Here is a 288358-nt window from a genome sequence, read left to right as displayed (position 1 = left end):
AATGTTGGTTCCTTCACGGTGTTGTGGTTTAAACTCAGCCATAACTCAGAGCCACACAACCGCTCTCTCACTTCCCCCTCTTTCTCCCCCCTACTCCTGGAGGGATGGGGAGGAGAATGGAAAGAATGTACCTCCCACAGGTTGAGAAAGAGCAGCTCAGTAACTAAGGTATAACACAAACTACTACTGCTGCCACCAATAATAATGATGAGGGAAATAACAAGGGAAGAGAATACAACCACTCACCACCCACTGACCAATACCCAGCTTGACCTGAGCAGTGATGTAGCCCTTCAGGGTAACTGCCCCCGGTTTATATACTGGGCATGACATGCTGTGGTATGGAATACCTCCTTGGCTAGTTTGGGTCAGATGTCCTGTCTCTGCTTCCTCCCAGCTTCCCCTCCTCCCTGGCAGAGCATGAGACTCAGAAAGTCCTTGGTCAGAGTAAACATTACTGAGCAGCAACTAAAAACATCAGTGTTATCAGCACTGTTCCCAGGCTGAAAGTGAAAACCACAGCACTGCACCAGCTACTAAGAAAGAAAAAAATGACTGCTACTGCTGAACCCAGGACACACAATTAGGAGCAGACTTTTAAAGAAACTTGTGTACTCTGTGATGAAATTAAGTGTCTTGAACACATACAGATCTAGTATTAAAATGTTCAACCATATATAACAAAACTGCCAAACTGGCCAAAAAAAAAAAAAAAAAAATAAGGGTAGAATAATGCAAAAAATCCCTTCATAAATAAATTAGCAACTGCTACAAAAAATTTTGGCTGTTGAACATCCTTCCACTTTGGATTCCAGAAGTTTAGGGAATTCAAGAAGACTGGAATTCACCAGAATGCCCAAATCCTGAACTCAGAGGTTTCCAGATTCTTTTCACTCCATCGTATGATGATCTATCTACTGAAAATGACCAAATCTTCCAGAACTGGTATTTAATCTCTCAGTATCTTCAGTGTGGCCTAGTTTCTACTGGGCTATTTGGAAATGGTAACTCTCAGTGTAAGGGACATTGTCTATGAGATTCCAACCATTTTAAAAATAGGTTAAAACTACTTTTAGCTGTTTGACTCTATTTGTGGCATTGCCTTCTACCAGCTGTCCCTGTCCAGCACCAGTCTGGGGTGACTTGCTGCCCCTTCTGACATATCTGGGCTTTCTGCTGCTTGTGTCACTCTGTATTCTCCTATTGCATTAATTAAACTTCATGTGGGAAAGATAATATGTTAACAGTAATAAAGTCCTGATGAACCAGCCAGTTCCTTTAGTAGCCAAGTATTAATTTTAAGTGTTTCTCTTCATTAAGAGGTCTTCAAGAACTGCAATACTGTAGATTATTGTTCCAGAACACTTGAGTTGTGCCCTTACAGCAAATTTCATGCTGAAATGAGTGACAATGGAGTACTTACATGAGCCGGCAATTTTAATAGTTATGTCCTACTCCTAGTGACAACCTACTGCTCTTGTTTCATCATTCCCAGACAGACATTACAGTGGAAGGCTGCCACTGCCCTGGCTGTTGGCAATAGGGCTGAGGGGTTAGAAGCATGACTTTGTGGTGCTGACAACTGTGAAGCATGAGAAGAATGCAAAAACAAACCCATGATTTTTGTCCCATTAAAAACCACAAATTGTCCCAGTAAAAAAGCAGCTATTTCCAGACTTTTTCAGCCAAGATATCTGAAAGCTGTCATGGAAAAAGCCCTGACCTCCTCCAGAGCTGTATCTGTCTGCATCACACAGTTCCTCCCCTTCTGCTTGCAACATCAGTGCAACTGAGGCTTGCGCTACCATCCCCGTATGAGACCATCTCTGCAGCTCTGTGGGAGGCAGGATTTGCCTTTTTCCATTTCATTCATCTGACTTCTACCTCTAGAGTATCATGCACTCATTGCTAATGGTCACCCACATATTACTACAACTTCCCTAGCAAGCAGGCAGCAACATACTGTTGGACAGCAACATACTGAAAAGGGTTAAAATAAAAATGAACCCCCAAAAGGAAGAGAGAAACAAAGGAGAACAAACAAGCAAATTAAGGCTCCAAGATCTGGTGTTTTAAGAAAAATGACACTCTTGGGTGAAATTACATGTGTCTGCAAAACTGTCGAGGTGAGGTGGAATCTGTAGCTGGTATTGCATTAGGTGGATGCTGATTTGAGCACCAGCCCTTAAATTATAAGTAGCTCCTTTAATTTCACCATAGCAAAGATTATTCTAGTTATAAATGAGATCATAGACAGAGAGGAGCTGTAGTGTTTGTCACATATGTCTTACTAGTATGAGGCAGATCTCTGAAATAACATGGCCCAGAAGAAGAAAGATCCAAACAGTTGTTTCGATTTATTGTTCTTCTGCAGGCAAATGTACTAATAAGGTAGAAATGCATGAACTGAATGAACTACAGATAAATGCCATGTTAACACATCAGAGCAGAGTACTTGCCCCTATGTCTAGGTTTTCTTGGGAACAAAACCAGCTGCAAACTAATCCATCAGTCAAACTCACTTTAATGCTCTGTGTGCAGGCAGGGGTCTTTCCCTCTAAGCAGAAGGATAAGAGTCCCTTCTCTTATAAATCATGCCTCTCAGGAGCTCATGAAGGAGAACGGCATCACACTGCTGTTTTACAAATGGGGCTGTGAAGGCAGAGGGAGAACTGAGGGAATTTAGCCAGCTACAGATACTGGTGCAGTGTAAAGGAGTATGCGGCTTTATTCCAGTGGTTCTCTTGATCAACAAGGCTGCAAAAATGCCTGTAGCTTTTTGCCCGGCTGTTCAGCTTGCCCGCATGAGCTCAGCTGTTACCTGTCATGGGAGCCTACTTGCTGCTTTATGTTAAAAAAGAGAATAAAACACAACACTGTTTCAGAGAAATGTGCAGGAAATGCCTGTGAATTTCAGGGCTCACCCAAGTTGCAGTTGATCTAAAGCCCCTGTTTCTGGAGCCCCATGATTATGCCAGGCTCCCTGCTTGCAATGAAAGGAAAAGAGTGTGTTTGTTTTTTGAAATCACAGAGGAAAAGCTAAACACAGAAAGGTATAAGAAATCTTCTTTCAGGATGTTAATAAACACCACTGGTATGTTGCCTCATGGGAAAACCTTAGCAAAGCTAAGAAGTAAGTGGTAAAGAGCATAAAATCAGGAATACTGTTAGAAAAGTCACAAATATGGGTGCGTTTAGAAAACCCCTGTGATTCTTGCAGTGGCTAAGAGGTGACATGATTTTTTAACAACTCCTCTTGCTCTGCTGACCACACATCCAATGTAGGCCAGGATGCGGTTTACTCTGTTTTCAAAGCAAGTGCTTTGCCAGATCCTTTAGCTTGGCTTCTAGCATCACCCCCAGGGCCTTTCCACCTAGAACTACCTGTTGGCTGACAGCTTTCGAATGGTGTGAAAGCTAGTTCTCTTCTCTTACCCCTCTGCTGGGTATGGCTACCTCTTGACTTGCAGCCAACAGCTATCCAAGGAGCCCTCTGTCCATTGGCTTGGGTTCCAGCTCGCCATCTCATCAGCACTAAGTACCATCCAGGTCAAACCCTGCCCTGTGGGAATCACTGTGGAAGTCAGAGTGATGAGGGAGAGTACACCAACAAAGATTCCTGTGAAGAAGCAAAGCTTGTGCTTTGCAAACAAGGTGCTCTGATATATATGTGTGCTGACAGATGGTCTGACTTTGAAATACTCTCTCCAAATTCCATTAAGCCCTAGGAAGAGAGCGGGCAGCTAGCAGCCATGAGGAAGTAAGTGGTTTCTTATTAACCAGCCCCCACGCTTCCCAACCCCTGCTAACAGCAGCTGGTGGAGTGTCTTTTCCGGATGTCAGTTATCTGTCCATCTGGCAGGTACTTTTAAGCCTGCCAAGATGAGTATAAATAGAAGAGCTTTTAGGGGAAAAAATGGCAGACCTCCATTGCAGACCCTGTACGTGCTGTGGGGTCCTGGCGGCTCTTGCTTTAGAACTGATTTGCCATCGATGTTTTAGTACTGGCATGGGTGAGAACATTTTTTTTTCCCTGTAAATAAATAAGTAAATAAATGAATAAATAAAGTTTACTTTTTCTAAGAGACAATGATGAGGCTGCTGCTGATCTCATTTTTAAATGTTGTAAAGAATAAGGCTGGAAGCTGTGCAAAGGTTTCTCCTGATTCATTTTTTTTTCTTCAGAGAAATAAAGACTAATTCCATGGTGCCAGAACAGGGTTCGAGTGACTGAGTTGTTTGCATTTAGAGCCCCATAATGAAGTTTAAAGGAAACTGAATTTAGATTTTATGGGATTTGAACAACACTGCAAACAGAATCTCACTGTGCAACATTAACAGGAGAGAGGCACCCTGGAAGAGAGACTTCTAGGGCTCTTCTCTGCCCACATCTTTCAGCACATCATCTAGAAAAGCACCTTGTTTTCAGGTGTGCACCTTGTCTCCCACAGACAGGCTATGATATAAAAGTGTTCTTTCAGGGTGCAGACAGGATGTGATACTTCAGAAGGTGGTTGTGATCTAGACTACTCCTCTTCTCTACCGCTGTGCTCCTGAAGTACCACACAATTGAAAATTAGCCAATGTGATCTCAGAGACAACTCAGCCTGGATGATGCTGGTGTATCATACGAGCACAAGAACTGTTTCCTGGCGTATACTTAACCATGCTCCTACATTTAACTGTTGTTTCAGGCCAACCTAGTGCTCATGTGGAGAATAGGAATGAGGATGCTGTGTAAGAACAGGGTCCTCCAGGCACAAAGGTCTATCATGTTTCCATCCCTACTCACTGATTTGATAGATGCTGTGTCCTTTGGGAGGAGACCTGAGTGCTTCTCGAAGGAAATTATCCATGGATAGACACCTGAAACTACTAATAATAGGGGTTTATTTGTCTCTGTTGGTTAGAAAGGGAGTCTAGATGATCAATTCAGATGCAGGTGTGCTTGTTTAAAGGCTACGAAAATAAACCCTACCACTTCTGCCCCTGATCTTTGATCTCCAGGACGGTGAGAGTGGTGTACAGTGAATTCTCTACGATGTATGGCTATTCTTACTGTGGTGGCAGTTCCAGGGTGCAAAGCTAATCCTGTGGGATGAGATTTAGGTAAATTGGATGTGTATCCTTGTGATTTCTCTCAGTTGTGATGAAAATATTTGGCAGGCTAATTTGTGTTTTCTAAAATGGGCTTGTTGACAGCAAGTGCTAAAGACGTGTATATCCTACAACTTCTGAGTTTGTAAACTTCCACATCTTTCGATGCAATACAACTGTAAGATGTCCTATCTTTGTGATTGGTGTAAATCATGTCCATATCCTACAAAGCCTGAGGATTTTTGCAGAGCAAGTAATGGCGCAGGGTAGCGGTGTGATGTGTTTTCAACACTTGCAGTATTACGGAGCATCTTCTCATTTCATGAGAACAGGTAAATTAGCTGACCTGGTGCTCACCTTTAGTAATATATATATATATATATTTGCTTTATGTAGCTCATCTGTGGTGTTTTATTTATCCTCTTTCTGTACTTAATAGCCCTCATCTCCTCAGAGTTCCTGATACATACGCACCCCTCAAGACCTCACTGTGTTTATTAGGAGCTCCTTTTCTATGTGGGGTGCCCATGCAGCTGTTATGCTGCTGGGTGAAAAGAGAAATCCTTCAGTCAGAGAAGGCAAATCGGTGGCTTGTTTTCTTACTTTTCGTTTCATCTTCTGGAGGTTGAAGGCATTGCAGGGAGGGAGAGCGCTGGCTCTGCAGGCTGCTTGTGAATGCTGCCCGTGTCGGTGGGTGGCAGGAGGCCAGCTGGGTTGCCCTTTGGCAGCGTGGGACTGTAAGATGGATTGGACGGCATGCGGTCTCCATGCTCGAGTGCCCGGGGAGCTGGCTCGGAGGAGCCATGGGGCACGCTCCCAGGCACGCGCTCTCCTTCCATTGATTCAGCAAGCTGTTTTCTCCCGTCTGTCGGAGCTTGGCTGTGCAGCCCCTGCCAGGACAGGATGAATGAAACTCTGGTAATTACTACAGCATGACTTCACTAGAACCATATTGGTAGGGCTCATCAGCAGCTCATTAATTAAGTAGTTGCCATGGTGACGGTTGCCCTGGTAGCATGAAATCCTTTCTTCTCCTCTCCCCCTCCTCCTCTCCGCTTCACAGGGTTTCTCATTCATATTCTTGTGTTTTACATGAATGAAGCCAGAGGGGATCACGGGGCTAGGCAAGGAAGCACTTGAAGAAAAATGATGCCTGTTTCCCCACCATGCCTGTCCCCGTGTGGGTGTGAATGATCACTCAGCCCTGTCCCTGTGTTTGCTTTCCTCAGGTACACAAAGTCTGCCTCACATCCATCTATTTGTTTTCACTGGTTGCTTACAGCTCAAACCCCGAGCACCTGTGTTCCTCTGTGGTCCTGGGACCAGCTGCTCTGATTGCCAGCGGTGGAAGGGAAGGACAGGGCACTTCACTTGCAGCCCAACTGCAGAGGGTTGGCAGTCTTCCAGAGCTGAGCCTTTGCCCGTGTGGGTTTTCTGTGCTTGATTAAATCACAGTATTTCCAATGGCTCTGAAGCCAGAAAGGGCCATTAACTCTTCTAGGTTGGCCACCTGCATAGCACAGATCCCTGACTCCCACCCAATGCTTACTGCTTTGTGCGTGAAAGCTTCTGGATAAGCTGATTTCCTTGTCGAAGATGTCTCATCTTTGTACAAATATTGATAGTGATGGAAAACACTGTGCCTTGTGGCAATCTGTCCAGGTGTCTAAGCACCCCTCGCTGCTTAGAATCTGCCTCCCCAGCATGCATGGTGAGTCTTATTTGGCATTACTTTTCCTTTTCATGGTCTTTGCCTGTGGGTGCTTCCTCACAGCATCTAGCAGCTCCCTTCCTCACACAGAATTGGGATCCTTTCTAATCCCCATAGATGCAGATGGCTGGTTGATGATTTGTCCTGAGCTCATCATTCTGCCCACGTCTTGCTGTAGATATTCAGAGAAGAAATACATCCTCAGTGGATAGCAAGACGTGCCTGAATTCATTTTGTAAGAATGTTTCTCAAGTTCAAAGTAGTCAAAGTAATGACAGAGATGTGTTTCAGTACCCGAGAAAGTTTTCATAGCCCAAAACTGAGCGTCTGGTATGCAGGACTGTGAGGAAGTACAGTTTGCTGGGGCAGTGTCAGAGGAGCACACAGGGTCACAGAGCTCAGACTGACCTGCTGGAGGTAGTCACTGATGTGTGCTGTCCTTTGAGCCATGTTCTGTTATGTATTGTTAGGTAGTGTGGACAATCAGATTCTGGAGATCATCTTTTTCTATGGCTCTGTTTTATTTAGCAATCTGGACATTGCAAGTAGGGATAAAATTTAGCCCATGGGATGGATAATCTCTTGTCTGCCTGCTACTGGGCTTCACCCAATTTGTCTGAAGTGTCTGGCAATGGTGCTGCCCTGAAGGAGGTCACTGGAGCAGAAGGAGCCAGGGGCTGTGTAGCACTGAAAAACTACATCTTCCTCTATTGTCCCTACCCAGAAGTATGAAAAACTGTCAGGTCTATGGTGTTTTCTCCAGCCATGATACCTGCCCTTTTGGAGGTGCATGGAACTGTGAGAGTGCCATGGAAATGGGACACATGGCAAAGGACAGGACCTGCCTCCCTGGTAGCTCACAGTTGCCATGCGTTGGTGTTGCTGTAAAGCTTATTGAGCACAGAGCAGTTGGCTCTGCATTGGTGTTGCTGTAGAGCTTATTGAGCACAGATACAAGGACAAGCAGAGCCAGACCCATTGTATTCTGACCCCCAAATACTTTCAGCCTACCTGAGGGTAAAGGAAGAGGGACCCCAGCTGTCTCATTGCCTCTAAGTCACTGTGTGAGCCGTTAGGAAACGCTTGGCTCTGTGCAGAAAGGCTTCTTGTACTAGAGATGGGAAACCTGACACGGTTTTGGCCTGCCCCTCTGTGGGTTCTTACTTGATTTCTCACTGTGGTTTTCCTTCCGCTTGAGTTGTCTGCACTAATTTTGTAATAACAGTTAGCGCTGGGTTTCGTAACACAGACATACAACATGCAATTAGAAATTGCTTTGTGTGAAATAAAGTAGCTCTGAGTCATATTCAGACAAGTGAATTATCTGTGATTATTCAGCCAAGAAGGGAGACTGTGGTAAGCAGAGGAATGTGCACACCAAGGGCTACACATCATTATTAGCATTTCCATACTATTGGGAAGCATAAGGAGGAAAGCAAAGCCATACACCATGTGAGGGCTGGTCTTATTGGGATGTCTGTGTATAAACATCCATGTGATCAAGTCCCCATGGGGAGGAATGGGCGATCTTTCTCTGGGTGTCCAAAGGATGGGGCAGTGGCATTGCTAAGTCCATTTCCAAAAACCAGAACAAAACAAAAGGATACAGCATAGCTACAAGTATCTTTTAGAGTTCTAAAGTTGCGTGAAGCAAATTCTATATATGGGGAGTTAACCTAAGAGGAGCTAAGGCTTCTTTGAGGGAAGATAGGAGAGAAAATGCCAGGATTTCCAGCACTGCCCTTGTTTGATGTGCTTAGTGGATCAGTTCGTTTTCATCCTCTGGGAATGAAAGGTCACATTAGGAAGAGGCCCCTTGGCTCTGCAAAAAAAGCTGGGAAACCTTTTGGGGTGAAGAGTTGCCATCTCTGTGAAACACGGTGGTTTCTGCAGCAGCCTCCCAGTGTGTTTCTTGCCAGATAGGCAACTGAAGGGCTGTGACTATGGTGAGGGGAGCAGGGACTGGAGGGTGATTTGCATTGAGTGGCAGTTCATCATGGCAGCGCAGGGATAATGTGGGCAGGGAGTGTGCTGGCTGCCTCCTTCTCACAGTCGCACACTTAACATAGGAAGGGTGATTTCTTTTTGAAAGCTTACTGTGAAACTAGAGGTCCTTCTACAAGGCAAGAGCTGTGTACAGGGAGGGTCCTGACCGCACTTGCTGAAGAGCATCTTCACAGACCTCAGTGCCTCACTTCAGCTGCCCAAAGAAGTTTGTTTTCCATTCATTGCAAAGAATCTGTTGACCCTTCCTCAGCAAGTCACAAATGCCTCCATCTGTAAAATGACAGTGAGAAATGCTTAATCTTCCAAGATGAATCTAACAGATGCTTCTCCCAGGAAATGAACTAAAGGTTGCAGCTTTGCTTGAGGGATTGTGAGTCAGGTATGAGTCATTTCTCCCTTGAAGGGCATCTGGATGTGCTTTGCTGATAAACACACAAAGAGCACAAAGCGTGGGGTGAAAGGTTATCACAGGAAGGAGAGACTAAAAAAAAACCCACCCACAAAAAACCTCTGAGATACACCAGTGCACCCCGAACCCTCTTCTGTGGCCCACAGGATGCATTAGCTGGGGTTTTTAAAGATGTTGCTCCTACTGCATGCTAACTTGTAAAAGGCACACAGGAGCCTTCTGTTTGAATGGAATTTGGATATTTCTAGCCTATCTATTGTTTCTGGTGCTCGTTTGCCGCAGGTGCCTTGAGCCCAGGGAGCTGGGAGTTGTGCATAAAGTACAGCTTCAGCTGGTTTTCCACACTAAAATAAGGTGGTCTGAGTATAAATTAAAATCAGAGCCTCTGAGTGTGATAGCACAGAGCATTTGACACGCCGGTAATTGATCTGTGTGGAAAAAAGTCATTTGCAGGGAATAATGTGGTACTGGATGGCTTTCCAAAGTGACTGTAAACAAAGTCAGTGCAGAAATTGCTGACGAAAATTACCTGGCCTTGTGTTATGCAGCTCAGAATAAGGGACCATAGTGATTCTACTCAGCTTTAGGGAAATAAATCACAAAAAGAGGCACTGGACTATAAAGAATTAGGTGTAAAACTCGTTTCCAGGAATAGACCACAAGTGTTTTGAGACAATCCTATTAGCTCAATGGTAATCCCTGCTCCCATCGGACATCAGAAGTAGGAAAGCTGGCTGCAGCAGCAGCAAATTAGCATTAATTGTGCTTCATCTGATGGAGATAATCCTAGCCAAGTGCAGCCAGACACTGATTTTCATATATTGCTGTTCTGACCATTTGACTATCAAGCTGTTTCTTAGTGACGTATACTTATTCATGGCAAAGGGGCTGCAAAAAGCAGCCTAGCGTCCTGCCTTAGGAAGCCAGTGGAGCATGGCCTGGAGGAGAGCTCATGGCTTTTACCAGGCTGACACATACACCAGGGAGGGGGCAGACATGCTTGCCAGCACACAAGTCCATTCCCAGATTGGGAATGAAAGCTGCTCTTTCCAAGCAGAGGCAGGTCAGGAGCAATTACTCTAGGTTCAACATAATTATGCTAATCAATCAAGCAATTAGACGGATAAGGATGCAGGATGAAGAATTATCCATCCTTTTTTTGTGAAAAGAGAGAGGCTAGCAATTGACTTGGTTTGCAATGGGAGAAGAAGAGGTGGTGGGGAAGATTGAAATAAAAACCTCTGGTTGTGTCTAAGGCTTTAGATGTTGGGTGGGGGGTGTGATTTTTAGATTTTGGGCTCATCAAGAGCTTATACTTTGCCTTGTGGTAACATATGCGGTGGAGATGCTGTTTCTCCTGGCTGCTGCCTGCTCCAGGCTAATGCTGGTGGATGCATGGAGTATTAGTGTTGCTTCTAAGTATTTGTGTTCCAGGAGACCCAGTTTCTGTACCCAGGCTGAGAGAGAAAACTCCAGCATATATTCTGGGACCAGCCAATTTATAGGTTTGGGGGGTTTTTTGCATGAGTTTATAAAGCGGAGCTTTATTTCTCACTTTTGTCATCATAAGAACCAGGAGAATGTCAGGCTTGGATCATCTCATAGATCTCATAGCCAAACATGTTATGTGTACCCCTGGCCTGTGAAAACACAATACCCCCTGCACCAGCTATTCACAAACTGCCTTTCACCGTGGTTTTGTGCCTGGCATAGCTATGGGTTCAAAACTGTTCAGAGAATGACAGCCAGGCCAGAATGTGACCAGGGTTGGGAAGTTAGTCCTTGTATCCCTGTGCCATGGTGGAGATGAGAGATGCCAGCTTTTTGATGGTGTCAGATCTGCATAGCCAGTATGAAGGAATAGCACAGAGAAGAGAAGGTTCTGGCTCTATCATCTCTTCCAAAAATGTTTTTAACCTGAATGAGTCTGAACTTGAAGAGCTGAAGCACTTACTGTGTCCCTGAGAAGTAATTTTGACTATGCTGGTTACCCTGACATAGTTAGGGTACCTCTCTCAAGGCAAGAGAGAGCATATCCTTTCTAGAGCAATTGCTGTCACTGGATAAAGGACACAGTTTTGGTCCTTCCTCAGGCCTGAAATAGAAGCAGCAGACCTGAAGGTGAATCTGAGCTGCTCAGTACTGAATTAGGTGTGTACCAGAGAGGTCACCTCTGAAAGAAAAAGTGTTTGGTAGCTGTGAAATAGAGGAGGGACCAGAGAAGTGGAAGGTGGGAGGGTGGTGTCTCTGAAGGAAGAGAGGGTTCAGTGTGCCCTTCTTAGGAAGATGACATTAGTGGCTGCAGCTTTGCCTGCCTGGAAAGGCAAACCATCTGTAAGCCTGGCCTACAGGACAACCCGTTGGCCTGCTCTGTTTTCTCCTCCAGACCTTGCTGTCACAGCCCGGCTCTGAAAAACAGCAGCAGGGCAGGCTGGAAAACTTCCACAGAAATAGAAAAATCAAGATGTATTCTGCTCAAACAATGGCTTCCCAAGGCTGGTGATGTACCTCAAGATGGTGAATAATCAATCAACCTCCACAGATGAAGGGAGGAAACCAACAGAACTATCTGCTCTTCCTTCTGGCAGGCTCCAGTGCCTTGGGAGATGGCTCTGCTGGCTCTTTCAGTTTTCAAGACAGCTCCTTTCCCTGGGAATGACCAGCAAAGACAGGGTGGGAAGCCTGCCCTCTTCCTGCCCGGTTGTCTTGCCTGGCCACCAGCTTAGGTCTCTTGGCACAGGCACCCCACAATCCTTAGTCTGCGCTTAATTCTCAAAAGCCCAACTGCAAAAAAGCTGGAGGCTGGTTTTTGGAAGTTGGTCCAATGTGATGTCCATCTCCACTGCTCTATAGCAGCAAGACACATGAAATAGTTAATAAATAGACATCAAAATATCAGAAACATGAAACAGAAGAGATTTCTGGTTCAGTTCTTTCCTGTTGAACATTTGGTTTCCAGCATATGAAGATTGGAGAATGGTTCACTATAAATAGAGCTCCCTGCTTTAAACATACTAATTCTGTCCCAGGATGTCCCTAAGGTACCTAGCAAGATGTGCCAGGGAAGAGGTGGTTCTGTGCTTGCCCCATCACAGGCTCTGTATACACAGATGTACTCCTGGCTGCTATGAAAGCAGGGTGCTGGCAACATGGCACATTGGATGGCCCTTTTTGTTTAGGTGAATTAGGAGTCCTTTACCTAGTTCCTAGACAGAGGACATCACTGCGTCTGTCTTGTGAGTGCTAAGAGGGCAGATCGGGGAAAGCTAGCAGGGAGATCAGTTCCTCAAGGTTTTCTCCACAAATTGCCATTACTTTGGCATGGCCAGGGTCAAGCTACCATCAGTAGCATCCTTCTCTGACCAACCTCATGGCAGCAGTGCAACCGAGAGGAAAGAGGATTGCTCCCTGTGGGAGCTGCTGAGTGACAACTCAGGTGGAAGGGGGGATACAGCAGTTGTTCCTCACTACCCGTAGTGGCACAAGAAGGATATTGGATGTCAGTTCTCAGTGTGAGTGAATGCACAAAGCATTTTATTCCTTGTCTGCTTTCCAGGAAGTAATTGTTCTTCCTTCCTTTGCATGAGGCAAGTAGCACATTGCAGTTCCTGCAGCCAAACAAGTGGCTGAGCAGCAAAGAGGACCCGGGGCCTGCGCATCTGTTTTGCAGGAGATTGGGTCAGATCTGCAAGGCTGGGACTGGCTCATCTGCCTTCCTGGCTGATGACAGCTGACAGCTGTGGAAGACAGAGGGAGAGGGGGAGACAGGCTTGATGTGAAAAGGAAGGGAGCTGGGATTGCAAAACCGCACTGATGACGGTTTTGCTAGTAGAATTCCAATTCCAAATCTACATGTGATGAATTAAAACCTGAAATGGTGTTTAGCAAATGCGGCTTGCCAGGCCAAATTAGCAGCCTCATTTGTTGCTAGTAGCAGCTCTTTAGAACTCTTAAAGATGGGTTCCTTTTAAAATGTGGCATAAATAGGATGTTTTCTCAACAGTAGCATTTCCTCGCTTGAGCATCACAGTAATTTTTGTACCCTTTGGTCTCCCACAGCTGGTATACCAAAAGAAAATGACAGCACAAACCCCAGCCAAGCTCCTTGGAAATGTAAATAGGCCGGAACCACTGGTGTCCTCTTAACACAGCATCAATCACTGCTGGGTGCTGAAAATGGCAACACGTTCGTTACGGTCCAGGCAACCATCTCAGGCAGCAGATGGAGAAGGTTTAAGACCTAGTAGCACTGTTTCAGAGGTATGTATGCTTCTCTGCAGAAAATGGGGCACAGATGGGTTCTGCTTTGACCTGCTCACTCAGTAACTGCCAAATCCTTATGTTTTCAGACCAGCTCTGTAATTATCACAAGGCTCTGTGGCATCATTTGGAAACCCTGCATATACCCCTTACTCATGCTGGCTCTTACCTGAGCTTCCTGTGCACCTGCAGTGAAGTAGTAGACAGTAAAGCAAGGCAAGTCCTTAGCTTCTGGTGGGGTCTTCTCCAGAAAAATTGACCCATTTACCTTCTCCAAGCAGACTGTTTTTCCAAAAATAGTAGTCTTTGGAGGCTGTTGCTGCAGGTGAAGTGTTGCAGCTAGTGATATATCCATCAGCCACAAGAATCGAATTGAATCGGATCCATCCATACCGGGGGATTCCCAAGCCACAGAGACTTCTCCCAGAAGACAGGGGAACACTGGGGACCATGTTGGGCTGTCCATTGGAATGGTGGTGGTGTGAGATGCTTTGTTCGGGTGATGAAGTGTACGGTGGCTTTTAGCTGTAGTATCTTCTGACCAATGAATACTGGCTTTACCAACCAAAGAGTAAGATGGAGTATGCTGCTGGTTTCAAGGCAAAGGGAGCAATTCTTATGAGGAGGAAGGACTGTAGTAAAAACTGTGTTGTGCTCTGATTTGCCTTTCTTGATGGCTCCCATTAGGAAATGAGCATGGATGTGACTTCTTGGGTGTGCCATCTTTGTGGAGAAAAAGCAACGATCACTCATCAGTGGATAGACATACACGCGGCCTGTTTCAGATCTCTCTTGGCCAGGTCTACATGGCAAATACCTCACTGCATTGCTCTCTTGATCAGCGGGTAGGTAATATGTGATCCTGATGGACACAAGAGGCTAGAAGACAACTATTTGAAGGTTATATTGCAGCTGTAGTTATACCATATATATACCATATAGCAACACCGCTTTCGGAGCTTGTTTTATTTGAATAGCTCTAGGGATGAATTTTGGTCTGTGTTCAGGACAACACGCTGTTTCATTATCCTGACTGCCTCATGTAGGAGCATGCCAATTCTTGGATGTCCTTGTGGGATGTTTGTTTCTCAGCCAATTTCTGTTCCAAAGCTTGCTTTTTCCAAGAACACCAGGTGGTTACTGAGTCACTGCTTTTCAGGTTACTGTCTCTTCCATGCCATGGAGCAGCCAGGGGGATGTGATGCAGCTGCCCAGAGGAGCTGCTGAGGATTTGTAGTCACTGAAGGCTACTCTGTACTAGAGGAGATTAAAAGCTGTGGTGGTGGTAATGCAACTGAAGGATCAATCTAGCCTGAGTGGAACCACAGCTTGGAGCAGTGAAAGATCTCTTGCCAGTGTAGAAGGATATTTGAACCACCTCTGTCTTTTTAAGATGTTTATCATATGTTGCCTCCAGGGAGGGTGGTTGGGAGCTGTTTTACATTCTTTTCTCCTCATTTCTGGAGGAGGACCATTTCTGGAGCTGAGGGTCCACTTTCTAACTTAGGGAATAGTTTGACAAATCTTGACACCTGAAGTGTCACAGAATTCTTCTTTCCATAAGTATGTCCTACTGCTTCTCTCCATCTCCCTGAATCAAACCCGTATCTGGGGAGCTGATTCCCCTTAAAATAAAATGTTTTTTTTTTCTCTTTCCCTTCCTCGCCAGCAGTATCACTTCCCTGATCCTGCTCTGTGCCTGATCCAGCAAACTTGAGAGTTGATTCAATGAAAACGGTGCACAGGACCAGATGTTTCAGGGCTCTGGCCATCACTGTCAATAGAAGCCGTTAGTTGAGTCAGACCTTACATCCCAAAACATTACAAGATGATGAAACAAGTTGGATGGATGGAGGGGAAGATGCTGCCTCAACCATTGCCATGAAAATGAAGAAGGGTCATAGTGAAAGAGGGGCATACTTGTAGGATCTTCAACCTGTGCTTAGCCAAGGGTAGCAGTTGCTGTACGTTAGTGTGTGGCATCACATTAAAAGCTGGCTGTTGTGAGTCCCTTGAGGTTCTGGCGTGTCTTACAACCTACCTAGCATTGATAGCATGAGCACAGTGGGTGAATGCATCTTCTGCAAGAATGAATACGCTCTGTCTTCACTAAGAAACTGTCTCTGTCAGAATTTAGAGGAGATGAGGACATTCATCTGTGTTCAGGAATCCATCCCCACCATTCAGTCAGCAGAATGGAGTGTGACAACACTTTCAACAGGGAAACAAACACACATTTCATCATCTGGACACTCTGGGATGGTTGATGCACTCTCAGGTCAGAGCACTCTACCCCAGCAGCTGGCAAGAGCCACTGGTTTCTGTCACTCCATCTTTTTCCAGGTATTGCAACTAGCACAGCCATAAGCTCCATGTTAAGCCAGCTGAACCACAAGAGATCTCCCATGGTGTTGGGGCATTTCACAGCCTGTTGGCTGGGGCAGCAGACGGGCATCCTGATGAAGAGCTTCTCTCTGAGCAGGAAGACGTGAATAGGGGGATGCTCCTCTCCAGGCCTTATGTAGTAACATCTAGGGATTTATGTGTCATCTTCATTAACAACATTTTCCTCAGAGGACTGGGAATGGACAAGAACTCACTCACCTGCCACAAAAAGTTCTGCTGCTAAAATTATGTTTACTGTGGTTTATCTGAGGAAGCAACTCAGATGTTGTCCAGTGGATGGGTGAGAAATGTGGCTTTTCACATGTGGCAGAAATGGGTATTTGGGGTGGGTTTATCAATGAAACCTCATTGGCTTTAGGTATAATACCAATGCAATTGGTGGCAGAAGCAGGCTTACAGATTGAGGGTTAGAGGGCAACAGCTTGTCTGGGATCTGGTGCTTGGATGTTGAAAGAACTGAATTGAGAGAACTGAAGGCACAGTTTAGAGGCTGTGTCTTTCAAGGACCAGCCTAGAACTCCCAGAACATGACATTTCCATTGAAGGTGGCACATGTGTTCCAGGGAGAGCATGGCTATTAAGGTGGTGTTGATACCCAACCCAAGCTGCTTCTTATCCGTCTATGGCATGAGAGCACTTTGCTGTGGAGCAAACCTCCCTGGCATTTGCTGGTCATGCAGGAAGCATCAGTCCCTCGTGTGTCACACAGAGCTATGTCAGATTTCCCTGCCAGAAGGGCTAATCCATTCTTCTGCTTGGCTACCTGATGCCCTTCTACCATGGCTTTACCCATGGTAGTGCCTGAGCTGGATCTGATGCAGATATACACTCTGTCCCTGTCCTCCTCAACACCTGTGTGCCAGCCAAGGGTGGCTACTGCAGCTGGGCAGCTGCTGGCCCACTGGCAGATGATTCCCTCAGAGCTCCTCTCTTGGAGCTCAGTATAGCTTTCCCAGACACAGGGTGGGAGCCAGGCAGGAGTGAGAGCTTGGATGTAGATACAATGAGTTGTAAAGGATGTGAAACAAGCCGCACTGTTTACTTTCTGCCCAGGGTGGACAATACACCTTCTAACCTTCACCTTCCCACGCAGTGCCCCTGTCAGGGCTATTGTATTTATTACTGCTATTTTTGCTCTGTTGTTAGAAGACATGATTTCATTGTAGTTATTTTTAATCTGTGAGCTCCGGAGCTTTAGGATGCTACCTGCCAACCTTCTGTTTCAATTAAAATCACACCTTTTTCATGGTATCGTTTGTATCACAGTGACAGGCGCGCTCCTGAATACAACAATGGTGCATTATGCAGACTTTGACTTCTCAGCTGATGGGAGATAAAATCATAAAGAGGAGTAGGTGAATCATCTGCTCTGAAGCACTGATGAATACACACAAGGCTGTCAGATCACTGCTCTGTGTGGTACGAGGCGTGAGTGCAGAAAAGGGAACAATAAGAGATTCAGACAAATCCAGGAAAGCAAAATGACCGTACGTGCTGGTAGGAGGGTATCTTTTCCCATTCTCACGCTGGTCTCCCCTGCCAGAACTGGAGCATTATGGTAGTACATGCACCCTCTCTTGTGGTGGATCCAGTGAGAGAAGGGGGTTGATGTGGCAGGAAGATAAAGGCCCTCATCTCACCACATGGTCACTGTCACCCAGGTCATGCTCACTGCACCACAGAGTGGATGAATGCATGGAGAATAAAGGGTAGCTCAAGAGAGGACTCTGAAAAGGAGCTCCTGAGTACATCAAGGCACATACAGCTTGGGGGAGGCATCAAAATACCAGAACTCCATGTTAATTTTTAAAAGCACATAAAATTTTCCTTCTTTAAATATTATGGGGATAGTGAAGATTTTTCTCTTTCTCTCCCAACTTTTTCTCTTGCTTGTATCCCCTCAAAACCCAGGGAAATGTGTTTGCTTGGAGATCTCTTCTGATGTCAGAGAAATTGAGAGGGTGAAAAGATTTCTTGTTCTTTGTTTTGCTTCACTTGGAAGACCTGGAAAAGAGAAAAAGAAGTACTGCTTTGAATGTTCGGTTTTGTTCTGTCACTGTCCTTCAAGGTACGTCCTTCAAGCTGTGAGCAAGCTTTGTGAATTTTTACGGAGGAAACAGAGCATTCAGAAAACAAATCTACACTCTTCTGTATGCCAGATAATATCTCCAAGGCAGGAATCCTTGATAATATCAAGAACTTCTTTACCACTAAATTAGTGCCAAATCTGTTCAATGAAATGAGAAGTCCAGGAGGTGACCTGAACACGGTGCCTTCGTGTTTTGATAGAGATAAGACACCACATGCCAGAAGGCTACTTCACTTGGTAGGGTCCCATCAAAAAAGGACATTGAGAAATAGCTATGGCAAATAAAGTTTGTGTGCTATTTAACGGGGTGGGTGGTGAACCACTGGTGAGTGTGAAAGAGAGGGAGGCGTGTTTCTGGTCCAAATCAGCTCACCTGAGCTTTACGAAATTCCTATTACACAGTGTGAAGTAGGCTATTTTCAGGGAGACAAGGAACAACTATTGACTTAATGCTGGCATTGCATTTCACTGCATCGTGCCTGAAACACTTGCCGTGGAAGAAGGGTCTGCAAACCAGCATGGAGACTAAGCTGTTTTGTTTGTATGTGTATAAGTCAAACACTGTGAAGGAATTGGATGCACCAGGAGTTTTCCTGTCATTTGTAGCAGTGTAAAGACAATGGATGGGAGTGGTCATCCTCCAGATGTAAAAGATGCATAAAAAGTCATGAAGGTTTCCCTCACTCCATTGAAGTCAGCCCCAGAGCAACTGATGTAGTTTCCTTTAGTGTAGCCTGTGCTGTACAGAAAGCCATATTTCTGCTGGGTTACACAGTCTCTCAGTACCCTTCTCTGTAGCACTGGCTATCTATAGTAATTTCATAACTCACATTGATTGCAAAACTGCTATTCATATCCCATTAGATTTCAGGGGGATGATGGGAATGTGTGCAGCAGTAAGCAATGTATATTGTCATGGTTCACAAAACTCTTGTGACACCTGACAAGTGAGAGGAAATTGCATTTTTCCCCGTTGTAAAGCAGCTACAGAGATGGAAGGTATGAAATTAGTCACTTTTAACATACATTAATCAAGGAAAGGAACTCAAAAATACCCATGAAGAAAGACAGAGAGGCTGGGCCTACAGCCTGTTTTTTGCTGGTAACAAATGCTAAAGACAGCTCTTGTCAATGGCAGCAGAGGAAGTGGGTATGAGCCGTGGGCAAGAGATGGTTAGATAGCCAGTCTGGAAGAGACCATGCTCTCACGAAAGCAGCTAAGACCAAGAGGCTGATGAGGATTTCAGCACTGGGAAGAGCAGGAAGGGGACATTTGGAAACAACAGGTCTAATGGAGGCTTTCCTGAGCCACCTGGGGTTTTAGTCTTTGGTTGTTCCCAGTGGGAGAGGTACCACATGGAGACTGGAAGGGATACAGCTGGCTCTGCACCTTCTCTGCTCCGACACTGTCCCTGCAGGTGGGGCAGGTGACCAGTCTGCACAGTGTGTGTGTCCCCTGGCATTGTGGATCTGTAGGTGCCAGACTGCTGACAAACCTCCTTTGCTGCATCCTCCTCCCTTGCTAGCACTGCTGTGCTTTCCTCTGGGTAGCTGTGACACTGAGACACAGAAGTATTTTGCACATGTCACTGGTCTGGAAGAAGATGAAACAGGAAAGAGAAGCTTGTGTCTCCTTCCTCTGGGAAACTGGCTGGAAAATCCCAGGCTGGCCTGAGGTTTAGTGCCACTGGAGTGCTAGTAACTGTCTTGGGAGCACAGGAAGATGAGGTGATCCCAAGCCAGCATATAGACAACTGTAAGCACTGTCCTCCATGCACAGCCAGAAACCTGCTCTCTCCTGTAACTCTGCCTGCAGAATCACTGAGAGCTAACAAAAAAGCTACCTTCATCCTTGCAGCTTTTGTAAGTCACCCCGCACCCCAGCTTATAGTCGTGCTTGTTTTCTCCTGCATTCAAAGGTTGTGTGTTTGAGATCTCTGGGTGGACAATGATTGCTTTTTGTGCTGAATACAGCCTTACGGGTTGATGCAAGACTGATTTTATTCATGAAACTTGAGGTGACTTCTTAGCAGTAGCAATATGAAAGGGAGTACAGCTCACCTTGCAGATGGTTGACTAAAATATTAAACAGTGATTCACCATTACTCACTGTCTCATCAGCTCATAAATTTAAACAACTCCCTTTTTTATCTTTTTTCTTTAATTTAAGGAAAAATAAAAGAAACAAAGCTGTATTACACATAACTATGTTAAACTGATTCTCTGGAGAGGTCTGCTAATAAACTTTTTACTGGCTTCTGCCTCCCTATGTTAGTTGAGAACTGAAACAGAGGGAAGGGTAAGAATTGCACTTCTATGTTTATAGAAAAAAGAGGAATGGTGACATCTCTGGCAAAATAAAGGAACAGAAATGTGAATGCAACCGTTCATTATACTACTGGGAGGATGAAAATAACAGCTGGACACTGTGATTACAGGCAACAGAAAATAAGAAGCTACTGTCATGCTGTTTCTGGGATTCCTATTAGATGTCATCAGCCATTGCTCAGGAAGCAATTTGTATCCACTGAAATCCTCATTAAAACTTTCTCATACCAAACAGGTTCTTCTTTCCCAAAGCATAACTCTGTCCCCTATGCCAGGCACCCACCACCTCTGTGGGCGTTAGGAAAGCTCCAGCCTATATATACCAGCCCGGTTTTTCTTCCCCTCTTCGTTCCTTTTGGAATGTCAGTGCAGTACTCTGCTTGCAAACCCCTGTTTATGTAGTGGTGGAAGCTGGGATATAAATGGGAAAGCAGAGGTGACAGCCTCTGGGACTGAGTGGACAGTGATGGGCTGGTCCCTTCTTTCTTCTTTTATTGATGTAACTGGATGCGAAAGCTTGTTTGCCTCAGAAAAATGGTGAATATAACCCAAAAGCTCCAGAGAGACAAAGCCAAAGACTTGGGTTTTCCTATTTGTTTTTAGTCCATGGTGAGTTCTCGTGGCTCGGTGTTCAGAACACCAGGGATTGTAACTACGTAGAGTGGGAAGCATTCCCTGCCCAAAGGTTGTGTGGTCAGGGAAAAGACTGGGAGAAGACACTAAGATTACCAAGGTGAATGGCAAAGTTAAAAATCTGAACTCCTGGTTCTCAGTCCAGGACTCCCTCTTCATAAACCAGGCAGCTGGATTTAACTTCCCTTGAAAGCGGCATAAAACACCCCCCACACTGATTTCATCTGTTCTGGGATCCAGCCTAGAGCATGGGATACTCAAAGCTATTGGGAGCTGTAATAGCTGAATTTGCCCCAGATATGAGAAATCTCCCAACCACAGCCATGGCAGGTCAGAAAGCATCTCACTTATCAGTGTTTGTGCCTGCTGGGATCCATCCATCGGCCTCCCATGGTTGGACCAGTGCATGCAGCACTTTGTGTGCATGTTTGAGAAAGAAAAGTTACTGAGGGACATTTGCAACATCTCTGATGGCTAATACCGAGTTCAGTGTTTTTGCTGTCTTGCATTATCTCTCATCAGCGTCCAGTGGTTGTACTACTTGCTTTTTAAGTGGAATTCAAGTCCCATTTTACAGGATTATTCTGCTGCTGTGAGTGACAGCTGGTGGGACCATAAGCATCTCTGTGCTACCAGAGGTAGTGTTTGCTCTCTACTTCAGCCAAATAAAAGCAGAGAGAGGCAGCCTAAGAAAAGCAGATACCATGAGCACTTTCAGCCATCTGAACTAGAAAGATGACAAAAAAGCACCGGCATTAATAGCTTTAAATAGTAGTAGTGAGATGAACAGACTGAAATCAAAGCTCCTCCCTTTTGTGCCAAAGAAGGTAGCCCCCATCTTGCACAGTGTTCCCAACACTGTTTACCATTCCATGTAGGAATGAAGCCAGAGTGCATCCAGGAAAGACAGTTTGGTCCACCAGGGGCTTCTCACGAGTTGTGAAATTATGCTACAAGGCAGCTGTCTTCACCACATCACATCTCAGTTGCTGTCTTTTATTGAGTCTTTCCCGTAAATCAAGTCTTATGATAGAGCTGCAGTGTTGTCCCTTATCTCATCATGCACTCATTGTTCAGCACAGGGGAGGCATGACTGGTGCCTTTGCAAAGGATGTTTGTGACCAGTCCCTTGGCAGCCCTGGGAGGCAGGATTTGACTCACACTGCAGCTTCTGTGGACCTAGCAGTAAGCACAATGTGTGGGCAATGGAGAGGTAGTAAACCACCACAGAGCTGAGGCTCAGGCTCTCAGGGCCTCTTTCCTAGCTTTGCAGCTAAAAATGACCTTTAATATCACTGTTGTCTCTGCCCTCAGCTCCTCTTTGCAAACCATTACTCTGCTGGCCCTGGGGCTTGTTTGGATGAGGAAGGGTTGCCGTAGGCTTCTAGAGAACTTGCTGTGTTTTTGTGCTCACGTCAGCTGCATGTTTCCTGGTGGTGCCTTTCCCAGGTTGAGGTGCTGGTCACCTCAAGCTGTCCAGGAGCATCATGATCATGCACCCAGGGGTTTTAGGTGCTGAACAGCAGAGATGGGAGAGGGCAGGCAGTGGTAGTGAAAGGTTGCCCACTTCTGCCTTGCTCCAAGGTCCATGCCATCCATATGATGGTAGGAGTTTGGGAGCCATTGTAGAAGTTGCCTGAGGGAAAACTGTCTGGAGAGCGGCTTATTTGCCACTTGAATGCTGAGTATGACAGGAAAAGCACACAGTCCTTCCTCTCCTTGTGCTCTCACCTCTGCCCTTAGACACTGACAGCCTGGGAACAGTCTGGCTTTATTTTGTTGTCTTAGCCTCTGTTGTCCTGGTGCAAGGTGGGTCCTGTTCAACCTCTCTGTCCCTTCAGGGGTTCTGTGAAGATTTCCTGCTTTCTCCCACAAAGGAGGCCAAAACTGCTTAAGGAAAGGGCAGTGTCCCAGGCAACTCCACTCAACATTTTCATCAATTAGTCAGGAGGAAACTAAGGAAGAGAATGGGAAGCAGATGCTCTGAGCAGGACAAGGCTATGAATGATTGATGCCATCAAAGAGACAGGCAGAATTTACACCAGGAGAGACCCCAGCCTGGGGGTGAGGTGACTTCCTGTGCAAGAGCTCATTACTGCAAAATAATGGCAGGGAGCCAGGAATGGCTTCCTAGGCAAATGCCCAGCCCAGTATTTAGAAAATGATGAGTTATATACACTATGAAAATATAGCCAGGTTGGCTTGGAAAGGCACAGAAAGACTCAAGGAGAGATGGAGCAGGAGTTATGTGCTAGTTTTCCCTACCACATGTGACAGTTCTCCTATTGAGCCTAATAAGAATGGATTTTTGCTGCTCCCCAGCCAAAGTTATGGGTAGGTGTGATCCCTTCAAGATGTTAATTTCCTGCCACATTTGTGGTCACGATGTCCTAGCTACTATGTATGACAGTCTGTATGTTGTAGTCCATGCAGACACATCTAACAAGTACTGCCTTAAAGTACTGTCTGCATATGCAAAGCAGCTGGCAGAAAGACTGGATTTCATCTGGGAGTCCGTAGTTGGATTAAAGGCTGTAAACAAAATCTATCAGTGCTCTTGTTCAAGCCTTTGTTGAGAATGGCAAAGGGGAGGAAATCAGGCAAAGAGTCTCCAGGGTTTGGTGTTTTCTTGCGGCTTGATCAGAATGAAAATGAAAAGGTCTTGAAGAATCTCTTGAGACAACAAAGTGAAAAATGTCTTGACATGATGGAAGTTTGTTACAATAACTTTAAATCTGTTCATTTTTCCTTTGCTTTTAAAACATCTTTTAAATTCTTTATTATTATTATTATTATTATTATTATATTTTATTCCTTTCATTTCCCTACACATTTAACAATCCAACTTCTGTTTCTGGTGCAAACAACTAACTGGACGAAATAATGAAGAGAGCATTGTGAGCATCTTTTTGTCTATATGCTGCACAGCATTTCTCTATATGAATTCATATGACAGTGTAGTCTTCCCTTAACATTTTCATTTAAGTGAGTGGTGGAATAGAGCTTTTGCATAGATCAGCAAGAAAAAACAAATCATTCCTTGCTGTAACCATTTGTTCCTTTTACACTGGTAATAAATCCTTCCTGGGAAAGATGAGCTGATGTAATTTATCAATTGATCCTTGTAATGCACATCGTGGTACTGTATTTCACATGTCTGGAGTGCAGACCTCAGCTTCTGTTTGTAGAAGCAAATGAAAAGATGCTCTCAGTGGCAATGTTGAAATGAGTATTAATTGCATTAAGAAATCAGTAACTAAAAGATCAAGGTTCAAACATCGGGGTGTTCATATGGAGAAAAGCTAATCAGAAATGTTAGAACCAGATTAAATCTGTTGTCTTTATTAGGGCGGATTTGCTGCCTTTAATAATACAAGCCCTATGGCTTTTCCTTTTCTGGTATATTAAAACCCCATTAAATACATCTTCCAGCTTGCAATATGGATAGTGAAATATAAGACATTTCAGCCTTGATTTCTTTTAGATAATTCATTTTAGGCTTTCCTTTAGTAAGGAGTTGGAAATGTTATTTCAAACCAACAAACTGGATTAACAAGCTTTTCCAGAGCAAGTAAGACCTGTGGTCCTTCCAGGTGCAATCTTCCGTCAGGTGTCTGGGATGCGCAGGGACATGAACATATCAGGTCAGGCTGATGGTTCATGATGGTTCAACATCACATGTATATCCAGTCCCATGTCACAAAAAGGGATGAAATGCCAGGGCCTCAGTCAGAAAAAATTTCAGCACCACCGTCTCTCTCCTGCCCTGGGACGTGTTTTCCACGTGATGGATCAAGCTGCATGGGCCTCAGCCAGAAAGGGATGATGTGAGGAGCAAATAAATAGGTCTCAGGGATGTTCCTCAGACATGAGAGGTTTGGAGGTTGCTTTCCCGAGTTATGGGCATGGCCCCACTTACTGTGAGAGCTCAGCACCTTAATATCCTTCCCTGCCTCTCCTTATAGTGTTTCCTACCTGGCAGGGGCCTAAAGAGGAAAGTTAGGACACAGGCAATGTGATTTTCCTGGACACCAAAAAAATGCCGTAAAGCAGATCTTCAGCCATCATAGTCAGCTGCTACCTAAACCTAAAGAAGAGACCTAAAATAGCCAAAGGGTTGGTTCTTCCCCTAGCCAATGTGCTGCCCTGGAGTCTGTTCCCTTGCCTTCTGGGTCAGGCTTGAGTGATGACTGAGGAAGATGTGCTTTCCCAGGTAAAATGACCATCCCCATGTAAGTCCACCAGATTGTGAGAGGCTATACAGAGTGTCTTCAGCCCTTCAGCCTCCCATGCTGGCTTAAGTGACAGCTCTTGCTGTTGTGTCTCTGGACACCCAGCAAAAATGTGCGTATTTCTTTCCATCTCCCTCTCTTTCTAGCATCTTGCTAAGGTAACAAACATGTCTTTTGCATTGGTCTGCTGCAATGCGAAATGGCATGGGGTAAGTGGAAGTTCACATCAGTCTGAGTGAAGGAAGAGCAGTTAGTCAGATGATCCTCTCCGTTCTTCGCTCTCTTGCCTGGCCAAAATGGGAAGGGAATAGTAGGAAGGTAGGAAGGCTGCAGCTCTGCACTGAGATGGGAAAAAGTACTCACCAAAGGACACAATTTGTCCATCCCAAAGAGGATGCAAGCAGGGGTAACCTGCCAGACCACAATGCAAGTTTACACAGAATGTGCTTGCTCCTGCCCGTAAATAACTTCTGGAAGTGTGACTGCAGCATGACACTGCTTTGTTGGTTGGGCTGTGCTAATTATAAGCCACCCCAGTGGGAGAGTAAGGAGAAGGAGCGACATGATCGCTGTGGCACTGAGAACCTTGTGACCAGCTTAGTTTCCATTTAGCAACAAACCTTTGTGACACACTTCCAGACTGCACAAGCTGTAGTTCCTTTGTGGACAGTGAAGAATGTTAAGAGTCAGCTGTGGTTAACCCACAGATGGCAATAACAAAAGCAATTATATGTCCATCTCAAGGAACTGTTCATGATGAGGGCTCACACCGACAACCAGGATGTCATAAGAAGGAGAGACAGATGCACACTGCAGAAAGTTGCTGTGCTTGGTTTTGCTCTGTGCTGTTTAATGATGATATGCTTCTCAGAGGAAACACTTGTCATCTCAGCATCAGTTTGAAGCACCTCCTGGCTAGCAATTGGCTCACTTGGGTAACTGTGGCATAATCAAGGTCAGAAACAGGTCAGAGGAATGGGCCTGTGCACACGCATACCTACTACCTGTATGACCAGGAATACTGCCACAAGCTCCAAAATCGCCGGATTAAACAGCAAGACTCTTTCTGATTTCCTGAGAAAAGTGTTATGTCTCTATTTCAAGTATCATTGTTTTAGCTGTTACTCAGCAGGACCTTAAAAATATGGCCCCATTTGTTATGAACAGACACTAAATGGTTTTTTAAATTAAGAAGCAGTGGTACTAGTCAGGGTTTTTTTAACTGAGAGGACCTGGCCCTTGAGATACGCTAGATGCTGCTCACTTCCGAAAAGCCAGGAAAAGCGAGCATGAGAGAGCAATTACAGTGGCTGCACACTGCCTGCATGGATGTGAACTGCCAGCTGGGGAGGTTTTATACTGCAGTTCTGCGCAGCACTAATGAGATGGGCAACAGTTTAGCTTCCTTCCCTGAAAGAGCTGTACTGGTCCAGGTGCAGAAGGGTGCATAGAGACCTCCTTGATGCTTTCATTTAAAAGGTGGGGTTGATCTCTAGCCAAAACCTTACTGGCTCAAGCAACAATGCTCTTGGTGCCTGCCTGGCCCAGGATTAGCTTTTTAGAAAAGGTGCAGCTCAGGTATGTTGCCAGTTTCCCAGAAGGTGATAAGGGAAAATGATGCGTTAAAAATACTCTGACATCTTTCAGACCCTTCCTGCTTTGAAGCAGAATGTGGTATTTGGTACAAGGATGCCGGTTCTGTTCCAGGCTTCCCTATCTCTAGCTAGAGGTTGCATTGATCAAAGCTATAGTCGTTTTGAGTCAAAACCTCTGGCTGTAAAACATCAAGCACTGGGATAGAGTCTGAAAACAGGTAACTCCTCAGCTCAGCTCAGGTCACAGACAACCACATGTCTTGATTTTGAATGTGGAAGGGGCTGTACGTGGTGATGGACATGAAACTGGTCTCAGAATATCTCTAGTTCAAAGGAGCAATTTTCTCCCGACTTCTGCTGAAGAGAGGTGATGGCTGAGGCAGATACTTCCTCAGGCATGGTCCCCACATGGTAAAGAAGAACATTTAAATAGATGAGGTGGATATCCAAGAGCCAGAGTACTGCTCTGCTCCTTCAGTGGCACCCCCGGACTGAGCTCTGCTGATCTTTCATAAGCAGCCAGAGGAACTAACGCTTCTGTGGTCTTCCGCTTCAGACGGTGAGGGAAGCATGGGAAGTGGAATGTGTTTGTATAAGAGGTGAGGATGTGTTTGCATCCTCTGTGGACCTGCTGTCTCTGTGTCTGTTTATCTTTTTGCAAATTATCTCCTCTTTCCTATAGAAAAGCCTCCCATTCAGTTGTGCCTTCAGCAAGTGGAGCAGTGGGGTCATCCACACAAGTCTGTGTGGAGAAGGTGCTTGTTAGCTGAGAGATGGGTGCTAACAAGAGTCAGACCTACTTAGAAAAGCAGTTTAACAGGAGTGCTCTTTATCTTGGCTTTCCTAATTAGATCTGGGTTGTAAGCTCAATTGTGAGACCATTCATGTATATGTTGTAGCTCCGACTGTCCCATCTTGCAGCAGTACCTAGACATAGCTCAGGTGAAAAAACAGGACAGGGAGTGCTCCCAGGATGTAGAGAGAAGATAGTTTAGTTGTACAGATGTGAGCTCTGTTGAGCTGCTTGTCCTCTAGGACAGGCAGTGGGCCTTGGCCCATGTTATTTACCCATCCAAGTAAGGCTACTGAGACTTCAGCTCATGGTCAAGATCCATTGGAGAAGTGATGCCATTGAGTCACACTGCAGAGTCAGCACAGCATCACTTCTAGCTACATCACCTCTAGCCAGCATGCTGCAGATTTGGGGGAGGGAGCTTTGGCAGCTGAGACACGGAGAGCCGTGAGTGCTGGTGCAAAGAGTCCCATGTGCCATCCTCCCGAGGCCCACCTCAGTATTTGAGTCAGAATGACTCTTCTCTTTTTCTTTCCCTTTCTGAGTCACTGACACAGTGTATTTCTGGCTTGCGCTTTTAGGTTGACGAGAATGTGTTAAAGAGGTCATAGCTGGTGCCAAGGGGTACCTACCAAGATGTTTTCTGTAACTAGATTAATCCAGCTGGGATGCTGGGAAGTAGGCTGAGGCAAAAGTTCAGCACTGCCTGGGGTCACTGAGCCCAAAGGTTTAGGATGGGGCTGGGACTGCCACCAGTGGTAGAGCTTTGTCTGGTCCCCTAGTATCCTGTCTTGAGGAGTCAGTGCCTGACATAGTCCCAGAGCCCAGCCTTATCATGGAGAAAGCCTGAGGAAACCCAAGAGAAGTTCATCTGTTATGCTACTGCCAGAAGATGAACTGTGGAAAGAGGGGACTGACTACAGCAGGGTCACTTCTAGGAGAGATGGGGTCTGTATCTTAGAGGAGAAGCATGCGGACAAACTTTTTAATCCAATTACCTCATCTCTTAGATGTGTTTAATTCTTTCCTCCTACCTATCAGGCAGGGGACAAAATTCCACAGCTGGAGGTGCCTGTCTCTTTCCAGGGACTTCTCAATACTGAGCTTGAAGGAGATGGCTGACATCAGGTGAGAAAAGTCCCAGCCACCGTGGCGTATGAGGTGGTGGCTGCGAGACTCGACACGGCAGCCTGTCTGCAGCAAAGGTCCTGAACAGGAGGAGGACAGGTTTCTGGGATCTGGCCTTTTAGGGAGCAGGCTACAGACCCTTTATGGTCTCTGGCACTGAGGCAGCACAGGGTCAAACAGTCAGAAAGAACTGTCAGAGGTCTCAAGACTTACTTTAGGTTTTCCTCTTGGCTGCTATTAGATGCGGAAGCTGGTGGTACTGGCTGCTTTCCAGGTCGCTGCTTTATGGGGGCTCAGAAGTTAAAGCTACAAGTGTGGAACATGATGGCCATGGGAACATGACAAGACCAAGCCTGTTGAGAGATCCCTAATTGTGGTGATGTGAAGCATTACTTACAGTGTCTGACTTCAGGCTGATGGTTGTCATACCCTAGCTTAGCACAGAATGCATTAAAAGTGGCACTGAGAATAAACTCGACGCAGTGGAAGATCTCTGTCCACTCAGGGAATGAGAGGTCACTCCTGATGAAGATATACATTAATGTGGTGGGCAATGCAGCCTTCAAAGCGGCACTCACTGTGGCTTCTGCTCTGCTCCTTCGGAAGGTCAGAAGTGAGAGGCATTGAAGCAATCCATCATTTTAAAATTAAGAGGTCTCTCCTCAGTTCAGAGGGGAGCTTGGAAAACAGCATACCATCAATAAACAGTGAGAGAGGCAGACCTCTGAATGGGCTCTGCTAATGCTCTCCAGCAGTGTATGCTGTGGCCTCAGTGGTCAGTGTCATCACAGTCCTCCCAGTGTATCATTACCCCTGATTCACTGCAGAACAGCCCTTCTTTCTGCATATTCATTTACAGCAGCTGGATCAGGTAGCTGTGTACATGAGCTGCATCCTCAAGAAAGAGGACTGAAATTGTTAATTAGGCTTTAACAACAATGAAAGAAGGTGGCTGAAGTGTCTGAAAGATAGAGAAGGCAGAGCTGGAAAACATCAGGGAAGGCACAAGGTGAGATGACTGGTGTGTCATGCCTAAATTAAAGCCAAAACACCTCCCGACCTGCACAGGGGAAGGTCCTGCAAGAGACACGCTTAATTTATTAGTCTATCGGAAATTATTCTTTCTAATGTTAGCTCAGCATTGCTGCCTGCACGTGATGAATGTTCCTGTGTGGCAGCACATTGAAATGTGGGGAAGCAGATGTTCCCAGAAGAGTAGCATTCAAGTGGCGGCTGTGGCCCAGTAAGCTGGAGCTGTTCTGGGCTTCCCATTGGGGCTCCATGCTTCAGGGGGCTTTGCCATGTCCCTGCTGCTTTGTCCTGAAGCAGGCTCCAGAATGGTGTTGGCTAAAAACATCCTTCCTGTCAAGCAAGAAGAGACAAGTGGGGCTGAGGGTCTCAAAGTGGCTTCCCCACCACATTAAGGGACTTGTGCTCTCACAGGGCCCGTCAGGCACTGGTTTTATTGGAACAAGAATTGATGGTAGGAAGAAATAAAATCATTTATGTTCAGTGTCAAAAGCATGCCATAGAAACACAGCATGCCAAGGCAAGGGCCTCGTCCCCAGTGCAACATACATCTCCTCTTAATTAAACCTCCTGCAGCCTGCAAGCTCCATACAGTCACAGCAGTTAGCTGCAGATGATGTATGAGGTGACCCATACCAACCCACCCGCTCTGTACAGTTCTGCTTGCTCTGTGCTGGTGGGCTACTCAAGAGAATAGCAAAGCCAGACACAGAGAGAAAGACAGAAAGAATTGGTCCATGCACTGGTAAATAACTGCTCCCTCCCTGCCACTTTGTGTTTGTTAAACATGGGAAAGACTTCCTGGACCCCACAACTTGCCCTCTTGACATTTTAAGCCATCAGGAGGTTTGGGAATGGCTCCCACTGTGTCTGTACCACTTTTGGATTCACTTTCTTTATTCTGGCCCAGGTCTTCATCATCCAGAGCCTTGGGGAAAATGTGTTTTACAACTGATTCCAAGAAAGGAGAGCCAGCTTATGTGCTGTGGGTCAGGATGGGGTCTCTGAGCCATTCAGCCACCTTCACTGGAGCCTCCCATCAATCAGAGTTTGGATGAATGCTCCAGCCTGTGTTTCAGTTTGCACCATGTTATCTCTGGTCCTTGTGTCCTTGCTGAAACATATCTGGATGAAGTCCAGGAACACTTTCCAGTTTCAGGCAATCTAACTCTACCTGCAGTAATAATAATAACAACGATAATTAGATTCTTTTTATCATACCCATTTGCTGCCATTCCTCCTGTAAGCACCTGAAAGCTGTGTTAATCTGAAATTCTGACTGTCTGAGCAGATGCATTTGGCAGAGTGGTTTCAATTGCAACAGGCTGAAGCTCTTACTCATGCTGAAGTCTGTGGCTGAGTCTTTGCAGATATTCATTCATCTTCTTTACTCCATTCCTAATGGAAGCCTGCATCTCACAGGATGTAAACAGCATGCCTGATGTTTCTGCTAAATTAAGGCAATTAATTGAACCACTCCTGCTGCCCAAGCAATTTAAGGTAGTTCTTTGCTTTTGTAAGCACCTATTATTTCCTTGGTCAAGTAAAAAGATTATTGTGGGAGTGAAGAAAAACAGACTGCCACTCACAGAAAGATTTGGAGAAAGAAGATGGAAAGAAAAATAAAGGTTTGAAAAGCTCCCATGGTCTTGCTTTTTGGGTGACTCCACTGGAACATAACCCTTTCCTGCCAGTGCAGGTTTTTTCCCATTTACAATAGCATTAAAATGTCATTTGCTCTCCCACTTCTTGAGTGGCAGAAGGAAGGCAGTGCAGCACACCTACATCTACTTTCCTATGCTGTTAGATGAGCAGCTCCAAATTTCATGAGGTTTGTTGCAATGTCATCAATTTTACTGTTTTCACACTTGCTTCTTTTAAGCAGGTGCTGATAAAAAATAAAGCACAATTTCTGAAGGCTATGGTAGGACTGTAAAGACTGTAAAGACTAATACCTGCACAGAATGAATCATCTGCTCAGCTTATACACCTACCCTAGGATGAGGCGAAGCCCATCTGCAAATAACTGCACCAGCTCACTCAGTTTGGATGTCTGCATGTCAGGTGATCCATTAGACACAAGGGAAAGGGTTCATAAGCAAATCTAATGTTACAGGCTTATAGTTGGCACACTGGCATAGTAGTCTAGGCTTTGGTTTTCCTGTTTTCTTTTTGGCTTTGAAGACTCCACCATCTGTAATTGTGTGTTTCATAGGTGGGGGAAAAATGAAAGGAGCCCTCAGCCCAGGCAGAAATCTGCCAGCATGGGGAGACCTCAATGAAAGAACAAGCAGCAAGAATACCACCACCTCTTCATAGAGAAAAGGGATTGCAAGTGAGCTTGAAAGCCGAAGCAGTATTAGAACTGGGTTTGTGATCTTGATAAAGGTGATCCTTTTTCTTAAGAGGAAGCCACATATTTGGTGCACATTCACAAAACTAAAATGATTGCTTGTTTATCTTCAAACCACAGACAGACAGTAAAGTCAAAGTCTCACTTTAGCCTGTGTCCACCTTGTGTGCCTCCATGAAGGACCTCTCAGCTCCTGACAGGCTCCTGGTGCTGTGTGCTCAGCTCACAATGCTCAGCCTGACTCTGATGCTCCTGATTCTCCCCTCTACTGATGAGACAAGATGTGACAAGACCATTTTCTGCACTACATGAACAATAGCTATGGTTAGGACTAATCCTGAACAAGAATCTAAACTAATGCTAAATTGAAGACACCCACACGGGGGAGGACAACCACATAGCAGGGTGGCTCCTCTGGTGACTTGGACTTGGCTTGAGCTGCAGTTCCCATTCATCATCAATTGCTGCATTGAAAAGCCCCAGCACTAAAGCAAGCAGGACGGTAATAATTTCTCCAAGGGCATCAAGGATCTCAATAGCAGAGTTAGTGTCCAGGAGCTGTGAGGGCCAGCCTTAGGTCATTCCTAAAGGACAGGAGCCAAGCATGGACACAGGTGGCAAGGCAAGGGCTTTGCAAACCAGGGCCCAATTCACAGTACCCAGTTAGTCAGGCCTAGATGGCAGCCACGTTCAGCCAAGAATGAAGATCATCAGGCAAGTTCATGGTGCCAAGACATGTCCTAGGGCAAGTCAGGAAGCCAGCCTGCAGATGAAAACCCCAACCAATAGTGTCTGTGGTGAGGCTCAGGCATGGCAGTGGCTGAGCAAAACCAGAGCAGAGCTCTATCAGGAACTGAAGGCCAGGGCTGGGCTTAAATGGAGCCACTGTTTATGATGGAGTATGTTTCTATGCATATGGAGTGTGTTTATGTGCACTCAGGGCTCTGAGGATTCAGGAGACATGGCTCACAGCCCTCTTCTTGGGCAACCAGACCATACTGTTGAGTTAATAAACCAGGCAACTTGAAAAACAAGTGCACTGACTTCCCATGTTTATTGACTTGCACTATTCAAGTTGGGCCTTCTTTGTAGGTCCCTGTGCATCCATAGTCAGTTGAATGGCTGCAAGCCTGTTGAGTCATTCCAGGGTAAACTGGTCCTTCTGCAGGTTCAGCAGAAGGACAAGAGAAACTGTTATTGATGCTTTGCTTACCCAGTAATTGCACAGAATACAGGACACTGAAAAGGTGCTAATGAGCAGTACTGGAAGAGTTGGTGAATATGCCTGTTCCTTTGGAGAGGACAGTACACTTCCTGAGAGGCCTGTGCTAGCTGTTAGAGGCTAAAAAGACCTGTGCACAAAGAGGAAACCTGCCAAAACTGAAAGCATTGTTCTTTTCACTTCATATAGTTTTCAGTAGGAAATACCATAGCATCATAAAAGAGGTTTAGGTGGGAAGGAACTTCTGGAGAGTTGTCTCTAAACCCTGCACTTTGCATGGTCACCCTAATTGCTAGATCAGGTTTACCAGAACAATTCAAAGTAGAGAAGTCCATCTCTTCCATCCTCTGGACTTCTGGAATGGCCCTGCAAGTCAGAGCTCAGAAAGGAGCTGCGTCCAAGATGTCAATAGGAACAGGCCTGATTTCAGCGTGCTTTTGGTTTATTTATTTTTCAAAAGAGCCAATTCAATTGCTAGACCTTATTGATAATGTAGCTTAACACCTAAATCTGTCTCAGTCTTATTTGTGACCGATGTTCTCAGGAAAACCTCTTCCCTTGCTTTTCTTTTCCTCATCTGAATCACACAAAACGCGGGATGCAGCCTCCTCTTGCATGCCTGCCATATGTCCTATGAAGGTTCTATGGCCGGCTCTGGACTGCAGGCAGCATGCAAGGTCTTTGGACCATACCTACCTTGCTGGTCCTGCCTGTGAGCTCATGCCTGTTTGTACTGTGGTCTGTGCATTCCTTCACTGGCCTCCTCCTGGGATCTGAGTCACTGTGCCCTCTCTTAGGTGCAGAGTAATAGCAAAACCAGTGGTGAATAACCAGAGTTAATAATAATGCTTGCCTAAGGTAATTTGCTCCCAAATAACTGTTGAATGAAAACACCCTGTCTGCTAGGGACAAGCAGTGGCTGTGCAGCACTGTGAGATATAACATCTGACAACAGCCGGGCCCCGTGGCAAGCTGTGGGTTTCACCCAGCCATTGCTGAGTCCTTTTTTTTCCATGGAAGTGCTGAAAGTCAGTGAAGCAATGCTCTTCCAGTGAATGAATTCCCCCAGCGGCACACAGACCAGAGTGGATCCATTCCCTGGGTGCTCTCCCAGGAAGTCATTAGCAGCTTGCAGGCAAAGGTCGATCCCATTACCATGGTTTTGTAACACTGCTGGAAAAAGTAAGCTAGTGCCTTAGGACGGGAGCTGACCTTGAATGAGCAAGAAGGAAAAGCCACGTCTGGAGCTTGTTACTTTGTGGGCTGAAATGTGATTCTGTTGGGATTCTAATTATGAGGAAAGCAATTTAGGAGGAGAAGGTAGGGTTGGAGCAATGTCTGGGAGGTGGAGCAATTGTTTTATCAATGTACTGACTGCCCCTAAAGAAGACCATTTCTGTGACTCCTTGTATCCTCCTCAGTATGACTGAAAGACATCTGAAAAACGACCTGATGCAGGGCTCACTAATTGGTGTGATGATTTCTGTGCAAACCTTTGGGCTGCAAGCAGGTAGCTGTCAGTTGCACACATGAACAGCCTCCAACCCTTTGCTTGCAGGTAGCTCTCATTTCGGTGCCTTTCCTTTAGGGCTAGTGAGTCATTTCCATGAATGGAAAGTAGATTCTTTCCACCACTAGATCGTGGGTACATGACAAGTACCCAGACAAAGTCCAAAACTCAGGGAAGCTATCCAGCTACATGAGTTTTACATTTATCCATGCTCCTCCTCAATTGGATTTTCCTCCTCTCTGCAGTTTTAGTTTTCAGAGTACCAGTGCTGGGCACTGCAGATGGTTGTGGAGATGGGGCAGGCTAAGATGTCTCTTGCTGTGGGCCCATTTGCCTTTTTCTATGGCTTGGGTGGATCAGGAGGAGCTCTGTCCCAGATAGCTACATGATGTGCAAGGTGATTTGAAGAAATAAGCACACTGTGATTGATACTCACAGATTTAGAGGTGGTTACTGGTGTCACTAGATACTTTCTCATCTAGATCTGGACTTCCTCTGTTCTTCCTAGCAGGATCTTCTCTGTGATGGCCTCTATTAGATGAGTCAAAGCATACCACCCACTTTGATGCAATAATGCAAGTATAAGCTGCTTCCTGCTTAATGTGAGTCCATTTGCTTCCATTTATGATGAATTAATATTTTCTTCTGTGCGGTGAATGGTAGCACTAAGCATACAGCAGGTAGCTGCTAATTTTGTCAGCAAAGCTGGTTAAGGAAGGAGATAAAAGGGGAAATAATGAATCACTGAAGGGAAGAGCTGGCTCAGACACTGCCATGTTATCATCACGACTGCACAGCAGTGTCTGTGCCCACTCACAGGGTTCAAGGCCAGGTTGCACAGGGATTTGAGCAGCTTGGTCTAGTGGAAGGTGTCCCTGCCCATGGCAGGGGGGTTGGAACTGGATGAGCTTTAAGGTCCTTTCCAACCCAAACCATTCCATGATTCTACAAAACTATCTTTCCTTTAAGCTTCTCAGCAAGCTCTGGGCTCAAATGAGCTGGCAAAGAGGTAGCTCCAACCACTGGGAACCCTCAGAGCATTCCTGACAGCCAAGCTCTGCTTGATTCAGTAGGCAGAAGATAATGCAATGGCTGGAACCAGATGTGAAGCAGGTTAAGAACAGACAGGATGTACCTACCCTTATTACCTGGAAAAGATAAATCCTGGGGCAGCTCATCCAGTAGTTTCTCTGAATTCTATGCAATGAGAGCAGGTGTCACTTTCTGGATGATCCCGTCAGATGAGATTTGTCAGAAGGAGCACACTGTTCTGAGTGAGGGGAGAACAGGGTTTCGGAAGCTGGCAGAAAGTGGAAGAAGATTAAACACTATTTGGTAGTCCTGGAACACCAAAGGTCTCTGTAAAATGAAGGTGAATAAATTGTAGTAGAGTCCTTACCGTCTGACCATAATACTCCGTAGTGCTGCAGCTATTGGGTCCTCCTGGCTCCAACAGTTGCTGCATTAGACACTCCAGGTTTGATAACGGTGCCCACAGGTTGCCATGGCTCTGGCTGGGTAAAATTGTCTTTCACAGAAAGAAAAGGTTTTGTTCCAGGACAAACAAACCCTTCAGCTCAGTCAGAACTGCTTAGAGATAACCACACAATGCAGAGACCATGTGATACCAACCCAGGTCCAAGTCCAACACCTCCAAGCTCATCTGCAAAACACCTTGAATTGCTGCAGAAGCGCAAAGTGGTGTTTGTTTTAGAGTAAACAGCAGAGAAAATCCCCCTCTTCTTTATTTTTCTTCCTCCATATCTACAAGTAAAGAAATCAAGGAGGATAAAAAGAGCATCTTAAGGGGGAGAGTTACCATATGCTGCTCTCTGTGTTAGGAAAACAGTATTGAGTCACACAAATAATTTTAGATGCTTCTAAATACACTGTGCTCTCAGCAGGCAGCCTTTCCAGCTGTAATCTTGCCTGCTGCCCCTAATTCTGAGCACACAGTATACTCTGCTTCCTTCCTTGTTGCAAATGAGTCAGAATTTCTCTCTGTCACTCACCTGAGCCAAAAGGAGTTCACCAGCTTGGTGCTTGAACACTAATACACGATTAGAGGATGTATTCTCTCTCCCTGAAAAAAAGCCCTCACAATCCCAAACCAAAAATATAAGGTACAGTTGTGATTCTCTACTGAAATGTGATAGCTGGGGAACAGTTTTGGCTCTGTTGGTTTGGATGAGTTTACGATTCTCAGGAGACTGGAACGTGTTGCCCAGGGAAGTTGTGAATGCTCCATCCCCGGCGGTGTTCAAGGCCAGGCTGGACAGAGCCTTGGGTGATATGGTTTAGTGTGAGGTGTCCCTGCCCATGGCAAGGGGGTTGGAACTTGGTGCTCTTAAGGTCCTTTCCAACCCTAACTCTTCTGTGATTCTGTTTGTATACTGCTGTCTGGGTGACAGCAGCACTGGGAGGGTAAGAGAAAGTCTTTTGCAGGGCTTCTCTGTAAGATGTAGCAGAGTGAAGACCACTTAGTTTTCAGGTGCTCCTCTACTAACAATGTGTTTCTCCCCCAGACCGCCTGCTAGAAAGGACAGGACTGCAGAAAGAACCTGCAAGTTTTTGAGCAAGTACAGCACCCACACTTCAACAAAAGCTGTAACACATACCATGGCTAGACCACAACACACATCTTGAGTATCTGAAGCACAGAAGAGCCACAGGGTATCAAACACTGATTTAGAGCCCCCTGGATCATCAGAGAAAGCTGTCTCCTGCAATGCCACTGGTATGACTTCTTTGATGCATTAAATCAGCACATTTAGGCAATGGAAGCCCAACAGCCCTTTTGTAGCTGAAGTAACAGCATCCAAGGGATGATTTTCACATCCAGCCACCTAAATATTTTTAGGAGTCTGTTGTGACTTCTTGCTTCACAGCACTGAATCATCAAGCAGACCCCAAACCGTGTCCTGGTATGGGGCTGAGAGAGATGATAGCAAAGGACCATGGTGTATAAGGCTCCATGCTCTGGCCGTATCTGTCTATGAAGAGCCCTTCACTGCTCTGAGAAGGACTGGTGACAGAAGAAGAAAGTATAAAAAGAGATAGGACATAGAAGGAGGAGACATCTCCCTTTGGTTTCACCCAAAGAAACCACGGAAGCTGAGCAGACAGCTCAGAAGTACTTGTGCCAAGCTTCAGCTTTTACAGGCATGTGATGGACGAAATCTCAGCTGTCTTTTTGTTGCTGTTGTTGTTAAATAATATTTTCAGGTAAATCTGAAAAATTCTGCCAATCCCAACATGGAAAAGATGGAGAGGCCAAACTGAGTCTTAGATGAAGTGATATGTTTGTCCAATTCTGTATTTTTACCAGACTAAAAGAATTTAACTACTTTATTTTGTCTGTAGAAGTTGGCTAAGTGAAAGCACTCCGAAATTTTGCTTTCATGTGCTGTCCTTCTCTCCTTCTCTGTGCATCACCTTCAATGCAATCTTGTCCACCTCTTCCAATTATTTAACCTAGATGAACCTTTGGTTTTATTTGTATTTGTCCATTTCTGTGTTTGGTATACACAAATCTTTTTTATCCCCTCAAAGAAAACCAATAACAAGTTAGTTAGGAAAAAAACCCTTATCTAAAAAGCTCTGGTAGATTTTATTAACTTCATTTCTCAAGGGCAAAAGAAAGGGGATTGCCAGAAGTAAAGATCTCAAGTGAAAATCAAGGAATAAAATGGAGAACACACAAAAATTAGAATGCAAATGAGAGAAGAGTAATGCTAAGGTGCTAAGGGGAAAAGTAATCTTGGGTAATAGTAAGCACTCTCCAGAAGAGTAATAGGATCATGACTATGGGGTTGTTCTGTCATCAAATGCAAACCAATGAAATGGCAAGAGTGCAGGTGAAAATTAAGCCATGGTAATGCACAGAAAGAGCAAGATGTCACCAGAGGAGATGGAAGTGCCTCCAAGGGATATCAAGAGCAATTTATTATCAAAAGATGTTGAACTTACTTAAAAAGCCACCACTACTAAATGAAATGTTGTCCAAGTGTTCTCAGGGGAAGGAGGAGGACAGATGTCCAAATATTCTCTGGGGAAGGAGAAAGACAGATGGCAAACAGACCCAATAGCTCCCCCAGGAAGGCTGAAAATCGCTGATGGAAATGACAATGTTGAAAGAGCAGGTGATGAAAAAGTAGTGCATCTGAAGACAGGCTGAGCCCCACGAGCAGATGGGACACTGGGCACCTGCTGGCTGAGACTGAAGATACGTTTTTGGCAACTCTTTCCCAAATCAAGTGGATCAGATCTTGCCGACATTATGCAGAGTAAACAGGGAACATCCCTATGGTGTTCTACAAGCTCTGTGGTCCTTTGAGGAGAGCAGTGGCAGCCATGAAATTCAAAAGCAGTGTGGGGGTGATGTGGCTATCCTTAGTTACTGAGAGTTGGACTGCTTCTTCAATTCCTTCTTACTAAACTGCCACTTTGGAAAAAGTGAGAACAAATGACTGGAAAAGTACTTTATAACCAATAACCCCAAAGTGAGTTTTTGCTAAAATATGAAATACAAAACCCCCTAAAAGTTGGTGGCAAGAGCTGAAATCCTTCTGATCACCTGAAGTGCATGGCGAGGGTATGGAAGGCATCAGTATGAGCTGGATACTTCATATAAGCAATGGCTTATATGGAGATGCGTTCAATGCCAGCCCCACTCCTTTTACCATTGTGCTGACTCAGTTTTCCTATTGCCTTAGGAACTCTGACATCAGGACAAAGCGCTCTTCAGGGAGCAGCACCAGAGACTCTTTCAGTATCTGCCACCCCACAGTGTTCACCCTGAACGCAGAGCTTCCTGTGAGCACAGGTCCTCCTCCAGCCATGCAGCTTCTGTAGCCAGGGAGTGATCAGTTACTGTCCCTGTAGCTTGGCCTCTGTAAAACCTGCTCTAATCTGCTTGTGAAAATCTTTGTGTGCTGCAAGCCCCTTCCTTCCTGACCTCTGCTTGAGATCTTCTCATCCCTCCTGGCTGCCTTTGGGGGGAGAAATCTTCCCACAGAGGGCTGTGTCAGCACACAGGAGAAGGAAGGCATTAGCGGCAAAGCTGAAAAGACACCAGCTAGTCCAACTGGTGCTTGGCTTCCTCATACATGTATGTTCAGAAGAAACTGTGAAGGAGGTATTTTAGTTCCAACACAACTAAAGGGTATTTCTGGAAGTCATAGAATAGTTAGGGTTGGAAAGGACCTTAAGATCATCAAGTTCCAACCCCCCTGCCATGGGCAGGGACACCTCACACTAAACCATGTCGCCCAAGTCTCTGTCCAACCTGGCCTTGAACACCGCCAGGGATGGAGTATTCACAACCTCCCTGGGCAACCTATTCCAGTGCCTCATCACCCTTACAGTAAAGAATTTCCTCCTTATATCCAATCTAAACTTTAACCTGTTACCCATTGTCCTATCACTACAGTCCCTAATGAAGAGTCCCTCCCCAGCATCCCTATAGGCCCCCTTCAGATACTGGAAGGCTGCTATGAGGTCTCCACGCAGCCTTCTCTTCTCCAGGCTGAACAGCCCCAACTTTCTCAGCCTGTCTTCATACAGGAGGTGCTCCAGTCCCCTGATCATCCTCGTGGCCCTCCTCTGGACTTGTTCCAACAGTTCCATGTCCTTTTCATGTTGAGGACACCAGAACTGCACACAATACTCCAGGTGAAGTCTCACTTTGTTTAAAAAGAAATTCTAATAACTGAACCCCAGCCTGAGCTGTTGCCTAAAGGTTTCTGTGCACTGGGGTTCTGGCTGAATCTGGGTTTCACCAAGGCCAGCCCAGCATTACTGCTAATGGAAATGACTTGAGAGAGACATGAGACTGCTGAGAAACAGAAGGCTACTATTCAAGGCCATGTCCCATGCTAGGCATGCAATGGATCTGAATCAGAGCATCAAATAACAATGGCAAAGTGCTTTAGAGACCAGCTGAAGGCCACAGAGGTGGAGCAGACCTCCTTCTTTCACGGTAAGGTGCTGGTTAGAGAAAAACTGCTACACCTCCATGGAGAGCCAGAACTGCTTTTGGAGCATAGGAAATCATTCCTGTCTGTGTTTTGTATGTTGTGGTTGTTCTCCAAATCAGATGGTGCAGCACAACCCTATGCTGATTTCTTTTGTTTAAATGCTAAAAGTTGGTCTAGCTGGATGTGGGCTGTTGCTCTGACTTACTAGTGAGCTGACAAGATAATAGCTGAGCAATCACTCTGCAAGAGCAAACTGTATGGGAATTGATTGTATTACAGTTGTATTATAGGCTGCACTGGTTGCAATGCCTCTTGTTATGATTGCCTGATGGTTCTCCTAAGAACCTATTTTGGTTGCATCTAACTTAGAATGTCAGAAGTGAAATTCTCAGCGTCACCCTCTGCTTTGGGCTGATTTTTCTCAGTCAAAAGAAGTTCAGTGGCTTCTGACAGCTGGGGGAAAATCTGTCCCTTGCTCCAGATAAAAAACAAATTCAAAACTTCCAAGGTTTCTGCTGCAATTTGCAGTCGCTCTGGGAGTTGGTGAAAAAACCATTCAAAACTCGGTGGATGTATAACTGCTGGGGAGCCTCAGTGCTCAAGTGCCCAGATTGACCTTTTTTCTCCTATTTTCCATGTAGGATTGGTGGGCAAACCTTCCCCTGTCAACAAACACTGCCATGAGCTAGGGTGAATGCACACTGTGTGGTGGATGAAAGTATAATCTTGTGTTGTAACAAAGGCCAGTGGCTTGATTTGCCCTTGGCTTTGCTCTTGCAAACATCTGAGTCAGTTGCCATGAAGATTTGAATGTGGGTGGGCAGCTGGCAGGAAAAATGGCAACCCAAAGTCTAAGCAGCAAAAGACAAAGGAATTGTTCAGGTAGCTTCCTGTGCTTTATGGCTTCTTCCTTCTCATTGAGACATGGGCATTAGATTGAATCAAGTTGGAATTACTTCCTTTTTAGTTATCTGCATGCCAACAGCTTCCCAAACCTGCCTGTATATAGCAGAAAATGCAAAAAGCTAGTTCACAGAAGAGGACTAAATACCACTTCAGCCTGTGCTTTAATTAATATAAAAAATGGAAAGCACTTTTAGATTTTATTTCCTGATAAGTTCTTCTCAGTGTCATTGCTACCTCTGTCTTTGAGTGGGTTTGTGCATTATCGGGGCAGTATCACTCACTAACAGATGGAAACATACGAATTATCTCCACTTGTAATGGGAAATACTCAAGCTTGTATTTTTTTTCAGGCTTTTTTTTTTTTTGTGTGGGTTTTGATGTTCAGTTAAAGAATGCTGTGATAAAAAGCCTTGTGCTTATTGCTGGCTTGTAGTAGCCATAGACGTTGTAAAGGAGAGCCACACACTTTGCTGAAGGGACATCCTTTTTGATGGCTTCTGGGATGGAAAGCAAGAAGCAGTGGACATCATGTTGGCAACCAAAATGTATAATTGGTTTTCCTCTGGCTCTGTCCTGCCATTTAATGCACTTATAAACTAGACGTGATCATAATCAAGACCTGTGCTTGATTTTGGTTCAGTAACCAAAGCAGTTACTGAAAAGCAGCCTGATTGCCAAGAGCCATTAACAGCAAATGTTGCATGAAAACAAAACTCGGTGGAAACACTTCAGTGCTGCCAATACATTTATGGCTGGTAAGGCAGATTATATCAAGTTAACCTGATTTTCTCATATGGTAAGTCAGTTAGCCTTGAAATCAGGGCAGGTCATAAGCACGATATGCCTTGACAGAAGATGTTTTGAGATTGCCACAGGTGACAATCTCAAGATCAAGTCAGGAATTATAGCACAAGTTAGACATTTGTTAAAAATATAGAATGGCATAGAACAGATCAAAACAGAATACTTCAGTTTGAAGGGACCAACAATGATCACCTAGTCAAAATGCCTGGCCAATCTGGGGCGGACCATGAGTTAAAGCATGTTAAGAGGCATTGCCCAAATGCCTCTTAAACTGGAGCTAATTTCTGGTCACAAGTGCTACTCCCCAGGGCTCCGTACTGGGGCCAGTTCTGTTTGATATCTTTATAGACCATCTGGATGAGGTGATTGAATGCACTCTTGATAAGTTTGCAGGCAACACCAAGTTGGGTTGGAGTGATCTGCTAGAGGGAATGAAAGCTTTACTGAGGGCTCGGATAGGCTGGACCAATGAGCCGAGGACAATTGCATAATATTCCACAAGGCAAAGTTCCGTGTCCTGCATTTGGGCCACAACAACCCCACGCAACACTGCAGGCTTGGGGAAGATTGGCTGGGAAGCTTCTCAGTGGAAAAGGACCTGAGGGTGTTGATCAACAGCCAACTGAACATGAGCCAGCAGTGTGCCTAGGTGGCCAAGAAGGCCAACAGCATCCTGGCCTGTATCAGAAACAGTGTGGCCAGCAGAACTAGGGAAGCGATTGCTCCCCTGTATTTGGCACTGGTGAGGCCGTACCTTGAATACTGTGTTCAGTTCTGGGCCCCTCACTACAAGAAAGACATTGAGGTGCTGGAGTCTGTCCAAAGAAGAGCAGCAAAGATGGTGAAGTGTCTAGAGCACAAGTCTCGTGAGGAACAGCTGGGGAAACTGTTTGTCTAGGCTGGAGTCATGTAGATGTGGCACCTACTTAGGAACACAGTTTAGTGGTGGACTTGGCAGTGCTAGGTTAATGCTTGTACTTGATGATCTTAAGGGTTTGTTCCAATCTAAACTATTCTGCGGTTGACAGGCTTGCCGCATTGACCACCTCTCGAGGAAGCCTGTTTCAGTGTTTGACCACCCTCTTGGTAAAGAAACAATTCCTAATATCAAGTTTAAAAATGCCTTGATGCAGCTTCGAGCCATTGCCATTCGTCCTGTCACTGGATACCAAGGAGAAGAGATCAGCACCTCCCTCTCCACTTCCCCTCCTCAGGAAGCTGCAGAGAACAATGGGGTCACCCCTCAGGCTCCTTTTCTCCAAACTAGGCAAATCCCAAAGTCCTCAGCTGCTCATCGGACATGCCTTCTGTAAGCACCCTTACTAAAGAAAGAAGAAAAAGAGTAGTTTCCTGCAGTTTGCTGTTAACTGTCAAACTGGAAGGGCTTTACAGGATATAGGATAAATCACAGTCTAGGTGACATTTCAAATGTCTGTTAATTAGTTGGACAACGGACTGAGGGACTTGCTATTTAATTTGTGGGGCCAGATCACAAGAACTTTGACAGCAAGGATTAGAAGCTCAGCATGATCTGTTGAACTGGAGAGCAGCTCTGAAATCCATGAGGTAGAAGTTGATAAAAGACAGGTGTAGCACTTTGCACTTCAGGAGAAGTTAAATTCCCAATGCCACACTAGCTGGATGGAATGAAAGGCCTTGCGAGCATGTGAGCTATGTTTTTTTTATGAATGGAAAATAACTGTCTGAGCAGCTCTTCAGGAAAGCATCTGGGGGTTGTAGAGGAACACAGACCAAGTGTGAGCTGTCAGTGTGCTCAGGGATGCACTAAAAGCATTGTTGACTGTCTTCTAATGAGTGCTCCTGAAGAGGCAAAAGACAAAGAACCTGTGATTCAGGAGGAAAAAATATAATATGCTGTCTGGAAAATTCATCTTCTCATCTCCATTAAATATGAAATTTCCCTCCTCCCAAGATCAGATGATGATGGAATTCCTTTGGCTAACAGAGGTCAGACTGAGTAAACTAAGGACGTCATCACATCTCCCCAGTCCTGTGAAATAAAATCACAAGAACTCTTAGGAAGTAAATAATTTGCACAGTACAAGTCAATGTAAACCTGCATCTTTAACAGCACAGATAATCAGTCACAGGAAGGGCATAACGATACAGTTTGAAGGACACTTTGTCCAGTGGACAAGTCAAGACCAAACAGTCATTATGTTCAGCACCAACTAAGATTCTGGTCTTCCCACAGGAATTTCTATCATATGCAAACCTTCATGCTAACTGAACAGAAATGCATTTCTGTTAAAATTTATGAGCCTTTTTCAGCTCCCAACCCCTTTAAAATTACTGTATTGCTCCCCTTTTGTCTGATGTGAAGCATGAAAAGACATTGGCAGCATCTGCTAGAACTTCTCCCCTGGCAAACTGAGCAAAGGACAGCAACAAATACTCAGAACAGAAGACTGCCTGGGGTCTTTGCATCAGCTAACCTGTGTTGTAAACACTTCTGCTTTTGCCAAGCAGAGATGTGTCTGCTGTGAGGGCAGCTCCGAGTTCAGCCCTTACTGTGCTGTTGTGGGATGGCAAAGCCTGCCCAGAGCACCTCCCCACATCCTCGTCTTTCAGGGAGGTAAAGCCCTTCACTTGGATCTACCTCATTGCCACCAGAGGGCTCTGGGGGAGCAGCCCAGCAGCCCTCAACAAGGAAGTGTGCCCTCCAGTTTGGACCTTCAAACTGAGCTAAGCAATTGCAAAAGTCTGTAGAAAGGCAGCAGAGACTAGGTTGGCGAGGAACAGTATGTTGGCAAGGGTCTGGAATAATCCACCAGTTTTAAATCTGCCGTGTTCACATAGCTGTTGTTTGTCAGGATAGCAGAAGAATCAGAGTGGTTTGAGTCAGGAAAGCTGGAAGAAACCATCCAGAGTAAAAACCCTGCCTTCTCAGGCCTGATGCTATTTGCTCTCCAGCAAGTTGGCTGCAGATCTTCACTTAAACACCTGAGCCATAGCTTGGAATTTTTATGTTCACAGCCTGGACAGCAAGGCCACTGTTGAGCTTTGGCTGTTCTAATTCCTTTTCTGCTAGAGGCTGATTTCACAGAGCAGCCAACGTGTAGACCAATATCTGGCCAAACTGGACTTCCTCATCATGGCAGGACAATATGCTCTATCATGACTTACATACCCATGGAAAAGAAGCTTATGCTGAGGTGACAGTAGGATGGGCTAGGGGAAGAGGGAAAATGTACACCAGAAGCCAAATTAGCAGTATGTGTTTCAGAGAGAAAAATATACCTTTTATTTCCCAATCTTTCCACTCCAAAATCAGCAGAAGGTTTTATTAGATAAGTGGTTTAAAGCATACATATGCCCCTCTTCTTCCTGTTTCTTGAACACATCAGATATAATGAGGTAGTAAATTAGGCATTTAGGTGGAGTATTGAAATCAAAGACAACAAGGCCATTTTCTCCCTTTTCCCCATTGTAATTTAGTTTAATTCACTTATTCTATAGTAATTTAAGTAAATGGCTGGGAAATTATGAGCTCTTTGCTGCATACCATGTTGTGATGATGAATTCATTCAGCTTTTTCTTGAATGTCACAGATGGTTACAAACGCAAGCCCAGAATGAGATGGACTCACTTACTAGAGATGTAGGCTGGAGGAGGGAGGAGGAATCCCCCTCATAGCAGAAGTTCCTCTTCACTCAGCAGACTTAAATTATTCTCAGACCCTTTAAACAGATGTATTTGGGAGAAATACCAACCAAATAGGATGTGACCAAAGATGACTGTGGATACAGAGTTGTATAAGAAAACCTCTCCTGTCATGTACCAAACTAGTATCACAAATAAAGCCATGGCATGGAGGCAGGGGGAAGAAGGATGGAGTCTTGCACACAAGACATGCTATTGTTTAGCTCTGGATCTAAAGACATCAGAAGGTATTTGGGGAACAGAGGAATAGACAATGTCTCAGGAGTGGCATCTCAAGAAGATCAGCAACAGAATGAGGCCTCTTTCAAATTGCCATGGAAGTTGATGGGAAGGTTTCCATTGAGTAATTGCCTATTGAATAAAACCTGCAAGGTGGAAGGAAGTCAGACTCATCGCTTGGAAAACTAACCCCCAAATCACCATCTGTCCTGGAGCTGAAACCTTTCCCTTCAGAGGGATGGCCTCTGGGACACTCTGTTAAGGGGCAGGTTGGTGAGAAGAAGGGAAGGGTTTAACTCTTCAGCATTTCAGCATCCTGTGTCATTCTGAGAGCTGCATTAAATTGCTCCCTTCTCTCTTCTGAGGTTTTCCTGTGGGTAATTAATTACAGAGAGAATTCAAAGGCCTTTGTGGGTAGTTTGCAACTTGGTGCTATGAGTCAAGAGGAGTGCACCTCAACAAGGCCTGGAATGTGGGCTGGGCTCCATGAAGCATTCCCAAATTTGGTAGTTTATCTGGATTTGTCTGGGACATATTGTATCCTCTCTATATGGCCAGTCCATCTTGCTTTCAAGGCAGCACATGTCATAGAGCATGCAGCAAGCAAAGAGAGTTTTGGCAGCCATCATAGAGTCCCAGGGACCTTGACTTGTTTTCATATTCACCAAATCAATGCAATATTGCAATGTCTTTCCTCTGGGTTGCTCTTGATGTGGTGAAGAACAGCAATGCAGAAAGAAAATGATGATGCAATTCTTCTATTTTATATATAATAACAATTGTGACAAGAATATGAAAATCCAGACTTGACATAAATGTTTTCCTTCCTTCCTATTAAGCAAGAGACTGAAGGAATACCTACCCATAATCATCCCTTTGATCTCCAGACTTCACTGTTAAACCCAAACCTATACAACACACTAGCCCAGGAAAAGCTATGCCTTTTTAAACGACTGGGGAATTCTGGGCATGACATGGGTTCATCTCCTTACCATCTGTTCAGAGTCCACTTCTCCAGGAAGTATTTCCTCCTGCTTCTATATAATCTTGTGGCTCTGGCTCATGGCATTATTGCTGTGGAAATTCAAAATACTCAGTGTTCAGCTTGCAGAGGTTTGATCATAACTTGCCAAGTATCCCCTGGGGAGAGGCTCTCTTATTTGAAGAACCTCAGGTCTGTGGGCAAGCTCAGGTTGTCTCAGCAGGAACTGGTCTTATTTGTGGTTTATTACTATGCAGTGAGCTGGAAGAAATAATGGGTGACTTCAGTGATCAGTCATACAGCCTAAATAACAAATGCATTGACATCCAGACGAGGTTGAGGGTCCACTGGCTGATACACATCAAGCAGATACTCAGCTGGATTAAAAGTAGGTTCGTAGGCAATTCATGAGCAGTAAATTGGTAAAATTATGCCAGAAAGAATTCAACAAGCCCCAGTTCTCATCTCCCCAGTCATCTGAATGGTGCAGTCTATGTTACATGTGTTTGCCTTCTGCCCTGCTTATACCACTGCATAAACCCAGCTAAGTGAAACAGTCTTAAAAAAGGAAGGGAAAAGATTCATAAGAAGTGCAAGTGAAATAGCACATGTGTGAAAGAAAGAAGGATGTTTAAGGATCAGTGTTAGGGCCTCAGGAGTGTTAGGGCCTCTTTTGGAGGCTTCTGTATTTTGGTGGTGTATATTGCAATCTGCGTATTGCAATATGTGCGATTTTTGGATGTGTTCCCATGTTACAATTGTTGGTCTTGGTCTTCAAATCACAAACAAGAAAAAGCGGTGATAATGGGAACACTTCAGTAATCACAGGCTTAACACAAGAAAGAAATTGGACTTGTTTGTACCAGCTGTCTAGGCTGTCGGAGTCACATGGATTCAGCCAAACCCTGGCCAGTATCTGGGCAGACTTGATAGTCACACCTGATTTGAGCAAGTTGTGGCTGTACTGCTAGCACATGGCAGGGCTCAAGTAAAACCCCAGTTCTCTGTATCCTCTGGGCTGCCCTTTCACCATGACTGAGCCTTCTCATGAGAAGGCGGAACTTTTCCATCTTTTCCAGACTTGACTCATGGTGGGATCCTGGAGACTGCAGGACAGATCCTCACTTCTTCTTGCTTGAGAGTGCAAGTGTGGCAGGATCACAAGGACTGGAGGAGCACAAGACTTGGGTTAAAACAGCAGGAAAAGCTGGTGACACTGGCATGCATGGAATGGTAGCTGGTGTTTGAAGGTACGAGTACAGAAGCTCATATATGAGCCTTGAACCTACCACCCAATTTCCTTTCAAGGATGATTTCAAAAGCCTTTGGATTGAATGGCATTGTCCAAAGGACGTTTCAGCAAAGCGGCCTCATATTTTCAGATGTTTTTCCTAAGCTGCCAGGAAGATGGGATGGGAACTTGAATGTGTAAACAACCCATATGTTAAGGGAAGGTTGTGGACATGCGTTGGGCTTACTTTCCTGGGGCATAATTATTACAGATACTTAAGTAGCAGAGCGGTTGCACAATACCTTAATTACTGTGTTTAGATGAAGCCTGTTCATTGTAGGAGTCATACTCTGTGGCTCTACTTTCCCTTCAAGGTGTAATTTGAACAGTCATTGATGAGATGCATGGGTGGCCAGCATGCACTAAAGTTTTCTGTATGGTTCATACAGTTTATAAATGGGTATTCTTCACCCTACCATTCAAGGCACACCACTTTGTGAGCTCGTGGCCTGTTGTGTAAAAGGTGCCAAACCTTTGAAGTTCAAAGAAGGCAGATGAAGATACATGTGCAATGGGGACATGGTGATTACTCTTACAGGCACCTTTTGGTTGTTTCCTCTTTATATCTGAAACATATGTGCATCTGCACATACTTGTACTACTGAATCTGACTGGTATACAAATTGTTAGGGGAGCAGAAGGAAATTTGCAGATGAATTTGAGCAAGATTCTGCTACAGTGCACCACAAATATGTCTGATTTCACATAAAGCCCATGATGCAGATCCAGGAGAGTGGGTACATGTCTTCCTGGGTCTGCAGTCAAAGTTTGCTACTTGGTGCCAACATAACTAGTGGTGAGAGGAGGGCATTGTAGGAAGTGGGGTCTGTGAACTTCTTCCCTCTGTTCGGGGACTTGTCTCACCCCAGTGGCAAATCTGTTGGTATGGGAGGAGTTTACAGTCCTTGACCTTTCCCATCACAGTCTTCAGTAAAACTAAATGTATCAACCAAGGAACCTCATCCCTTTTTCTATTCCCCAACTCAGCACTGGGGGTGCAGAAACATCTGAGGATGCTGGAAGAGGATATCTGGAAATGGAAGATCATCAGGTGGTTTCTCACTTCTCGACCTTAGAGAGCAACTGGCCAGAGCCAGGTCATAGGAGATAAGGAATTTGGGCAGGCAGATCAGTAGGCAAAAAAAGAGCAGCAATGAGCTATGGCCAGCAATTCCTAATAGAGGTATCCGTGACTGGAGTACCTGTATTGGACCTCAAGGACTCCAGCTTCTCTCAGTCATGTCAACGCTGTCAGCACAAGTAGATTCAGTCAGCCATCTCTCAGGTTCATTCTGAGGAGCTTAACACCTATAGTTCTGCTGCCTTCTCTGGAGCCAGTCTATGCTCAGTATCCCAAAATGGGCCATTTAGTAGACCACAGACAGGTTAGTTAGGAGTCCTTCCTTTTGGGGCCCCTCACTGAGAACACATCTTCTGGATCCTGCTGCATGGCATAAGCCTAAACAAAATATTAGTGCCTCATGTCAGCTCATGCTGTTTGCTCAGCTGGCTCTTTCCCCAGCTTTTTTCCCTAGCTGAATGAATAAACAAAGCCACCCAGTTTAAATGCCTGTGTTAAAATTTTTGTCTGAGCAAGAGAACATTTCCCAGTAGCTATAGCCACGTGCAGGGGAGTAAGGACCTGTGGCAATTAGCGAGTGTGGGGAGAGAATATTGGGTCATGTTGAGGCAGGTTTTTCAGTAATTGTATAGGGGCAACAATTAGAAGAGGCAGGAGGCTCATTAGATAGGCTAATCCCCTGGAGTAGGCAGTGGATTGCAGAACAGCCATCCAGTCCAAAGGATTGCTCATAGCTCATGGTGTGCCTGAAGTACAGTGAAAGAACCTCACCCTCTTCTGAGGGGCAACTCTTATGGGTGCACATCAGTGGTGGGGCTGGGGGAAGCAGTGTAGGTTCTCTGCACCAGGATCCCTTTGCTTTGCAGAACCTGCGGCTTGTGACTAGAAGAGGCGAAGACTGACATCAGTGCTTCAGTGGTGGTTTCATTTGTTACTCTTCCCCTCATCCTCTACCCCCCAGTTCTTTGCTCTGTGGTGACAATCACAAACTGCAGTGCTGGCAGCTCTCACAAGCAGGGCAGATACAATCATCTGGGATATGAGAAGCACATGATGTACAGATGGAGATGCTGAGGGAGATGAGTATGCTCAGCCTGGAGAAGAGAAAGATTTGTGTGTAGGGGGAAAAGTATCTGCTGTCTGTCTCTGCCAAATGGGGGATTACAGGGAAGATAGCGTCAGACTCTTCTCCACACTTAACAAGTCCTTCAGCTTCTGTCCTCATATGCTCCAGACTGACCGTCTTGGTGGCCTCTATCAGATTTGCTCCTGTTTATTGATACCTCTCATGCACTGGAGGGATCCAAAATCGGACACAACCCTTTACTGTGATGCAGCTGGGCTTCATCGCTGTGAGGCACACTGCTGAATTACGTTCACACTCTTGTTCACCAGAACCCTCAGACCCTTTTCTGCAGAGCTGCTTCCCAGTCAGCTAGCCACCAGCCTGTCCTGGTGCAAGGGTAGCTTCATCCCAGGTGCAGGAGTCTGCCCTTGCCTTGGTTAAACTTCATAAAGTGCCTGTTGGCACAGTACTCCAGCACACTGCAGTCCCGCTGAATCACAGCCCTGCATGTCTGCCAGCACATCAGTTGCTCCCCTCAATTTGTTGTCACCCTTGAAATTCAAGAGAGTACTCTCAGTCCCATAAATCCAACTGATGAACAAGTTGGTTTATGTACTGCCAGCCCCTGAAAACTCAGGAGATCTAAAAGAGGTAATAAATGCCTTGAGAACAAACTCAAGTTCTTCTACAAAGCGGGAAAGAAATGTCTATCTTCGGGGGATATCTAAAACAAAAGGCTGAGATTTTCTCGGAGCCACAGGATTCTGGGGCCTCATGGTTTCAGAGGTTGCAGGAAATACCATGAGACCTCATGACATGTTAACATTTAAGCTTATGGTTTAACTACATCCCTTTTGGTGTTTTGTAGTTTTATAGTCACCTGTTCTTTCTGGGATTTCTATATATCCCTAACATATTGCACATGGGCTACAGTGATGTGCAGTAGGGTCACAGCAAGGTGAAAGTTGTTTATGCACTTCTGCCCTGCCCAGAACTGGTTCCTGTGATTTTCTCACAGGACGAGCTGTTTTTATTCTCCCTGGAAGAGCTCTCTGCAAAGAGTCAGTGCTGCTGTTTTGAAGCTCCAGTTCTCTGGGACTCTAGGATCTTTGGTCTGTTTTTTTCTTGAAAGAGACTAATATTATTGAATTATAGAATCATAGAATAGTTAGGGTTGGAAAGGACCTTAACATCATCTTGTTCCAACCCCCCCTGCCATAGGCAGGGATGCCTCATCCTGGATCGTGTCACCAAAGGCTCTGTCCAACCTGGCGTTGAACACTGCCAGGGATGGAGCATTCACAACCTCCCTGGACAACCTATTCCAGTGCCTCACCACCCTTAGAGTAAAGAACTTCTTCCTTATATCTAACCTAAACTTTCCCTGTTTAAGTTTAAACCCATTACCCCTTGTCCTGTCCCTACAGTCCCTGATGAAGAGTCACTCTACAGCACCCCTGTAGGCTCCTTTCAGATATTGCAAGCCAATGGGCTTTGGCTCGTTATGAAGCCAATGAGGGGTACGCTACCAAGGACACTCTAAAAGGTGTCTTTGCATGTCCTGGGATGGATTTTGCTTGTGGCCACAATTAGGCTGCTACATGAAAAGGGTAAGCAGAAATAGCGCTTGAAAGAACACGTGAAGCACACCTTAACTTGAACATTGGAGACTGATCACAGCTAAGTATGGAGTATGATGCTGCATCGATGGATGCCACTGAGCTTTCAAGTCCATGACTGCTGTGTCTTGCCTGGAGTTAAACAGCCCACCAAATCTGGAGTTGGGGTGAAATTTCAAGTCATTTGGGCTAGCAAAAGCAGGGTTGGTTTAGTTGTTGTTTTGCCTTCTGTTACAGGGATGTGGTCTAGTTACTAAGCACACGTGGGAATTTCACGTACCAAATTCCTCCCCCTTGCACACACCAAGGATATTGACAATAACCTTCAGCTCTCTTCCTGTCTTCCCAAGTATGAGTTTTTGTAGGTTTTTTAGTAGAGAATCTTAACCTTGCTGAAGAGGATTAGAGTTGCTTTATAGCTCATAGAGTTACTCTATAGCTCATGGAGTGCAGCCTTGTCCCCCTCTCAGGACTGAATGATTCCTCAGTGGTTGCCTCTGACCGCAGGAGGCTGGATTAGACAGCCTGAATGCTCCTGTTAAGTGTTCTACATCAAACCAAGCAGAGCAAATCACAGTCTTGTATAAAGGGCAAGTGCTGCTCTTCTGAACCACGTTCCATCAGGAAAAGTTGTGTATTACAGGGTCCTCAAGACTAAGCCACCAAGATCCACCCTCTGCTGAGCTGCTACAACAGCAAAGTTTTGCCCTAGGCTCTAGACCATTTCTCAGCTGTCTGCTGCCCTGATTGGAATGAAAATTGTAATGGTTTCTAGAACAGATCTTCTCACACATTTGCTTCAGATGGAGTAAAAAAAAATATGCTGGGGCATGTGTAAGTCCCCTGTGTATCAGAAGAGAAGCAGGTATGCCACCAAGTTGCCAGACTGATTGTTCCGGGCTGTCTGCACATCCTCGGTGCCACAGAAAAAGCCCAGATGCTTCTTTGAAAGGCAAACGAGTATATGGCAGACTCCATCTTGCGTAATACCTAATAGAAAGTCTGAGCCACCTCCCAAAAGATGGGTGTCGTGTCTCCCCACCTTTGATAAAACATTGTTGACAAATAGCAGGTTTGCCATAATTAGAAGCATAATAACTAGGAAGTGCAGCTCAGAACCAATTCAGGCATCTAACTCTCTCCAGCTGCTATTAAAGCTGATGTCTCAGGCAATCAGCTGCAAATGGGTATTATTTTCTAATTGAATCCACAGCTCCCTACATGTGAGATGTGAATGAATGAGGTAAACACACGTGCAGCCAGCAGAACTCACAGCTGCCCGTCATCCCTTCAGCGCCACTAACATGGTCCTCATTTATCACAGAAGCTGTTGGGACCTTGCTGCAGTTTTCCAGAGTCCTTACGGTCCGACACGGTTAGCTGGAGAAACTGCATCTGCTCTTCTTCTGATGGTTTGATTAAAGGCCAGCTTAAGGGACTTTCAAACACACACCTAGGGTGTAAGCTATGCAAGCCATGCAAAAGGGCTGAGCTGGGAAACATGCAATAGCAATTCCAGCATGATAAATCACTCCACCTGCTTTATGTGGTCTTGGCTCCAACCTTTGTTCTGATGGAGGCTGTCCTGTCTTGCAAAAAGCCTGTCATAAAAGAACTTGCAAGAGACACCATGGTGTTAGACTCCCAGATGAGCACTGTGGGGAGACTAGCAGCACCACACTGGCCTTTCCTGGTTGGAGTGCCCCAGACATACCCCACAGGAATTCTGCCAGTGCATTCTGTATGTGTGAAAGGATAGAGGTGTTTTTCTTCTCCACTCCTGGTAAAGTTGTGATGCCTGTGCGGAGTGGGGGACCGCAGGGTCCCTTGACTCTTGCAAGTCCCTCATCCCTTCTAGAAGTGGTTCAGAGAAAAGGTATCATGTCTCTGGTACCCATCGGCGTAATGCATGAATGTATGATCAGAGCACAAGGAAGGATGAAGATTTCAATAGAAGCACGTGGCAAGGCTGCTTCTGAGATTTCATGCATAGTGTGCCTTTCTCCCTTCAATGCAAAGTACTTGCTTGAAATGTTAATTGATGGAGAGCTCTCCATACTCCCCAGGTACTCCACTACCTTGTTTAGAAAATGTTTGTCTTTGCTTTCAGCCTGCATTTGTCTGGTATCCGTGTCTAGCCTCTAGATTCTGTTTTGTATTTGCCTGTAAATTAGAAACTTCACTTGTCAGAAACCTTCTTTCCATATGGATGTATGTAGAGGCATGAGGTCTTTCTAATCTAAATGGATGAGCTTCATCACCTCCCATCGAGAGGGAGGCTATCCAGTCTGTGTCCTACCATTCTTGCCACTTTTCACCTGAATACTGTCAGTGAGTCAGCAAACACTGTGTGACTCAATGAAAGCACACGTAGGGCAAAACAGCCACGGACTAAATTCAGGGCTTGCTAAAGAACGTGCAGGTGTTATTCTGGGGATCAACAAACCTTCTAATGATAATACCAAATGGATTCCAGCCAGAAAGCCGTGCTGTGCTGAAGGAAGGTGGGAGGAGGGCCTGGGAGCAATGCAGCAGGATTTGGAAAGAAAAGGTTGGCTCCTTGGAGGCACAGCTTCACAGGATTCACAGCAGGGCAACAAGGAAGGCTGCTAGAGGGGTACTGAGTCTGTGGGTAACCCTAAATAAGATAGCTGCATGTTGTGAAGGCAACAAACAGTACAATAACCTGCCCCTTGGAGTTGCCTTCTCCAGTTCAGCTGTGAGGTACTACTATTGCTCTGAAACAGCCAGAGGTCCCTAGAGGCAGAGGAGCTCCCACAGGGCCTGTCAGGCTTGTTGAAGTCAGAGCACAAGGTGCCCTGCAAGCAGGAAGCACAATAGAGGAATCTACAAGAAAACCCTCCTGATTTTGAGAGAAGCAGGTCAGGGTAGAGAAAGACACACTGAAAAGGCTGGGATGGTGAGATACTGATGCAAAGGACCTGACGCAATCATCTCAGCACAGTTCCTGTTCCTCCTGGCTTGTGTGAGTGTTTCCTCAATGCATGAGACATTCATTCAGAGGGTGACACCACTCCTTTCTCTACCCTTCCCATGCCCAGGAGCACTTCTGACCGTGAGAAAGTTCTGACATGCAAAGAAGACTCCTGTAACAACGCCTTGCTTGCTGTCAGCTGAAAGCAAGTGACACCCTCTCTAATGACTAGTTTCAGAAAGACAGCAAATACACAAGGATGCGCTCACCTGGGACAGCTGTCTCCCACAGGTGGAATTGGTGGGGCTTTTCAGCACATGTGTTACTAGCTCTGTCACCAAGGTGAGGACACGTCCTACCTGTGGGATCAGAGGGGCCTTATGGACCTTCATCCTAGCAGATGCTGCTCTGAATATTGTGCATCTGGACACTGCTTGTGTAGTGCAGGTGTATTTCCCAAAGACTTCTCACTTCTTTGGTATAAAGGTGCAAAATCCTTTCTATAGCATCCACAAGTGGAGAATGGAGCAAGAAGTAGCTCCAAAGCTTTATTTCTCCATATTTTCTTGAGGTTGCTGGCCCATAGACTAGAACTGATGCACATACTGAAGAACCTAATGCTCCCTTTTCTTCCCATTCCCACTGTACGTGGTGAATGGCTCCATGGGAGCCTCTGGCTGGCAGAAGCAGAGAGCCACGTTGCACATGTGAGGGTGATTTGGGAGCCTGGCTCACAGCATCCAGAGGGAGTGTCTGCCACTGTCGATAGCATTTCCAAAGAAAGGAGCCAAATCCACCCACATGGGTCACGGAGTCTGTGTCCTTCTGCACATGCCTTCTCTCTCTCCCAGCCCTGGCAGGTCCCTGTCGTTCCTCATGTGTTGCCCTGCATGCTGAGGAGACCCGCCAATGCCTGCCAGGCTCTGTGGATCTGGCTTCAGATCCAAAGCATCTGTCCAATCCAGGCATTCTGGGGGAAGGACTGGGATTTGGGCTGTGATTTGGTTTGACGGAAGGAGTGGGAGTTGTAAGGTCAATCAGAAATCTGCAGATCCCTGTAATGTGATCGAAAGGGTATGCTAAAAATAATAAATAGTAATACATAGGGTTCTGGTTCATGGAAAAGACAAAACAGAAGAGGGCTTTCTGACCCAATGCTGTGATTTTTTTTCCATTTTACAGACTTCCCATGTTTGTTTTCCCTATAGCCACAGCTTTGTGGTTTTCTGCAGAAGTAAAATCATCGTTGTTTCAGCATGCCCTCCAGATGTGCCAGCCTTTGCTCCAACCTCAGAGGCTGGTGGGCACTTCTAGGACACAGAGAGCCCAGGGTGAATCCCAAGCAGCTGGCTTCCAATGTTTATCCATCTTCTCAAAACCTGAGGCCGTTAAGGAGACCTTTAAGTTCCACTCTGTTGCTCTTCTAGAGATCCCCATGTGGCTTCTCTTGCTTTGGGTGTGGGCTTGAAAGCTCTTCTTTTAGGCAGGGTGTATGTGCTTTTGAAACGAAACTAATAATTACCTTAAAGGTTTAAAGTGCTGGTCTTCTGTCCGCAGAGGGTGCCGCATGTACAGAGGCAGGAACAGAGACCAGAGAAGTGGCCAAGAGAAGCATTGGGATTTCTTCCAGCAGCAATCCCTCCCTCCTTCAGAAATTTAGATCCAGATACAGCAATGTCCTTGGCTATGAGTTTAAATTTAAGCATCTGGGTCAGTTAAAGCCCTCATGAGCTGCATACATGGCCCAGCAGAGCTTGGAGTATCATGGCACGCTGCTCTCTGCTTTCCAGAGAAAGTAGCGCATAGGGCAAGAAAATCCTCAGCATCACTGTACAAAACTATGGAAGATCCCAGCAGCCCTGTTTTCCGGCATAATTTGGCTGAGGAAATATCAGTAAAGAGATGAGGAACTGTCAGCCATGATGCCCAGGGCCTTTGCCTGTCCAGTCCTTCCCCCATCTTCAATAAATCTGCTAACATGGCCATCAGGAGCAATTCCTCAAGAGTGGAAGAAAGCGAGTGATGTTCCTGTCTTCAGGAAGATTGAAAAGGAAGATAGCGGAAGTACAGACCAGCCAACCTCACCTAATCATGGAAATAATTTCCTACCCATGAAGGACAAAAAGGTTGTGAGGAGTAATCAGCAGAGAGTTACAAAGGGAAAATCATGCTTAACCAACCCAATAACCTTCTGCAATGAGGTGCAGGATGGAGGAAGTTACCAGGCTGGCTGTGAGCCATACCACTTGTTTGCATGATTTGTACAGCCTTCTGTGGCAGAGGATGCAATGCTGGGAGAAGCCAATTGCGAACCCCAAGGGATGAAACTTGGGAAGCTGGGATTCTGGGGAGCTGCTACCACAGGGTTAGGCCTTCTCACTGTCCTGGGAGACTGGCAAATCCTGCAGTGTGCAACAAGAATTTAGGGAAAATTTCGTCTCTGCTTTGCCTGGACATCAGGAGGTAAGCACCTTCTCAGATGACTTCCAAGATGCCTTAATAAATTCATCAGTCAGCCTTCAATGGCTGTTTGTCTGCCTGCCATAGATGAAAAACCAGCCGGATGCTGTGTCTCAGTGGTTTTGGAGCTTCTGTTGCAGTCTTTTCTTCCTTTTCCTTCAAACACCTCTCCATCCCAAGGCTTTCCAGAAAAGATGTCAGGTTTTCCATCACTGGGAGGAAGAGAGAGAGCAAGACCTTCACACAGCAGTCTTTGACCAGCTTGTCCTCTCCTGGTCAGCGAGAAGGAAGTGAAACAACGCACCAGGCTGGGGTATAGCTTTCATACTTGGCACAGAAGAACCACTTGTGCAGGTGGAGGAGATTTTCAATCTGTCCATTTGCATCACTCAAAACCTAGAAGCTTCCCTGTTATCCCACATTAAGCAATCATCTGTTTTTGGTTTGGAAGGTCCATCCTTCTCAGGTGCCCTGTGCTTGCTGGGCCATCAGCTGGGCACACTGCTCTTTTGCTGACATTTGACAACTTTGGTGCTGAATTGGTGTCTCTGCCAGCAGCGCGGTGGCACCGAGCTGTGCTTGTTGCAGATGCAAGGGAAAGGGATGGCACTTTAATTATTACTATTTTTTCCCTGGCTTTCAGCTGCTTGAATCTAGTCAGAAAAAGAATGCTGTTACCTGTCCTGAGTGCTGCACTGGCAGAGCAAGCTGGCTGCTGGTACCTTCCTGCTTCCTCTAGGGAATGTCATCTGGCAGTGGTGGTGCTTAAAGAGCATCAGACAGAGGAAAGGCAGCACGACAGCTTTTGTAAACCAACCAATGACCTACATTGCAACCTGCTGCAGATATGGAAGGTGTCCAGCATCACCATGGTTAGGATCATGTTCCTTTCTTTTCTTTCCCAGACACATTAGTGCACACAGAAACTTGTTATAATATGGGAAACCACTTCAGACCTGCCTCCATCAGCAAATGATAACGCACATGACTCCACACACAGTCCCGTGCATGCAATTCCAAAAGCCCCCCAAACATTTTCAGTGGGAAGGAAATGTTGATGCTTCTGCTGAAATGCCAGAGATATTTCAGACAGAAAAGGGAGTGTTTCAGAGCTGGTTAGAACCATCCCATAGAAAAATCATCACTTTTGACAACCCCCCATGCACGTTACTTTGACAGAAGAAAAGACAATGAAGGCCACGTTGAACAATGCAGTCAGATGGTACCACATTTCTCATCAGGCATAGTTAGTTCCAGTCATGGACAGAACTCAGCCAAGTGAGAGCATGCTGCAACTGAAATCCTCAGATAAAATAAAGAGGTGTCTGTACACCCCAACTGAGACAGCCACTCCAGCCATCAGTCACCTGAAAACAAGGCAGTAGAAAGAAAGAAGCACTTCTCATGCTGTGTGATGGATGCTCCCTCTACAAGGAGGCTAGTCTAGCTCAAAGGTGGGCCTAGAGATAAACTCCACTGATGCATCAGAAGACAGTGCTGGTCTTGGAAAAGATCTTCAAATAAATCAGCCCTGGCTTCTTTTAATTTGGTTGTACCTGGACTGGGGGCAGTCACTGCAGTAGTCTCATAACGATTCACGAGGTGCAAGTATTTCCATGACTAGTATCTCAGTCACGGATATCTTGCACTCAACCAAGTGGAAAAAAAAAGAAGATGTGGAGCTCAGCCAAGTGCCCTTAAAACGTATCTTTTGTCCCCCTTTGGTTAAAACCCTATTTTCCCTGTTTTTTGCACACTGCGGAGCATTCACACATGTCCCTGCCCCAGCACTGATTTGGTCTGTGTTGACTGAATTCCATGCAAAATCTTGAGGCAAATTCACCTTTTGTTTGTCAGTTCTCCCCATTCCTTCACTGCTTTTGAGCTGAACCCTGATTTTGAGCACCTGTTATTTGCAACACAACCCAGCTGTCGTCAAGGTGCCTCAATGAACTGAAATGTCTTAACCAAAATGAAGACTAGCGTGTTCATTAAGAAGACATGCCAAATTTTAGTTAGGACTTTCATGTAGCACCAAGATTTACTGCTGGAGATGGCCAGCCCACCATATCCATCTTCCTTGTCTCATTTTGCATGTCAGGATCTTGGATCTTATCAGGAGATCAATTTGTGACAAAAATCTCAAGAAAAGGGTGACAGAGCATGGCACTGGAGTACTACTGAAAAAAAAAAACCTGGCGAGGCCTTATGTTCAGGGCAAACGTCATTCTGATGGTTGAAACTGGTGTGAATCAGAGCAAACCACTTTGATTTCTTGTCTAGTTTTCTGATTTTAACTCTTAACTGTCCCTTTCTTCCTTGCAGGGTTTCTTCTGTTCATGTCCCCCCCAAAGGCAGAGATCTGGCAGTGGCGTGACCCAGGTTTGGTGAAACTTTGTGAACCAAAACCATTTCAGATTTCTCAGCGAATATGCATTTGTAAAGGAGCTGAGTAGCCCTTTACATACACCCGAGGTGTCATCAGCAGGCACAAACACACCCATGCACACCGGTAATGCACGGGTACTCACACAGTAATTAGAGACAGCTATTGTCAGATGCACAGAGGTTTATTAGGAACAGTAGAAAATAAAATAAACAACTATTAAGAGCAGCCCAGTAGAGCTCTATTAAGTCTGCAGGAAATATTTGTCCTTTCTGCCTGGACGACAGGTTTACACTGATATTATATACAATAACTTTGTCTCCATAACCCATTTCAGTGACGACTTTAGGGCCAAAACTTTGCTGCTTTAGTTTAATTTTCTGGCACGTTAAACCCCATCCTTTGGAGTGGGTGTGGGCACCTCACAGGTTTGTAAAGCTACAGAAGAGTTTAGGTGGGAAGGAAGGTCTGGGGTTCCCTGTGCCCCTCCCCTTCCCAACACCCTCACAGCCAGGTCAGATCCGATGGTGGATGGTCCCCAAGGGTGGAGATGCCACCATGCCTCTCCATGGCTGCCATGCTCTCCTGGTGCAGATTTATTTCCTCCTATCCCATCAGCGTTTGCCTTACTTCATGTCTTTGCTCTAATCTCAGTTGACCTTTCAAGCATGGGCTGTTCTTTTTCCTTCTAGATCAAGCAGCTCTGGCTGGGCTGTCTTCCATCTCCTTTCTCTTGACTACGGGGAAAGGAGCTATGGTGTTGTCCTAGCACAAGGTAGATTGCAGTCCACATTTATTGGGAAAAGGAGAGGCAGGGAATAGCAGAGAGACCAGTAGTGTGAGGATCTGAATCCAAGATGCAGATTAAATCTTCCACTTGTATCTGGGTATCCTATATTTTCCCTTTTGGACAGCTCTGTATATAGCCTTTCCTTATACGTGAATCATCTAGGTATGCTCGTTAAAAATGAGGTCATTTAATTGAAATGCTAAATATGGCCTAGGATACAATTTCTATTTTTACCACATCTGGGTTTAGGACAAATAATTCCCTCCCTTGATGGTGAGCAGAATGCTGCTCAGGACACATTACATGGAATTTTCTCTATCACTTCACAAAGTGAGCACTGACAGAATATTCACCACTGTTTTGTGTAAGCTATCCACTACTGAGCTGTGTTTTCCAACAGTTCAAGACCAGGTTTCACTTTTGACTGTAAAATAAACCAAATTGCATTAAAAACCACCAAACAACAAAACCAATCCAGAATCAAAACAAAAGCAGAAGGATCCCTTAAACTACATAAAGTTGTGTACAACTCAGGCCTGTCTGATGGAATGGACAGACCATATCTGGCAAAAGGTGACCGAGCAGTCTGTGAGGCCCATATTAGGAAAGGGAGTTGGGTGACTAATTTTAGGTGACTCCTTTCTTGCTCACTCTCTGAAAACACAATGTCCTCTTGATACAGAAAGCTGCCTTACCCTCAGAAACGGGTGTGTGTTGCTCCTTGTATGGATGGGCTTTGCACCCAAGGAGGGGTAGATATCAAGCTAAGCCAATGTCAGGCACACTTGTTGGCTGGGTGGGACAAGTGTCTGATGTCTCTTGAGATAGAACAAACAAGAGATCAATAAAATCAACGATCTAACCTAGTGCATGAGATTCATGGGAAGATGCATCCTCAGTACTTCACTATGACTTTTGGGATCTGTCTAGATCACTGGCAGGACCAAGACTCTGCTATAGCAGGTACCAAGCAGGAATTAACAACATCACACTCTGGGAAGAGGTGGTCAATAGGGTCTTGATGTCCTCAGATGTAGACAGATTTTTGGATTCAACAGCAGGAGAGTCTTGAATTCAATGAAGGCTAGAGCCAAGCCAATTCAATGAAGGCTAGAGCCAAGCAAGTACCAATACTGGACAATGGTATTGGAGGAATCACAGACCAAATTTTGACAAGAGGTTTGCATAAAACTTGATGTCTGGAGCATGTACAACATGCTCCCACTGCTGAATATTCTGAAAGCAAACCAAGCTCTGTTATGCAGGTAAAACCTGAGCATCACATATATTTGCTTCTGTGTGTCAGAGTGCAGATGGGCAATGGAAGGGAATGAGAGAACGTGGACTTCTCTCCTGCCAAGGTCTTCAGGGTTGCCTCCCTTTAACCATGCTGGTTTCCTCTGGTCCTCAACAGGTATCTTTAGAATCATAGAATAGGGTTGGAAAGGACCTTAAGATCATCTAGTTCTAGTTTATCTTTCAGATGAAGGTGATTGAAAGAAGATGCCACGTAAAGAAACAGCCTGAATGGGTAGAAAGACCAAAAGACCAAAGTGTTGGAGATGTCTTCCCATGTTGTAGAAGTCACATATGGGCACCCAAGCTCATCACGACAATGAATGATGGAAAGGAATCTCTTTCTTGGAAAGAAATGCCACAAAAACTTTGGATCGTGTTGTAATTCTCATTCTCTTATGCTCTGTGCATATTTACCCCTTATCTATATGCCTGGTGTATAACTCCTGCTGCTGTGATGATAGGCACCTGCAAATGTGCAGATTCAGATGAACAGCAAATCCAGCCCTGCTGCAGGTAACAGGAATTTCCACCCCAGCAACAGCAACTTTATTAATTAGCCAAATCACATTGGCTCAGGATTAATTACGCAAACCATGATAGCACACATGGGCCCTATGAGCTTGTTAATGATTCATGTGCATTTTAGCCTCTGGGAAGAAAAAGTCAGCAGGAGACTGGGATGGTGCCTTCAAATCAAAGGTGTAGTTCAGGCAAAATGGCATCGCTTTCTTCTCTGCCTCTTCACCTTAGTGATAGATCTTGCTCCTGGAGACCTTTCCATAGGGGTCACAAATATGCTCCAAGATAAAACAAAAAGTGGTTTGGGTATTTTTTCTGGACAGTTTTGTCTGTAGTCTTATGACATCGCTACTTGGAGGGAACTTTCTTCCTAGGCAGGAAGCCCTGTGTAGGTTTGTGGTATTCCCAGGTCAACATACTATGGTCATAGTTTACATGAGACAGCACAACTCATCCCATCCATCCTCTCTCTACTAAGGGCCAGGGAAAAATAACTTACAAGAAGTAAAAGCATGGGGCTAGCATGTCAGTAGCTATCTCAGGCTACTGTCCTGACCTCCAGGTGTGTGGGACTGTTGGAATTCCTGAAGCAGAGACTCTGTCTTTGCAGTTAATACCCCTTGATGGATTTTTATGTCATGAATTTGTCTAATTGCTCTTTGAACTTGAGTGAGCTTTTAGCATGCACAACATCCTGTGGTTCAGTGTGTCCATGCTTTAACTACGCACTGCGCAAAGATGTCCCTTCTCTGAAAACTGTCACCTAGTGTCCTTTACCTCTCCCAGCCCCTGTACCATCCTGGCTCACTGACATGGGAATCAAGCAGCTCTGGCCCGGGTGCTGCTTCCCCCTGTGACTCTCCTCCTGCCTACTCTCCTTTAAGAAATTAGCCACAAGCACACACAAAAGACACTCTGTTGGATCCAAACTTAATTTTATATGGAAGGGAAAGTCAATATATTTTTAAGACAATTGATGAGCTTTGCCAGCTTGGTGCTGGACATCACTTTGGGCTTGATTCAGCCAAATGGTAAGGGTCTGCATGGCTCTTCCTTTTGTGGTCCTATTAAGTCAGCTTTTGCAACAGCAATCAGCCTGTGGAATGAACATGTCCAGGATAGGATCACCAGAATATTTGCAGATATTAGAGGAGACAATCTTTGAGCCATGAAGGAAATTGAATAGCAACAAAACATTCTATTAAGAACAATCTCTTCTAAAAGAAGCCCAACTCCTGGACCATGTGTCTGAGACCATTCAGAGAGTCCTGGTAAGCCACTGCACTTACAACTTGGTAAGCCACTGCACTTACAACCTCCATAACCATAACATAACATCAGTCAGTCTTCGCACCCATAGTTTGCTGATGGCAGATTGAAAAGGCTCATGGTAGGTGATTTTAAATGATTCATAAGGATAATGACTGTGGCTTAATGCTCTTTTTTCAGAATAAACCTCACACCTTATTGGTGCCATCAACTACAAGCAACCCCTGGACACCAGTTGCAATGCACTGTGTGCACATGCCAAGTGCACGGCTGAGCTGCTACAGTACTCTGTCATGTTCTCATCAGGTTAGGAGTAGGGTCACGCAAAGAGAAAGACCTGCCATAGAAGGATATTTGTTAACAAGCCCAAATACCCATCCTCTTTGGAAAGGTGATTTTCTGGTGTAGTTAAAATAATCAGCCTTGCTGAAGGTGGTTTTTCTCTCTTTCACAGGCAGCCTTCAACTACATTGTTGTCCTCCATGTCCCTGGCTTCCTCTCCACTTGGTTTTTCTGTCCTTCCATTATCTTATAAGTTGTTGCATGGTTTTGGAGAAAGCTTTATTAAAAGTCCTAATCCATTTACACAATTCAGGAGGCTTTACCATGCTGCTGAAGGTGATTCATCCATCAAATGAACTTTTGGAGCTTTCTGGAGACACCTTCAAGGATCATGCTCTGTTGACCTTTCTTTTATTTCTCTTAGTCATAGAGGAAAGAATGGACCATTACTGCTGAATGTGTCTATAGCTCCCAAGATTAATGTCTTAAAGTGGCAAGAAATTCCTGTGATGTTTTCTAGCCGGCTGCATTACGTATGTATCGGCTGCTCTGATTTTCTCCACATCCTGCATGGCTGATCTGACCTGCCTGTTAAATCTGATGCACCCAAAGCCCTTTACCAGAATCTGAGAGAGCTGTGCAAGGATAACTGTATTTTGTGGGCTTGGGGTTTAGGGGTTTTAGGTTGTATTTTTAATGATTCAGTTGTCTTTCAAATATGTTTGAGAGTGCTGTGCCGACTGAACAGTGTCACAGGTAGGCCGGTGGTACCTGTGAGATACCCCAGCTATAGCCAGAGAAGCCAGTTTAATTGCACTAATGAAACTGTCAAAGAAGACTTGCATGGAAAGTAAAGCATTGGTTCACTGGGTGAGTTTTCTACTGGTCTGAAGGACCCTAAATTAACCATCTCTTCCTGGCTTGTCTTCCCTGGCAGGTCAATGTGACTTGTAACTTCACTTACAAGCTGGGACTCCAGCATGAGTCCCATCAAGGATGCTGGCCTCTTAGAAGTGTAGTTGTGTTTAACTGTGATATGCTAAAGGCTAGCTTTTTTAACATCATAAACCTGCTGTCCCAACCCAGAGTTCAACACCCTTACACTGATGTGATGGCCTGTGTTGAAGATTAAGTCCCAGTAGTCCTCAGATGCTTAGTAAATCTAGACTTGGTCTTGCTAAAGGTATCACATGAGATAGGTAATATCAAACAGCCAGTATCTCAAAGCAGGACATCCAAACTCCTGCTGTGCTGATGCAGAGGAGCATCTGCATTGGATGGTTCATCTGAAGGGGGAGGATGAATCACTGGCTGGCAGTGGCTGGATCTCTCCCTTGCCTATGACATGAGAGATGGCAGTTGCAGCCTGGGCCTTCAATGTCCATCCCTCAAGATGAACCTTCACTGGTTTCCTGAGACGTAGGTTGAGCTACCTGTGCATTGCTGCCCTGAGAGCCAGCGGCAGCCTACAGGTCCCAGCCATGACTTAATTTTTGGTACTGCCTTGCAGAGATCTCTTCCCATACTGTTTTCAATCCTAGGATGCAAAGGCATAGCACACCCCAGGGTTTGAAAGGAAGGAGGGTAAAATCAGAGAGGAATTGTCAGCTGGACCAACAGCTCATAGCATGAAGTGAGCTCTTTATCTTGCAGAACCTTTACCAGAAGCTGCACATCTCTAGGTATGGCTAACAGTCTCGCTGTCACATGCCAAGGACTTCTCTGTCTCATTAGGGAACAGGAACAGGAGGGGTCTTGAGTGCTCTTAACAGAGGATGTCCTTCCTAAAATACTGATTATTTGCCAGTGACAGGTAGTGTCTGGCAACAGCTGACATTTAATTCCAGGCTGAGCCATTGCCTGCCTGGGAAGAGCTGAGCTGAGCTCCTCCCAGGTTCTTCTCTCCATTTTGTTTTCTTTAATTAAGTGAGCAATAGGTCTCCAGCGTCTTCTTCCTGATGTCTGAATTAATTACCTGTGTGTGTGTAGAGTGTCCTGCCTGAGTTTGATGAGTGGCTGGATGTAAGGGAGCACTGGTAAGAGCCCTGTCCCTTCACTCGTTCAGCTGTGAGCCAGTGTTATGACAGGGGCTGACTCTGCCTGTGCATGGCCCTCAGCTGAACCACCTGACTTTATTTTTCATCACCTCCTTTTTCTTTTCTCTTCTTCCACCTTTCTTAGCTTCAGTGCTCCTCTGTGATGAGCCATGTGTAGCTGTGGGGCTCCATACCACATAAGGAGCTGGCAGATTCATTTGCCCCATTATCTTGTTATGGGTTTATTTTATGGTCTTTATGTCATCTAGCCTACAGAGAAGCACTCCCGTCGTCTTGATTCTGGCAACTGGCATACCAGTGATGTCTATCATTACCCTTCCATTATTTTCTCTTGGGCAGGAACAGCTGTGGCAGAGAAGGCCTCTGAAAGCTCAGCTTCTTCCCTGTGCGCACATTTCTGTGCACACCTTTGTAAAGGTTGGACTCGATGATCTCAAAGGTCTGTTCAAACCTAGCTGATTCTATGTTTTTACCTAGTCATACAGGCACACCAGAGCCTAAGCATCTACATATGGGCCTGGTCTGGAGCACATGGAAAAACAGGGTGTCATAACTCACTTTGGACTGCAACCCAGAGCAGTGACAGAAAACAGGCTAAATACTATGGCACCTGGAAAACAGTGCTTATTTCATGTTTTAAGTGACTTTTGAATAACAGTACCAACACATCAGTGCAAAGGAAACTAAAAGCCACATCCAGTGGCTGTGACATGTTTTGAGATGGATTGTTTTGCAGATTCTGCATGCAAAAAGCACATCTGTCTCCTTGGGTCAGAACAGACCCTTGCATGTTGATGGTCAAGGTATCAGGGTTACAAAGACATCTTGCTTGTCTAGACAAGACAGGGCACGGTGTCTCCATCTGACTTCAAAATGGGGTTTACTATTAAAGGGAAGCAGTGACATGGGTCACTTCATCCTTTGAAGGCTGCAGTACACAAGGACACAGCATTGTGCAGGAGCATGAGCGCCATTTAGTTCCTCTTAATTCTCCCTTCTGCCCAGAACCTTTAAATCGGTTGCACATATCAATTAAGTACAGCTCACACACCCTATGAGGCAACTAGGTGCTATTTTACTTATTTTATTATGGATGGGGAAACAAATGTGTAGAAAGGCTTACTGACACGTGGCTTCAAAACCCCTGCAGAACACAGAGCTCATCGTCTTTGCTGCGTTCCCTTGGGTCGTCCTTCTCCCCTGTTGCTCCTCTGGGTGAGATGGGCTTACTCCAGCACGTTCCCAGTGCAAAAGTGCCCATCTCCAGAGAGGGCTGTAGATGCTTCTTACATGGCCCTGGCTGAGCTAAGGGTGAGCCCCACAGGGTCTCAGTCACACACACACAGTCTGCTTTTTGTGGGCAGGAAAGCAGCAGCACCCACCAGCCAAGCAGCCTGTGTTAAGGTCTGAGGGTGCCCAGTAAGCACCGGTGTTATTGGTAGGGGCAGAGTAATTGGTTGTACTGATTAATTCTGGGCCTAGTGGGGGTCACAGATTAACAATAAACTGGAAATGCCAACTAGGCTGCGTTCATGCTTGATTGATGCGGCATGATTTAATTAACCCAGGCTTACATTTGAGCACTGCCCATTAGCATCTGGTATTAAAAACTCTCTGAACTGTCTGAGCTTCGCAGCTACCTTAAGGAAGTCATTTGACATCTGTTCAGGAGATTTAATTGTGCCATTATGTGCCTGTGTAAGGTACCGAGTGCCATTTAACCATTGCCCTTGCTAGCTGATTAATTACTTGGCCTGAGTGAATAAGTGTGGGAGCTCACTATACGGTTCTCCATGGCTGAAGCAGAGACAATACCACATTCAAGATGAATGCCAGCCTGGCTGTGGCATGCAATGGATACGTTTGGATCTGCAGGCAAAACCTGTTTGTTTTACTGGAGAGGCAGAAAGTATTAGGAGCTGGCATGAGCCAGAGAGGAGCAAGTGAAGTAACCCAAGAAGCTTTCCTGCTCCAGGGCTTTTTGAGGAAAGAGGCCGGCACTTAAAATAGCTAAATGAATTTCAACTCCGACAGTCTATGCCCGGGGAGGGGGAACGTTTTAACTGGTGTATTATGGACACCTGTGGGAAGAGACTGCCAGGATGCCTCTTCCCCCTCTCTTTTCTAGTCCTGGGCTCCCTGGTCAAATGATATGGGTTCATTCAGTGGGACTGAAGATGCTGTGATGGAGAGCCTGCTTGGGGAATCAGGCAGAGACCCAATGAGCACGGGCAAGCAGAGGGGCCCTGCGGAGGGCAGTTACTCCTTCAGGCAGTCCCCCTCGCCCTTGAGCAATGCGCCTGCAGGAGTGTGGTGGCCGAGGCAGGTCTGCGGCGTTACCAGCTGACGCCCACCGTGGCGCAGAACCGGCTCCAAAGCATCTCTGCCAAGCACGAGTGGGTCCTGCCCCAGGCACGTGGAGGAGCTGTGGGCGACGGGTGGGAGCAGGGCCCAGCGTGGAGGTGCTGGATGATGCTGACAGCCTCCTGCTCGTGATCTGACCCAGCACCGAATGAAGAAACGCAGGCTGGAGTTGGCGTGTGCATGAGAGAGGGTTGAAACTTAGGAGGCTCCTGCAAAAGCAGGTACACACACACGTGCCTCTGCCGGGCTGGGCACCTTCTCCATGCGTGCATGCACTCTCCTCCTCAGATAACGTTACCCCTCTTTTAATTTTGCTGGAAGGAAGCAGACAGCAATTTGGCAGGTCACAAGAGAGCCCAGCATCTCCCCGAGCCTGCAGCAGCCCATTTCCGGCTGTGGTTTGATCAGGTTTCTGTATTCATCACCGCGTTTCCTGTGGGGGTATTTCTGATAAGCTCTGCACTTCGCATCCTGTGGTGCCCCCTTTGCCTCTGGTGCTCACAGGATGTTCACTGCTCTACGAGCAACTCGGGGCTGCTAAATCACTTGCCAGAAATGAGTAATTGCTGGGTGCTGTGGGCATTGTCCCAAGGATGGGGTGAGCGGAGTGAACTGTGACACTGGCAGGCAGAGTGGGCTCCAGGGGCTGGGGGCTATGCCAAGTCAGATCCCCAGCTCCAGGGGCTGGCTATTTAACAGCTATGGCCTATGGACCCAGGAGAGCCCTAGGAGATGGTGACTTCAGCCCCAATTTTGCTCAGTCCCTCTTGGGTGTCCTTTTACCTTCTCTATGGAAACACCCCACTGCTGCCACATTCAAGGACACGCAGAGCTGAAGGGTTCAGCCTGGGCTATTTACGTACAAAGAGAGAGGCAGAGAAATGCAGGAAGTGGGGAAATAATACAAAGAGAAGAATTATGACCACATTTTCAGATGAACCCCATTCCCTCCTGGCAGGTCCATATATCAGTGAATACCGCTGATTTCCTCTCATTGCATTTCCAGCAGTGATATTTAACAGCAGAGCTTAAAGTCATCTCCAAAGGGAGATTTAGGGAATGGATGTGATTCCCAAATTGAAGACCGGGGAAAAGCATACTTAATTGACTTTCAGTACAGAGTTTTATTCCTCACCAGTGGAAACCCACCATCTTCCTTTGACACCCATTACATTTACATGGGGTTTCCTTGACTTCCTTCTTTTTTAATAATCAAAGCCTGAATTTTGTCCTGTTGTGCTAGTGTAAATCCGGGCCAGCTCCGTTAATGCTCCCATGCTTGGCTGAGCGCAGTGGCTTGTGTGTCAGTGACTGAGGCATGCCTGCGCCCTCCTGCAAGTACTTTGCTATGTACTTTCAGGGGCTGAAACAAGGAGTGGGTTTTATCTTTGTGAGTCATCTGGGAAGGAGTTTCCCAGATGGGAAGCTCAGCAATGGGGCACAGTATTAGGCTGTGGCTGGGAAAGAAACTCAGTCAACAATTCAGGTGCCCTGCTTTAGGGGAAGAAGTAGCTTAATAGCATGGATGGGATGGCTCTGTCACAGGCTGCTCGCAGGGTCAGAAGAAAGGGCATGAGAAGGTCCTGGCACTTCTTGTTTTGTGAAGCTACGAGTAGTTGCAGTTCACTGTAGGTACTACGGCTGTAGGCTCGTATGAAAAAACCATGTCAGAAGCTGTAGTTCCCATTAAAAAAGGAAGAAAAGCCTCATTAAACAGCTTCTCATCTGCCAGAGGAGAGCATGGGAAAAGTCACATAAACAACCCCTGATTTCCAAACAGATACAGTCTCCCACTTTTCCAGGGTGCAACAAATAGCTGTCACACCCCCCAGGATCTTGGCGCAGGGAGCCAGGGACGAAGCAAGTGCCAAATATTGTAAGCATTTGTGGAGGAGTGCACCTTGGCCAAGGGAGACAACTCTTCGGATGGGAGCCAGGGTGCGGCTGACTCCGGCACGGCTGCGGCTGGGAGGGCTTCACCACAACCCTGCCTGGATCAGCACGTTTCCAGCACAGGCAACCCCCCTGCACTTCAAACCTGCCCCAAATCCAGGAGATGGGGCCTGGCATGATCCTCAGGCTGGAGTGGGGTGGGTTCCTGCTGGGCAGCATGGCCCCAGTGTAGGGGATGGTGGTCATGACCAGACACGGGCAGAGGCTGGTGCCCCACATGTATGGGGTACGGGCACTTCACCATCCCACTGGAACCTGAGAGCACTCCAGGCTGGGTCTCACACCCAACCTCGCCTCCTGGATTGCCCGCAGAGCATGGATTAGTGCACAGACACCGGTAATTAGGGCCATGTGCACTGAAAACATAAACAGGCTGTTTCATCAGCACCCGGCCCCCAGCCCTCACTGTGGTCGGATGCCTGGGAAGCAGCTCGCTGGGATTCATGGCCTCTTTCTCCCATGTTTTACAGCCTATGGGCAGGAACCATGTTATTTGCTTGCTGGCTCAGTTGCTCATGGTTTGCCAGATGCTGCGGAGAGCTGAAAGGAGATGCCACTTTATGGCTGCATGCTGTAAGGGGCTCTGCACATCCTTGGGGTACACAATGGGCAAGTGCACGGATACGAACCTTGTACAGCAGTCAGCAGCTGGCTAGGGAATGTTTATAAGGCTAACACTAAATGTCCTCCATTCAGCACAAGTGGAGCTGGAGTTAGGTCTGGGATAACCTGGACGTTGCCCTGTGTGGGACAGGTACCGAGCCGCAGTGGGCTTTCACAGCTCTAACTAGTCTTCCTGCTTCCAGCAGCCAAATAAGTGCAACCTTCCCCTTTGCTGCCCCTCTTCAGTGAGTTTATCCTGAGAGTTCCATCGTTCCCTTTGGGTAGGCTTGGGTTTTTTTGATGCCCTGCACCCAGTCCACGAGGGCCATAGCCATTGGCTTGAGGAATTAAGCCTTATCTGAATTTGGGATCCTAAATGATAGACTACAACAAAGCATGGTGAGAAGCAAGCAAGCCAAGGACTGGCTGAAGGAGACAGGAGCCAGGGAGAGAGACAGACAAGCAATTACAGCTGGGGACAGAAGAAGAAGCAAAGGGAGGCAAAAGCAAGGCACGATCTGGTTGCAAGGCAAGTCCCCTGCAACATCCTTCAAGATGTGACGTCTGAGCGAATAGGAAGTGCAAGGAATTGGACATGGAAAATATGATTGGGATGGACATTTCACCCTTGGGAATTTCCCTTGGGCTGTGGAAAAAAAAATCATGACACCACCATGCACAAACTAGAGCAAATGCTGTTTATTTATACTGCTGCCCAGGGCTGTTTCTGTGCCTGGGATGCCATTTCTGCTTTCTGCTGCTAGCCTGCGTTTCTCATCTAACCATTTCAACTGTGGTTCAAAACAGTGCTCCTCCTGGGTTTGGAAAAGGAGAGCTCCATGCTGGACACAGCACTGAGGAGCAGAACAGGCGCAGTCATCAGAGCACCTCCGAGAGATGCTGCTCCTTTGGGCTGCGCGAGCATCCCGACTGGTGACAGTACCTTTTCACAGACAGGAGTGATGCGAATCAGGAGCAGCCTGCTGAAACCCATTAGCAGGCGAGCAGAACAAGCTGTCCCATCTGCTGTTTATTCCTTTCAGTTTCCCCAGGGGGAAGCCTAACCACAGATAACGGCTTCACAGCCCCAGACCCCCAGGCTCAGCTTGGAGCTGCCGGGGATCAAACCTCCCTGCAGCAGCTGCACAGAGCTCGGGCAAGGGCCCCACTAGAGCCTGGATGATGATGGCCTGGGATGGTCATCACTTTGTGCCTTTAAGGGAAGCCCAGGGCTGAAAAGCTTCCCTGCTTCCAGGTTCTTTGACAGAGGAGAAGCCCAAAGCATCGCAGCACCACGGCTGTGCGTATGTGCATCCTAGAAACAAAAGCTCTGCAGTCAGCCCCGACAAGCCGAAAGTGGGTCAGGTGGAAATGCGGGAGACCAGTGACTCATCTTGTGGTTGACTGGGCAATTTGGGAGGAGGAAAAAGCGGCAGCCTCTAGGAAATGGAGTATGTTTCCAAACCTTTCTTTCTTCTGCCCCTAATACTAACAGCTCTTCCACCAACAAAATGATAATGCTAGAGTCAGTTCTTAATGCCAAAGAGCACTGGCTCTCAGAGGAAGTATCTTAAGGGCTCAGATACGCCAGCAAGGATGAATATGTGTCTGAGTGGAAAAAAGCCTGCCTCCCCAACTTCCCTGCCCCACAACTGAGGGAGATGGGCATTAAATTGGTCTGAGTGGGTGGGTATCTGGGTTTAAGCACATGCATCCTTACACCGTCATGTGCAGAGGGGATCTGAGAAGCCACGCAGCAGGTATAATAGCTGCTCTGGCCCAGAGGCTGCAGGACCAAGGGAAGGGAGAAAGGGGCCATGCTGTCTGGTGCAGCTGTGCGGAGCATCTCTGCTGGTCCCAGCTTGCAAGCACACAGGGTGTTGAGGAGGAAGATGCCCACCCTGACACCCTAACACTGCTTCTGTGCATGGAGAACGGGGAGGGCACAAAGCCAGAAGATTACAGCTGCTTGTTAACAGTATTTGCTCAGTACATCAAGCAAGCAGCGGTCATTCATGAGCCTGGCCAGCCTTCCCTGCTGGCACTTTGTGTCTCATGACCAGTGTCCACAGCAGCTACCCAACCTCCCTGCCAGCACCTGCAGTGGCGGCAGAACACTGCCTGCTGAGAGGTGAACAATGAGGGATGCAGAGCTGCTGGGGGAAACGGGGACAAAGAGGACATCTTGCCTGCCAGGGATTTCAGACTGAGGGATGCTGTGGGAAGGCAGGTCTGCAGCCAGCATTGCTGCGCAGTGAGGAGCAGTCTGTGCCGCTGCGATGGTCAGATGAGGAGGAGGATGGTGTGTTCCAGACAGGGCTGACCCGTGGCTCTATGATGGAGGTTAAAAGCTGAGTCTGACGTGCTTCAAGCAGGCGCTGAGGCAAAGTGGGCCCCCTCTGCTCCTTCCCCTCTAGCCCCAGGGCCCCCTTCACCGGGGATGGCCTTCAGAGAAGGGGATGTGGCCACCACCCACTTCTTCCTTTCCAAGTGGGTAGGAAACAACACTAATGCAAGACAAATTTCTCCTTGTCAGGGAGGAGGAAATGGGCTGATACAAAACCAGTCCATGCTGGCTAAGCGTGCCTTTGCTCCCCTGCAACAGGCACTGGCAATGCTTAGGGATGTGTGTGGCCCAAAACAATTCAGTGTTGAACTGGTAAGGCTATGGCAAAAATTCATGTGTAGAAATGACAACAGTGGTTCATCCCAGTCCCTTTCCCCGTGAGACCCTGCCACCATGCACATCAGTGCTTGCGATATGCCCTGGGTGCACTTTCCTGGGAGGAAGGATGCTCTGCCCTTGTGGTTTTGGTGTTTCCAGGCTCTTTCCAGTCCCTAGTGCTTTGGCATAGCTATTTTCTTCCAACATCTCAATCAAGGAAGTGCAGAAAAAAAGACAGTGCGGTGTAAGAAATGGACTCTTTTCCCATTGACCTCTTCTGATGGACAGGATGGGGTAGGAGGAGATGGGACATCTCAGTGATGCAGTGAGTTTCCTCAACGGTCCAGCCACAAAGCTGACAGGGACAAGTGTAACACAGGGAGGGAAGGGGGAGAATCATCACAACAGATTTCACTAGGATTGGCAAGTTCAGCTTTGCCCTGAGACCTCTGCAGTTTTCCCCAAGCACACAGAAAGAACGAGGCCAGCCCTCACGTGGGGAAGCAAACGCGCATCCCTGACAATCTGCTCTCCAAATACAGGGAGGAAAGTCAGGTAGGTTTTCCCTTGGCCCAGGAGTTTTGCAGGAGAGATACCACTGTGTCCCTCAGAACTCTTGTGCAAAAGCAGTTGTGTGGCCATGCTGACAGGAATTTTCCTTGCAGACAGAGTGAGCTTTTCCAACGCCAAATGAATGCAACGGAAACCTCTGGAAAAACCTTCTGTTGGAAATCTTCCTTTCCTCTTCTGTCCTATACCGCTCACTTAAGCCGAGGAGGAGTTTTAGGTAGAACTGAAACTGGCCCATGGTGCAAGGGGGTGCAGGGACTGCCCTAGGTTGCAACTGCACCTCTGGCTTTGACCTTAGCAGGAGATCCCAGGTGCTAATCCTGATTAACGAGGTTCCCTTAAGGTGGTGGTAACCTTGCTGAGGTCCCTGCTTCTGGGGGAATTGTCTCAGTGTAGCTTCTCCAAACAAAGCCTCCTGGCTTCAAAATTATAGTTTGGGTTTACTTCTCTAAATAGCTCATTCAGAGCTGGGTCAGGCCCACCAGCTGGGTATTCCTCTATTTAGGAGATACCCAAGGATGCTGAGAAGTTGCAGGATGCTTCAAAGGCAGCAGCTGGGGCTGGCTCTCCCAGAACTGGTGCTGGATCCCTTCTCTGCATGAGGAAGCCTAGTAGATACTGGGAAGGTTGTGGCCACCCCCAGGGGATCCCTGTGATTACAGACAACCCCTCTCCCCTCACAGCAAGGCATGTGGGATGAGCATGTGGCAGACAGGGTTCACATTTATGGTACTAGCAAGGGCAGTGCCTCCCAAAAAAGCTCCCAGAGGTGGCCTGGGAGGTCTGGAGCAGGCAGCTGTGAGGCCCCCAGTCACCAGCTGGCCACACATGGCCCCATAACGTGCTCTGGGGACCTGGTCTTACACACCTTCCCCAAGGAAGCCACGATTTCAGCCCCAAAAGGCTGGCAGTTCCCCATTTTTTCCTTTTGCTTCCTCTTTTGTGCACTCTGTCATCATCGCTCTGCCCTTTGGGCAGTGCATGGGGCCGCACTGTCTGTGCCCCTTCCTCCTCCTCACTGCATTTTCCTATGTCAGTCTTTCCTCACTCCCAGCACTGTCAGTCACCACGCTGTTCCCCAGCCTCTGAGTAATGGTCACACCAGGAATACTGAAAGAGACAGAGAAAAATTGGCCTGGTTTTGCCAACAGAAAATGAAAGAAGAAAACCCAACAGGGAAAGTCCACCCAGGGGAGAGCAGCCCGACCATAGCCTCTCCCTGCTGAAATGCAATGGAGAAAAGAGATGCCCCAGGACCTGGCCACTTTGCAGCACAAGAGGGATGCGGTGTGAGGGCTGGCAGAGCCTGGTGCCATGGTGCCCACAAGTCTCTGACCATGGCAGCAGGTGGCTTTCAGCTGGCATGGCTGAAATGGCTTTTCGTAGCAAGCTTGGCTGTAAGCTGGCTCCAAAGGAGGCAGACTATTCATGCTGGCCTCTGCTAGCTGCCAGCTGCCATGGCAGAACAGATGGCCTTGTCACTGGAGCTGTGTGCTGCAGTGATGCTGAAAACAGGTGAGAACAGCCCCCAGACCCCATATACTCATTTGTCTGCATACATGACTTGTCCTACTCATACGTTTTGCCCCCCTCCTATGCAAAGCTTGCTGGAGAATACGTATTTATTCCTCTTTGCCTTTGGAAGTGTTGATCCGGCCACTTCTCCCTTTATTATCAGCCACCGGTGAGTGTGTGCCAGCAGCACAGACCAGCACAGGCCACTGCAAATGTGCGTGGTCTCTCATTTCACACCAAACTCTGCAAAAACACCACTTCCTCTCTGCTAACCATTACACCCCATGAGCCGGACCTCAGAGCCCAGAACGATAGGACTGGGGTGACCAGCAACCTGGGGAGCTCTCATCTCACAGGAAGACTTCCATGAACCATTTCCATCCCGTGAGAAGAGCATGGTGCTATTCGGTGTCATTCCCAGGAGGTGATGTCCTGAGAAAATAGTTTAGCAAGTCTTGATGATGGAGAGCAGATGCTGAGCAGAAACCTGGCTGTGCATACTTATGTGACACAGCAAACAGGCTGCACGAAGGGCAGTGTTTTCCGGAATTAGTTGGGCAGGATTATACTTAGAGCTCATTAGTTAATTCAGGGCAACACTGTTAGGTCCCCATACACAGCAGCAAGCAAGATGCCATTTCTTCTGCTCCCGTAGCTGGGGGGCAGATGAGTTTGAAATGACTGTCTCTTCCAGGACAGGAATAGGGAGAAGCAGTGAAACAAGGAGGTGGCGGGTTCAAAGCAAGCCCAAGGAAGTGGCCGTGGCATAATGAAGCAGTGGAACTCCTCGCTGCAGGATGCTGAACATTTGCATGAGTTCAAAAAGCACCTGGGCCTATTCATGGAGGAAAAATCTATTAGGGGGCATTAGGGACACAGATCCCAGACCTGGCTCAGGAAGTCCCCCAGGCACATTGCACGAGACAGGAAGAGTTGCCTGGGAAGCGCTGGTTTGCTCACCCAGGTTCACGCTGTTTCGAGGTGCCTGGAGTAGGTTAGCTGCACTTGCAGCCAGGTCATTGATCTGGATGGACTTTTTCCATCTCTGTATTATAGCTGGAGTACAAAAAGCCCCTGGGTGCTCCCAGCGTTGTTGGACTTGCTGGGACATCTACTAAATGCGTCTGTTTTGTGCACAGTTTTACTGTTTGTGCTGTTCCTGCTCTTCTACTCGTTACTGTCTCTGCTGTTTGGTGGTTTTCCCTCATTCCTTCTGAGGCAGCACTAGTGGTGCTTGACACCACTCCTGGGGCTGAGCTGCCTGGTGTGGGGGCAGGTGCTCAGACAGTCAACAGGGCAGAGGTGGACTCTGGCTGGGCAGAGCACCAAGGACTGCTTCCTATTCCGCTAGGGGTTTTCTTTTCCCTTTAATGAGCTCGCTGGGCGAAGCAGAGAGCAGAGAGAGCGAGCTCCTTTCCAAGGGCACAAACTCGTGCCAGCCAGGCTGTGGCACGTGCCTATCTGTCTGCGTGCCAACTGCTGCACAAGTTGATTTCAGCCACGAAAGCATCTGTTTGGCAGCAGCCTGACGGCCTGAGTGAGGTCTCTGCTGCTTCCCTCTGTCCCTGCTGGAGCTGCCAAGGGCTTTATCATGAGTGCAAAGACAGTAGGATTAGGCCTTTCTCAGAGCAGGTCTTTTATTGCAAGAGACCTCACGCTGGCACAGGAAATCACTGAGAACTGAAGGGCAGAAGGCTGGAAGAGCTGTCCAGCCCAGTTTCACATTCCTTACGGAGGCACAGATATTGCCAACAAAGGTTTCCCATCCACCTGCCCCTCCAGAAGACGGTCCAGCTCCAAAGTTTAGTGGGGACACTCGGGGTGAAGTCCACGAAGCCCTTCACGGGTACAACCATCTGACGCACTCTGGGTGTGAGTCAATGCCTGATGCACCAAGACAGGAGGTGAATCAGTCACAGGGCTCTGCTGGGGGTGTCTAGGAAAACATCACGGCAGCTGCGATCACTTCTGACCCCCTGGGCCATCCACACTTGACCCTATGGCTGCCTCATCTCCGGCGGGGGACAGCAGGGCATGACAAGCCAGGGCCATGTGTCCCTGCCGGATTTGTGTGATCAGGCCGCAGCGGGAGCTGAGATCATCTGTGAGGCAGGGAAGGAAGATTAGCCAGAGGCACAAAGGAGCCCCACAGGGATTTCAGACTTTCTCCCCTTCCATAGCCTCCCGCAGACACGGAGATGCTCAGGTCTCCAGAGGCCACGGCTGCTGGCACAGGGACCACGAGAGGGACTGTGGCAGAAGCAGTGATGTGCAACTGTTTGCTGTGCTGAGACAGTGCTCAAGGCAGAACGCAGACTGGGAGGCGATGGAGAGGGAAGGAGCGTGGCTTTAAACTTGAACCTGATTGGGAGTTCTGTCTCATTGCAAAGAGGATGACTGCTGCCTCAGCAGCCGTTTCTGGGTTTGACTCTTCCTTTGATGCTTTATATACAGTTGCCATTATCTTGATCCCCAGCAGGCATCAGGCCATGCCAACCAAGTTAGACCCACACAGCCAAGGCTGCATTAGCCTAAGTGTGGCCATTTTAGTTTGGACCACTCTGCTCAGCAACTTTACACTGAGCAGCCCCAAGATCAGGGACAGATATATGGGAACAGAGCGAATATATGCCATAAGGACTCCAGCTACACTTCTAACCTCTGGACATCTCTGTGTTTAGTAACCCCTGACGATACTTGCTTCCAGGAGTGTATCCTTTTGGTTTTGAAACCCCCTAGACACTGCTTGCGTTTCCTGGTGATTTCTTATGCTGGTTTGACCTTGGCAGCTGATACTTTTGGTTCCTGTGCCTTGACACCTGGGTGAACACTCAACATCTCCAAGCCTCGTCACAGGGCACAGTCCTGCTGACAGAGCCTCCGAGGAGCCCTCCTCCTGCCTGGCACACTGTTTGAGGGACAAGAGCCCAGGTTCATCCCAGGAAAGACGGCAGGTTTCCATTCCCATGGTGCCCGCTATTTGGGCCTTGAGGTCAGGAATGGGTGCTAGGGAGCTGCGTGAAGCCAGCTGCACCCACTGCGCCTGTATAAGGAGAGGTGCCGGACACAAGTCACCTCTGTATAATTGGGAGGGGAGCCCCAGTTACTGCTGACACAGAGCCCCATGCATTTCCACTGCTGTTTCTAAACTCAAACAGGTACCGCTGTTCTATTCATAGAAATTAGTGGAAGATTTGTCATTCATAGCCCAGTTGTATGAGTCTGACGCTATGTATAAATAGGTTATGGTCACACTTACATAACACTGCCTTATTTGTGATCTTCTTGAGCCCAGGGGAGAAATGTCTCTTCCCCAGCCCTTTCTTCCTAGCAAAAAACGTCATTCAAAGCTCAGCTTCAATCCTATCACCGAGGCCGGATGCTTATCCAAACACAGGGAAATGCGAGTGAGGCATTTCTCTTTCAACTTGCAAACAGTGATGTCCCCAAACAAGGCAGCTGCTGGGATCCGCATGCCTGCAATGAAATACTGCACTGGGGCTGTAGAGCTTTCAGGAGTGATCTCTGGCTTCACAACCATGTGGGATCCAATGTATGCTAAAGGCAAAATGTCACGGGTGATGTTAAAGGTTAAAAATGCCACATCTTTCATTGGCTTCAATCTGGTTTCCAAAGCAGATTCCTTACACCAAGTCTGTCTTGCAGCAAACTGAGAGGAGGGGGTCAGCTTGCTTCACAGATTCACTTTTCTGGCTCTGCCGCATGCCCACATCCTACAGCCAAAGGTACTAGTCTAATGCCCACAGCACATGACATTTTAGGGGTTAAAGTGACCTTTGTGCTTGCTTTATCCACCTCACATATCTGCTTTATAATCCATGGTTGTGATAACACGATCATAGACCATGTGCATCCTGACACCTGAAATGGGGAAAGCTTCAGGGCTTTTGGAGAAGGCAGGAGAATTGAGGGGATGGGAAGAGGGTGCTGATGGGGTCTGCACAGTGCTGCAGTTGTATCAAATGTGACAAAATGTCAAGGACAGCTCATGCAGATTCTCCTGTCAGGAAGCAGCTTGCCGGGGTGGCTTGCCCTTGTCTGCCATGGTTGTAGAAATGACCCTCCATCCAACCAGGCACCACTAACTGAACCATGCGCTGGAAGATGCTCTGCCCAGGGCACAGCCAGACTGGCCCTAACCCTAACCCTGTGTCATGACTGGTCCCTGGGTCCTGCTGAGACTGAGGGGCAAGTCTGCCACGTCTGTGGGACCATTGAGCTCCTAAGTCCTTCGGAGCCAGAGGGATGCATCAGATCCACAGGCCCTTACCCACCATCCGGTCCTTGGGAATGCCACCAGCAACTAACCTCCAAGCCCTGTGGTTTGTGTTTCCTCACACTTCTGCCCCAGGGAAAGCCAGGTCAAAAGGAAACAGCATGCGGACTTCCCACAGGCAAGCAAACCTGCAGCAGAAAATGGCTTGGGTCACTTTGCATCCTGCTGATTTGAATGGGTCCTGCCCTGATCACATTTGCATGGGCACAAACAGGCTGCAGCTGTTGGGGACTTGGAGTGCCCTGTTACTGTTTTGAAGAAGGGTTGCTTTTTCCATCTCCCCATCTAGATCCGAGGAGGGGGGCATCCTATCTAGTGATTTATAGCTGATTTATTCTCCTATTTAGTAACTTATAGCTGGTATCCCCATGACAATAAACCCTCGGTCTGTCTGCTATTGCAGGGCAAAAGCAGCAGATTATTTGTCCTTCTAGAGATAAAGTCTGTAGGGCAGTTCACTGGTGTTGGAGTATTAACTGAGGCCTGAGTATACAAGGCAGATGTCCCAAAGCTCCTAGCATTTTTCATGTGCTGTCAGAAGCTTTCGGGCTGATGCATGGGCCTTTGGGGTTTGAGGCAACAAGGATTGTGGCAGGGTTGGGTGAAATGGTATAGTGGGAGGTGTCCCTGCCCATGGCAGGGGCCTGGAACTGGTCCTTTCCAACCCCAACCATTCTATGATTCAATATGCTGCAGCTACCTGCAGCCCGGTGTGAAGGAGCAGGGATGAGAAAGGGAGGTGCTTCAGTCCAGCCTGGGTCAAATCCGCTCCTCTGTCTCCACTACTCCCTGCACCAAGCACAGCGCTGCTGAAAAGCCCTCAGAGATGCTCTGCTGAAAGCAAGCTGTGTAGGAGCTGCTCTGCTGACAGCCCACCAGGAGCTGCATTTTATCTGGATGCCTTGGAGGACAGGGTGATGATCTGGGACATGCTTGCTGAAATGTGCTGCCATGGCCCTGGGTTTAAAGTAATGTCTGGGTCGATGTGAAGCGTAGCCATGAGAAGCCAGCACAGGAGGGATGCAGGTGGGTCTGAACAGCCACCTATGCTCAGGTACTCCCTTCCGCCCCTTCCACTGCCCTGGAGCTCAGGTTGCTCACGTGCTTTTGCAGCTGAGCGGTTGGAAAGTGCTGGAAACGAACATTTTCCCCTCCTCCACCTCCTTAACCAACCTTGCATAATTTCCCCTTTAGCCTCCCTAGACAGGTTCGTTACAATTCCCCTCCATTAATATGCAAATATGCCCTAGAGGAAAAGAGAGCTTGGATTTATTAACATGAATCTGTTAACTCTGTCACTGCTGCACTGCCCTTTGCAGACAGGAGGATGTTCCCCCAGCCTGGAAAGCCGGGAGAAAGACACTATGAAAGGAGAACCATAACGTGCAGCATGAGGACAGAAAGGAGCAAAGACCCCGCAGCACGCCGGCAAGGCTGGGTTCTGTGGGTAAGAGCAGACTTGCCAGTTGTTAAGACCTTGATTCTGCCTTTCACTTCTGCCGCAGGCTTCCTGCACATGCCAGGGCAAACCACTCAACCCTCTGGCTAACCGCTGGGAGCTGCCGGGGGAAGGTGCCAGCATCCTCAAGCTGGAACCTCTGCCACGTGCTGAGAGTGGCAGGGATACGGCTCAGCTCTGCTCAGCACAGCCGGCTGACCAGGAGGATGGGGGAATCGAGCTCATGGGGTAACTCCCGCATAGCAAAACCCTGGCCTGTGTCCAGCCCAGGTGGTACAGAGGGAGGCACATCTGCCCTGTGGCATGACGCAGCACGCCAGAGCCCCACGTGTGAGCACTGGGCCTAGGAGCTCAGGGAGCAGAGCCAGGAACGCCTGGAGGAGCCCAGAGGGATCTGGGCTGAGCTCAGCAGGTTGCCCACCCAGGGGGACTCGTGCCTCAGCATTTCCCTGGGCAGGGTAAGCCTTCAGATAGCCAAACAAATGGGTATCTATTGGCTGGTAAATTCGCAGCCTGGCTCTAATTTGGTTTCCACCGCCACAGCGAGATGAGGTGTAAATTCCTTTTCCTTAATTCAAGGTACATATTGACATTTAATCATGCAAATATGCGCCTCCTTTGGCAATTCATTTCCCTCCAGCTTCTTTCAACAACTGCCTCTTCTAGCCAGGGCCCTATAAAAGATGATTCTTTGACTGTTGCAAAGGAAATGAATGTCACTTGCTCTCCCTCTCTTTTCTTTTGGTTGGTTGTTTTCCAGCAGGGTATATTTCAGTTTATGCTATGCAGATGCCGACTGACAGGAATATTAGCTTTCGCGCTTCTCTAGGTTTGCAAAGTCAGAACATTAAACCATATGGGCTTCTCCCATCCCCATCCTTCCCCCTTTCCCCAGCCCTTTCTGCACCTCCTGCCCCTCCACCCCAGTAATTGTGTTGGTTCTTCTGCCTTGTGGCTTCTGCCTTTCAAGCATTTCTGGTGGTTCTTGGTTGCCCCATCATAACAGGCAAGGCTAACAAGGTTTCCTTCTCAGCTAACTGCAGTGAGGGAGATCCCTTTTTATCCCCACTGGTGGATCCTGCCTGGGTGCCATGGACTCGGTCCGGTTTGGGTGCTCTCACCTTCCTGTTCAGCCAGCAGTCTCTGAGCCATCACCATCTTCCTGCACCGTGTCAATGCTGTCTTCCTCTCCCACCTCAGACCATCTTGGCCCAGTCACATGCTGGACTATGAAAAGAAAAATGAGGATGCCAGGCATTGGATGCCTCGGTCATCCAATTTTAGTGTAAAAGGTCCAGGTCTACATTTGAGCACTGTCAGGGCTTTGGAGCAGACCCGCATGGAACTGGCCAGCATCTGTTCTCAAGAAATGCCCTGAGCACAGTTGTTGGCACTGGGGCTTGTGGCATCGCTTTAGTTTGAAAGCAGCCTGATGGGGACCTGTGGGTGAGATGACTTTGTGTAAGGTGGTTATGGGGAGGCCCTTTTGGGATCACTTCAGGGCTGTCAATTTCCCCCTTTGACTTTTAACCCAAAATAGTTAATAGTCATATAGTTAACAGTCAAATTCCATGTGAGGAATCGCATTGAAGAGCCTTCCATGGGGCTGCTCCTTGGGCAGGGTGCTGTGGTGTTTTACCGAGCTGTTTTCAGACAGGGACAACGTGGCAGTGTGCTCTATGTGGCACATGTGCTCTATGTGCTCAGTGGCAGGCACATATAGAGTACAGAGTGGGCTGCAGAGCTCCCTGCAGAGCGCTGCTTGGTGCCAGCCAGCCCAGCCTGGCCAGGAGCAAAGAGACAAAAGCAGGGATACACAGCCCATCCCCGGCTATACGTGTGTCCTATAGCGCGTGTATGCACCCGTGTGTACCCTGCAGCCTCTGCATACATGTGCATACCCAGCGGGGGATCGGGGGCACACACGACAAAGGCGCGGCGGCGGCACCACCCATTCCCCCCCCCCTCAAGCCCCGTGCTCCATTCACAAACCGAGGGCAAACATGGCCGGAGTTTCTTGTGAATGGGAGGCGGTGACGTCGCTCGCTCGCGCGAGCGCGCCCCTTCGCCCCGCCCCGCCCATTCATCCCGCGCCGCGGGGCCCGCGGCGCGGGATGAATGGGCGGGGCGGGGCGAAGGGGCGGGAGCGCGCGTGCCCCCCCCCTTCGGGGTAGTAAAGGCTCCGCCGTCCGCCGCGCGCGGGGGTGCGCGAGTGGCACCGGCAGCAGGGTCCCGTCCCCCGTCCCCCCCCCCCTCCTCTTCCTCCCTCCTTCCCCTCGCTGCCGGTCCCAGTCCCACCATGGTGGCCACGGAGGGTCTAAGGGAGATGGAGGGCAGCGCTCTGCGGCGACTGGTGTGCCGCGAAGAGGCCGGCGGCGGCAGCGGGCGGTGCCTGGTGTTGGACTGCCGTCCTTTCCTGGCTCACAGCGCCGGGCACATCCGCGGCGCTCTGAACGTGCGGTGCAACACGATCGTTCGCCGCCGGGCGAAGGGGGCTGTGAGCCTGGAGCAGATCCTGCCGGCCGAGGGGGACGTGCGAGCGCGGCTGCGCGCGGGGCTCTACGCCGCCGTCGTGGTGTACGACGAGCGCAGCCCGCGAGCGGAGGCCCTGCGCGAGGACAGCACCGTGGCGCTCGTGGTGCGCGCGCTCCGCCGCGACACGGCGCGCGCCGACATCCGACTCCTCGCAGGTATCGGCGGGAGAGGGCTGGGGTATCGTGATAGTGGGGAGGGAGGGAGGGAGGGGGGGCGGTGCCCGGTGGTCCCCGAGGTACCGTGCGCGGGTTGGGCGGAGCGGCGGCGAGCCCGAGAAGCGAGATTGCGAACTCCTTTGGAAGCGTGCGTGTGTATGGGATCCCTCTCTTCGCCTGAGCTCAAGCCCCACGCTGCCAGTGCCCCTTTGCAGCGGGCAGAGCCCTCCCTACATGCCTCTGTGTTTGCGACCGGAGCTTTACCCCCGGCGCGCTCTCAGCGCCGGCATGTAGTGAATGAAGTGCTGCGAGTGGTGGTGAGGATTGCCGTGAGGTGGTTGAGGGGAGGGGATGCGCGGCTGGGGCTCCTGCATGAGCTCTGTGGGGGCTTTCTTCTTTGTTTATAGCCTGAGAGTTCATTTATCCCTTGGTTTACTTACAGCAGGGGTGAGGATGTGTATGCAGAGCAGCAAATCCATTAGGGGGGTTGATAGATGGGGGAGCTGGCACTTGTGTTGTACTAGGCACAGGAGCTGCTCCAAGGATGCGATTACGATGTGCTGCTGCGGGAGCGCCGGCACAGCGAGGACTGGCTCGGGTGCACGCTCTCTGGTCCTTCCCCATGAGCCATCGTGGTGCTGGGAGCCGTGCATGTGTTAGGAAACACTGTCTGTGCTTCAGGGGTGGCCTTTGACAGCTGAGAGCTTCTGGTGTCCCTGTGGCAGGGTGCTTGGGGTCTCCAGCCCTTTACTTTTGAGGAACGGGCTCCTAGAGACTCAGTCTTGGCACAGGAGGCTTCCCCCTTCCTTAGCACAGAGCTGCTAAAATGGTTGAGCTTTCACAAGAGCCTTGCAGACCCAGCACTGTGCTGGTCCGAGTGCAGATGTATCGGGTGCAGGTCACAGCGAAGACCTGTGTGTGTTTTGTGTCGATCAGACTGCCCCCAGGCTCCCTTGTGAAACTGCCCTGCTGGGTGCTGCTGGGCCATGGGCACCAGCACGGCATGGTTCCTGTGTCAGGCAGTGCCCACATGCACGGCCAGCAGCTGCACACCACTGGATGTGGTACGTGGCCAAACAGGCGTTAAAAGGCGATAAAGGTACATTGAAGAGATACCCCTTTGTTTGAAAGGGTCGGTTTGCCTCTCCGAGGCAGAAGGTGTGCACACATCACCCTAAGCAGCTCAGGATGGTGCGATGGCCAACCGAGTGGGATGCGTGTGATAGACCCAGGGATTTTGGCATCAGACCTCCTGAAGACAGACGTGTAGCAGGGGCACTTGGTTGGGTGCTCTTTCAAATGGAGCCAGTAGGACCACAAAAGGATGTCAGGTCCTGGAAGCAGAGCCTCTGCAAGCTGTCCTGCTCCTGTGGGAGAGACAGTGCAAATTCAGGGGTGCACACGCATGTTCCTGCTTCAAGGTGCTAGAGCCTTTCCTTGTGTAGGGGGATGATACCAGGAAGGACACTGGGATACAGGCAGTGTCTGTCTCTAGTTGCTTAGGGATTCCTGGGCTGCTTTGCTGCGGACACTTACATCCACTGGTGTTGTGACTGTCTTGTTCAGGGCAGTCTCAGAGCTGAGGCTGGGTAAGGAACATGTGTCCTTGTGTGTGTGTGCTCTGGCAAGCCCAAATGCAGGCACAGGACCTGCAGTTAGGGTGAGCCTTCAGGAGCTATCCTGTGAATCAGGGCTTGGTCTAGCAAGATTCCTGTGGTGATAGTTCAATACCTGATTTCCGTTGGTTTTAAGGCTCAAGGTCAGACTCCACAAGGATGCCAGGGGTTTTCATTCGATTTGAATGGGAGAAGGAAATCTCACCTGAAGGATTTATTTGCAGCCAAGACAGCAGTTTCTCTGACCTGGGAAGCCAATGGGCGTTTGCTATTGTTTTACCTGCTGTTAGGAAGACCTGAGGTCACCTTTGCTTATCCCCCTGGCAGCGGATCAGGGGAGCAGCTGCTCTTTCACAGGGCACTCGCCTGTTCCGCTCACACCTGTGCCCTTGAGAGGCAATGGGCACCTCTCTGGAGAGCTGCTTTGCTGTGGGTTAGCTTCAGTGTACCTGGCCAGTGCCAGAGCTCCCCTGACCCGGTGTTCCTGCTGAGCTCTGGGCTGGAGGGTCAAGCTGGGAAAGCTGGAGACCTCCCTGTGCTTTGCAGCAGGATGATGTGTCTGAGGAAGCTGGGAACTGAACAGTCCTTGGCCTGAGAGCAGTGTTTCCCATTGAAGTCAGAGGATGCTCACATCAAATCCCGTCTCCATCGTCTTTGGTGGCTTTGGTGTGGGGTTTTGGCTAGCGGTGTGTAGGGGACTAAACCTGAGAACAGAGACTTTGAAGCAGCCAAGAGCATCGCAGAGTTCTTGGAGCTCTGGTTCCAAGGGAGTGGTGGGGCCTTAAGGATTCCCCCGTGCTGCCAGGAGTCTACTTGCGCATCCTGGGGCAGGAGACCACTCTCCATCACTGCAGCATCATCTAGTGGCGAAGGGCATGGAGGGATGCGTCAGCTCCAGCTCCGGTGTTCTGCAGTGGGATAAAGCTTCGTGCCTCTCTCCTTGCAGGGGGTTATGAGCGCTTCTCCTCGGAGTACCCTGAGTTCTGTGCAAAAACCAAGTCCCTGAGCAATGTGTCACCTCCCACCAGTGCTGAAACCCTGGATTTGGGCTGTAGTTCCTGTGGGACCCCCTTTCATGACCAGGTATGTCTGGGAGCCTGGTGCTCAGCTCTTTTGATGGCTCCTTCCAGAATTCCAACCTGGTCCTGCTGGAGTCTCAATCTCTCCCTGATTCCAGCAGAGCTAGAGCCTGGGGTCGTCTCTTCTGCATGGTGGTCCTCCTGATTCCAGGGTGTTTGTGCTTCCTGGGGAACTGACAAGTCCAGATCCTGTTAACCAGGCTGGCCTGTTCCTGAACAGGATGGGAAGGGGGAGGGCTGAAATGGGTTTAGCAGCCCAGAAGGGCAGCCTCTGCTCCCTCTTTCCAGGGCCTGGATCAGGTGCCAGGTTCCTGCGCTGCTCAGGGCCTCCAAGCCATCTGGATGTGTCTTGCCCACCGCTGTCCCCTGGTCACCCCCACAGCTGTTGTTTTCCTCTGTAACAGGGTGGCCCTGTGGAGATCCTTCCCTTCCTCTACCTTGGCAGCGCCTACCACGCTGCCCGGCGGGACATGCTCGATGCTCTGGGCATCACAGCCCTGCTGAACGTCTCCTCAGACTGCCCCAACCACTTCGAGGGGCTCTACCAGTACAAGTGTATCCCCGTGGAGGATAACCACAAAGCCGACATCAGCTCTTGGTTCATGGAGGCAATTGAGTACATTGGTGAGTGCTTCTGTCTGTGTGTGTTTCACTGGGAGGGAGGTTCCTGCCTCGAAGAGCTGGAGGGTCAGAGGGGCCTGGGGTCCAGCAGGTTCCAAGCCAGTTGTTGCTCGGGTGGGAGGGAGGTCATCACCTCCTGCAGGTCTGGTGAGGGTTTGGGCTGTGTTGGAAGGGCCACGGTCTCACCTCTTATGCCGTTGCCCTCCAGACTCGGTGAAGGAGTGCTGTGGCCGGGTTCTGGTCCACTGCCAGGCTGGTATCTCCCGCTCAGCCACTATCTGCCTGGCTTACCTGATGATGAAGAAGCGTGTCAAGCTGGAGGAGGCCTTCGAGTTCGTGAAGCAGCGCCGGAGCATCATCTCCCCTAACTTCAGCTTCATGGGGCAGCTGCTGCAGTTCGAGTCACAGGTGTTGGCCACCTCGTACACAGTGGAAGCCGTCAGCCCCTCGGGGAAGCTGCGGGAGCGGGGCAAGGCCACCTCCACACCCACCTCTCCGTTTGTCTTCAGCTTCCCGGTCTCGGTCGGTGTCCACGCCACCCCCAGCAGCCTCCCCTACCTGCACAGCCCCATCACCACGTCACCCAGCTGTTAGCTCAGGGGCTGAGGCCAGCCAGGCAGAGAGGGCTGGGCATGGAGCACGGCAGGAGGGCACGGAGCCCTGTGATGCTAAAGCAATAGTGCTGGACACTGCCATTCACCCTGGACTCGATGTCTTCTTTTCGTAGGGAAATTTCTTACCTCATCTTGGTTTTTTTTGCTTTGTAATTTTATGTTTTGAAAGCATGAAAGTTGTAAAAGCCACAAACCCTGACACCGTCCAGGCTCTTTGGGGAAGGAAAACAATGGCATACTGGGTTTCCTCAAGTGCCTGGCCTTCATCTCTTTCCACCCCTATTTGATTGTCTTCTTTTTAGAAGAAAGACACAGCTCCCCTTCTCCCCATACTTCTGCCCCTAGCTCATCCGGGTTGAAAAGGGAGCACACCCTCTTGATTGTGCAGCCGTCTTCCCCCTTGCACAGAGACATGGGTATGTGTGGTGGGTGCTGCTTACCTGAGCCAGTTACACTGGGTGAGGAGCAGAGCTGCAGGCAGGGCCTTGGGGCAAGCAGGAGTGGAGGCACAGGGCTGCCTGCAGTCAGCCTCAGCCCTGCCAGTGCCTATGGAAGTGATGCAGGAGCTGGGAGAGGCACCAGCTAAACCCATTCCTGTGGCTGGGAGGGGGTTAGGACAGGGAGATGCAGTCCTAAATGACTCTTTTTTTTCTTGCCTCTGTGGATCCCTGGCTCCTACAAAACTGAGGTCCAGTCTCCTGTGGCTTAGAGAAGAGAAAGGGTTGAGGGCAGCAGTCTGGGCTGCTTCTGATTACTTTCTCTGGTTTCCTCCCCACCCATCCCATGGCTGCTCTTCCAAAAAAAGGCAGGATGGGATGTGGGTGTAATGGAAGAGAGAAGCAGCCAGGTGGAGGAAAGGCTGGCCCAGAGACATCCATCCAGCATCTTCAAGCTTCTTCCAGCCCTTCTCCACCCGAGCTGGGTGGTGTTCACCTGTGCAACACTGCTGCAGCCTGCGGTTCGAGCCTGGAGAATGCCTCATCCTCAACCTACCTGGAGCCCCGTTTCCCCCCAGTCCCATCCAGCACACAAGATGCCTGTGTGGCTGATGTATATATGTATGGTTTGTTCCCTTTTTATTTTCTAGAGATTAACTTTTTATTTATTGCCTGAGGGAGGGAGAAAACAAACTGTTTGGAGAAAATAAAAATAAACCTGTTTTCAACAGTTGTGGCTGGAGCAGGTTTGTGCTAAAGCCAAGACAGAATGGCAGCTTCTACAGAGCAACTGTTAAAAATGTATTTATTGTATTTTAAACTAGTACAAGTATTGCAGATCAGACATTTAGCCAAGCACATTTATAGATCAAACTCGGTTGTTACAGAGATGTTACCTAAAGTCCACCGTGTAGGTAGGCTGAGAACCTGCCCATCGTCTTCTTTGAGAGAGAAGGTAAAGGAGGAAATAAATAAATGATAACCCAGTCCCAGGTAATTGGCAACCAAGAGAGGAAACACGCAGGGCTAGTTATGAAAACAAGTTATACAAAGAAAAGCCTAAAAACTCAACCCCCAGGTACACTGTCATCTAAGTTGGCAGAGAAAGCAACTGAAAGAAGATGCACAAGCTCATGGGACTGCGGCACAGAAACATCCCCACTTCAATGGACAGAGCTGAAGCAAGTTCTGCAGCTGTTAAGGAGGAAGTGTCAGAATTACCTTGTGATGCAGGGACTGTAATGGTCTGTATCAGTAATTAACAGAACCAACACTAAAAATTGCCACCAACAGGATCAGTAGGACAGAAACAGATGTATCGAAACCAGGCAGATAATATGAGCTGACAGGCATATGTGTTAGTGTAATGGGAAATGCATCTGTTTCTCGTGTCCCCTACTGGTTCCTGGGCTCATTCACCTCACTTCAGAAGTTGTAATAGATGCTGTCTCCTGGTCCTCTAGCTTTCACAGGTGGGAACACTGCCACTCCATCTCTGCTGCTCCCTGAAAGATGAGGAGAGCGTGCTCTGGGCTGTGCCAAAGCCACCACCTCTGATCATCAATAGATTCAAGTCTATGGTGACTCACAGGCCACTCACTACCCAAGGCTAGAACTGGATCTGTACTTACCCACATCTTCCCCAGCAGTGCTACAGCATAGCTTAAAATGACTGAAGCGTGCGTTAGACCTTCAGCTTTTGCGAAAGACTAGCAGTGTTCAAACTAACCTGTTTTGTGGTTGGACCCTTCCTTTTACCCATCTTTCTAAATAACCTGGGTAATTTCTGTTAACAGTTCCATATGGAAATTCTAGGTAGTGCAAGTACTGTGCAGGAGCTTGGACTGCCCTGCAGGGATGCAGGAGTTTCTTGTGAGAGGATTTGCTGCTGTCTTTAGTTCCTGCAGGCCACGCAGTGGCACATCTTGCATTCACAGCAAGCAGACATCTCTAACCTACAACAAACAGTAGGATCAGCTAGTTTCCAGAGCCAAGGAAGCACCCTTCTCCAGAAGCTACTCTGTCCCCTGTACCATATGCCTCTTGTGTGTCTGCTGCCCACCAAAGCCTGCAATGGAGAACATTTTGCGGGGCTTTCTTTTTGCTTAAGCAAGTGTAGAGGTTAGGTTTGGGGTACTCCTATTATCAATAAGCACGGTACAAAAGTTTGCAGGCAAAATAAATTCCTGCTGCATAATGCAATGGGATTCCATGGCATCACATGCAAACATTCAAAACAAAGGGTAGAAAAACACATTGCTCATTCCTTGGACTGCAGACCAATAGTGACTGCAAAACGGTGGGAGTAGCAGAAGAGGTTTGTAACAGTCCCTGTGGAGCTGGGATCAGAACAGATTGGCAGATAAAAATAAGGGTGAGAAAATAAGATACAATAAGGTACTGTACTCTCTGCTTTTAATCCTAACAAGTTTTGTTGACAGCATTCAGACTGCTGTGTCACTCTGCACCACGTACCTGATTCATCTGTCTCATGGAAACAATGTCAGCAATGGAGAGCAGAACCCTCCATTCTTTGCTACGTGATGAAGTTTCTTTCTGTTTGCCTATTAAGGTCCTGACATTTCAAAACGCTGCCCCAAAGAGACATGGGCAAAACTCAACAGGCCTGAGAGAGACAACTGTCCTTTTCCCAGCAGACACCATGCTCTGTCGCAGGGGGAATAGCTCTTTCTGGAGCCCAGTGAGAGGTGCCCAGGCTCCCAAGCCTACGGGATGGCTTAGCCCAGAATGTTCTTGCATCCTCAGCTCCTCCTGTGCCTCCACTGGTGACTTAATGCTGCAAGTGAACAACTGGTGAGCAGGGGACTGCCCTTCTCAGGAAGTCAGAAAACCGTTTCTCAGGAGACAGCAGCTGCCTGGTTACAGGGGCATGCCTTTTTTAAGGTCCCATTCTCTAGAATTAGGAAGCATCACGTTAACTCCCTTGGCTGAAGCAGCAGCATCTGTACCGTTAACAAGCTGCCAAATGCGGCTCTACCACCAAACCCATCACCAGCTTTCTCACGGGTAACTTTGATGCTGATGGGCAGATCCTCACTTTGTTTGAAACTGTAAGAGGAGCTACAACAACATACGCCAGGAGAGGCAGACGCTATTCTCGCACAGGTTTCTACGACACACAGACGCATCATCAGGCCTAGGTATTCCTCTGTGTCTGGTCACAAACAGACAGGAGATCACATCATTACAAGACAAAAACCACTGCAAAACGATTTCCTCACACAGCACCTTTACTCTGCACAGAACATCAGATACGTTAACACTGGCAGTTCAAAGATACTGGACAGCATTTTTATCCTCTGGAAGTTCAAGGCTGCAGAAGAAATCCAGACTAGCCATTAGTTCAATCAGCACACAGGAAACAACAAGCAGGAACAGAATCTGGTGCGGGCTTGGTGGGGTTTTCTGTTTTTAGGTTTGTTCATGTGTTTGAAAGATGTAAAGCTTTTAACTTCCACACCCACGTTAACCATTTTGCTCACCTAAGCAGCACAACTGTTTCACCATTTAAAACTATGTCTAACTGGGGATGGTGAGCAAACACGCACTCTCACTGCTATCTGAAACCCTAGTGTAGATAGGCACATCTCCCCACTCCATTATTAGCTAAGTTAAAAACAAACCCCAAACTTTAATGATGAATACAAAGCTTCAAAGCCTAGTGGTGATCTCTGCAATCCTAACACTATTAAACAAGTAGCCAAAATACAAGCACCCAATTTCATCAATGAAATCTGATTAAAAGGACAACTAGGCTAGAGCCTGCCTTGGACTTCAAAGCTACATATTTAATTAGGTCACAAAATGAAGCGAGAACCATAGATCCACTGCCAGCTTAAGAAAAGTAAACCCCAAAGTTCAAGGATTTGTTGAAATATTGCTATTCCTAAGGTTTTCTCTAAAGAGAATTACAAACAGATAATGCGCAGGTAGCCATATTGCACTAAATGACTGGTTTTACAGTGGGTGAAGTTCCTCTGTGAGGACAGCTTGCTTCAGCATTAATGTCTTCATGTTAAAACTGAAACTGCGTGTCTTAATGCTGAAAGTGAAAAGCTCTTCAGGTTTAAGTCTGTTTTATCCAAACACGTCTGCAAACTCCCACTTATGGGGAGCACATCCGTTTTTATAAACTAAAAGCACGCTATTCTGTTGTTTCCTTGCTTTAAGGGAGATAACACCTGAATGCATGAACTGGATCATCAGGTACCAAACGGTGCCGGTTGACAGGCAAACATACAGCATGTTGTGTTCCAAGGAACATCTTTTTCTCCGGTTGTTACATGCTCAACACTGAAGCACATCTCCTGGTATTGGCTGGTAAGGAAAAAAAACGAACACGGCTCTGTTTTCAGCCTTCTCTGAAGCTGTTAAACCAACAATAACAAAAAATATGTTTCTACCTCTGTTAAATGCATATCCTCCATGGGGGGGACTTCTGAAACTGTTTGATGCTGTGCTATGCAATGCTTAAAATAACTTTCTCTTACCCAGTGAAATAAACCTGGGAACTCGCGGGGAAGGGGGTTCGAGTGAATAAATCCTAGCTTTGTTCTCTGGTATACCTGCAAAGAAAGCCACTTGCCCACTGGTGTTTTAAAAGTTCATTCTCATCAAAATGTAAAATCGATATTTAAAAAAGTTACTATTTTTTGTAAATCCTTTAAACTCTTCAACTGTGGTGTCACACGCAAAGGTGTGACACGAAGCTGCTATAATACACTCTCCATGACCAGTCTGAAACCCATTTACTGGGTCTCGTATCACAGAGGGACATGAACCAGATACGCCCTCATGCATGCAATCTTCTGACTTTTCACCTGTTATCTCCCAGCAAAACCATGCGCCACTGGAACCGGAGAACGTTTCACAGACTTCATGTACTTAATAGAAGCCTTATAAAACGTTCTTTTAGAGATGCCAGCAGAGGGCATTGACCTGCTTTATGAAGTTGTTCTTCCAAGCCCAAGAGCTGGTTTTACCCTTGCAAACACGTCCTAGGGCTTCCCCCAGAAAACTCACACAGACAAAGCAGTGAACCGACGTTTCCACTCTAAAGCTACACTCACTCATATTATCGTTTGCTCAGAGGTGTGCAAAAACCCCCTATATTGAAGAACTGGACCTAGCCCCTTCTCAGATTAAATTCATATTGCATTGTTAACGATTTTAGTCAACTTGACTTTGTGCAAAATATCTTTAAGAAGGTTCTGGCTCAACTTCAGAATACAAAAGGAAAATAAATAGTTGAGTAGGATCTCTTGAAAACATAAAATGAATGGTGTATGCTGAAAAGAAAGTTACGGGCTTAATGCAATTGGTCTGCAAATAACTAGAATAGTAGTGTCTGAAATTTTAACACGTGAGATGGCACTGATGAAGATTTCTGTTTGCACAATAATGTTCCCAAGGTCTAGATCAAAACAATGTTATTTTACACAAAGTAACTGCAGAGACTAGGAGCCTGAGATATGTTATTAAAAGGCAGTCCCTTGTAAACTTTCCTCAAAAGGAACAGTAGCAGTTGAGTATGCAAGAGTTACTCATATCATATTCATCAAGACAGCAATGCTTCATAAAAGACATACAGCTTATTCCCAGGTTGTTAACAATTTTATATGATACTGATTTTCTGAAACACGCATCCATCCAGTCCAAGATTGAAGTCGCATCCTTCTTCACTGCTCTGTAGCTACTAGGTCTTTTGCTCTGCTGCTGTTGCTGTCTGTGAGGGAGCTTCTGGCTTCACAATCTGGTACGTAATGAGATATTCTGGGTAAGCCTGAAAGTAAGGCAAGAAAAGAAATCATTGCTTTATGCAAGGGTATGCTCAGCAAGCTCATGCGTTGGATTTCATGAAACAGTGATCAGGAAGGACACTGCAAGAAATCAGCTCTTGTTCTTAGAGTGCAAAAGAAAAAGCAGACTTCAAACCTAGCCAGCACTAAGTGGGAACTGCTTAATGCAGTTCATACCTTCAGTAATGCACTAGCATAAATAAAGACGTCTCTTCTATGCAGACACTGCCGGAAATTGTGTGCGCAACAGGAATTCATAGTCAGAGTTACTCTCCTTGTTAGCTAACCCTATAGGTCAGTCAGTGCCTGTAAGTCACTCAGTCATCTCAGATGACCAACACAGTCTAACCCTAAAATGCTGACTTGCCATGTGACCTGCAAATGCCTTTATTGGCAGTAAAATGCTTAGTACATCCAAAACATGTAGCCCAGTCATCTGTCCAGAGTTTTCTGAAGGCAGCTAAAGTTTCATTCAGAAAGAGCCAGACAGATGAGAGGAGACTGGGCAAACAGAGGCCTCAAGAAATCCAGCAAGGGCAAATGCACCTCAGATTAAGTCCTTGTAGTAACACTGCAGGATGGGAAGCAGTTCTGCTGAAAAGGTGCTGGGTGTTCCTCGGGTGACAGCAAGCTAAAGTGGAATCAAGCATGTCCTGGCAGCAATAAAGGCTACCAGCATCAACAGCATGTGTAGCCAATTAACCAAGTATAGCAGTGATTGCCACTTATTCAGTACTCCCTTGAACACATCTAGACAACCGCATACAATTTTTAGGCCTTCCAGTACAAGAAAGATTCCAACAAGCTGGAGCCAAGTTCAGCAAAGGACCAGTAAGATAGTCAGCAGGAAAGAACACAGGGTAAGAAGAGGCTGAGGCAGATGGGTTTGTTTGGTTCAGAAAAGGAAAGGCTTTGTGGGACCTCATAGCAATCTTCTGGTCACATAGGGAAGGCTACTGAGAAAAAAGACCCGGAGTCTTTTCTGAGCTGTGCATCAGGAGAATGAGATTAAGTAAAACACGGGAGGTTCCTATTGGATTTTTTTTACTCTGAGGATAATTAAGCACAGGAACAAGCTGGTGAAGGAGGCTGTAAAACACTGTTCTCTAAGGGTCTTTGAGACCTGCATGGTTAAAGCAAGCCCTCAGCAATGTGGTCTGAATTGAGTGCGAACAAGAGGCTGGCCTAGGTGACCTCCCCAGGGTTCCTTCCAGCCTGAACTTGATTTATAATCCTGGAGCCATCCAGAGGAGTAAGCAAACCACTTTTCTAGACTAAAGGTCTAGTTTATTATCTGAGTTATTCAGATTAAAAATCAGCTCCTGAAGACTGCTTTGTTTTCAGCTGCCATTTAAGGGTAGTGTCTGGCAGCCAGTGATACTGCCATTCCTGGCAATCTACAGGTAAAAAGCCCCAAATCCTCAACATATACAAGACGCCCAGAAATTCACCGTTCTTATTACTGCAGTAATGCCAATAAAACACAATGGGAGAAACAGGGCCTGCTGAGAGAAAACTAAAACTCTTAATAGACTCTAGCAGTGCTGCACAGGAGGCGTTAGGCAATTCTGCATGGTGTAAATGAGAGCTGCTCAGTGGACAGACATAGCATTTGCTGGCTTGATACAGTTCACTGATTATTTCCACATTTAAATGGAAAACAACCCTATAAATAATAAATCTAATCAACCTGGCTTTCACAGCGAAGTTGGTATGGAAACCAATCATTCCCTCTCCAAGCTCTTTGCCCTTGCAAAGCCAGTCCTTGAAAACCTACATACCTGTTCTCCTCTATAGATAACATATTCAGCGTATGCAAGTCCATTCACGCTTGGCCTGCCAATAACAGAATGGTGCCCTGGAGGGGCATGAGCCATTTTCATTGTGCTGAACTGAAGAAAGGATTTTCCAAGGGTCACTCTGCAGAAGAGCATTTGTCTAAAAGGAAAAGAGAAAACATAATTTTCATATATCTTACTAGGAACTGCACACTTCCAGAATGATTTCAAACTTGAACTTATTTCATCACAATTAATTTCTCAAGGCATTTTGGAGAAACACTTGTAGAAACCAGTTCTAAGGCTGTACAAAACCTGTCACACACAAACAAAAGTCTTTCTTGACATGCAGAAGGGAAAACGCATCTTTGTTCTTTGTCTGGCCTTCACATGAAGGCCTCTCCTAGTTCATTTTATATAAAGCTGTTGAGATATGAAACCGTGCTCCTACCAGCAGGGTATGGGCAGGTGTCAAAGTGCAAAAAGCACACTGATCTGCTCCAGTACAAAATAAAGCTGTGATTAAGTCTCGTTCACCACCTCCAAAATTATCTGATCCATGGTACACTAGACCACCACTCTGCACTGCAGTTTTGTTCTGATAGTGCCTGGAGTGTAATTGCTATTTTCATCTGATGCTTCATTTTCAAACTTGCTGTTTCAGGCCTCTTTCCTGAGCCACAATTCACTTTGATTTATACTCACTGTATGCTTAGATGTAATTTTTGACCTTTCTGTGTGACTCGCTGTATTTATAACCTTTTATGTTTAGCCTTGACAAATGGAAAACTGCATTTTTCCAGCCACGACCAAGCTCAAGTGGCTGTTCTCTCCCTGCAATTCACCCTGTGCCAGGATCGTAAAAACCAGGACAGCCAGAATTATGTGTAGGGAATTCTGCTGTACTCATACCTGTGGCAGATATAACAGGACCTGTCTTTGTGTGTGGGACAGCCCGTTCCTCCCCCTATCCCATACACATATTGGTTGCTTTTTGAGGAGTTCTCAGCGAAGTAAATTCCAGCTCCAAACATTCCTCCAATGTATGCATGTCTTTCATCAAAACCTTTGTGAATGATAGCGTTAATAAAAGGAGACCCTAGAACAGAAATGACATGAAATGATACATACTCGTTAAGCTCTATCGTAATACAGGACTCTGTCAAGAGGAGCTTGTCTGCCTCAAATAGACCATTAAATACCAGAAAGCACACTCAGTCAGCTGGAAGGGGGTGATACCCAGCAGGATGCAGTGATGTGTGGGATTTATCGTTATATACCAAGATCCCACGCGTGACTCATATTTCTTACTCACTTCCCAGATCTCATTAAATGGCTTTCCCCCCACTCACATTTCACTGCAATTTATCTTGTCAATGCACACCTTCTCCAGCAGTCAGTACTGATTAAGATGGGGTAAGAAGTTAGGACAATCATACCCAAAACCAATTTCCTATGCGGAATCACAGAAAGATCTAGGGCAGAAGGACCCTCAGGCAACTGTCATTCGTAGGGACTTCTGGATGCTTCTAGAGAACAACTGGCTGAAACTCATGGTTGGTTTTGATTTCTTACCCTGATGGTTGCATGCAGCACCAGAGTAAAATGCTTTTACTGTGTGTTGCTCCCCTCTTTTAGAAGATACTCTTTCTCATAGCAGTGTAACATCCTCCCAGCAGCTTTACTGGAAATGACTAAGATGACTAAGCTTAGCAAAAAACTTGCTTGTTTTTCTTTTGGAAGAAAGAAAAAGTATTTTTTCTCTATTGTAGCTTTTCAGATTGCAGTAACCGCACAGACCATCACCACCCCCACACCCCTGCATTTCCAATGTACAACTACTGTACAGGACGGTGACACAGCAACGTTAACAGTGCCTGTGGGTCCTTGGAGGCTGTTTTTTTTTTTGTTAAACACCAGTACTTATGAATAGAGATCACTTCCTTACCATGAAACAACATGCGCTCATTGTGATGATTATGATTCTCCTCTGAGACCTCCTTCTGCCTGTGACAGAATCTCTCTCGCAACTTCTTGTTCACGACCTTTTGAATCTGCAGTGGTACAACAGGCCCAAGCATACTTGAATTGGAATTGAAAGGGAATGTAATTTGACAGTTTGCATAAATTTGACAGGGAAATGGAGTAAGACATATGAACAGTATAAACAAACCCCATGCAAGGCTCAAGCCTTTCAAACCAGCTGGTAGCACATGTTTACAAGGGGTTAAAGCTACTGTGAAAGTGCAGACAAGAGTTCTTGTGTTTAAGGAAGACTTTCAGGCTCTGTCCCTCAGAGCCTGTAATATCACCAAGACCTACCAACTGCCTGAAATTCCTTCCATCTCTGCTTTGAGCTCTGTTGGACAATCTGGGCCAGCTTTCTGAAGCCTGCTGTCTGGCTTAGGTTGAATTTTTTATGAAAGAAACAACTTCTGAGGAAAGAAACTGGGAGATACGCTCTTTAATCTATCTCGAGACATGGTTCCAGCCATGTGCTCTAATACCACTATGGTTTCTTATAAAGGACTTCATCTTTGATAGGGAGTAGGATGGAAACAGCGTTTATGTCAGATGTACGATCTACTGGGACAATTGCAAAGGCTCTGCACAAGCTCACTTTTCAAGCAGACAGGTAGCAGGGTGCTCAGGAACTGAGTTCTGTTCTGATACCTTCTACTTCCTCCTCCTCGCAAAAAAGAGCAAGTGTACTCTTCCTCAGAAATACAGCAGTCCATTTTCTGATATGCCAGGGCTTTTAAAAGGTATTTTTCTAGTTGTGAGATGCAAAGGAGGTGGTGTCAAGATCCAAAGTAGTATAGGGAGATAAAACCTTTAATAAGTCATGCTCATGCTTTCCCCCTCACCCAGAATCGCCCTTAAAAAGGCAAGAAAAGACTGAGAAAAAACCCCTGTGCTGCAAAATCAAATACAGAAGTTATAGTCCTCTAAAATTAAAATCAGGCTGTGAAACATAAGGCAGGCTCTTCAATATCGGTTCTTCAGACTGCGTTAAGAGCGCAAGTGGACACTTCTCCCTAATCCTATGTGCAGAACAAACTGTCTAATTTTAGCATTTAGCACTTGCTGTAACTCTGCTCATGAATATTATCTCAACAAAGAACTTTGAATATAAAAGGGCAATCCACTTAGCCAATTGTGCCTGCTTGCATAATAAGTACCAACTGATTTTACCTCGCAGAATTAAGAGGTTTTGAGACTTACCCTGATGACATTGTACCTGTTGAAGATCCCACCAGCATTTCCACCATCCCGATGCTCCCGGATTGTACTCTGCATCTGCATAAATGAACGCAGCTGAATGTTCAGCACATAAAGCTTGCTAGCAAGGCAAAGTATTAATGCAATATCTCAGTATACCACTGGCAACAAGAGTCAATCTTCTTAACAATTAAAAGGTGTAAAAAAACCAACCCCAATTCTCAATTTTTAACTGCTGTAGACCCTTATTCTCAGGCACCCAATGTGCTATGCTGTTTGGCAGTAGAGAAATTGGATGATGCAATTACCCAACCTTGTCATGAAAATCTACACAGGAAAAAGGAGAATAGTGGCACTTGTTATCAAAATTGCACACAACTAGAACACCCGCTTTAGATTAGAAAAAAAAGCAATCTTTGAAAATGAATACACAAAAAAAGATAATTTTGATGTAATAACAGATGTGTTTCTAATGAGTTCAGTTTATATTTCCTAGTGATAGGAAAATGCTTGCACTGTAGATTTGCCCATGTCATTAGCAGCCCCTGAGAATTTCAACAGTTTCATGGTGTCTTTTCCAGAGGTATTTATAGCTACAGCAACGTTTAGTTACAGCTCAAATAATTACCCCAATTTACTCTGGCAGACAAGTCACCCTTTCTGTCAGAAAAGTTTATAACAGGGATCTGCACAAACTCCAGTTTATATAGACACTAAACAAAAATATTTCAGGTTAAGCTGGCAGCAATCCTGAATATTTAGACTTTTAAAAAGACTCCAAACACTTCCGTGCCACTGTGTAGGAACACCACACAAACAGCAAGTGCACAGTAAAATGGAGTTATCTTCCAAACACAACTCTTCGGAGCGTCTCTTTTCTGTTATGATTTTTCTTTCGAAATGGTATCTGCTTGGAGTTTACTCAAATAAAAGAGCATGTGTGTGTGGGAGGCAAAATTACAGTCAATTTTCAATTATCCAAGAGCTGTTTATCTGGGTTACAGATTAACTACGCCACTGAGACAAGAGAAAACAAGCTGGTTCACAGCCAGAAAAGAGTCTGAGCAGAAAGAATGCCTACAGACTTGCAGGGGCTTAATCCCTTGTTCTTCATGGGTCCACCTATCTATGGAAAGCTATGGAAACCCTTGCTAAAAACACAACAACAGAGCAAAATTGGGATAATGCTAAGTAACCAAACAGAGCACTTAAAAAAAATAGGCGGGACACAGCAAAATAATTTCTATCATTGCTCTACAAAAAAAGACAAATGAAGAGCCCTAAATTTCATGTCTGATCTATACAATTCATACATCAAAGCATATTTTATCATTTTCACCATGCAGTGCATGCTTTAGCTCTGATGGGCTATAAATGAACAGAGAAATACACAGTCACTGGAGCATTAAGAAAGGTATTTGCAATACCTCTTCTTCGACAGACTGATACTCCTTATCATCAGGAGCAAGGTCAAGGAGAATGGTCCCCTGACTCACACAGTGGAAAGTCAAATAAGGATTGGTGCCTGCAAAGAGAAGGAATTAAATGAGTAAAAATCAACAGGAGAAAACAATAGCAGCTCTATTTGAATTCATCATCATTATTACCCCTCTTAAATAACCCCAGTACAGCAGGAAATGGAAAACAAACACAAGGCAGAAGCACAACATTAAAAAGATAAAGTGCTTCCGTTGGCAGCAGAGGCTTTAAAAGAGAGATGGCAAATGCATGTGGGACATAATTGCATTTTATTGTTTCCGCTGTCAAGAGAAGCATCCTAGAAGTGTGAAGTAGCAACAGCTCCATCAGGTCCATCCTTCAGGATCCAGCTGGCCTGTGGGTAAGTGTGTAGAGCAAATCAATCCAAAAGCTCCTGCCTGGATCAGAGTCCCTGGAAATGGGCATAGCCTCCACAGCTGTCTTGGGGGTGTCCATTCTCTGGGAAGTCAAGTGACCACTCACATTCCTGTATGTCCTCAATATACGCATTACTTGTCACAACCGACCCAGCCACCAGGTCTGCCAGCGTCACGTTCCTGACGTATGGATTCTTTCAAGTCCCGGTGACAACGCCTACATTAACAGAAGATGACTTCTGGGAACCTCCTGTATGCTTAGGCTGACCAGTAAAAATGTCATATTTACCTTGCTGCCCTCCTAGAAGCCTCTCCACACCTTTTATTAATTTGTGGCGGTGGCCGTACGCATTGATCCCAATTTCCTTAAGCTCCTCGTGCCCCATGTCTGCCAACACGTCCAGGGTTATCTGGAAAGGTGAAAGACCGCAAAAATCAGTTGCCAAACCTGGCCCGATTCCCAAGATGGAAGACCCATCAGTTCAGAAAATGGAATGCATTCATGGTGCAGCCAGGAGAGTACATATATTTTATGTTTTACTGCACTTGTAATTGCTGCCACCTTCTGGCAAGAAGCCTCTCCCTATTATAGGACCATACCCAGCTGCTGCAGCCTGAAGCTGTGCAAAACTTAATTCTCTTCCAGCAATTAACAAGAGCTGGTTCTCACAGGAAGTTCTCCAAAAGTTTTTTACTTATGTAGGCAGAGGATGCATGGAAATGATGGGACAAATCTGGGAATATTTTTGAAGCAAAGTTTCACATTGCTATACAATTCATTACTTTCGCTACACAAACAGAAATGATTAAGCTATAAGCTTAATAATAAATGTGAAGTGTGTTTCACATCAGCATTAGTATGGTGTGTGCTACTTTTGTGTATATGCTTGCATGTGTATCAAACTCATAGGTCAGCTATGCTAAATCATGCTCAACTATTATACTATTTTTGGAACTAATCAGGAGGACACAAAACTATTCATTTTGTCACAATCTATGAATACATTTACAATCACCTAATGTGGTTTTAAATTTCAAGGTCACAGATTACTGGTCCAAGCAGAAAGGTAATAAAACATGATATCAAATCAACATTTTTTTAAAGAACAGGAGGTAAAAGCTAAATAAAATACACATTTTTATTCCTACAAAGCAATTGTGCACTGAGGCGATTCTGTGAAAATCAAAGATTTCATCTGGACAAGACAGTTGTATAAAATCTACTTCCGAATTCACATATTAAACTAGAATGGGAAGCTCAAAAAATAATGGGAAACCATATAAGTTGATTCAAAAGGATCTGTATTGTTTGCACAACTGAATTTGCAGGTCTGCACTCTGTCCACTACAAATAGAATATCTTTAATTCAAAAGAAAGCAACTCAAGCAAGGAATTAATAGCCACACTGAACATCTGTCTAATTGAGCAGAAAACAACCTACTGGGACTGCTGTGGAAAAACTACTGAAGACATTCATCACGTGCAGCAGAACGTTAAAAAAATACAGAAGAAACCCAGATATCAGAAAGCATCAGGAGAGGCTAGAGCTAAGGTGAAAAAGTGCATACAAAGATACTGCAATGCTTGGGAAAAGCAGCTTGAAACAATAAACTTAAGGAAGATGAGCTTGTTTTCACCTCCTCACAAGAGGAGCTAAATGGTTTCAAAATGATCAATGAATATAGTGAAACTGATTTGCATTATTAAATGTTATTAGTAGGGGAAGATCTTAAAAACAGTTTAGGAGTTGAAGAATCAAAAATAGAACAAAACCAGCATGGTAAGAGGAGGGTGTGATAACAATAGGAAAAAAAGAAATGTGAGTAGAATATAGGTTGGTTTGAGGTTGGTTTGCTTCTTAACAGAAGCAGTTCCAAATTAAAGAGCTTATGCTTCATATTTAAGAAAGGAAAAAAAGACTATACAGCATTTTAACTTGGGGGAAATACCTCTTGTAATATTTCATGGAAAGAGTTGGAACTGTTTCTGTTAGTGACATACTGCATTTCGTATGTTTGCTTCCTGACCCCTCATAAAAGATTAGCAGCAGAGGCGTGGAGAAAAATGACCATCAAATCCATTCTCTTACACTGGTACCTGGTACCTTTTACTTCCACCACTGTGTCCATCTCACTCATGTGAACACATAATCTATTTAACCCTAACATGTTAAATTTAAGACATGGCATATAAAAAGGCAAAAAAAAAAGAGAGTCTACAATTACATTAGAGGTACTTCTGCTTTAAAAAGTAATGTAAGCTTGAGAAACTGTTCCATTAGTTCTATTCTTATATATTGTGAGTTATTGGTAAATCTTCAGTGTTTTGCCCCCATCTCCAAATACCATTTGAGACTCGTTAGCCCTGTAAAACCCAGTTAGTGCTATAGTCCTAACTTGTTAGGAAATACAGGTTCTGCATTCTCTAGTGTGATTACACCCTAGTAAACTAGATGTTTTAATTCAGCTTACAGTCTAACTGGAAGGTTTCCTAGATCGAACCAAAGTATCACATGCAGCAGTGCAGGTGGTGAAAAGCTTGTTTGGATATGAAGACTGCTGAAGGACAAGTGCAAGTGACATTCCAACCTACCTTTGTTACAGCTGTCAGGTTCAAAGTTCACAAGGTGCAAAGTAACTCTCAGAATACAAACCAAACTGGCAGTCATTATGTATATATAAAAAAGTGAAAGATACTGGATATCTGAATCAAACAACAAAAGTGATTTTCACAGGTTTCTCCACTTCCCCATAAAGTATCTGGAGACTCATTTGTTGTTTTCTTGGACATACTTGTTTTTTCTGTACATGTGAATTTGTGTTTTTTTGTTTCTCTTTTTCAATTAGAGAATGAAAATATGACTCAAATTCATTGGATTAAGCTGTCTTTTATACATACAGAGATGAGGCTTGCCATTTTACCTGTTCTGTCTCAAAGATGTCCCGAAGATGTTCAAGACCCAGGCTTTTTAGGAACTGGGTAATGTTCATGTCAAGACCAGAAACTATAAGAGAAGAAACAAGACATTATATCCTATGCACCTGAATTTAAAAGAAACAATCCACAAAGTAAACTAAAAATTAAACAATACTACTGATTCTCTCAAAATTCCAAACTCTGATTCTTTTTACAACCTATTTGTCTGTGTCTATAATAAACAATCCAATTCCATATTGTGTGAAAGCTCAGTGCAAAGCTCAACACTGTTCCCTCCTCAGAATCAACTATTAAATAGCGTAAGTGATCTGTGGCAAATACAGGCTCATATTGCAAAGAAAAGGAAAGGAAGGGCGAGTGTATTTTTGCTATGTAATCACCCAGATGCTGACATAAAGCATGCATACCAGATACTAATCAAAGGGTTTAAAAAGCCTTAGCAAAATGCCCCAGCCACCACAATCATAATTCCTTCATCAACATAATTCTCATTTGATTTTTCTGTATAAAATCAACAACGAACATCTGGGTATCTAATCAGATCTGCCGTTGTAGTCAGACCTAATCGCTGATGGCAAACACAGATGAACAGCCAACAATGCTCCTAGAAGAGCACATGAAAACAAGAGCAAGCATCAGACACTTCAAAACACAGATGACATTTCAAGTTGCACAATATTTTCTGGCTAGTCAGAAATGCTTTTCAGATAAAGCAAGGCCTATTGTGATACTAAGCTACTGTACTTCTGGCAATGTAAACTTGTCCAGCAGCAAATGCACCTTCTCCTTCCTTCCTTTCAGTTCCTGCTGCTCCATCACCAGCATTTGATGCGCCTCCAACGGCTAGTTCTGCCAGTGGCCCGGTGAGGTTATCTATACTGCTGGCAGCAGAGAGACAGGATGGCGTAGATGCTGGTGAAATCACAGAGGCACTAACAACAGTAGCTTGAGGCTTAAAGCACGTAGGCAAAGCTTCTGGAGGCATCGCATCTATCAGCAAAGCTCGGATATCATCAGCCTGAAAAACAGAAAGAACATTCAACATGAGGTTATGTTATCCTAAGTCATCAATCTCTGAAATGAATTCTTTGAATTCGTTTTTGTTGATTTCTCTGTTACCCCATTAAAAGGAAAACACCAACGCAGGAATTCATGGCTGCAAGAACATTCTGATTCATTGCGATATATGAATTGGGTTCTCCCCACTTCTAAAGGTAGGTAAGAGGGTACATCTAATTTTCTTTCTGATAGAACAACTTTATAGGTTTTAAAGCCAGGAAGAACGATGCAGCAACTTTATCTGAAATCCTTCAAAACCTAGGCCAGACAATGCCACCTCATCATTTCTGTCAGGCTTAACTTCTAGTGAGTATTCTGTGCTGGATCAAGGTTTCAATGGAAAGACTACAACTGCCTTTGCTATAATCACATCTTACACTGTTATCATAAAAAAAAAGAGAGGAGCTACAAGAAAAGTATGAACTTAGCTAACAACTGCATTTAGCCTTTGTTGAATAAATTAAGCACGACCCTCATCTTCAAGAATTTCCTCCTTGCATGTTCTTGTAGAACATAATTAAAACATCTTTATATTCCTCCAGAAAAACCATATCCCTCATCACAAAGCAAGTGTTCTAGAGCTCAGGTTATTCTTGAGGATATTTCTGGAACTCTCCATAAATCAATAGCCTTAAAAGGTACACTATGACCAGACAGTATCCAAGTTGGTTGCATTATCTATTCCATCAGGTCTGGTTAACCTGGGACATACAAGCTCATGTCAGCTTATTAGGCTTTTAACCAGCCACCACTAACAAAAAAGTTTCTGGATGCCAGTTTAGAAGAGGTTTGATGGCAGATCTTAGAATGTTGTCTTGGAGCTAGACAGAAAAGACTGAGGTAATATGTAGGCACTGAACATAATTATCCTCCAAATGATCCCATTCCTCTAAAGACACATCTGATTTTCCTCCCAGGTTCAAAGAAATCATCACCAACAGGACACAGATTGATCTCATCAGACACATTTCAGAGGTTTATTTCTGACAATGAGGATATTGATCCCAGGAGTGAATCAGATCAATCCCAGGAGTGGAGAAAACATTAAATCACAAGTCACATTAAGATCACAGCCAGAGAAAAAACCTGGACCTATGGGTAAAAAGTCAGACAGGCACCCTGGAGATGCTCATCTCCTTCTACATCAGCACAGTGAAAGCTGAGGACTGCTGATGCCATGGAGCCATAGAAAGCCATTTAATATGCTGGGCAAATCCTCCAGGGCAGCTGTGGCTGGCATGCTAACATGAACTTACTGTTGCCAGGTCTAATGGTGTCTGACCCTCTTGATTCTTCATGGTTGGATCTGCTCCATGAGCTAACAGCAGAGCACAGAGCTGTGTCCTTCCTTTTTGTGCAGCTTCATGCAACGGTGTGAACGCCCATTTATCTGTTGCATTTACGCATGTATTATATTTGATCAACAGTGCTGCTATATCCACATGCTGGAAAACACAAGAACATCTTAATCAACGTGACACTGGTAAAACATATAGTTTCTTTTTCCTGATGGAGGTAATGGTGCTTAGGCATCCCTGTAATTTCTCTTCCATTTAACTCCCTTCTCTGCCTCCTGTGTCTATGTAGCAGCACACCTCTTTGGGTAACACTTTATGCTGTAGCTCCAAGGCCATCTGTATCTGTGCACTACCAGATCATCCACCAGCACATGCAAATTGGTATCAGACACAGAATTATATTTCTGCCAAATCACCCCAAGTACATAGCACGAAGTTCATGTCACGTGCAGGAGCAGACATGCTACCTGATCCAGCATAAAACTGGTAAGAGTTAACTGTCAAATATCTGCAGACAAATTTACAGGGCTGCAACACTTGTGATACTGGAAGCTCTAAAGAGCTATGTGTGGTACTACCGGGCCACCACTTAAATGTCTGTACGCAGAAGTCTTCATTGTACTTCATGTCTGTCTTGCAATTTCCTGCAAGACTTTGCACTCATCTGTGGCAGATCGTTCTTTCTCCAATCATATTAATAAGAGGACTGATAAAACACATTACGTGTGTCATAAGGAACAACTGTCTTAAATAAGCTATAAAAGTAATGGACTTATAACAGCACAGTTCCATCAATACCTCATCCATTAAGTTTCTCAAGTTCAAATCAAGGAACAGAAAACTGGCAGATAAAAATTTTGGCTGCCTCTGACCAGTGAAATTACTTGTGCGATACAACTAAGAAACAGAAAAGCAGGCAGTCAAAATGAGTTACTAGGAACATGAAACACTGCAATTGTAAGCAGAAGCACAAAGACTTGCCAATAGATTTCATTTATCCTTTCAATGGCAACTAAGTGACTCTCAGCAGCTCTCATAAAAGGGCTTGCTCTCTGAATAAGCATGGTTTGAAAAGGCTGGCAATCTTATTCTTCCTCTCTGCCAAACTTTTAAATCAATTGCTGTTCCTGTGACTTTTCTGCCACACCAAACTACTGAGGGACACACAGCATGAACTGCTGGGTGGGAGAACTGAAGATACTTTGTGAGAAAAAAGTGGTGAAAACTTGCCAGCTATGAACTCGTGAAACCAGCACTCATCTCCTTTCTACCTCCCATCACAGAGAGCTGAACGAGCTGATGACAGCTCAGAGAAGTGTGGGCTGCCACGGAAAAGGTATACAGCAGCTCTTAAGTAGGTAAGCTGAATGGAAAAGCACCAAACACTCCCTCATTAACTTTTCTGAGAGACAGCAAGGCAACCACATTAGACTGGTATTATGATTTTTAGAAGTGATAATCAGCTTGAACCAATTTCTAACATTTCCTATGCCAGCAAAGAATGTTTTGCCTTCATGTAAAATATGTGCTTTTGGTTTCCTGTGCTTGAAAATGAAGAACACAATCTTTGCAGCAGAATTTATCTTTAGATCTAATCAACATCCTGGGAATTTAATGCTTACGGCAGACGCTGATGAACAATATTGCTTGGTATTAGCACCCAGTATCAGAAAGAATTGTGCTGCATTTCCAAACCTTCAGCAGGATTTGGAGCTTTTTGCTCTTTAGGATACTGGTATCCCAGACTAACAATGCAAATGAGGCAAGCTGAGTTTCATTGATAGGCTCTCCTTAAAAACAAGGTGAATACTGTGCTTTTTATTTCATTTGGCTCTCAAATGAAAGCAATCCTGGTTCTACTACAATCATTTTTCCCAGACTTTGCTCTTCTTGTGCCAGGTAATAACAGACAAAGGATGTCATGAGACCATCAAAAACCCTACCTCTTGAGCTTCATGTTGTCTGCCTAATGGTAACCACACTGTTAGGAGCTTATGATTATTTGTAAGAGACTTCTTTCTCACCTCATCCACAATTAACAGCTCCTTACAAGCAATCTATCAGGCATCTGTGCAACTGGTATGCACACAGATGCTCCCTCCTCTACAGAGGAGGGCCCACCTCCTCCAAAACGGCTTGAATCAACTACTGCACCCCCACTGCAGTAGACAGCTTGCCCAGGAGGACATTCATACTACAAACTCAGTAGCCCTTCAAGACTATAGCTTTAGCAATAGTTCCCCACCAGATACCAGCTGTAACAGACCTCCACTTTGCTGTCATCACCTAGATACGATACCCTGACATTGTTTTCTTCCTTCCATCCAAGTCTTTCAGCAAAAATTTGAGGTCTTTTCTGTTTCAAGAGTCACCCCAAATTTAACACTGTTCAGTGCTATGCATCTGCTTGCCTGCATAAAAGCTATGTTCTATTAGACTTTCCGAACCACAGCTTTTAACTGCTACAACACCTGAATCTGTGTCTGATTTAGATCTGCAGGGCTGCAAACAGGACTCACAATAGCAACTTAGCCCAAGAAGTATTTCATGCCATCAAAACCTATGAAGAAATAAAAACTACATTCACAGCAAGACAGCTGCAAAATAACTGACCTTGGATGTGACTTTAAGGTGTTCCTTGTTGGTCTACTCACGGCAAGAATGCCTGCACTTACCCCATAGGATGCTGCATTGTGTAGGGGGATTAATCCTCCTTTGTCCTGGGCATTAACATCAGCACCATGCTCAAGCAGGTATTCAGCTACTTCCAAATTGTTGTAACCAGCTGTAGAAAAGGCATAGGAAAAGAAAACAGGTATTAGGACAACTAAAGAAAAATTATTAGACAGAAAAGCTAAAGCAATTTTTTGACTGCAAAAGCTTCTCTTTCCTAGTAACTGTATTAGCTCCTGAAATACAGCTGCCATAGTCAACAACTGTCTGTACAGAAAAATCCTCTGATATTCTTACTATGCCAATCCTGGTTTTGGTGATTAACTTCTGTAGCCCTGTCATCAATATACAAGCCTTCAAACCCTGGTGAGTCACCCACCTGCAAGATGTAGTGGAGTTGAATTTCTTCCCTGGGTGTCTCTGCAATTGATATTTTCTTGAGTACACAGCTTCTGCACTCGTGCCAGGCACCCCTTCTTGGCAGCATCCAGCAAGGCAGCATCTCCTCGCAGCAAGTCCTGGATATCCGTGTCTCCTTCTTTCACCAAATCTAGAGGAGTGTTCCCATCTCGATTCTTTTTTGTTGGATCAGCTCCATGCTGGAAAGAGCAAAGTGGAATGCTACTGTCACAACCGTGAGCAGACCGCTGCACATCAGTGTGTCACTATTTTGCCCTATCCACAAGATAGGAGGTGGAGCATTTTGCCCATCTGCTATCATGAGGTAACCACTGTATAGATTAGTAGGCACATGAGAATAAATTCAGAAGGCTGAGGCTTAAAGCACTAGTCTGCAACACAACTGTGCAAACCTCAACTCCACAGGCAAGAGTGTTGGCTACCTGCAAGTGAAGCAGGTTCAGGAGCATATCCTGCATATAGCTATACCCTACTGTCCCAGCAGGTGCTAAAGAAAATCCAATTGCTAATACCTTGCTGGCCAAACCTTTCTTTCTCCTGCAAACTGGCTGGCAGAGGTGCTTTCTCAGCACGTCTTTCTGATCTACTGAAGCCGGGCCCAAGTTGTACTAAATGCCACTCTGCTATTAAAAAGCACTTATTTCAGAAGAAAATTAGAAAAATACTGATTTCTACACTTTCCAATAGGTAAGAGCACCATCTCCAGTGGTTTACAGGTCCTGGAAAGAAGTGAAGAAAACATTTTGGTGGGCAAGTGTATCTGGATGACTGCTGGAATGTATCTGTGCTGGTAAAACACACAGATCAGCCAGTGATAGGAACACAGTACTGGAGCACAGGATGAGGAAGGGAACATACATCTACATACAGCATACGGCGTGAGTCGTTTCCACACACAACTTTGTGGGAGGACAGCTCCTTCTCTGTTCACTCTCAGCAACAGTAGGGATAAAAACAAAGACAGATAAGGCAGAGGCAGCTGCTGGCATAATAGCTCTCTGGCTGGCCCCTTCAGAATAATCAAACACAGTGGTCCAACCCTTGCCAGCAAGATTACCCTGCCATTTCTCACTGGGTATGCTGGCAAAGCTGCATTAGCGTGTACCACAGGGAAGGAGCTGGAGGTGGGGAGAACAGAAGGAATTAACTGCCCTGGTTTTGGAAGCAGTAAAGCAATGCTCAGGGTGTGAAAGGTAAACAGCAAGGGACAGAATATTGGTTACACAGAACCAGTTACATATATACAGTGCTTTTGGGAAGAGAGGGCTCTTTGTACAAAGCCTTTTCAACTGCAATGACTTCTCCAAGATAAAACCTTAGATCCCTTAATTTAAAACTCATCAAAATCAGAGCTATTCAAATAGTCTCCAGAATAAACACCTAAATGAAGAGGCAGTGCCTCCTGAGACCTTTTCAAAGACATAAAAACAAATGAATGAAGTAATTTTAAAGAAAAGTGATGAAAAAAGAAAGTCTCTCCAAAATGCCTGCACATTTTTGTTTCCTTCTTCAAGTAAACCAGGACAGAAAGAGCGCATGTCAGGAGGAGTCAGGCTCAACATCCACAGCGGAGCAGAACTGACAGCACTGCCAGCTGGCATAAGAGACGCAGCAGGAGAAGCCCTGAGCAAACTGCAGTGTGAGAACATATCCATGGACACCCAGAGCCTTTACAAAACTGTGTCACCTTAAGGGTGTATTTAGCTCTAGTGCAAGAGAAATTTCAAAAAGGAAGATTTCAGCACTTCTCTGTTTCCTGTCGTACATCCATTCTGGATCCCTTGAACACAAAAAAATGGCTACATCCACAGTGGAATTACCAGAAAACTCAGATACCTCCAATGTCTATGAAGCAACGATGTGCCTGAGATATTATGAGTGCTCCTAGCTTGAGCTAACATCTGTACCACCTGTGTTACTACCACGGCCATCATCGTGCTTGCTTCACAGATATCTCTGAATATCTTCTAGTTTCTACTGCAGGTGCATTTCAAACGGATGTGTTACCCCCTCTGAATGCTTTTTTTTTTGGTAAGCAAGTGAAAGAATTCATGAGATAAGAGGGAAATAGTGGGGATTTACAGCAGCAAATGAAGTAGATGGGGAAGAGCCTCATCATTTTAAGACTATCCATATCCATACTCCTCTTTTAAATGCTGTGCTTCAGAGGGACATGAAGTAAACAAGACTAAAAGAAAAACTAGGATATGCCAGAAATTCTGCTCTAGCACTCTCTTACCCTCCCAATGGCAGGATATGACCTTATATTCAGAAGTCTCTCCAACTCCTGTTTCTCACTGGAAACACGTAGGCATTACCTCATGCCTTTTATGGGTTCTTACATAATTATGAATATTTATGCATTTCCTCCAGGAGCTTGATAAATTAGACATTAACATTGCAGTTTTAAATTTCTTGCATGCCAGACACCATCTAGGACCCACCTTCAGTGACTCCTCTGTAACAGACTCTTGTATTTACAAAGCTTGACTTAGCTGCAGTAACTGCTCCAGCAAATGATGAATAGGATAATGTGGTGACCTTTTTTTGTTTGCTATTTTTACAGAAATCCAGCTTCTTTTTCCAGTTTGAGAGTCTTGTCCTACTTAGCTAAGAGCATTAATACACGAACTGGAAAAATTAACTGCACTGATGATCCTTTGTAAGTGAACTGTCATTACACAAGAAACCACCTGACAACTGAAAATAGATTCAAAGACACCATAAAGAACTCACTGAATGCAGTTAAGTTTGCATTAATTAATCTTCGGCAATAACAAACACATACACATTTAAAGATACATCTAAGAACTCCAGCACATACTTTTAAAAGCAGCTTGCAGATTTCGTATTTTCCTTTTGCTGCTGCTTCATGTAGAGGAGTGAATTTCCACAGGTCTGCCACATTGACAGAAGCACCGTGCCTCACTAAGAGCTCAGCCACTTCGTAATGTCCGTAAGAGCAGGCATTGTGCAGAGGTACTAAGCCACTAATCAAAGAGAAAGTATTAATAGCTACAGAAAACATAATCCAATATGCAATCATACAAAGTTCCAGTCGATAAAACTCCCATTTCCGCAAGACATTATTGGTATCTTTGAGTTGTTCCCATTTTCATGGCTTTATTTCCCTGCTATTAAAATTTTAATTAAAACTTCATTATCCTCCTTCAGTTCTCACCCATGAGACCTTTAAATACTTAGCAAGCATCGATGTTACTTCTTCCCCAAGCAAGTAAAACCAATGCTATTAACAACAGCCAAAACCTAAATTGCAAGAATCTCTATGTTCTGACTTTGTATATTTGAGTGTAAATTTCAGAAAAGGTATATGACACTATAAAATGGGTTTGAAGCAGTTGCTAGTAAGCACTGCACACCTGATAGGTACACGAAGATACCCAAACATTCTTTCAGGGAGAGCCTAAAAATTCAGTATTGGAAATGTTTTAGCATTGGAAATTAATTATCCCCACCCTGAACCAATGCACTGCAATGAAAGATCAAACATAATGGTGCTATTCTATAGGATTACTTTGCAACTAATGCAAAAATTCTGCAAGTGGTTCACATAATTTAACTGAGTATTAACTGCATAACTATATAATAAAAGCTATCTAACAGAATTAGAAAAATTAGGAGAGATAATCCAGGAATTTTATCCATGCAAGTCAAACCTCATTTTAGAACACTTGAAATAACTTGAAGATCTCTTTTAAGCAGATTAAAGTCTCCAAATGGGCAAAAGGGGGAAGAGAAGGATCATGTATTATAGTGACAGAGATGTACTTGACAACAGCTTTGCCAGAAAGCTCAGTATGCCTTAACGGGACATAAATCTCCCTACAGTGATTTCAGGAACAATGCAGAACAAGAAGAAAGAGAGGAGAAAAATTTTCAAGGGAAAAATACGATGGTTACTGAATCCAAAGCAAAATGAACAGAGGGGAGTAGAAGTCTCATACTAATAGAAAGCAGCAGAGCATATCATGGAATGAAATGTACCCTTTATCTTTGGCATGTACGTCTGCCCCATGGTGCAACAGATACTCCACCACCGATACGCGGTTATATCCTGCAGCAAAGTGCAGTGGCGTTGAATGACGGCCTTCCAAATCTCTACAGTTCACATTCTGAGGGCTGCAAAGTTGCTGTGAAGACAAAAGAAGAAACCAAAACTCGCACAGAACTAAAACAAATCAATAATAACCAAACAAGAACAGTCAAACAAACCCCCAAACCAAAAGAAAACCTTACACTACCACCCTAACACAAAATCTGATCCGTTTATTATTATACACCAATTTTTAGAAGTTAGGTTTCACAAAATTTCTTTCCACTTAGGCAAAGTTAAAAAACAACGGCTGCTTTAAACTTATGACTGAACATACTTCTATAACAAACAAGACTTAGGTGATGGAAGCAGCTTGAAGATGTTCCTAATGTATTAAAAAAGGGTGAGGCTCTAAATCATCAAGTGCCAGGAGGTCCAAGGCCATGTAACTTTCTTCAGATATTACCATTTCCAGCTTATGCTGTCTTCATAAATCCTGAGCTTGGCAGTCACAGTTGTTGCTGGTGCACAGAAGTGCTGCTGCTAGAACTTTAATATGTATCACACTGAAGTTCAAGGTGAGAATGCATGCAGAATGGTTTATCTGCAGGTTCTTTTGCTCATGAAAAAGACCAAACATTTCTGTGATGCTGGGATTCTGTGCCCTGAGCCCTCACCCTCAGATTAAGGATGGGTTAGAATGTGAAGTCTGCTACTCATTAACAGTTCTGTTTGCTTGCCTTCTGATTGAATCATGCACCTGAGGCTTACTTCTACTAAACTGTGATTCTGAGGATCACAGGATCCACTTCAAAGAATTACAGCTGCATCTGCAATACTGCATCTGAGACCATCAAAGACATGATGGTGCGAAGGACTGGGAGAATGAACAACCCAAAACTCAGAGAAACACCTTAGCACATCTTAAAGTACTGCTTTCTAGAAAAAAACAAATATGAGATTTGCCTTCCAATTCTTTACGATTTACCATCCACCATGCACTACTTCCATAACTCTCATAGCAGAGGCTTCCACAAGCTTTGCACGGCAATACAAAGTGGAAAATTAACATGAATTGCTGAAACCTACCTTCACAGTTTCCAAGTCTCCAGCTTTGGATGCTTCTAATAACCGATAATCCACATCAGATGTGCGCACAGGTGTACTTTCTACATAGGGAAAAAGAAGTTTTAGGATTACTCTAGGATCATTAAGTTATATTAACTCGTGCTCAACATTTCCAAAACTGGTGGGGGGCAGTCTCTTGTCATTTGTAAAAACAAACGTGGAGTTGTGATGTTCAAGCTCATATTACCTAAATGGATATACAAGGAGCCTTAGTTTCAGTGTAAACCAGACAGATCTAGGCTCCAGACATTTAGATTAAACTCTTGTCAGATTTAGAGCTGACATTATTCTGCCAAATGGAATTTCAATGCTTTGCTAATCCTATGTATGGTAAAAATGACTGCTTCTGCATGTAAGAAATCTACATGCTCACTGGGACACATTCAAAGTTTTGCTGATGATTAGAAGCACCTTTAAGCAAACTGAATCAGGGCCAGTGAGCAGCCAGGATTAAATATGCTCCACCCAGCATCTGAATTACAGCTTCTGCACTCTGTACTTGTGATTAGATCTCATACTATGAAGCACTGAAAAGGGGATGGGATTTCTAAAATGAACCTGGCCACATGGTAAGTGCCTGCAGTTGTGCACTGCACTTCAGAGTAACAATGAGATCAGTCCCTTGTTATAAACATGAAGTGGTTAAAAACAGAATCAGAAGAACGATACGTGACTAAAAGGAAACCTTAAGAGGAAAAAAGGTATCTCTATAAATTACTGTAAAATAATCCCAGGTTGTGGCATCAAAACTCATTTTTACCCCACTTTTCATTAGAAATATGGTTGTGAGAAAGGAAGCGTGCACTGAGGGAAGAGGAAGAAGTGGCTGGAAAGGAGCAGTGGATTAGCTATCCCTAGAGCTCTTCAGTGTGGCTCAAAAAGGAGTTGAAAAGGCAGTCTTGATTACTTAATTTTTAATAGAGATGGCTTTCTATAGTAGAAGCCACTCCTCTCAAGCTCAAGGATTTATGGAATGGATATTTTAGCAGCGTGTTGCCTGATCAGTGACAGAAATGACTTCCTAGTGCAAAACAAACCAGGCAAGGTGAATTTGGGCTTGTAATCCTCTCTAAGAATGCTGTAAGGAAGTCACTGTGTTGTTGTAATAGGCTAAACATATTCTAGATGGACATGCAACTCTCTCAAAAATACTTAAAAGACTTCTTTAAATGCACAGAGAACTGGTATTATGTTCCAGTAGGAAAATGCAGGGATGTGAGAAAGTACTTCTTACAGGCTACCAGTCCCTGCGGAATCCAATCAATTCCTGATGTTGCAATATAATCTGTAACTGTAGTTTCCACGAGAGTGGAAAACTAGGCATCATTACAGAAGGACATTAACCTGCCTATCAGTTCAACGTAACAGATGATCATAAGGTCCTTTCCAACCCTAACCATTCTATGATTCCATGATTTCCTATTGCAGTCCTATTTTCTCTTCCTAATCTGTATTTTGTAGTCTTTTGTTACCTCCTTGCCTCCATACTAACTGCAGGAAGAGAAGGAGGAACAGGAAGTGAGAAGCAACTCCTACAAGCTCAACTGTTAGGTGAAGGAATGCTCTCAGTGAAGGAAAGGCTAAGAAAGCTCAGGGAAGAGGGTCAGTTGCACCTTTAATACAGACAAAGCTGCCAGGAACTTTCCTTGAGTCTACCTCTGTCCTCAGGAGCAGCTCCACTAGCAAACAGTTAGAACCTATGATCTTAAAGGTCTTTCCAAATGATTCTATGATTTTAAGTGATTCAAACAGACGCTGCAAGAGAAGGATGGCAGCATGAGTTTGACACAAATGTTAGTGACTGTGGCAGAGTCAAACTGAGGCACAGCATCAAACGCCTGTTGCTGGAGCAGGTTAAGATTTCAGTTCACACCTTCTTCACCTTAAGTTAAGCCTTCCCTTACTCTTTCCAACAGCATCACCACCTCAGTGTCCTGAGGTAGGGATAGGTGAGGCTAAATCCTACACTGGATCCAAAAGCTCTGATCCTTAGCAACTCTTTATTTCTTCTCTCCGGTTCTTGCCTTCATAAGATAGCAAAGACACTAACTTCGGTGAGGGTAAAAAAGGAAATCAATCAGAAACACAATCTAATTACTACAGGAAAGAGAAATTTCAATTCCACTACGTTACAACTTGAGTACCAAAAAGCTGCACTGAGCAATGAAATAAAACCAATCTTACTCTTCAAGAAAAGCAAAAGCAGCACCATTTTCTAATAAGCATTTGAAAAAATAAACAAGCTCAGTTTACAAGCCTTCTTATATTACACGGACATATGCCTACCAGTTGCAACCAAAATCACAAGCAGCTAGACTAAAGTGGTATCCAATGGCCAATACGCCATTAGAAAGGTGCTGCCATGACTTTTCTCACAGTTGGGAAGTAGTTCAGCAACCAAGAGTGAGAAAAAAAACATCTAATACTATATGCAAAGTATTTTAAGCTCTGAACTCAAGACTCCGGTAGCAATCTCTAAGCAAGACAACTACAACAGTCTAAAAAAGTGTTTCTTTAACCCAATCTTACAAAAATGAACAGTAATATTTGGTAAATAATTTCAGCATTCATTTACTAGCTTTGAAATACAGAAATGAAGTATCAACAACTCTACACTAAATGCATTTTTTCAGCTTTTGAATCTTTCAGCCTTGAACAGTATGACACCTGCAATTAGGCTTCTTGGAAAAGGTAAACAAGTGAAAATGAATTTTTAATTCAGAATCAAATGAGTGTTTTCAGAATCCTTGTAAGTTTACTAGGTTTTTAAATCAAACTTCTATTCTTTTTAACAGCAGGGGACATGTTTACTTTCTTCTGATTAATAGCTATCCTCTCTCAATACACATACATACAGTCACATGCATATTTTAAACAGGTAATGCTACTCATGTAACTAGCTACATCTCAGGAGTGGGTATACTTCAAAACAGCCCTTCCTTGCACTGTGGTAAAATGCCAGTTACCCACTCCTCACCCCCTGTTTTAAAGCAGCATTCTTAAAAACAGTGAAGGAAATGTGACACGGATATGAGGATGCCAACACTCAAGCACTTAGATGAAAAATAGTGGCACCTTCTCCAAACATCTATTCACCTTTTTTAATGCAGGATATGAACAAATTGTTATCTAAACAGTATCTGGAGCCCTTTCACAATAAAATCTTTCTCTGCTGTGTAAGGAAGAGATTTTAAGTTCAAACGGTTTAGGAACTATCTGTATATTTTTGTCAGTAACACTCTGCCTTTGACTGCTAACATATGGAGTACCTAACAGGGTGGCTCACGAGAGGAAAAAGGTTTCTCACATGTTGCAATACTCCAGTTGCCATGGAACTTGTTATCAAAACCACCCCAAACTACCCACATCTGCCGTCCTACAATCTCCCTGTACAGCTCTAAATCCACAAGATGTTTATTTTCTTCCCAATTGGCACAAAATCACTGAATTGAGCAGGGCCTTTTTTGTTTTGTTGTGTGTGTGGGTTTTGTTGCTTTTTTTCTTCCTCTTCTGAAAAGCATCATGTAGTACATACTGTAGATTTGTGCACGCAATGGCAGAAGGGAGGAATGACAAAACTACCGCATGTCTCTTGTACTGAAAAAGAAATAAGATCCACAGCTGCAAAAGGAAAAGCTGAAGTTCAGATGCATGAGACTTTCATTTTTACCCACCACTGAGAATCTGTTGCACTGCTTCATTTCCCATCTGCGCTGCTGTGAAGCCTTGTAAAGAGATGATGGAAGGATCAGAGCCGTAATTCAGCAAGAGCCGGCAGGTTTGCAAGTGACCTGCTAGCGCAGCCCTGTGCAAGGCTGTTTGACCAAGTGTGTCCAGTGCGTTCATCTGAAAAATCAGCAGCAATATAAAATATTATTATAATTAAAAGCCTGCACCTGTCCCTGTCTCTAAGAGCAGCAGTAACATGAATTTTCCGTCATACAAATTTATCTATCAATTCCTCCTCACTGCAACCAAAAAAACCCCCCAATGACAAATAGATAAACACTCCAATGTAAAGACAATTTACTGCAGATGCTTTCCTGTCTTTTAACAATGCACAGCTAACACGTTGGCATGGCTAAGAGACAACACAGGGTCCCCAAAACAACACTTAAAATAGTGCTCAAGCTTTTGACAAATTCAATTAAGATCAATGTTTGTGCAAGAAAAGCAGAACTCTCAGAGAGGAGGAGAAAGAGGTAAATAATTAACCATATAATTCAAAGGCCTTCCAGCTTTAAGGAAATTACCATCTGTCATCCTCAGAAGGGGAATTAACAATACTCACTATTAAGAATTAAGGCAAAACAATGATGTCAGATCAGGAATTCTATGAAGGGGGGGGGAGAAGTTGGATATAAACAGTCCATCTCCTCCTCGCTTTTGTACTTTTACAGAAATGTTAAGTATAACTGGATATAATTCTACTCACTACGAGACTGTATAAACAGGCAAAATGGAGTATCACTTTCAAAGAGTATGATATAATGGAAACCTATTTGTCTGTCAAGATCTAACAGAGTATCTAAATAACTGAAAGTATTTCCAGGGGTTCACTATCAGAGAAAGGAAGAGAATAAGACAGAGCTTTAAAAAGTAGAAAAAAAACCCCTTGATGAAAATAACCTTTCAAGAAGGCACTTTGTACCTAGCAGCAATTCATGACAAATTTAAATGCAAATGTCCAAAAGCTTTTTTACCACATTATGAAATACAGAACTACTCCCTGTTCTCTGCAAACAGCTCAGAACCTGTTATCTGTTTCCAAGCCTACGGACTGCAGGCTGTGAGCCGCATGCATAATCGACTGTTACAGTAAAAACTCACCTTCTTAGTTTATCAAAATCTTTGTGGTGAAAAAGAACAATGGTTTCGCTTGTTATTTCTCACCTAAAATGCAGTCTGCAAATCCTATTACCTTTCCACAAAAACCAGTGAAAGACCATTTTGGGCAAGACACACATTCTGTAACTAAACTTAATTTAATGAGGGGGTAACTGTAGAGAATACCTACTACCAGATAGGCAAGGAAAAAAAGAAAATAAAGGGTAAAATGCTTGCAAGAAAACAGTATCAAGCAACAGGAAAGAAGAAAGAACTATCCATAAATAAAGTGGGGTGTGAGTCAATATTGTCTGAAATTCTTCTATATCCCTAAACAATTCCACAGACTGATAAAGCAGGAATTTCTCAGATCACAAACCTCTCTTGCAGAAAGATGGACAGGAGAACAGTTCCGCTTTCTTCTAACCGTGCTCAGCTCATGCCACGCTAATAGGATTTCCCTAAAAGTTTTGTTTTAAATAAAAACTTACTGCAATCATAAATATTAATTAGATGCTGAATGTCCCAAATCCATCATTTTGTTCGGATGATGATCCTCATCTCTTTCAGGACACCGGATACCTTTCACCACTGATAAGGGCATGGAGAAAAGCAGAAGTCTGGGGCTATACAGGTTTAGTGATAGTAAAGGCAGAATGAAATGAGACTTGTGGATTCTGGAAGAAGGTGGTGACTCTCTCCAAGAAAAAGAGAATCATAACTAACATCTTCTGCAACACTGAATTCCTGTGTTAAACATGCTTGTGCTGAACAAATTGTGGAAGAACAGCAGCAAGGTATTCATGCTGCACAATTTGATACTGTGTTCCTGGAAAAAATGTTAATATTCATTTGAAAAGCACACCGGCAGAGTCATCAGATCCATCATCTCGCATGTCTTATGCAGGTCTCCTTTCACCCATCTCCAAATAGTTATCTTTGTCAGTAATCAATTCCTGTGGCAGAATATAATGCCAGCCATTTGAAGGAATGCCTGCTTACTCCTGGGACAAAGAGGGCTGCAGCTGACAGAGGGATGCATGCACCAAATGAAACCGTTTTTTCCCTCAGGCTTTACAGGGCAATTTCATAGGGAATATGTCCACTTTGAGGCAAATCTGCTCTAATCAATCATGCAGCACTGTCTAAAACCAACCCAAGAACATACTGCACTAAGGCTGAAGGCAATAGGATTTATTTCCAAATGAAAATCAATTTGAGCATTACAAATTGAAATACAAATTTGAGACTAAACTATCATAAAAATGAAACCTCATACGATGTATGTCTGGGTAAACCACTGCTCAACAGTAGGTCTAAAAACATGCGTCCTTTCAAATTCAAAGGTAAAGTTTAAGCTCTATTTGAAAAAATGTAAACTACCCAAGGTGTACTGCCTTATTTGTGTGACTATCCCAGCTGCACTAATCAAAACAAGAGAAATATCCAACTGGTTCCCTTTACAAGCAAGGTGAAATTAGAGGGCTGCAGCTCTGAATTACTTTACAGTCAAGTTTTCTGCAAGGTGTTAAAAATGACAGATTTGACAGCTGTTATTCCCCAACAGACTGTCTCTGCTCTCCTCACCTTTTAGCATGAAAGCAGCCACTCCACTGCTTAAACCGTAGCATTGAAAGCAGAATGCATTTATCAGGGGAAAAGTGTTTTTCTGGAAAATCCTTTTCATTTCTTTTTCCCCATCCTGGGTAGATGCAGTAGAGAAATCAAAATGGTCATGTATCATCAGACACAGAAGAGATTTTTTTTCCCCTTGCACTGCTGCTGTCTTGGAGCAGCATACACAGCTACAGCCTTGGCTGCCAGGCACTTCTGGTAATCCAACAGCTGGGACCTATTCAGGAAACCTTTCTGGCAAGACTTTACAAGCTTATCAGCTTTCTGTTCATATCAAATGCCCTAAATATCCCTCCTCCCCAATCCTTGACATTACAGGAGCTCAAGATGCAACATCTTCCAAGCACTGAAGTTTTCTCTGTGAGATTGTTCTAGAAGATGTGCATTCTAAAAATCACATGTAAAACCTGTGCTCTGCCAGCAGCTCCAGCATCAGAGCATCCTCCTCTGCAATGCAAGTGTTTTAACTGCTCTCCTCCTATATTTATTCTGAAGACAACTTGCAATATGTCTTGTGTCTTTGAGCATCACCAACAATAAACAAGATAGGAATGAAGAGGCACTGGTGGCAATTTCAAGCTCTGTCAGAGGACGACAATGGAAAAATAAGGTCTAGTTTCACTCTGAAAGCTTCTACATGATACAGCCATATGTTCCACAGTTGTCCCTTTGCATAAAAGCTCAAGATTAATGTCACTGAGTTTGGATGTCTAAGCAGTGAGAAAATAAACCACGCAATCGCAACAGATCACATAGCTCTTTGTGTAGTTAATCATCATAGCCCAGAACCTGCTGCATTTCTAAAGGAAATTTAATTTCCTGAGAAAAATCATACCTCTACCCAAAATGCTGGAAGCAAATGTATTACACAACAAAGTCATACAAACCCTGTTGTATGCATCTAGCTAAATGGTGACTGTTTTCAAATCCATGGTCATGAAAGGTTGGCAACACATGACTCCAACACACAGAAATAATTGTATTACACAAATATCTATAAAGCAAGATGCTGCTAGCAGAGCAGAATGAAGCCATTTCTGCTACCATTATGAACAGAGACACTGTTGGACATGACCTTAGAAAGCTCATTTTCTCTTGCAGATGAACAGTTTCAGCAGTATCTTCTGGAAACATAACACAGTTGAACAGTATTCATGGCATCTCTACACTTGCCCAAGATACCAGTGTACTTGCATGCTTGTAGGTTGGTCTTTCCAACAATCATTCCACTTCAGAAAAGACCTTAATCCTTTTCTTTTGCACTGCTACAAAGGCAAACATCTTTTTGAACATTTTCAATTTCCCATGTATCTATACATTCAGACAAGGAGACACTTATAAGAGGTATCCAACTACCTAGCAATGAAACAAAACAGGATGAAGGTGACTTTCCTTAGTTCACCACCTTCAAATAATTTTCTTTTTAAACAAAGGATTTTAACCATCTTCAAAGATACAGTTGTGGCATTTGAAGATTTGTTCATGGGTCTAATATAATAATTTATGCCTGAGGATTCTTTAAAGATGCTCTGCTTATGTTTTTCATAAGGTACTTTAAGGATATCCAACATCAGATAAGAAGTGGTGTGAAATGCTGTTTCACATTGCAATTCAGGTAAACAAGTGAAAACTGGTTATGGCACTTGAAACCACAGATATTTATGATCAACGTCTTCAAGAAAACTCTAGGAAGCCCCAAGGTTTTTCATCTGTGCTTCAGATGTACAGTTGACAGTCAACTCTGCAAACTCAAGTAACAAGTTAGTGTCTTCACTGACCACAGAGTGAGTATTGCTTAGATGTAACGTGCTGATGTGCAAGTGATGTGCACCAAGGACTGTTTCACAGTTCAAATTACAAATCTAGTCTGTGTTTTCAGTGAAGGCCAGCAAAACACACCAAAATAAACAATTCATGAATATGGGTTAACTCTTGCCAATACAAACGTTCTTAGAAATACTGCTGTAAAATAAGTCTAGATCAGCACATTATTTAAGCAGCCCTTCAATTATTATTGCCTAACATACTTCAAACAGGAAATTTATGCAGTGATAAAATGAAGGATAATTAAATCCAGCTCCAAGACAACAAGCCATCTCTTATTCATCCCAAGCAAATACCCTAAACCAGTCTTTACAATGCTTCAGCCCGTGCTGCAAAACATGAAAAGCCTAAAGTATACATACTTCCCATTATCTCTTTTGCTGTCTGACAGAAATCACAGCTTCTCCTTATGAAAACAGCAGCTTCCTCTCTTCTGCTAAAACAATCACAAATTATTTTCCATCTAAAAAACTTCCCATGACTGTCTCCTAAATCCATTACTGGATTTTGTATTTGTGGATCAGGTGTCTGCCTTTTGGCACTGTATTTCAGCAGAAGAAATTTCCACTTTCTTTGAAGCCCTAGTTACTCATCTCTCTCAAATTGTTTCTCTCTATATATAATCAGTAGTGGTTTCCAGAAGATAGATTAAAGCTGACTTATACAGTACCTTTCCTTTGACAGAAGTAATGGTTGCAAAGTAAAGAAAATATGGTAGGTGTCATCCATCCACACTTCAGTAAGCATTTGATACGGGGTCACATGGGAAATTTTAATTTATTTTATATGGAAAAATAGAGATTGGTAAAAGAACTGGATTTACTGAAAGGGGGTGAGTTGCTCAACAATTGCTTGTGGGATAATTGTATTTTAATATCTTTGTTAATGATCTTGGCACAGCAGAATTGTGCAGAAGGGTTACAAATAAAAAAATTGCCAGAAAAATACCCTGACAGTCTCCGAGTACTACAAGACTACAGGAAGGGCCTGAGTACTCTTGTGTCATGTCTACTAAACAGGCAAACACGACCCAATACATCAGCCAAGCATTTACATTAGAGATATATAAGTGCCATCATATAAGCCAGTGGAGGAATGAATTCCATTCTCGTTGACTGAGCTCCAAGACTTCCTTTGCACGTGGCCATCCAGCCAGTTCTTTATCCACCGAGTTGTCCACCTATCATAAATATTCCTCTGGTGCCAGTGAGGAGAAGGGTTATACGGATGATTAGGAAATGCCAATGTTCCTCTATGAGGGAAGACTAAGTGGGGCTTTCAGCCTTCCAAAACAAAGGCTTCCAAAACAAAGAACCAGTTTGATCGCTGCAAATAACTTGGCAAAGGAAGCATCAAAATGGAAAAGAGGTATTTAACTGCAGGACAGTGGTGTCTGAAGAACAAACGGATATTCACTGTGAGGCTGCTATTGCAGGGGGACCAGACCCACCAGCTCACAAGAACCCTCTCGTAAAAATCATGACTAGACAGGATCAAAGGGTACATCTGACTACCTCTTATGAAGTAACTAAAATTCAAGGCATGAAGTAAGTAAATGGGAAGAAAAAGCTTCCAGAAATATAACAAATGGAGAAAATAAAAAACCTGTACCATGCTTAAGGGATTAAAGCTGTCATGTTCTAAGACCCAGAAACAAAGAAATATCAGTGTTAAAGAGTTTCTGATGAACTGAATGCCTACAGTCAAAGCATGAACAAGAGGTCAAATGGCAATATACAAGCAAGACAATTTTACAGTGGTTAAATATACCTAGTTAACTAATTAATACTCTAGAGCATATACCATCTGGGAATTTCAAAATGCTTCTTGAGTCTTAATGACCCACCTCTCATGAAAAAAGCCATGATTGCATTACCTACCACTTTACAGCTGAGGAGCTCTGAAGACTGACACAGAGAGACCTAATCCATTGCAATACAGAAATAATGCTTAATTTTAACTATGCGTGGCCTCCTGTCATGCACTTAAGCGCCTTGCTAGATCACAAATGTGAATGGCTAGCCACAGAATAACCTAGCAAGCACACATCACAATACAAAGAATGAGTTCTAATGAGCATCATGTACCTCTATTTGCATACTGTCAATGGAAAAAACAAACGGAACAGACCACTCCACACTGGACCATAGATAACTATGGGCTTCTTATCACCATCACTCAGCCCACAAGTGACTGATGCATCATGATTTAGTCACCCCTGCTTCAGGATGTAAAAGAATTACAAGCTATCATCAGAATGTGCTCCTGACACAAACAATAAAATCAGGCCATTCCAGTAAGGCTAACATCTTTGAGCTTACTCCTACCTTGGCTACACAGTGCTAAATTTTCAAGGAAACATTAAATTAATTACCTACAGTATAGTAGCAGGCTTCCCAGAACAGAAAGTCCTTCTATTTCAAAGCAGGTAGTACATTGCTATCAATTACACTTGAAACTCCAGCACATTCAGTTCAGTGCCTATCCAAATACCATCAGTACTGAATCCCTGGGCAAAATCAAATCCATAAAGAGATGGTATATCTATTTCTATGGCAAAATGTATTTTTTTCACTTTGAGTGCGTATGTATGCTATTAAGAGTGAAACTGGGAAAACAAAAATGAATGGTTTTAATGACTATAACTGAGACCTCTGGGCCTGCTTTCCCCCTCCCCTGCACTGCATTCTAAAATGCAATTAACTCTGTCATGGTATTGTTGTTAAGCTATTTCATGACACCATTAAAGTACCACAAGTGAATCAGATACTAAAATCTGGCTATCAGCTCTCATAAAGGCTTAGAAATTATAATTCATTGTTTCAAAATAAAAAGACTTAGTATTAACTATGCATACAATTACATTGCTAGCACCTCCTAGAACGTCAAGACTGACTATTTGATTGTTATTACAGTTATATTTCTTAACTTCTAGCTACCTGAATGAAAATAAAACCTCAAAGAGAGTAATGTGGGGCTCCCATGAAAGCCAGATTACGAAGATTACGTATATTTTAACCAATGCAAATAAAGTACCCATCAAGAAGAGTTTCTGCTAAAATTAAGTGCTAAGTATATCCTTATCATGTAAAGTTTACTGCTGAAACTCACCGTCATTTTGAAATATTTCTGAAAGATGCATAAACCACATTCTAAATACAGTTATATTTTCCTCTGCTGTACCACGGGTTTCTAAACAAGCTTCACCATAGACTTACAAATTACTTTGGTCAGCACCTATCAATGGCCAAAGGGCATGGCAAAGCAATCTGACCAAGAGAATGAGAAGCAAGCAAGAGGATGCCCAGCAGTAGACTACTAAACTCAGTGTCAGCAAACTTAGACATTGGATATTTTCAAGCCAACAAGATAAAGCAACAAGTGGCACCTAGATGAAAACATTTATTAGAAACAAATAGCAAGATTCATTACAAATGAGTAAGCTAGACTCCTAAAGCCTGTATTCAGTTACTTGGAAAGAAGACCTGATTTTCAAATGGGATTCCTGAACATCTTATACTGATACCAGATAAACACACTTCAAGGTTAATGTGAGAAGCGCAACGCACGCAGAAGAAAAAGCAACAACTATCATAAAAACTAACACTGTGTATAACTAACATAACCCTTCTTCTTGCCTTTTGCCTTAAATATGTGTAAATACAGTTACCTTTGCTCCATGTTTATGCAGAACTTCCATGACATCATTATGAGCTTTTTCAGCTGCAACATGTAAAGGCGTCATGAAACTAGGAAAAAAAAATGAGGGGGGGTATATTAGTTTTACATTCCTAGTATGACAGAGTCATCTGAAAAATGAAAAACTTTTGGAAACCTACTCTTTGTTTTTCTCATTAACATTTGCTCCTTTCCTGAGCAATAGCTCTGTAACTTGCTTCCTCTTGGGATGCACAGCGGCCACAGCACAGTGCTGCAAGAAAGTAAACATAAATTATGCTTCAACTACACACATGACAAAGAGCTTTAAGATCGATGACTTAATCTCTTAATTACTCTGCTAAACATCAGACTATAAAATTTACAGTATCCATCATATTTCTGCTGAAGCACATAACATACTGAAAACACAAGCTAGTGATCAATGATAAGTTACTCTGCTCAGAAAAACAATTCTAGTTCTAAAGCTATTAGCCACTTACAAAAACCCCTATATTAACCCACTGTCAGGACAGAGCCAGCACATAATGCACACAGGAGGTAAAGACATTGCTTGAAACAGCCTAGCTTTCTGCAGAGGGACTCTGATTAGATTGTACATAACCTCATCTAATCCTGGAAGGTAAGTCTTGCCACCTGGAAATATCAAGTACAGGAGGCAAAAATTGAGAGGTCACAGTCAAACACTTACTGAACAAAGAACTGAAGACATTAATAGAGCTAAAATATCCCATTTTGCCTAGCTGTCTGCAGAATGAGCAGGTGGAGAAGAGCGAAGAACACCACAGGACTATGAAGTGATCATTACACAGCTAAAGAGATGCTACATGCCAGCAGCTGAAATACTCAGCAAGAAAAAGATAACATAATTTCAAACTTCATACTATCTTCATGTTCAGCCTGTAAATATCTCTTCTCTGTCTTGCTTTTAAGTTCAGGCTAGGATGCCGAGCCCTTCATGGAGAGAACCGAGCATATGGATGCTTGGTACTCAATACAGAATGTTCTGATCACAATCTCAATGTCTGTAATACTAAATATACAGTCGTACGCCTGGAGCTGAGACCTACCACTGTGAAGAAAATGTTCCATTGGAATAAAAGTATCATAACTATAATTGTTTTAATAACACAATCAGTCCCTCTTAAGTTCAACATCCACACTGCATCTGGATACCAGCTGTGTTCTTTTCTTGCACTGCTGCTTCAAATAATAAGAGCAGGATACTGCCAGGAAATTCTCAGACCTCTGTTTCCATAGCTAATATGGTATTGTGAGTACTATTCCAATCCTGTAAGACCTGTGATACACACCTGGCATCTATTTCCACAATTTTCTGTACCCTATGAAGAAAATTTGTAATCCAAGTTTACAAACACAAAACATGAAGGAAGGCACTGGGCCACTGTAATAGAACTTAACCCCAGAAAAACTACAGCAACTGATCTAAAAAACAAGGAGGATGATGGCAAACAAGGAACAAGAAGTGAAACATGAACAGGTGAGGAGTGGCTGGAGAGATTCTGTAATCTACCAGGAAGGAAAAATAAAGTATTAAAAATTATATGATGTTTTTTATAGAATTTAATTTTTATGTATCATGTATTTGATGGCAAATCCTCAATCTCAGATGATAAATATATTTTCATAACGTAGAAATAAAACTCATCAAATAGCACTACCACCACATTTATCATAAAACAAATGGATTGATTGTGTAATCTCACCAGTGCAGTCTCATGCGACTGTGGCTGCTTAAAATTAATGATCTCCAAAGCAAGTGTCTTTTTCACTTTGGCTAGGTCTGCCTCTCTGGCTGCTTGCAATAAAGAGTGTCCTTTAAATTCATCTGTTAGAGGAAAAAGATGCATTTCATATTCAGCAACATGGCACATTTATAAATGTTATTGGAGAAAGGTAGCTATGCTCAATTAAGAGGAAATAAAGAGTATTTCTGTACATCTTCAGATAATAGCTGACCTGGGACACAGAAAATAGTTTAAAGAAACCAAAAGAACATACTAAAGGAGAGGGGAAGTGATTTCTTGAGTAAAATCCTTGTAGCTTTTCTTCCTTTTATCCTCCACCTGCTTGATATTAAATGCATGGGACCTCTAAATTAACTGTGTGTTCAAGTGAGCACAGTGCTACTGCATGCTCTTTAGAAAAAAGCATTAGCTGCTTTTCAAAAACCTCATTGTATTCACAATGACAAATAATTCAAGGTAAAGCCTGAGTAAATATATTTATAGAATTATATGTATAAATTTATATAAATACATATAATTTGAATATAAAATATTAAAACTCTTAAAGAAAGCTAACCAGCTAAGCATTTGAAACCAGTCTACTTATAAAGATGAAATAGATTTTGATAGCAGCTCTATCTGTGCAAGTACAGAGAGGTAATTTTGTTATTTTCAGCGTCACATCTTGTTCAGTTCAGCAACTCGTTCATTTTAGTTTCAAATCATTTTGAGTTTGAAAAATTTCTCTTAAAGTGTACAAATGAAAGGTGGGTTAGCAAGAATGGCATCTGAACATGAGAACAAGAAAGAAAATAAGCTCAATCTCAGTAAAAATATCAGTTTTTTTCTTTCATAAGCAAACTTACAATACTAAGCTTCTTAAGAGGGGCTTTCTTCTCCCACCCTTTATTTTAACATCTGGTGCATTTGTGGATTTAGGAATAAATACAACAACATTCTAGTTTTCATTTCAAACAGAATTCAAATTTCTTTCTAAACAAAGCATTACTCAAAGCACAAGTACAAATAAAACCTGAAATAACAAATAAATTCGGTATTATTCCTAAAGTATAAAACCAAATACTAATCATGTTATTTTGGGTATGCAAATACAGGATGTCCCATCAAGCTACTGCCAAATTTGGCATAATGCTCACAATTGTGTACACATTTCAGTGGATATTATTGGATATGAATCTTTCCTCACTCCTCTCCAGGAACTATAAATACAGAAATAAAACAAAGTTTAAATAGATTTTAGTTGCTTGCTTGCTAATTTGAACAAATGGTAATTTGACCAGCCTCAAAGCCAGAAGCATCTCCCAGTTTAGCCCAGAGAGTAGAGGAGTAGCTAAAAGATACTAATGCCCTCCTCTTTTCTCCTAGAGCCAAGCTTTCTGTTGCACATGATCTCACTACCTTCACATGCAAGGAACAGTGACAGACGACAACCTGACCAGCTGTGACTTTGCGTACTGCAGGATCATATTCTTAGTGTGTCAGGTGGCTTCTGCAGGACTGGAAAGTTGACAGACAAAACCAAAGGCTTACTTAAAATTGAGTTCAGAATGTACTTCTCAAGGTGTTTTTTGTGCCTTCGTAATGCTTTGTTTCCATACTTGCATCATTTAACTATCTCTTACAGTTTATCACAATGAGCACACAAATCCCCAATAGATGCAAAGGCAGACAAACTCAAATTAGAGCTGAAACATTCTTTGGTAAACAGCATAAGGATTTCAAAGACTACAAAAGAAGGTGCTGGAATTTCCATTTCCAAGCCTGCACACCAAAGCTACCTACCTTCTGGAAGTTACTCTTTAAGTGGGATACAGAGGCTCTTCTGTATCTTAACTGGACTTGAAGCATAAAAACCAACCCATGATTAAGCACTGCCTTAAAAAATTTAAACCTAAGAAAACCAGGCAATATCACAAACAGTGTATTACAGGTATCTGCATACTTCAAAGTGAGAGGCCCAGCTGCAGTTACTGTGCTGCTTTGCATCTACTTGTGAAGTACAAGGAAGCTGGCTTGAACAAAAAGCACCCCTTTACACCCACTGACAACAGTTTCCACCTTGAAGCCACTTACAGGTCAGTCTCTCTCTCAGCTCAGGTGTTGGAGCCATGTCGACCGCACTCTTGCCATGGCAGTTGACTAATGTGGGATCCGCACCGTGACTCAGCAGGAGGGAGCAAACCTCTACGCGGTTCTTGGAAGCCGCCTCGTGCAAGGGGGTAAACTGCCAGAGGTCCATCGCATTCACACAGGCACCATGCTAGCACAGCAAAGAAAGCCTTGTATTAGTAAGAAACCATCATCAATAACTAAAAGCTTACAAATTGTTATTTCATTATAAAAATCGGTTCTGCTCTTAGGCATATGAACACATACACAAAAATTCACTATAAAAATACTGGTATGAGCTAGTTTTTAGTAGAACAGATTTTTCCACAAAAAAATTCAAATAAATGAAGCTCTACTACCTGCCAAAAGAAATCAGGTAGGGCAAAAAAGCCCTCACTGTTACTGTACCACAGAAAGACCTACAGTTGCAGCCTTCTGAAATGACATACACGATCTGCTTACCTTAAGCAGCAGCTCTGTAACCTCATAGTGTCCATACGAACATGCATTATGAAGAGGCACAAGACCACTGTATGGAAGAAGACAAAAGACAGAATTTATTTAAGTGTCATTTTTACAGAAGGGGGAACAATTTTCTCTCTACTGAGAGATGAACAGAAATAAAATTAAATCCAAAATATGTAAGCATTCAAATATTTAAAAATTAAGGTTCACAAACTAACGGAAAAATCTAACCTTCCCAAATAATACGTTACTTAAGAGTAGCATTAAAATTCTTTTTTGTCCTATGAGGCCACAGATGTTTAATCTACCACTAAGATTAGCATTAATTGGCTTTGAAATGATCTTTCTTGAAGCTATTAACGGGAGGGGGAGTTCCATTCCACATTCAATTTGCTCAAGAGAAGTCATTGTTCTGTTTCTGCCTAAACACGAACTCCTGAGTATTCTAAATGCTGTATGAAAGGCAAAACTCCCCAGATAACGCTAATGTAATTCCTGAGTATATTACGAAGATGTAAAAATATCCATAGAAAATATCCATATCCAGCAAGAATAAAATTGCTGCTCCAGACTGTAGAATGACCTGATTTTACTCCATGTTTTAGAGCACAACCTCTTCAACTGTGCAAGATACTTCTCAGAGAGTCCCTGTAATTTTTCTACAGCTATATTACTGGAGACCACACTTAAAAATGACACTAGTAAAGTAAATAACAGGAATTCAGTCATAAGCGTAAGACATAATAAAAAAGCCAGATATTGGAAAGGAGATGCAACGAGGATAATTATTAGAGAGGACAAAACGAGTTTCATTCAAGCTGAGCAAGACAGGCTAGTTATGGCTCAACAAATCCGGATGCATAATACACTGAAAACAATAATTATGAAAAACACAAGGTATGATTCCCAGAATTGCAAAATCAACTCAAAGAGCATTAGTGCATCAAGTACTAGACAGCAGGGTAAACTTAATTTTAAGACAAATGGTCTTAGAAGCAGCATTGCACTTATTACAGGAGAGGAAAATTTGCCAAACTGTTATCTTCCATCATTACTTTTCTTAATTACAACTTTTGAGTGTATGTATGTGAGAGAGCACTCAGCCCACAGAGCACTCAAGAAACCTGCCCTCTTCCAAAATGATCATCATCTAAGAGGAGGCCTTCAAGGTCTCAACAGCAAAGCCAGTCAGCGCAGCGATCCACTTGGCTGCTTCTGCAGCATACCCTCCCCTTTCCAGCACATTGTGACTTTGTGAATAATAGCAGTAATGCACCGAAAGGAAGAGTGGGAAAAGAGCTGCTTCCTTGGCTGTGGTCCTCTCTTTGTGAGTAACTAGAAGTGACAACCATTTTGAAGATGTGGCACAGGTCCTTCAGATTCTTTCTGAAGTGACTCTATTGAAGAGACTCTAACAGGTCTATAAAATCAATGTAACACAATTTAGTCCCATAAATAATAAATGACATTTATTTATAGCCTATTCACTTATAAATTATATATAAATAAGAAACACCAAGGACGAACAAAGCACACACTGAATGTAAATGTGTGATGTTGCTAAAAAAAGAGGGAGCTCACTGGGATTTCAGGCATTTCCAAGTATGTTCGGGTTGGCTTTAGGTTTAATGGAAAGTATGTGTATAATTTTCACTTTTTTCCTTCCCCTCCATACCCCTTGCTCAAGTTTAGCTTAATCACTTTTTATACTTTTCATACTTTCCAGATAGATCATTCAAATCTCATTAAAGCATCCACATGGGAATTTCCTACTGTTGAAATTTCAGAGAAGTGTGAAATACCCAAAACTTGCTTAACAGTGCTGGATCTACCTGAGTAGGTATTACACACAGCTTTACTATGGGGTTTTGGGGTGTTTTTTTTTTTTTTGACTTCCATAATGTGTCATCATGCAATTCACCTCAATTCTGATCAAAAAAGCCATTAGGGGTGAATGTATAGGCAAAACTGCTATAATCAGTCAATTTTCAAGGGTTTAAGTACTCTTGGGAGTGGCTCTGGAAAGAAAAGAGGAAAAAAGCAAAAACTGAAGATCTTAATTTAACATCTCTTTCAACACTTAACAGCAGAAAATGAAGATATAGGAAGCACATTAAGTTTTCTGATAGTGACAGAACACACACTCATTAACATCTTACCTCTATGGACTCTGAATACAAAATGCGTGCTCTTAACCAGAGTCCCAGTTTCTACACTGTTAGGACTAAGCCTTCCTACGAGACCACCATGAGAATCCTAACCTTACAGTTCAGAAACTTATGGCTCCGAACAACATTATTGTTCCAGATTTCTGACTGCTGTACCCTTACGGTTGGTGTCTCACACAACTAACATCCATACTGCAAAAATAGAAGTTTTGCCTCTTCTATATTTTGATTTTTGCTGGCAACATCAATCAAGATAGATCTCCAAAGAGCACTAGCTGTGAGCAATGAGCGTTATTGATATTACTTGGAATTACATCTACGTATATATGTGACAGGATAATGAAACTATAGACAAATTTTTCAATGCACATTTTTTTCCCCAAGCCGATGCATCTTCTCCCCATTGCCTTTCCTAAAATAATAAGATTAGTGCATGATTTCACAGGGTAGTCTGTGCATGGAAAAAAAGAGTAAGGTCTGGAAGAAAATTTAAAGGTGTAATAGGAGACTTGAGTGCAATCACAGCTAATCTCTTATTTGGGCTCTAACACGAGTTTATGACAAACCACGCTCAGACTTTGGAAGCAAATGTCACAATCTCAGCCAGCTATTAAAGATTATGCTGCAAGGTGAAACAGAAATAATTATTCATCTTGATTAATACAAGACCACTGCTGCAAACAGATAACAAATCATTCAATTTTACATACCCTTTGTCCTTTGCGTGCACATCTGCACCATGCTGAAGAAGAAGTTGGACTATTCGAACTCTGTTGTAGCCTGCTGCTAGATGTAAAGGAGTAGACTGCAAAGTAAAAGAAAACAAGATGAAGAATGGAGGCCATTCCTGCACCTCTTGCCATCTAAGCACTCTTTGTTTCTCTTACACACTGGATCAAGTTATGCTTTCTTTCTGTGATTAGCTAAATTAACAAACACACAGCACATGTATGCCTTTCCTGTTGTCAAAGCAAATGTTCCTTAAGGCGGGAAGAAATCCAGGTATCACCCAAGGCGATAACAAGCCAATCATTTCAAGTTAATTTAAATAATGGGCCAACTGTGTTTTGTTTGCTTTGTTTTTTCCCTTTTAAATGCTACAGTTTAATTAATTTTTACAATGTCAGTTATTTTGGTTTGGGTTTTCTGTGTTTAACTCATGAGCAAATTTATAACCTGAATACTCACTTGTAACAAGTGCACAGGAAGCAGGCTGCAAACAAGTAGCCGTATGTGTTCTGTACTGTGCTGTGCTAAGACGCACGGAGCAAACTGTATGCAGTTTGCAGGTTCCTGCAAAATCCATGACTTCAGCAGTAGCACATCTTGCTGCATAATAATAACACCACCATCACCTTTCTCCACAGCTAATTTGTAAGAACTTTAACTGACACCTTTTGAAGCTGACAACGGTAATTTCCCTTGAAGTTTATTTTAAAAGCATTTTATTATGAAACGGATTTTGTGTGCTGTCTCAGCCTGAAGGAACCGATTTTCTATACAAATGGGTGATGCCATTTCCTCCTTCCCAAGGCTGAGAATCAAAGGATTTTAAAGGGATCTTTGCTGCAATTTATTTTGTGGCACACAACCAAACTACACAATTTTATTACAGCAAAACCCCATATGCAAATCAGCTTGAGCACATGGGAGGACTTGCATATCTCACAGTATTAAGCCACGTACAGATTTACTGTCAGCATTAGAACACCATTATACAGTATCACAGGTGAGATCACATTTCACTATTTATCAAGATTTAAAAAGCTAAAATCAACCCAAATGGTCTCATCTGTGGCAAACAGCAGCAGGTGCTATATATCCAAAAACTGCATGGATTTCCCAGAATTTAATACTTATTTAGTATGACCATCACTTGCCCCTCTGCTCTCATGAGACCTCACCTGGAGTACTGTGTACAGCTCTGGTGTTCTCAACATAAAAAGGACATGGAACTGTTGGAACAAGTCCAGAGGAGGGCCATGAGAATGATCAGGGGACTGGAGCACCTCCTGTATGAAGCCAGGCTGAGAAAGTTGGGGCTGTTCAGCCTGGAGAAGAGAAGGCTGCGTGGAGACTTCATAGCAGCCTTCCAGTATCTGAAGGGGGCCTATAGGGATGCTGGGGAGGGACTCTTCATTAGGGACTGTAGCGATAGGACAAGGGGTAATGGGTTAAAACTTAAACAGGGGAAGTTTAGATTGGATATAAGGAGGAAATTCTTTACTGTAAGGGTGATGAGGCACTGGAATGGGTTGCCCAGGGAAGCTGTGAATGCTCCATCCCTGGCGGTCTTCAAGGCCAGGTTGGACAGAGCCTTGGGTGACATGGTTTAGTGTGAGGTGTCCCTGCCCATGGCAGGGGGATTGGAACTTGATGATCTTAAGGTCCTTTCCAACTCTAACTATTCTATGATTCTATGACTTCCAGAAATACCCTTTAGTTGTGTTGGAACTAAAATACCTCCTTCACAGTTTGCTCTGAACATACATGTATAAGGAAGCTGAGCACCAGTTGGACTAGCTGGTGTCTTTTCAGCTTAGCCACTAATGCCTTCCTTCTCCTGTGTGCTGACACAGCCCTCTGTGGGAAGATTTCTCCCCCCAAAGGCAGCCAGGAGGGATGAGAAGATCTCAAGCAGAGGTCAGGAAGGAAGGGGTTTGCAGCACACAAAGATCTTCACAAGCAGATTAGAGCAGGTTTTACAGAGGCCAAGCCACAGGGACAGTAACTGATCACGCCCTTTGCTCCAGTAAAGGATAACTACTTTGGCACCTACCAAGTGGCCTGTGTACCATGGTGAGAACATAGCTTGTACCGTCAGAATGGCAGCAGAGGGCATCTCTAAGAAAAACCTCCAGGTAACTAAAGTTCATCTAGGGAGGCAGCTATGCAAGTTTCCACAGCAGAATACTTCAGTACTGTTTATTCTGACAGTTGCCTTGGTTTGGTTACTAAATCCAGTTTTATCAGCCTGAAAAGACTTTGAAACAGATTGCAGAAAAGTCAGTCTATTGAAAGGTCTGAACGCCAGAACTGGAGCAAAACCTAAATGTCTGAACCACTGCAAGATCCTTTAACCTCACTACAATTAAACTACATCCATTCCTGTCTGCATGCTACTTCTAAAACAACAATGGCAGACTTCCAACATGATGCATTCATATTAAGCTTTATTAGTAGGGATGTTCTCAATAAAGATACATCAACCCTGGAGTCTTGTTCACCACTTAAAACTATTATGAATCAAGCTGGGACTGTGCATTTTGTACTTCTAAGGTTCTCAGACCAACATTTGCCAAATAGCTTCATCAGAGAAGAAACCCACACCCTTTCAAGCTTGTAGTTGCAAGAAAAATGACGTTAAGTGAATCTTCAGAAAACTTATATCCTTACCTTTCAGAAAGGTGAGCTACTGCCTTCTCCCCGAGCAAGGCCACACAGACACCACAGCCCCACGAATGAACACAGAATACTATGTCTTCCCAAAACACCAGGACTTAGTTACTTAGCTTCAGCCAAGCACCTTGTGTTTGCAGTGCTTGCCTTCTGATCCACAGCACCTCCAGTGAAGCTGTGTGCCATGCTGCAGCTGCCCCTTCAAGGAGGAGATAACTGATGCTCCCTGCACCCATCCCTGGAGATGCACCCGAGGTCTCCACAAGTCTGCATGCTCCGACTCTGCAACTGCAAACTATCTAACCTGGAGGACCACGCAGTGCTGGAGACACAGGCAGGTAGAGGGCCAGGGAGACCACTTGACTGAGGGGCAAGGGCAACTGAACACACACATGGGGCATGGAGAAACGGCACTCCTGGAGGGATGCTCCTCCTGTATCCAGGCCTGGTATATCAGAACCTGCCAGCTGCTCTTCAGTTTCGCTATAAGGCTCTTACAAACACTGTGTTTACATATGCTTCAGGAAGAAGGAAGCGGGAAGGCCTAACCTCAAAGATTTAAGGACTTACTTCCCTTTCTTGAATGAAAAAGCATTCATTAATGTTACAGATTTCTGCTGTTACAAGCTTGTATGCTGATTACACAAACTAAGTACCTAAAAGATAATGTGGTGCTACACAAACTACTCATTATCTAGGATTATTAGCCCTTAAAAAAAATTAAGAAGAAATAAAAATCAAGTGAATGGTGGCAGTAAAGAGACTGGTGTTTAAAATTAACATGTTGTCTATACAGCAGCAGTAAAGTAGAAACTAGCTATCATAAACAGCAGTATTGTATACTGCATATGCAAGATATATCAAACTAATCACTTGATATTAAGAAACCAGATTTAATTGAGCTATCAATTAACCCCTCTTCCCATGTGTTGCAATACCTGGCAAGAGACTTATTAACAAGAATCCCTAGAGGGCACTTTCAAAGACTCACATTCACAGATATCAAGCCAATCACACTGTCTTACTTGCTAGGGTAATTAAAAAGAGTACAATTCCACTTTTATTAAGTAAAATAGACCCTCATGTGAAATGCTCAAGTTTTATGGCAGCTGTAATTGAGTCAAAGCAGGTCCTGTGCATTTCGAGGAGGATCACTGTACACAAGATGGCAATCGCTGTCAATCTGTACACCTACAATTCATTCCGAAGCAGGTATTTTTGCCTGCAGCCTTTTTGAAAATGTGTTGCCTGGGAATAGGAAATGCGTTTTTTATTATTAAAAAATGTACACAGAGCAGTTTGTTACTATTTTCATTGAGCCTTAGGTATTTTCACACTGCTCTGTAATCAGCAGATGATTTGATGATCTCTCTTCAAGGCCAGCTGTCTTGGACCTGCTGTCCCCTTTCACCTGCATCAAACAAAAGGGGCCCTGAGGAATCGCCAGAGCTGCAGGCTGCTGAGCTGCTTTTACTCACACCAGAAAATTGGTTTCAGCAAATTGTCCACAGGCAATATGGGAGTGCTAGCTCCATGCGCCATCCACTTTCCCTGCTATCTTGCTCAGAGACTTCAGCAGCTCTTACAGTAATGCTGCCAACAGCCTCAGAAGAAAGCTGCATTTCCAGATTCAAATTATGAACCTTTATACTGAGGGATCTTATGTATAGAGCTAATATGAAGCATTATCTGAGTGATCAGTAACAGCTGCAGGAATGGTTTTAAGAACTAATACTCCGTGTTGTTGCTTTCTGCTACCAAAATCTCTATCTAATACTACCTGACAACAATCTAAATCAATGCGTTTCTCTAGTTCTCAAGTTGCCATCCTAAAGGCTATTAAAAATCAACAATCTTATCACACACATGATGTCTCATCATACATCTAATTTACAATACTCTACAGTAATTTAGAATTATCATAGCTTAATTCCATCTTCTAGAAGAAGGGCATTCATGCAATAAAGAGGCAACACCCTGGTTTTGAGAGCCATCTCTGGCCTTGACATGGCTACTCTCCTGTTCAGAAAGTCCCCACATGGATACACACCAGTAAAGGTGGTACTTACATAAACAAACATGTCTTGGCAGCAGATACGTAAGGACACTTGCATGTTCACTGTTAAGTCCTACAGAACACCCTGCTGACAAAGAATGCCCCCCCCAAAAAAGGGGGGGTGGGGGTGGGAAAGCAGGGATTTAGAAATATTTCATGTAGGCTTTAATGTATGTGACTTTGTTACCTGTCTGTAATTATCTTCAGGTTTGGTAAATTTGGAAATTGCAGGCATGCAGCAAATTTCCACCTAACTTTTGTCATACAAAACCTTTATTCTAATCAGACCATACTGCCTGTAGGGAGCAGTAGCAATTAAAAATAACACATGAAACTTCTGTAGTTTGTCTTACAAGCCCCCTTCAAAACAGTGTTGCACCTCCTCCAAATTATGGGATGAGCAGAGAGGTTTCTAATCACAGAAGGGACCTTGCTTCACAGTTTTGAATAGAACTGTTTGGTTTGAAGGAAGTCCTGACTCCTGGCAAAATAACTATTTGAGTCTGGCATGCTAAGGAAAAACCTCTGAGCAGGCAAACAACTCTCTCTTCACTTGGTTAGAATTTATGATAGAATCGTTCTGTACAATCGCAACAGTCTGTCTGCTTGATCCTGCTCCCTTACAGAATTCTCTAAAATGAGCTGCATCAATCACGAGTGTACATTGGGATGATATTCTGGATGCAAGCGGAATACCTCCTGTTGCCACTTTACCATTCTGATTAATGGGGTAAGAAAACAAGCTGCAACAACATCACAATCTTAAAGAGACATTCCTGACCTTTTCCACTGTGGAAATGATCAAGCTTCTTCTTTGCTGCTCAGATACCAACCTGCATTCTAATTTTAAGCATTGTGCCCATCTTACACATCAGTTTTAGACTCAGTTGTAAGCTTTCTTGGGAACACATCTCACTGACATTTGTTTGTATTGGCGTATCATCACATACAAAAAAAAATTTCCCTCTAGAAACACTTATTTCAGGTAACTCAAAATTACTTTATTTTATATTTGTGTTACAATGCTCTTGCACACTAAGTACTACAGAAATAAAGGTCCCTAACCTCAGCTAGATAATGATGCTTTATAATGAGCAGGATAGGGGCTGTGCTTCTGTATGTCAGCCACATGGCTTGTCAACTTCACTCATCCAAATTGGGTAACTTCCTTGGTCATTTTACAGCAGTACTGAATTATTTCATTTCATGGTCAACAATAGTGCTTTAGGGATAAACTTATAGATGCTGCTACAGGAAAAGTTATGTCAGACTGCTGATGGTAGATGAGCTGGCTGCAGCAAATTCAAACTCCAGAGATAAAGAAGACAAAAAGAGATCATTTAGGGATGAAGAGCTTCATCTCTGTGACAGAAAACTACTTTTCTTATGGAAAAAACAAGCAAACAAACACAAACCCAAACAAAACAACCCAACCAACCAAAACATAAAATAAACCAGAAAAAAAAAACCCAAAACATTTCCTAAGGACAAGGATTACAAAATGCCAAAGGAAGATATTCCTCACCCCACTGTGTTTCCAGTGGTAATTTAACTACTTCATCTTCAGAACACAACCAGCAGTACTTAACTGGACTGTTGAACACGACAGACTTAGCACAGTACATCACGTCATGAATTTCACGTAGTGCCTTCTAACAGCTGAAGGCAGGGAAAATGAACGAACAGCCCACCAATTCAGAATCTGCAAGCCATACAGTATCTTAATTTAGAGCTCTGGTATGTCAGGCAACCTCTCTGAGGGCTGAAAAAGAAGTATCTGCTGTTTTGAGCTGTGAAACGGTGACAAACTCAGCTTGATTTCACACATTAATGCCAGGGCAGAACATCACTGGGTGAAAACAAGGATTACATTAATAGTAAGAGAGAAATACTGCATTCCTTTTCATTCTGTCACTTGGCAGAAGGAGAGAAAAAAGAAGACTGCATTAAAAAGAAATTCTTCCTTGCAATGTGGCCTTGCCTTGGCAGGGGAGGCTGGACTAGACGATCACTTCCAATCCTGACAGTTCTGTGGTTCTGGGAACTGAACACCTTTCAGAAATGTCTTCAGGTACGGCACTACTCGGGTTATGGCATAAAGCCCAGAGCAGGTCAGATAGCAGGTATTTAGAAATGTGTACCAGGTACAAAGCATTGCTTTGCAGATCACAGGTTGAAGGCACGTTCCTCTCTGTATTCAACTGTGTACAAAAGCCACTGCTGGAATGCTGATATTCAGATTAGTGTTGGACATCTCCAAACCAGGCAAATGTCCATAAACTGAAGGAAAATATAAGAATTATAACAGAGGTAAAATAGAAAAAATAAGCAAATAAAATGGCTTGAGAGTTAAAAAGCACAGGAAGAGCAGCACAAAGACTGCAAATACACTGACAGAATAAGCTCTCATTTGGAAAAGGTTTATGTGGGTGACAGGCCAGGACTCTATTCCTCATCTCCAGTGAGCATTCAGATCTGGTCCCTGGTCCATCTCAGAGGGCTTTAATGTCCAAACTACTGACTACTAAATGTTTCTCTAGTAGATCTGACCTTTGAGAGACAATACAAATGTCAGGCTGTACCTCTGAATCTCAAGATTGTGTGACAAGGCTTGGCATCAGTTCTACACATTAACATGGTGACCCTGTTGTACTGCAAGTTGGTATAAGAGTTGACAAGAAGCAGGAGACTTATGAGAGAAGTTTTTTCATTCACATAGACGCCTGAGGTAGGGAAAGACAGAAAAGATGACAAGCGTCATCTTCCGCAGGACTAGACAAAAAAACAGAGTGTCTTTGTCTCTTAGAGGTTAAAGAAGGAAGAATAGGGAACGAGTGCTTTCACTTTTCTGCCCAGGAATTCTTCCTGTTAGCACAGAAACAGTGCCACCACAGAGAAGGTAGATATGTCAAGGCAAACAAGATATGCCCAAAAGCAGAAGAGGGCAAAGGGCAAGCACTGCAGGACCACACAAGAAAAGAGCTTCATCTGCAGAGGCAGGCTTAAGATGAAAGTTTGAAGATAACCATGTAAAAGCCTTATTAAATCCCAGAAGAAGAAAAAGTCTTCCTGCCCAGCAGGTTTCTCAAGACAATGACACTTGACTTTCAAAATTATGGAGATTATCATCGTTGACACCAGGAAGACACATCCTTAACCCATGCAGACAGCAGTTATATATATTAAAAAGAAAATAACTCAAATTGATAACTTCAGAGAAAAGGAAAAAAAGTCAAACCTGAGAGAACATCATTACCTGGCAAAAAAGAGCTAAAAGGCCAGAAGAAAAAGAGATACTGTGAGACAGAAGGCAGCAACCATGTTTGGATTGAACCTTAAAAGCAAAGATCAATGTGATTCACTAGAAAAGCAGGTACAGCAAAGGAATAAAAGTGATCTCAACTCCCCAAATACTAATTAGAAAGCTTAGTTCCCTAACAGATCCATACTAATTTGCTGCCATTATTTTCAGAGACTGACTTAAAAGCAGAGACTAAGAGGGAAATGGTAACGGGCTGGGAGAGACACTTAAATCTTCACATAGGAGCACCACATTGACCTCTGATCTTAGGATTTCACAAACAGCAGGTTCTGTAAAAGGAGCATTAGAAATCCTTGACCTCTTCCTAAACAAGAATTTAAATGCAACAGCTCTCCCCTCCCCTGAAACTCTTATTTATTTGCACGTATCTTAACCTAGCACCCATCTGGTAAAACAGTTCCGCAGGGGATGTGAGCAGTATCCCTCACAAAACCATGGTATGCTCAGAAAACTGATCCTTGTAAGAATGTTTCTACATGCAGATGATGAAGGTTTGGCTGGAGGTAGTGATGAAGGTTTGGCTGGAGGTAGAACTGCCATAAGAAAATGAAATTCTGGAGCTTCTACCATGAAGCAGCGTTTGCAGTTTTCACAGATTCAGAAGTACAGAACAGATCTCTGGCAGCAGTCAGTGACATGGGAAGACAACTTTGAGATGAATTGCTAGAGAAACAGAGGAGTAAACAGTTTCTTTGGTGATAGCTGCTGGCAGCTGAAGGAGTAGTGGCTTGCTGAGATAGATAAAGATGAAATGATGGTGAAGATCCACTCTCTTAGGAGGATGTTGCTAATGTTATTTAACACTGAAAGGAGATGTATGCTGCCTTGAAAACTACGGCAGAACAGTACACAGGAATTACAGTATCACTGTGTCCAGGATGGCCATTTTTGTTGCTTCTTTTCATCACCTGGAATCTGCTAAGAAATGCAAGTCAAAAATGGACAAGTCTGAGGTGAGGCACTGAGGCATGACGGGCTCTTGTTGAGGCAAAGCTAGGAAGAAGAAACTGCCCCTGCAATGTTATTAAGTCACCAGATGGACTTCAACGAGTACTGGCAACTCCTCCAGTACTCCAAGGAGCAGCTGGCAGCACCTGCCAGCTAGAGAACAATCTCATCTGGGCTGCTGGACTGAGCACACTGGTATGCAGGATTTTCTCACGTCAACAGCCAGAGCTTTATTCGTTAAATCACATGCTGGAAGCTGTGATTCAAGTTCAGTGCATGGGGAAGAACAGATGCTACTGCTGCTGGTCTGAGCAACGAGGCATGGATAGCCAAGTTTCTGCAGAGGTTTTGAAAGCATCTTGGTGCCAACCAGCACAGTCTGCAGCTCAAGTCTCAACCCATGAATCCCATCAAATTGCAAGCCACAAATGCTTACCACTCCAGGAGAGTAGGACGAGACAACTTTTCCCCCTCTTCCAGCACAAATACATACATTTTTATCTGTCCTCCCAGCCAGTGTCAGAAGCTATAAAATCTCGTTCTTTAGTTATTTGCTCAAGCTGCTGTTCCCTCTTTTTAATGAAACATTTTGGTGTTGCTCTGGCAGCACAAACAAGTGCTAACAAGAGACTCCTCTCCATGGCAGATGACTGGGGAAGGCCCGCATACATTAAAACAATCTGAAGAGGATGCATGCTGGAACACCAGAGAACAAAAACTCTGCTGGCTTTTGCTCTTTCAGTCTCTTCTTCTCCACTTGCTATCAAAACCTTTTTCCTACTACAGTCAACTAACAATCTGTTATTCCCTTTTCTTCTCATATTTCTCACTATTTTTACCTTTTCTCCCACTCCATCTTCACGTATTTATCTTGCTTCTCCTCCTTCCCCTTCCAACTAGAAACTTTTCCAGGCTTCCGTTTGTAAGATTTTCACATTATTAAGAAAGAGTAAAAGCTTCTCAGAATATACTGACTGTCCCTCTGCTAACATGACATTCAAACCAGCACTTTGCTCATTATATTGAAAGTGGGGTCAGAATGAACTCCGTTACGAATAAAACTTGCAAACTGATTGCATTTTCAACTCCAGTGCTCAGTGTGAAATGAATACTTATGCCTTTCTTTTTGGAATTAAATTAACACAAAAGTATAAAATAATTCACAAAATTAAATATACTAAAATGTTCTTATTGCATTACAGTGATAATTTGCAAATTTTAGAATTTAATGCCTTTATAGTCCAGTCAAGTAGACTTTGCTGTTCCTTTGAACAGCCTTACAGAATAGAGAAAAATGCAGAAAATTTATCTTGTACTTCCTTTTAGTAAGATTGAAAATTGAAAAGTTATGGTTATTAGGATATGAATATTCTAAAGAATTTAATCTGTAAGAAATAAGTCTCTTTCCTAAGTAGAATTGTATTGTATTACTTAGAAAATACTGATCAAATAACCTCAATTTTCTTGTTCATCAGTGACACTTCCATCATCAATTATAATGCCCTATTTTGGCATTTTCCTCCCCTTTTATTGTTCATCTGCTGCCTGCTCACCCAACTCACACAATTTTAATAAATGGTTATGTAAATACACCTCTCCCTGCATGTAAGTATTTGTATTTCTTTTGTTTAGAACTAAACTGATCACTCTAAATTACCCATGCAACCTGTGAAGTCAATGATGGGGTTGTACCTGCAAATGGTAACTGATGTGCTGAGAGAAATCAGAGGCAGCAAGGGCAGAAAACAGAAGGGCAGTAAAAGTTGCCCTTTAACAGCGACTATAACATCCTTAGATTGAACTTATCTACAGGGGAAATGCCTGCTAAAATGATACAGCAGGAGCTGCGGAAAAAAAAGGGAAGTTTTTTAACAATAAGCTAGAAGTGGTAGCTAAGAGAATCATGTCCTTACAGACAGCATAAAGACTGTTAACGGAGCCAATACTGGAAATGCTGTGCTAACGCATACCTTCTATTAAGAAGAGCTTGATAAAATGAAAGAAGCCAGTGTGACTAACAGCAAACTAAAAGAGATTACTAGAATTAAGAAGACATTTTTTCAAACAGCTAGATTTACAAGCTGAATAAAACACAAGGACCATGAACTCCAGCAGATTAGAGGTAAAAATACAATTACGCAGGCCAAACTAGTTTAATCACTGACTAGCAAAAAGAATTCAAACCAGCCATAAACCCCTCTTCCAACCCATCAGGAGCACAAAATCCACCAGATAGTCCAGTGGTGCAAGGTGACACTAGAAACAGAGCTCTTGCAGGTAAGAAACCATCATGGCACAACTAAAGAAACTTTTGCCATGGTATGTATCTTAGAAGAAATGTGTAATTCACATACCAGGACACTGGCAAGTGAGCATTTGCCTGTTTACGAGCATGGTGAAGCTTGGCAAAGGATCTGACACTAAATTATGTATAAAAGAAGTAATGAAACCCATCACCAAAATAAACATCAAACTGCCAGGACTGGACTGCATTCACCCAAGAGAACACCAGAAAATGAAAAAAAGTGAATTACTTGCGGTATGTGACCTTCACTTAAGATTATTCTGGTACATGAAGAACCAGAAGCTGCAAACCAATCACTGAAACATGTTTTGGGGAACTAAAGGCCTGTGATTTTGTTGTCTGTACAGGAAGAATACAATACAGCAACAGCTAGAGTTAGTGGGCACCTGGACAAAAATGATCTGCTTGGGAAAAGTCAAATAGAGTTAAGGTTAGTTCCACCTCTAAAACTCCTGGGAGTTTTCTGAAGCAGTCAATGAGCACGTGCATAAGGGTAATCCAACCGATACAATTTACATGCATATTCAACAGATTTTTAACTGAATCTTCACCAATGGTTTTTGTTAGGTCCCGAGACAGTTTAATGATAGCATGCAAAATAGGAAACTGTGTACAACTAAATAATAGGTGTAACAACAGAGGGAGGCCACAAAGTACGCAAACACCACATTCAAAAGTGAAAAGTGCCAAGAAAGCAGAATAGTTTATTTCTCAGTACCTCTCGTGCTCACGTGCAGACTTTAAGGGGGAAGTGACACCAAGGATAGAAATGGCACCTACAGTTATTTGCTGTAGTTAACCACAGACAGAAATCAAATGTATACAGTCCACGGACTGAGCTGCCACATTTCATCTCAGACATAACCTCAGCAAGCTCTGTGAAGGAAAGGACTCTCAAGAGTGCAGTAGAAGAAACATCATCAGTTCTCGACTTCTGGATGCTCTGTGAGCTGACAGAGCCAAATCCAGACCACAGCATATAGTCAGCATGCATAAAATATTAAATGTCACCTCTGCCCAGTCTGCCAGTTTCACTTGTTTTGTCTTGACAGTAGATGGATAATGGCATAACACAAGAAAGTGTCCCTGTGGGAAGCTAAACATCACAGGGAAACAGTCTGGGTATAAAAAAACTCCCCACCTTAAACATATTTGATGGTTTCATGAAAAGCCTGTTGACTAAGACCTAACAAATGAGATTTCCTGATTTTTAGAGAACAGTGCAGAGAGAATAACTGCAACGTAAACAATTTCTTTCCAGTCCTTCAAGTCACAACTTCTACCTGTGGACATGATGGACTCAACTTACAAATCTCTGAAGAAAATGGAACCAGGTGAGGAGATACTCACTGCAACTGTTTTGGGAAAGTATTTAAGATCTCATAACGGAAACTTTGAGCAAGTTTTACATTTTTTTCAAAAGGTATCATCTTTAGCTATAGAGAGGCTTAAGTGACACCACAGAGAGAAATTAAGCCAGGTCATCTATATGTTACAAAGTCAGAGGAGGGATTCTTGTGTTATCCACTTTGATCATGGCTGGCTGATGAAATAAGATGAGATCATAGCATTAGAAAGAACATAAGTTGTCACTATTTCTGACACACAAGAATACCAAGAACTACCTTTTCGAACAAAATGGTGTTTAAAGGCAAAAATACAGATGTGGCCATTTTTTAATGTTCTTTTTGTGTGTGCACTCCATTGGGGCATTTCTGCCCCAGGCACATAGTGAACATTATGACATTTGCTTTGTAACCTTTCTGTGGCATTGAAAAGGTCACCTTTTCACAGGGCTCCATTATCTAAATCCAGGAAGGACCCTTAATTTTGTGTGCAGACTTTGATTTTAAATATTTAACCCAATTACGGAGTATAGCTATAACTGAAGAGACTACAAAAATGTCTGATCTACAGTACTTACTTTCACCACTGAGGCACATATTCACTAAGACAAGGACTTCATATTCTTCCCTCCATCAGTCCTTCTAATCATAGCATACACAGAGATAGGCTCTAAGGCTGTGAAGCTCTTCACCCAAATGAAAGTTGGGAACATGGATCATATAATATGTATTACTGTGGGGCACCATGGTACTGCAGAAAACTGAGGTTGGAAGTGAGCTCTGGAGATCAACGCAGAGTCCAACCCCCACCTGCCCTTCTCCATTCAGATACTGTGACTGACTTTGTACCTGAGGTGGGATAACAGCATATGTAAGTCAGTTGCCATGGAGCAGCTGGCGTATGATGACAAGGTCTCCCATGTCTGTGTACATGCCCATACCAATACAGGTCACTGGTAAGACTGCAGAAGCAGCATAAACAATTGTAGCACTTGCAAAACACAGCAGTCATTGAACATAGTAAATAATAAGGATCTTAAATCTGACAGTTTTAATAAAATAAACTCTGAGAATAACATTTTTGTTTTAAACAGAAATAGATGTGCTCTCCATCCTCCCTCAATCCCCAGAAAATATGCTTGCAGAAATAGAGGAGTGCTGGCTCGTATCTTCCCCTAAGGCAAGCATATTACCTTGCTATGTCTTTGAGGTATACACACATAAACATGCACACATAAATAAAGACACACAGCTAGGTATACATAAAACTGTAAAAGAATATATCTGAGTCAATATATAGGAATATAAACCTATATACTTTTATATTTTTATGTATGCATCTCAATATACACGCTCACACCCCTAGATGTACCTTTGATATGTATGCATTTCATGACACACATTCAAGATTAGTGTCAACAAAGACTACAGTGTTTAGAAGCCGTCATTCGGGGCCAATCTTCTACTAGCAAATATGAGCTAGCAGAGTACATTACCATCATTTGTTTCGGTAACTGCAGTTCCAAAAAGTTGCAATTGTGCATCATAAAACTTCTGGCTCATCTTTGCAGGACCACAAGTAAAGGGCCAAAAATCTGCACATTTCCCATCCACAGATGTGGTTTCACAGCACTTCATTAAAACCAGACTGACATTTTATGCTAGTAAGCAACAAATGAGCAAATTCAGCAGGGGCTTGTCTACCCAGTTATGCTGGAATAAGATTTTTGTATTTACTCCATGTGGAGTTGTCTTTTTCTGAAATAAAAAGACATTAGAAATATTTTTTTATATTTTTAAATTCTTAATTTTATTAGACTAATCAAAGAGAAAGCACTTGTTCTGAACCAAGAATACACATGGTCAATCGTTAATCTGGTTTTAATGCATAATTCCTTGGCTCCTCTCCTCTGTGCAAGTTATTTTTCTGCTGTAGGTAAGCCTTGAGACTAGAGACTCTTGATAGATCTACAAACAACACAACGTATACCAGCAGAAAAAGCTCATTAAATTTTGGGGAAGATAAAATGTAAATAATATATCACATGTGACATGTATAGAGTATACACACACATTCAGACATACCCTTGGGTATGACAAAATGCCTTGCTTCAGGTATCTGCTCACAAGTCCCTCCTATGAGGAAAAGCTGAGAGAGTTGGGGTTGTTAAGCTGGAGAAGACTCCAGGGAGACTGTGGAGCAGCCTTTCAATTCTTAAAAGAGCCTCTTAAAGACAAGGAGAGACTTTACCAGGGCCTGCTGCGACAGGATGATGGGTGATGGTTTTAAACTAAAACAGGAGATTCAGGCTGGATGTGAGGAAGAAATTTTTTACAGTGAGGGTGGTAAAACACTGGCATACGTTTCCCAAAAAGGCAGTGGATGCACCACCCCTGGAAACATTCAAGGCCAGGCTGGATGTGGTTCCCAGCAACCTAACCTGGTTGAAGATGTCTATTTTCATTGCAGGGTGGTTGGACCAGATGACCTTTAAGTGTCCCTTCCAGCTCAAACTGTTCCATGATTCTAAGTCTTTAGCTCAAGTAGGCAGCTTTTGTTCATAAAAAAGTGCTCATTTTCACAATATTTATTGATATTAAAGAATGCTTTTTATGTAGGGGATTTTTTTTTCCAAAAGATGTTCCATACGCACCTGAACATAATCTGCACACCATAAATTTATAGAACAAACAGATCTATAGGTTTATTAGTATTATAAGTTTATTAGTTTTTATTTTTATTACTGTAGCACAAAAAAACCCCACACACAACTGTAAAGGTTTATAGTGGCACTAGCATACAATTTGTTCACAAATCTTGCAATACATGGCATTTTTCTTCAATCCCACAGCTCCTAGAGCCTAGATGATTCTAAGAGCATCTAAAGCTCTGGTCAAGTCTATACATTCAATAATGGTAAAGAAAAAGCTTGTGAAAACATGGATCAATTGTTCCATCCAGGCTCAGAAACTGGAAGGCAAACCAATTTTCTTTTGAACTGCAGGACTTTTCATGAAAACAGTCAAAAATAACCAGAATTTGGGAAGAAAGGATGCTAAATGTATTTACCAACAGCAAACTGGAGACTCCCTGGTAAGAGGAGACATAACTCACCTGATCTTGTTAGAATTCAAATTCTATTTATCAGTCCTTTGTTTACATGCTGATCAAGGCTGATCTCTCAACAGAGAAAGCAGCAGAGGAAGCAAGAAAAGGACTCTACAACCCTGTAAGACAGACTGTTGTTTGGTATCAGAGACATCTCAATAGCAGGAGCTGAGGGGGCACTCCATCCTCTCCACAGAACACACACCTTCAAGATCTTGTGCAGTGGTTGCTTCAGGCCAAGGATGCTGGTACTCAGCACTGCATTGCAGACCTTCTCAGAGTACATCTTACATCTGTACCCTGCACCCATGACCCTGGATGATGCTGTGCATAAGAAAAATTAATGTTTGTATGGCAGGAAGGAATGGGCTGAATAAACTGCCTCAATCAAACCCAAGAGGCAAGTACGTCTTCTATGACTCAGACTTTAACGCAAAGGCCTGATACTGGTATTCTGGTTCCAGGGTTGTCTACATCTGGTTTGGAAAAGCAAAACAACAGCAGCACTGGAGAGGCATACTAACAAGTATTAAGGACTGGTACTGGGAGCTGTTAAGGACTGAAAACTGGGAATAAACAAAGAAAGGGACACTAGGAGCCAGAAGACTACAGTGAAATTAAATGAAGTAGGGCCACATGCGCACTAGGAATGGCCTTGTAATAAATAATTGCCTTTCTTTCTTTTCCCCCTTGGGATCACTGCCTCATGATCACTGGAAATGCATTGTTTGCAGGTTCTCTAGTTCACTTGCTGCAGAGATTTCTGCCTTCTAAGGAGCAAGGCAGGGAGGGAAGGTGCAGGAAAGAAAACAATGTAGCTATGGAGGAGCTGCATCCTGTGCTGCCTTCTTGTAGTAATTCCTGCCTCATGCTGAACAAATACCTGGAACCAAGCTCTTCACAGGTAATGCCATGGCAATCTCTCTTTTCATGTGGTTCATACAAAATGCAAATACAAAATGCACCTGCAATAGATCAATGGAAAATATGCAGAATGTATATGAATCATACATTTTATTTTACAGAAAAGAAATTGTTCTGTGCTCCAAAGAGCTCAAAACCTCAGCTATCTGCTCTACTTCAAGAGATATGAACCTTCAGAAAAGCAGCAAAACTGTTTGAGTAACTCCTGGCCAGAGAAGCTGCGTTCGTTGCACAGAGGGAAGGTTTTATTCAACTGACACCTGAGTATTTTAGCGCCAGCAGTATCTGAGCATGCATACAGGAGTAGGATATTATATACCAGCAAAAATCCAACCTCCCATTGCTAACAGCTACCATGTCAGCTGGATGCAGTTCACTTTGGAAAGCTCTCAAGAAGTGGTGTGGGAAGTCTGCCTTGAAGAGAAGAGTTCTTATCTGAACTGCTAAACCAATGCTTTCTTATTAGCTCAGATACTTCTGTATTTTACAAATGTAGGTAACATCAGTTTCTTCCTGAAACAGCTTTCCAAAGGAAATGAGAGAGCCAAGAGCTTCAACTCCACCTGCAACCATGATACATTCTATTTTAAATCCATCTCCTGCCACTGACTATTGGATTAGGTAAACTGTGGCTGGTAACAAGTCAGAAATCCAGTTCCCATGACAAAATAATACGGCCTTAGCTTCCGGAAGCAGACAGGATGGAACCCGTTGTTTTACAATAGTCAAACACATCTTTTGAAAGTTCACCCACAACTGACTCTTGAAAAAGACATCCCCAGAAGAAAAATAAAACACGTTTGAGGGAAAACAACGGGGGCTGTAAAGCAAGTCTCCAGAGCCCACATACCTTCACATAGACACAGACACGTAAGTAGGCGGTGTGGCTTTTAACAGTGTGGAAGTTCAGCACCATGTGTTGACTTCAATACTATAACATGTCTTCTAGAAGTCATTCCTTCTACAGATCACATGAAGACCACAAGGTTTGGCAGAGCACAGAGGCTGGACACGGTGAAATTTCAGAGCCTTTGGGAATAGGCTTTGCATTTTGTGTGAGTTCTGTTTTGACAGAGCAAATACTTCGCAAAGCAATCTAAACAGAAGTGATGTAACACACAAATTGTTACACACACCACCACATCCTAAAAATTCTGTAATTTTCAGCCTCCTGATGGAAGAAAATCAAAACAAGACTAACTGGCATGAAAAATGACTACTGTATTTCAGCTCATACACTGCTTTTTAAAAACCAAAAAGGACAGTTTCAAAACAACCCCTATAGCTCTTGTGAAATTTGAGCCTTGCATAACACTCATTTGCACACACTGCACCATATAGCTCTGTACTGCACAGCTCTGTACTTGTGTGCTATTATTTGTGCCCTCATCTATATTCAACAGGCACATAGCCAACACTTACTATTAAATCAACCATTACCTAGCTCAACGAAACAGTTGTTTCCTCATGGTATTATTGTTGATTTTCCTTGGTCATCAAAACAAAACCCCATGAATTACCTAAGTCCTTCGAATGCAGGTATGCTTTAGCTGATGTATAAAATTGCTTTCTCTTTTGCACACAGCCTTCATTTTTTACTCCAGAAAATTAACTGCAAGAGTAGCAACAGAGAATGAATTCCCTCTTCAGGAACAGCTGAAAAGCTTCAGTAATGTGAACGTTTCTACAGTGCTCATAATCTAACCTTGACTTTGAGGGGAAGAAGCAAGTTTAGTTTTCACTCCTATTCAGTCTTTGACCTCTATGCTAAACAAACAGATGGAGTGATGGTTATCAGCACCAGCTGTAATGTTTTAGCAGCATGGACTCCAGTCCAGTAGGAATTAGACTCTGGCTATTAATACTTTTCAAAAGGCTACAACCAGCACACAGAATGATGGTTTTTCTTTGTTATTTCTAACCTAAGCTGGTTTAAAACCAGTGAGCTACTGTCAGAGTTTTCCACCTCTTTTATCCATTTTATTAAGCACAAGATGGAGTGTTTGGGAAATCCAGCACCACCAGATGTTGGTATAGTTGGGGCAGAGAAGAGATCTGGGGCAGGGGTAAACTTCATACAGCAACAAAATAAGCAATATTGTATATATCCTGACTATTCTGATATTCACTTCTAGTGCAATAGGTATTAAATAACAAATTCCGGAAAGTCACACCCCAAAGTATGAAAAGACAGAACCACCACCTGTTAGACAGAAAAAATAAATCACCCACTTTGTACTAGGACTCAATTTCCTCACTTACAAAGCTAAACATTTCCTTTATCAGAGTAGTGCTGGACATCTCAGAAGCACACAAATCTGAGGAATGCACAAACTGTAGAAGCCCATACACAGGAGCTTATGTGTCCATACAACACAGTAAGCATGCTGCTTAGAACCTCTGGCCACTCTGCAGTCTGCACTTCTGGCCTGGCAGCTATGTTAGGTTTGTGGCCTTAAGCTGTGAGAAGTTTGAGGCTTAAAAACTCAAGGGATCTGTAAAAAAATAACTACAAAGAGCATCAAGGAATGCAAGAAACAACTTCCAAAATGGAAAATCAGCACAGGTCAGCTGGAGGCAGCTACACCAGCAGAGACTTCATTTACAAGAATGCTGTGCTGTAGGCTGAAAAGCTCATTTAACTTGCAGCACAGCTTAGAATGATTAAACCCAGAGTGATCTTGGAATACATGACCTGAAAGCTTTGCCCTACACATACTTAACAATTACGAAGCACACTTGCTACAAAGATTTACCTCAATAAAGAGTCTGCTCATGTATGGTGGGGAAAAACAATTAAAATAGTATCTGGAAGACATCATTAAAAGAAGCTAATTAATATCAATTGCAAGTCATCTTAAAAGGAGCTCATTTACCAACAGCCAAACACACACATGCAAATACCAAAGTGTCCACATTGATTAGCTTTAGCTTCAGGCATTTTTTTAATGCAGAGGTTGTAATAATACATATTTTCTACTGTCTTAACGTAAATTTTAAAAGCTTTTTAATTTTTTTATTTTCATTTCAGAGTAATAAATATTCCAGACAACACATCTGTGAGGGCTTATTCCCATCTATATTAACAGAAATCGCAAATCTGCATTTGGCCTTAAATCGATAGCAATGGGGACTCAATTACTCAGTACAGCATTGCTGTATACCACCATGCTTAATTACAACACAGTGTGCTATTAACACCTAAATATAATATCATTTGAATGGTAAAGTCTTAAAAAAGGAAAAAGGAGGACATAAAGAACTACAGGCAATATGTTTAGTTTTAAAACATGGGGAGATCAGATCTGACACAGCTGAACTAAAAGCCCTTGCTTATTTGCCTGTCCTCAGATTATAAAATGAATTGTTTTAAAATCCTGGAATATTCATAAACTTTCAGTCAGTGATAAATGTAAACAAGCAAAAAAATGGCTTCCTTTCACGTAATAGGTATCATATGCCTTGCAATTAAGAAAACATTTAAAATGTGTATTATGAATAGGAATGTTTTCACATGGAGCTGCATTTTTTTTTTTTAATACATAATCAGCAATGACATGTTTTTTAATGAAAATGCAACATGAACTGGCCTATCTTCACTGATTTCGGTGAAACCGGGCTGGTCCACAGCAGCTCCAGCATGAGCAGAGGTTTATGTTATGCTCCACCACATTACACCCAAAATAAAGAAAACTATGAAGGAAAACACCCCCATGCTTTTTTCTCCAAGAGTGAGATGCACTGTTACACGTGAAAGACAGTTGTGAAGAGATGCAGATTAAGAACATTCTGGTACATGGCTAAAAAAAAATAAAGATAACCAGCATTCGTAAATCCAACAGTCTAGACAGACCATCGTCTCCATGACTAAGTCAAAATCACAGGATCTACTTCTCACTCCGTATGTTCTTCCCTCCTCCAGTTTCAGCCTAATCCTTAATTTAACTCATTCAAACATCCCTGCCAGAGAAAGCCAAAACAACAGTGTCAAATTTAAGAAAATGCAAAAGGTGTTAAGTATACCAATACAAGTGCCAGTCTGTGTGGTAGGGCATTAGGGGCTAAGCCGAATACCAACCACCGCACCTAGACAATGTTCAAATACAAGTGATAACTTCCCTTCCTTAGTTATTTTATTCATCTGCAAGAGTAAATTTTGTTTTTCTTATACAAGGTCTTAAGGTTTCACTTTGCATGTACACAGGATCTGACGTTTGAAAGACTCACTAAAATCTGTGTCTACTGACTGTTGATCTGTCAAAACTGCCAGCGTCAAGTACAACAGCATTTAATTTTATGGTGAAAAGACATAGGTGGTTTTCCTCCCCATAACACTCTCTTGGTTCCTAGTATCCATCTCTGGTTCCTAGCATGGTTAAATTGGCCCTCCTTGAATAACACAAATATAAAGCAGGTATTAACTTACCTTACGCCCATCACTTGCATGGCAGTTCACATTTAAAGGTGTCAATAAAGCCATCAGTTTTTCTTCATTACCACTCCTGTAAATGGAGAGGAGATGATTACGGGAAGGGGAGGGGAAAAAAGAAAAATACAGAGCTCTTTGCAAAACATTTGCTAATATCAAAGCTGGATATCAAAGACAGCATACTGAAATTTCTACTCTGTCTGAGAGAATGTCTGATGGCTAAAGGATCTTCTGAACATTTCAAAACCAAGGGTAAATACAGAAAATTAAATTTGCAGTTAAGTGAATTACAAAAGATCACGCAAAAACACCTCCTAATTTATCTTCTTAACCGCATCTGTATTTCCTTGATGCAATTTTACAGATCCTCTGAAAGCCATTTGCTGAATGAAATGTTCTGAATTAAATACATTTTCATAGTATATGGCCCATAACATTTGAAACAACTACATGGCAATATCCAGAAAATTTTCAGAAGGGTTAACGATCTATATAAAATGGTCTTGTGCTGTCAGAAGGAAGGATGAAAGCATCTTTGGAATATATGACTGAACTTTACACCTTTTGTATAGGCTTCCTTACACTCTGTTCTGATAACGCCTATTTTCAAAACACATCCTAAGGTAGCAGTAAAAACCAAATGGAAAAAAAACTGCATTACTTAAATTGCCCCTAAAAAGAACAGTCACAAAACGATAAAGAGGATTTAAGCAGCTTACAAGCAAAAACTCAATATTAACCTTATAACCACCATAGTGGGGGATTTCAATTACATAAACAAGCTTTTCCATTTGTACCAGACTGTAAAGTCCAAAGAGATTCACGCTAATTAAGTGGTTTGTTTGCATCATTTAACAGAAAGGCAATGACGAAACGTTACTGCTTTAAAAATCCCTTTTCCTCTCCTGCTTCTCCCTCCACCATCCCCCAGCCCCCCCAGTATGCTTTATATTCTAAGCAGCACTCACCTAGCAGCTTCCAGGAGTTCGTCCTTCTTGTATTCACCTAAATGATTGCAAAATATCATGCTGTTAGCATTTGGCAGAAGACAGATTAAGAAATGCAGTAGGAAGCAAATACAGAATTAAAACAGAAGAGGAGAAAAAAGCCCACACCCCGCTGGGTGATGGAGCTGTGACGTTAGCCAGCTTGTGGAGGCAGCATCACCAGTACCTTGGAGACGGGCAGCAAATTGACGCATCTTCTTGTCCAATCCTCAGATGGAAAGGCTTTCTTCAGACGACCAATGACTGCGAAATCTTGTGTCCAGAAACACAGTCCCGCTGATAACAGCATGTCAGCTGAAGACAATGTCCCCACCCCCTGCCCTATTCAGTATGTCACATTATACTTGGGAAGCATAATAAATTCCGAGACAAAAGCGAGGCAGTGCGGCTTTTTAGAAGGTACAAATTACCGATCTCCAAAGCTCTCACCTGCCTATTTGAATGGTAATATTAGACTCCAAGTTCTTTACAAGAGCAGTGGTTATTAAAAAAAAAAAAATCAAATATTATATAATCAGCCACTTTCCAAGAAAATACGCATTTGAAATAGAAAGCACAGACAAAAGAGCATGAACTCTCCAAGAGATTTTGTTGCGAGACTCTGAGATTAGAGATAACTACGAGCAATGTTAAAGAAACATTTACATTTGAAATTCTCAGTTACAATAGATAACTCAGGAGGATTAAAACTGCATGTCAATATCTCAAAAGGAGCAACGAACAAGACCACCTGTGTAAGTAAGACCATATTCTATAAAGCTGAATCATGATGGCATTCTGCAACACAAATGTAAGGGAATTTCAATTCAGAAATTAGAAAAATAGCTTCTTAGCACCTTTATAAAGCCACAGAGCAGACAGTATCCTAAAAGCCAAAAGATGCAGGGCTTGAAAAACATATCATATACCACCTCTGCCACAGAATTAAAGCCTAACCACAATGCTATAAGAAAAACAGGAAGATGAAGCTGTCCTGCAAGAAAGAAAAAACCTGCCTCCTAGGTATGTTTATAATAAGCCTCCAGTGAAATTCTCCTTTCAGGGAAGGTAAACTGATGGCCATAGAAATGCCACACTGGACTGCAGGTAAACTGGAAGGTTCCTCTGGAAACAATCTCACTCAACAAATTGCTTCTCCAGGCTGCGGGAGGAGAGTTGGAGTCCTCATCCATCCAAGCGAACAGCTTGGTACTCCCTCCATCACAGCTCCTCCAATTATCAGCAGAGGGGGACAACAACCACAACAAGGAGCACTGTTCAGCTTCTTGCCTTTACAAAAGGGTAAGTAGTAAGAGAGTGAGTATACACAGCCACGCACCTCCCACCCTTTTCCCTGGCCACAGGGAATTCTCAGACAAAGGCAGTACCTGCATCTCATCATACTGGTGAATTTTCCTTCCACAAATGTGTTTAACTGCTTTCTGAAACATACTCAGCTTTGAGGATTCACAACCTGCAGCAAAGAGTTCTGCCATGCGACTGCCTCCCACATGATGGGTCTCTTAACAGAGAGCAGTTCTGTGCTGCTGAACCCCAGTGATGGAGCAGATCAGTTCAATGCAAAGCTGAAGAACTGTAATTGGCATTTCAAATATAGGCCATGAAGGTTAATTTAGCTTTTGGAAGAAATTATACATCTTTCTTAATGAAAACTTGACAATGAAACAAGTAAAATGACACAAAAATATGACTGCCTTTGTCTTACCATTGCTCTTTGACTTCATCAGAAGGGGCTCCTGTCCACCACAGGCTTTTTCAAGCCACAGTATATGTTCCTCTTTTCTGGCTTTAATGAAGCTAGAATACTGTGCACAGTTTAAGTGTTTCAGATCTATGGTGAGTGAAAAGCTCTGGTCAGCGTGTGAGGAGGAAAACAAAGATACTCTATTACTACAGCGTTACTTGTGCAACAATTTCAAACAGCTGGATTTCCTGCATGAGAGTTACTGGCCTGTATTATATCAACACTTTAGGGATGTAATCAGATTAAAAGACCAGTATGCACATTCTGGTTGCAGTGCGCCTAGCAGTCCTAAGCGGGCTTTTGAACACTATTAGGTTAGACAATTGTAATAACATTTTTCCTTCATGCTCAGTAAATTGGTACTTTAAAGCACAAAAGCACTTCGATTAGCTGACCATCAGAAATGTAAGGCTGTGGCTCCTGGTTTAGAAATGTCCCACTGTATGCCCAAGTAAATCAGTTACTTTTACTAATCAGTACTTTTGTATTTACTGGTACTGTTGAAATTCATAAAAGCTACTGTTGAAACTTGTCACAGCTCTGCCACACTGGAATATGGATTAGGAAAAACATTATCTTCTAATGGACTAACTTTATTACTCTCAAAACCCCATCATATTTTGCAAAGTAACACCTAAAATTATGCAAGTGCTTACAGCACATCATCATGTTTGCTAAGACAGGCTAAGTGTACATCACAGGGCTCTGCTCTCCTGGCTAGGAGCAGGATGAAGGCATAACCCTTGACCACTGGAGCAAACAGCTGGTGGGATGCCACTGAGCAGCGAGGGCTGATGGCATTTGGGAGAAGTGGGTGGCACTGTCTGCAGGCCCAGCTGCTGCTGGTGCAGGCTGTGTTCCCACCAGAGGGCTCTGCCAACACAGCTAAAGCCGCTTGACTATGGAGTGTATCAAAGGCCATCCTACAGCATTTGGCCACAGCTACTTCATAAAATACTCATTTGCAAAGCATTTGAAAACAAACCATGCGTGCTTGTGGCAGAGATGAATTTCAGGTTCTGAGCTGAAGTACAGGGATACAGACCATCAACCTCACATAATACTTCCGTAAGAAGACATGCAAAGAATGTCAAACTGTTTGACTTGCACCAAGCTAACAGCATCACTTAAAGAGCTCCTTTGGGCAGGGTAGGATTTACAGTTTTGCAAAAGGGCATCTGCAGAACAAAGCACAGGTAATAGCCTGAATTACTCTTCCAAATCTCTTAGCAGTTACTATCTTTGAGAGAAAAACATCCTTCCAATCACAGTGTCAACACAGAGGATTTTCAGCGGCAATATTTTGGATAGCACAAAGCCTGCCTGCCAGAGGTGTGAAAGTTAATGTTGTTAGGCCTTGACACAGAAGACCAAACCTGATATATAAGGCTGCAAACAATTTTTATCGATTTGCTATTTGGCCTCTCCATCATATTTCAGGTCACCCCATCCCTTCAGTGTTTCATGGGAAGCCCAAACAACAATTATCCTACAATACCAGACACATCCTGCCACGCTAGAACTTTGCCAGGCCCACCTTCCTTCTCTGTACAAGGCAGCCCAGAGTGACAGCCCAGAAAGGCTACCACTTCTTGGCCCAGTAGCCCACAAGAAGAACAGTGAACTTGCTCCCCTCCACATGCTGGTTACCCCCGAGACAGTCGGCCTGGGAATTCGCCAAAAGTGAGTACAGAAAGGGTGTGAAATGGGGAATGGAGCTATACCAAAACAGTGCCACTGTTCCTATCAGATAGCAGGCAAAAGCTGGTACTTAAGCAGAAACTGCCCGCTGTCTGGTGCTCACTGCATCTGATCAAATTCACTGCTTACAGCTTGTTCAGCACCATTTAAACCATGAATTTCTCTACTTGCTCCCAGCTCCAGATCACACTGCTGCTGCTCCATTTATGCTGGAACTAACAGGTCACCACTGGTAACTACAGATAATTGGTGTTTCAAAACACAGCTGCCATCAGGCACCTAACTAACCCTATCTCTGTCCTCTCCCAGGAAGAACAGTTATCTCCCAGACCTCCGATTAGATGCTGTGAACTAGTGACCACAGCTCCACATGCTATGCAGCCACTGCTCTACCTGTCCCTAGCTGCATTTTGCAGCAGCTGATTAGCAGCGAATGCTTATTAGCTATCAGGCATCAGTGGCCGCTTGCACCCAGCAGTTAAAAGATCAGTAGCTGGAAGCTCATCAGTAGAAGACAGGAGACCTTGCCTTGCACCGAGACAACATGCTGATCAGCAGCCACTTCTAATCCAGCCACAGCAGATGAAAGTAACTAAAAGAAGAGGGCATACTGAGCTGGAGACATACAGGAAGAAATGCAGGAACATTATACTTGGAGAATAAAAGACAGGCTGAAATCTTTATGGTTTCCTAATGCATTCCTTTCATTTGTGCTTTCCAGCTTAATGATAAAAGCTGCAGCCAGAAAAGCACAACTAGGCTGTTGGAGCTAGTCTCCATGAGTCCTCCTCTATCACCAACCTGTTCTTCCTACTCCTCATCTTCAGGGTGCTATCTTCCTAATGTTGTGCTTATTGGTGCCACATGATTATGTTGTGTTATACTGGGTCACACAGAAAAGATAAGTGCAGCATATATAAATTTTGTTATTCTGTTATCAATTCTGTTAAAGAGCTACAAACAATATTCTGTCAATCCACTCCTAGCTTTAATTCACTACCAACCTTTGCATTTTAGACTTACTATATGAGCCTGTGACACATGAACATCATATACACATTCATATGAGACAAAAGAAAAATTGCAAATTCTGGAAAAAAATAACACAATGAATCAATTCTACAGTGTACTTTACAAATAACTTTTACTGTCTCCTAAAAGTGTTGAAATTTCATCTGGAAAACCTATCTGAATGCATGGCATAATCCAATGGGGCTTTTCCAGTGCATCTGCACTAAGAAACAGGGTGAATTGTTCTCCTCTCCCTACATGTCAGACAATACAGAAACCTATTCAGAGCCAAAACATCAACCTGGACAAAGCAGATTTTGTGTTATCGTACCACCACGTGTCAGTTTTTCACAGTGAGGACAATTCCCTAAAAATTAATATCAAAGATATTAAACCAATACATTATTATTCAACATAACAGCAGAAAATGATGGGGGAAAACCAGACTGAAAATATGTTCAACCACACTGAAAAGCTAAAGAGGATGAACAAGACAGCCATCATATGGAATCACAAATTTAAATCCACAGATTGCTGATAAGGAGTGAAAAATTTTACACTAGTCAATGGTACCCTGCTTCAGAGATATGTGACAAAAGGATGCGGGCCTCATGAACATAGCACTGTGGCCAACGCCTGAGGAGAGGGGATTAATGAATATTACAATCACAGAATGGCTGAGGATGAAGGGAGTCTGGTGGCTAGTTCTCTCATCCAGCCCTTCTACTCAGGTAGGCCACCTAAAGCAGCCTGCCCAGGACTGTGCCCAGGCAGCTTCTGAATCTCTCCAAGGTTGGAGACTCCACAGCCCCTCTGGGCAACCTGTGCCAGTGCTTGGTCCCACTGAGCTTGACTCATTACCTTTCCAGGTGGCCATCTCTTCAGGACCTTTTGGTTCTTTCTCAGCAGCTGCAGGCCTAGCAGCACTGCAAGTCTGGGGTGAAATCTTCCTCCATTCGAAAATATGGCAACTCTGTATTTGACTGACCATGTGCAGGCTATGGCTTCTTACTGGCTGCCTACCTTGAAAACCTTAATTACTGCTTTTAAAAATACATGTCCCACACAAAGACTGACAAGATATTAATGAACAGCCCAGCAGAGTTTTTTTCAAATATTCACTATTACCCAGCAACACAGGGTATATGGGATCTCCAATACAGCAGTAGAGACAGTGGGTATCAGAAGCTGTCCTTTTTTCTCACTGAAGTGTTCCTGGTAACAGGTAACGTCCCCAGCAGGTACTCTGCTAGCACATGACTGCTGGGAAAACAGCATCAGAGTCCTGATACAGGGAGCAGGAGGGCTGAGAACTTGTTTTTCCATCAGACCCATTACTTCATCCAGCTCAGCCCATAGCCATGCGAACAGGTCCCTGAGAATGAAGAGTCTGGACAATGTAAAACAAAGAGGAGGGAGTGGCACTGCTACAAAGAAAGCAATCTGTGGACCAGAATCTAGGGTTTCGCAAGAAATAAATACTGCAGAAATATATTAAAATACACCTTCTCTCTGAGCCTTCAGGACTTCACAGATCTACAAGTGAGCAAAATGAGCACACATCCACATATGCCATCCTTTTTAATCCACTGCAATCTTTGGAGTAATATTTAAGTATTTAAACAAATATTCAAGTTATAATCGAGCAAGAGGTTTTCAGTGCTTGTGATAGACTTGTAGGTGGCTTGTTTTGACGGTTTCTCGTCTGCCCATCCCCACTTTTTTTTCTAAACCACCATTTTTCTGGCAAACTCAGATTTTATCTTCAATGTGGCTACTTTTGGAATGATCCAATCATGCCATTAAAATATTCATGAATTCTTTCTTCCCCATTTAACTTTTCTTATAAGTAAAGCAACAGGTGAGACTAAAAGGTGGAGTTAAATCAGAGCAAGGTATTTTTACTACTCAAAATGCACAGGCTTGTGGAAATAACTGCCTGACACAGCAAAAAAATAAATTCAACAATACAAAAGAGGTGTGTTGAAATAATATACTTTGGGAAAGGGCATTTATAACTAGGAAATACAAGAAACACATGAGAAGGAAAGGGAACAGAAATAATAATTTCAGATTTTATTATTATACTCCCTTACATCCCATGTGTTTAGGGTTAATTTCTTTATGTCTCTCGCACTTCTCCACTCAGCTGTTTCGCACAAGTAAATGGGCTGATTTTATAAGCTATCTAATAGGCTTCACCAGAAACACAACAAGATCCTCATTTTAAGTTCCTGTCACAGAGGAAAAACACCAAAGCAACCGTAGTATATACAAGACTAACAGAAAAGCAACTCAGCAAATAATGTCTTCAAAACCAAGTTGAAGACAATGGAGAATGTTACCATGGGGTTTGGTACTTTGACTCTTCTGTTGAGTGCATGGATTCAGATTAGCCATTTGTAACAGAGATTTAAAAATTGAAAGTGCCTGAGCTTATAGTGAAGTGCTTTTAGGGACATGTTTTAAAGGGGACCAGGGATTAAAGAAATAACCAAACACCATTTGGTTTGGGCCACAACTCTACCACTGAGCTAGCAGCATCCTATCTGGAATAATTTCCAGTTAGGGAGACAGAGCTCAAACCCAGAGCAGTTCTGATTTAGTCTTCTAGAAACAGAAAGCTGCATCTCTTCTAAGGCCTGGCAGGAAGCAGCACATTGGGAAATCTGCAGCCCTGCACAGTGCAAAGCCTCTGCCTTAAGTGATGGAAGAGACTCTTGTGTAGTAAGCCATGAATTCAAAGCACATATAGTAAATAAGCATACATAAGAAACAGTGGTTATTAAATGTCATCTTCATATCAAAGTATAAATTGCACACATTCTACATTATGCGGTTTAGTCACTGAGAAGAATTAGGTGGTACATCAAAATGGGCCTTTGGTGCATGTGCAATAATAGCACCATTAAGTTTACATTTGGCATACAACATACTTTTGTTCTCAGAGGAGCTCTTTCCAGTGGTGCTATTTGTTAAAAAAATGCTATCAGATTTCCTTCACCATACGGTGGCAGGAAGATGAAAAAGTCCCTTTGTCAGAGGGTTTCCAATTTCTTAACTCTTAAATCATAAGAGACGAAGATGAAGTGAAGTTAATCACAGAAAACAGAAGAATCTTCTTGAATGTGTAGCAACAAAACACCCTAAAACCACCCATCATGTGGTAATCCAGAGGGACCTCGACATGCTTGTAAGGTGGTCTGATGCCAACCTTATGAATTTTAACCAAGGTCCTACACCTGGGTCGGAGCAATACCAGGCACAGCTACAGGTCAGGGAGAGAACAGATTCAGAGCAGCCCTGCAGAGAAGGACTTGGGGGTGTTGGTCAATGAGAAAATGAACATGAGCCGGCAGTGTGCTTTCCCCCAGAAAAGACAAGACAGCAGCTTTTCCCCAGAAAGCCAACTGTATCCTAATCCTATGCATTAAAAGGAGTGTGACCAGCAGGTCGAAGGAGGTGATCCTGCCCCTCTACTCTGCTCTCCTGAGACCTCACTTGGAGTATTCTGTGCAGTTCTGGTGTCCTCAACATAAAGCGGACATGGATCTGTTGGAACAAGTCCAGAGGAGGGCCACGAGGATGATCAGGGGACTGGAGCACCTCCCGTATGAAGACAGGGTGAGAAAACTGGGGCTGTTTAGCCTGGAGAAGAGAAGGCTGCATGGAGACCTCATAGCAGCCTTCCAGTATCAGAAGGGGGGGTGTATAGGGATGCTGGGGAGCAACTGTTCATTAGAGACTGTAGTGACAGGACAAGGGATAATGGGCTCAAACTTAAACAGGGGAAGTTTAGATTGGATATAAGGAAGCAGTTATTTCCTGTTTGGGCGGTGAGGTACTGGAATGGGTTGCCCAGGGAAGTTGTGAATGCTCCATCCCTGTCAGTGTTCAAGGCCAGGTTGGACAGAGCCTTGGGTGATATGGTTTAGTGTGAGGTGTCCCTGCCTATGGCAGGGGGGTTGGAACTTGATGATCTTAAGGTCCTTTCCAACCCTAACTTTCTATGATTCTATGATTCTAATCCATATAATCATCTTACCTTCAAAAATGCTACCAGGCCCTACAATATAAATCTCTTCTGAAATAAGTCTGACAAATCTTCTAAACCCCATTCTCTTCAGTATACCTTTACAAGTAGTTTCAATTTCTTCATATTGGTAGTGCATGCTACTCAAACACCATGCACACATCCATTTTTTATTTGTAGCATGATAAACATTATTTTCAATACATCTGTGCTATTTCAGAATGCTGTACTTTCCTTCAAGACACAAGACCACTCGTCTGTCACATTTTCAGACTGAGACTGGAAGTGGAAAAAGAGGAAAAAGAATTGCAGGATTTCAAGAGACTGGGAAGAAAATCCAGACATCCTGCAGTCAAAACACACTGGTGAGAGGGGAAAACCTAAAGGGGTCGAAGCTCACCTTTTCAAGTTCAGTACTCACAAGATCTCTTCCAAAATACATATGGAAAAGGAAACCTGATTGTGTTTCTTACCAGAGCTTTTGAGCCTTCCCCATCACCCACCCCTTCATGGCTAATGCAAAAGCAACATTCCCATGGCTCTCCCTCTTCCCTTCATTTCTTTTTGCTATCAGCAAAAACAAATCTCCACTGTAATTTCCACTACTCCAGCCATGCTCTGTATTAACAACTAATCAACTTCCATTTTCCCAGCAATTACTTCTTTCTCATTTCTGCTATACATCTGCATATGTATTTTCCCCTGGGTTTTCTACGAAATCTTTCTGGAGGAAGTCTAAGGACTATGAAATTTTGTCAGAGACTTGAGTACAGTGAAGGTGGATAGACAGCCAAATAGCATACCCAGAACTGAGCAGGAGAAATAGGCTGCTTCCATATTAGTGCATCCTTTTTAAAAGGCAGCTCCCTCTCCTGTCCTTCCAAACAGTCTCCTTAAGCAATGAACCCTATTTTATTCCCCCAGAATATTCTCTAAAGAGAAACCCCAGAAATGCCCATTTATAACTGACACAAAGCATACAATATAAAAAGCAACCCTCAGGAAAGCCATATTGTATAAAAGCAAGCTCCAAAATTATGCTGCATCACCTAATCTTTCTCTGAAAAGAACTCCAGAGTGAACATGAACAGACTAAATTTTGCAGTCTCTCCAATTCTCCCACTGCAGATAAAACATACTTGCAAACTGGGGACACTGTGTCTGAAAATCTACACCTGGATTCAAAATTGAAGCATTTATTTTAATCAAAAAACCTTACACTCTTAGACACAGCAAACATGACTGATTTTGTACTAACAATTTGTACACATTTAAAGAAATGGGAGTTTTGATGTTTGCCAGGAAATTAATAAGACACACAAAATGTACATATGTGCCAAAGTATACTATTACCAACAAGAAAACTTAGGTTTTCTACTAAACAGTACAATCCTTCCTCTTTACCTCTGAAGCTGCCCCATGTATCCAAACTTACTCTACAAACTCGAGGAAATGAAAGCTGCAACACTGTAAAAATGCACACATGCTGCCAGGATTGCCCTGCAGCACATGTCCTGGAAGGAACTCAAAGCCAGTTAAATCACTTCTCTACCTCCTAGATAAAAACCACAAAACATTTCCTATGCCTGCTGGGCTACAGTAGTGAGAAGAAGGAAGGAAATCCTTTATAACTGGAGGAAACACAAGGCAAACCTGTCAAACACACAGCAATGAAACCACCTCGCTTTATTTTGGAAGTTGAAGAAATCAATGCTGCAACATTATCACCAGGAGCAGATATCATTAAGGGGGGGCGGGAGTCAACTTATTTTAATGCAACACTTGGCAAAGTACAGCAAGTAAATCCTTATGAACAGAATGCAAAGCAGAGGTAATAGATTTTGTTATAATGAACAATCTTGTCACTCCAAACAGGAAGGCAATCTGTCAACAGTTTAAGTATTTTGAAAAGTATGCATTTCCCCACAGTGAAAGGGTGGTAACAAAACAACCAAATCTCTTTTCCACTTGTATTAAAGTCACATAACTCAAATAACTTTGCCTCACTGCTGCAGGCAAATTTTCCCTCCCCATGCATTTTTATTTGCCAGTTAAGGGTCAAAAGACAGTTGGAAAATAAAGAAAAGCTTGGTACAATCTGGGGGAGAGAGAAGACTGCAGCATGACTGGAAACTGGGTAAGTGGATGGATATGAAAGTTTAATGCTAGTACCCCAGAATAAAAAGCAGCTGTGTTTGAATTGGAACATCCTTCCCCTTCCTTAATCCTTCCCGTCAGAACTTAAGGTATAGGGAATATATACTTAAAAACAACACTTCCCTTTGTTTTGTTTCATTTTAAAAATAATCTTTAATGCCTTTTCAGAACACATATTTGCACTAGCAGTGATCAGTCACAGTAACTCAGCTCAAGCTTTGCCTGCTCTGAGAAGTGGTGTGGTCTCTGTGTACTCAGGCAAAGAGCTGCTCTGTGCCCTACATGTAACTAAGGTTGTGTTTTAAGTGGAAAGAGAAGTATGGATTTACATATGATGTTTAGAATCTAGACCTGCAAATGGCTGTCCTCACTAAAAAAGATCTATTATAACACCAGCTGGGGGAAAATGAATTTGTTATTTACATTCAGACACTATTTGCTACTCCTGTTGCAATAACATACCACAAGATGGACATACAACAATAATCAGCTATACTGCTAATACACAGGAGATTGCAATGTGAAGGGTTACATTATTTACCAACAATGAAAGAATAATTACACACTACATATATCTCAAGTTTTGTAAATATTTTAAGTCCCTTATGTCAACCTCATTGTTTTAAATGCTTTGCTAGACGAATGCCTGATGGATGAAAATAGTTGAAGGGACCTACAGCGATCATCTAATCCAACTGCCTGACCACTTCAGACCAAAAGTTAAAGCATGTTGCTAAGGGCATTGTTCAAATGCCTCTTAAACACTGACTGGTTTAGGGTGTCAATCACCTCTCTCTAGGAAGCCTGTTCCAGTGTTTGTCCACCCACTTGGTAAAGAAATGCTTCCTCATGTGCAGCCTAAACCTCCCCTGGCACAGCTCTGAACCATCCCCACACAACCTGTCACTGGACACCAGGGAGAGGAGCTCAGCATCTCCTCCACTTCCCCGCCTCAGGAAGCTGCAGAGAGCAATGGGGTCACCCCTCAGCCTCCTTTTCTCCAAACTTGACAAGCCTGATGTCCTCGGCTGCTGCTCATAGGAATAAAAGGATTATACACATGATCTCTTAAAACAAGTAACTTGTAGCCCTAAATGACAATATGGTTCACTACAAAGACTGGAAACAGAATAGCACCACAGGAAAAAAGAAGGCTGAAATAGATACTAACTCATTAATTAAAAGCAAGAGCTTTAGTTCACCAGACTGCTGTTATTATGTTTCACCTCTGAAGAGCGTTCGTTCTTCAATTTTTCATTTATGCAGTTTCATTTCATGCAATATAGAGCTGCCTCTTCAAGAGATACCCTACACAGGATAACTACAGAAACCAGTCACCCATTATGACCAGCTTGACGCTGTTGATTCCAATAATCTATGTAATTATATATAATAAAGTGCACATGGTATAAATTTAAGTACCAGGACTTCACTCTCACAGATATATCCATGAATAAAGCACTTTCCAAACCCGATGTTCCCTCTTTGTTGAAGGCCAGAAAGGAAATACATAAACTACATCTATCCTCAGCACGACAGCTCTGCAGGTTTCTGTACAGACCTGCAGTGAAAAGTACATTTTAATTACATTCTGCCTGATGTGGGAAAAAATACTGCTTTCCAATCTCAGTTAACTTCCAGTAATTCTCATTAGATTTCAAAACTCTGCTCACCTCAAATAATTCAAAAACATAATCGGCCAAAAAGTATTCCTACATTCCTCATTCATCAGAACCATGAATGGTATTAAATACCCTCAAGAAAATACATTTAAATGATCCTCTTATTAGGTAATAGGATTACCAGCAGCTCCTAAACCACCCTATTTTGCCAACGGCTCTATTTCAAAGTTATTCTGAGGTACCCTTCATTTCTAACTTCCAAAAACTGGTATTTTAAACCTCCACTTGACTTAAAATGAAAGACAGCCATGCAAGAGTTAATGCAGGTCCTCTCTACTGTGTCCTGTGTATGAGTTCAGCATGAGCTAACCAAGTAATACCACTCCTTCCAGATAGCACACACCATCAGAGAGAAATAATACTGTACCTTCCCCACCACCAGCTTCAGATTCCTGCTTATCTGCTTCAGTTAGAGCCCAGTTACTGATTCAGAAGATGGCAAGATCTACTACAGAGAGATCTTGTTTTGTGACACTGACTCTTCTTTTTGCCATTCTCTGTGCATACCTCGCCAGGGCAAAACCAAGACAGTTTGTAAGAGAACTCTGTCTTCAGAGAGCTGGATGATGAAAACTCCCAGAGAAAGGACAGCTCTTCCTAGATCAGAGTATGCCATTAAAACGGTTCTAGCATACACGACTAGCATAGCATCCTTTACCACAGTCAAAATGGGTTTGGATTTGGATGAAAGACATAAGGCTGAAAAGGAACAAGCGAGGAAATATTCAAAAGGAGAGAGTACTGAAAGCTTATCATTTTCCTTTTTCTGCTCAATGGTCACACCAGCAGCCTTGAATCCTGTACGTGGGCTCTCTAGGAGTCATCAAACTACACAAGACATCAGTCTGCCTCTTTTTTGGCAAGACAGTTTTTGTATTTAGCATTCTGGCCCAAATAGGTTATGCTTAGATAAGGAAGCCCTCATCATTCTTGAGCATACAGATTATGCCTCATCAGAAAGCTTCCCTCTAAGAATCAGCACTGTTCTCTGGCAACTTGAGTCATACCTGGAAGTATGGTACTTTCAGGTCTTTCTTCAAGATGCTGCTCCTGACCATTGTAAAGAGAGAGTATCTTATATGGGAACGTACAGTCACATATGATGAGGGGCCCGAATGCATGCAAGTAAAATTGTTCTTCCTCTGCCTTGCCTTGTTTTTCCAGGAGGAAAACACTCACCTACCATATTGCAGTAGTGCAGACAAAAGTGAGTGTATTCTTGAGATGGAGCTACATTTTCCCTTTCAGTGATCAGGAGCAGGTTTCCCTGGACAGCTCAACACAATTTCAAGAGACAAAAAGATCCAGGAGAGAAGATTTAGTAGGTAATTAGACCAACAACTTCTTGAACACTGATGAGAGTTCTCATCTAGCTCCCTGAGGATACTACATCACTTGAAAAGGAATCACTTAAAATACCTAGTTTTCCAGATTTGCGGGGAAGATCAGCAATGCAAACACAGAAATGTTATTCTCTCCGTTCTTAGGCAAGTATTGGATTTAATATATTAACATGCTCCTGATGTTTTTAATGACTGTCTTTGCTCTTTCCACTCCTCATTTTATCACCAAGCTTTTTTTTTTTTCTTTTTCTTTTTCTTTTTTTTTTTACCTATAAGGCAAAAACCAATTGCCTTTTATCTACTGGAAAAGTTCACAAAAGAATTTTTGCTCTGACTGCTAAAACTTAAATAGAATCTGCACACCTCCCTTCAAATGAAAGGCTGTTTTTCTATGTTCTGCCAGAGAAAATAAATCCTTCACTTCCAGGGCAATGGACGACAAGAGACCAACCAGCAAAGCCACATATGAAATAGTCTATCACTGAGAAAATAACATCTCTTCACTAAGGTCTGTTGTGCCCCATATATTTAGAACGTATAACAAGAACACAAACCTTCAGTTTCTGTACAACTGCTAAATAGACAGCCAGGTTTCTGGATGGTTCTGATAACTGGCAGCAGTCCCTCAGTAGCAGATCACTTTTCAATTTCAGCACAGAATTGGCTTTAACAGGCAAGATTTACCCCACAGGCAAAGGAGAGCTGAAACTTTTAACTCCCTGCATTCATTCCTGCTATAGCTTGGTCACAGAAGGAAGCCCTTCCTGAAGGAGGTTAATTCAGACTGATCACACATTGAAGAGAGATTGCTCTTGACTGGGCTGTGTAACAGTGGATGTAAATCAAGATGCAAATGCAGCCTACACCCTGCCTCACTCCTGGGACAGACTAGTGGGAGCCACTTACATCACATGGCTTGGCTCACATCAGACACAAGCATAGCAAGAAGTGACGATTTTGTGGAAGACTGCAGTCACATGAAAATTGCTGGTAATGCTGCAACTCCACAAGTCTGCTGCTTGTGTACGGATAGAGCTGCTTCTGTGCCCAAACTGAAAAAGCAAACTGAATTCTGAATCTATGCCATGTTCTTGCCATTACACAAAATAAAGTTCAAATAGACAAGAACACTGTATTCTTTAAAGGCAATGAAAACCAAATCTGCAGAGCACAGGAGGTGGACCGTGATGCTCTATGGGCAATAAATAATCAAATGAAGTTACATGCTGAAAATGCTACTGAAACAGCAGAAAATACAGGTTTCATTTCAGAACACAATGAATGCCCTCAGAAGAGTAAAGTGCTTGCTTTTTAGGTGATCAAGAGAAAATACAAGACTATAGAAAGGAAACATGGCATTCAAAAATCTGCAATCTACAGAACTGGCAACTATTTCAAAATATATGCTTGAAAAAGTTGTAACGTCAACCCTCTTCTCCATGCAGTTTGCAGTGCTGTACTGGACATATATAGCTTCTATTCAGAGAAGAGATATCTGACAAAAAGAACGGTATCTATGCATAACAGTCTCCTGGAGATATCTTTTGTGTACTTTTTTTGGTTAGCAAATTATTTCAAATGGTCCTTACGTATCGAGACATTTCTATTACCAGTCCCCTTCCCTGCACCCTCCAAAAAGCCTCAAACCATTGCTTGCACTCTTTTCAAAGTAAAATTCCATGCTTGGCTTCCCCCAGCACCTGAAAAATGATGATCTTTCTGGAATATAATATTTTGCTCTTCTGCCAAGAAGGAAGCCATCAACCACCAGTCAGTATTTCAGCTTCCCTTGGCTTATTCACCAACTTGAGGCTGGTACCTTGCCATCTTAATTTCACTCTTGACAGATGTTTCATCTGTGAAGTAGTACAGATATTTCACTGCTGCCGATGACTTTAAAGAAATTAACGAAAAATCAATTCACTCTGTATTTACTTACATCTTTTATCTTCATCTTTCAAGCTTAATGCAGCTCTTTTACTTTTCACCTGAACTTTTCAAATTTTATATTTTCTCCACTACTGAGAAACTGCAGATGACAAAATACCTATTCTGAGTCAAAAAAAAAAAAAATAGTATGGTTAGAACACGCTAATGGATGCTTAACTTGAAGCATGCATGTGAGCAGTCCTGCTGACCTTGATATTCTCATGTCTAATGTGCTTTGTTGAACTGCAGCTACAAAGAATGGCTATCGTATTGCCTTACTACAAAACAACCTGAATCCTACCTTGCTCTTCAGCTCAGCCTGCATTGGAATGAATTCTGGCCTGCTGCCCTGCACTGTGCTGCCATGCTCCACTGCTAACATATACCTATTTCAATAAATGTCAGATTATCATTGCTCTCAAGGAAGACAGTAATACCTGCCTATAGTATTTCTATATCTCTTTTTACATTACTCTGTCGCCTTTTTAAAATGCAGAACCAAGTTTGTGTACTACTTCATTAATCTGTTGTCTAACTCGTGTCATTTTGCCTTTTCAGCAAGGCTGATAGAGCAGCACAAACCCCAAGAAAAAGACATGAAATCAATTGCTCTACCTGGTGCCATTATCACAGCCAACCTTCCTTCCTAAAGTGGTTTACACATGCATTGTATAATGGTGGGACAACACAACAATAGTAACAGTTGTTCTATCTAAGTACTCGACATTCTATTGAAACAATAAGCATCTGTGAGCACTGAATGATGAAAATCTGGACTCTTCCTGAACTGCATAGAGAGCCAAATCTTCTTCTAGTCAGACAAGCTAGGACAAGCTCTTCTTTCAACTTTCACATGATAAAGACTTGATTCTGTCAGGCAGTTTTCACTCCAAACCTCTCTAACCTCTCCTTGTTTGCCAAGCAGAGAGAGGTGTAATTCAACCCTCTGGAGACCACTGCAGGAGGAAAACAGGAAAAGGAATAAAGATTTGTTTCAGATATAACACTCTCAAAGTACACAGAAACATAGAAAGAAGCCATTCTAGAGAGAAGTATGAGGGGCAGGGAAAAGAAACAAAATGGGACAGAGTCAGAGCAGGTCCAGGACAAGAGAAAGACGGGTTACAGACATATATTATTTTAATGGCAAGAGAGGCACTAGGAATCCTCCAGGTGAATTAAGGTGTGCAGGTATTTTCTTGGTGTGCAGCAAACCTTGCTGAATGCCACCAGCATTCGCACAAACAAAATAAAATATTAGAATAATGACACCTGCAAAGACTGAAGGAACATGAGCAGTAACAGTAGTGCAACCTGCAGCATACACCTGTGTTTATGCAAGAGACAAATGCCAGCAAATTCATTCATGCTGATGTCATTCCTCAATTTGTTAAAAAAACCCCCAAACAACAAAAACCAAAACACAAAACAACCTACTAAACTTTGATTGCTTCAACAGTACTAAAAATAGCATGGCAGGATCAAAATAATTAGGCACAATAAATCAGGTGTTAAAGAATGACAAGGAATGTGACTGAAAAAAGCAAATCCTTTAAGAAGAAAGTACCATTGGCCACACATAGAAACACCTCTCCTTATTTCTGCTAAAGGCAGTGCCAATCCAAACACCTACTGTAAACGTCTGGGTTAGCTCAATGACCTGGAAGCGTTTAACCAAAGGGCTGACTAAAGAACAAGGCTGACAAAGGTGCCTCAAACTTCTGAACTCTGGTGTATTTACATGAGCACTTTATTCTAGATCTGGCGAGGGCTTTCAAAGTGATCTGTATCATCTTGACTTACTGCAGTTTTGTGCATGCACTGCATCATTCCTGGACTGCAGCACATGCAAGTCTTTCAGAAAATCCACAAAAGGATGCACTCCAGACCCTTACACTCTTACTTAATGTATGCCAACTGCTAGCAAGTGCTAAATGCACAAGACTGGACTAGACTAGAGTTACCCTGAACTAAAAAACCCAAGCAAACCAAAATAACTTAAAAAAAACCCCAACCAACCCTATTTAATTATTGACCAGAGAGTCAGTACAGGCTTCTAAGGCTTTGTACTTCCAAAGCACGGAACTGAACCTGGCTGTTGATTAAGCCTATTTGGCAACATACAAATTCAGTATACTAAAAACCTAACTTGAAAAAAGCAGATATAACACAGGAAAAGGAAAGAAGATGAAGGGTGAAGGAACATGAATTAAGCAAAAAGGTACAGAAAACAGGTTCCAATCATGTAAATTTTGCTGCCCCCACTTCTACAATGCACTTCCTTAAGACTATGAATTTGGTTTAGTTAGAGCAAAGCTACAGGCTAACAGTCAATTTTTTAATCAGGAACTTTCCCACCAGCAGTTTACATGTGCTTCCCAGAGCAGAGGTATTAACAACAAGCACCAATCTTTGATAAGCACTACCAATGGCTGTAACTAACTAAAACATCATCTGCAACATTTGGTGTTTGTCCTTGGTAGGTGGAGAAATTTTAATGTAAGAAATTTAATTGCCAAAGCACTTCACTAACAATTACTGAACTCTATGCACCTTATTTATACTGAGTATCTGTAATTTGAATACATCTTGAACAACTCATGGCCAAGTTGAAGCCTTCCAGTATCATTTGCTTTCAAAAAGTTTGGTAAATATTATTTAGACAAAGCTTGTTGGAGTGCACTTGCAGGGTCTCCTCAGTCTTCCACCGTTTCCACACCTTGGTGGCACATTCTGGTGTGTAACTGGTACCTTCTGGAAGTAAACTGGAACAAGTACTTCCTACTATGGCAATGAAGTATCCAGCCTTCAGCTGTAACCTGGTAAGAAGTTCTTCGGAGGTTTTGCAAATAGAAGTTTTCAGAAACTTAGAGTTTAGTCAAACTGAGGTGGACTTCCACAGAGACAGCCAAAGGCACAACTCTGAACCTGGCACAAACACCTACCAAATATCAAGTTCCTGCTCCAAGCATGAATATACTGAAACAATTCAACAGAAATACTTGGTTTCAGACACTGAGAAAACTACTGGGCTCTTACTTTGTTGTCACTAAATCTTTTTTACCCCTGGAACTTTTCAAAACCTGACTGGACATGGTCCTGGGCAATCTGCTCCACCTGATCCTGCTTTGAGCAGGAGGATTGGACTAGACCATCTCCAGCCCGAGAGTTTCTGCAGTTCTGTGCCTCCAAACCAGTTTTTAGATCTCAGGTCTCCAAATCGTAAATTACACACACACACACAAAAAATCCATTCATTTTGGTGATAGCTCAAGCAAAACGTTACTAAGTCAATCTCAGACATTTTTGGTTCTCAAGCAGTTTAATTTCTGCTAAACCTAAAGGCAAGTGACAACTAAGAAGGAAGAAATGAGATCAAGCAGTTGTTGGACTAAATCACTTTGGTGCTTCTATTTAAGCAAACTTGTCTGAACAGACCAATAGCAAATTCTGATTTAAACAGCATGGCCTGATGACACTTCCTTACTTTAGCTACCAAGTAAGTAAGCAAACGAGGACAAGGGTCAAAAATCAGAAAAACAGTAAGAACACTGCAGCAACAAGAGACAGGCTCAAACAGAGAAGATATTTTTCAGAAGTGTTTCAAAGAAGATATCTTTGTAGATCACACATTATGTTGGCATGAATCCCATACAGCAGCCCCATGCCAAACAATGTCTTTTACATGCTCATGATGTTCTCAGAAGGACCACCCTGAGCAAGAGTTAGCTTGCCTAGGTCTGATGAAAGATCTGACTCCAGCTGTCTTGTAGCAAGAATCCAAATTGACAGGTTTGTGCAACAAGACTAAAATATCTACAGCAAGGGGAAATAAAAAAAACCTCCACCCTGTACAAATCTTCCTAGACTTAACTCTTCCGAATACCTTTGGAGCAAGTTTACCAGGTGGAATACATGATGCAGAGAATCCTTTCGACACAGGGAAAAGGAGTGACCTCTTGGTAAAAGTATGCCACTATATAGAAAGAAGCGCAAGCTACACTGACAGAGAAGAAAACCGCAAGCAGTAGCACCACCCTCAGTCCTGTGAGCTGGACCTAGAAAAGAACTCTCTTTCAGTAGCCTTGATGGTACCTGAGGTACCTCAGAGGACAATTTGCTTCTCAGGTCAGGATGGTTTCCAACATACTGGTAACTATATATTAACCAGTTCCACCTCAAGTGCAAATACATTGGTTTCTGTCTCCCACAGTGTGTTCTCTTCTTAGAATCATGGAATGGTTTGGGTTGGAAAGGAACTTAAGATCATCCAGTTCCAACCCTTTGCCATGGGCAGGAACAGCTCACCCTAGACCATGCCAGCCAAGGCTCTGTGCAACCTGGTCTTGAACACTGCCAGGGATGGAGCATTTACCACTTCCTTGGGCAACCCATTCCAGTGCCTCACCACCATCACAGTAAAGAACTTCTTCCTTATATCCAGCCTGAATCTCTCCTGTTTCAGTTTGAACCCATTACCCGTTGTCCTGTCACTATGGTCCCTGATGAAGAGTCCCTCTGTAGCAGCCTTCTAGGCCTCCTGCAGATATGGGAAGGCTCTGCTCTTGCACCAGAAAAAGCCACAGGTGGTTCCCTCTGTTTTCTGCATCACTACATATACGCATTATGAATGGCCCTATAGAGCCATTAGATCCCTCATATTAATCCTAAAAAACAGAACGGACATGGAAAAGTCACAGTAATAAACAAGAAACTGCATTTCCTCGGGACCTCTCGTGGAGAAAGAGGGAGTAGAGGGACATTTTAGAAGCGTACTTGTTAACTACTAAATTATTATTCTGGCTGTGATGCCAAAAATCCAAAGATTATTAGCTAAAGTACTAGTTCTGAAGCCTCTGGAAAATGTTAAAGACTTATTAGGGCAGGAAGAATGCCAGGAAATAAAATTTCTGGTAAGTAGTTGCACAGCATGACATTTTCTTTACCCATTAAATGCAGTACTTAAAATCCTCAGTTTTATTTATATTTGCTCTATACAGAGGAGTAGATGCATTCCTTATGGTAGAATGTGTTATCTTAATTAGCATAAAAAAATGGTTTTAACATTATAGTGGTTTTTGTTTAGATAACTGTTAACCACCTTCACTGCTGCAATGCCAAGTGAAAGCTAGGTCTATTTTTTAAATGCTTACCTAACTTGTAGCTGGCACTGTGAAGGAAAATGAAATAGAAATGACTAAAATTCACAGCAGTCAACGATACCAAAAATGATAGCTGCTCTTCACGCACACTAACAAGTTACTATTACATTCTGCATTTATGTCATCTTTGAGGAGTTGAAAGATCATACCTTATATAATGGCACGATCTTTGTCCTTCATTACAGCTAAAACTCTCTAGAAAAATCTTATGAACTACTGCAGAAATGAGATATTTACTTTTTCAGGAGCAGAATATATTTCTTCCAAGGTCAGATATGGCTTGAGAAAACAGCAACATCACCCACATTCAGGAGTAATTTTTTTGAGGGCTCAAATCACAAATATTCAGATAATCTTTCATATCTAACTTCTGCAGCGGCAAAGTATTTTCCAGGACAGATAACACTGTAAAACAGAAAATTCAATATCCCAGTTTTAAAAGTGTTTCCAAAATAATTACATGTAAAATGTGAAAAGTTGCATGATTTTGAGCCAGAGGAGGTGCATCCATTACTACATTGTCCTCATTTATGATAAGTTTTAATATGAAGATTGCCACTTGCACATTTAGGCTTTTTTACGTTGAGAAAGAAAAGATGAAAAATTTTCTTCACATAAGCATGAAAAAAAAGAAAAAAGAGATGACATACTGCATTCAAAATTACATGATGGATAGAAGCAGAATGACTGACATATTCACATTATGGACCCAAGAGGCTTTCTGGTATGGGCAAAGTTAAACAACTGAGGTTAAACTCCAGATGGCTGTTATTTCAAATTAGCCTGTTGGCATTGTATATATAAAACATGGTACACAGCAGATGTCAATCATTACCACAGAGGCTCATTCTGTGAGCTGAAGCTCACACTGCTTTTAACAAACTTGAGTCTCAATGTGGCTAAAAGGAGACTTCATCTATCTAGCTGTGCTGGGTGCAGCACCCAGGATGTGCCCCTCGGGTGGCCTCTTAAAGGAAGGAGCAGGGGTCGACATATTTGCATCTGTTCATTCCCAAAAAGACCCTTGGTTCACCATTTTGACAGCACAGAATATATTAATTCCTCTACTGGTTAATATCATTATTCAAGACAATACAGACTTCTTTGGATTGTCAAAAGACCACCAGCTTCCTATGCTCAATGGCTCCTTTCTCTGTTTTCAGGAGCACGGAGAAGTGTTTCTTTCTACTAGAAACAGAGAATAAAGACAAAGCCAGTACTTGTCTAAAATGGTATTTTTCTGAAATTTCAAGATAACAGTACTGCCTAGTGATTCTAATTAAACCCTGCTACTTTGTTTTGATGAGCATATTATTTACAGCATGCACTTCATAAATCTTAGCCAAGCCCTGTATTGTTTTCTTCCAGCTTGTCAGGTCTGCCTGCCTTTTCCATGTGTCAGAAAGTAGAATGGTTTCTGGAAGGCAGAAGGCACACATAATTTTTAGAGGCATCTTGTCTGGAAACAAGGTGTATCAAATAGAAATGTGAAAAGAAATATGGAGAAGGAATGCAGAGAATAGGCTTAGGGTCCTCCTGCCACTTCTAATAAAGCTATGTCTGTGAAAACAATAAAGGCACTGCAGGAAACTGAGGAAGGTGCAGGCAGAGAGATCTAGTGGCATGAACTTTGCTGTCAGTTTGCTCCTTATTTGGAGCCAAGCACCCGTATCTTCCAAGGTATGGACTTCACTATTATGATCAAATGCTTCCAAGTTTAGTTACTGTGCGTGTAACTTTTTAGTAACTAATGACTTTTAGAGAGCTTTTACAAACTGACTTAGGAGAGCTTTTAGAAACTTGCTTGAAATAAATTATAATTGAGTTGAGGTTTTAATAAGGGAAGTTTCAGTTGTTTTGTGGAGGCGGATTATTACATATATGGGTCAATTAAATACCAACGCCATTTTATTTCTACTTCTAAAGTCTTCATGCAGACGTCACTGTCCTATGTTCTGTAGAGCCTAGGGCATCCCTCCCACACACCCAAGCTGTCCTAACTCTCTAAACCACAGCTATATAAATTGCCATTTCCAAAGGAATAAGCTTGGGGTTATGAAAACAATTTCCCAGTGAAATGCTAAAAGGACACTATTAAAAAACCAGCTTGCTCACTAACATAGTCCTCTTCAACCAACAATACATCTATCTATACATGTATAAAAGGAAGGGAAACTGGAAATGGAAAGAGTTAACTCACAGGCTCTCTTTCACACCCTCAGTGTGTTTTGTGTTCCTTTTATCTACTTGATAAAAACAAATCAACCTCCTCACAGTTACTTTATAAAGCAGCTCTTGTCCACTGAGATAGCTTGTGCTTCTTACTACTAATTTAGGCCCTAACTTTACCACCCGCTTCTTCCATCAGCCCTCAAAAATCAAACCTGGCTGAGTTAATCACTGAATTTCTGCTGCCACAAGTCATCTTTCAAGCTGTTTAAAGGATAATACATGCAGCAATGAAGAATACATGAGTCATGTGACCTAGTAAGTTCTTAAAATTATGGGAATACTTTTATCACCCAAAGCAGCAGGATCTGTGGAATCAAACAAAGCAGCAGAGAAATAAGCTTATTATGCACAAAGAGGGAAGCCTCATCTGAAAACATTTCAGACTAATAAGGTATCAGAACACAGCCTGCTTTTGTTATAAAAAGGAAATCATTAGACTACAGGAATCACAACAGAGGATAAATCTCCTTTTCTCCAAGTCTGGGGCCTTTAAGGAGTTCCAAGGAGAAGTAAAATGACAACAATGTCTATATATCATATCTATAACAAGTCTCAGCTACATGATATAAATTACCACCGAAAACTATTATTCTACTCTGAACAAAAGATGTAGCTACCTTTGTGGGACAGGAATAGAAAAGCATAATAAAAAAACAAGGTTTCTGAATAGTTACTATTTATGTAAGGTAATAGCAAGGAACGCATACATTCATACTATAGTCTACTGTTTTTTATTTCTGGTTCTCTAAGTGTTATGACATAACTGAGTATGATTTACCCATGTATTTCCAAAGCACCAAAGGAGTTTTGCTTGATTTATTTTATAGCTTGCCAGATGTATGAAAATTTTCCATTAAAAATGCGGTAGCAATTCAAAATTTTCTATGTTGGTGCAAGACCAACAACAGATTAACTATTATGTTAAAATTAGAATCTGTTCAGTGCCACCAACCAAGTAAAGCACTTAATCATATAGTTTTTAAGCATAAGAACAGTCCCACTGCACTACAGGGGAAAGTTATAAAATATGATTAAATGGAACTCAATTAGGTAAAAATCACAAAGAAAAACATAATTCTGAAAAATCTCTAAAGCCTACTAGAAACAAAGAGTCTTGTGAGATATGGATGGCTGAATCTTTGCTGCCAGTTCCTCTTTCATGTATGAAACAAGTAATCATAAAGAAAGACCACTGCTGATGCATTTTCAAAGACATAAATGACTTCTTACCTCCCAATGAGGTCATGTTTTTTTTAAACTATCTCTAAAATGATCACACAGAGGTTTAGCACAACTTTGAAACTTCATGACAGTCTGATAAACAGCCATGTACAAATGACAAATTTAGCCTAATTTCAGAGAAAACTTCTATAGCCCCCGAAAGTCTCCAGACAGTACTCAAACAAGAGACCAAAAACAGCGCCGATACATAGTAAAAATCTTTTTCCTCCCCTGAAAAGCAGTACTGCATGCATGTTCTGCATGCAGTAAAGATAATTCAGTATAGGACCAATGTCCAAGGCTTTCTGTGCACACATAAATTATCAGAGGTTCCTCCTGATACTACTCTGAAGAACCACACCCCCAAAGCAGAAGAAAGCACTGCAGTGACTGCAGGAGGCAGTGGGAGAAAGCTCAAGAGGAAAGAGATTCCATGTTAATTCCAAGACTAAAGGTGTTTGAGCTTTGAGGCCCCATTTCTAAGGACAACACAGAGACAGACATCTTCAAGCCAGGAATTATGTTGGACAGACACTCAGGAAAGGCTGACTCACACAGACAACAGCAGGTTTGAAGGACAAGTCCTGACTTTTCATATCTGAACACAACAGCTTCATAAATTGTCATCAGGAATGGAGCTTAAAGTCAGAAAAACTCAACCATCACATTTAAAAACATGCTCTCTACAGCCCAAAAATTTTAACTTAAATTTTTAAAGAGAACCCCCTCCCTGTTTTCATTTGACCACAAAGACAATAAAAATAGAAAATGCAAATTAATGGGGCTGCCTGCTAATTACTCTGATGGGAAATACTGCTTTGACATGCATTATCCATCTAGACCCACATATTATGCTTCTCTTAAAATAACAGCCGGGGGGGGATAATTCAAATACCTTGCTTTATAGAATCTGGAACCTGGCTTTATTTCTCTACTCACAAGACAGACACTACAGCCACTGCCCTCAAGTCACCCACAGTAACCAAGAGCAGAAAAGCACCCAACAAGACCTTCACTGGAATGGTCTCCTTCTTCACTCCAGGGGTAGTGAACATAGCAGCCCTACTTCAGCAAGCAACACTTAAATGCCTGAATAAACCCCAACTTAACCTCAAGTCTTTCCTGTATCATAGCTAGAGTGACTCAGCATCTAGCAGGATCAAACCCTAAGGAGATATGCAAGAGGAAATTAGCAATTTCCATTTAAATGCTAATACTTACTCTTCCCAGCGAAAATTGAAGTATAACAAGCGCTCTCTTGTCACACAGAAACAGCCACGATTGTTACTTAATGCTCACAACAAATAGTTAGAAAGCATGAAATGAAGCTAATAAATCTTCTGCTGAGCCTGACATTTTCAACAAACAAAAGTTCTCAAAGTTCTCAAAAAACAGTTCAGTTTGTTTTTCTTCATCTTAAACTAAACTTCCCACGTTCTTCAGTCACAGATCCATCTACTGGCACCACACACGAAAACAAAAAACTGAAACACCCAGCTACTTTAACAAATTTAAGGCTTTTTTTTTTTAGCTCTACCTAAGCAATCTAAAATACATCTGTGCCCCCAGCACAAAACAAGCTTTCTCAAACTTTAATTTCACAGAAATAAAGGCCTATGTAAAATACAACCAAGCAATACAGTTCCATTTCAATCTTATACACAGTATTCCTTTAAGTAGAGATATATGCATCAAGCCTCCACGTTCAGACTCCAAACAGTGCTATAGCCAACTCTAGAGGGACATCCAGAATATTTCTAGAAGGAAAACAGTCTCTTAAAGGATCACACTGTTCTTTGCAACCCGTCCAATAAAGAAGAGGTCACAGATGTTTACTTCAGGTTACCTCCCCTGCCCTTCTATCTTCAATTTAACAGAAGTCAGGTGGATGGCCTCAGTGTCTGGACACCAGGCTCGTGTTAAGGCATTGCAGGTGACATCAGATCAGACCTGTGGCACTTGGCCTGTCATACAGGACAGTCGAAGTGATGGTGTAAATTACATGATACTAAATATAAGCTTCTTAAACCTCCTCATTTATCTCTGGACAGTTTCATACAGTACAACAAAAAACTAACCCGTGGCCACATGAAAAGGAAACTTCATTTTAGCTTGCTAAATCAGATCACCTCATCAAATAAGTCAGGTCAATTCCATTTCCATTACATATTTCTACAATTATAAAAGTCCCCTGTGCCCTGAAATTAATTTTGAAAGGCTTCAAGGTAGGTGGATTAAGCTTAGAAGCACATGAAAGGAAAACAAGTTACATGCAAGAAATTCGACTCTTTTCAATATTCTAATTGTAGACAGCGCTAGCAGCAATTCTGATAGCTGCTAGGAAACTAAAGGTTACTTAACAGCTATGATTTAAAGACTAGTTTCCATTGTAATTCTGCCAAATTTGAATCCTGCAGGCTGAAATTCTTCTTGCTTAGCTCAATATAATTTTAAAAATTATACTAGAAGAATTGCACCACATCTACGAGACAAAGAGTTTGTGCTGTCCACAAAACTCACATATAATTTTGAGCAAAATACAGAACCTCTTCTAACCTCTTTGGGAAGAAACTTTTATGCCCAGTTATTTTAGAGTAGAAGCTTGAAATGTGACAAAACACTTAGGTCATCTAAAAGAAGAAATGCCTAGTATGGCCAATCTGTCTGAACTGTAAGCTGCTGAGGACTGCAGTTTGGATTAGACAGGTCAGGGGTAAAGCAAGAAGATACCTAGGCTAATGGGGGACAAAAGGAGAAGGCTGGGAAAAGTCTGAAAAAGCTGATACTACAGGGGTCTATTTATATTAAAACACGTTCACCTTCAATAGCTGGTTGACTTCCTGTGCTCACTAAACTCACCTTGTATTTATGTGCATTCTGCTATGATCGTATCACACTTTGTCTCTCACAAGATCCCTGACTCACACTCTGCATTCAGTATATGAATACGGACAGTACAGCAAACAATCTTATCTGCAGGACAAGTGCTTTATTTACTGCATAAATGGGAAAGCACATATAACTGTTAGAAGCAGCAAAGGCAGCAGCAGAGTCCAATCAGCATCTCCATTCAGTATCCTAGGATGAAATGGGATACCAAACACACATGCTGTGCTTCAAACCTGGTTATGAGAACAGCAGCGTCAGCAAAAGTCTTAAGACAAAACCTGAGGCATGGAAGTTTCAAAGAGCTGCAAATAAGCCCACAGAGGACTGTCACAACCTTAAGTATAAATTGTCTGATCTAAGAAAGAATTTTCAAACATATTATTAAAAATGGATTTCCTACTACACAACAGCAATCACAATCTTCAATTCTAGGTTAATGAAGCCACAGGGACTTAAGAATTACCACAACACTTTTCAAAGAAATAAAAGTTACACAAGCAATAAGTGAAGAGATTTTAAAATACAATTTGTACAAAAATTCTTTAGACATTTAACGCTTCATAAGGAAACAATGGAAGCAAAATGGAATTTTATTTCTCCTTTCTAAACATTGCCCTAAAAAACACTTGATCATTTACATTAGGAAAACGTAACTCAGGAACCCAAGTCCCTTTAAATTTCAGGAGTACTAAGTACTTTTTAAAGTTTTATCCCTGAACTCAAGTCACAGCTTGCACATGTATAGTAAAACTAAAGAGAGAAAACAAGCTTCTGACAAAGCCAGGTGCTCTGCAATGTAGAGAACTGAGGATGCACCTTGAGCCCCTTACTCATCAAGGCAGGAGCGCTTCTCAGCTGGCCAGAATAAGCCCACTCTCACGAGAGCAGAATTGGTGTAGAAGCGCTGTACAGAAAAAGCTCTCAACACAATCATGCGCTCAGAGCTTTTCTCAGAGCCAAACCAAGAGGTTTTGTAAGTACTGACACTTTCAACTCTCCCTCGCTTCGGAAGAACTGGAAAAAAACCCTTTCTGTAGGCTAACGTATCCCCTCCCAATCAGAACAATTTATGGATTTACTTTTAGCAGTATTATTAAATTCAGTATACATGTATAACAAATCTTCCTTAAATGCGTACATTCAAGTCTGACAAAGCTTCTTACAAGAAGACCTCTGCTGATTAAGTGTTTGCAAGTAGGGCATGAGAACCATGCTTCTTACTGAGATTATTCCAGTACGACCTTTGAAGCCACATGCATCTGGCTAGGCTAGTTATTTTTGAAGAATCAAATTCTTTAAAGTACAGTAATTCCACAGTTTGCACTCTCTTTCAAACTCAAAAAGAACTCCTGCGGAAATGAAGGATGGAAAAACAAAAAGCGGGTTGCATAGAAGAGGGTGATTGAAAAGCTGCAACAATTAACAATATGAAACATAATATCTACGTGCTATTCAAATTATTTTGATACCTGGGCATTTATTTAATACTCTCAAATGAATTATTTTGCTAGCTCAAGAAAATAAGAAAAAAAGTCATACCACAAACTGTGGTCTACATAGGTGAGGGGAGGAAGAGGAGAATGGGATGTAGAGTCAGGAAGCTAGACAGACAGAGAAGCTGAACTGATCACGGATTCTGGATGAAGAATTTAGAAGACAACCAGGATTAGGAACTGGGAGACACACATACACACACCCCAAAAATAAAAATAAAAGCAAGAACAACCTAAAAAAACCCCAAATCAACAAAACACCTCTCCAAAACCCCCCAAAATAAAACAAATTTAAAAAAAACACTCTCATAAAAATCCCATCACAAACAGAGGCAGAGTAAGGGATGGAGATCTCAAGTAAGGGGTGCACATATGCATGCATGCAAACGTGTTAGCATGAAGCAGGGACCAAGAGAAGTTTAAGAAGGACAAGACTGGGTTCTGAAACTGGGACCACAAGTTAGACAGCACTGGGCATGAGCTGGTGTTACCAGGTCTAGAAACAAAAGAAAAAAAATGGGGAAAACAGCCTATTTCTTCTACCAGACACTACGTTCTATACACTGCCTCCTTTAGGGAGGCAGAGAAGTAAACACATGACTGACTTCAAACCTACATTCTTTACAGAGGATGCAACAAATCTCAGTTGCTAGCAGAGATGAAACAGAAAAGCAAAACACCCACTGTTCTTCAGCATGCCAGAATGCCACTCCAGACCATGGAGAAATGTTGGTCAGAATCAAGAAGATCCTGTTGCCAAAGGAAATATTTAGCTGCCTTAACCATATATGTAGCCTTTTTCTTCCCTGTCTTGCAACATTCACTCTTGCTTTCAACTTTTGCAGCAGATGAAGCAGGAACCATACGGACAATACTGTACTTCACTCAGCAGTCTTGATTCCCCCCCAGTGCACAGCCATCAGTCCTGATGAATGAGGCAGTGGGGAACAGTAAGCAATCTTGTAAGCAGAGTCTGTGTACTAATATGCGCATAAAAAGGTAAAATTCAGACGATCTGTCTCTCCCACTTCCTACTCAATATATTTTCCTTACACAACATTAACATTCATTCAGATTCATCTGTTCAGCCTGGAAAAAATAGTCTTAAATGTTTTGTCTACACATTCAGAGACCCCACAGATTTCACAGTTGTGAAAGCCTTTAAAAATTTAAACATGGCTTTGCTTTCAGAAGAAAACAGTCCAAATATGAAAGACTGCTCTTGAAGTTACAGCACGAGAGATAAAAGCAACGAGAGCTTTTGCTTGCTGGAATAATCCAGCAAGCTAAAAATTTTTGTCTTGCTTACAGACTAGATTACACATTAAAATCAAAGGGAATACAGAAAAGCTACATTAAAATAGTTACAACAGCAACATGGCTATCCTACTTATAAACAGAACTAACAAATGAGAAGTTACCTCATCTAACATTCACCATCCACTCTTTCCTTGCAACTCAAAACACTAGTTTACTATCGCATGCAATATACAATGCAAAAGGTCATTTTGATACAATAATCCAGAAAATTATCCACAGACAATGGGAAAATGTAATAGAGATCAAATATCTGGTCTCAAGACTGCCAGAAATTGCTATCATTAACCAGAAATGCACAGAATTGACTTGAAAAAAAAATAATCAGCTACCAAACCATCAAAACCACTCGAACAAAAAAAAAAAAAAAAAAAACAACCATAACAACATCCCAAAAACCAAATCTTACACTTAACAACAAACAAAATTATCTAATCAACATTTAGAGAAGAAAAAAATTTCAGAAAGAATAGTCAGTGCTCAAGGCAAAGAAACAAAAAGATGATGAGTGCTCTGAAGCGCTACAGAAATAGAAATGCTTCTTACACATTTCTGCAATTATTTTTCCTAAGGCAGCACGGTAAATACATTTTGGGCTCTTTACTTACAAGGTTTAGAGATCTTATTTGTTATTCTGTCCATTTGAATAACAACAAATCTTAGGAAGAAAAGCTTCTTTTGAGTTTGATATTGTTAAATTGCAATGTGTAGCATAGGCTAAGTAAATTTGTGTACATCAGTTTTCTGAAAGCTTTCAAAACATCCAAAACTCTATACAATAGCAGAGCTGAGAATCAGAGAACTAAAAAACTGCATTTAGGTGCTTCGTGAAAGCTTTGAATGGATAATTTGTTCCTTTGACAAGTTAAGAGTTTGATTCCATTCAAAGAGCTCTTACTAAATATTCCTAAATGGATATCATGGTAAAAATGAAAGGTGAAAGAGTGAAAAACCTGGTAAAGGGGATGGTGTTAATCAAACCCAGGCTTTTCATGAAAGTGCTAATCCGAATCCCACAGTGCCAAGGAAAAGTCATCTGATCTAGACACAGCTATATTCCAAACAAACCAATTCAACACAACTAAGAGGATGACAGCACTCATCTCTAAAATAGAGAGCAGGGTGAAAGAGAGAAGCTCTTGTTATCCTAAAATTAAGCCCTATGAAACAAGAGCATCCAGAGCTAAATTTACACTAGGAGGAAATCCAAGCAATCGGTTGATGTGGGGTTAGCAGTGGACATTGTCTACCTGGATTTCTCCAAGGCTTGATGCAGTTTCCCACAGCCTCCTCCTGACTAAGACATTAAAGAAGCTACAGTTGTAGAATCAGAACCAAAGTACTTCCAAGGATCAGACACTTAAAACCACAAGTAACTTGTTTCATCTATGATAAAACATTAGAACATGTTAAATAATCTATCATATTGAAGGAAACATTTAAATTTCAATTACCAGCAAAAACTGAAGAAATCAGGAAGACCTAAGACAAACTGAGGGAATGGGCAATAAAATGGGTAAACCAAAGGAGTACTGACAAATTAAAACAGTAAACATCGCATGCATAATATAAATCATCTGAAATTATACTGGAATCTGAGCCACAAGCTTAAGAACTCAGAATTCCTTTAGAGGCTCACATAAAGCATTTAGCTCTTCTGCAGTCACAGAGGTAATAAAAAGCAAACTTGGCCTGAATAAAACTTGGAATTAAAAAATGCCATGAAGGCTATTAAATCATCACTACAGAAGTCAACTGGATGTTACACCAGAACAAAGTGCTCACATCGAGATATGCTATACTGAAATAAAAATGCAGTGCTAGAAAGTGGAAGGAGTATCAGCCACTGACATGCAACATTGAATGCGCATAGATTCAAAGCACAAACAAGTGCTGGAAAAGGCCATCCATGGCCCAAACCATTCTAGTGGCACCTGCCCTCCTCACGACTAAAACGCTTCTCCTTTTGCACTGGTATTTACTATACTGTTTCTTAAACAGAAGCTACACCTTGTTCAAATGCCATACTGATGAGCACACTATGTAACAATAAGGTCAATAAAAGGAAAGGAAAAGGAGGCTGGCACCTTCCAAAGTGAAGTGTCTGTGTCTACCCAGAATACCTTTAAAATCTTAAGAGTATCTGAAAGAAAATAGCACCAACCTAGAAGGAATGAGTTTGGGATTTGAGACTGTCAAGCTATAAAGGTACCACAGCAAAAATAAAATCAATACAAACTAAAATAGTTTCTTATCTTCCTTCTAATTTTAAAAGGGATGAGTTCTACCTACAACCCATTTTGTCTCACGTTCAGGAAACTTTCTGAAGTGAAATATCAGATTTTTCCCCTCCCTGAAGGCAAGTTCTGCACTTTAAAAAAACTGTACAAATATATTGTATTTTTATATATATAATTGACATTTATATGTGCAAATATATGTTTATATACTATTTTATATATTTATACATTGCATACATTTATATGTGCAAATATATATTATAAATAAATGCAATAAACAGACTCCCCAAAATTATTAATGCTCCCCACAAATTAAAAAGTTGACAAGACAAATAGATGAAAACATGAATCCTCATTAACACCTCTAGTAACCTGAACTCAGCTGTACTCCCACTCATATGAAGCTGTCCTTCACATCCAAAAAACAGAAGCGAGAAAAGCTCAAGAGACCTAAGCACTTTGTACAGGACATAATTTCCATGGTAAGTAGGGAGATCACAGTCTTGTTTAATTTTGACAATTCATTCTGTTAACAACAAGTCATTATTTAATACCCAAGAAATCATCTTCAATCTGGAGATGCAGCGGTTTCAAAACTTTTCTGTAATCCTTGAAACCAACTTTGCAAAACAGTGGCCTGGAGGAGTCAAGAACAGATTATCCAAAGTGCCTTCAGCTCCTGCTAACAGCTTTGAAAACCTCTCAAGTACAAAGAACACCATTCATGTAGAGAAAGCATTTTGAAACAGCAGATGATATGGGGAAGTGGCAAAAAAGCATCACGGTGTGAAAAATCAAATAAATCATTCACATAAATCATTAACAATATCGTTGGCTCTTTATATACTGCGCAGGAAAGATATAAAAGGATATTAATGTTTAAAGAGGCAATAAGCAGGGTAAGAGAATAATGAAGACTGATATGACTTGTAGCGCAAAAGTTCCCAAAGGCCCTGTTCTGGATGGGAGTCCCATAGTGCTATGTATGGCAACAAAGATGAGTCCCAATCTCAGAAACCACACACCCAGAGGCAATTAAGCTAAAATAAAATTGATCAGGATATTAATCTGATGTAACAGCTTTGGTTTTTAGATGCGGTGTGGTTTTGGAGTCTGTACTACCCCTTCAGCCTAGAGAAAGAGGGGATTACAATTGTATTTTGATAACCTGATTTCAAAACAGCAACAGACACTAAGGAAGAAGAAACAAAAAAATATTCACCCCTTCCATCATGAAGGGCTTGGCTCATACAAATGCTGCTTATCCTGCAGAAGGTGGAAAAAAAACAACCCAAAAGCCTGCATTCCTGTTTAAGCAGGAAAAAGCAGATTCCCCAATTGTAGAACTTTCAATTATTATTTTTTTCTTAAGAATCTGGATCTGGGTGTTTAATTTTATAAAATTCACTTTAATCTACAAAGACATTTTCAAAGTCTGTTTCCATCAAAATATTAGCCTTTGATTTGCATTAGGTATCCTTTATAAAATGCACATTTTAAGAGAACATTGTAAGGAAATGGCTGGAAGTCATCCCAGGAACTACTGCATTATATATCCTCTCTGTAATTCAGGTGAAAAAGATACTATACATTATTCTGGATTGGGAGACAGAAAAGAACAAATCATTGTGGATTCAGCATCCAGAAATGCTTTTTATGCAGCAGGAATGTCCCTTTTAAAACACGTACCAAATTCTTCATCAAACTGAAAAGGTTTAATCAATTACCAAGTCTTCTGTTCACTTTTGCTAAGCTGGAGGTCAAAGACACACTATAATCACAGTTCATTTTCAAAGTGATTAACATCATCACATGAATTTATGCAAATAATCAGTAAAAGAAGTAGTAAGAGGAACCTTGTTCTCCAACAATCAATACAGTAGCAATATGGAAAAGTCTATTATGGTCACAGACACTGATAGAAAAAGGAAGCCAAAATAACATCACAAGAACAGCCTTGACACGCATGCCATTTAATGATGCAAATACAGTAACAGTTACAGATTGTGCTTTCAGGACCACTCCACTTTTAAAAAATCTCAGTATTAGCATTTCTAAAATCCCACCATTCAACATTAAATACTGAAAACTAAGTTAATACATCCCACTCATCCTTAATCCAGTAATACCTTTAAGTTTTGATGCACCTAATTGCAAAGCATTGCTGTAGCTAAAGATTATTCCAAGCCAGATAGATACTAAGAAATCCCTTAAGCCCCCTTCTTCCAGAGGAATGAAGCAAGACCTCAAGTTAACAACATATGGAAAATTAATGCAAAAGTAGAAGCCTAACATAGATACTAGAAAGCAGGGTAGAATCCAGAAAAATTCAGCTCTTAATAGAAAGCTTCCATTTAAATAGCATTCAGTGTCAGCTTTTTCAGTTATTGTGCATCACACAGCAGCTACAGCCTGATTCAAACCCTGTTTACACAGCTTGGAGCTCAGGTGCACAGCATAGAGGAAGCTCAGTGTAGCCAAGAGCCACCTTGAGGACAAAGCTGATAAAACCAAAGCTGATTTTCTTGCTAGGAAGAATGAAAACATACAAAATTTACATCTTTTCATGAACAACAGAACACCCAAATAGCAGCAAAAGTGGCTTTGTGCTTGTGTGTTTATACGTACAACCTGGTAACATCCATTGGCTGCAGAAGCTTGCATTCACTTTATGCTCACGTGAGGCATGAGGGGTGAGGTCGGAGACATAGGGTGCTTGCTGCACTTGACAGGACACTCTCAAGAAGGCTGCTTTTAATCCATCTCCACTTGCTGGCTGTGACACATTGCCCTCCCTATTGCCTGAAGCACAGGGTGGTGATCTAGTATCCAGAGAACTCAGTGGAGCCACGGTGAAATCACTACCACAGACCTAAAGTCTTCTACTATTCTCTGAATCTGACCTTTAAGCATAGCCTGAAGAACAGCTCAAAGCATAGAACCCCTAAATGTATACCAAGTTCCCCACAACTAAATGCCAATATTAACACCTTTGAAGTACCTTGACTCCCTGGTGCTCTTTCCATCCTCAGCATCTGTACAATTGTACCCATTAGCAGCCAAAAGTCAGATTAAACTGCTTAGCACAGCTAACATCAGTGTTAACACTGTAGGAACGTGTTTAAATTTGACACTGAGTAATTAAACTAAATCATATGTATTTAAGTGCTCTGTTCCAAAGGCACTCTCAGATCACTGCAGAGCTGTAGAAAATTGGGTATAACAGTCAGCGCACTGAAGAGAAGATAAGGAAATTTTCCTGACAAAGTCGAGGGAGCTGGTGTACTCTGAACACTGTATGAAGAAAGAATATGGGTGTTTCATAGCACATAACCTATAAATTAAGCCATCAATAAAAAGAGAGGAAGAATGGGAGAAAATAAAGGCAAAAAGAAAAATAGCTATTTCTTCACACGAAACTCAGCTGCTGAGCCCTTTCTATAAATCTAATTGCATGCATTTTAAAATACAAGAATACTTTGTTCTAAACATTTTTTCCTAGATGTCAAAATCAGCACAGAGGACTATGTATTACTTGATACAGATTTGACAGGCTACTATATTATGCTTTTAATGCTTACTGGTATCCTACAACAGTTAATTTATTAAAAAACCAAAGCTGTGTAAAAATAAAACTGCATCCATAGAATATTTCCATGAAAGGTTTTTTGGCAGCTAATAACCCCTAAAAATGAGAAAATTTGTGGGTGAGAGAATTCTACCTAAAATAACTAATTAGGAAGAGGAAGGAAAGGGTAGCATGTGAATATGCAGCAAAATATTGATCTCTGTAACTGGTAGCAGGTTGTCTTTCAGATCACAGGTACTTTTATAGTTACACAAACGTCCTTGCTTGCTTAACAGTGAAGGTCTTAAAACAGTTGACCTGATTTTTATCCCCTTTTTTTTGCAGGGGTTGGGGGCTCCTATTCAATATGTCTGTTGGGCAAAATTAAGAAGAAAACACCCCACAGAAACAAAGTGAACACTGAATGATGTTATAACAGAAAAATACACCATTAGCATAAGTAGAATAAGCAAACCTACAGCAGCACAGCACATTAACGACAGTTACATCAATATGAAACCTGCTAAAACACAGTTTTAAAATGCTCTTATACCACAGAAAATCCAGAAGGCTTTTACAATGCTGGACTTGTACAACACACAAAATGAACTACAGGTAACATTGCTGAGAGATATATGCGTCTTACCCGTGAGTACAGCTTTTGCTGAAGGGTCTGCCAGATCCAGCGCAGATTTCCCATCGGTGTTCCGAATGTTTGGATCAGCTCCGTGCTGCAGCAGCACTGTGCAGGGAAAGCAGAAACAGTATCTTACCTCAGGTATGCACAGATTATTTACTGTTAAGTGTCTCCTCGGCATGATGTAGGCATAAACACACATTGCACAATTTTCTTTATGTTTTCCTTCCCTTTTTTTTTCCCCTCTCTTTTTTTCTTTCCCTTTTTCGTTAAGCACTGCAGCAAAGGATCGTAGCAAAGGCTAAGTTGGCAAGTTAAGGTATAGTAAGATCACATGACTTTGCATGATAAACATGAACCCTGAATCTCTTGCAGTACTCAGTTTTGGGTTCCTCCTGACAGCTTGCTGGGAAGCTGTGCATTCACTGACTCCCACCGGGAAGTCTGCTGTGTAACCTGCGCCTGCCTTTACTACCACTACTGCTGCTTGTTACCACTCCTGCTCCTTTTTGTGCCGAATATCCCAAGTCACCCCGCCTCTGTAAATCAGTAACACTCCAGCTTTTCAGTGGCTCATCACTCACACACAAAATCTTAACCACAGCATTCCAGCTTGCTTTCAAGAAGTGTAACAAATAGGGGAAGATGTGTAGCCTAGTACCCTGCAGTCTGGATATTCAGAGGCTATTATTCTGACTGGTATTTCTTTTCCCTGCTAAGCTTATTAACACATAAAAACTCAAGTACATAAAAATACTTAGCATGCAATATGCAACCATATGGCTAGGAAGGCACTGATATAGCAACTTACCATCTAGAAAAGTTCATTAAAAAAGGAAAACATTATTTCACCTGTAAATGCTTTTGACAAGAAACAACCTAACAGCAATGCAAACCAGATTGCCCACCTGCCTCAAGATCAAGACATAGTCTACAGAATTGGCCAACAAAGCCCACAGCAACATCAGAGGTCTGACAAAAAGACCTCCACTTCCCCAGTGCTGTGCAAAATAAGCACAGTGTATTACAATTTCAGAGCAGTAACGATTTGCACAAGTATGAGTAACAGGACAGTGTACAGAGGTGCAGAGACTCAATGTCAAGGAGACAAAAACCAGCAGATGTTTATGCTCATATGACCATGTCTGTTGAGATACAGCTGGACCGAAGGAATCAAGACAAATATATTTGCCGACACTTTTTGTAACTAAGGGTGCAGAAACACTTGAAAGACAGAATTCTCCAGGGAACAATAACATTATCCAATCCAAAACAAAAGTAATTACCAATATTATATTACATATAGCATTTTAACCAGGAAAAGGCTTTCCAAAAATATATTTTTTTTTCTAAATTAAAATTTTAACCGGTAATTTATTCAAACCTCTTTTCTTTTACAATTCTGACTGTAAATGCTTTTAACATTGCCAAATTTCATATATTTTAACTTGCAGGGCACTATGTTACACAGAAGTCTGGTGCTTTAATGAAGTAAATTCACTTATTTTGTGCTTTGACAAGAAGGTACAATCCTCCCCTGTTTTTGGAAGAAGATTCAAGTAGGCAGATTTGGCTTCTCCTAGGAGGTTTCTTTTTTGGTAGTGCTCCCCCCAGGTCAAAATCAAGAGAACCAAATGGAAAAATAAAACAGAATAAACCAGCTAGCACGTGCTCACAGAAACCTGTTAAGACCTGGCACCCATGCTTCTGAAGACGCCATCTGTGCCATACATGCTACCACCCCCTTAGAGATCTCACTCAGGAACAGGTTTGACTCTGAGCCAGCCTCACAAGCCAGTCAGGCACCCTCCAACAGGAAGTGAACAGGACTTTGCAGACTATTCTTTAAACGCAGCAGGTTGTACAGAAAGCCTGGAGAGAGGAGAGACACACTCACCATGCCTTCTTTTTATTCTCTTGGGCCCTGCTAGTAAGTTTATACTCCAGAGGAGTGGGAAGCCATTTGTCCCAAAGGCATCAGAGTAAGACTCTAAGCGAGGGAACCAACAAGTGTCTATCAAGAGAAAGCAGGCAGTACAGAGTGGTGTGACAGTATGCACTGGATAAGAAGACAATGAAGGATTCACATGGCAAAAAGCCTGAGGCAATGAGCTAGGGGAGAAAACTGAATAAGTGCAGCAGTGAAGAGATAATAGCTCAGATAAAAAGTCCAGGAAGAAAAGACCAGGAGAGAGGAATGACCAGGATTTGACTGGAGTTTGGAGGTTTGGACCAGCACATAAAGCCAAGCTGAGGCAGGTTATCACAGTATCACAGTAGGTTAGAGATTGGAAGGGACCTCAAAAGATCATCTAGTCCAATCCCCCTGCCGGAGCAGGAACACCTAGATAAGGTTACACAGGAACGTGGGGTTTTGTGGGGTTTGGGGTGTTGTGTTTGGTTTTTTGTTGTGTCTTGTGTCCAATTTGTACCCATTTCCCCTTGTCCTTTGGTGTGTTGGGTTGTGGTTGTGTGTTTTGGTTTTTTGGTTGTTTGTTGTGGTGTTATGTTACAAGAAAGGCTTTGAAAAATGAGAAGTAACAGGCATAGAGATGTCCAAGGGATCTGCAACTGCCCAAGCTCAACGTTAAAACGGAAGCACAGATTTTCAAGTCTCTTAATACTGCAGTCCTGTGCAAACCCAAGCAAGAGCACTTCCTGGCTACATCTGCTGGCACGCAGAGATGACACCACAGTACTGCTTTCACCTCCTCTCCTAAGGATGCACTGGGCTGGTATGGCTAAGATGATTAGGCAGTATATCTGTTTAATCATGTTAATGAACCAAGAAGAGTTCTGGTATGACTTGCAACATACAATTTCTGTGCCAGGTTTTTTTAGTGTATTTTAAAGACTTAGAAATTTACTATCAGTGCTTAAGCTGGTTGCCTACAAAAACCTTGAATTTGTGATTGCCTGTAGAACATGCACTGGAAGTGGACAAACCAGGTCTAGAAGAAGAACTAGCCAGAATTCAATTGCTGTAACCATGAGACTTACCCTTCTTGTGTCTGCAATCACACATCTCACCCATCATAACCTTTCCAGCCTTTTCAACAGCCAAGGGTATGGTCTTGCAGATAGCTCCCTTGTTCAGTCCTAGAGACAGATCTACCCTGTGAATTGAATGCAGTAGCATCTTGGGAGAAAAAAAAAAAACCCAAACCTAATCATATAAATAAAGACTGTATTAGGATGCAGATAAATAAACAAATTCAGGTCACAATATTATTCTTTCTTCTCTACTATTTCATCCTATCCTCTCCATACTTTTTTAGTACATAATCTCACAAAAAAGCTCTCCATGTGAGCAATGTTGCCATCAACATGAATTAACAGAAGATATCCAGCATTTGATGTTTAGCCTAGCCGTGTAATGCAGCTGCACTTTTAAGCCCCGCGAACCACAGGTAGCTTATAATTGAATGTTCTCCTGCTTGTTCAAAACCTTGAACACTTTAGCCTAACACAAAGTCTCTGCTAACCACAGGGTATTTGAGATTTAGATACAACGCATGTGTCTTAATTTCCTTTTCAATGCACCAGGGATGTGTAAAAATGTCAAGACAGATCTCCTGTTTGAGAAAAACATTCTCTTTATAATGAAACACAACAGAACAAGCCATTGTAGCTAGCTATAGCTATTTTGGATTTCAAACGCTGCACACCAGTTTTAGAGAATGGTTTCTGAGTAGCCTGCACAGGAAATGTGGCAACAGTTTCTGTCAAGAGACTGCTGGTTAACCAGCAAGCATAAGGATGGCGTATGCATACAAACTCACTCCTGGAACGAAGTTAATTAGCACATTTTCATATGCTGGTTTATTTTCTCTGGATAGTGGGGACATTGGGGTTTATTATTTGTCTGTACTGCAGGCAAAGCCCTTAATCTAGGAATACCATTATCTGGCTATCCTTGCCTTTCCTACAGACTACACTGTACAAAGAGTATAAAGAAGCTCTTCTTTTAATTGACTCTTCATATTGTATATGAACATCGAAGCCCTATAAGCTTAACTACAGATGAAGCATGAACTGCTATGGAGTTCTATTTTTACTCTCACTCCAACTGCCACAATGCATCACTTTCTGATCTTCGCATACCATCTGAAATGCTTTATTTAATTACACTGCTATTATACCAGATCAGTACTAGCGATAAAAAAGGCCACATTCTTCCCACCAAATTAAAAATAAGAAAGTTACAGTATTGCACAGAGCATGAACTACAACCACAAGCCCTTTCACATCCCTGCCAACTTGCTACAGCAGGATGAATCCTAAAATTAAACCCTTGGCCCACAGCCTCCTGGCATAGGTATTTTGAACTGTGAAGCTAACCAACACTCTTTTGGCTATCAAATTATAAACCCACCAAGAACAATCATTTTTACTTTTAGCAGTTTCAAGCTTCACACTTTCACCAACAGGGTATGGCAAAACCTTCTCTGGTAGCTACACAGCAACAAGGGAGAAGTAAGTTTGATTAGAAAAAAAAAAAAATAATGGGAGTTTCTCTACACACAGACCATCACCCAAATACTTGGCCCTTCCTCCTTCATACTACTGCTCCAGTTAGAAGTACACCAAAGCAAAACATTTCTGATTGAACGAAAAATACAATGGGAAAAAAAGTGGGAATAAAAAATCAGTTTGATTTTTCCAATATTAGGCATCAAAGATCAGAATACTTCTGTTACAATTTGTCTAGGCCCAATATCCACAAGCTTCCTGAGTATATTCACAGGAATGCTGATGGAAAGTTCACATTTGGTTTCAAATTGGATGCACGTAAGTACAAAAAAGGACATATCCAAACCTTTGACTGTTGAGCAAAAAGCAAGATTAACAGGCAGACCATCCAGAAGTATCTGTATTTAAATCTGCCTACTGCTTTTAATTACTTTTCCAGAATTCCTCAGAGCTCTCTCCCCATCAGCTCTTTCATCACTGCATCTCACCGTCTTGCACCTGAGGTCCCTTCCAGCATACCCTAGCTTTAGTATATACCCATTCTTCTCTCTTTTCAACTTCTTCTCCTGCAGATGATCTCCAAAGGTGCAGCTTTATCTACTTACTCACAAAGCACCAAGTTACAAAGCAAACAGCCTAAGAAAAAGCCCTCCTTTTGACTTACAATATATGCACTATCTTCTATCTCTCTAAAGGGTACCCTTAAAGCTGGTCACTCTCTCAACAACCTTAGGTCCCAAGAACACACATACCTCAGTACTAGTCACATGCAGGACATGTTTCAACATTATACTTGACACGAAACATAATGTGTTCATTTACTTCCACATTCTGAAAACAGGTAGACAATACCCTGGAATCCAAACTATTCAATTTTTTTTTCAGCCAGTGCTAAAAGGCATCTTCTCCCATAACTAGTTCTACATGTAAATCAAACCACTGAGGTTTTGAAGCTTTTCTCATGTTACAAAAACAACAACCTCTTGCCTAGAAATTACGCTTCTGTGATTCAGATCCAATAACCCTATTTTGGCAAGTTACCAGACACATAAGCCTTTTTGCTAAATGACTTCATATAATACAAGTTGTAGCACCCTACTCTTAACAACATAAAGTTGAATATATGACACACAACTAACAATATTAACAACTGTATCATTGATTAACTCCACCTCTTGGAGCAATCCCAGTCTTGGCTGCATGGTTAAGAAACAGACTATATTCACCTGTCATTGGAATTACGAGGTGAAAACGTGAGAGGCAGTATCACTACAGAGGCTGCACACAGCTCCAAATGTTTGAGTATCACTACTTGACCTGGTAACATCCATGGCCTCAAACATCACTGCTAGCTCAGCCAAGAGGAGTTGGAAGAAAAGAGAGGTCCTCTACTCCTGCCTGTCCCTCTGTAGCAAGCCAAGGCTGAATGAAGAGAAGATTCTGAGGCACGGAGGCTAAGCACACTGAAAGATTTAGTTCAAAGACAGGGTAGAGGTGATAATTAGATGTATCTGTGAGCACCACGGGTGGCTTTTGGTAAGAAGAGATTATAACCAGCTAGCAGTTAAGATGACAATCAGGTGGCGGTTCAGGATAGGATTGCATTTGGTAGGAAACAGACAAACATGAAAAAAGCAAAAAAGGATGAATAAAGGCAAATCCCTAAGGGAATTTAGGGAGAAATACAGTAGAAGTCCCCATGGGTACAGGCTGGACAAGTAAGGAAAAGTTGCAGAAGACTGGATCTGCAGCAACAAAGGTGTCTGCAAACACTTAACTGCTGAAGACTTCAAAGACCTCCATTACCACAGCTGCTTTGTAGGGTTTTATTGCTCAGATGGCAGACTGAAGTGGATCTTTCAGGCTCAGAGCTGCTTTTTTCTGAGGCAAAGGCTAAGGAGGACCTCACTAAGCTGAGAAATTCTGGTCCAGCTAGTCTCAACACCCCTGGGACAAAGAAGCCATGCAGAACAGTGCTTAATTTTAAGGGGAGATGGGAGGGTACAAACACCAGCCTCTAGGGGAATAAGGAACATCTCTATTAGGATGAGAACAGACAGCACTTTGAGGAAGAGAGCAGAAGAGCATGCAGACTTTATACCTCCATCCCAATTAAAAAAACCCCAAACACCTATCTTTGAAGGACTTCAAAGAATCGTAAAGCTGCCTGCCTGCAAAAGAGCACTCTTGCAGGCTACAGTTTCACCTAGACCAGGGTGGTAGAACTGCCGTCCCCAGTGTTATGCTGGCAACAAGGCACATGAGAAAAATGATCACTTGCCCAATCCAGTTTATCATGCAATGACACAACATGCTCTGGTTGGCACCAGAAAGGACAGTAGAGGGGCTCATGCTGGTGACAGGAGTTGAGAAGGATCATTTTGCTGTTCAAGTTAAGAATGTATCTAACGTTACCAGCCAAAGTCCTGGTGGGTCAGCATCAGCTGCATGCACTTCTCATCATTTTGTCTTCCTTGCTTCTCTTTTTCAGGGCATCTCAGTTTCCCATAACCCCAGACAATAGCTTTATTCCCAGTGAACCAGCATGTTAGTTTTGTTCTTTGTTGGGGCCAGACAGAGAAAGAAACAAATATGCCAACCACAGTAGTATGAAGTAGATGAAGAGGAGCTTACAAAAGCAACACTAGTCCCCACTATTCTGAAACAAAAAATTGTAAAGGCAATTAAAGTAGTGCTCTCCAACAGCACAGGCAGAAACAAAAAGTTTCAACAGCAGAAGACAGCAGCAGACAAGTAGTGGGGGAAAGTGATGGAGTTCTGAACAAAAAGCCAGGGACTGCAGACATATTAGGAACCAAGAGGGAATCACCTGTGAAATGCCTCAAAGGAATTAGGGCATGCTCCTCTAAAAAGGTGACATACTCAATGAGCCAGTGCCTCTATACCAATGCATGCAGCATGGGCAGCAAAAAGGAAAGAAGCCACAGGAACTAGAAAGCTATGATCTAAATCACTACCACTGAAATATGGTGGGACGGATCACACAACTGCAGTGCTGCAATCGATGACTTGAAACTGCTCAGAAGGGATAGGGAAAAAAGGAAGAACAGGCAGGTTCCCTCCATGTAGAAAAACCAAACATGAATTGACCCCACAGAGCTGCTTTGAAAAATAGCAGCGAACAAGTTGAGAGCTTATGGGTAAAAATTAGGGCAAAGCCAACAAAGGAAACCTCATGGCTGGTGTTTACTACAGGCTGCCCAAAGAAGGGCAGCTTGTTGATGAAGAGTTCTGACTTCAACAACAGGAGGCATCATGCTCACAGGCTCTGACCCTGCTGGGGAACTTCAGTCACCGTGACATCTGCTGGAAAAGCAGCACATCAATCTGTAAGCAGTCCAGGAGACTCTTGGAGTGTGTGAAGTATAATTTCTTAATCCCGGTGACAGACAGCACACCCAGAGGAGAAGCATTAATAAACCTGCTGCCTACCAACACGGATGAACTAATTGAGGTTGTCAAGACTGGTGGCAGCCTGAGCTGCAGTGGTCATGCCCTGGTAGAATTCACAATCTTGAGGGATATGGGCCAGGTGAAGAACAGTCAGGACTCTGAATTTTAGGAGAGCAAACTTTCAGTTGTTTAAGGAATTAATGGATGGGACCCCTGGGAAACTGCTTTCAGGGACAAAGGAGCTCAACAGAACTGGCAGCTCTTTAATGACATTTTGCTTAGAGTGCAAAAGCTCTCAATTCCCATGTGTAAGAAATCAGTAAGAAATGCAGGAGACAAACATGGCTAACTAAGGACCTTTTGGTCAAACTAAAGTACAAGAAGGAAACAGGCACGCAGTGGAACCAGAAACATACATCCTGGGATAAATACTGGATGTGTAGGGATGGGATCAGGAAAGCTAAGGCACAGTTAGAGGTGAATTTGGCACAGGTTGCCAACAATACAAAGGGCTTCTACAGAAACATTAGCTAGAAAAGCAAGACTAAAAATAGAACTAGTGACAACTGGTATGGAGAAGGTTGAGGTACTCAACAATTCTTTTGCCTCCTCCCACATCTCTCAAGCCCCTGAACCTCAAGGCAAGGAATGCAAAATGAAGTCACTCCCATCATTAAGTGAAGATCAGGTTCAAGACCACCTCAGGAACCTGAATATACATAAGTCCATAGGACCGAGTGAGATGTTTCCCAAGGTCCCAGGAGAATTAGCTGAAGTAGTTGCCAAACCATTTTCAATCATACTCAAAAAGTCATGGCAGTCAGGCAAATCCCCACTGACTGGAAAAAGGGAAACATCATGCCCACTTCTAAAAAGAAAGACCCTGGGAACTACCAACCAGTCAGCCTCACCTCTGTGCCCAGAGATCATGGAACAAATCCTCTTGAAGACATGTCAAAACACATGGAAGACAGGGGGCTTAGAAACACCAAGGGCAAATCATGCCTGACTAATTTGGTAGTCTTTTATGATAACTGATGATTGCATCAGTCAAAGGCAAAAGAACAGATATCATCTACCTGAACTTCTGTAAGGCAAGAACAGGTTGCCCAGAGAAGCTGTACGTGCCCATCACTGAAAGCGCTCAAAGGGCTTTCAGCAACCTTGTTTAGTGAAAGCTGTCCCTGCCGATGGCAGAGGGGGTGGAAGTAGATGATCATTAAAGGTGCCTCCCAACTCAAATCATTCTATGACTGTAATCCTGCAACCTGGCTCATGGAGATAAACTTTTATAATTTACATGGACTCATTGTCTTAAGTGGTTGTTTCTAACTAAAAGAAAGGTACCTCTAGTTTGGTCAAATGAGACATAACCTAGATGAACTCAGAGCACCTACCTGCATGTTTCATTACCCTGCCATTAGATAAGCAGTAACAACAACTGCTGGGACATCAATATATGCTAGGAGAGCAGGCATTCTATGCAGACAGCTTAGAATATAGCTCCTCACAGAGGCATTTCTTGCTTTATGACCAAAATGACTGTTTGGTTAATCATGAACAGACGACAACCATATCAAACATTTCACTTTCTTGACATAGATCTGCTCTTTTAAAGGAAGGTTCTCACACATCCATATGCTATGGAAACTGTACCAGTCCCTACAGTAACAGGATGCAACTATCAAACTGAGCAGAGGCCCAGAAAAACAAGAAATGGAAACAACAGTGAGAGGTCAGACTTTGCTTCAGCTTAGATAAACAATGCTCAGAAACAGGCTTCAAGGCACCAATAAGAAATAGTCAAAGCAGCAGCAGGATCTTGTTACTTGTATTTGTTACTACTCCCAGCAACAACTTTGTTTGCTTTGAAGGGAGAAGGAATTAGACAAAAATAATATTAAAAAGCATCACTTTAAAAGGACTTTATCCTATTTTCATGCAAGGTCTAATTTTTCAGAACGACTTTTGTCTCAGCCCCATTTTTTGTCTCCAAAGTACTTCTAGACTTTGCTCACTAAAGTTTCAACTTCTTAGCAAGACAGCCTGAATCCTGGTTTATACATAGATTCTATAAACTTTACTTCCTAATACACTAAAAAATACTTCAATGCATTCTAGAACTAAGTTTTCACTAGATGGTCCAGAGATCAGATTTATCTAATCAAAGTAGGGGAAAAAGACCTGAACCAGACAATCAAAACCACAAGCATCAGTTTAACAGTCAGAACTCTTTCAGCAGGATGAGAAGATATCTTTCAAAACGACTCCCTCCTCCCTCAGTGACTACCCACAACTGTTTCTCCGTAAGTAGGTATATCTTAACTATGATTAGTTTCCTATTTGTAGGAAGCAAAACACAATTGCTCCCTGGTACACCAAGTTCTGCCTACCAGTGATTGAATACGCACAGGGGGCGAGGAAACAAGCAGAAAGTTCCAGAGGCTGTGGGCAGCACAGCAGGCTAATGGTATCCTTCTGCCCTCAGAGAAAGAGCCAGAGTTGGTAGATTGTTCAACCTACACGAACAGCAATTCAAAACCTTGATCTTGCGTGGTCTTAATGAAGTAAATATTCCCATTTCCTTTTTTCAACAGAGTACTTTTCAAGTTAGAATTTTCCATTTCAGCTAACAGTGAGGAAAGACAAGTACATACAGGTTACGCAGAATGCAGTCCTTCACTCAGCACCCTCAAAACTTTAGTGTGACTGCAGCTTTTTTGTTGGGTTTTTTTTTTTTCATCATGCAAGAGATGGTTTTGTCATTCCAGAACACTCCCTCCAAGCACAAAATCCACACCAAAAGCTATATAGTGTAGAGGAAGCTTTGGGGTTTCCACAGGGAACTTAAGCTTCTAAGTTACAAACAAACAAAAGAACAAAACAAAACCGAAATCTCTGAGCTAACAAGCAATACAGGATAGCACACTAAAAATTTATTTAATCCCATTTATTTGCATTCATGAACATGCATTCCTTTTCACAGAATCTCACTGAACCACAGAATGGTTGAGGTCAAAAGGACCTCTACAGATCATCTAGAACAGGCCCCACTGCTGAAGCAGGGCCACCCATAGCCACTGGTGCAGGACTCAGATCCCTCCAAGGAAGGGAAGTCAACAACCTCTCAGGCAACCTGTGCTGGTGGTGGTCACCCTGACAGCAAAAAAGTGTTTCCTGATGTTCAGAGGGAACCTCACATGTTTCAGTTTGTGCCCATTTCACACAGGGGCTTAAGAATCACACCTCAATGTGCTCAAGTAGTCATTTGGAACATTATGTTGTTAGTGTTAAAATGGGATAGAAACCCTTTAACCACAAGAGCTTTTTGCTTCAAAAAGAAACCCCTACAGCCCCTCCAAAAAACAACATTAGCCCATGTGGAGATGGTACAGGTGGAGGCCTCACTATGCAACAACTAAATCACGCCCCTTTTCCCTGCAAGTGACAATTTTGCAGCTGCTTGCTCTCTAAGCATTTAGAATCATAGAATAGTTAGGGCTGGAAAGGACCTTAAGATCATCAAGTTCCAGCCCCCCTGCCATGGGCAGGGACACCTCACACTAAACCGTATCACCCAAGGCTCTGTCCAACCTGGCTTTGAACACTGCCAGGGATGGAGCATTCACAGCTTCCCTGGACAACCCATTCCAGTGCCTCACCACCCTCACAGTAAAGAAATTCCTCCTTATATCCAATCTAAACTTCCCCTGTTTAAGTTTTAACCCGTTACCCCTTGTCCTGTCACTACAGTCCCTGATGAAGAGTCCCTCCCCAGCATCCTTATAGGCCCCCTTCAGATACTGTTTTAGTATGCTATTTTGTTGAACACCTAGAAATCTTAACTGCTGACCTAGTGTCTGTGCAATACATGCTCTCATCTATATCCCAACCTGAAAACTACTTTAAGGACAGGTTTTCATTGCTTGGTCCCAGTTTCACTTTTCTCTGAATGAATTCAGGTTTCTACTTCAGATTTTACTCAAATAAATGTCAGCTGTAGACCTGATGTCCCACTTGAAAGATTAAGGGCCCTTCTTTTAGTGTCCTTGAAAAGCAAAAGCAGCCACCAATGTAAATCAAGTCAACAAGTAGCATCCTGAGAGGAAAAGTAATTGCGGAGAGTTAAGAGAAATTAAAGACCAAGTCCAATCTCTTCCTGCATATGCATGGTGTCACCTCACTTCTCCCCTTCTTCCTGGGTGGTGGTGGTGGTGGTGGTGTTAGTCAGTTCATCCTATGTTGTCACTGCTGCTCTTTCCTCTTCAGTGGGAGGACTCCTCACACTCTTACCCTGCTTCAGTGTGGCGTCTCCCGCACAGACAGTCTGCAATCAACTTCTCCAACATGAAATGCTCCAGCATGGGTCCCTTCCATGGCTGCAGTCCTTCAGGAACAGACTGTTCCAGCATGGGTCCCCCATGCGTCACCAGTCCTGCCAGCAAATGTGCTCCAGCATGGGCTCCTCTCTCTATAGGGATAGAGGTCCTGCCAGGAGCTTGCTCCAGCGCAGGCTTCCCATGGGGTCACAACCTCCTTCTGGCGTGCCCCTGTTCCACCATGGACCTCCATGGGCTGCAGGGGGACAGCCGGCCTCACCATGGTCTGCAGGGGAGCCTCTGCTCTGCCTCCTAGAGCACCTCCTTTCCTCCTTCTGCACTGACCTCAGTGTCTGCAGGGCTGTTTCCCTCAGATTCCCACCTTTCTCTCCAGCCGCAATTGCTCCCACACAGCAACTTTTCTCTCCCAAATACATTATCACAGAGGTGCTACTGCCTTTGCTGACTGGCCTTCTGTAGGTGTCGTGTCCCGCCCCCTCCCAACCCTGCCATGCAAACCCAACACATTATGCTATCCATTTCTTCCCACTGAGTTTTGCAGGGAAAAAATCTTGCAAGTCAGGTGATAGACTGCATGTGGAAATGGCTATGCAGCTATCAGAATGCATTGTTTGCCAGTGCACTGAAGTCTAGCACTCAGGAAGCAACATACAGAAAATAATCAAAACCAGTTTCTCTTTTTATTGCCAGAAGAAATACACATTGAAGAGATTCAAACCCTAGCAAAACTGAAGAGCACAGCCTTTTCCAGGCTTTTCTAGATGAGAACTTCAGTGCCTATCACCTTTCAACAGCACAAAACTGTTACAGGGATGGCAACTTAGTCACACATCCTATGGAATACACACAGTAACATTCTGATGTGATTAAGAGCTAAACCCTTAAGATTAAAGAAGCCCCAGCAAGCCAAATAACTTTTGCATATTTCACATAAAACTTGGACCTTGTGCCAATTTTGTAAACTCATCCTTAGTCCACAGCATAGTTACCAAATATTTAAGAAATACAAACAAGAAATACATGAAACCTCAGTACATGAAACCAAGCTGATCAGCCTATAAAATTGTTGATAAAGCTACAGGCTGGCCAGAAGACACTGCCATGCCCTCTGTATACACAGCAGTGCAAGTCTTCTCCTATTTAACATTAAGTCTTTGATAAGCACGTGTTCTACACTGCAAAAACCTCACTGTCAAGCAAGATACCGTCACTATTGTGGGTCTCATGCTAGGGAAGGTCACATGTTGGATCAGCCTGAGTGGGTTCCTCTCCTGGGTCACACCTGTGTCCTATGCCATCCTTTTATCACCCCAATAAAAACAAATTGCTGCAGCAAATTCCTCTTGGCTCCCTTGAACCCTTGACATGTAAGTTCAGCATCCAGTACCATAGGTAGGTCAAGAGTGCTGTGCTTAACCAAGGAATTACTCGGTGCTGCTTGCCTGAACAAGACATTAGCAAAACATGAAGCAGCACGCAGAGCAGGATTCACACAAGACACTTCAGCCTTTCCCAGAAAGGATTAGCTTTGTCTAAGAATCATGGTGCATCTGTATAAACATGAAAAAACAATGAATTAGTGGGGCACAGGAGTCTACGTTCACCATGAGTCCCAGCTGACGGAAGACTGAAGACCACACAGAACAAGAGGCAAGTGCCCAGTATTTTCCATAGGCTTCAAACACCCATAGTTCATTTGTGCAGTTCCTTTACATTTCAGAAAGAGCAGAACATTAAAAATGGACACCTTCCTTTGCTCACCATATAACAAATATTTAATTGCATGCACATTTTTTACAAGCAAGACCTTTATATGCCATAGTAATACTTTAATCAATGTTTTCCATTAGACTAAGAAAACATCCAAGAGCTCTGCTAGAATGGCCCCATTCATTTATGCCTTAGCAGCTACACATATCTAAAGATTGATTTTAAACCACATATGAACTGCATTAAGACCATATGGCTCCTCTCAGAAGCTAAAAGCAAATATTGCTACAGTAATCAGTAGCACAGTCTCATAAGATTAAGTATGTCTGCAAGATATTCAGAAAACCACTGTAAACTGGGATGGAACATCTGAAAGCTGTTTCAGTGTCTGCAGGAGCCATATCTGTTCATTACTCTGTCCTGGATAATATGTAACTTCCTCTTTGCCTCCCTCTCAATTTGCTAATAGTTAACATCAGAACTTTTGAAGACATTACTCCCCATAAACATCCTACAGCAACTTTTCCAACAATGTTTTGCATACTATCATACACTCTCCTTTGCTGCAAATAACCAGACTGTGATTTAATCAACACTTGTAAAGAAACATCATACAATATTGACTCTTCTCATTCTTCACAGATTTGCCTGTGCCAAGCAGACAAAAAAGGGCAAAAAGACTAATTTACTTGATACCTGAATTTTAGGGAAGAACAAATAGAAATAGGAAAATGTCTAAGCCCACAGACAGGTTGTAGCATATTAGCTGTCAATACAGTTCGAACCTAACAGAAAGACAGATGGCTTTCAAAACATACAATGTATAAATACCCAGACAAGGCAATCCTTCTCAATTTTCATGAAGTTGAATTTCAATCAACTTTTAGCAGTACAAATACCATAATATAAATGATAGCCTTAAGGACTCTAAGTAACATAATAACAAGAGAGGTTTTACAAGCCTTCGGCACCACTAGCACAAGATAAAAAACCAGTAAGTCATTTTCTTGGCATAAGACAAGCCTTTTTCAACTGAAATAATGATCATTTTCAATCAATCTGTACAAAGCACAGAGTGTTATAAAATTTACTACTAATTTTGTTTATGAAGAGGATTTTACCTAAGGATTAATCAGTTCAATGTTTGGTCCTCTCATAAAACACCGCAGTAGGGCACTCCCACCTTGCATCAATGATCCACTCATTTCAAGGCTCCTGGCACTCCAAGACCTTTGTCAGGCACACACGGGTGACTGGCAATGCTCACAGAGATTTTCTTCATAAAGCATCTACCACAGCAACATGTGCACAGATGCAAAATGCCATCAGAAAGGATCCCCCAGAACCTTTACAACAACCAACCACACTCATTTTGGTAGCTTTTTCCGTAACTCCTTTTCCATAGCTCCTTTGAACTGCACTACACTAGCAGACCTGATGCACGTAGATGTCACATACTGAAGAGGTATCCTTTACATACAGGTATTGATCAACTTCCCTTCTGTCTTTCCACCAAAGTCCACCAAGGAGCACTGCAGTTGTACATGCCACAGCAGAGTATCCTAAACCATTTTCTGTAGGGACTTTAGACAAAAGTCCTGTTGTCCCACACTCCAGTCCACTAAGACAACGATACTACAATGCCTCTAAATTACCAATGTATGATTTCAGTCATGGGCTCCTCCATCCCCACCAGCTCAGAGAGAAGAATCCTTATACTCAGGTCCCTTTGAAGAGGGAATATGAACTACAGACTATAGTAAGATCCAGACCAAGAAGCTTTGATTTCTGTGATGACTATTAACGATTACAAACTGACTCAGCTTAAACCAGTGGTTAGAGGACATGAAACTATTTAAAACCATGAGCAAGAACTCCAGTGAGAAAGCAAAAGCATTTTCCACTCAATCTAAACCATGGAATTTTTATCTTAAGGTTGCTATCATGCAGGGTTTGACAAAGACCACAGAAAAAGCAGTATGAGTAGACAAGCATGTTAAGTCTTTGCGCCACTGTGTATGCAGACGATTTAAACCCATTTGCTACTCGAAGAAGCAGAGTTCCACACACAGGCTACCACTCACAGAGAGAAACAGACCAATTCATAACCTGAATAGCCTGATGAGCCTTCCACAACAGATTTGGCTTTGATCAGTGAACATCTGAGTAATAAATACTATTAAGAATAGCCAGGGGTTTATTCCATGTATCTTGACAGATAATAGATACATGCTGTTAACAAGGTCTTAAGCATATCAAATCACATGCTACTTTTGCTCTGTATGTCAATGTTAACTGCAACCAACACACAGGGTAGCTCCCCACACGGTAAGGATTAATTCATGTCACCCTATTGGACAAAATTCACGTTTCTGGTACACAAGAACAGTCTGAAGTTCTTTAAAACTGTTCTGCAGCCCTAAAAAGTTCAAATAAAGTCATTGTCTTCCCACTGCAAACTCTAAGCAGTCAGTAGCAGAAATGTTCCAACTATGTGGTCAAAGCAGGAATATTAAGAATATTCAAGAACTTCTGATATAAAAAACATAGATAATCTCCAGAGGTTCCTTCCAACACTAATGATTCTGTGATTCTGTGAATAGTTAAACATTTTACACAAAGTCCTCACTTGAGAACACTTTCCAATGAACTTCCTAGCCTCTGAATATTGGATTCCCGAGATGTCTCTTTGAACATAAGCTTCCTTCTAGAGCACCAGTTCTCCAACAGAATCTTTGGGAATTCAGTACATCTCTCCAAACATGCATAACCAGCTCCCAACACACCTCAATTAGCAATATCCCCTTTAATACTTATTAAGAAAGTATCAGTCTTTCTACAGACTTTTGCCAATCCAACAGCTAATCTTTAGTCACTATGATAATTTTTCAGTGAAGATGCTAAAGCCTCTTCCCCTCACCACTCCCCACCTCACTCCCCACCCCCAAAAAGAACGTGCTACTGCACAATTTTGCTCTTTGAGGGCACTTCCTGTGATTTTTTATTTATTTTCGGGTAGTAAAATCAGATGCAGCTCTAACTTTTAGCGCAATACAATTCCTCTGCTTGGAAGGCAAAACGCTTTGAGATTACAAAAAATCTCAAGGGGCAATAAAGTCATAAATTGTAATAATTTCACTATTTGCTGTACATGCCTCTCTTTCACGGACACCCCCTTGTCGTGGGGAAAGAGCTTGCGTGCCCTTGTGAAGTTGGGAGCTATGCTGGTGGTGGCTTATGCTTCCGGTAGGGTCTCTCATGCCAGACAGGTCTCAGCTGAAGGGTCAGACAAAGTGTGTCCATTTGCCGATAGGTCATTCCGACCGTATTATCTCCTTACGTCTTCCACTACACAATAAGCGACACGTTGTTCTTTTCAGCATATATGCTCCAACTCTGCAAGCTGACCCTGCAGAAAAAGAAAAATTCTACTCCGACCTGCGTCACCTCACTCAGAAAGTTCCTATAGAAGATAAGATCATAATCCTTGGTGACTTCAACGCCCGAGTAGGAAAGAACTTTGAAGCCTGGAAAGGAGTACTAGGCAAGCACGGTGACGGCAGCTGCAATGATAACGGTCATCTCTTACTAGAGTTCTGTGCAAAGCAACAGCTTACCATCACCAACACTATCTTCCAGCAGAAAGACAGCTGGAAGACAACCTGGATGCATCCTCGATCTAAACATTGGCACCTTATTGATTATGTTTTAGTGCGCCAGAGAAATATTCGTGATGTCTGCCAGACCAGAGTGATGCCTAGTGCAGAATGCCAAACAGACCACCGCCTTGTGCGTTGCAAACTTAATTTCCACTTCAAGCCCAAACCTAAGAGGGGCGGCATTCCAAGGAGGAGGCTCAATGTTGATAATCTTCAAATAGCTGCAGTGAGGGACAGCTTTCAGGCTAACCTTCAGACTAGGCTTGAAGACCAACTTATAGATTCTTCTCCTGAAGCGCTTTGGCAGCATATCAAAAACAGCATCCTGCAGTCCTCCGTAGAATCCATTGGGTTCTCCTCAAAGAAAAACAAAGACTGGTTTGACGATAGCAACCAGGAGGTCCAGGAATTGCTGACAAAAAAGAGATCTGCTCATCAAGCACACCTCGCTCAGCCACTCTGCCATGTAAGAAAAGCAGCCTTTCGTCTTGCATGTAGCAAACTCCAACAGAAACTTAGAGACATCTAGAACAAGTGGTGGGTCAACCTAGCAGAAAAGACTCAATTATGTGCAGATTTGGGTGACCACAGAAGATTCTATGAGGCTCTGAAGACAGCGTATGGACCCACATTCCAGGTTCAAAGCCCCTTACTTGGTGCAGATGGCCAAACGCTTCTTACAGATAAAATCTCCATCCTGAATCGTTGGTCTGAACATTTTCAAACCCTCTTTAGTGCAAATCGTGTAGTCCAAGGCAAAGGAATCCAGCACATTCTGCAACATCTGGTGAAAAACGAATTGGATTTAGCCCCTACCATGGGAGAGACTCTTAAGGCCATACAGCAGGTGAAAACTGGCAAGGCAGCTGGGGTTGACGGAGTCCCACCTGAAATATGAAAGCATGGAGGCCAAGCACTCCACGCTAAATTTCATGAGCTAGTTGTGTGCTGTTGGGAACAAGGCAAAATACCGTCAGACTTTCGTGACGCAATCATTGTCACTCTGTATAAGAAAAAAGGTGTCAAGTCAGACTGCTGAAGCTACCGTGGTATAACTCTGCTCTCCATTGCTGGTAAAATTCTTGCAAGAATACTATTGAACAGACTAGTACCTGCCATCGCATAAGAACTTCTACCTGAAAGTCAGTGTGGTTTCAGGGCTAATAGAAGTACCACAGACATGGTATTTGTTCTCAGACAATTGCAAGAAAAGTGTAGAGAACAGAATAAGGGGTTATACATAACTTTCGTTGACCTCACCAAAGCTTTTGACACTGTGAGCAGGAAAGGCTTGTGGCTGATCTTAGAACGATTAGGTTGTCCCCCCAAGTTCCTCAAAATGATTATTCTGTTACATGAGGATCAGAAAGGCCAAGTCAGGTATGGTGATGCACTCTCTGAGCCTTTCCCAATAACCAATGGTGTGAAACAAGGTTGCGTTCTCGCACCGACCTTGTTCATAATCTTCTTTAGCATGATGCTCCAAAGGGCTACAGCAGACCTTGACGAACAAGACGGCATTTATATTCAATATCGTACCGATGGTAGCCTATTCAATCTAAGGCGACTGAAGGCCCACACTAAGACCCTAAACCATCTTGTTCGTGAACTGCTCTTTGCTGATGATGCCGCCCTTGTTGCCCACACAGAAGCAGCTCTGCAGCGTTTAACACCTTGCTTTGCGGAGGCGGCTGAGGTTTTTGGGCTGGAAGTCAGCTTGAAGAAGACAGTAGTCCTCTACCAACCTGCACCGCAAGAAGATTATCGCCATCCCCATATTACCATCAGCGAGTCAGACCTTAAGACAGTTCAGCAGTTCAGCTATCTGGGAAGCATCATTTCCTCAGATGCCACGATCGACAAAGAGATAGACAACAGAATAGCAAAGGCATATAGAGCCTTTGGAAAACTCCATAAAAGAGTCTGGTGTAATAAACACCTGAAGAAAAGTACAAAGATCAGTGTCTACAGAGCCATTGTATTGTCTACTCTTTTATATGGGTCTGAATCATGGGTCATCTACCGTCATCACCTGCGACTCCTGGAACGCTTTCATCAGCGCTGCCTCCGTACAATTCTAAGCATCCACTGGACTGACTATGTGTCTAATGTCACTGTCCTCGAACAGGCAGGGGTCACCAGCATCGAGGCCATATTGCTGAAATTGCAGCTGCGCTGGGCAGGGCACGTCTCTAGAATGAAGAATCACCGCCTCCCCAAGATCGTGTTTTACGGTGAACTTGCCACCGGTAGCCGCAAGAGAGGTGCCCCAAAGAAGAGATATAAGGACTCCCTGAAACAATACCTTAGCCTTGGCCATACTGACTACCATCAGTGGTCCACCTTGGCCTCCAATCGGGAGACTTGGAGGCACACCATACATAATGCCGCTGACTCCTTTGAGAGTTCACAAAGAACTAGTCTTGAGGAGAAAAGACAACGCAGGAAGAATCGCGCCCCATCTGTTCCACCCAAGGAGACCTTCTGCTGTGCTTTTTGTAGCCGGATTTGCCTATCCCACATTGGCCTTCTTAGTCATCAGCATGCTTGTAGTAAGCGTGGGTAAAAGCCCTTCCCAAATCTTCGTTCGTGAAGTCAAGCCATGATGATGATGATGACATGCCTTCTTTGCAGTTGAATGATTGGACAAATCACAACTACAATTCCTTTAAGGTTTACTGTGCCCAAGTTGCACCCATAAAATACCTTTCATAGATTTTTTAATCCTGCCAGAATGCTTATCTGCCCTGCAGAAAGGGGTCAAATCGTATTCCCAACACATTTCAGCCTAAAGATATGCAGTAGCAGAAGGTAATAGCTGATGAATTCTCTCACAGTTGTGAGGAAGCACAGCAGGGTGAGCAATGTTTTGACATTCTTAACAAAGAGACATTTAAATAACAGTGATCCCTATGCTAAGGGGAGGAGCTGTACATTGAAAAGCCTGCTAGGTTAAAAAAGTTTTAGTTTACTTCCTTACTGTATCTTTCAAGTACAAAGAGAGTAATGGAAAAAAAATAAAAAATCAACTTCCTCAGAAGTTCTCTGGTCAGAGAGAGAAATGCACCTTGACATTTCCATTAGAGATGTTTCATAGTACTGGGACAGTAAACTCATCATGCCAAAGGATCTTTGCAGGAAATTTTAAATAGCCCATAGGAATACCGGAAAAGCATTTGTGTAGTGTCATAATAAGTAATACCTGATGGATTCTTAGCATTGCATGGACTAGAAGTAATTTCTTAAAACTTCTACAGTTTTGTACAGTGTTGAAGGGAGCTTTTTAGTAGCTAGAATTTGGTAATTTTAGGGAAATAAATTAAGTACACTTTATGTTCAGAACCATAAATCAAGGCATCACCATAGAAGATGCCCATGGTTTGCGTATTTGTGTAGTACGTCCTTAAAAACGAAGCAGATGCATGATACCTGAGATCACTTTCAGGCTAGCAGTCCTGTAATAGTTTTTATAGTACTTCACTGGAAATCCACTTGGGGGAAAAAACACAAAACAAACCCACCAAACAAAAAGCTCTGCAGAAACACACACAGTGGAGGGCAAAGCAAGCCCAGGCAAAACTGCATAAGCACAGCTTCTGTAAGGCTATTTTTAGCCTGCTTTTTTTAACAAAAAAAAGAAGAAAAAATTAAGTGTGTTGCACACACACAGTTTTAGAGAAGCTGTTACCACCCAGGAAATACCTTGGAGCTACTCCCATTCCATGTTCAGCAACCAGAAAACCAAAATAGAAATAACATGAAGTTACCCTATAAATCTACGACACCCAGTTTTTATGTCTGTACCCCCAATACCAACCCCTAACCTAAAAAACACCAGAAAAGACAATAATTTCAGAGTATTTAACAGGATGACATGACGGAAGACTTACATTTTTCACAGCTTGGAAAAGAGACATTTGAAGGAAGAAATGTAGGCCTATAAAATCACAAAGGATTTGCAGAGTACAAGTAGAAATAACTATTCGCTACTTCTCATGAAAGTCCTGAATGACTTGTAATAAAAGTCATAGAGAATAATATTTTGAAGAAAAGGAAGGGTTGTTTTCTTGCTACAAGACTACTAAATTGTAAAATTCTCTTGCTACGGAGCCCCTTCAAAGCCAAAAGTATAGCAGCATTTAAGAAATTATTAGACCTATCTTTCAACAATGTTGTGTACCAATGGCTATGTAACACAATCGAGATGCAGCCTCTGCTTTATCAAGTTCCTGAACTGCTGATTGCCACGAGAAAGAAGTATATACTCAAGCCATTCGTTAACCTTCACTTAATCTTCACTACACACCACTGCTGGAGAAAAGTGAGCTATGTGGATCTTTGGACTGCAGTAACCTTCAGATGAAGAAATAGATCATCCTTTCTCTCCAGCCCAACCTGCACAACAGTTGCTAACCTGACATCACAGCATTTCTCCAAACGCTCTGCAGAGTTCACCATTCATTCATTATTCCATGAGCAAACATGACACTGAGGAACAAAACCACTTTTCATTAGCTCTAGAAACAGTCCACAGACACCAAAAATACATCTTCCTGACAGATAAAGCAATCCTAGGAGCCATAAATACTGGAGAACATTTACCTAACAATTGGTTTTTATGCTTCAATTCATTTACTCCAAAAACTGATTACATAGCAAACAACACTTTAAATTGATTCAATTACTTAGCAACTAAACAAATCTGCAGCAGCTAAATATATTGTAAGAGATGGTCAGCAAACCAGCTAAGCACTGTTTATCACCCTCCAAGATCTCCCACATTTCCAGACCCAGGACACAAACTGCCTAAAAGTGCCACAGTGCCTATTCCTCCCAAACTTGGCACACTTGCATTCTCTGCCTTTAAGTTCCAACACTGTCCTATGATTGCAATATGCAACCAGTAAAACAGAAGAACAAGAAATCCCATCAGTCATTTGCTGGAGTTTCCTGGAGCAGAAGCTTGTACATAACCTGATGAGTTTTCATCAGTTCATGTACACTTCTTATTTCCACATAAGCTTCCCAGTTGTACCTATCAGTCTGAACTTGGCTGTACAGCTGAATATTCCTAGCACTTTGAGCATAAACATGCACACTCCATTCCAAGGCTAGTGCTAGACACAAGAGCATTCTATAGTTGTAGTGCAATCACTACCCAGCTTTTGCTGGACTTCCCACTCTGCTTCAATGCCTTGAGTATTCCTGCAAAAAATCATTATTCCTCAATGTGCTATATCTCCAAGCTGTTCAGTTATCCCTTCTCCCTTTTTGACCTATGAAGTGGCCAAAAGAACAGCATTCTATGCTAGATATGACAAAGAAAAGATGCAAACTGGGGTGGCAAAGAAGGGAAGGCAAGAAGATAAAGTGGAAAATGATCTCCCATTGTATTATTTGAAAGATGCCAAGAGTAGGTAGCCAAACAATACAGCTAGATGACCAAATCCTACACAACCTGCTTTCCAGACAGACATCCAAGTTCAGCAATAAATTCAAGGTTATGCCAGGATTTCCAGAGGCTGCTCTTCAATTAATGCATTTTAAAAACATGCCTTGATTCTTTAAAAAGGAACACTCTTAAGAATATGCTTGGGATTATTTATTTTTTTTACAGGTTATTTTCTTCCATCATATCTGCTGTAACAGGTATAAATAGCAGCACTGTACAAGTATGTTCCAAAAAGCTATTCAAGTATTCCTAATTAGAAGTTGTGCCCTAAGCAATCATTATTCATTATCCCTATGCATAATGTGTTTCTTTAAAAGACTTTGAGACAAAAAACTAAAGACCTTAATATAAAAGTTATATACAAAACCACTGGAAATAAACAGAAACTTGCCAAAACTGGCAAAACATGCTTGCCCACTAGATGGAAAATGCAACCAAACTCCCTGCAAACAAGAAAGAATAGAATTCTTTATCTACACTCATGTCCTAGCAGGTTTATGGAGTCATAAATCCCAAAGTAGCATCATACTACAGTGCATATTAAATCTAGTGACTGGTGACACTGCCTTCAGTAATAACTCTCACTTTGATTGACCAAGTATCTGACTGAAATACAAACACATGGATATTTGTAACTAAACTGAGCACAACCACATCATGCTTGCTTGTTTTCAATAAAATACATTTCTAAAGGATTCCCAGACTCCAATCTGCCTGCAAGTAGCTTTGTGAGGAGAACAGCATCTAGTCCCGCAGCCCTGCTCCATGCTGCCAAAGAACGCTACAACTGCAGTGAACAGCAGAAGAGCTTTGGGATTTGATCAGTACCACATACTGAATATTATTTATTTTATATATATATATATATATATACACACACACATATATATATCATCTTAGTCTAACATCTAGAGTCACAGAACAAATCTGAGCATGGAACACAGAATGAAGTTCTGTGTAATAGAAGACACAAATTTGATTCTGTACTTCCTTTCATGAAGGCCACAACTTACTAAATTAGACTATACCTTTAAAGGTATCACCAGTTCTTTGATCATGGAAATTAGATCTACATAATCTCAAATCACCGCCATCATTGCACATTAAAATTGATGTACCACAACCTCCCATCTTGATCTGATGTACCCAATCTCCTCCAAAGAGTACCAGAGAGCCTTTAGACAAACCACCCAAAGCGATAAAGCTAATGCAAGAACTTGTCCTGTAAGTTATGGAGCTTCCTCTGCTGGACTGTAACAAGTCTTTAAGCAAATAGATATTATCTGAAGCTCTGAAAATTGTGTCTTGTTCTATACATTGTTGTCCTAGTTTCATCTGTACCTGTTATTTTTCTTCCTTTAACAATCTTATGTTTGTAATTTTGATTGCAGTTCCTAAATACTGTTTTTCTCTTCACGTTCCATAAAAACCATTATGTTGAGTAGATCATTTTATTCAAGTTACTAGATGTGAGAAGAATTAGCACTGATAAGGAAGTTCAAGGAACTGGTCCAAGTGTTTTAAACAAAAAAAAAAATGAATAAAAAAGTAAAAATAGAAGTTCCTATTTAGAAACAAAGTGATACTAAGTACACTGAGAAAAACCATAAAAGTTAAAGACATCCTGACTGAAGAGCTGTTTATATGTTCTAGACACATTTAAAATGATTGAAGTGTTCAATTTGATTTGAAATTGCTTTGGCTTCAGGCTACAGCACATACACTGAAGATGTATAACCACTGTGAACAATGGTGTCCTGTAACTTGTATTGGAAAGCTCTAAAGGACTCATGAGATGTTTCCCCATACCATATAGAGTGAAAGGTTAACCATCTTTCTAACCACTAAGACAACATACAAAGCAGCCCAAAGAGCAAAGACTTTATCTAGTAAAGCTAGTTTTCTTGAGAACGACCAAGACAGACAAACCTCCATATTCAAACTTTGACTATTGTAATTTAACAGACAAGGAGACTTTACCTAACCTCCTCTGCTCAGTTTCATATGCAATTTCAGCAAGGCTTGTATTACAAACCTTGGAAAGTTAGCCTTAAATGACTATCACTATACCTACCTGCAAGCTTAGAAGATGTTATCTTTTAAGAACAAGCAGTATCTTTCATCTCAAGTCCAGCACAATAACAATTACAACTGCACAACACATGTATCTGGTAAGAATTTAAGAAGTGACAGACACTTACCAATACACACATCTATCTTCCCCTTGATAGCAGCTTCATGCAAAGGAGTGTAGTTCCAATTGTCTCTAGCATTTGGGTCTGCCCCTTGACACAGCAGCAGACTAACCACTTCAGCATGACCAAAAGAGCAGGCGTTGTGAAGGGGTATCAGCCCTCCATCATCACGAGCATGGACATTGGCTCCTGTCTGTAGCAGGTGCTCTACAACATCCTTCCTTCCAAAACCTGTAAAAGAACATATTTCTGTTCATTCATCTGGTAAACCAACATGATTTAATATTTAAAACTGTTTGCTTAGCCCAGTGTACAGATATCAGATGATATTATTCACGTCCCTCTTCTACTGCTTGGTTCATTTCACCAGCAAGGGCAACTATATTCACCTGCTCAAACAACAGTTGGAAGATCCACTTGAACTCATGACAGGGGTGAACAATGTTGTATTATAAATAGCTTCACTGGCTGCCACTGTCTCATGAAAAAGGTCTACAATAGGCTTGCCATTCTTTTTCCAGAAAAGATTATTAGGAGATAAAGGTGAAATAAACACTGTCTATTACAATGAAATACTTTGCAGGCTCCACTGTGGAGATGACAGAAACAGAACTTAGGTTCAAGAGGGACAGTTTAAGCTAAAACACAAGTGTTCATTTTTGTACCAGATTGCATCTCAAAGGTCAGATTCCATTTCTTATAAACCTCAGGGCTAAAAGCAGCATCACTGGAAATTTTAAAAGCCTGACACTTTAGAAGTTATTGTGTCTTCTGGTAATGATGGATACCAACCAGCTTAAGGATGAAAAATCCCATGTATATGAACTATGTTTCTGAAACAGCTGAATTAAATGCTGCAGCAAATGAAATTCCATCACAGTAGTGTTAACTGGCAGTTTATAAATTGTAGTAACTCCATAGATCACAGATCAGAAACATAACTAAAAACATTGTTTCTCTTCTTGAAAGCAAATACAAAGCTCAAGGGAACAGACAAAGAAGCTATCAGTTCTCCCTCAGATGACCCCAGCAAAATGCTGCTGAACGTGACAGAAATGGTTCTTAAAAGTCAGTACTCTCCACCGCAGGCAACAACTCATGCACGAAGACTTTATAAATCACAATGTTTCACCCCAGATCAGTAAATCCCTGGACAGGACCTCCATTTCAATGAATTAAGCCCCCTTTTTGCCAGAGTACTGCACTAGCTATAGCTATGCAGACTTATGGCACAGAATTAGCATGCTTTTCCCCCCAGAGTCCATACGGTGAGACCTCTAAGCCAGATCAAGCAGCTTTGCATCCAAACTAGCTTAATCCAGTTAAGGCTAATGTTCTAACTCAACATCCAGCTTTCAAACGACAGGCTAGCCATTCTGCAGGAATTTACAGTCTCCTCAGTGAAGCACAGAGTCCTTCAACATCCTCTCCTGAAGGGCATAAGTTTTCTAGACGCTGACTAACGTTATGGTTAAGGCAAGCACAGCAGCAGGAAAAAGCCCCTTTACCAAGATTTACCATGGTTTGAGTTTTGATGACAATTTAGCAGTATCTTTATTTCTGCCCCAAGCTAGCAGGTAGAACAGTCTGAGGAAGACATCATAGATACACACACAGATGCTCACGTCTAGTAGAAAGAGTAGCAGCTTACACTTAGTTAATCCTGTACTGTAATGTAGTTAAAGTGTGCCAGCGAGCAAATACAGCTTGGTTACTTTTGGATAGCTATAAGGATTCCTCAGCCCCCACTGTACAGAGCCTTCAGCTGCTTGAAGCACAGATGCTGGACCACTACAAATCACAAGTTAGCACACTTAGATACCAAAGTGTGTTTTCTTTAATACATGGGGCTGAACAGCAGTTGAGCAGCTGCTGCACAAGCTGCTGAGCCATACCAGCTGCCAGGAGGGGCCCACAACCAGACTGGTTCCCCCCTCAGCAATCCAATTTTAGCCCATCACTGCAGATGAGTCAAAGCTTTCTGGTACATTATATACTGATCACTTCATGTTAGAAATTACACTACAGAAATGGAAGCTCGCAAATCAAAACTGGTATTATTAAAAGTGATACTTACTTATCATGACAAAACTGCTAACAGAAGACACATTTATCTTAACTGAACTGTCAGCAAGGCCACTGCTACTGTAAATCACTGCAGCTTCTAACATGAAAACTGATTTGTTTGTTTGTTCCTGTTATGGAACAGTCAAGGAACATCACCTCTAAGTCTTCAAACAGAAAATGACAGCTTAAATGGGTACAACAGCAAAGGGTATCTGGTCCCACAGCAAAGCTAACAGGCCTGGGGAATAAATAGCAATAACCAAGCCCTCAAGATTCCCAAGTTTATATTGTTCATTTGACTGGCAAAGGAAAATTGAGAAAGACATGAATTAGGAAAGGATGGTTTCAACTGAACAGCAAATCAACAGATTTTATTAGCCTTTAGTTTTTATAGACTGAACTACTAAAAGGAGTGCTGAAACTAAATTAGCATTTGCTTTACATGTACTTCTGGTCTCTCAAGGAAAAACCACCTTACAGTGTCTGTAAACCCAAATTTCTTTTCAAGTTATTCAGTGTTGAGATTTTCAGGACTACACACACACACACTTGTTAGAGGTAGCCCTTGATAAAGATATCTTTGGAAACACCAGCAATAAACGCTTTACAGTTTTTGGTGACTTAGCTCTTCTGTTCAGTCCTCAAAAAGCACAGTAAAGGTAACTGTGATTTTATCCCACCAGACCACCCGCTTTTCAAAGCGATAAGTTATGGGAATAGCTTCCCCATCTCGACCGCAGACAAACCTGTAAAAACTTGAATTGACAAAGTACCAGAAAGTCTTCAAAGTGATCACAAAACCCAATCTGCCAAATTGGTTGTAATTACTGAAACTCCTGCAGTGTGGGGGTCACCTTTTAAAAAAAACCAGGCACATACCAAGCCATTTGCAACAGATCAAGCACATACAATTTGGTCTAAAATGAAGAAACTAATGTGATGGCATTTAAGATGATTTTAAAAATCTTACTCTTGTGTATTTCCAGTGCGACTTTAATTTGTAAAGCCTAAGAGTTCCCAAGAAAGGAACTGTAATCGAAGATCCCCAAAGATGATCAAAGAGAAGGTTCCTACAGATAACATCCAAAACCAGAGTAACTATGGAGAAGAGTCACATTTAAAGGCACAGAATGCAGGCTTGTTTTAGTGAGGTTCACCTCCCAGCTTTCAAAGCACACACATGGGCAGGGTCCTCTTATTAGCTTTGGCTATTTGACATGGGTAAAATGCACGAACTTTGCCTTCATTTTAGCTTCTTTACACAACTTAGAAGTTTCAGGCAAATCAGAGTACCTCAGAAAACATATTGTCCAGAAGAAAAAGGAAGCAATAATCCCATTACAATAAAGTAGTAGCAAGAGAACATCTGAAATTTAAGGGTGAAACACTCATTAGTCAAACCAAAGGCAAAAATTCAGAGTGACTGACAGGCTCTTAATTTCTCCAGTCATCTCACAGAAACAACTGAAGTGGTGAAAGCCAGGACACAGACAGCTATGAAAGCGTCACATAAATCAAAAGACAGGCACAGAATTTGGAGAAAATGACACTTAACTAGTTCTTTGCCAGGGCTGTATTCTATACCTGTCACTTTAGGCTGAAAGTGAGGGAAAAAAAAGGCTTTAGGTAGGAAACTGGCAGCTTGAGTATTAAGGTAAATAAAACTTTCAAGTGCTGTCAGACAAGACAGCACCTAGATACCACCAAATGCTTACTGCCAAGACCAGTCCTTTTCCCCTGTCACGTACTGCTCCCAGCCCACAAGGTTGTCCTGTCCCATCTCTCCTTGTGGCATTGAACCTAAGTAAGCAAGAGGCAACAGAGTGAGCAGACTGAATAACTGATGGTAGAAGGAATGCAAAGAAAGCAACAGGAGCATCAGTCGATACCCTGTTGGCACATGCTCCGGTTAGAACTTCCACATTAAACCTGGGTTCAGTTAGTCAAAAGCTTTCACATGGTAACAATTTACAGATAACTACTAATACTCCAAGATGCCACATAATCCATTGCCCAATTTCAAGACTCATTTTCCGAAAGTCTGGTAAAAACCCCAACCAACTATATGAACTTCCCACCAAAATCAGAAGAATGCTTTCCCCAGTGCCAGCCATACATCAGTCAGTTTGATCAGTTTAAGTACAGCCGTACTGTTTCACCCACTGCCCAATTAATGTCACTTGATCAACACAGCATGAATTCCTCCAAATGCTAATTCTGACCTCTGCAAAACTGCTAATATGTGCAGAGTTTAACTTATCACATGACAGACCCTAACTCTCACTAGCTGTTTTCCTCCTCCTTTCACTTGTTTGCTCTTAAGAACACATTGACTCCAGAAGGAGTTAGATTTTACAGAAGTGCATAATCACAGGTTAAGCACACCTGCAGGTATTACTGTGATCTTAGGCAAAGCAGGAAGGATGCTCTTATTAAATGTAGTCCCACTTGTTACAGCACTAAACATAACTCTCAGGAGAATATAATCCCTTGGAGAAGCACACATCTTAGAGACACGTGACCTTTTGAGAATGGTTTTAAACAATAAGCAAAAGGTAAAGTTCAAGCTAAGTCACTGTACATCTCTTCGCTTTAGTACTGCACATTCTGATACCAGATTCCCCCCACCCCAAGACAGGTCTTTCAAAAGCCACCAGGTACTTCTCCCACTTCACTTTAGTTTAACAAAACAAACTGAAGAGCCTTCAAGCTGGGAAAAAAGGCATCTGCTTAAATATTACTGAAGGTCTGAGATTTTGCATTTATATCCTCTTGTAAATTCCTTCAAAGGATTTTAAATAGGAAGGAGATACAAGTATTGCAAGACCACTCAAGACAGCAAATTACCAGCCACAAAGCAAGCTGAAACTTCGTAGGAAGTAATATGCTTGCGACAGTAGAGTTCATGTACTACAAATGCAACAAAAACAAGCAAGAACTTCAAAATCGAGGACAGTAATTTATCAATTCCTCTTTTTATATGAAAAAAAAAATCTGTATTTTGCAGGCTCTGAGACTGTAAGGCTGCCAGGATGTTTTCTAATTGACTGCACAATCTGCACTCTTCACTCTATCCATACGAATCCAGCCCAAAATTGTTATTATTCCTGCTTTAAGCTGCACAAGGCAGAACTGATCAGTGAGTTAGCTTTACAAACATCTGTTTGAGTAAGGTCAGACATCTCTCCTAGGGCAAGGATGTATAAGACAACAGCAACAAATGAGTCAGGGTAGTTTAGGAACAGTATTTCAAGCAAGGCTTTCCTGGACAACTTAAACTAATTTGATGTACACTGCACCACAGATGGATTGGTCAATTCAGGTATCTCTGCATAGAGTAGAAGCCTGTAATAAGTTACCAACAGCTTCTTGCTACTTCCTGGCTCTTCCTCAAGGAACACTCAGTCACTAGTTAATTTGTTCTGCCACCTCAGATCCTTCACACATGTTGAAGCAGCTTGCATTTTTATGATTAATAGCTTGCTAGTTGACAAATCAACTTGATCAGCTCTCTTCTGAAACTGACCACTAACTCTTCTCCAACCCAAGTGAAATCCCTTTGCCTTCAGGACTAAAGTCATCCAGAAGTTTTCTAAAGAATAGCTATATATGTTAGCCTTCAAAAAAAATATTTTACTCCCAACAGTTATTACTAGTGATATCAAAAACATGCTTACAGAGAACTACCTTTCCCAAATAGCTTTTTGCCATTACTATAGACCCAAGCAGAAAGAAAATAAAGGATCATCACTGATGGGCTAACAAATCACCTTAAATCATGTTTCTTCAAGCCCGAGTTTGGGGCTGATACCACCAAGAGCACTTCAACTTGTCATCCCAACTCTATACATTCCAAAAGCCACTCCAGAAACCTCTGCCTCGGTACAGAAGTGGGCATTAACCCACAGTTTAGCAATTACTGTTATTACTCTCTCTAAACTTGGGTTAAACATTAGAAAGAGAATAACAGTGAAACTACAAGAATGTGTTGCCTAAGAACTAACCTAAGGGGCTAACTTCATGATAAAAGAAAGAAGTTAAACTTCTCATTAAATGGGTGTGGAACCTGACAAGCTTATGATTGTGGATATATGAAGAAATTGGCCAGGACTCAGCTTATTTCTATCAGGTGCATTCACCTACTCATTTCTGAAATAGGTCGTATTACTAATGATTTACCAGCAAGGACTATGTCCAAAACCAGAACTATCAAGGTGTCAGCAGCAAATACATATCTATCCTTTTGTAAGCCTAAACCTTGTTGCAGAAGGCAAGAAGCAAATCCATCATAAAGCCAGCTCCTACAAATTCTTGCTGGCTCTGAGAAAAAGCTGGGATTTCAGACACAAGGTCACACAGCTGCTCCCCATCCAGGCATATTAAAGGTGGAAAAGACTTGGAAAGCCAGCCTTGGTATGTGAATGCTATACATGATGACACAGACACAAAAAAGAGCCATGAAAGCATCACTGCCAACCTGCTTCAAACACAATAGGCCAATACAGGCGGTCCCATTCAGTGATTCACAGAAAATATGTAGGCTGAGGGTGAAGTCCCACTCTACCCCATGCAGAGTTTACCTAAAATGTGACACATTATCGCATAGACTGTAATCATCCATAAAAAAAAAAGTTGAGAAGTCAATAACATACCCCAGGGTGGCGGGGTGGGCAGGGAGAGACTCAACCTCTCACACAGAACCACAAACTCATTTGGTTATGCTGGCAAAAAGGTATTTTGTCGACTATGTAACATCATCACCAAATGCAGGATTATCAAGCTAGTTTACAAGAACAGACAGCACAGGCATCAATTTTTTTTTTTAACTAGTGAGGGGCATATAATAAAGATGCTCATAATCCAGTGAAATCAACAACAGTTAAAGTCTTTCTCAAGGAAAAGAGGTAACATGTATCACAGTATCACAGTAAGTTAGAGATTGGAAGGGACCTCAAAAGATCATCTAGTCCAATCCCCCTGACGGAGCAGGAACACCTAGATAAGGTTACACAGGGACAATCTACATGTCTGTAGATTGAAGGAGGAGTGGAGTGAGTGCAAGGCAAGGAGGCAAGACAGTGGAACAGTTTGTTCTCACACAATGCAGTTTGAAGAAGAGAACCGTTAAGAACACAGGATACTCCAGCAAAGAGGGTGGAAAATACAAGAGGAAGCAAGTTATTTTTAATACAAATTAACAGTCCAATTATTTACTGAACTCCTTCTATTAACATGCAGAAACTGGGTCTTGCTCAAATAGTTGCTGAGCTACAAATTGCAGGAAGAGTACTTGGAGATGTATTATGTACAAAGAGGGTATAAGTGTATAACTCTTTCCTAGATACCTGCTTTTGGCTGCCAGTACAGCTAAAACCTTTAGCCAAACATACCTTTGCTTGTGCCCAGCAGAGCTGCTTTTTTAATTTTATTTTCTTTTTCGTAGTTATAAGCAAGCTAGTTTTCACCTGGGAAAAAAATGTTAAAGCTCTGAATACATTAAGACCTCCACTTAATGTCTTCTTTGTATTTTGAAGTCATTCAATCACTTCACTTTCGGGTCTTTAGAATCCTCTTCTTGGGTGCCAAGGGACAACATCCAAAGCCTGCACTGATCCCAGGGACCCAAATAATCCAGAATCCACACAGTTGTTGAGAGACTACTGAGCTTTCCTCTTTCCAAACACGTGTACCTCTATAGAAGAGTATCTCAGCTGACTTGCAAAGGAAGAGCTGAACACCACACATCCTGAAAGATATTCAGAATTTCAAGAGACTCTGCTAGAATAACAGTCCAGTTGGAGGATGAAAGGAAAATAATCCTTTGTTCAACATCTTCCTGCTTGCAAAAGAGGTCTCTATGACCCCGCTATGGCCTCAATATTAATTTCTGCCTTATTAATAGCTAACCAAAGCAGGTCAGATTTATTCAGCACACTAGCTGACATTCCAGAGTTGAAGAACCAATTCCCCCTCATTCAGATCAATTCAAAATTCACATATCCCAGAAAAAGAAAAAATCTGGGCAACACTTGCTTCCACTTCATGTGGCCATACACATTTCACCTAAAATTGGATAATGGACAAATTATTCAAAACCTTCTAGAAAGAGATTCAGATCTATCCCCAGCTTTTTAAATAACTGATTACAGGAATTTCAGTTCTCACCTCAACCCCAGCTTACATACGTGCTAAAGATTCTGAATGCTCTCAGAAGTCGCCCCTTTTATCTTACTTCTGCCATGAGAAAGGAGATAAAGGTGATTTTGAAACTAGAAACCTCACAGGGCTTAAGGAAACCTGAACTTAGTGCTTTTTACAAGAAACTAGAGTTCGGGAAGTTGTCCTTCCCTCTTACAGTAAAAGTAACCGCCTGGCACTGCTGTCAAGAAGGACATCTGACAAAACCAGACTGAGCTAGGGAGAAGTCAAGTACCCAGGGGAAAAAAACCAACCAAACAACAAAACAAAATCCAGCTACCCCCAGAACTGGGAAATTCAGAAGAAATTAGAAGAACTATTCCTCTACCACAGATGACAAGATCAGAAGCTGAACTCTCTCTCTTGTCATTTAAGAGTTTAGCTTCCTGAGGTTTTAAAGCAGCAGTTTAAAACACGGCATACTGCACTATCCAAAACTTGTTCCTCAAGTGAAGGCCATGGCTGATAAAAAATGAGCTATTATCCACAATACAGCTTCATATATACAGCAGATTCCTATAAGCAAACAAATTTTGTTTCTCCTTTTGCCTGCAAAGGAGAAGATCAAATCAACACACTTATCACTGGCAGATACATACTGCCTAAGATCAGCTGCATCCAAACAATGTGCTTACAGGCCATTCCAAAACACAGGACCCCAAGAACTCTGCACTAAGAAATCCGTCTAATGCTATTACAGATCAAACCCATTTGGACGAGACATACTGGAGTAATTTGAGATAAAATATGTATGGTAGCTAAGAAACATCTGTCGATCTAGAAAAACAGAGGAATTTGTTAGCTATGAGAACTTCATCTGCTGTTTTCCACGTGCTAAAAGGAAGCACCTTGCACTGCTATTACTATAACATCTTACTGACATTATCAACTTTCAGTGTCTTATCCCCCTTAAGAAAGTTTTGTCCATTGCTTCTCTAATCAAAGCAGAAGTTACCACCACAGCTTCAGCACTATAGTTTGTACCAGCACAGAAGTTCTTGGAGTTTAAGGGGAAGCAGCAAGATCTATTTTAAGTCTGAACCCCAAAACAAGCAGAAAAGACTCAAGATGAGCCTTCCAAAACATTAAAAACTTCATGCTCAAACATGCAATTGTACTAGCATTATGTTCCAGGGTTCATTAAAACGAAGTCCTTGTCCGTATCTCAGAAATTCACTGTGCACCCACCTGCATAAGGTTAGGCTTTACTGGTAGAGCTCAGGGATCAGAGAATGAAAGGAAACAGCCCAGGACTATAAGCTCCCTTAGGGGCATTGTGAAATGCGGACTGCACTTTGAAAATAAAAACAAGCTCATACAACCTCAGACAGTATTATCTGACTGCAAAATTGAACACCATTATCCACAGATCCAGCTAACACTGTGCCAGAAAATGCTCATTTTTATTACTGATTTCAGTAACAGTGCTTTAGAGCCACACACCAGCATTTAAATACTGACCACTCGAAACAGTCTTGTTACTGAGTTAAAGGTGGTGACCTAAAGCAGTTTCCTCATTTTACTTTTAATGTGAGCTTCATGTGCCCTGTGCCCACAGTGAAGACCACATCCTGTACAAAACATTCTCTTTATGGACTACAGTAACCTGTAATAGCTATATTTGCTAGAAGGTACTGTTTACTTCTTGTTAGTGTAAACAGGTTGCTTAAAACATAGAATCATAGAATAGTTAGGGTTGGAAAGGACCTTAAGATCATCTAGTTTCAACCCCCCTGCCATGGGCAGGGACACCTCACACTAACCCAGGTCACCCAAGGCTCTGTCCAACCTGGCCTTGAACACTGCCAGGGATGGAGCATTTACTAATTTTATGACATTATTTCTGATCACAGTGACATCTCATCTCTGCACTAAGAGGCATATTCTCTCCTGGGCACATCTGTAACTTCTATTAAGTGCTGCTGTTCCACTTCATCTCTCTTCCCAGCCAACTCAGACTGTAAGTGCTACAGAGATCCAGCAGCAGCTATGTCCAAATAAAACAGTTATAAAGCACAAGACATCAGCTTTGGTTCCTATCAATTCTATATGCATCACTATGGTCCCCGACTTTCAAAAACTACTACAACTCATGTGACTTCAAGCCAACTCTGTCCTGAACTCCAGTTTCTCACTTCCTAAGCACACATGCACAAGTTTGCAGCAGCGTATGTGTCGAATACAGAGGAAAAGGTCTATACAGCCTCCTTTACACTTCCACGATCTCCTCTCCCACTTGTTTTTCCATTTTATGACGGGAAAAAAAAAAAGATTTAACGACCGCCTCCCCACAATCTGCAATGAAAGGCTGCCGGAGAACTGTGCTCGCACTCTTCCTCTCAGCTTAAGTTCTCCCGACACACCGAGATGCTCGAGGGCCCCTTCACGGAGCTAGGGATGCTACTCCTTAGGAAGCAGGTCGGGAGCTGCACCCTCCCTGTCCCGACGCCCTCGCTGTCACTGCCCTCGTTGGGAACGGGAAGCCGGACGCGCCCCAGCCCCTCCCCGGTGCCGGTACCCACCGGCTGCGAAGTGGAGCGGCGTGGACTTGCGTCCGGCCATGTCCTTGGCGTTCACGTTGCCCGTGTCCACCAGGCGCTTCACGCGCGTCACGTCCCCATTGCGGCAGGCCTCCAGCAGCTCGCGGAAGGCCCCGCTCGCCGCGCCCGGGCCCGCAGCCTCGGGACTCTCCGCCGCCGGACTCGACGCAACTGACGACGACGCAGACGAGGAAGAGGACGAGGAGGAACTGCTGGAGCTACTGCCCGAGCCCGCCGGGCCCGGGGCGGCGGCGGCGCCCGCCTCCTCCGAGCACTCCGGGGCCGGAGGCCGCTCGGTGTCGGGGGGAGCCTCGCCTTCGGGGCCGGCCAGGCTGTGGCGCTGCGCGGCGGGGGTGAGATCGGCTGGCGCCAGGCTGGGGCTGCGCGGCGGCGAAGCGGCGGCCGGCGGCGAGGCCGGCCCGGGCGGCGGCGGGGGGTGATGATGGTGATGGTGGTGCTGAGAGCGACGCGGCGCCGCCATCTTCCCCCTCCTCCGCTGCCCCGCCGGCCCCCTCCCAGCCCCCGTCACTGCGGCAACGGCGGCAATCCCCGCCCGCGCTTCCGCCAGCACATGGCCAATCTCAGTGCGCGGCGCCCGGACGTGACGCCCCCTTCGTGACGAGCGGGGGGCGCGGCCTCACTGGGACACGCCCCGTGGCGGGGCAGCGGCTCTGGCCTGCCCCCTCGTGGCCGCTGCTTGCCGTGGGGCGGGGCGGAGAGGGCGGAGCTCTGATCGGTGTCGGCCCCGTCGGGGTCCGAGTCCCCGCGGCGGCCGCCGGTGCAGGGAGGACGTGAGCGGGAAGGGAGCGCGGGGGGCAGCGCCCCAGCCCCGCCCCAGCCCCGGAAGGGAGCGCGGGGGGCAGCGTTCCTCTCCTCTCCGAGCCCGCTGTCACAGCTGGTAAGCGGCAGCTTCCTCTGCCTCCGTGCCCGGGAGGGCGGCACCAGCTCGCTCGGACACGCCAAGGGCCGTGAGTTTAGCCCCGCCCTTGGCCAGGCGCTCAGCCCGGTTCCCCTCACGCCATCCTCCCGCAGTATGGTGTCCTGCGTTGGTAGAGATCAAGCTGATGGAGAAACCTAAGTGAAGGCTGGCAGTTCTTCACAAGTTGGTTAGCTAAGCTGGAAGACTCATTCATTGAAGGGAGGAAAGCAGTTTTGGGTTAACCCTGTTCTCCAGGGCAAGGCAGCCACATGCAGCAAATAGCAGAGATTGGCAAGTGAGGAGGTCCATCCGCATCAGAAACAGCGACTTGCAGAGGGTAGGCAGCAAGGCAGATGGTGGCTGTTGGTGCTGAGGGTGAAACAGAGAAGTACAGGGATGTTGGGGACCCAAAGAGTCTGTGAGTCCCTCTGTGGATGGGACAGATAGATCTGAACTGTGTGTGAATAAACAGAAGCATTTAAATAAGGAATTTGGTTTGGATTTGAAAAGCAGCAGGATGATGAGAACAAAGTGCTTCTGGCTTACGGGTATCTAGGGAGGATATAAACACCAATAATGGATAAACTGTTAAGTTGGAAAGCTCCAATAACTGCCACCAACAGACAAGGTTCACTTACCTTAGCTTTAATCTGTGAGCACAAGGGAGAGTCCATTGACAGGAATATCAACAGCAACAAATCCTGGAGGAGTTCCAGTACACTAGGTCCTGGGGCTGCCAGCACTGACAGGTATGAGGAAACTGATGAGGAATTTCTGTTAAGGGACAGATTATGGCTAATGCTAGCCAAGTTGTACTGGCAAACGGATCTGCTTTAGTTGTCTGGCAGGGAAAGAGCTTTGGGAAGTGTTTGTGTAGCAATGTGTGATGTGCTGAAGAAATGCTGGGCAGGTCTAATGGTGGGGACACAGAAAACCGTGACTGGTGGAGCAGTAAATGAAGATCCACTCAAATGTGCTGGCTCAGTCCTTGTTCATGCCATGGCTTTGAAACCATGCGCCTTGACCAGGCACTGAAAGAGCTCAGCAAGACTTCCTTGACACCTGAGTCCAAATAGACTCATATAATCAAGCAGGTTGGAAAAGACCTTTAAGATCATTGAGTCCAACCTTTACTCCAGGACTGCCAAGGCCACCACTAAACCATGTCACTGGGGGCCTCATCTACACAGTTTGTGAACACTTCCACGGATGGTGATTCCATCACTGCCCTGGGCAGCCTGTTCCAATGCCTGAGCACACAATCTAAATGGGATCGCCTCAGGGATGTGAATAGCAACGAGTCAACTGCCACCCACCTGCCACAGCTGTGCTTCTCAGTCTTTTTTCAATTCAAAACTCCCAAAAGGACTATCAAGAAGGTAGCCTTAGACTGGACATAAGAAAGATTTTTTTAACAATGAGGGTGGTGAGGCACTGGCACAGACTGCCCATAGAATCTGTGGCTGCCCCATCCCTGGCAGTGTTCAAGGCCAGGTTGGATGGGGCTTGGAGCAACTTAGTCTAGCTGGAGATATCCCTGCCATGGCAGGGGGGTTGGACCTAGATGATCTTTAATGGTCCCTTCACACCCAAACCTTTCTGCAATTATATGAAAGCTGTGCCTGGGAAGGAACAAGTAAAAGGATTAGGATTCATGGTATGAGACCTGCCCATGGGAAAGTGGGGCCTGGACCTGAGTTTCACAGGGTGCAATGCCCAGCAGTTCTGGCAGTGCACCTCCATTTCAGATCCCCACATTTAGCTTGGGGTGCTTATCCCATTGCAGCCCTCAGTTTTGCCAAGCCTCCACCTTCCTGCCCCACATGTACAGCAGCACTGCTTCCCTTCGAATAGATGTGGCAAGCAGCAGTGCTCTCTACCCCAGTACCTCTCTTTCCCCTGCCCAAAGCATGGGCAGGATCCCTCCAGGTGCTGCTATCACCATTTGTACACGGCTTGGTGTGCCTTGGGGTAGACTCATATAATTCCTGCAGAAACAGTAAGCAAAACAGTGTGGGAAATTAAGTTCTGGGCAACATTTCTTCATCCTTACAGGATTTCTCATTAAGGTCGAGGAGGAAGATGGGGAGTAGTGTTCAGTCACCCCATTGCTTGTTCCAAGGCCTGCCACTGAAACGGCTTCTTCAGTCGCTGCCAAAGCAGGAACCTGGGGTTTTAGTATCTGGGCTGTGTGTCTGGTGGTGTGGAAGGCAAGCACCCTCCCAGGGGTGCTCAGTGCTGGTGCCAGAGCCCATGCACTTTGCAATAGCCACAGTGCTCCCCACATCCACTTGCCTCAGTGGCTTCATGCTTCTGTTGAGCTAATTTAGGCTCACATCGTGTCACAAGTGGCTGATTACATTTGCACCTCTTGTCCTGCAAAGCCCAGAGCCAGGCTCTGAAATGTCTTTGATAACTCAGTGTCTTTTACCTGACCCAGGAGAGAGGTGCTTTAGATAGAAATCTTATTAATGATGCAGTTGCAAGGCTCAGTGAAGTGGAGGCGCCTCAGACTTCAGCTGAATAATTAAATGCCATCAATAAGACTTTACAGGGCCACTATTTAAAATTAATAACTTCAAATGCAATTCTGACATATAATAGAACCCACTGGAATGGATTGCTGGCAATTTTACAGCCACCTGCCTCTCAGCCCCAGCTGATGACAGCTCGGAGAGGGGCTGAATATGTTTGAGCTCCAACAAATAGGAAATGGCTCCAAAACCAGCATCCAGCCAGCATGCTGGTGCTCATGTTTAATGGAGTTCTAGGATGCTGACAGGTAAATGTAGAGGAAGTGAGGGAGTCCTGTTTGGAGAACCACATCTCTACCTAAGCAGATGGGAGGACAAGGGATCATTTAGGTCTGTAACAAAAGCTGTATTTTCTGAGAAACAAAATCTTCCCTTTCCCCAGACAGTATCTGTCTTGCTCACAACTGGCAGGTTTAACCATGGTGAATGTGCTTAGGAAGTCAAGAGACCCATCCCTGGCTGTCTAACTTACAGATTTGCATACGTGTGCAAATATACAGTACAATAAAATGTAAGGTCCATGGGGAAGCACTAGAGCTTTTCCCCTTGGACAGCCTCTGAGCAGCACTGGGGACATCTCTGTGGAGCATGGTTTTTCTAGCTTAGCTGCATTCACCATCTACAGTAGCTCATCAAAGTCTGACTATGTGTTGCATGACTTCTCTCCCCCTCCTCATTACCTTGGGGAGGCATTCAGCTCCTGCTGCTTTGCATATTTTGTAACAGGGGGTTTCATAGGCAAAACTTCCCCTGCCCAGGCCAGCTCCTCCCTGGCTGTCCTTGCATGCTGTCAGAAAGATGTGTTTAATACAGGCCATGACCTCTAACAGTGGGTAAACAGAGATAAGTGCTTCTCCTCCTGGTATTTTTCAGCTGTCTGAGTCAAGCAGCTGCTTGAAGTGTCCCCAGTGGAGGGATTTGTCCAGTTGTCCTGTGGGAAGCAAAAGGATAGTGCAGAGTAGCAGCCTTGCAGGTCACACTTGCTGCAGATCACAGAGCAACAGGAAGCCTGCCCTGGCTTCAGAGACGATCTGTAGTGCTCATGGGCATCATGGGGTAGGTGGTCCTCAATAATGGTGCTGCTTTCTTTGCTTTTACCTGCACAAGGGAGGAAGAAAATCAGCTGCAAATTTGATGGTGGGGTCAATTTTCCCTGCAGAGAGCTTTTCTTTCTAGAAACATCATCTTGATTTAAAAACTTGACTTTGATAGCGACAGGCTGAGGGGTTTTGCATGTAGAGAGCTGGAAATGAAGCCATCAACTTGGCATCACAAGAGCAATTGGGCAAGACGCTGGGAGAAGAGAATTATTCTTTCCCCAGGAGGAATTAAATGTGCTGCTTTTGAAGTAGGGAAGGACAGTGCTCTTCCCTGCATGTGGAGATGTTTCCCAAGTGATGTGCAGGAAAAGACACAAAAACTGGGTTAGCCCAAATAAAAGATTTACTGACTCAATCCAGGGATGCTCTGAAAATAAATGAGTGCAAGACTGGAAACTAACTCTAGATGGGCACAATTTAGCAGCTATCTGTAATCTGATCCTAGGGTCAGGATCTGACACCAGCCACACAGGAAGGATGGGAAGAGTTTTATCCCCAGGTTTAGTCCCCCTCAGCAGGGCCTGCTGGATCATAAGTATTCCTGCATACCTGTTCCCCCCAAGCCTGAGTCATGATCCCAGAGCTAGATCATGGGCCCAGATCCCAGGATTGCCTTTGCTAATTTTGGGCAGCTCCTGAGCCCTGCTTGTAGCTGGGTCTTACCTCCCTGTAGTAACACTTTCTCCCAGGCCCCTGTCCTTCTTGATCCTTTGCATCCTTTGTTTGGCTTCACCAGGCAATACTGCTACCTTTTACCCTTCCCAGGGTGACCTCCTGCTCAGCGAGGCATTTAGCAGAATCCTGGTGAAGGTTTGTTAGGATTCAGAGGGCCTAAAAAGATGATTTTCTCTTGTCTGTTACTGATGGAAAAGACGGCAACTGCACCTGAGCCTTTGTGATCTATAGTTCTAGCAAGTAGTAAATTTAGCAATTTAGTGCAGTGACTATGGCTCCGCATTGGGTCAGTTCAGCTCCTCTCCAAACAGGAGCATGGTTAGATGCGCAAGGCCATCCAAAAGAGAAGGCATTGTTCTTGAGAGGGCTCTCCATAATAAGGAACATAAAAGGTGTGACACTGCTTGCCCTCTAGACCACTTCCCATTTCAAATCGTTTTCTTTCTCTTCTTGGCTCTGAAGTGGTACCTTGCAGCATGCTGTAACAGTAGCTGCTACGGCATACCAAGGTGTGGGCAAGCAACCCTCCTCAAGCCCCAGAGCACTCAGTATTCAGTGCCATATAAAGGCAGTGACGCTTTTAAACCTTTTGCCACGGTGCATTGCTGGCATTTGTAAGGGCAGGGTCACATAACCCGAGAGACAGGAGTGTTCGCAGGCTGCCTCGCAGCCCTGCTATGGAAACGGCTCCGTTTCCCCCTGCAGCAGGGGTGGAAATTTCCAGGCCTATTTCTGATCCCTAGGAGCAAAGCTTGGCTGAGGCTCCTGAAGAAGGCAGTGTTCAGGATCTGGCCAGATGTGTGCAGCACAGGAAACAAAGCACGGCAGGAAGGTGGCAGAGTTGCTCTGACTAACCGGAGAGCCACAAGCTTTCGCACCCTCCGACACGGAAACACAGTTATTTAATGGGAAGGAAGGTTAGCATCTCGGTTTCTTGCAAGGCTGGGTGAAAGAACAGCCTTCGCCTGCTGCAGACATGACGCGAGGCAATGCAGCAGCTTCCTCTCACACAGCCCGCAGCGAGCCAAAGGGCAGGATGAGCCTAGAGAATATTGTCACACACCGGGGGCCCGCGGAAGCGCCTGCACCGCTGCCGATGCTGCCTCGCCACCGCGAGCACCAGAGGGGCCGTACGGAGGTGGCGGTGCCGCTCTCTCTGGCCTCGCAGACAGGGCTAAGGGCTTGAACCGCCGACTGGGAGGCTCAGGACCGCTCCTGCCCTGGGGGAGTGGCCGGTGCCCGGCGGGCGGGGGGGTTTCCAGGCAGCCCAGGCCGGGTCGAGGCGAGGTATCCCGGCGCGGGGGGCGGTGCTGGCGGGGCCGGTTGTCTCCGCAAGCGGCGCGGGGCGGGCCCTGCCCGGGTCCCGCCCTTGGTGGGGCGGTTGCAGCATCGGCGGCTACGGCTACGTGCGCGGGGCGCCGCGGCGGGTAGTGCCGGTTCGGAGCTGCGGGGAGCCCCGAGCCCGCCGCGGCGGTTGGCGGCCGCGCCCATGGCGAGCAGCAGCGGCGGCGGCGGCAGGTAGGGTCGGGCGGGGCGGGGGCCCGCTCCCCCGGCCATGGCGCAGACGGAGCCCCCGAAGGCGGTGCAGCTGTGGCGCGACGCCGCCCTTCGCGCACGGAAGCTGCGGGGCGGCCCCGGCGAGCCCGAGCCCGAGCCGGAGCCCGAGCCGGACGCGGGGCCGCCGGGGGGGCCGCCAGCGCCCCCCGCCGCCGCCGTGCCCCGCCGCCTGACCTCGGCGGCGGCCCTGGGGGAGCTGGAGGCGCTGAACCTGAGCGGGCGGGGGCTGGAGGAGCTGCCTGAGGAGGTGGGCGCCGCCCTGAGCGGGCTGCGGGTGCTGAGCTTGCGGCGTAACCGGCTGGGCCGCCTGCCCGCCGCCGCCCTCCGCCACCTGGGCCGCCTGGCCGAGCTCGACCTCAGCCACAACCGACTGCGGGGCTTGGGGGACGGCGGGGCGCTGGCAGAGTTGCGGAGCCTGCGCAAACTCAGCCTCAGCCACAACGAGCTGGGCGCCGAGGGCCCGGGCCTGCCTCCCCGCCTCTCTGAGCTGGGCCGCCTCGAGGAGCTTGACCTCAGCTTCAACCGCCTGCGCCACCTGCCCGAGGGCCTGGGCCGCCTGCAGCACCTCCGCACCCTCGACGTCGACCACAACCTGCTGCCCTCCTTCCCTGCCCCGCTGCTGGAGCTGGCCGCCCTAGAGGAGCTCGACTGCTCTGGCAACCGCCACCTCGGAGCCCTGCCCGAGGGCATCGCTGCCCTCCGACGCCTCAAGATCCTCTGGCTGAGTGGCACTGGGCTGGTGAACCTGCCCGAGGGCCTCTGCCAGCTGAGTGCCCTCGAGAGCCTCATGCTGGATGGCAACCGGCTGCAGGCGCTGCCCGCTGGCTTCGGCAACCTGCAGCGGCTCAAGATGCTGAACCTCTCCTCCAATCTGCTGGGGGAGTTCCCTGCTGACATCTTGGCTCTCCCCAGCCTGGAGGAGCTCTACCTGAGCCGCAACCAGCTCACCGTGCTGCCTCCTGGTCTTTGTCAGCTCCACCACCTCCGCACGCTCTGGCTGGACAATAACCACATCCGCTACCTGCCTGACTCCATCGTGCTCCTCCACAGCCTGGAGGAGCTGGTCCTGCAAGGCAATCAGATTGCCATCCTTCCTGAGGGCTTCGGGCAGCTTTCCCGAGTCACCCTGTGGAAGATCAAAGACAACCCCCTCATCCAGCCCCCCTATGAGGTGTGCATGAAAGGCATCCCTTACATTGCAGCCTATCAGCAGGAGCTGGCCCACTCTCAGCCTGCACTCAAACCCCGCCTCAAGCTGGTCCTTATGGGCCTAAAAGATGCAGGAAAGACCTTGCTGAGACGATGCCTCATGGAGGAGGATGGGCAGAGGGAGGAAGTGGGAAGTCTGGAAGCAGGGAGCCCCCAGCTCAGGGGGTGCCCTGGGCAGCAGGACAATGGCACATTGCCAGTTGGGTGTTGCCCCTTCCCGGAGCCTCAGGATGCTTCCTCAGCGGGGGTACCTGTCACGCAGCAGCTGGAACATCTCCCCGTTGAGCGACAGGACATCCCTTCTCACATGCCCGTTCACCGAGTGAAAGGGGAAATACCGTGCCCTGCACCATCGCTGCCACCCACTGCCCTCCAACCACCATCAGGACTGGGGCTGTCAGGAGGCAGCAAGGGCATTGAGGTGATGGACTGGACAGCAGATGCAGAGAGGGGCCTGACATTCATTGTGTATGAGCTGGCGGGGGACCCAAGCTATGATGTTATCCAGTCTTTCTTCCTGTCTCCTGGAGCCCTGTATGTGCTGGTGGTGAATTTGAGTGCCTACGTCCCTCAGCACTTTTACCCCTCTGTAGGCTATTTCTTACACTGGCTTGGTTCCAAGGTGCCCCATGCCGTGGTGTGCATGGTGGGAACCCATGCTGACCTCTGTGCGGAGCGGGAGTTGGAAGAGAAGTGCCTGGACATCCATCACCAGATTGCTCAGCAGGAGAAGAGGGATGCTGAGGGACTCCAGAGCTTGGTCCAGCAGGTGGATGAGGCTCTGGGACAGGACTTTGACCTGCGCTGCTCCAGCCCGCACGCTGCCTTTTACGGGGTCTCGGACAAGAACTTGCGTCGGAAGAAAGCCCAGTTTCAGTACTTGCTCACCCACCGCCCTCAAATCCTCTCTCCAGTGCTGCCTTTCAGCTGCCGGGACCGCTGCCAGGTACATCGCCTGCGGGACAAGCTCCTCTCAGTGGCTGAGCATCGGGATATCTTCCCCAACCTGCACCGTGTGTTGCCCAAATCCTGGCAAGTGCTGGAGGAGCTGCACTTCCAGCCACAAGCTCAGCAACTGTGGCTTAGCTGGTGGGACTCTGCCCGGTTGGGCTTGCAGGCAGGCCTGACAGAGGATCGACTCCAAAGTGCACTCTCCTACCTGCACGAGAGTGGGAAGCTGCTCTACTTTGAGGAGCACCTCACCTTGCGGGAGTATGTGTTCCACAACCTGCCACGGCTCATTGACATCCTCAACGTCTTCTGCCAGCGGGATGCTGCCGTGCTGCTCCAAAAACTGCTCAGCGACACCCAGATAGATGAACTGAGGGCCACTCAGCTCCATCATTACGTGGAGGGCTTCTTGCTGCACGGCCTCCTGCCTGCCCATGTTATCCGTCTCCTTCTTAAGCCCCACATCCAGAGCCGGGAGGATCTGCAGCTCATCCTGGAGCTGCTGGAGAAGATGGGGCTCTGTTACTGTGTCAACAAACCCAAATGCAAGCCCTTAAATGGGGCAGCCGCTTGGTACAAGTTTCCCTGTTACGTGAAAAACGAGGTGCCCCATGCAGAGGCATGGATCAACGGCGCCAGTCTGAGCGGACAGTCCTTCGTGGTCGAGCAGCTGCAGATAGAATATAGCTTTCCATTCATTTTCCCACCTGGCTTGTTTGCACGCTACAGTGTCCAAATTAACAGCCACGTGGTTCAGCGGTCGGATGGCAAATATCAGATCTATGCCTACCGGGGAAAGGTGCCCGTGGTGGTGAGTTACCGGCCTGCCAGGGGAACTCTGCAGCCAGATACTCTATCTATCGCTAGTCATGCATCCCTACCAAATATCTGGACAGCCTGGCAAGCTATTACCCCTTTAGTGGAAGAACTGAATGTCCTGCTCCAGGAATGGCCAGGCCTGTACTACACTGTGCACGTCCTTTGTTCAAAGTGCCTTAAAAGAGGGTCACCCAACCCACACACTTTTCCAGGTAAGGCAGAGCCCAGCTTGCCTTCCAGCCCTCCTGGGGCTTTGTCCCTTGTAGAAGAAAGTCTTATCATGTTGGTCTTAGCTCTGTCTCTTTTCTTTTTCTCTTTTCCTTTGCTCTAACTCCCTTCCCTGGTGACTTGAGTCATGGGAGAAAATATTAGGGTAGCTCCAAGGAGACAGGCTTAAAATAACCCTATTCTGAGAGCAGGGGGATGTTACATGCCATTTGTCCATGCCTTTTCTCTCTGCTTTTTGGGGTTTGGCCCTGGACATTCACAGTGCCATTGTTGAAAAGGCCCTTATCTGTCTTTCTCCTTGTTCTGATTCCTTTGAATAGCACTAGGTTGTGGTTTGTTTTTTTTTTTGGTCCTAATTCCCTTTACCCCGCAGCTCCCCCTTCTTTGGGGCTATTTGTAAACATAGATAGGGATGCTTAAAGGACTGCAAGTGTCCCCTTCTTCCCCCTTCAATCCTTAACCCCAAAACCTGGCTTGTGCTGCTGCAGGCCCTCTGAATGCAGAAAAGCTCCTCCTGGAAGACAATGGGTGTGTTGGTCTCCATAGCCCAGTATAAAATGCCTTTTCTCATATCTGAGTCCTGTCTTGCAGGAAGCTTTCCTCCCTCAAGAGAGAGGGATACTCCATGTTCTTTGTTTAAGTGTCTCACCTAGAAAGGATTCCCAGACTACACCTTCTGGAGCTATTCTTAAAAGCAGTTCTTTTCCTTCCTCTGTTCCCTTCATCTAACAAAAAACCCACAGTCTCTGTCCTCTGGAGTGTGACTAGTCATGGTGCTTTTTAAAGCTTGATTTTACTGCTGGTGTTTTCCAGCAGCATCCGGTTTACTTTGTGTATATGCAGGTACTGCCTCCTTAGCAGTGACCTCCCTGCACCCACTCTGGGGGGGCCTTAGGAAATGTGCTCCATTGTGTAGGTCTGCATGGACTCAAAACATACTCTGGATTGCAAGCAGCTCTCTAGAAATGCACATTTTCTTTACACACACACACATATATCTATGTTAGAAGTATGTTGGAACATTCTTTATTTACGGGTAGCCTGAAATTGGAGGGGAACTAGAGTGTGATTTGGATTAAAACAAGCAGTGGTACTGAATTGGTTCATAGGCAAATGTGAATTGTAAGGTGTGTTTTGAGGGTTGGCTTTTCATTTGTTTTATTGTTGCTGCTTGGGGGGGGGGGGTGGTCCAATTTGGGGTTTTTTAGCTGAGAGTAAGGAGATGCTGTTTCCAGCCTGAATCCTGGCTCCGTTAGTTGTGTCTCCCTCTAACTGTGCTAGCTTATGTAAGATCCAGTGGACTGGGGGGTGGTGAACCCATGCTGCCTGAGTTACTGACTGGTATCCACATGCTGGGTCTTGCTGCTGACTTGGTGCTTGGAGTAATGTGATCTGCCTTCCAGAAAACCCTGTGAAAACTAAAAACCCCAAACTCACCACCATAAGAACCCCTACAAGAAACAGAAAAGCCCCACCAAAATTAACCAGGGCAGCAGACTGTGTGCAGGTGTGATGGGTGGCTGCTGAAGGTTTAGGTTTGTGAATAATTCAGGTCTGCAGTTGTATATCTCCTTTTTTCTTTCTTTTTTGGGGGGGAGAGAGTGGGGGGGAATGGGAGGAGTATGTGTATGTAAGTGTTTTGTGGCTGACCCTTATTTTTCCCTTGTGAGCAGATGATGCTTTAAAAGTAAAATACAAACAGGAGGTGAACTGTGCAGGCGATTGGTATCTTTGCTGACCAGTGACAGGCAGAGGAAGTGTAAGGGGGACATAGAAACTGAAAGGCTGTGGTGCATGTATTTCCTCAGACACGGGAAAGGATTGCTGTCAGCTCGGAGCCAGGCTGGATGTGCTGGGAAGCAGAGTCATAAGTAAGCAGTGCGTGGTTGGGCATGGAAGGAGCAAGGGCTCAGAACACCCCTGAGTGATGCTGCCTGTGGAAAGGGGGTGTCAGTGTTCCCAGCATTCTCCAGGGAAGAAGCCAGGCCTTGCTGCCAAGGACACAGGGCTTAGTATCCCAAGTGGCCCTGCCTCAGGGCAGGGGATGATTTTCTTGACACAAATACTATGTAAGTCTAGCTGGGGAGAGAGTACATTGAGAAGACAGACATGTTTCAAAGGCAGATTTAATCTGTGGAAGTGCTGAAGAGTGATTAAAGGCTGCAATTTATCAAGAATCTTGCTTGTCTTCTTGGATGATTCTTAATTCTACCCCAGCTGTGATCTGGATTGTATGAAAAATGTGAACTGTGATTTGTCTTGGTTAAAATCTGCATTTAACCTAAAATATTCTTTGCTGTGTATCTGCCCTGAATAAAAGGCTGTTTAAAAGTCCCTAAATGGCAGTTGAGAAGCTGAAGACGTTTTTTTCCTCCTGATTTTGTTGATCAGGAGGTATGCATGTTTAAAGTCATGCTGCCAAGCTTGCTCTCATGCAAGTGAATTGTGCTTGGCATCACTTTTGACAGGGTGTAGGAAAGCGATGGGTCTAATGTTATGAAAATATATAGTGAGGGAGATGTCTGTGTTTCTTTTCAAGCTCTTCCAGCGGAAATCCCTGGCAATTACAACACTGCTAATTCTTAAATAGGGCTGTGGTCTTTTTAGGACTGCACTGAAGAACTGCTTTGCAGTGTGTTGACCTTAATAAGGGAAATATTTCTGTGGAGACACTGCCAGATTTGTGTTCAGAAATGGAAGTGCAGGGTGGCTGTGTGGCTGGCTGCACAATCCGTGTCATCATTCATGAAACCGATGGGGCATTCTTTGGTCATCCGAAATTTTCATTAGAATCCCCTTCAAAGAGGGGGTTGGTTGCTGGTGAGTTAAGGATTAATCCTTGCTTTTCCTCTCCTTCCCTTTCTGTCCTGCATGCACATGCTCTGTAACTTCCATTCATAATACAGAAATTCTCTAAGAACAAGCTAGTGTGTATAGAAATGGTTAGTAAGAATTGAGATTCTGGATTCAGTCCTCTGAGGGTTTATTGCAAACAGTGAATAAAAGGGATATAAAAATGCCTTGATAGGGTCCTTTTAAGGAAGTTTCTGTGTTTGAAATGGTTTTGTAGCTGGGTGAAGTAGTGACTGAATTGGCATCTGAGCTGGAATCTGTGTGCTTTGAGGCTGGAGCAATCTACTCAGCTGATGGGTAGTGTGTAGATTTTCTTTTTTTCTCATTTACATTTGCACTATATATGAATAAAAGTATCCCTGCTGGGCTAAGAAAGGCGTATTTGTGCTTGGAGAGACCCAACAAGAATGGTTCACCACTCCAACATGATGAGACCTTGACCAGGTTGTCACTGGCATTATGAAACACTGTGGTTTTGTATGTGATGTCCTTTTGGCGCCTGGACTGAAGGGCTTTCAGGTTATTCATGTCCCATAAACTATTAAGTGACTTGGGTCTGGGGGTGGAGGCGATTTGCCATCTGTCTGATAGTAGATGTGTGCTTTGTTTGGAAAAACGTGACTGGATTTTCCAAGTTTGCCTTCCTGTGCACCTGCTACTGCTCTGCTGCTGTCTCCTCTTGCCCTGTGCTGGGCTGAGGCTGGGCCACTCTGGGTTCTTCCAGGCTGGGGTCTGTACAAGGCGTCCTGCTGTGCAACATGGAATACTTTCAGTATTTGAGGCAGGGGGGATTGTTTGACCAGTGGTTTTCCTTTATTCGTGCCCTATGAAGTTGCCTGTATGGATGCAGACATAGGAAAGCTGGAGCTTGTGTCCACTGCAGAAAGCTGGCAGAATGCTGTCACAGACAAGACACGATGATCTGGGTTTTCACAGAATAAGAGTGTGACAACAGAGAGACAGTCATGGACAAAGGTACTGTATGTAAGCCCAGCAGCTCCTGCCTGAAAGGATGCTGCAAAGCTATTTGGGAAGCTTTGAGAGCATAAACTTCTTTGGTGGCCAGCGTGGAGTCAGGAGATGGAAAGGCAGAAGATCCCGTGGTGTGTCATGCTGTCAGGTTGGCCATGCAAGGTGAGGCAGGAGCAGGTGGGACTGGTTTTGTCAGAAGGGCTCAGAAGTAGCTCCAAAATCTGAGCTGCCACTTGGTGAAAGGCTGATGTCAGGTATCTAATTGTGCTTTGTAGTTAAATTGCATGGAGCTGTTGGGGTTATTTTACCACAATGGCAGTAGAGCAACACTTGCTTGTTACAGAGCGTGATGCTGGCATTTGGCAGCCTTTTATTTTCCTCATTTGAGGGTGGAGTCCTTTTCCCTGACTTTCAAAGTAGATGCTACGGATGTTTTGAGGCTGTGGTCATGCTCTCCTGAAGGCTCTGGCTTCAGCAGAGTACTGCAGTGTAATCAGACAGTGGGGCAAGACTTCAGAACACTGTGAGCACTGGACAGGGATGATCTGGGTGGCAACATAAACCTGAACAGGGCCCTGTGATTCAGGAGGAGAACACACCAGTTGCTGGACTTGTGGAAGCTAGTGTGGTTCTGTAGCTCTAGTGGTGATGATTTAGTTTACCAGCCAAAGCTGATTTCTGTGCTGTTGAAGTGACAGCCTTGAGTGGTGTGACTTGCTGTACATGATACAGAAGCACAGTCTATTTACCAGTAGGGAATTTTAGAGATTTTCCTTCACATTAAGCTGTGTGTTATGTGGTAAGCACCTGAGGTCCTTTTGCTTGGTGCCTGTGGCTCCAATTTAAACAACAGATTTGGGAAACAGGAAATAAACATTCTGTTGTATTGGAGAGTGCAGAGAAATTACCAGAGGAAGAGTGTGGTGTGCAGTGTGAATGGCTGCTCTGGGACTGTGCAGTTGGGGTTTAGATGTGAGAGCCAGTCCTTGGGGAGAACTGGAGTAGCCAGCACAGAGCTGGGCTCATGAGGGAAGATCTGGCCCAGGAAGATACAGGAACAAAGGGGTAAACTCAACCGTGGAGGGTGGAAGAGAGGCTGAAGCTTTGTGTTGCCACCTTAAAGCTGTCCCGTTGCCTGCAGTTTCTGGTTACCTTGTACTGTGTGCATCCCTTTGAGTGTGTGTGTTTGGGGGCTTTTTTAAGGCTCGTAAATGGAACTTGCTAAAATTACTTGGTATTAGGGTGGCAATATGGACATTTAATACTGCTTCAAGGAATCCTCTTCCTTATGCAAAAAATTCATATGTATTTCTGCTGAAGGAAAGGGTTTCTTGTTAATGCCAGCACTGGTACAATAATGTTCTTCTGGTTTGTTCCTTAACAGCTTGTCTTGCCCTGCCCCATTCCCGCTGGGAGTTGTCTCTGGGCTTCTGGCCTCTGGACTTTGAGCTGCCATCACTGAAGCAGGGAAACACTAGATTTGGTTGGGTGGATCTTTTTTTGATTTGGTTATTGAAGCAGAGCAGAGTTCTTGGCCTCTGGTGCATTACCTTTTTTGTTTCTTTCTGGTTTTGGTTTGTGGTTTTTATTTTTACAGTTGCTGAAACTTGCCTTTGCAGGAAATGAGATATAAAAGGGATGCTCACTGCCAAATGATTCTTTGTTTCAGTGCATGAGAACTACTTTAAAGTTACTAAAGTTGTTCCCTCTCCAGAGTCAACTGGTCAGATCAGCTCATCAGGAGTGACTTGTGCTTTGCAGAGTGTGCTGTGGACACAGGCACCATGAAACTTGCTTTGCTTCCTGCTGTGTGCACACACCTCGGGTGGCAGGGTGTCCCTTTCTAAAAACACTTAAGTGTAAAAGGTTTTCCCATGTAAGTTCAGTTGAGATGTATAATGTGCATGATACACTTGCAGGTACATTTCAAGGTCCAATTCCTTTTGCATCTCAGGAGAGGATGGTGAGAAATCACTACTGGTGCTGGCTGTTTGTTGCCTTTTGGTGATATTGTGAATATGTTACTTGACATTGGGATAGAGCTGTGAAGGAACAAGTATCAGTTTAAAAGCAAAATATAGGTGCATCTATTAGGTAATTTGTCTGTATGCTGTGGAGTATTTTTGCATTTGCATGCTCTCCAATTAGTGATTTGCTAATAATAGTGCAGGCTAGTTGGCTCTGGAAAGCAATTTGCCAGAGGAGAAGGGAGATAATGTATTTAATGGAAAGTTCTCTGTTGGGTTTGAAGACATCAGAGTACAGTTTTACTTTTTTCCCTTCCATTTCTCCTTCCATCTCTACTGACATACAGATGTGGACAGCTGTAAGAGTAAGCAGGCTGACTGGTGCCAAACAAGGTCACCTCTTCCCAGGTGAGCCTATGGGATGCTAATTTAAGGATGTGCTATTTTAGGGAGCTCCTCATGGGGATGGGGGGAGTGCTTAAAGTGCTATGTCAATTATAACAAACTCCTGCTGCGGTGAACAAAATGTGTTGGTGCTTTTGACTAGCTAAGTATGTATCTGGGTCTGAGGAGGCAATGCAGCTGGGTTGTAGGAGTCTCAGCCTGCCTCCTTGGTCTCCTAGCCTGCAGCAGGAGAGCTGATGGCATTCAGGTGACCACAGTGGGAAAAAGCTGTTTCATACAGAGGGTGAAGAAGCCTTGGTGCTTTTAGAAGCTGTTGAGTGGATGCAGTTTACAGCCTGTAATGGGAAGATCACCTTTGTGGATGTGGCCTTTGTTCCAGCTGAGCAGCCAGGAGAGATTTGTTCTCTAGTGGTTTCTTTCTTGGGAACCAGATGTAAGAACCGGGGTTGGGGGTTGGTTTCAAGACCTGTGAAACAACTGTCTGGTTGGCTTTAGGAGAAACTTAATTTGGGGTGTTCAGCCTTCAGCAGCAAAATCATAAGCGCTCAGAAATGGTCCGGCTGAAGTCATATTGTACTTGCGGTATTCTCCTGGCTAAAGCTTGGTCCTGAATGTGCTGATTAGGTTGCCAGCATGGTCAGTGGCCGTGTGGTTTAGGACTGATGCAGTGTCAGTGGTCAGGGGTGACTTGCCCTTGGGCAGTGGATGGAGACTATGTGCAGACTGAGCTGTGACTGCTGGAGTGCCTGCCTGCTGAAGTTGGCTGTGGTTTAAAGCAAAACCTTAATTTCAGGGTTTTCTTTTTCACCAGTGGTCATTTTCAAGAGCTCTGTGGTCCTCCCAAAGGTGTACTGAGTGTGCTTACTTACTAGTTTCAGCTGTGGCTAGGTTGAACTCTGAGGGGGCATGTGTGAAAGTTGCCTAGCACCTACAAATTTTACAAGTTAACATTGATTTTTGAATTGACAGTTCAGCATGGCGAGCTCTGCTTGATCCAGATGGCAGCTTTGAGGTGAGCTGGGTGCTGCTGTGGAATAGTCCATTAAACAGTGCTTTGTGAGGTTCAGACTAAACTGCACTGTGGAGGCAAATAACCTTCAGAGCAAAGCAAAGCTGCATCCCAAATCCTGTTCAGACCTGCCCTACTTAGCGCTATACTGACTTGGAGGTGATGCTCCAGGAAGGAGATGTATTGTTGATCTAGGCTACGTTGAATTGTGCTGACGAGATGACAGGAGATTCTGCTGGCTTTTGTTAGCAGGGTTTCACAAAATTGGAGAAGTGCATCTCTGAAAGGCCCTTTGTGAAAGCAGTGCCAGGATATCTTCCCCTTTACCCGGTTTTAGGGTGATGCTTGCCAAATGTGCAGTTTAGATAAGCATTTTTGTTTGTATTACATGGGAGGGAACCCAGACCATTCTGGGAGAGGTCCCTCTTCTTTCACCTGGTACCCACAGCTTTCTTTAGAGTTTTCAGGCTTCCCCTGTTGCAGCATAACAGGAAGGAAACTAAGGCAGAACAATGGTAGGACAGGGGTTTGTGGGCCTCATGATGTGACTGATGGTAAAATTAATATTGTAGGTTTATGTCGTAACAGAATGTAACATCATGGCACACTTCATAGGATCATAGAATAGGTAGCATTGGAAAGGACCAGCTTTGCTCAAGACTTCCTCTTGAATGATCTGTACACAGTAACTGTCAAGTGTTGGTATGCTGAATTCCTTTTTGAACACATTCTTTGCATTTTCGGCAGGTGTTTTCGTGTCCAGTAATACAGAGTGAGCAGTGGCCTGTGATAAGGGACAGATCCTGCCCTGTAGGAGGGAAGGGATGGTGATGAGCTTCCTAGAAAAATTAATTTACCATGGTTTCCACACAACCAAAGTCCTACCCCCATGTAAGTATCTTCGCATCTAGTAAGGCCCCTTGCTGCATGGTCAGCAAGCTGAGAGTGAGCTTCCCGCAGCAGAAGAAACATGCATTTTTGTTGTGTGGCTTCTGAAACATTATGGTGGGCAGAGCAGAACTGCAGGATTGTCCTGCAGTACAGACCAAGGGTGCTGCATGGTGCAGCAGCACACTGCTGCATCAGGAGCTGTTCTTGTAGAGGTCTGTGGCTGACTGTTTAATACCTTTCTCCACTCACTGTGGCCTCTTTTTTAATGCAGTGATCAGGTATGGATGGCAAGCAATTTTTCTCTGAATAAGTAATGTTAGAGAGCAAGGACTTAGCACTGTGCAGAGCTGAAACTTGCAGGCACAGGATGTACGGTGCAGAGGATGGAGTGGCAGGGACCTCTGTCTGAGACTGGCTGTCTAACATCAGTCTTTTACTGTAAGTATTGCTGTTGCCTCTGAGCAGATGCATTTTCATTTCTCATTTAAATTGTTAGATAAATCAAGATCAATAAAGAGTAAAGGAACCAATAATGGTCCTAATGGCTGGGGATAGTGATCCTCTGAAATCAGGTTGAGGGAAACGGGAGTTGTTCAGCCTTGAGAAGGCTCTGGGAAGACCTTATAGCAGTTTTCCAATACGTAAAGGGGGCCTACAAGAATGCTAGAGAGGAACTTTCTACAGGGGTGTGTGATGACAGGACAAAGGGGAATGGCTTTAAACTGACAGAGGGGAGATACAGATTAGATGTTAGAAAAAATTCTTTAGTATGAGGCTGGTGAGGCACTGGCACAGGCTGCCCAGAGAAGCTGTGGCTGCCCCATCCCTGGCAGTGTTGAAGGCCAGGCTGGGTGGGGCTTGGAGCAACCTGCTCTAGTGAAAGGTGTCCCTGCTTATGGCAGGAGCGCTGGAACTGAATGAGCTTTAAGGTCCCTTCCAATCCAGACCATTCTGTGAGTCTGTGATATTGACCATCCTGATATTTGCATCTGTAACTTTCCACCCTCCCTCTGTATTTATACTGTGTATAATTCACCAGTCTGTACATGTGTTCTCCTCTACTACATTATGGGGAAAAATAGCATAATTGTCTGTCAGATTGCTAACATTTGCACTTTTTGGGATTACATCCTCAACAGACAGCAGGATGCAGCTGTATTTATACAGTGGGTGATGGGGAATGTTTCAAGGCATTTATGTCCAATTCATTTTGGTGGGTTTTTTTTCTCAAAAAGGGCTCAGCAGCTGGGGCCTTGTCTATGTGGAAGCAGAGGGAACTTGGGTGGCTACATAAATTAGGTGTCCCTGTTATAATTCCTCTATCTGTGAAGCAGGGAGTGCCTCACAGGAGGAGCGATGACCTTCCTTGGCAGGGTAATTTAGTCATGATGGGACCTGTAGGAGCTTTAGCAGAAGAGACAGCAAGAAGGCAGCTGAGCTGCTCAGCACATATCTGTCAAGAGATCTGTAGCATGGAAGGCGTCTTGCAAATTGCAGCCTCACCCAGGAGTCGCCCAAGGGTGCAGGGAATAGTAAATCCAGACAAACTGGTGTCAGACTGAGCAATGGCCACGTGGTGCCAAACTCTTATTCAGTGATAGGGAGCTGTTCCTGGGCCGAAATTGGTTCTGAAGAGCACTGTAGGTTGAAGATACAACTGCTGGCTTGGTCTCTACTGCTTTAATGCAGGCTCTGAGCCAGCCAACCTCTGTCCCACCATTATCCCTTTTGAGTGACTCCCATGTTGCACCACCGCATTGCTGACCAAGCAGTCAGAGCTAAGATGATCAGTGCTGGCTCAGAGCAGTCACTGAGTAGTTCTTTGGATGAGTTGGCTTTCCTGGGAAAGCCTCATCTGGATGGTATCTTCAGGAAGGCAATATGCCAGGTGGCCTTTTTTTCTACACTGCCAGGGCATCTCAGGCAGGGAGAGAAGCACAGATTGTGTCCTGTTGATAAGTCTGTGCTGCTGCAATGAGAGGAAGAGATGGGGGGTTTGTGTCTGTCCTGGTCTGCATCATGCTTCTTACCCTCTTGGTGTGTGTGGCTGTATTTTTGTACTAGGTTTGTGTGACAAAGTTTTGGTAGCAGAGAGATTATAGGGGTAGCTTGTTTGAAGCTTCCCCTGTGTCCAGCAGAGCCAGTGCCAGCCAGCTCCAAGATGGACCCACCACTGGAGAAGGCCGAGCCCATCAGGTGGTAGAGCCTCTGGGATAACAGATTTAAGAAGGGGCCGGGGGGGAAAACCCTCTGCAACAGCAGCTGCAGCCAGAGCAGGGGGATGCCAGAAGGAGGCTGTGACTTTGTGGGAAGCCTGTGCTGGAGCAGGCTTCTAGCAGGGCCTGTGTCCCCATGGAGAGAGGAGCCCACGCTGGAGCAGGTGTGCTGCAGGACTGGTGACCCATAGGGGACCCGTGCTGGAGCAGTCTTGTTACTGAAGGACTGCATCCTGTGGAAGGGACCCACGCTGGAGCAGTTCATGCTGAACTGTCTCCTGTGTAGGAGGCCCCACACTGGAGAACGGAAAGAGTGTGAGGAGTCCTTCCTGAGGAGGAAGGAGTGTCAGAGGCAATGTGTGATGAACCCCCGTTCCCTGTCCCCCTGAACTGTTGAGGATAGGAGGTAGAGAATGTGGGTATGAATTAAGTACAGGAAGAAGGGAGGGATGAAGGGAAGGTGTTTTATGATTTGCCTTTATTTCTCGTTACCCTTTTCTGATTTGATCAGTAATACAAACAAATCTGCCCAAGTCGAGTCTGTTTTGCCCCTGGTGGCAATTGGTGCATGACCTCTCTCTGTCCTTATTGTGACCATGAGCTTTTAGTGATAGATTTTCTCCCTCCTGTACAGTTGAGGAGGGGGAGTGATAGGAGTGGCTTTGGAGGGCACGTTGTGTCCAGCCAGGGTCAACCCAACACAATTTTACAGGCAGAGCTGCTGGATGGGGTTAAATTTGCTGAAGCAGAGGATGCTTGGTGGCAGGTTTCCAAACCAAGGAGTCTGCAGCAAGCACCAGGCCTACTTACACGCATTGTGTAACCAGATGAGTTTTTAGCTCCCTCTGCGTTTCTCTAATTCTTCCTTTTGCAGGCTCCTTCTTTGACCGAGAGAGATTTTCATGCTCTTATTTTAGATAACGATGCATGCACTGGATATGGAAAATTCTATTGTCCATATGACTTTCTCTGGTTTATCAAAGCAGCTAAATTTAGGAAATCTATCAAAAAAGAGCTTCCCCTTCCTGTGATCTGACAACATTTCTTGGTCACTGTTATTTTTACTGTGGAACAGCTTAAATCTATTTTGGTTGGGCACTAACTGCTGGCTGCTGTGCGAAACAAGAAAGTTGTTCCTGTGAAGAAAGGTGGCTGTGTTGCAGCTCTGAGGGCAGTCTCCTTCCTGCTGAGCTTGTGCCAGTGCTGGCAGTCCTACCTAGCTCTCCTGAGCCCTGAATGTTTAGCAGAGGATCTCTGGGCCTCCCCACCTTGCTCTTGAGCTCAGGCTCTGTTTAAAAGGGTAGCAATAAGCCCTTCATTCTGATAACAGTTAACCTTTTCAGCATCTTGGAGGTGCAGTGAGTGGTGGTGGTGATAGATTTTAACATCTCCCCCTCATGCTCCAGTTTCTGGGAGAATGGTGTAGGGGAGATGGTGTTTCCCTGGCACCAAAGTAGGGAGACAACTGCACGCAGTGGGAGTTTGAGTGCGGACCAGTCATGCCTCTGGTTTCAAAGGTCTCTCTAATATACCAATGGCCTTTCACTGTGCCCTGTTAAGGACCAGGACTGAGCCGTCTCAGGCTTGAAAATGCCCTGCTGGAATCATGCCCTGCTGGAATATCTTGAGCTCTTGGTGTCAGGAATATGACAAGCTTTCGTACCTTTTTATTAGTTTTGGTTTGGAGTTTTGGTGGGGGTTTTGGTTTGTGTTTGTTTGTTTTTTCATTATTGTTGTTGTTTTGGGCTTTTATATTTGCTCCGTTGTTAAAGCCGGCTCTGGAGCTTTGAGCTCATATTTTAATATAGCTGACTGTTCTGCTTCAGCTGCTATCTGACTTGTTCCCCATTACTGTTTTCACACTGAGATGGGAGTGAAGGCAGACAATGGGGACACTGGGAAGAGATGCTATTCCTCGCTGACTGCAATATCCAAGAGATCTGCAGAACAAGAATTTATTTCCTTGTTATCACTGTTTTTAAAGCTTCTGGTGGATAGTTGTGCAGAAACATTCAGTGGATGAAGGGGGAGGTGATGCAAGCCTGGCTCTGGAACTTTGGTCATCTCCAGGTAACTGTCACAGTGGTGGAGGGCTACATTGGGAATGAAGTGCCTGTGTGCTTTGTCCTCCCTAACAGGTCTGGTCAGATCTGTGTACCTGAAGCTGTAGTGTCAGGGGTTTTGGGCAGGGAGCCTTGCTCATGCTGGTGAAGAAGCCTGTGATCTAACATGAGTGACATTTTCATGACAGCTTTAGTGAGTGAGAAGTTTGTCATTTCTTAGAAGAGCACGCATGTACCCAGAGGGAGCCTTACGGGCTCTTACTGGATTCTGGCACGATCTTAATTGACGCTTGCATGGGCAAGTAATTCAGCTCAGCAAGTGGCTGTTGTGGTCAGCTTGGGAGCTTTGCTAGGATGAGAGGCTGAAATAAACGATTAGGAGTTGAGTCTTGCCTGTGTCTTTTCCCAAGCAATGTATTTGGCTTAGCCAAAGTAAAGGCTTTTTTTTGATGAAAGAAAACTTTGGGAACCTTCCTTTGGGAAGTACTTTTCTCTGTCTTTTGTAACAGAAAGCTACCACAAAGAATTAGAAGTTGTCTGTTATTTTTAACTTGTTCCTTGTCCTTCTGAGAAATAAATCACATCTTCTATGACAAAAGAGAGCCTAGCACATTATGTACGTGCACATTTTTGAGCGTCTGCAGCGAAGCTAAACAAGATCTTAAGAAAATGTTGCCAAACAAGGCAAGAGCATGCTCAAGTTAGTGATTCACACAAGGATCTGGTAATTAAAAGAAGAATAAGATGTAAAAAATAAAGCCCCAAACCACTGGGCTGAAGACAGTATGATGAGAAGAGATGCTTGATGGGCTGGTTTGAGCAGCACAGTAGGCTGGCTCTGAATCTGTGACTTATATTTCTGTCACAGCACTTTGCAGGTGCTAAAAACGTGTTTCCCATGAAAAGCTGTCAGCTGCAAGCTTGGCTGGGTGCTTTTGGCCATGAGAAGCTGAGCAGCACGGCTGTTGGCTTGCTGCATGGCTGCTCCTGCCCTTGAATGGCAGGGTGGATGCTGGCCTCTGTAGGGAGGCTGGGCAGCTTGAGAGCAGTTCTTGCCAGGCCTCTAGTTCATTGCCAATATGGCATTGCAAGTTGCCATGTTTTATGGCAGACCTATGGCTGGGTTTCAGGTCAGAGGCTTGTCACTATGTTTCCTCAAGTATTTAATGGCAGTATTCCCCTGAAAGAGGAAAGGATTCTGTGGTTGAAAGCCATAGAATCATAGAATGGTTTGGGTTGAAAAGGACCTTAAGATCATCTAGTTTCAACCCCCTGCCATGTTACAGAACAGCTTCCACTCTGCAGCTGCTGCCTCATATGAGTCCTGAACATGATTTTACTTCCCTGGGATAGGAAGCCTTGCAGGTGAGTGTTGGAACTGGGAGCAGCTCACAGAGTTGCAGCTCTGCTGGAGACAGCATTTTTGCTGCTTGCTCTGTGCTGCTTTATCCCGGTTGCGTAATGCAGCATGATGTGGATAATCCAGTCATCATTACAACAGGATTTAAAACTCCTTTTAATCGAAAGTCATTTTTAATAAAGCTTTCTCTTGCTTGGAGGACTGTTCTCTTGGCTTGTGTGTTCAAGAATAATGCAGGGAGCTGGGGGAGGTGGGAGGGAACCAGGTCATGGAGAAGGGATACAGGTGCCCTTAGCTCCCATGAGGCTGCTGGTGAAGTCCAGAGCTGTGGGACATGTTTCCGCTAGCACCAAGCATGCAAAATCCTTCTGTGTGTGAATAGAAGCAGCCAGCAGGTCTGTGCTTTCTCTCATTTCTTTTCTCTTTCACAGAGCAATCTTGTGATGTGGAGGGAAAGAAAGGCTGTTTCTAGTCCAGTCTGGTTCTTGCTCCCCTTTTAGACTCTATGTCCAAATTACTGGTTGTCCTGCAGGGCTTCCTGTATCTCAGAGCAAACTGGGATGCTGGGCAAAGCTCAGCAGAGGAGGGGATTCTCTTTGCTTCTCTTATAATGGCCTTTTGTGTGGGTTTGTGTGTAATTGACCTTATTTTCTTGGTTGTTGTTCTGCCATTTTTATTGTGGCAAGTGTACCCTTATAACATGATCTCTAAGTAGCTCTGAAATGTGACATCTTCTCCTGTCTGCCAGCGTGTTGCCCACATTTCTGACAGTAGCTGTCTCTTGAGCTGCCACGTCTGCTTCGCCTCCCCTCAGAGCAAACCTGCCTGGGGCTTGAACTCCAGTGCTGAATGGCATCCTCCTGGTTCCTGCTTTTCCAGTCCCAGTAGTCCTCACTCTTGGGGTATCTTGACCATATGGTTAAGATCTCTCCGAGTCTCTCTCTTCTTTGATCAGTTCAAGTAAATGGCCAGGAAATTTTAAGGTTATTTCTTCCCAAAGTGGATGCCTCTGAGGGCCTCAGTGTTGCGCATGTCCAGAGCATAGCCATCCAATTTGCGCTTAGGTGGGTTGGTGGTACATCTGAAGGAGAGGGGCCATCACTCTGTTGCAGTAACAATGGTGAGCAAGTGCCTGAGAATTATCCACCTGGTGGAAAACTTCCTGGAGAAAACCAGTGAGTATCACAGATTTTCATCACAAGTAGTTAGGGGGCCAGGAAAGAGCTCAGGTCTGTCCCAGAGCCTCATTCTTGGAAGGGGCAGGGGAGTAGAGGAGATGGTGGAGTGAAATGTTTTGGCAATGCTGCTGCCTCTCTGGGAGGCTGATGAGTTCTTTACAGCACTCAGGGCTTCTTCCTGTTTCAGTAGCAAACACGTCTACCATAGAAGTGATTTTTAAACAGCACAAGATGGATATTACAGTTTATTTTTGGGGACCAAGAACCCCAGACCAGATGGCATTTAATAGGCAATGAACTCTTCAGAAGTAGCAAAGCTATTGTTTCTGAACTTGTATGACTTATTGTTGGAAAGTGTTCCAATGGCAGAATAAAAAGTGGTAAGAATTGGTTTCAGCAGAGGTAGTAAAAGTATAATATTAATTCCATAAATAAGCCCTTCCCCTCGGGGAAAAGGTGTCTATAAGCAAAAGCTAGTTTATTGACTTGATTTACAGCTGTTAGTTGTCACCTGTTGGGATATTAGGGAATGAGAGGGTTCAGAGAAGAATGCTTAAATGATTGGAAATGCTGAGGAATCATTAATAGGAAAAGAAAAAAAAATATCTAAAATATCTCATCCCCTCTGGAAAATGGATACAAGTAAAACCTCTTAATAGCAAAAGAACAGGCAGAGCTTTGTTCTTGACCCTTGAGCAGTACAGAGCCAGCAACTGACTCCAACTTCAAAGACAGCAATTTTAGTAATAACAAAAATACTTTAAACCAAGCAAAGGAAGAAGATTTGAAGCAAGTGTCTGTTGGCATAAGGAACTTCAGGCTCAAAGCTCTGTAGCATGTGCACCACACTGCCATGTGCACCAGCAGTGCTTTCATAGAAGAAGGCAGACTTACCCATGAAACCAAGAGGAGAGCTGGCTACTAGTCTCAGTGCTCTGCTTCTCTGATTTCAGACACGTAGATTTGCATGAAGCTGTCTGTATCACGCTCTGTCTCACAAGGAGGAAATGCTTGACCTCAGGATGTACTCATGAAACTTCCATGTAAAGGGAGAAAATAGATGCAAGAAGCAAGTTAGATCTGATGACCTTGTAATTATGGAAACTTCTGTGGTCCTGCAGGTTCCTACTTGGCTAAAGCCTGTGGTCAGTGTGTATATGGTGTTAGTTATTAACTAGCAGGAAGGGAGTAGCAGAAGCACCAAGGCGGCATTTAGCTCCAATTAAGCACAAGCCTAGAATAAATTCTGTGATCTATATGCATAGATCAAATTCCACAGTAAAGTGGTTTCAATATAAAATGTTAATAGTTCAAAACAGGGATGAGTTCAAGTTGGTTCAATTATTAAACACTGGGCTTTGTGCCTTAGACCAGTTGATGATGAAGGGAAGGGGGAATGTGTTTCTTTGGCGAAGTGGGCTCTGCTTGTCCTGCTAAACAGTGAGGGTTTTGGAGTGCCCAAAATAGCTTTACAGAGAAGTATTGCACGTGCATCTCACCTTGAATGATCTGAAAGAGAATACTTACCACACAGGTTTGAAAATGCAGCTCCCTCCAATTCAGTTTGCAGAACACCCTGAAGCTTTGGAATGGCCTTAAGGCAACAGCAGCTCATGGAGCCAAGTTAATTTTACCCAGGAAGGAGTTTATTTAAGCTCAGGGAAAATTGTTGGGCAGCACATGTTCATGCATGTCTTTTTTTGTGTATTTTGGTTTGTTCTTCTTGGCTGGTGATAGGTAAAGTTAAAGAGGAAAAATAAAGGGGGTGGTTGTGGCAGAATGTAAACAGCTATTACAAGGGAAACTGCAGGTCTTTAGGTCCCCAGATGGACTTTGCTGAACCTCCAGAAAAGGGGCTTCATGCCCAGGATCTTACCTTCAGCCATGGCATGCATAGACATTTTGTGGGGAAGAAGCAAGCCAACTGGGAAAAAAACTTGCCCCAAGTGTTCTCCCAGCCCTTGTCTATCTTCAGCACAGGGATTTGTCTCTTTAGTAATTCTTAAAGACACTTTCCCAGTTCCTGGTCCAGTCTCTTCGTGAGCCCTTGTGAGCTTCTTGAACCTACAGCCTGGTGCAGCGAGGAGTTCTGCAGCTTGTGTCAGGTGCTGGACCACTTCCTTTGGTTTTCATCAAGTGCACCTTGCAGTACCTGCATTGAGGCTCCTAGTTCTTGTGTTGGAGCAGGCAGAAAATGACCAGGCAGTTCTGGGTACAAGACCACAGCCAAATTATTGTGAGGAAAAATGTCTTGCAAGCTTGCCTAATTCTCTAAATTTAGCAAAGGGGCAGGCTGAGGCTTGGCCCTGCCTCATCAGTTTCATAAGGCTAGAAGTCCATGGGACTGACTTTTGTAAGTCCCCCTCCAGGGATTGGCTTTTCAGGTGGCTACCTGTTAACATGCTGTGACCCAAACCCAGAGAGACAGAGCTAGCAGGATGCTGATCAGTCCTAGTAGCTCCCTGCAGACTTTGATGAACCCAGCCTCGTAACTTTGTCTATTATATAGTAATGGCTTTGAGAATGCTTTTAAAATCTTTATTTTCTCCCTTTAGTGGGACCTGCAGCATGTTAATGATTTGGATGAGAGAAACACAGCATCTCATCTGTGATGGAGGTGTAATAGCTTTGGAAATACTGTTTGGAAAGGTGGGCTCTCAGCTGGTGGGGATTGTTTGGACAGGCTGCAGCTGGTAGTGTTTAGTGTCTAGGTGATGCTTTGCATGCACACCTACCTTGCTGTTACTGAGTGAGGACAGGTTGGGGCTGGCTGCAGCTTTCTCTCCAGCTGATGGCTTGCCTTGGCAGAATGAGAAAGTAGTTATGGCAGATATGGCTGAAGGGGTAGAATTAAAAATAACCGAAAGGTAGATTCTGGGCTTGGTTACTCAGTTTCTATTCTGGGATGAGGATAATTCACACTGAGCTCATTACACCATGACTCTCCCTTAAAATGCCCTGACAGTCAATTTTGTTCCATCTCATAAGGTCCTAAAATGTTAATGAGGCAAATCAATTTTTCATGGCTTTGTATTGCAGTCATCTGAAAGTGCTGTATTGCAACCTGCCAGTTCAAGGAGCTTTTTAGATATTATAAGGGCAGCAAAATATTCAGCAATTTGGAGGATGCTTTGTTTTCTATTTCAACTTTTGCTCAGTCCCCTCTCTCATTTTACTGAGCCTTTATGCTGTGCTGTTTACTTGTCTCCTTATGTTACTTCCTTTTTCCAGTGTCTGCTCTGGTCGCTCATGGGTGGAGGTGGCTTGCACCTTCCCCATTGCACAGGGAGAAGGATAGAGTGCCCAACAGAACAGGTAGAGAAGAAGCTGGACAAGGGGGGCTACTCATGCTGAAATACTATTTGAGATAGAATGAGTTTGATGGGACAGAGTGGAGAAATGGCATCATGTTCGCTACCCCTTCATCTTTTCGGAGTGGGCAGTGGTGTCAAAAGTCACAGCCTTCTCTCCTCGTGGCAAGTCTCTTACTGAGGTGTCAGTATAACCTGTCATGGATGCTCTCTGTGCTCAGTAATTCATAAATTGCAGAAAGAGGAGAGAGATGTCGCATGTGTTATGTAGCCACACTGATGCTAGATCAGTTACCCATACTGGTTCAGGAATAAGATAGCTGTCAACCATCCTTTATTTCTCCAAGCTGTTTATTTCATACTGTCAGAAGAAGAAAGAAAAGCTCAAGCCTTCATGACTGCTCCTGGAGTTATTTTGAGGCAGTCTTGATGATTTCCTACTGCTCTCCTAATTCTGGTTTGTGACTATGGAGATAGGAAGTACCAAATTACGGGGTTTGGGGAATGTGTGGGTTTTTTTGTTTTGCTCTTAATTGCATTCCAGTTCTAACTACAATTAACTTCTGTGTGCCTGAGAAAAAGATAATTAACAAATGTTTTGGGATAAAGGTTTTCCAAGTCGGAAATTAGCCTGGTGGCTCCATGAGTAGGAGGTAAAGTGCACAGTGATCTCTGCTGTGAGGAAAGCTGTCTGGGCTTGAGCTCAGCAGAGCACAGCCGCTGCAGAGGGTCTGAGGTTCCTGGCCTGGGGAACTCGCTCTACTTGAAGCTTGACCTAGACCTGTCAGCTCCAAGCTGAAATGCACTCCTGCCAGTTTCCAGAGATCCACCGTGGAGGTTGTTTCATGTTGCTGTCAGCTGGCATGAATTAAGGCCCTTGGGAAAATATTTTCCAGTGCAGCCAGCTAGAGAAAATAATCAAGGTGAGCCATATACATGTCCACAGCCAGAGCTGTGAGATGAGGTGCTGGCTGGAGAGGCAGCCGGTGCTGTGCATGTTGTTTAACCCCAACCAGCAATTAGGCACCGCACAGCCACTCACTTGCTCCCCCCCTTGACTCTGAGTAAGCACTGCTCAGCAGTAACTAAAACATCTCTCTACTATCAACACTCTTTTCAGCACAAATCCAGCACTGTTGGGTTTTTTTCTACAGTGGTCGCTCTCACTGGGGCACTTTGACAGGCTGGGATTTTTGCCGTTAATTTGCTAGTTTTAAGCTTCAACCACGACTGCAGTGTGAGGCTCATGAAACTTTTATTCATAAGGTGGATTTCACCCTGTTCTGCTCCCTTTTGTGATGTCTCTGCATTCTGATTCCTTATTTTTGTTGTGACTGCAGGCAGAATAGCCTCCAGTGGGAAGAAAATTAAGGCCTAACTTGCAGGTCTCTATCCAACCGTCTGTCTCAAGTAGGCCAGGCAGATAAGGTCACTAAGGACTCCAGAAGTAAATCAAGCAGAGTGCAGAGTTCTGACTTTCAGGGGAATATGTTTGTGCGTGACATCCAGGCAGTGCTGCAAGGGGCATATTAAATATTCATACTAATACAGAGCAGTGTTTTCTGTGTGCAGTGCTTGGGTATAAGCTTGTGCATCATGCACAGCAACGTTTGCAGGAAGCCACTCTGCTTGGATGAAATGAATTGTGAAGACAAGATTTAAGTGGCATGGCATAGAAGCAGGCTTGGTGTGGGACACCATCATCCTGCCAAGACTTCTGGCAGATTTCTTGTCTACTGTAGAGCTGGCTGCAAAGTCCCAGTGTATGAGGACGTTGCCTGTGTTTACAGCAGAGGGGGAAATGTGTGCACGTGGCTATTCAGCTCACCCTGCCTCTGTGACATGTTTGATCTAACTGTGTAAGTGCTCCAGCTATTGAACCTCCAAGCAGCTAACAGCAGGCAGAGGAGCTGTAGCTTCTTCAACCCTAATCTCTCTTTATGCAAAGCAGAGGGGTGTCCTGGGGCTCTCTTGTGAGCCCTGCTTTCTGACTGCTGTTGAAAACCGAGCATGGGACACATGCCTTTGGTATGCAGGCAGTGTCGAAGTGTTTTTGTTCTCTACTTCCCTGAAGGCATGACTGCTGAGTTGCTGTGCTGAGAGATGTCACAAGCAAGGATTAGTCAGAGGAAGCTTGACAGAGAAGCAGTTGAGGCTGAGATGTAAAGTCTGTCTCCTGCCAGCCCCACTTGCAGTGGTTGGTATCTGAAGGCCCTCAACAAGGAGGAAGAGTGAGTAGAGACTAGAGTAGGAGCAGATGAGCAGTGGGGCTGCAAAAACAGTGGGTACATGGTTGTAGCAGCTCTGGGGCATGTGATGGGGTGGGTGGGTCAGTACTGAGGCAGGGAAGGATGTAGGAAGAGCTTGGGTTTGGCTGCCCCCAAGCAGACTGAGGAGGGAGAAGCAGCACCACGGAGACAGTGTCAGGGTCCTGTTCATCCACTGCTTGCTGCTGGTCCCAGGGGAGCCCATATCCTGACACGTGACAGCATGAAAATGACATAAATGAAAATGAGAAGCACCATCAGGCTGATACTGTGTAAATGTGTTCTCCTGGAGCTCTGTGAAGAGAGGAGATGGCATGGTAGGGCCGGGCCAGACCAGACCAGAATCTCTCACCCCTGTGCTACACACTGTTGACACATGAACAGGGGACCTAGTGCAGCTTAGCAAAGCCGTAGCAGTGGGAACTGTGTGAAGGAGGCAAATGGTCCGGGTGGGATTTTCATCTTTGTGTGCAAAACCCTTCTCTCTTTTAGTCAGCCAAGTAGGCTTACAGCTGGCCTTGTCTGGCTGCCAGCACAGAGTAACTGAACACTCCTGCAAGTACTCACTTTTCTTGCTGTCAGCCTCCTTCCTAACTCTCTGATTTGTCATGGGTATATGGCATTTCACGGGTATTCCCTAAAGGCCAGTGAAGTGTGCTTTGCAGCACGCATGGGTCTGATCGCTGGCATGAGCTCTGAGGGAGGCATCCCTCTCCAAATCACAGTAAATCACAGACAGAAGGAGTAATGTCCCTAACTGTGTTTGAGCAGAAATTGAGCAGAAATTGTACACTGATGCTTTTCTGTATTCCTGGGCCTATATGGCAGCACAAGTGTCTTCCTTGTGCACCAAATGCCAATACGTGGCTGAGCTCCGTTTGGCACATGCAGTTATCCTTGCGGGCCTTGGCCTGGTCTGGGAACGCAACACAAGAGGCTCAAAGTAGGCCATGCCTGTATCTGTTCTGGAATAAAACAGTGGCAGCAAAGAACATCTTGCTGACATAGAAATACCTGCTTTGGGTGAGCTGGCTAATGCTGAGAGGACACAGGTCCTTCACCTAGAGCTTTGGGCATGCCTGAAGGTTTGTTCCTACCTTTGCCAGTGACCACTGACATGTAGCAGTTTCTCTTGCATGGTGTGGACACTATGACTTGCTCAGTCCGTCTGCCTGGGGGAGTTTACAAACCAGGTAATGCTGCAGCCCAGCCATGGTAGTTTCATTACAGGGTCTTGGTCTCAGCCTTAGCTTTCTGTACAGCACATTTTACACAGTTCTAGAGACCTGTTTCTGTGTGAAAACACCAGGAGGGTGGCCACTGGACAGATGAAAGGTCCTCTGCACCATTTGTGCCATTGTAAATGTGGAGGCAGCAAAGGAGCATCTTCTAAAGCATATGCTGTCTGTTGGCAGGTGCTTTTAACCAGGCTTGGTGTATGCCTCTCCGCTATCATTGGAACAGGGACTTAGATGCATCTAAAAATCAAACCTTAGTAAGAACCCAGCATTAAAGTGCCTTTGCAAGTAGGGCTCAGGCTCCTATATCAGCTGAATAGCCTTAGTGGTGGAGATTTGTTTCCTGGAAGATGGGATTGTTCAAAGGCTCAGCTGTGTTAGTCTTTAAAGAACTAGCATTAAAAGGCCACGTCAAGACTAGGATAAGCTTCATGGTTTGTATGTGCTATTGCAGGGCAACCTTTCAGAGGGGGCAGGCAGAACTGAGGTTTCCAGTAAAATTTGTGACATGCTCGTGAAGGAACGTGCAATCAAAATACAGCCTGGCTAGTCTGTACATGGGGCAGAACAAGTGCTGCAGACATGGGCTGCTCCAGCTATGTTTAAACTTAACAGTTAAACCAGGCAGACACCACCGCATGCCAAGCACTTGGTTTTTCTTTTGTGTCAGTGAAATGCTTTGTTTGATCTCCTTTTTCCTGCCCTGCCACAGCCCTCAAGACTTATGTTTTTAATCTTCTGTGGTTTGAATAATAGAAATGTGAGGGTTTTGGAACCTTCAAGAGACTCTGGGCTCCGAGAGTTGCATCCAGGCAGTGTCTGAATGTTAGTTTGCTACACTTCTGAAGATTGCATATTGCAATGGAATTTGCACTGGCTTTTATTTAGCAGTGATGTGAAGTATGATTTAGATATGCCTGGTTTAGTACTGTGATGAGTTTGTGCAGCAAAGACGAGCAATTTGTAAAGAGAAGGGGATGAGAATGCTATGGGGGAAAGCAGTGGGACATCCCTTAGCTGGGAGAAGGAGGAATAGGAAGGATGTACAGGTCAACTTCTTCCCACTTGGAGCATGATGTGTCTCATGGAATAACTGCAGGAAAAGTCTTCCTTCTGGGGAGCAGTGTATATGTCAGCTGCTCTGGAAACGGGAGTGGGGACAGAGGGAGGTGAATTTTATCCCGGGGCAACCTAGAGGGGACAGTAATGCCATGACATGAAGCTGAAGTAGGGTTGACTGAAGAGGAGTGGGAAGGGGTTTGCCTGCAAATCAGGCATCTATTTAAGCCTGCAGCAATCTCCTCTGCTTGAGAAATCTCCATCTAAGGATTCCTGAAGTGGGATGGTGGAAATGGGAATGAAAGCTCAAGCAGAGAGACCAGTCTACTGTGCTCCTCCTGTTTGAGATCTAATGGATATTAGCCTTGTCTTTAAAGCACATAATGCTGCACTGATTTTATGACTCATCTTCTACAGCGGGTGTTTTCAGTACTATTAGCAATACTGCAGTTTGGAAGTTAACCCGGGGTTGGAAACCTGGGAATCACTAGGCCACGGAGCCCTGTGGCATACGTGCTTGCTGGTGTGCAGTGCTGCTTTCAGTGTGTGACAGCTCACGTAATTGAGGACGCTGCCTTGCAAATGTAACTTTGAATTGCAAATACCGTCACGATTCTCTGTTTTGGGGGACGTGTCTGCGTGGCTTTAAAGCTGCTCTGCTGCTTTAGGGTTTGAGTGTGGGTGTAAGATGAGGGTAGATATTCAAACCAAATATGAATTCAGATGCAGACCATGAGGGCAGACAGGAACTACTGGCCCGCGAGGTGGGGTATCTCTCAGAGGAACTGTGTGTGTTCCTTGCCAAGCCCTCCCCTCTGCTTTCATGATACCAAGTGATGTGTTCTTGCTTTGGAGAAACCGCAGGGATTTAGATCTGCTTTTTCACAAAAATGGGAAGAGAAACAGTGAGGAGGAGAGGAGGGAAGCAGCATTTGGGAGGCTTCAGGAATGGTGAAGCTGATTGTTGTGCTATCGGTGCACAGGCTGGGCAGTACTCCAAAGTGTGATTCCTTTACTTGTTTTCCTGGGGTGCATGGCAATGACAGCTGGACACAGGAAGATGTTTTCTGATGTTTGTTTAACATCAGGGGAATTTATTGCAAGTACATTTTGAACTATGGAAGTCTAAGGACCATCTGTCTTGACTGTTTTAGTGGAAGTGGGGATAGTTCACAGTCACTGCTTGGTGGATGGGTACAGAGTTTTTGTGTCAACCAGTGACTGTAGCCTGCTAACAGCTGGCCTGCCTTTGTAGAGGAAGTCACTGATCTAGCTGGCACAAGCCAGTTGTGGCCTGGTGCCTCTGCCTCAGGTAGGTCTATTTGGCATCAATATGGGCACACTTAGAAAAACTGGGCCCTTGCTGGACATGGATGATGCCATCCCATATTTGCCTTTGAGAGCAGACCCTGCCTGCCAGACTGATATCAAGAGATGGTGCTATTGGGTGTCTCTGCCGTGGCTGGGCTACGCTACTCTGAAGACATGGTATGCTGATGGCTGAGGAATCTGCCTGGTGGAGCCAGGAGGAAACTTGAGTTGCTCTGAGCAAGCTGTTGGGGAAGTGTTCCTTGGAGCTGGGCACATCTCTGCACCTGGCTATCCCCTGTCACTGTGCTGAGTTACATCTTGGCTGGGACTACATGCTGCAAGGGTGCCAGCATTGGGGATCTGTGTCCTGGGTTCAGCTGTAACATTTATTTATCTCCTTCCAATAACTAAAGTATAATATAAAACTACTAATAATAATAATAAGGGGAAAGTTAAAGGGGAGAGAATACAATTGCTCACCACCCGCTGACCAATACCCCGCCCAACCCAAGCAATGATCTAGGCCTTCCGGGTAACTCCCCCCAGTTTATATACTGGCCATGACGTACTGTGGTATGGAATACCCCTTTGGTCAGTTTGGGTCAGGTGTCCTGTCTCTGCTTCCTCCTGGCTTCCCGTGCCCCTCTTCACAGACAGAGAATGAGAGACTGAAAAGTCCTCAATGAGGGTAAGTGCTACTGAGCAACAACTAAAACACCGGTGTGTTATCAGCATTATTTTCAGACTAAAGCCAAAACACAGTACTGCACCAGCTACGAGGAAGGAGAAAAATAACTGTTACAGCTGAAACGAGGACACCTTGCCAATTTGGCACTTGAACAGCTGAGCTAAGACATGCATTTAGCAGGGGGATACCATGCGGTGCGAGAGCCCCCCGCTGCTACTGACTCAATACAGATATGGTAGTGCCTCCATTAGGGAATAGCTGATGGCTGGGATCTGGGATCTGTGTGCTCAGTGGAGTATAGGGTGGCCCAGAGCCCTGACAGGACACAGCAGCAGTCCCGTGGCACCCAAGGAGAGGGATATTAGGGGATCCTCTTGGGTATTTTTACCTGCTTCTAAATATTGTTCTGGTAGCGAAGAGAGGCACCCTGTACGGGAGCAATGGCTGGGCAGCTGCAGTGGCCCGGGTTGCTCAGGGACAGAATAGGTTCAGAAAAGGTCAAGCATGCTTGTCTGTGGCTAGTTTGAGGTCCCTCCTAGAGTTTCTTAGAGGAGAAATGCGTTACTGATGCAAAAAATCATTCTGAGCAGTGCTTTCAAGCTATTTTCTTTCTGGTCCATGTCAAAGAAGGCGGTCTTGACAGGGTCCTTGTAGCATCGTTCTGCTTGAACTGGAAGACAGCTGCTTTTTGGGTAGCTTTGTGGGTGTGGGTAGCTGTAGCATACAGATGTTCATAATAAGGCTCCTGATTTGCTGCTGATGCTGCAGTTCAGCTTCTTCCCTTTCAAGGAGATGGGATCCAGAAGATTGCATTCAGTCTGTGCCAAAGCTTAATTAAAGCACCTACTCCTAAAATTTCTGCTCATGGATGATATGAATCCCTAAGGAGCTCTTAAGTCTGTGTGGGGTGATTCAAAGCAGAGACAGGAACGATGGCAGGTGTTACCTCCGTGTGGAGCAGCATGTCTCCAAGCTGTAGTCAGCAGGACATTCACCATGGTTACGTGGATGAGACCTGCTTGGGTTGAAGGACCGGTAAGCCTTCTTACAGTGCTCACTTGTATTGGTCATGGATGTTCACCTAGTGATGCAGAGGGGAAGGGCATGGTAAAGGCAAAAATTGCAAAAACTGCCTTGCTGATGCTTAAATATTTTCCTTGTTTTCCCCTGTTCCCAGGAGAACTGCTGAGTCAGCCGAGACCAGAGGGACTGACGGAGATCATCTGTCCCAAGAACGGCAGCGAGCGAGTTAATGTTGCCTTGGTTTACCCCCCCACTCCTACTGTGATCAGCCCTTGTTCCAAGTGAGACCTGAAAGCAGACCCCCATTTCCCTCTCAGTAGACATCAGAAAGCCTACATAACACATGCCCTCACTAAGCACTTTTCCTGGAAAGGAGCAGCCCCGCAGCTTGGGGGGCTGCTGTAGATATAGACAGCCCGCTCAAAGGATAAGAGGTACAGTGAAATGGGTTAAAGTGTTCCCTCAGCTGTGTTGTTGCTTGATGCAAGACACATATAGTGGTCAGGCAGACCCAGAGATAATACAGTCATGGGCAGGTTTAGGTCAGGAACTCAGGAGGTCTCTGTGCTCACCCTGCTCCAAGCAGGGCCACCCTCACAGCTGGGTCAGGTTGCCTGGGACCTTGTTATAGGTGAGGGCTGATGACTGCCAAGGATGGAGGTACCAGCTCATCTCTGGACTACAGAATTACACTGTGCTGCTGTGATTGAGCATTTTTCCTTCTGTCCCATCTGAGACTCCTTTATTACATCTTGGCTTTTATTGTCACAAAGATGCACTGGTGGTTTGTGGTCAACATGTTCTCCACTGCATCCAAAGCCAGCTGGATCCCAGGCTGTGGTGGTGCATGGGCTTGCCCTGTTCCAGGTATAGGGCTATGCACTTATCCTGGTTGAATTTCACAGCACTTGTTGGCCCAGTCCTCCAACTTGGTGAGGTCTCTCTGGACAGAAGCTCTGCCTCCTCTATTAATAGTCTGCATGTGCTTCACTCCACAAAGTAGGGATGTGCTGGGAAAACAGCTGTGTTGTGGTGGGAACAAATATGGAACAACATTGACAAAACCAGACAGTGCCTTGGCTTCTTGATGCCCAGGTTTTCTTGCAGAACAGAAGTGCAGCCGTGATCTGTTCCTCTCAGAGTGCCACAAGGGAATTTGGCAGGGAGCTTAGAGAAGCAAGCCAAGTGTCTTGCTGGTGGCTGTTACTATGCTGCATGTACATGCCTATTACTTTCCCTTCAGTGTCTGAAAGTAGTTTGGATGCTGGTCTCTGTTCAGTATCTTTTCACCCCAAAATACGCTCATCCTGCTGGAGAATAGCTTCAGTGATGCTGGGCTGTTGAGCTGTGTGTGAAGGGGAAGTGACCACCTGGGCAGGAAGCAAGTTAGCTGCCCTGATACTGAGCCACAAGTTGCTGTAGTCTATTCATTTGCTCCTCCTATGTGTGTACTTGTTCCAGCACATTTCTAACCCAAGGCTGCAATTTGTGTTCTACTGTGCTGTCAGGCTTTGCCTGTGCAATTGTCCTCTTGTTCTCCAGCCTACCTTCCACAGTGTCTAACAACTGTGTCCCAGTTTTGCAGTCACTGCTGGCAGGAAACTTGTGTTCTCAGAAAGGCCTGTGTTACTTGTAAAGATCTTGCCCTCCCTATTTAGAAGCCTAGAGAAAATTGTGTGTCTTAGATTATTTATCACATGCACTATGAACCTTGTTGCTCGTGCTACATTACGTTTTCTTTATCTTCCAGATAAATCGTCAGTGCTGGTGCCAAAGGTTTTCCACCAGGCAGAACATGGCTGATGCTCTGCAGTGCTCCCATCTCTCCAGTTGTGGAGTTGCATGCTGACTGGGATCGATGGGACTTTGGACTCTGAAATGCTGTGGGGCAGGGGCAGCTCTCAGGTGGGGCCTCATGGCTGGAGTGGACGCAGTCACCTGGAGGCTTGGGATGACAACGAGGCATGAAGCAAAATGATTGCTGCAGATGGCAGGGCCACTGGCCAGATGGAAAGCACTGGGGATAGGATTCTGTGGACCCATTGATCACATGTTGAAAACCCATTTGGATCTCATGATGAATGTAAAAATGTTCTTGGTACCATTTAATTCAGACCTACTTGGAGGAGAGTCTCTTGAAGTGAGCTGTAGCAGGATTCCCTGGATTTATTCCTGGACAAGTGAGTTTTGTGGCAGTTGGACAAGGTTTTGTCAGGGAGGGGTGTGATGCTGTGAAGCCTTTAAAGTTGCTGCACTGCAAAAGAGTTGGCTGTGTCCCACACACAGGCTTGGGAAGTAGCTGGCAAAGCAGGAGGAAAAGCAGGAGAAGCCTTGTGTGTTCACATACGCTATGCCACGAGGTGGTAAGAATGTGTTGTAATCACACAGGGACGCAAGAAGGGCAGTCACTGTGTGCCTGCCACCTGTCATTTCTTCCTTATCGATAGCCATCAAAGGCTCATGGTCTGCCATGTCTGGATGCTCTAGATTTGTCATTGTGGCACCTTCTACATGTAGCAGCCACTAGACCACTAGAAGTCTAGGTCTGGGTCCTAGTAGAGCTACCCAGGCATCTTTGTGTGGAGATCTGGTGGAGCAGCATGTGGCTGGATTGTACAGACTGGCCCTGATCCCCTTAGGCTGACCCTGGCAGCCATGCTTCCTGAGTGGCTATTCTTTCCTGGGCCAGATGTGGGAAGGGTTGGGAAAGTGCAGGTTGAGCACTGGTACCACAGCACTGGTTTCTCTCCGGACTATGTGATTTTGAGGGCTTCTAAGATGTTGCTGTCAGTTTGTGTCCTATAGCTGAGCCCTGATAGCTGGGCTGTGTGAGTCCTGCTCCATGCAAATACCTGGTTTAGTGTAAATCAAATAGGAGGCAGGCATTTCCAGAGCCAGAATCCCTTCAGCAGATGCTGGTGAAGGTCTGAGAGATGAGGGACTTAAACTCTTGTCCTGTGGTGGGAGACCTGGGATGAGTGATACTGGTAGAAGGCAGTTCCCACCTGGATGCAGGCTGGCCAGGCCAGTGCCAGACAATGACATGCATCCTGCCAGTAGCTGCTGCTGTTGCAGAGGTGACATTCCCCTGACTTCTGGTCCTTCACGTACCAGTCTTGTGTGCAGGGCTGCAAATAACCCTGTTAGCAGAACTTAACACTGGGAAATGCAAGGCAGAATTCATGCTACCAGGATATTGTGGAAACCAAACCATTGTTGGGGGAAACTGCCAAGTAAAAGTTATCAGCTCCATCAGTTCATGTCTTTTTCCAGGTATCATTCCAGCTGGGAGAAGAGCTTGGGCTCAGACTTCATTTGTTGACCTGCCAGCTCTGGCAATAGGCATTTAAACCTTTCTTATGTCAGTGAGAAGCAGTGATTGATTGTGCTTCTGTATCACTGTAGATAAATTAGAGACTAGAAATTTCCAGTGGCACCTGGAGGGGATGAAAGTGGGGTGAGATCTCTGAATGGTGTCAGGAATAGTGCTAGGAAACTCCTTGAGTCTTGCTGCCTATGAGTCATAAAGGGCCCTGGTATAGTCAGAACTTCTGTTAGAGCATTCCCTGCTGTCACCTCCTGTGCTGGGTGGCCTTCTTCTCTTTGCTGCTACTCACCTCTCTCTTTCCATTCTCCATAGGAAGAAACTAGCGATCTGTTGCTGTGACGTTGCGTGGAAGCCACGTTGTAAAGAAACCACAAACTGGAATCCTTTTCCAGCCGGAGGCCTGTTTCCCAGTGCGCCCATCTGGTCTGGGATGCGTGAGCATTGAAGGAATGAGAGGACAGAGCAGATGTCTTGCAGCCTGCTCCTTGGGACCACAGCCCTCCTGCCAGGGCATGCCACCTCAGCGGGAGCACGGCAGTACCTGGCCTGTGCAGGCACTCAGTTGGCACTGAAGCTGTAATGCCGGGAGCATGGCAAATCAACGTAGCTGGGTCTATCTAATATAAAATGGTGATCACTCATCCGCCCACTGTTTGGTAACTGGTGTAACTGTGTTTTCATCTGTGTTTTTTTAATATGCAAAAGCCATTTAATTTTCTATGCAGTTAAAAAATGTCTCCCCTTTGCAACTGCCAGGTGGGAGATCTGTGCAGGAGAACCAAGCCAAGTGGCTGAGAGTCCTTTTGATTTTACTGTCGCTCTCTTTTAAGGATGCATCCTGGAATCCTCTGCACACAGTGTCCCCTTGCTGAGCCCCTGCTTCTTAGACCCCACTTAACATCCCTGAGACCCAAGGATGAGGACCCCAATTTTTTAAAGGGTGTCATTTTTTGGGAGTCAAGCCACAAGGAAAAAGGGCTTGAAGGCAGTGCCCTAAAAGCAGAGAGACCCGAGTTCAGAGCTTGTATTATATACCTGTTCTTGTCCCTGCTCAGAGAGTTCCTGTAACTGAAACAGCTAAGGCCTCTGCAGAGCACCCTGCAGCCTTTACTGACAATGTGTTATGAATAGGGCAGAAAGGACTGGGGCATCAGTTGTCTCTCTGTGGAGCTGACAGTGAATTTAACCCCTTTGGAATAGAAGAATCTCCTGGTACTAGGTGCCTACATCACTTGAGAGGATTGTGCTGGGTTTGCCTGTTGGTGTGCAGACCCTTTGTTTGCTGACCAGTTGATTTCGTACTGAAACTGGTACAGACAGATTTGGAAGTAGAGCTGGCAAGTTGCTTTGCACTGCAGGCCTTTTAGCAGCTGGATAATGTCCTGGAGTACCTTGTGTTATGCTCTGAAGCAAAACCTGCATCCGTCCAAGTGAAACTCCCAGGATAACAACTTTGCCGTCTGCTGGGTCTGTGTAATGTGAGAAATTGCATGGCCCTAAGCAGCACAAAAACTTGTTGAGGTAGAGTGAGAGGGAACCTCAAGGGTGATGTTGCACATCTAGCTCATCTTAGGGCTTGCCAGGGTACTTGGGTGATGGGACACCTTTGCTTTTACTGTGCTAAAGGCAAAGAGGTCAGAGAAATATGGTTGTTTCCAACCTGCCGCAATGTCAGGATGCATTTGATAGTCTCCTTTTGTGTTCTTTCTGTATTGTGTCTCTGCTATGAGTTTGGGGGACTTGGCATTTAAACAGAACTAGAGAACAGATTGGGACCTAACCTGCCTTGTGGTCTCTCAAATCAGATGGAAAAGACTGGGGACTGTGGAAGCTTGGGTTATCTCCCCTGCAGCATCCCCCATACTGGAGTTCCACAGTGGCTGTGAAAACTTAATAGTGTATGTGGGTGCTGCTTTCCCAGGAACCCAAGATGTGCTTGGCTGTGCTGTAGCACCAGAGCTTACGTGAGGTTCCTGTCCTCTTCTCTTTGTACCTCTGAGGTAAAGTTTGTAATAGTGGCTCCTTCATCTGAGGAGTCGGATACACTTGTGTTAAAGGGAACTGCAAATGGTGTTTAGGAGCTCACTAAGTGAGATGAAAACCCATGAGCTCCCTCCTGCAGAGCCAGATCCCAGAGTTCATCTCCTCACGTGCCCTTTGGATTGGATCTTGGGCTGGCATCCTTGGAACGGCAGCGCAGGGAGGTGGGGATGCTGCACTGCAGTAAGCACAAGAAGAGGCAAGCCACAAGTGGGCCTCCATGTAGCACTCATCATGCGCTTCATGGCTCAGTTCACGGACTGTAACTGCAGGTATTCATATACTCGACATCACTGGGCAGGACTCTGCGCACACGTACATGCATGCCCAGAAGCACACGCACCACACCCACACTTGCCCACACATCCTCGCCAAAACGACTGAGAATAAAAATGATCTCAATCTCAAGGGGAGGTTTGGCTCTTTGATTCGGTTTTGCTCTTCCAGTGCCTCCTTGGGCCCTGCCTCTGGAAGGGTCTGCGCCTCATTGTACATCTGGGGTTTTCCAAATCCATTAGGAAAATTTGTTAGGAGCACGGTTAGCAAATGACTCACAAAACCAGCAGGAGATTTGGCATTGAGTGGGTCTGAGCAGGGAGCCCCTTGTTTGGGTTAACATCTAGGAACCATTGCCCACTCCAGCAAGGCAGGTGATTTCTGGGCAATGGCTTTTTCCCTGCTGTATTCAGGGTGTTGCATGGGTTTGCGAGGCCAGCTCGGTGGTTCTCGTTGGTACCATCTTTGTTTCCTTGCAAAGCTTGGTTCCCTCATTCTTCAGAGGCGAGAGCAGTCAGGCTGATGGCCTTCTGCTTGTAGCAGTGCCTGCAGGGTGAATTAAAAGTAGGAAGTAAGTCCCTTCCCGCACAGCCCCAAGCGGCTGTGTGACCCCACTTCCATCACCACTCTCATCTGGAGGAGACAGGACTGATCTCTGCGGCAGCCCCACCGAGCACGGGGGTGCTGCATAGCAGGTCACGGGGAAGGAATGTCAGCATCTGCAACAAGCTGCTGGTGTGCCAGAACGATACAGGGGGTGACACTGAGAGTGGGTGCCTGAGCCCCAGCCACAGCAGGGCAATAAGGAGACGCTTAGGGGCTGGCATAAGCGGAGGTGTTGAGGTAGCCACATACACTGCCTCTATCACATGGACTGAAGGGGAATCTCTTGAGTATGGGGCTAGGCTGTGGGAAGCACCAGCAAGAAACTTGATGCATGCCAGAGGTCTCTCCCCTTTGCCTTCACGTCCTGGCTGAGAAGGCCCCTGTGCCATCTACGCTACCTGCTTGTTGGCTGCAGGTTAAAGGCTAGGGGGAAGAGCATGTGAGGCGGTTTCACAGGGCAGGAAGGGGATGGGGTCAGCTGAATCGCCCCGGTGGCCGTGTCCTGGCCTCCCACACACTATGGGTGTCCCGGATGCACATTTAGGACGCCCTCAGTAAAGTCCCTTTCACAAGGAGAGGGACGTGGAAGCATAAATAAGCTGTCAGTCCAGTGCATCTTTCCCGCAACACAGAGCTTCCAGAGAGCTGCTGTGACCCCAAACCCAGGAGGGTACTCCGCCAAAGCTGGGGAGGGTATGGCAGGAGCACGGCAGCAGAGGTGCTGCGGAGGCGATGAAGCAGGTTTCTATCCCAAGGCGGTAAGGCGGCGGCCGGACCGAGCCGCTGTTCCGGTCTCACGACGGGGGTGGAGGTGGAGCCGGCGGCAGCTGGGCCGTCCTACAGGCCAGGGGCGGGCCCCGCGCTCTCCCCGCCCCCCGACGGGCGCCCGGCCCTCCGCCGCCGCCATGGAGGAGCAGAAGGAGAACCGCCCGCAGGCAGCCCCGAATGAGGCATCGGCGCCGCCCGCCGCGGCCGCCCGCCCGCCGGTGAGTGCGCTGTGGCGGTGGGAGGCGGCGGCTGACCCCGCTGGAGCCGGGCATGCGCCCACTCCCGCGCCCCTGGCCCGCCGCTGCCCCCGCGCATGCGCCGAGGCCGCCCCGCGGCCCTCCCATGGCGGCGGCGGTGCTTGCCGCGGCCCGAGCCGTTCCGACGGGGCTCGGCACGGCCCGGCCGGGTACCGAGGGGGCGCCTTCGGTGCCGCGGGCCCTTCCGCCTGCGCCCGAGCCTGGGGGAGGCCGCGGCGGCAGCGGGCCCGGGGAGGCCGGCCCCATTTACGTGCTTGTCCCACAAAGCGCGCGAATAGCCGTTTGGAGTAGAAGTGCGTGTAGTTCGTCATCTTAATTTACTCTTTTATTTATATTGCACATATTGGCCATCTGCCCGTGTGTCTCAGTCAGTGTGGAATCGGTATCACGGCGGACAGGGCCTTGAGCAACCGGGGGTAGTGGGAGGTGCCCCTGCCCAGAGCAGGGGGGTTGGAACTGGGTCATTTAAGTCCCTTTCTAACCCAAACTGTCCTGTGATTCTGGGTAGTTGAGGTGCCGAGAGGAATATCTTGATGCTGGCTAAGGTTTTGCGGCTCATACCAGAGAACTAACTTTCTCTGTTGAAATTAGGACGCCCATTTAGACGTTTATCTGTGAGAGCTGCTGATAGGCACGACTTCAGACATGTACATTACTGTCCCATTATTCTGTCTGTCGATTTTTAGGCTTCAGTACTGATTTCCTTCCCTGTCTATAAGCTAGTGCACCTGCAGTGTGAAGCAGTGTGATGCTTCACTGCGGTTTGGTGCCAAGATCGTTTAAATCTTAATGGTCTGGCCTCTTGGTTTCACCTTAAATGACCTTCACGTTTCTCTTTCTTCTAGGGTAGGCAGCATTGTAGGATCAGTGACCAAGAAACTAATGGGAAAAAGTCAACTGCCAGTCCAAACGACTTCAGTGATCCGGTCTATAAAGAAATTGCCATGACCAATGGTTATATCAACAGAATGACCAGAGAGGAGCTGAGAAGTAAACTTGCAGAGTTCAAGCTTGAAACCAGGTTAGGCTGATTTATAAACCTTTTGGTTTATCTTTGAGAGCAGCAAAGACACAGGGAATGAGTATTTTGAAGTTTAGAAATACACCGTAAAGCAAAAAGCAGACGCTTCACCAAACACCAGCTGGTTTGTGTGCAGTCTTGATGCAGATGTTGTTGGGTTGTTGCATGTGATGCTGCTTCATGTGTTACCAGCAACGTGTGCTGCCTCAACTGCTAACACAAAGTGGAACAATATGTAACTGTAGAGTACTTCTCAACACGTATTTGGTCAAGTAGAACTGCAGGGGTTCTCAGGTGGTGGTGCAGACCTTCAGGGTATAGAAACTCGCTTCGGGGCATACATGGTTTTGTTTACTGTACACACTACAGATCTGATACTGGCTGGAACCGCTGTGGTGGTAGGGCTTGGAATTTAATCGATGCAGAGGACAGGTACCTTTAGATGGAGGATTTGCTAATCTGAATAGATGAGGTAGAATAATGAGAATAGGTGAATATGTTATTAGCTGCATGTGTGCTCACTGAGGAGGAGGAAAGGGCTGGGAATATAGAGTGGTTCTTCCTGGAAATGACCTGCAATACTGTTTGATATTACTGTGGCAAAGCAAATTTGGGATGTTGAGGTCAGCTGGGAAAAACAAAGTGTATTGTGTCTGTTTGCAGCAGGAATGAGGAAGTAGTACTGGTGGTGGGGAGTTGGCAAAGTGAGAAGCTACTTCTCTAGGGGAAGAGGGAATATGAAAGGTGAGAGTATAAAAGGAGAAGTCTGGCTTTCTAGAGAAGAGGATGTTGGGGGGGAGAGGAAGGAACAGAGGTTCCTTTGAACAGAGTAACAGAAAAGAGACTTGTATGGGTGGGAAGTGCAGTCTGTCTGCAGATGTTCTGATGCATAGCTTTTTTAATTCCTCCTTTGGTTAAATGGATTTAGCTCCTCAGGAGGAAAAAAAATTATCATTATCTGATAATTTTTTGTAAACCAGTTTAGATTTGTACAGCTGTTCAGCAGTTACCCTGATTTAAAAACAGAAAGCAGAATTCAAGTAGTTAAGGACGTGTTTGTGGTTACCTCCTCACTTTTTAATTTTCTATTTGTTTTTATTCAGTTGTAAATGCAGAAAGCTTTAAACTTTACTTTTAGCTAAGCTAGACTTACCTCATCAATAAATTCAGTTCTGTTGGCCAGAATATGTCTACATGTAAACAGTAGTGCATCACCTCAAATGTAGAGAACTGAGCAGACTGCCACACACCAGTCCTTTTCCTTGGGGTTGTTCTGATAGCAGATCATCTCCTCTTTCAATTCCATTTATAGGTTTGATGAAGAAAAAGGTATTTTTCCCCTCCATTACCTTCCGTACTGTCTCAACTTTGAATGAACTGGTGGCCATTGGGTTAAAGTAGCTTAATAAACCACAGTGAAAAAGACTTACCTGTGTTTGCAGAAGCAGCTGATGTTCTCAAATGCAGGTTTAGTAGTCTGATTCCACTTTTCTCCTTGTGGATCAGTGGGCTGCTTTTCTGATAATACCACTTGCTACAAATAGCTATTACAGCTTCTGTGGTTTCATTTGCAATGTGTAACTTTAAAAATAACTTCCTTGGAAGAGTAAATTATCTTGTTTATTCAGCTCTGGTTTGGTACATGGCAGTTCTGGCACCTGCGCTTGCATGTTATAATGTTTATGTTAAAAAGATGCAGTAACTTTAGTCACTTGCTACTGTGAATTCATGTGTTGTCCATGAACCTCCTGAAAAGCAGGATCCCGAACAGGAAGTTTTTCTGACAGCTGAAATCTCAAGTACTTTATTTTAATTGAGTTACTGAAGCTCAATTTTAAATTTAAATTGAGACTAATTTAAAATGTGGATGTTTTAGCTTGATTCTGCATTATCTGTGTCACTGATGCAGAAATATCTCAGGCATCAGTCTCTTCAGGCAGAGGGCACAGGGAAATATGGATGAAGCAGTACTGTGCTTCCAGGTCCAGAGGTCATCTAGGAGCAATCTGCAAAGACTTGGGCTTTGCAAAAGCTTTGGCTGCTGTGTTATTTGGTGATGTTGTGGGTGATATTGCAGCCTCTGCATTACCCCAGATAATGGATGGTAAAACTGAACTCAGACTTCGCAAGTGATCATGCTCAAAATTAGGTTCATAAATGATAAACTTTCAAATGTTAAACAGAGCTTTAGTTCTACAGTGGTGGAATACTCAGTCACGTGTGAGTGTGATCTTTGTCACTTATCTCTTTAGAGGAGTAAAAGATGTGCTGAAAAAGAGACTGAAAAACTATTACAAGAAACAGAAGCTGATGCAGAAGGAGCCCCTTAGAGACAGCTGCTATGACTACATCTGTGTTGTTGACTTTGAAGCAACATGTGAAGAAGGAAACCCACCTGAATTCGTACATGAAATAATTGAGTTTCCTATTGTCTTACTAAACACGCATACCTTGGAAATAGTAAGTGATCTGATTATTGATTTATTATTTTCTTCCATAAAGACCTATCTTCTGTGCTTCCTTACATACATGTAGAACTTTCTTTCTGTTCTTAAAGTATCTGTTACAGATTGTGCTGTTGACTCCCTCTATTTATATGAGGGACTTCCAGTTTCCCAGTCGTCTTGTCCCCTCCCTACTCCTTTCCCTGCCTTCAGATCCACAAAGCTGTTTCTAGGACTGAAGGGATTCACCATGAACAGGAATTGGCAAATTCAGTGGTCCTGTGTGAGGCAATGTAAAAGAGACTAATGCAGAGGCCTAAAAGGGTGGTTGAGTGAACATTCCTTCTTGTCAGGCTAGACTATATCCACAGTGTACCTGCCAGATTGACAGCTGTGTAACCTGATTTTAAACATACTTAGTAGGCATTTGGCAGCCTTGGGTGCTCTGTTCCAGTATAGCTGTCTTTTAGAAAAAACAACTTGCTGTCTAACTTAAACTGTGACTCTGAAATGGAGGAAGTGCACCCACCTCTGCCTAACGGTTCATTTATCAAGAACTTCTTAAGAGGAGGAAGATTTCTAGTAATCACTGTGGTGCTGCATTAGAGTGTAGCTGCATGTATGACTTAACTGCAGAAAGAGCATTGTGAACATTACTAAGATTGGTTTATTACCTTTAGAGTAGCAGGAAATAGAGGTTTTGTATAGCAGCAGGGGTCTGGGGCTTTCTTCTTCCTATGAAACTTGAATATAGTCATCACTCTTGCACTGCTCAGTCTCCCAGAGTGAGCAGTCATTGTGTTTATCTCTGGCTGGCTGGCATCCAGAGGAGTGTGACTTATATGCAGCCTCTGACATGTGTGGCCAGTTGCCTTCCTTGAGTTACAGTTGAGCCTTTAGATACCACCTAAAAAGTTTCAGTCTTTTGTCATGCCTCTCACTTCTCTGGTACTTCCTCATGCTTTCCTTTTCCACTGTCTGACCCTTTATTACAGTCTGTCCTTCTCCCCTCTTGCCCACATTCCTGTTTTCCGGTGTCTCCTAGCTGAGGGGAAGGACATGTTGTGGTTGGAGAGCCACCTATCTGTCCCGTTGGGAACCTCATGATGGTCAGTCAGCAGGCTCTTATTGGCTTTGGAGGTGCACACACCTTTTTGACTCCAGCAGGATGCAAGTAGTTGCTACTGCCTTTTGGGTATAGTCAAACCCAAGAAGTTGCCTTGCTGCTGAGTGATTCTCTGATTACAGGAGGACACCTTTCAGCAATACGTGAAGCCAGAGATTAATCCCAAGCTTTCAGACTTCTGCATCAGCCTGACAGGAATCACCCAGGTACTTTGCACTTTTGTTTTTTCAGGGCAAAACAGTATGGAAAAAAAAAAAAAAAGATGTGGTGTTGATGTTTTCAGACTGGTGATCTTTCAGTGGTCATTTTTCTGTAAGGGTTATTCTCTTAATCCTCATTTTCCCCCTTTCTCCCAATTATCACAGAATTGATTTCCCTGAGTTGGTCATTTAGTTGTTTGTAAAGGACTGTAGGGCAAAGCATTTACTTTGTAATCCATGTGCAGCAAATTAGTCTTTAGCAGAGGAAACCACTTTTGAACTGCATCGGTTCCTTTTCTAAGGTTTTTATTCTAAAGGGCATAGAGTCTTGCAGTGGCTTGTGATCAAGTGACTGAGCAGGAAGGAGTCTGGGAAACAAGCTCAGAGGCTTTAATCCTGACTAACCTTCATGGATGCTGTTTGGAGGTTGGCTCTTATTGTGCTTTTGTGGTGCCTGTTTTTAAGTTCAGAAAAATGTGCCCAATTGTCTGCTTATCTCAGTGTGTGACCTGTTTCTAAAGATTCCTGTGAAGCCAACTGAGTGAGTTAGTGAGTGCCTGTATACCAATAGAGTTCTTACACTTCCTGCTGGTTTGGTTTGGGGTTTTTTATTTTAAAATGTTCCTCACTGATGGTTGGGTTTTTTTGTTCTCTTAGGACATTGTTGATAAAGCTGAGACATTTACTCAAGTTCTGCAGAATGTCATAGAGTGGATGAGACAGCGAGAGCTGGGAACAAAATACAGCTATTCCATGTTGACAGATGGGTATGTCCTTATGCAGCCTTCAGCACAATCTAAAACTGCGAAACAGTGCCTAATCTTTGTGAGAGCATTGTTAAATGTGGATCATGACACTGCCATTTTGCCATTTTATTACTGTTTTAGCTTTTGGGAAAATCAGACAAGACGAACTAAACAATTTGAAATGAAGCTTAAATCCATTAGATGGCACTGTTTCTTTCCAAACTCTCTTCATGCAACTAAATGATACTGAAAAGACTTTTTACCCTTTTTTTGTTGTTGTGATTCTTTGTTTACATCTAGCTTTCGTATAGCACATAATACCTGAAAATAACATTGTGCAGTTTCAGTTCTAAGCATCTTCCGTGCTCTCCTGAATCTGAGGTTTCAGAGATGTGTGGTGGTTGTGTTATATCCTATGTTTGTCAGTGTTGCTGTTAATACATCCTGCATCTTTCACTAGAAAGCAATAATGATTATGCTGTTTATAAAACAAGGAGAAATGGCTAGCACAGAAACCTCTCTGTGTGGATCTTGGTGAGTCCCACCCTCTGACAAGCTTTGTGGGTGAGGGATTGACTAGTCTTTTTAACTGCCATCTGAACTTGCTCTCTTGCAAGGTCTGTGTGGAAAATCAAGTTCCCTAATGACTGCGGAGTGAACAGATCTTGAGATCTAGGTATATCTGTGGTGCAGTATTGTTCTTGTGACCTTAGCTGTGTTACATGATGAAGCGTACTGTTGAGCCTTATGTAGTACTGCCCAGGGATTTTTTCTGTAGGTGGTGCTTGCTTTTTAGCTGTGAAACACTACTGTTCTGTTAATGTGTCTGCTTTCCTTCCTTCTTTTGGAATGAGGTATTCAGGTAGAACAGGGAGTTTTTAACATCAGCCATGGTTGTGGTTTAACCCCAGCTGGCAACCGAATATCGTGCAGCCACTTGTTCACTCCTTACACCAAGTGGGATGGGAAAGAGAATTGGGGAAAAAAAAGTAAAACCTGTGGGTTGAGATAAGAACAGTTTAATAATTACAATAAATGTAATATAATAGTACTACTGGTAATAATTATGATGATGAAAAGGGAAATAACAAGGAGAGAGATACAAAACTAAAAAGTGGAGGGGGGAGCTCAAACAAGCAAACAAAAGCCCCTCAACCCGACAAACAGCAGTGACGCACAGTACAATTGTTCAGCACCTGCTAACCCAGCCCATTCCTAAGCAGCAATTGATCCATTATGGCCAACTCCCCCCAGTTTATATACTGGCCATGACATGCTGTGGTATGGAATATGCCTTTGGTTAGTTTGGGTCAGGGGTCCTGTCTCTGCTCCCTCCTGGCTTCTTGTGCCTGTTCTCATGTTCAGAGCATGAGGGACTGAAAAGTCCTTGATCAGGGTAAGTGCTACTGAGCAAAAACTAAAACATCAGTGTGTTATCAGCATTATTCCCAGACAATCCAAAACACTGCACCAACTACTAGGGAATAAAGTAACTCTATCCCAGCCGAAACCTGGACACCTGCATTGAGGTGAATGGTGCATTTTCACGTTGCTGTGCCTGTTGTTTGTCTTCTGTTGTGCTGAATTAAAAAGGCAGTTCTCTGCTGCTCTGATACAGTGACAATATTGATACAGAGGGAGATGAATCCCAAAACAAAACTGGAGTTCATGAAAAAAGAGCGTGGGGGATTTTAGTATGACTTCCTAACGCTTCTGCCAAGTAAAACACAGATAAACAGTGGTGTGAAAAATAATGTATCATAGGAGATGAATGGATACATAACAGAAGCTTTTTTAACTAACCCATCTTAGTGACTGGGAAATTGTTTTTTTGCCATGACACTTTTTTCTTACACCTCCTAAATATCTGGACAATGACTACAAATCACAGGTCTTTTCAGCTGAAGAACCTGTATCAATGAAATGCCATTGTGTTTAGTGTGAACAGTGAAGGCATGTAGAAGCTGTCACACGAGATTGGAGGTGTACAGTTTAGATCTGTGTACACCTTAAAAATAAGGAATTAAAATAATGTCATTCCAACTTTAAGTAATATAAGGAACTGTGGTAAATACTGCTATTTGACTAATTTTTTACCTATTATTAGGTTTCTGTCTTTGGAAGCAACAGTAAATTACAAAATGCTAAAGCAAAACTGATTCAAGACTGGTTGTATTACTGGGCCTAAATGTATCTGGAATTCCCCTCCAGAGGAATCCCCTCTGTGAAATTCCTTAAGGAATATAGGTGCAGTGAAACCTCTGCCATATGGGTGAGATTGCACAGATAGCTGCAAGATTGGGGAAGAAGGGCTTTATCTTAGCTTGAAGCCTAGAAACATGTTGGGGTGCAGGCTAGAAGTGCATAGGGTTGTAGTTTCATCTTCTTTCCATGAAGGTCTGGTTTCTTCTACAACTAGGTGCAGTCTTGTTTCAGTAATCTATGTGAAGCAGAGAGATGCATGCATACCCATTTATTTAGGAAATTTAAGGTGTCACTTGCTTCCCCAAGGGCTTCATAAGCATCTAGTTTATTGGCAGTTTTTGGAGTAGACATTGTAGGTGGAGAGGTTGGCATGCTGTTTTTTGTTTTAACCTTGCTGGACATGAAACCATACTCGTGAAAACCTTGCTCATGTCATTATTTGTTCTCCCCATGATTAACAAATTCATATTAAAAAGTCCTTTACCGTAAATGTAGGAAAAGAGCTTTTCCTAAACTGTTTTCCTTCTACTAGTCACCAAAGAAAAGCAGCTTTTTGTGCTACAGCTGTGCAATATGTAGAAAGCAGAGCATCTGAATTATGTATTACTAATGTTTTTCTCTTTTGACTTTTTAAGATCTTGGGATATGAGTAAATTTCTGAACACCCAGTGCCGTATTAGCCGTATCAAATACCCTTCTTTTGCCAAAAGATGGATCAATATTCGCAAATCATATGGGAACTTCTATAAGGTTTGTACAAATTGTTGTTTCTCTTGCAGGAAGATTTGGTTTAAAAGTCTAGAATGTCCTGTTGTGCTTGTCATCTTTCCTTGTGTAGTATCAAATTACCCTCCCTAAGCAAGTTGCCTGAGGCCTGATTTTTAATTCTGCTTCATGCCTAAATCTCACTTTCCTAATTGAAGATCATATAATTTACTGCAGTTTGATTGTAATCTTCTTTTCAAGAATCAGGTGTACCATGAAGGATTGTCTGAAGATGACATACCAGTGCTTATTGATCAAGTTCAACTGAAGTAGTTGACCTAAAAAGACTTTATATTGATTTTTTCAATTATTTTTTCTTGCTTTCGTGCAATATGCTATAAAATTAACTTGCATCACTACCCTCAGATATCTGTGCTTTTGACAGTGTAATGGGAGAGAAAGATTAGGACATACCTAATGTGGAATCAAATTGCCGAGAGAAAAGTAGCACCAAGTTCAGTGCTGAGCCTTATTACTGCTTTCTTTCACTGTCAGGTTACCATAAAAGGGGTTATTCAAGTTTCTAACAAATTCCTAGTCAGTCTACACTAAACCATTTGTTTGAACATGATTTCAGCCGAGCTTATGATCTTCTGTTGAAGGGCTCTTCCATACTTAATGTAACCTTCAGAAAAAAAGAGGTTAACATTTAACAGGAGAAGAGCTTTACATTGGGCTGGGCAAATATTACAGGGTTATTCCATGTCTCCTATTATTGTGCCTTCTCTGCATAAGCTTTTCTGTTGGAAACATGCTGGAACACAGAACAGTCTTGTTAGACCAATCAGCTTTAACCTAGACAGACCTTTCTCCTTTTTGCATTGAGAAGTAAGGGTGTTCAATGAAGAGCAATGGAAGATTGTAACTTAGAAGGAATAGCTTCTTTTTATTTTGTGTGATTTTTGTTTTTACAAGCAAATTATTTAAGCATTTATAGTTGTTCAGTGCTTCTGTTTAGCTATTCTGTGCTGCTTCTGTTGTTAAGTAATAGTAACAGATAAAATTAAGGACAAGGAATGTATTATAACTTTCCTGTGGAGTATCTCACAACATGCAGCATGTCTCCACTGCCCAGTCTGTGGGTGTTGTTTTTGGAGCTGCACATTGCCAGGTTTTGGCAACTGTGTAAGTCATCAATCTGCCTAGCTATTACATCCAGCAGTATGGTGCAATATCCTGGAGCTTGTCATGTCCCACGTTCCCCCACCCCAACCACCCCAAGAGCAAACTGGAGCTTTCCTTCAAAGTTACCCTTACGTTTTCCTGTGACTCTTCTGAAGAACAAATGTATAGCAGTTAATCAGAAGAACACTTGGGTGTTTTGCTGGTGTAGCACGTTGCCATGGGTAAGTCAGTTAAGCTTCCTTGTCCATGCTGTTTGCCATCCCTGTAAACATGGGTTGCTCTAAGTGTTCTTGATCCTTTCCTTTGGTGTTTGGAGGCATCCAGAAGCTTGAAAAACAAAATCTGATACCCTCTGTAATGCCACTTTGGGTGGTAATTCCTTTTATGTAAGGCTGGTTAAAACTAGGTAGACCATGGCTTCCACTGTTGCCAGTGTTGGGACATCTTGAACTGGTGCTGGTAATGGTGAGAGGCTCTTGACATCATTCTGAGTCTAGACAAGCCCCTGTTGACTGTGTCTCCTCTGTAAAAACGAGAGTGTCTGTCTCACCAAGGTGCTTTGAAGTTAAATTGTTAGTAATCTGTCAAAAGGCAACATGAAAGTAGTATGTGACTGAAGTAAACTTAAAATCTGCATATGTTTCTGCTGCATTGTGTTACATTAAAGACTTTGTACAGAACCTAATTCTTGAATGCTGTTCACTTTCTCCCATCAGGTTCCTAGGAACCAGACCAAGCTAACAATGATGCTTGAAAATCTGGGTATGAATTATGATGGGAGACCTCACAGTGGACTTGATGACTCTAAAAACATTGCAAGGATAGCTATAAGGATGCTACAGGATGGCTGTGAACTGCGGGTGAATGAGAAAATGCATGCTGGACAACTTATGACAGTCTCCTCCTTGGCCCCCTTAGAGGGAGCCCCTGCTCCACAGATGCCCCGCTACAGAAACTAGCAGTACAGGGATCTGCCTTAGGAACTGCTCCCAGATACCCACGAAGGACTGTTACAAACCGTATTGAACAGACACCTCTGCCAACCTGTCTGCAGTGCAGAATCCAGAAGCACCTTAACTGATCGCCTCTATTGAAATAGAGTGTGGAAGCTCTTTGCAGCCTGTGTTACAGTATTTGGTTTTTTCCTTATGTTATTTTGCTGTTGCTTGCAACTTACCCAGTAGTAAAGTTGATACGTGGGATATCTAGGCAATCTACTAAGCTTTTAAGAATGTGTAATTTAAACACATGCAAAGATCGATTTGGCTTGTGCACAGCTGTTCCACCCCAGCCTGTGGGTAGTATATATTCGCTATGCCCTACTCTTAATGATATCTAGGATCTGATTATTCATTGCACACAAATAAGACATGGCTGGAAGAACTGAAATAGTGAGTGGTTGGGCTGGCCTTTCCTGATAAGGCAGTCTTCTAAGGGCTCCTGCTGGTAACTTTCTGGGGTTTCTTACAAAGTCTAGAAGAAATGGGAGACTGTTCATGAGTTCTGAAGCAGTAGAAAAGTACTGTGTTGTCTGGGTGTTGGTTTTGTTTTCCTTTGAGGGATGTGTTTGTCTGCTTCCATGCTGAATAGAAGAGCTGTGTGTTGAATAAAAATTCCATTAATGCAGCATGGTAGTAATCTCCTTTTAACTTGTATTTAAAAAGAGAAGGATCCAGATTTTCCCTTTGAGGATCATATCTCCTATTCCTGCTATACTCATAGCTGCACTTCATTTAGTGTCACTTTTGGACACTGTCAGCCATGAGTGAAGTAAAAATAGGTTCAAAACATGCCAGGTCATCAGAATTTTGTGCTGTGTGGTTATTACACAAAACAAACCAAGAAGCTTCTAGTTCATAGGTAAATACATGCGCAACTATTTTCGGTAACATCCTGCGCCTCTGCCGCCATAAAGCTGTGCCTTTTAATACAATTTTATTAGCGAATGCCACATCTAATTATTAACAACTTCTGCTTTCTTCTTAGGCCCCAGATAAGGTGATACTCAAAACAGGTCATGCTGTTAATTTGCTTTGCTTGCATGGGCTGTTAATGAAGTACAACATCAATGCGATCAGCTTAGAATTGGAATGGCTTGTTCTGCAATGCAGAATGATGTATTTTGGTTGCTCTTAGTAAAAAAAGGAGTTAGATTGGTTTGAAATGTGAAAACTTTACTTCAGATTCGTGTAAGAGAAGTATTGGTCAAGTCTCAGTTGCTTCATATGGAGGTGGAAGCAGGTCCTTCTAGGGTTACAGATTTGGACAGCCACAACTGCTTTAGAATGTTCCGTTTTTTCTGAAAGTAAATACTTGTACTTGCAGGGTTTTTACTTTAAAACTTTATTAAGTTCCTTTCTGTAGTAGCCTTTGATGTATTTTCAGAATGTATATTTTTTCTATTTTATCCTTTTATTTAGAAGGATAAAATCCAGATCTCTGGTATGCTTACCTGAAAATACCATTTGTTAGCCCATGTTTGTACAAATTGTTAATTATATATTTGCTTTTCACCATAGCAACGGCACTTGTTGTTTCTGAAGAACCATAGTAATTTACTACTTTGGAGTTACTGTGATGCACATTCCTATGATAAAGTTTAGTCTAGCTCAGCAGATCCCCCTTTAGGTGGGGGCAGTATCATAGACTTTGTCACTACAGTTCTGTAACCAGGCTCACAGACCAATGAAGCGGTCTGACAAGGAAAGGCTTTGTTACAGGTTATACTGCAAGTTTCCTAAGTGAAGAGCTGTTGTAATTTTACATCATTTAAGTACAGAGTTGTTTATTTTTGTTAAATAACTTCAGAAAGATATTATTTAGATAAGGGTTAAATAATAATTGTTTTCTGTTTACTGCTTGAGTAGTTTTTTATCAGTAAGTTGCAGAAATCTATAGAATTATTCCAGATATTATTTTATCTGAGTTGGATTAATGTCAGGCTAAGATGTACCTATTTTCACAAAAATGTCTGATCCGGTGACTTTGAAGTGAACTTTATGAATGTTTGCTGATTTATTTGAAATGTAAATAAACTTATTAAAATAAATTGGTATTTATTAACATGTTAGGTTCTGAATTCACATGAAATGACTCCAGCAGTCCTGGCGGCCTTGGTCTCAGCATGGCCCAGGGTTAGTCTTCTCAGATGGACTAGTAACGTTGCTGTGTGCAGGTAGCTTAAGTCTCACGAACATGACTAGTTCACAACAACAAGTAACAGGATAAATCTTCCTGCATGGATTCATCCTAAAGGGGAAGGAGGCACTTGAGGGAAACAAAATGCGGCACAGTGATTTTAGTAGTGACACTTGTGTTCAGCCAAACGATGTTTTTTCAGGTTGATCTCGTTTGTTTGTCCACAGAAGCTTGCTGAGTGCATCCCTGCTGTAATGAATGCTTTTATTTATTAGAGGAGTCATCCCATGCTGGAAAAAGTAATTGACAACCATGTAAGAAACAATCTCCTTTTTATGCAGAAAAAACCCATGCAGACACTCTCCTGCTGAGAGAGTAAGAGGCCTTGTTTTGTTGTCTTATTTCACGTTTCAGGAGCTGTACTTGAGCAACTCTAATGCTACTGCGGACAGACTTTGGAAAAACCACACACAAACTTTAAACAAAGGAGTTGCAGGCACATTTCAACACGAGCACTTTCAAGTAGATTTCTTAATACGTATTTATATGAATATGAGAGGCATTCACAGAATCTTGGGGTTGTGTTAGAGAGGAAAAAAGGTCTCAGACAGGTTAAAGGCAGTAACCTCTCTCAGTGAACAAACATCAGAATAAACGTGGCTACTTGCGTGCTGAAGAAGAGGTCACAACAGCTTGTAGCCTCCCATCAGGCTAGTGTGGTATGGCTACAGGGACAAGTCTCAGCAGGTCAGTTGTCCATAGAAACTGCTTCTGTCTGTGCTTGTCTTAAAGTAATTTAATAATTCAATTTAACAAGGTGCTTGTTTCCATATTTTGTTGGAAATTAACACTGCAATGAGGAGGGACTGTTCTCAGCAATGGAAGTAAGTAAAAACCCTCAGTTCACCTTGAGCTGAGGTTGTTGTGCCCTTGTAGAGCTCTCTGTGCCTCGCTGCAGCCTTTGCTGCTCTTCGGTGACCTTGCAGAAGTAGCATTTTCACTGCGACTTTGCTAAAGAGCAGCTCATTTCTCTTGCCCTTCAGTTCCCAAGGCTGATTTTAAGGCCTCCCTTTCCCTTTTTCTTCCATTAGTGAACTTTTGCCTCCCCTGGAAAGAAGTTTGTCCTAGTTAAGATCTTTTTATGTTCTTTTTAATCTGGGGAAACAAACAAGCCCTTTCAAAAGAAGTTGGAAGTCTTACCTGACTGGAAGGATAGTTGGTCAAGAGACCCAGGTACTGACTGGAGGCTTTTGAAATGGGCTAAATGTATACAATTCTGTTGCAACCAAGGTCATTCTAGGCAGCTATGACCTTCTAGTTCCCTCTCAAGAGCTTCACATTTGACAGCCCCATGGATAACAGTGCAGCATACCACAAGGAATGGCAATATGTGAGGTAGCAAGGTGGTGGTTGGTCCATGCTTCTGCTCAATCTTGTGTTGAGCTGTGGCCTATCTGAACAGCTGCAGTAGGGAGCTGGCAACACTTGATTTTAGATCTTCCTGCCCATCCAGTGGAGAGTGGGGTGCTGGCCTGCAGGTATGGATGTACACATGAGGATGAGAAGCCATTTCTCTCTTGGGTTCCTTCTAGTTTGGGCTATGTGTGTTCAGAGCCCCCAACTGTGACTGGCTTTTGCCCTCTTTTAATTGGAGGACTCTGTGTTGTGGGAGATAAGCCTGAAGTAGCTTTGGGTGTGTGCTCCTTAAATTTAAGGAGTGTGACTGGTTTGCACCAAGTGGCCACACATGGAGGAAAGGCTTTTTGAATGAATGCCAGGAGCCATAGACACCTCTTCATGGCAGAGGTGACCTCTGGGTGTGTTCTGATTAGGGATACGATTGCATTAGGGGTAGTTTAGGCAGCTCTCCTCTGTGGCCACTCAGTCCAAGGGTGCCCTGTGGGTAGTACCATGCCCTGCTCCTGTGATCTTAACTCAGTGTGGTTATGACTGCACATGATAATTGTAAATCTTGTAATGCTGCTTGCAGATACATGGTGGCTTGGGGTATTTTTTCCTACTTTCTGGCTAAGTTATTGCTAATCATGGGGGGGTTTGCTGTTTGAAGTGAATGGTACTAATGGTCTTGCATTGGTAAAGTACTTGCACTGATTCTGACCTCCTTTGTTTATGTTCCCTGTTTCAGTGATGTTGTTGAAGAGCACACGTAGCCAAATGGACCCAGAGATGTCCCAATAGGCAGGAATTGCTTCATCATGCTTGTGCTCAGCTTTGGGGTGGTGTGCAGGTCCAGGGCTGCAGGCTGGCCAGGAAGCATGACACACCTTCCCAGACAGCTTACAGGCTCAGCAAAACACCGTGCTTGGGTATCTCTTATTTTCACTTACAACTGCAACCATTGTGATTTGAAGGTCTCCTTGCTGTGTTCCTGTCTTTATTTCATAACATTTCATAGTTTGAATTGATAAAGAGTTGAATACTTAATGCTCTGAGTAGCGTGAAAGCACTTTATGTGTAATTCAGAGGCAGGCGTAGCAGCCAGCAGTCTGAAACTCAAAGTGCCTCCCTTTCTCACATGAAAACACTTATATGCTTGTGATTAATTTCCATTCATGCAGGTACGGGCTAAGGTGATAGAGACCTAAAAAGAAGGAGAAATGACATGTTATCAGCTATCTATGCAGGGTAAGCCACATGTGTGCTTATAACTATCAGTGTAGTCTGAGTGTTTAATACGGTTGATGAACTTTGATAACAGGCTTTCTGGGAAGCTTAATGCCACGTACAGAGGGGTAAAGTGACTGCTTCTGCACTAAGCGTGGCTGTATTTAGGTAGAATCTGGGGGATAGCATGGTCATATGTTGCTGTCCTCCACAAAGAGAGGGAAGATGGAGCCAGCCCCACAGCCTTGTGTTAGTGGTAGCTCTGCTCCAAGTGGGAGTCTTGACAAGAGACCTCTTTTCCAAATGGTTCTGTAAAAACCAGTCAGGGGAAAAACAAGGGATGGTTTATCCAGTAGTTTTAATCTGCTGCTGGGATCACTTTTCTGGGAATTTTCCATGTGTTTTTGGGCACAGACGTGGCCTTCAGTCCATCTTTACTCTTCAGAGGACTCTGTTTCTTGTTTCTGATAGACAGCTGTGCTTTCCTACCAGCACAGTGTCTGCTGATGTATTAGTCTGGAAAGTTAAGCCATGTGCTGCCTGAGAGCAGTATCCCCAGAGCTGCTCACCACACTTGGCAGTCTTCAGTAAACAGCCAGCCCTGTAGATAAGGGGCATTTATTAGAGCTGAGAAGCCGGGGTGAGGCACGGCTGAAAAAGAAACCAGGCATCCTTATCCAGCATGGGAGGGAGGTGCTGTGGTGCTTGCAAAGCCCATCTGTGGGTGTGCTGTACATCTTTGGGAGCAGTTTCCTTCAGCTGTCTTGGTGCTTTGTCTCCCCTGTTAAGCCACACAAGCATGTTTCTTCTTCAGACCTTTCCCACATACCTCAAATGTGCTAGTTTATGGGATGGCTTCTCTGGAATTTACTGGCTTGCTCCTTGTTCGTGCTTGTTTTCCTTACATGCAATAGTCCTTCCCTGACCCTGCTTGTACTGATTTTCTAACAGCCATGTCTGGAAGCAGCTGTACTCTGTGATGTAATCTTGTCTGTGCTGCT

At 44.0% G+C, this 288358-nt stretch overlaps 4 protein-coding genes and 1 long non-coding RNA gene across 8 annotated transcripts; 4 read left to right on the top strand and 1 right to left on the bottom strand.

Moving 5' to 3' along the window:
- Positions 1-6508: 6508 nt before the first annotated feature.
- Positions 6509-14912, top strand: LOC133221408 (uncharacterized). Its single transcript, XR_009728000.1, has 3 exons — positions 6509-6808; positions 13284-13484; positions 13574-14912. It is a non-coding gene; the product is annotated as an uncharacterized LOC133221408 (long non-coding RNA).
- Positions 14913-84134: 69222 nt separating this feature from the next.
- Positions 84135-89642, top strand: DUSP4 (dual specificity phosphatase 4). The gene is made up of 4 exons (XM_061374350.1): positions 84135-84545; positions 87108-87244; positions 87645-87864; positions 88070-89642. The coding sequence occupies exons 1-4, from the start codon at positions 84155-84157 to the stop codon at positions 88453-88455; spliced, it is 1134 nt and encodes a 377-aa protein (XP_061230334.1). The 5' UTR covers positions 84135-84154; the 3' UTR covers positions 88456-89642.
- Positions 89643-91023: 1381 nt separating this feature from the next.
- Positions 91024-229403, bottom strand: TNKS (tankyrase). Of its 3 annotated transcripts, none has more exons than XM_061374200.1 (27): positions 228867-229403; positions 218086-218310; positions 192846-192941; positions 156439-156475; positions 155468-155543; positions 134343-134437; positions 131462-131528; positions 130964-131150; positions 128849-128970; positions 127283-127374; positions 127114-127192; positions 118832-119003; positions 115119-115198; positions 113981-114126; positions 112800-112965; positions 109935-110154; positions 109558-109667; positions 106841-107029; positions 105270-105543; positions 104510-104592; positions 101877-101997; positions 101159-101256; positions 99735-99809; positions 98458-98563; positions 97422-97608; positions 96513-96669; positions 91024-94715 (listed from the first exon to the last, which is right to left on the bottom strand). In XM_061374200.1, the coding sequence occupies exons 1-27, from the start codon at positions 229363-229365 to the stop codon at positions 94629-94631; spliced, it is 3846 nt and encodes a 1281-aa protein (XP_061230184.1). In that variant the 5' UTR covers positions 229366-229403; the 3' UTR covers positions 91024-94628. The 3 variants fall into 3 exon arrangements, with proteins under 3 accessions (XP_061230184.1, XP_061230194.1, XP_061230202.1); XM_061374210.1 differs by having other exon boundaries at positions 105306-105543; positions 228867-229402; XM_061374218.1 differs by lacking the exons at positions 192846-192941; positions 218086-218310; positions 228867-229403 and adding an exon at positions 156644-156906.
- Positions 229404-235509: 6106 nt separating this feature from the next.
- MFHAS1 (multifunctional ROCO family signaling regulator 1) lies at positions 235510-268675 on the top strand. 2 transcript variants are annotated; one of them, XR_009728574.1, is made up of 4 exons: positions 235510-238860; positions 264842-264968; positions 266438-266867; positions 268328-268675. XR_009728574.1 is itself a non-coding variant. In XM_061374125.1 (3 exons), exons 1-3 carry the CDS (start codon positions 235668-235670, stop codon positions 266439-266441), a joined length of 3324 nt encoding a protein of 1107 aa, XP_061230109.1. In that variant the 5' UTR covers positions 235510-235667; the 3' UTR covers positions 266442-266868. The 2 variants fall into 2 exon arrangements, 1 of the variants encoding a protein (XP_061230109.1); XM_061374125.1 differs by lacking the exon at positions 268328-268675 and having other exon boundaries at positions 266438-266868.
- A 3100-nt stretch (positions 268676-271775) lies between these two features.
- Positions 271776-282709, top strand: ERI1 (exoribonuclease 1). Its single transcript, XM_061374114.1, has 7 exons — positions 271776-271923; positions 272808-272983; positions 275236-275443; positions 276676-276759; positions 277411-277520; positions 280340-280454; positions 282311-282709. Exons 1-7 carry the CDS (start codon positions 271843-271845, stop codon positions 282551-282553), a joined length of 1017 nt encoding a protein of 338 aa, XP_061230098.1. The 5' UTR covers positions 271776-271842; the 3' UTR covers positions 282554-282709.
- Positions 282710-288358: the final 5649 nt, after the last annotated feature.

Source organism: Neopsephotus bourkii, unplaced genomic scaffold (genome assembly GCF_033783945.1).
Source record: "Neopsephotus bourkii isolate Nb327-2 ecotype Australia unplaced genomic scaffold, CSIRO-AGI_Nbou_v1 NB_168, whole genome shotgun sequence".
Lineage (NCBI taxonomy): Eukaryota > Metazoa > Chordata > Aves > Psittaciformes > Psittacidae > Neopsephotus > Neopsephotus bourkii.
This window is presented reverse-complemented; position numbering and strand designations above follow the sequence as displayed.

Coding starts and splice junctions, on each gene's coding strand:
- DUSP4 (XM_061374350.1), top strand. CDS start 84,155: ATGGTGGCCACGGAGGGTCTAAGGGAGATGGAGGGCAGCGCTCTGCGG. Junction 84,546..87,107: donor CGACATCCGACTCCTCGCAG/GTATCGGCGGGA, acceptor CTCTCCTTGCAG/GGGGTTATGAGCGCTTCTCC. Junction 87,245..87,644: donor GGACCCCCTTTCATGACCAG/GTATGTCTGGGA, acceptor CCTCTGTAACAG/GGTGGCCCTGTGGAGATCCT.
- TNKS (XM_061374200.1), bottom strand. CDS start 229,365: ATGGCGGCGCCGCGTCGCTCTCAGCACCACCATCACCATCATCACCCC. Junction 115,199..118,831: donor AGTGCAACAGATTCTCAGTG/GTGGGTAAAAAT, acceptor TTCCCTATGTAG/AAAGTACACCTGTGCGCACA. Junction 101,257..101,876: donor GCTTCTAGGAGGGCAGCAAG/GTAAATATGACA, acceptor TTCTCTTTGCAG/GCACCAATCCTTATTTGACT.
- MFHAS1 (XM_061374125.1), top strand. CDS start 235,668: ATGGCGCAGACGGAGCCCCCGAAGGCGGTGCAGCTGTGGCGCGACGCC. Junction 238,861..264,841: donor CAACCCACACACTTTTCCAG/GTAAGGCAGAGC, acceptor CCCTGTTCCCAG/GAGAACTGCTGAGTCAGCCG.
- ERI1 (XM_061374114.1), top strand. CDS start 271,843: ATGGAGGAGCAGAAGGAGAACCGCCCGCAGGCAGCCCCGAATGAGGCA. Junction 277,521..280,339: donor TATTCCATGTTGACAGATGG/GTATGTCCTTAT, acceptor TGACTTTTTAAG/ATCTTGGGATATGAGTAAAT. Junction 280,455..282,310: donor CATATGGGAACTTCTATAAG/GTTTGTACAAAT, acceptor TTCTCCCATCAG/GTTCCTAGGAACCAGACCAA.